Here is a 243,793-nt window from a genome sequence, read left to right as displayed (position 1 = left end):
AAACATCAGTGATCGGAGAGACAGCATTAGTGCTTTCTGAGTTGCTAATACCTGATTTTTAAAAAAGACGGTCTTCCAGCCCCCAAGCTCTTTCTCTGTTCAAACCAAATTCATGTTGGAAGACAACTGAAGTCACGGGTTCATCTCTCGTGCACTCATGGGAGACTGCCCTGAAACAAGTGTCTGCCTTTCTGGCGCAGTCCTAAGTTCCCGAGGCAGAGGCGGCGTCTTCTTTGGCGTCCTCCTCCCTATTCCCTGCCCGCTATAACACCTGCCCTCTCCTGGAGACCCTGCAGGGCCTGGCTGACTGGCATTCCTGGTTCCTGCTCTCCGCTGTGGAGTCACTACTGCAGACCAGCCGGACCAAATCACCGAGGACGCAAGGTCGATGCGGGGGCTAGCGGGAGGGTTCGGGCCGTCGCTGGGACCGTCCCATGAGGCAAAAAGCCCTGCATGCTCCGGGAAGCCGTCTCTTACCGGGGGGCGGTGGGGGGGGGGGCGAGGCAGAAAAAAATTCTCAACCGCGAAACAATTTCTTAGCGTAAGTGAAAAAAAGGGGCAGGAAAAAAAGGCACTGGGCGGGACAAGCCTCCCGCATTCGGGTACCTCCCAGGCAGAAAACAGACCCAAGCCGACGCCAAATCTAATCCTCCCTTGGGAGGTTAAAGTGAGCGCACACTCGTGGAAGGGGCGTACGGGGGCAGAGGGAGTTCCTCGGTCCGGTTCTCGCCTCGGGGAGGCGGAGGAGGTGCGCGAAGGTGCCTCGTGGGCATTGTTGAGTCCCAGCGGCGCGCAGGCGCGGTGGGGCCCGGCCGCCGCACGGGTCCGCGGTACAAAGAGCGCCGCCGAGCGCGGGGGTTCCCCGGGCCTGAAGGAGCCGGCCGTCCCGCCCCGCGCCGGGGCAGACCGAGGAAGGCACAGTGGTTTCCCACCTGGTCTCGGGCTTGTCCGTTTCCCTCATTTCTCCCGCTTTGCAGTGCCAGCGCGTTCCGAGGTTTAATTCTGGCGCTGGCGAGCCGGAGCCGCCCCCGCCCCCTTCGCTCCGCCTCCTCCCCAGCCCCCCTTCCCAGGTCTGGGGGCCGCGGCCGAGCGAAGCGAGCTCGCGGCCCGGCGGGCGCTGCAGGTTAGGAGGAGCGGCTGGAGGTGAGTGGAGCCAGGGACCGCGCCGAGTCCCCTTCCCCGGCGGTATGGGGCCGGGGGTGCCCAGGCCACGGCCTCCGCACAGGGTCCAACTCCCCGCGCTGAGTCCTGCAAACTTAGCGCGCGCTGGAGGCGCACGAAGGCGGTGGCGGAGGGTGGCCCCGTGGCCCCTGCTAGGCGGGGTTACCCCAGGGTTGTCCTAGGAGAGAGAGAAGCAAAGAGGTTGCTTCGGCTCCACGGCTGCCGGGTTTGGCGCGTGCTGCGTCCGGAGCGCGCTGCGGCGGCGGGGCTCCTCTCCGGACACGGGACAGCGGGAAAGTCCGGGCCCGGTCCGCCGGGGGGTAAGGTGCGGGCGCTTCCCGGCTCTGGGCGGGGGTGCAGCGGCTCTAAAGTGCCCTGGGGTCCTTTCTCAGCCCGAAAGGGGGTAGGGGACCCTTTCCGAGACTTCTCCGTGAAGTTCGCGGTTCGGCTCCGCCAGGGTGAGTGGCGGTCAAGACCTCTTTATCCCTCCGCCCCAGAGCGGCAGGTGGCCAGGGTTCGCCCCCAGCCGATTCTGAGATGGCTCGGGCCAGGGCTGGAGGGCCGGGGGAGGTGCGGCAGGGGTGTGGACGCTGCCGCGCTCCCGGCCTTCGGGGCCAGCCGAACCCGGCCCGGACAGCGTGGGTTCCTGCTGGACCCGTGACATCGAGTCGTAGGAGGGTGCCAGCGCCCTTAAGCGGACTTAGTTCCTGAAGGCGCCTCTCTTCATCGTCGCTTGGACAAACTTGCACAGAACCCGGCGCCCACCGCAGCCACCTGGGTCCCCTGGAGCTTTAGGACCAACTCTTCCCGGCGAATCTCCCCGTCTGCCAGATTTTTGTTGCCCATGGGTGACTTTGGCCGCGTTCACATTAAAAACAATCTGTGGTGTCCCCCAGCGCTTATTTTATGCGCGTCGTTTCTAGGGAGGTGCGTTTCATCTTGTTAATGAATTATATCAGGGTGGTCGGACAGACTGAGCTCCCTGAACCTAAGGAAGGTAAAGCATCCAGATTCATTATCGTGCAGTTTCTTGGCACAGTTTAACCTACCCCACCCCCACCCTAACTCCCACGTCCCTCGCTGGATGGAGATCAAGACCTGTTTTCCTCATTTTTTTTTATGCATGTGTTTATTCAACTTGATTTTTAGGCGTGGATGATACATAGCTGTTCATCTGCCAATTTATTTAAATGTTGAACACCCCACATTTTATTTTAAAAATTGAGATATAATTGACATGAGATATGACATGCCATAAATTTACTCTTTTAAAGTATACAATTCAGTGGTTTTCAGTATATTCACAAAGTTATGAAATCTTCAGTAGTTTTACATTTTCATCACCCCAAAAAGAAACTCCTTACCTATTAAACATCGCTCCCATTTCCTCCTTCCTCAGCCTCATCCTGCTTTATTTCAGAGTAGCTCCTATGAAGTTTTCCCAGGATAGGGGTAGAATGGGAAAACCAAGAGATTTGGATCCTTCTTCCATTAATAAATTTTGGAGAAGTGCTACTGCTGTGGTAGTGGAAGAAAATTAAGTATAGATTGTGCTATGATAAGATTAAAGTGTCTAAGGATTTAGGAGAATCTGCCAGTGAGATAATAACTGCCTCCTTCTAAAGACAGTACACACAGTAGGAACCACCCCCACCCCCACCCAGGGCTGCATTTTGGTGTTCCTTCTTTGCTGAACCCTCAAATCAGTCCAGTTGAGGTTATAGCTCAGCAAAAGTGAGTTTTATGTTTTTGGTTTTTGCTTTTTGTTTTGGGGAGCGAGTTTTTAAAAGTAACAAAGGACTGTAGATTTAAAAATAATTATGTTAATAGTTCAGATTGGCTCCAAAGAGAAACCACAGACAAATGGCTTCTGGAATTGCATATTCAAGGTTAGAGTCATTTCATGAATATCAACATCAGCTCACAAATAGTGATTGAGTTAAAGTGCTTTTACAGTGACCCCCTCCTTCAAGGAGGAGGAGAAGGAAGATGGAAAAGGGTCCATTGGGAGGGAACTGAAGGAGTGGGGGAGAGGAGGCAGGGAGAGGAGCCGGCTCTGGCCGAGGTAAAGATGGGGTTACTGTAGGGTGAACAGATTCAGAAGCAGCAATGGGAGTCTCAGTGAAAAGTTGCAGAAACTTCACTGAGTCATTTCTTGGAATGCTTGTACATGTTTTTTAAATCACAAGTTAGTGAGCAGAGTTGAAGCTGTCCAAATTGTGCAACAGTCACCACACTTCTCTTCTACTCGCCAACTGAATAGAGAAGTCAACTTGATTTCAAATGTTGCAGGAAGTTTGATGCCTGTTCCACTTGATTTGGGTGGGTGGCTTGGTTTATGCATTTGTTTTGGGGCAGTAATATTTTTATTGAAGTATAACATAAATCTTAAGTGTAAAACTTCATGAATTTTCACAAAATACCTCTTATCTAACCATCCATATAACCAACCATGTGACCAAGACTCAGATCAAGAAAAAGAAGTTTGCAGCATCCCGGAAGACCCCCCTCTTGACCCTTTCCAAACACTCCCAAACACAGTTGTGATTACTAACACAGTTGTAGATTAGTTTTGCCTGTTTTCATGGAATCTTACACAGGCATACCTTGTTGTGTTGTACTTGGCTTTATTGCCCTTCACAGATACTGTTTTTTTTACAAATGGAAGGTTTGTGGCAACTGTGTGTGGAACACGTCTGTCGGTGCTCACTTTGTGTCTTTGTCATGTTTCAATTAAGCCATGTATGATGTTTTTTAGACATAAGCTATTGTACAGTTAATAGACTTCAATATAGTGTAAATGTCACTTTTATGTGTGCTAGGAAACCAAAAAATTCATGTGCCTCTCTTTGTTGGGATATTTGCTTTATTGCGGTAGGTCTGGAACCCACAGGTATGCCCGTGGCATGTATTTTGTATCTGGCTTCTTTCTCTCAATGCGACGTTTGTGGGATTTAGCCATGCTTTAGCGTGGCTGTGGTTTGATCTCATTGCTGTGTAATATTCCATTGTGTGACTGTACCACAATTTATCCATTCTAGGGTTGATGAGCATTTGAGTAGCTTCCATTTCGGGTCTCTGCCAAAGAGTGCAACTGTGAACCTTCTAGTAGATGTCTTAATAAAAATGTACACATTTATATTGGCTATGTAGTCAGTTTAGAAGATACTGTCAGGCAGATTTCCAAAGTGGTTGTATAATCTCCATTTCTGCTAGCAGCATATGAGAGTTTTGTCTTGCCGTATTTATATTGTAAAAGCAGTAAAGACCTAGAGTTTAGGAAATGGGTAAAGCATGACTCCTGTTTACTCCGTTCTGGCAGACTGATTATTTGTATTGCATTCATTTTTAGTGTTTTCCCATATATGTACATATATTTATGTAGTTACGATCCTAATAATCAAATTTGTGAGGTTTTTCTTAACTATATAGCGTAATATTCCAGTCTTATAACTTTCTAAAATCCCTACATAATCCGTCACATGGGTACACTTCCACTTAATCCCCATCAGTAGAAATTTGTTGATTTTTGGAATTTTACTTGTATATATTGTTACAAAAGTCATCTTTATGCAAACAGTTTTTACCCTTCTTGGGGAGATGCTGAGGGGGGATTGGGTCTTGAAAATGTATACAGGTGGGATCAGGGTTAAGGGCATTACAATTTGAGGGTGTAGCTTTTTTAAAAAATGTTTTTAATTAATTTTTTTTTGAGGAGATGAGAAAACTATTTAATTGATTAGATATCACGCATATGCCCCAATTCTTGGTTTTAATGCTAAATTCTGAAGTCCTTATGTCATTCTTAAAAATTGTAGTGTCCATCATTAGAATTGTATATAACACATCAATCACATTTTATTTGAATGAACATCTCCAAAATTAGTATAGATAGACTTAGTGAGTCATTTAAGACTCTGTGTAACAGGGGTAGGCAAACTACTGCCAGTGAACTACAGACTGAGGATGGTTTTTGTATTTTAAAAATTTGTTTTAAAAAGGAAGAACATGTGACAGACTTATGTGGCCCATAAAGCCTAAACTATTTACTGTCTTTTTTTAAAAAAATATTTTTATTATAAACAGCAAACAGACATACCAGTATTCTTGACGTGGTTACAGTCAATGACTCACGATATCATCACATAGTTGTGTGTTCATCACCATGATTGTTTTTTGAACATTTGTGACTCTCCAGCAAAAGAAAGAAAAAAGAAAAAAACTCATACGTGTCATACCCCTTACCACTCCCTTTCATTAACCACTAGTATTTCAATCTCCTCAATTTGTTTTAACCTCTGTTCCCCTATTACTTATTTTTAATCCATATTTTTCACTCATCTGTCCATACTATAAAAGAAACATCAGACACAAGGTTTTCACAATCACACAGTTGTACTGCAAAAGCTATGTCATTATACAATCCTGTTCAAGAAATATGGCCACAAGAACACAGCTCCATAGTCTCAGACACTTCCCTCCAGCCACTCCAATACGCCATAAACTAAAAATGGGATATCTATACACTGCATAAGAATAACCTCCAAGATAACCTCTCGACTCTGTTTGAAATCTCTTAGCCACTGACACTTCACTTTGTCTCATTTCTCTCTTTCCCCTTTCAGTCTAGAAGGTTTTCTCAATCCCTTGATGCTGAGTCCCAGCTCATTCTAGGATTTCTGTCCCACGCTACCAGGGAGGTTTACACCCCTGGGAGTCATGTCCCACATTGAGAGGGGGAGGGCAGTGAGTTCACTTGCCATCTTGGCTGAGAGAGAGGCCACATCTGAGCAACAAAAGAGGTTCTCTAGGGGTGACTCTTAGGCCAAATTTTAAGTAGGTTTAGCATATCCTTTGCAGGGATAAGTTTCATAGGAACAAACCCCAAGATTGAGGACTCAGCCCATTAATTGAGTGAGTGGCTTTTGAAGGAGCAAGGCAGTGGAGAGTGTTTGATACTTCATAACATCATTACATACTTGGAGACGCAGATGAGTGGCAATTTTAGATTCTACTCTTTGTCCTGTGTTTCGTGACCACATGAGCCAGCCACTTTGTGATCTTTGTGGAAGTGCAATTCTGCACCGGACTGGCTGGTTTGAACCTAGGCTCTGCTGCTTGCTCCGTGACCTTTTCACAGTTACTGAACCTTATTGTGCCTCAATTTCCCATCTATGAAATGGGTATAATAAAAACTCTACCTCATAGTTATTGTGAGGATTAAATTAGTTAAAACATAAGAGCTCTTAGAAGAGTGCCTAGTACACAGTAAGTGCTAAAAATGCTTGCTATTTGTTTATTTTTAATTTTTAAATATCTAAAGTAATATTTGTACATAGAAAGAATAATGCAAACAGCCATGAAAACTAAAGCCCATTACTTTTTTTGTGATCCCAGCTCAGCTAAAATCTCCTTGGGTGTGATAACTATTAACTATTTCCATTTTTAATTCTTCTTTTTTTGTTGTTGTGATTGTAATAAATTAACTGCACATGTGGCTTTAAAAAGTATCTTGTTTTATTTTGGATTCTGTGGATCAGGAATGCAGGCAGGCCTTGGCTGGGCAATTCTGTTCTTTTTGGTGTTGACTGGAGGGCACTTGGTAGTGCTCAGTTGGTGAATTGGCAGAAGGGTCCAAGAGTGCTTTAATCCCATATTTTGTGCCTTGGCAGAGGTGGCTGGATTGCCACCTCTTGTTGAGAGCACCTAAACCTGGTGTCCCCAACGTTGTCGCCTCAGGTAGTGGGACTTCAGACTTTCTACATGGTGGCTGGCTTCCCCCACTGTGGGCCTCACAAGCAAAGTAGGTGGAAGCTGCAGGGCCTGTTACAGAAGTTACAAAACTTCTCTTCTGCCAAACTCTAGTGGTTGACACAATCACAAAGCTTGCTCAGACTTAGGAGGGGACGTAGACCCCACCACTTTATGGAAAGAGAGAATTTGCTCCCTGTTTTTAAACTGCCACAGTCTATACTTTCACAGATTTGACAATATCTGTTAATGCTCTGCTAAGGAAGAAGTGGAATTTACACTTACTTCTCACCTATTTTTTCCTCCACTTTCCCTTCTGCCTCCCAATTTTTAATTAAATAGCTTATTATTTTCAATTCTGTTCTTTTGCTTAACCTTATAAAGCATTCCATTCTTTACAAGGATTTTGGAGATGTGGAAAAACATCCGATTTGTGGAGTGTGTGTGTATTTGAGAAGTGGAATGAAGGGGAGCTACAGAATTGTCTCGAAGTTGGTAAGCCTGACCACGAGGCTCTTATTGAACCACTCCAGCCACAGTGTGAATTGTCTGTGAGTATGTATTCTGCGTGAGTACAGCGGGTGGCATAATCTGACACCTTTTAGTCCTTCTTTTTTACATTTAAACTTTAAATTATGGATCCTGGAGGCAAATGATATTTTCGCTAATGAAGAATCTTATAACAAATTATTGAGTTGGATATTTGTGAATAGATGTATCCACTAGAAAAACTCTTTGAAATAAATATACTCATGCTTTTCTTATTATGGAAGCAATTAGTTAATTGGAAACGGTTAAATATTTCAGACAGTGTCAAATCCTGTAACTCTGGTGGAGGTTTAAAAATATACATATAAATTCATTTAGTTAATGGAATTGAGCAGTGTGGCTTACTTTAACTCTCAGACAATGTACTAATCCTTTTTTTATAATTTTATGATCCTGTGGGAAGCACACAACTACTTTGTTGGTTTACATTTATTGCAAATCGCAGATAAACCCCTTTTTGGTAATTGTTTTATATATATTTTGACTTGTTTAGAAACAAGACTAAATTGTTGTTGATATCTGCATCATATTTTTGGCTAATATTGCTCAGATTTCTAATGGTAATTTTGATTGGTTAACCCTTTGACCTTGATGGAAATATTTTAAAAAATAGAATAAAAGTAAAATGAAGCCTGAATATAATTTTTCTTTTTCTTTTTCTTTTTCTTTTTTTTTTTTAGTGTTCATCTCAAATGAGCTGCCCTTTTCTATAAAAATAACCACTTCAGAGGAACCCTTCTTAGGGGATGGGATTGTTCCTATGATGAGATGCTACAAATCATTTTTTTGCCCAGTGCTCCTTCAGCTCCTGTCCCAGAATAGAGCCACAGACCCAATCTGTTTCTTTTTCATTGTTCTCCCTTCCAGTCACTATACACCCCTCCAAGGGTGTCCTCCTAATATCAGATTAATTCAGCCTGTTTTGAATTTTACATACATGAATTTTGTATCATGTATGTGGTTATAGTTTGTTCGTTTTCATTGCTGTAAGGAACTACGTTATGTGACTATAACACGGTTTATTCATTCTACTAAGAGGTGCATCGATTTGTTTCCAGGTTGGATCAATACAAATAGTGCGGTATGAACATTTTTGTTTGTATCTTCTGAATGAATACACACCGACACACACACATGTCCATTTCTGTTATATATATGTATATGAGTAGAGTTGCTGGGTCATGCACTCCAGGTATAGAAGATATTGCAAAAATAGTTCTATCAATTTGTACTCCCAATATCTTTGTGTGAGTTTCAATTGCTCTCCATTCTTTAAATGCTTGTTATTATCTGTCTTCTTAATTTTACCACTCTGGTAAGTGGTACTAAATAGTGATTTAAAAATGATTTTTTATTAGGGCACTTATAAGTTTACAGTAAAATCATGCGGAAAATAAGAGAATTCTCATATGTTCCCCCTTCTCCCACCCGAGTTTTCCCTATATTAGCATTTTGCATTAGTGTGGTATCTTTGTTAGATTAGGGTTCATTCTTTGGGTTGTACAGTTCTATTCTAAAATAATCATTTTAGCTATTTTCAAGTACAAATTCAGTGGTGTTAAATACATTCACAATGTTGAGCTGCCATCACGACCATCCTTTTCCAAAACTTTTTCATCATCCCAAACAGAAACTTTGTACCAATTGAATATTAACCACCCCCACCTCTGCCCTGGCCCTTGGTAACTTGTGTTCTAACTTCTGACTCTATGAATGTGCGCATTCTAGTTATTTCATGTAAGTGAGATCATGTAATATTTGTCCTATTGTGTCTAAGAATATTTCACTCAACATGATGTCTTCAAGGCTCATCCAGGTTGTTGCATGTATCAGAAGTGTCAAATGTGATTTTTAATTTGCATTCCCCAGATAACTAATGAAGATGAGGACCTTAGAAATGGTTCTGTTTTAATTTCCTAGCTGCTAAGACAAATACCATACAATGGGTTCGTTTACTAATGGTAATTTTTTGGCTCGTGGCTTCAGAGGCTAAAAGGCTTGCCGCCTCCCTGGGTCAGTCTTTTCTGGCTGGTGGCAATCTTTGGGGTTCCTTGGTCTTTCCATCATACAGCAGTGCACGTGGTGGCGTCTTCTCATTTCCGTTCCAGTTTCTGTTGACTTACAACTTCTGGCTACTCCTTGTGGCTTCTTTCCATGAGTCCAATTTCCTTTGCTTATTAAGGACTTCACCTGTATTGGATAAGGCCCAACCTCATTTAGTTTGGGCTTAACGAATATTTTCAAAGGTCCTGTTTACAAAGGGATTCATAGTCACAGGACCAGGTGCTGGGACCTGAAAAAGCTAAACCAATTAAATAATTCATTTAGAGACGATATCAGTTCTTAAATTGGTGCAGCTTTTCTATTTCTCCATGATGTAAAATTCATTTCTTGCATATGTGTATTTTTTTTTATTAATGGAAAGAAAGAAAAAAAAAAAAGAAATTAACACAACATTTAGAAATCATACCGTTCTACATATGTCTCAGTAATTCTTAACATCATCACATAGATGCATGATCATCGTTTCTTAGTACATTTGCCTTGGTTTAGAGGAACTAGCAACACAACAGAAAAAGATATAAAATGTTAATATAGAGAAAAGAAATAAAAGTAGTAATAATAGTAAAAAACAAAAACAAAAAAACCCTATAGCTCAGATGCAGCTTCATTCAGTGTTTTAACATGATTACTTTACAATTAGGTATTATTGTGCTGTCCATTTTTGAGTTTTTGTATCTAGTCCTGTTGGACAGTCTGTATCCCTTCCGCTCCAATTACCCATTATCTTACCCTGTTTCTAACTCCTGCTGGACTCTGTTACCAATGACATATTTCAAGTTTATTCTCGAATGTCCGTTCACATCAGTGGGACCATACAGTATTTGTCCTTTAGTTTTTGGCTGGACTCACTCAGCATAATATGCTCTAGGTCCATCCATGTTATTACATGCTTCATAAATTTATCTTGTCTTAAAGCTGCATAATATTCCATCGTATGTATATACCACAGTTTATTTAGCCATTCTTCTGTTGATGGACATTTTGGCTGTTTCCATCTCTTTGCAATTGTAAATAACGCTGCTATAAACATTGGTGTGCAAATGTCCATTTGTATCTTTGCCCTTAAGTCCTTTGAGTAGATACCTAGCAATGGTATTGCTGGGTCGTATGGCAATTCTATATTCAGCTTTTTGAGGAACCGCCAAACTGCCTTCCACAGTGGTTGCACCATTTGACATTCCCACCAACAGTGGATAAGTGTGCCTCTTTCTCCGCATCCTCTCCAGCACTTGTCATTTTCTGTTTTGTTGATAATGGCCATTCTGGTGGGTGTGAGATGATATCTCATTGTGGTTTTGATTTGCATTTCTCTAATGGCCAGGGACATTGAGCATCTCTTCATGTGCCTCTTGGCCATCCATATTTCCTCTTCTGGTAGGTGTCTGTTCAAGTCTTTTTCCCATTTTGTAATTGGGTTGGCTGTCTTTTTGTTGTTGAGTTGAACAATCTCTTTATATATTCTGGACACTAGACCTTTATCTGATATGTCATTTCCAAATATTATCTCCCATTGTTGTATTTTTTCTTTTAATTTCATTGGAGATGAATGTCAAGTAATTTACTGCTAATAAAAATTTCAAGAATGGAGTTTTATTCTACCTATTCTGAGAATTGACGTACTCAGTGTGTTTGAACACTGAGATTTGGTCATGCTGTCATCCTCTCTCAGCTTGTCTAATCTGTTTTACCAGTCTGTTGATTTTTGCCCTTGGCTGCGATGTTTCTGTTAGGGGAGTTTGTCTGCATCATTCTTCCTCTTTAACTGGCCAGGAATTAATTTCCACATGAAAATGTAAAAGAATATTTGACTTGAGGGAAAATATTTGAGTTCCTTAAGGATAAAATAAGGTTTGTCTAAAGGATAATTTGAATATTGTGAAACTTCGGTGGTAGTGTTAGAGGTTTTTGCCATTTCTTAAAAATTAGTAGTTTTTGGCAGGCCACGGTGGCTCAGCGGCAAGGATGCTTGCCTGCCATGCCAGAGGACCTGGGTTCGATTCCCAGTGCCTGCCCATGTTAAAAAAAAAAAATACATATATATATATATTAGTAATTTTGATGAAAGAGCATGAGGTTTGGCATGCTTGATTTTGTTTTGATTTGTTTCCTGTCAGCCTTCTGAAATTTCTTCCTTTACCTTTTATTTAGGGCACCTGTTTTATTCTCTCAGTTGTTTATTTTTAAACAGTAAGAATACCACATGCAAATATCATCTAGCTTTATACATCATCTGTGTGTATATACCATCTTCTCTTAAATATTATTAGGGGTATTGTTGACACCACATGTTCTTAAACGCCGGTAAGTACTTATTTGTTTCTGTGGGTGCTGTTTGGACCTGTGACGGCAAGATTAAATTCTGGGTTACATGACCTGAACGTTCTTTGGAGAAATAAAGCTTATTGACCTTGAGAGCAGAGTAAGTTTTCTCTGCTTCCAGACACACCACACTGATCTCCTTTCAGGGTTATAATTCCCTCCTTTCCGTGGGAGGAAAGCCTGCTGAATCCCTGTCAAGGAAAGGAGGTTGGGAGAGAAATGATTGAAAAGTTTGTTTACTTCAACACAAAGTCTCTCCACCCTGGCCTCAGGAGAAGCAGTTCACATAATTGACTGCTGATGAAAGTTTTTGCATGACACTTTTGTTTCTTTAAAAAATTGAGAGAATTTGAGGATAGTCTTCTCATGAAGTCATGTGAACTTACTTTTGTTCTGTTATCCCTTTACCAGGTGGGAGGAGAGGGGCGTGGCTTCAGCTCCAGAGTGGCCTCTGAGAATTGTTCCCACCACTGAGCATGACAGTGATGTGGTGGGAGGTGCTGAGTAGTCACTGCAGAGGCTTTTTGTGGTTGTGGCCAGGTAGGGTGTGGGGGAAATTGGGTTATGCTTTGTAGGTGTATCTGAATTTACCAGTTATCACGATAGCAGGTTCAGGTGCCCATTGGGTGATAATGTAGCCTTTTAGATGCCTTGGAATTTCATGCTTCCATCAGCTAAAGCTTAAGCATTTTGATTATAAAGAGATTTGACGCCACCTGCCAGGTGTGCTTCTGAGTCCAGTATTTTTTCTTGATCACTCCCCCTCGCACACACCTTCTTTCCTGTGAACACAGAGTTAGGAGGAACTGTAACTTATCCTCTCAAAATTCAGAGGACTGTGTTCTGTGAGGGTAGTTGTAATAAATTTTTAGGTTGATAGAGGAAGAACACTTTCTTTTTGTTTATTGTTTTTAGGTTTATTTTGAACAAGTACAGGAAGCAAAAGGCTACTATTTGGATACTCATGGGAAAACAGGAAAACCTAATGGGAAGGCAGTTGTTTTCCTTTAGTGAAACCCCATGTGCCCATATAGCTTTTTCACACCCTTCTAGAAAATCAAAGCATCTCTCACTCAGGAAAGGAAGCTTGGTTCTACCTGTTATTAGGCAGGGAGTGTGCCAACGGTTGCCTCTTAAAGTTAAGATTGAGTAATAACACCTCAAGGACTCTTGGCTACCTCAAAATGATACGTTGAAGTGGTTTTAGTACAATGGAAAAAAACTGTCACTTTTTCCCCTGGGTCTGTCAACTTTGCTAGCTTCGCCAAAAGGAGGACGTATTGTTTAAGGGGCTTGAAGTTTATAGTTTATCAATCTCGTTCTTGGGAACCTTCTCTTTCAAAGAAAGAGTGCTGTAAACCTCTGGCCTCACATCCACTTTGACCGAATAACCGGGCTCACCTCTTTTCTAGGCCCGTCTGATTTGAGTCCTGACCTAAAGCTGTTTGTTGTTCGCATATTGGTGAGTGTTTCAAGAGTTCCGGGTCTCGGCTGGGGGCATTGAATCCATGGAAACTGTACTTCCTCCCAAGCGTCCTCTGCTTTCTCCTTGCCCATCAGTTTACCCAGCGCAGCTTTTCCTTTCCCATTTCCATCCCATTTCTTGCATGTGTTTCTGGGTGGACCCAGTTGATGATTGGAGTCTGTTTTCAACATGGGACATCAGTTAGGAGCTTGGATTCTGATGTCTGAACTCTACTTCTGATGTTTTCTTTACATCTGTGTATTTACAAAGAACTGTTAATGTTGTAATGGTGTTTAAGTGTGTCTGGGGCAGTGTGTGTGTGTGTGTGTAAGGGGAGGGCAGATTGGAAAGATGAAGGCAGCCTGGGATGTAATATTTCCTGATTACAAAATTCCCTCGAAAAATTTCAAGAAATCTTTTATTTGCTAATGATCTGAGGAGCAGAGAAAGGGCTGTGACCCCAGGCGGCACCCAGGGGATGAGAATCGAAGCATCCTGGCAGGAAGTGTAAGGGTAGAGACAGGCAGGAACCCCAGACACCAGGAGCCCCAGCTGCATGAAGTGCCACTGCCCTTCTCTCTTTTCCATATGCGTTTATCCAATTTTGGCCTTGTGAATTAATCGGTTGCTACATGTGAAGTTGGGATAATGAGAACCACTAAACAGATTCTGAGGAGGTCTATGAGGCAATAGATGTTTAAGCCTTAAGTAAGGTTTGTTGAAATCTGAATCATTTCAGAAGCCTTCTCCCCCTCCTGCTGCCTCAGGCCAGGGAAACTTTTACAGCTGTTTAGGACTGCAGGATTCCTGGTAATCACTGAGTAAATGTTGGGTTTGGGGCACTTGTCTCAGAGGAGAGATGAGATATGGTCTCGGGACCCAAGTTAATGCTCTGAACATTTCTTCTCAGAAATACCCTAAAGGGCTGCTGGTTATGCTGTGCTATGATAAACATTTCTTCTCAAAAATACCCTAAAAGTCTGCTGATTATGCTGCCCTGTGCTAGAAGCATGCCGTGGGATTCTAAGGGGTGATGGTAGACACCATTCACCATTTATAACAATGTTTCCGACATGCAATGCATAAATTCAAATGATAAACTGTGGGCAGACTACTGGTGGTTAAATTAGTGATTACTTGTATCAAAGGCAGGGGAAGTGAAGATAGTAACATTGTTTCTGTAGTCAAGGGCTAATAGGAGCATGCAAACCCTTCACCCCCATGCCTGGGCAATTCTACAGGTACATATATATAGAGAGAGATATATAGATATATACCCAACAGGAATGAACACTTAGGTGCACCAAAGGCATTTGCAAAAAATGTGTATTGCAGTCCCAGACTAGAAACTATCCAAATATCTACAAATGGGTAACAAATTGTAGTATAGTTATGCAGTAGGATACTAAATAGCAGTGAAAAAAATGAACTACTGCTACACAGAAAACACAGGTGAATCTCATAGCTATGATTTTAAAGTTCAGTAAGTCAGACACAAGTATACATGCTGTATGGTTTCATTTATACAAAGCTCAAGAAGACACAAAACTAATCAGTGGTGACAGAAGTCAGTATGGGGCAAGGTCATTTGGGGGAGCTTCTGAGGTCCTGGGAATGTTCTCTGTCTTTGATCTGGGTGGTGATTATGTGGATCTGTTCATTTATAAGGATTCATCCAGACAAACATTTAAGACTTATGTACATTATTTTATGTTGTTCTTCAGTAAAAACGTTTACTCAGATCAATCATTTAGATATTTTAAAAATAAATAAACCAATTTTTAAAACTAAGCTGAAATTTAAAATAATCCAATAGGATTTATCAGTTGCAAAAGAAAAGTGAATTTCACTCAAATTGGCTTAACCCAACCATCATCAACAGTGAGGAATTTGTTGGGAGGAAACGAGTGGAACCCGAAAGCCTGGTAGCCCAGCCAGGCCTCCTGGAAATTGGGAAGTTAGGACCTGAGGTTACAATTTCTTTGGGGCACTCATGGAGTCTTTTCTTTGGCATCTGCCCCATTATTTGGCTTATCTCAGCCCCTTTTCGCTGCTTTAGCTCACACTTGGTGCATAATGGCAACTCAGCCCTTGCTTATCATGAACTCCCATTAATAGTTTTTTTTAATACCTTATAGTTGTCTTTCTCCTCCCTCTTGACTGGCTTATCCTATGCCTAGTTCCCTCTCCCATAGGAATAGGAATATATGCTGGTCCAGTAAACTATGGCCAGAGAGACCACGTTCATGTGGAAAAAAACAGACCAGTCAAGGCTGCTAAGGATGGGTGGATTTCTTTTTTAAAGGGGAGGTACGGGTAGGAAGAAAATGATCGGCCATCCTACCACATGTTTTCCTGCGGAATGTCTTCTTTCTCTGATCTTTTCCGGCCACTCTTTAGATCAGGGAAGAGTCCCAGCGAATACTTTATTCCCTTCCAAGCAAATTGAACTCTATTAGGTCTGCTTCCAGAAAGGACATTCTATCAGCTTGACCCTAATAGTTTGCTGAGTCTCTCTGAGCTTTGATCTTACCAAGAGCCACCACAAAGTAGTATTGCAGAGGGAGCTGTTGTCTGTGTCATTTTGCGATTATGGAACAATTTCTCAAATAAATTCACAACGTCTGTACAAAATTGTAGGAAATGTTTTTCCTAACTTGGATTGAATTTAGCAATGCAAATAGCCTTCCTGATATTTATTATGGACAAACTGTGGGCCCCCAGATTCAGGACTTTTTAAGACAGAGCAGAGTGTTGTCTTTCTCTCAGTCTCTTGGGTAAACTTTTGCTATCCTAACCTTGACTAGGATTATGCCTGTCTGGGGTTTCTTGGCATTGTCCAAGGTATTTTAACAAGGCACCCTTCTCACTGCCTTTATTTCATTTGTTCCCACTCAATTAAAACTGACTCTTACCACAACCGCTGGACATGACAACCTCTCAACTTAACCTAGTGAGTGTTCAGAGTTTCTCTGGACTTCCAGCTTGCCAAAATCTGCCACAGATTGGCGAGGGGTGGTTTTGACTGTCTTTCTCTCAGAAATTGGATTTTTAAATGAATTCGTGTATATTTTCACTGGAGCAGCCATGAAAGGAGTCTTTGGGTGTTACTGCTTTTCTTTGGCTCCCAGAAAAGAAGTTTGAAAGATCTAGTCGTTTTCATGAAATTCTGTTTCAACTGACCATTTGTAAAACTGTTAGCATCATCAAATCTTACATTGGTAAGAGTCCCAGGCAAGGAATAATATACTATAAAGCTAAAAAGAATTTGAACTTAAAAAAATATCTACATCCCATAAGATCCCAGATAATGACATTTTCTTCTCTTTCCTGGAGAAGGAGGCTGGTATGCCGGTTAAGTTTATTGCTTTGTTTCTTGTTTTTTCCACCCATCAGTTAGAGATTAATTACCTGCCTGTGAGAGGGTGAGCCGTTGAACCTTGTCTTACCTGAATCTACCATTGTTCTTATCAGGATCTTCTAAAGGTCAGTCAAACAAGTAGCTTAAGTTTTCCCTTTTTTCTCCAAGGCACATATTTATTAGGTAAAAGCTTTAATTAGAAAAAGGTGGAATGTGTTTTTAGTTTATTAAATTTCGTATCTAGATGGTTGGCATGAAAATTCACTAGCAGTAAGACCCTTATGTCTGTGTAGCTTCTTTAGACTGCTCCAGATGTTAATTATTCCATTGATCATTAAAAAGTTGTAAAAATGAAATGATGGCTTCATCACTCAGTTTAGACTAGGTTATGCTCAGTAGCTTAGAGCAATAAATGTTAGTTTCTTGTTCACATTACATGACAGCTATGGCTGTCTTCCAAAGATTGACTTTATTCTAGATCCAGGCATGAGTGAGCTCCCCCAGTGCGGGACATGATCTCATGCTAGAGTTACCCTCTGGAAAAGAAAAGAAACCCATGTGTGGCTATTAAAGGTCTGCTTGTTTGCCACTCCCATTCGCATTCTGTTGGCTGAAGCAGATAACATGGCTAAGTCTACCAGCAGTGGAGGAGGGCAGATTTATGTCTGGAGACGTAAGTCATGTGACAATGTGGGTTATGATCCTTTTATAGGGAGGGCAGCAGATAATTGGAAGCAACAATGTAATCAACCACAATGGAAAATTTTATTTTATATTTGTTTTTGTATGCTGTGTGGCGGGGCTCACATTTCATTGTTTTTCCCTGTGAATATCCCCTTAATGCAGCACCATTTGCTGAATTTTTGTTATTTCATTTTTCATTCGTTCGTTTGTTTGGGAATTGCATGGGTCGGGAATTGAACTCTGGTCTCCCACATGGTAGGTAAGTATTCTACCACTGAACCACCCTCAGAAGATTTTATTTTTTAATTAAAAAATGTTGAAGTCCTTGTATGCTGAATCAGAAATGTTTTTTGAATTAAGCGATTAAGCCTATATTTAGGGGGTTAGTTTTGAAAAAGTTATACTTTAAAAATCAGCCTAAATGTGGAAAACAAGACAGTCTTTGGAGAGAGCTTATTAATCTTTTATGTACAGGAGAGCTGTGTGCAAAATTTGGTAACTTTCCACTCATTGCTTCTCAGGGATCTTGATCTGTATTTTAATTAAGAATTTACCCTCATGACTTTTTTTTTAATATCTTAATTTTCCGTGTATTGCTTCTATTTTATTGGTCAGTTGATTTTTGTTTAATTGCATGACATTATGATTTTTCCAGCAAAATATAAGTCAGATGGGGCTGTATAGGAGAATAGTTGAAATGGGGCTTTTCAGCAAAACTATAATTTGTTAGGGCTTTAGTAAATTTGCTGTGGTCTTTTTTTTTTTTCCCAGTGAAATTGCTGAGCTATTGCTGATATCCTCACTAGGAAATTTCTGGTATCATTTAAAAAAAGTACTAAATCAGAATTCTTTGAAGAAAGATGGCAAATGATAATATGCTTCCTGTGAGACAGAACTTCAGTGCCTTGAGTTAGTATCGTCTAACTCAAGAGATTAGAGAGATTCAACTTTTCTGGGGAAATCTTGGCCATTCCTACAGGTTCACTCTTACCCACTTTGTTATATGTGAAGTGCCCACCTATTTAGGCAGGAGTTTTGGATAGGTTCTGTGTTCTTGCGAGAATGTTAAAATCTCTTCTGATTGGTTGAATTTTAAAATAGGTGGACCAACCCTTGATTGGAGACATAGAAAGAATGCTGCACTCTGGGTTCTTCCTAAGCTCTCTTAATGAAAACTCATTTTTGAGAAATCTTGTTCATTCATGAAATTCTAACATGTTTTATACCAGGTGCATCAAAATAGTGGGTACTTAGAATGCTGCACTTTCTTTTCGTTCTAATTTCTTTTATTGAATTAGAATATGTTATATTCTCCACGTATATTATGGAGGCATAGGAAATCGTTTAAGGAACAGCTACAGGAAATGCACATTGCGATCTCTTTTGCATGTTCCAGCATCTCTTTTTTTGACAAACCACTAGAAAGGTTTCTTGAGGTGTTGACTCAGGAAATGCTGGGACCTTTCTTGGGAGAATATTTAGTTTATTGAACAATGTGAATCTTTAAAGAAAATGTGATTTCCTCATTGCTTTGACCAAATTTTTATTCCACTCTTAAAGAGCAATGTAGGATTCCCAGTGCCTGCTTCATGGCAATCATTTTTATTAACTTCATCATGCTTCATTTTACTATTCCATTATGTTTTCCCTTGCCCTGAATTTAATATTTGTGCTGGTTTGAAACTATTAGGTACCCTAGAAAAGCCATGTTCTTTTTCCTCAGCCTGTCTTGTGGGGGCAGATCTATTTTTTAGGGTGGGCCCTTTTGATTAGGTTGTTTCTGTGGAGATGTGATCTACACAGTTGTGGGTGGTACCTTCTGATTAAGTGATTTCCATGAGATGTGTCTCCTCCCATACAAGGTGGGTCTTAATCTGCTTACTGGAGTCCTTTAAGAGGGAACCATTTTGGAAAAAGCTGAGAGCTGACACAGACAGAGACATTTGGAGATGCAGAAAGAGAACACCCCTGGAGAAGCAGTTTGAAAGCAGAAGCCAAAGAACCAGGAGATGCCAGCCACGTGCCTCCCCAGCTGACAGAAGTGACCTCAATGCCATTGACCTTTCTTGAGTCAAGGTATCTTTATCTGGATGCCTTAGTTTGGATATTTTTATGGCCTTAGAACTATAAATTTATAACTTAAATTTTCTTCATAAAACCCAACCCATTTCTGGTATATTTAGCATTCTGGCAGCATTAACAAACTAGAAAAAATATTTTTCCTATGTTTTAAGCTAAAATAAAATATTGTTAGATATAGTTTTAAAAGTTGCCTCAGGTTCTTTTTTGATCAAGGTTGGGTATAAATACATATAGTGTGGTATGCTTGCTCAATGGAGTAAGGACCTCAAGAGGGTTCTCAGTCCTTGAGCTTATCTTTTCTGTGAACACTCACTGCTCTGGTGACCTCATTTGTCTCATAATATTAGGTACTGTGGATATTCAAATGATTGCCACATTTGTGTCTCCAGCTCTGACTTCTCTCCAGAGCTCCACACTCATATTTCAGACCACCTCCTTTATCTCTCTCTGGATGTCTAAAAGCCACCTCAAACTCATCCTGGCCAAACAGAATGCCTAATTTCCCCCCAAACTTGTTCTTCCCGCAGTTGTCTCTGTCTTAAACCTAAAACTTTGTAGTCATCCTTCATTCTTCTTTCTCATAAACCAGTCCATTTGTTAGCAAATCCTGTTGACTCTACCTTTGAAATATATCCAGAATCTGTCTCCTTCCTGTTCCTACTGCTACCATACTCTCTCGCTTGGGTTACTGTATTAACCTTGTAACTGGTCTCCTGCTTCCACCCTCATAGCCCACTCTTAACAATGATTTTTAAAAAAAAATTTTTTATTTTATATTTTTAAATACTGAAAACCACCAAGCAAATGCAAACATTCTTATTTTGATCATTCCGTTCTACATATATAATCAGTGATTCACAATATCATCACATAGTTGCATATTCATCATCATGATCATTTCTTGGAACATTTGCATCTATTCAGAAAAAGAAATAAAACAAAAACAGAAAAAAAAATTATATATACCATACCCCTTACCCCTCCCTTTCATTGATCACTAGCATTTCAAACTAAATTTATTTTAACATTTGTTCCCCCTATTATTTATTTTTATTCCATATGTTCTACTCATCTGTTGACAAGGTAGATAAAAGGAGCATCAGACACAAGGTTTTCACAGTCACACAGTCACATTGTAAAAGCTATTTCATTACACAATCATCTTCAAGAAACATGGCTACTGGAATACAGCTCTACATTTTCAGGCAGTTTCCTCCAGCCTCTCCATTACATCTTGAATAACAAGGTGATATCTACTTGATGCATAAGAATAACCTCCAGGATAACCTCTTGACTCTGTTTGGAATCTCTTAGCCATTGACACTTTGTCTCATTTCACTCTTTCCCCTTTTGGTCGAGAAGATTTTCTCAATCCCTTGATGCTGAATCTCAGCTCATTCTAGGAGTTTTCTTAGTCCCTTGATGCTGAGTCTGAGCTCGTTCTAGGATTTCTGTCCCATGTTGCCAGGAAGGTCCACACCCCTGGGAGTCATGTCCCACATAGACAGGGGAAGGGTGGTGAGTTTGCTTGTTATGTTGGCTGGAGAGAGAGGGCACATCTGAGCAACAGAAGAGGTTCTCTTGGGGGGTGACTCTTAGGCTAATTTTAAGTAGGCTTGACCTATCCTTTGTGGGGTTAAGGTTCGTATGAACAAATCCCAAGACTGGGGGCTCAGCCTATAGCTTTGGTTGTCCACACTGCTTGTGAGAATATCAAGAATTCAACTTGGGGAAGTTGAATTTTTCCCCTTTCTCACCATTCTCCAAAGGGGACTTTGCAAATACTTTTTTATTCACTGTTCATATCACTCTGGGATTTATTGGGGCATCATTCTGGACAAACCAACAAAATCTCATGTCACCCCTCTGCTCAAATGTTTCCTTAGAAGAGGAAACCTTTTTACAGTGAACTCCAGTGAACGCTCTTGCCTGTTGCCTTCTCCCTTGCAACCTCCTTGCCTGTACGCTTTCCCTCCTGCACACTTCCCTTCCACCCTGGCCTTCTTGCCCTTCCTCACACAGGCCCTTACGTTCCCTTTGCACTGGCTGCTTCCTCTGCCTTAAGTACTCTTCTCCTCCCTGTGAGGGGCTTACCCTCATGGCACTGTGTTGATTCCCTGACTCTCCTTTTGCATTCTATAGTGTCTTCTGGTACTCCTCCTCCCCCTTACCTGGCTCTGCCTTTTCCTTTTTTCCCCCCATAGCCCTAATCACCTTCTAACATATCATGTAACTGATCTGTTATGTTTATTGTCCATATGCTCCCAGTCGAATGTATACTTCCCCAGGGCAGGGATGTTTATCTGGTGTATTGGCTGATGTATCCTTCACTCCTAGAAAGGAGCCAGAAAACAGAAGGCATATAATAGATATTTTTCTTTGAATGAGGATTTACTATGCTGTTCAACATTCCTTATATGAAGAAGTGTATGTTCAGTGCACTGTTAGGAGGGCTTTTATTTCCCTGATGAGCAAGGACTGCTCCCTCACCCCAACAGCCCCCAGTAATGAAAGTTGTGACTCATCAATATTTCCCTTTTTGCTTTGGCTACCAGGATGCCTGGAACCAAGTTTTATGCTCAATGATGGTAGTGATTCTTCACTTCAACATGTTGATGAAATAATATAAGCCCTTCCTGCTTTTCCCCTCTCCCCAGCCTTCAGGCTTGACTGCTATTCTATAGTTCTTTCTGTTTATTTTTTATTTCTTCACAGAAACTGCTTTTTATTGTTAGACCCTTCACATAACTTTTGGAAGTGAATTGTGTGTAAGAATTCAAATCCTGTCTACAAAGGAGAAGTAGTTTATTGCAGAGATTTGTTTGCCTTTGCTTAAACTTGATTTTCTTTTGAGCCAGCTCAACATCACTGTTTTACGTAGTTATTCTACTTATTGGCTTGATCAGTATTCTGAAACAGCAATCTTAGATATGGTATCTCTGTGTAAACTTTTGTTTGATTGAATTACGCTTCTACTAGTATTAACCCAGAAGCCAGCAGAGAGGGCCAGCAAGTGTAGCCCTGTACCTGCCCATGGAATAGAGAAACCCAGATGAAAGCTAGCTGCCTTTCTTCTGAAGAATTGTAAATTCATAACTAATTAAATCCCCTTATAAAAGCCAATCCATTTCTGGTGTTTTGCATTCCAGCAGCTTTAGCAGACTAAAACAGACTTTGGTACCAGAGGAGTGGGGTGCTGCTGCATTTGCAAATGCAAAACATGTTGAAATGGCTTTTTAAATGGATATGGGGAAGATTCTGGAAGAATTGTGAGGAGAGTGATAGAGAAAGCCTAGATTTTTTGAAGAGACTGTTGGTAGAGATGTGGAGTGTAAAGATACTTCTGTTGAAGCCTTAGACAGAAATGAGGAATGTGTTGTTGCAGATTGGAAGGAGGGTGACCCTTGTTTTGAAGTTGCAGAAAGTTTGGCATGGTGATGGATATACAACTATGTGATGATATTGTGAGTCACTGATCGTAACCACGTCAAGAATGTTTGTATGTTTGTTTATTGGGAAGGAAAAAAAAGTCCTGGTGCTGGGTGAAAGAGAGCTTTTGAATTCAATGATCTGGGATGCTTTACTGGGAGATTTCCAATCTGGGTGTGGAGACTAGAGCCCGGTTTCTTTTTGAAGCTTATAGTAAAATGCAGCAAGAGAGGGATAATTTAATAACTGAGATTTTGGATACAAAGAAATTGATGGTCTGGAAAATTCTGGGCTTCCAGAAAGTGAGATTCCAGAGAAAGTGCTCCATTTGAGGATTTAATCAAACATGGAACCAGTCTTTCCATGTCATTGCAATCCTGTAATGACAAGCCAGGATTAGAGATGAATTAACAAAAAAGTATTTGTGGAAACTCCTATTGTCTGATGGCTTTGATCCCTGTATGCTGCATGGCAAATCAACATATTTTTTGCGAGACCTGTATAAAATGGAACCACTGCCGGTGTGGACTGGAAGGGACAGAAAAGGACAGATTGAAGAAAAGAATAACCTCAGAGGCAGAACTGTGGAAGCTAAGGTCTAAAGTCAAGAAACCTCGGGCCAAGAGAACAGATACATCTGTGCCTGTGGAGGGGGTGGGTTTGCCCTGGAGGAGAGGACTGGCCTTCAGCCTCTATGTTCAGAAGGAGTTCTGGCACTGTAGGCCTTGGAGAAGTTGGAGCACATCCCTTGGGTATTGAAGGGAGCCTGGCTGCCACCCCATTGTTCTGAAGGGGTTGAGCATGTGCCCTGGAGATGGCAGAGTATCTGGGTGACACCCAGATGCTTGAGGGCTGAGAAAAAGGTGGTCTCCCCATTCTCCAGTGTTGCAATCCAGTGTTTGGAGAGATTAAGGCAGCTGCATAGGCTCTTGGAAAAGGTGGGACTGCCGTTTTCTAAAGCCCCAAGGACAAATGACTCTCAGACTTGGAAATCTAATGGAGTTTACCCTGCAGGTTTTCAGAATTATTTAGGCTCAGTGACCCCTCTTTCCCCTTCCTATTTCTCATTATGGTAATGGAATCGTTTATCCTATGACTGTTCCTTCTTTCTATATTAGAACCAGATAACCTGCTCAAAGTTCACAGGTCCACGGCTAGAGGAGAATTTTGCTTAAGACAGACATGCCTGTTCCTGAATTTAATGGGTTTTTTTTACTATTTTTGAGTTGACATTGTTATATGTATTGTTACTGAAATGATTTAAGTCTTTTGTGATGTTGTGATGAAATGAATATATTTTGTAAATGGAAAGAGTTAGTGCATTGTATGCTGGATAGATGAGCATTGTTAGGTGAAAAAATATGTTATTATTTTCTATTTAGAGATTAAGTGTGATTTAAGGTGATGTGTATAATTGCCAAGTTGACAAGGGGTGGACATTGTAGTAGTTAGGTTCAGGTGTCAACTTCGCCAGGTGACAGTACCCAAAATCCAGTTGTTCTGTTGCTGTGGACTTAAATCATCAGCATGTGAATTTCATCTGTGGCTGATTATATCTGTGGTTGGCTAGTGGGCAGTGACTTCCACAGTGAGTGATGTTTAATTTGATCATGTGGAGAGTTAAAGGAAGAGTCAGAAGACAGAAGAGGAGCCAAACCTATACATTTGGAGATACAGAGAGGAAGCACCTCAGAGAAAGCTGTTTGAACCCAGAAGCCAGGAGAGAAGGCCAGCAGGCATCACTGTTTGTTTTCCCATGTGACAGAAGAAAACAGATGATGAAAGCCAGCTGCCTTTCTTCCGAGGAACTGTAGATTTGAAACTAAATAAATCTCCTTTATAAAAGCAGGTCCATTTCTGGTGCTTTAGGAGAAGCAAACAAAAGCACCATACATCTTGGCGATCCCTTAATATATAGGTACAATTTTTCCCATTTTATTTCTTCTAACAGCAGCATAGATTTTCTTTTTATGGCTGTACCATATTTGTTTAACCAGTTTCCTATTGATTTTATTTCCAACAGTGCTACAAGGGAAAACTTTATCCATATATTATTTTGCTCACATGTGATAAAATTCTAAATGTAGATTTACCTGGTGAAAGGCTATGTGATTTGTACTTGTGATAGATACTGCCAAAAACTTTCCATAAAAGCTGTACTAATAGATGCTTCCACCAGCAACATTTTTTAAAGTACCTGCTTCTTTACCCCTTGCCAGCACAGTGTGTTGTAAAACTCCGTGATCTTTGCCAGTCTGATAAGAGAAAAATGAATCTCATGTGATTTTTAATTTGCGTTTCTTTTAGGAGGTTGAACATCTTTTCATGACTCTATAGGAGCCATTTGTATTTACTTTTCTTTGATCTGTTCATCTCTTTTGCTATGGGGCTGTTAGTTCTTTGTTTTTTTGTTTTTTTTTTTTTTGCATAGGCAGCACCAGGAATCAAACCTGGGTCTCTAAATTGTTTTCTTTCAGGTTTTTTTTTTTTTTTTTTCATGGGCAGGCACAGGGAATCGAACCCGGGTTTTCCGGCATGGCAGGTGAGAACTCTGCCTGCTGAGCCACCATGGCCCACCTGGGGCTGTTAGTTTTTGAGTTGTATCTCTCTATATAGAGGATCTATATGAACTGCCGTTGTTCCTAGTTTGATTTTTAACTTGGATTATGGTGCATTTTTTCCATGTAGATGGACTTATCAGCTGCCTATATTAAAGCCATTTAATTTTTAATTTTTTCTATTGTGAAAAATAACATACATATAAAAAAGCAATAAATTTCAAAGAGCACCACAACAGTTAGTTATAGAAAAGATTTCAGAGTTTGGTATGGGTTAAAGTTCCACAATTTTAGGTTTTTTCTTCTAGCTACTCCAAGACTCTAGAGACTAAAAGAAATATCAATATAGTGATTCAAGAATCATATTCATTTGTCAAATCCTAGCTTCTTTTTTATAACTCCACCTTCTCCCTTCATCATTTTTTTAAATTATTTGTTTTTTATTGATATATATTCACATACCAGGTAATTATCCAAAGTATACAATCAGTGGTTCACAATGTCATCATATAGCTGTGTATTTATCATCACAATTTTCCTTTTTTGTAAAAAACATATATACAAAACAATAAATTTCAAGGCACATCACAATAGTTGTAGGACAGATTTCAGAGTTCCGTATGGATTACAATTACAACATTTTAGGTTTTTACTTATAAATGCTCTAAGATACTGAAAACTAAAAAAAAAAAATCAATATAATGATTCAGCAATCATACTTATTTGTTAAACCGTGCCTTCTCTGTATAACTCCACCATCACCTTTGAGCTCTCTCCCACTGTTTATGGGTGTTTGGACTATGCCCATTCTAGCTTTTCTCCATGTTTGAAGGGGGCTGTCAATAATATAGGATAGAGGGATGAAACTAGTTGATGTTCTGTGGAGGCTGGTCCCTCTGCATTCAGGACTTAACCTGGCCTAGGGACCCATCTGGAGGTTGTAGATTTCTGGAAACTTATCCTAATGCATGGAACCTTTGTAGAATCTCATATAATGCTTTAGGTGTTCTTTAGAATTGACCGGAATGGTTTTGGTTGGGGTTTGGCAGGTTATGATAGGTAGCAATGTCTAACTGAAGCGTGTGTAAGAGCAACCTCCAGTGTAGCCTCCTAACTCTGAACTCTCTCAGCCACTGATATCTTACTTGTTAACACTTCTTTTGCCCCTCTTAGTCAGGATGGCATTGTAGATTCCAAAATGCCAGGGCCAGGCTCATCCCCGGGAGTCATCTCCCATGCCTCCAGGGAGACTTTCACCACTGGATGTCATATCCCATGTGGTGGGGAGGGCAATGTTTCATTTGCAGAGTTGGGCTTAGAGAGAGAGAGGCCACATCTGAGCAACAGCAGAGGTCCTCCAGAAGTCACTCTCAGGCGCACCTGTGGGTAGGCTAAGCTTCTCCGCTATCTCCATAAGCTTCAGAAGAGCAAGCCTCAAGATCAAGGGCTTGAAGGCCTTTGAATTTAATGCTATAAAGAGAAAGGCCTTCCCTTACTCATAGATTATTTTTTTAAAATTGTCTAAGATTTCTTCTGGCACTTCTGTGGATTGAGTTTTTTATGTTTAAATTATTCATCCACCTTGAAATTTGTTTTAGTGAGAATGGGTCCCAGATGGCTGCTGATTTTCCCAACCAATTTATTTAATAATTTATTTTGCCCTTTTGATTGGAAATGCTGCCTTTATCATATACTAAGATCCATATGCATTTCTTGACTTTTCTGTTCATCTATTCTGATTGTAACACTATTTTAAATTGTTGAGGGGATTCTAACATTTTTGCATTAGGGAGGATTAGGTTTATTTTTAGATACTTTATTTTATTGTTGATAATAGTGTTGTAAGCCATCAGTTTTGCAGTGGCATTTAAAAATGAATTATGCTATCCAGAATATATAAAGAACTGTTAGGACTCAATAACAAAAAGAGAACCCAATTAAAAAATGGACAAAGACATTTCCCCAAAGAAGATATACAAACGGCTAATATGTACATGAAAAGATGCTCAACATTATTAGTTATCTGGGAAATGCAGATTAAAAACTATGAGATATCACTTCATATCCACTAGGATGGCTATTATTAGAAAAACAAAAAAGGAAAATAACACCTGTTGGTGAAATGGTGGAAGAAGGAGTCCTCATACAATGTTGGTAAGAACATAAAATGGTGCAAACGCTACAGGAAAACAGTTTGGTGCCTCCACATGACACACACATTCCAATTCTGAGTATATATTTCAAGGAATTGAAACAGGGACTCAAGCAGATAGTTTCACACTGATGTTTATAGTCACGTTATTCATAGTAGTCAAAAGGTGGAAGCAAACCAAGTGTCCGTCAACAGATAAATGGATAAACAAAATGTGCTAACACCATACAATGGAATGTTATTTAGCCATAAAAAGGAATGAAGTTCTGATACCTGTTACAACATGGATGAAGCTTGAAGACATCATGTTGAGAGAAATAAGCCAGACACAAAAGGATAGATATCGTATGATTTCACTTATATGAAGTAATTAGAAGAAGTAGAAACAGAGAGTAGATTACAGGTTTAGAGGAGCTACGTGGGGTGGGGAGGGGGAGGTTAGGGTATAGGTGGGTGCAGAGTTTCTGTTTGTGATGCTGAAAAACTTTCAGCAATGGATGGTGATGGAAGTATAACGCTGGACGTAATAACATCACTCAGTTGTGCAGTTGAAAGTGGTTAAAATGCAAAATTTTGAGTTGTATATAAGTTGCTATAATAAAAGTTAAAAAAAAATCATGTACGTTTTAAAGGAAATTTACTTTAATTTTATGTAACTCAAAAGAAGTACACTGACCTAGCCTGGTAAAGGTCAGCGTTTTCTAACTCAGAGTTGCTGTTTTGTTTTCCATTGAGGGGAAACAAGATGCCAAAGCAAGGGCAAAAGCACTTAATTATTCACCTTTGTGGTCAAGATTGGATTTACAAATCAGAACACTCGGGCAAGGGAGGCAGGGATAATTATTAAATAGATCAACTGTTGCAAAGCAGAACTCCTAGTTTTGAGAATTGGATGAACAGATTTGATTGTAGGGGCTATCATTCTCAGGTGATGAAAATATAGCATCACTAGCTAGCTTGAGTGTAGCAGGATTGGTGAATTTCCATCAGTGAAAAAGTGTTTTATTTGCCTGCGATGAAAAGAGCCTGCAGTGAACCAGAGACCATTCTGAACTGTGGCCGCCTTTTGGCATTTCTCCTTGCTGTTACTCTGAAATAACCCATAAAGCAGTTGGGAAAATGGCTACTTCTATGTGTGTAACTGAGCAAGCTAAATGTTGCCATTTGTGACATCAGGAGAGAAGATAAGTTGTCTGGATGGGAGTTGTGGTGCCAGAACAGCATGCCAGTGAGCCAGGCATTTTGAAAACATCTTTTAATCCCAGTGGTGATTAGCTGAAGATATTAATAGAAGATAACCACAAACATAGACTGTGGAGTAGACTGTAAAATAATCAGTGGTCTGCTCTGAACCCTGGATGTCACTCCTTGCCCTTTTCAGCTGCATCCGGAAAGCTTGGAGGTCAGATTGGTGGGCGGCAAGACATAGACAGACAGTGTTACCTACTGATTAAAAAGTAACTAGAGAGCGTGAATCTTTTAGGAGTGCTAGGGTCTAAAACTCCTGTTTAAATCTTCCCTGCTGTCTTTTAGAGTGGCCCCAAGATCTTTCAATGATTTGTTTTAAAAGGTTCTGTGACCTCATTTTTTTTCCCTAGTGTGAAGTTTCAAAAAGGAAGCACTCACTTGAATGTTAACCTAATTGCCTTATTTTTAAGTTGATATACACTGTTGATCCTCCAAAGCAAGACATTCTTTGTTTGACAATCTTAATTAGGCTACGTGGCTTGAGCACACAGCTTGCTTATGTAAGCCTTATCCTGTGACTGAAGTAGAGTTTAATCACTGGTTTTTGAACATCTTGGAAGTGAGTAAAACCAAGTTTATTAATTTAAAAGTGCACTTCCAGATTTCTGGAGTGGATCAGAGATTTCCTTACCAACAATAGTGTCTTCATCAACTGTGCTTTTCTTACCCTTGGCCAGAAAGTGCCACTGGGTGTTGTGTCTGACAAACCTTTTGTGCACAGTTGCAGGAGGGAGGGTGGCTCTGCCCAGAGGCAGGGTAACTTGCCAAAGATAATGGGGCATCTGCACAGTTGCTGGTCAAAACAGTTTTTGGAATTGGATTTTGTCCTTCCCGGATGGGAAGTCTTTGAAGAGGAAGGCACTTTTGCATATTTTTACTGCTTTGAAGTCAGTGTCATGGAGATATTGTGACTTATTGCTAGTCAGAGGCAAAGCTGGGTCTGTGTTTTTCAAGTGCAAGAACAAAGACTTTGGGGGAACAAAAAAGGAGATAATTGTTAATTTTGTCATAAAATTTGTTGAACCCCAAGGGCAGTTTGAAGGAGTCATAGCTGTTTTTGGAATCTTTTGTTTATCACGGTACATTACATACATTAATTCAGGCTTCAGAGCATGAGATGGGGTCAGAGTTTAGGTTTGTCATTCTCTGGTTATGGGCATGTTGCTTAAACCTTTCTAAGCCTCAGTTTCCTCATCAGGAGAATGGGCATGAATGTAGTTGTGTTGACTTCTTTCTAAGGAACAATGGGAGAATGTATTTGCAGTGTCTGACAGTCTAAGTACTTAATATATGTAATCTCTTATGCTCCTGGAGGGCCAAAAGTGTGTGTGTATAATACACATGTTTTTCCCCCTTGTCACACACCCATAAAATCTTCAGTCCTGAATTATATTAGTCCAGAGTAGCTTTGTAACATCACATCTGGGTACCTAGAACATCCTGGTTTTCGGCAGATGCTGCCTGATGAGAATTTAGTGAGTGATAAGAGAGGTAGTTCTTGGGCCTAGCCAGTCAAAACGGGGCCTGCTTTTCTAGTTTCTGATGACGAGTGAGGCAGTTTGGAAGGTCATGGAAGCTTTCAACAGTTGGTGCACTTTATGTTGTTTTCCTTTTCAAAAAATAGGTTGGAATTTGTTTTCACTATCTGAGTTCATTATCTAATTTTCTCCAAGCCATTCCTCCCCTTTCCCATGTTTATGAAAAGCAAAACAAAATCACTTGGTACTCACATCATCCTTTTAGGAGGATTTGGAGATTCACTTAGCTGACACTCCCAGATTCCAGAGATTTGGGTTGAGATAAGAAGTTCACCCAGCCCCTTTTACCACTCTGCTTTTTTATCCACAGGGGTTAACAGAGGTTTGCAGCCTGGGGAGCACGGAAAAGCGTGGGCAAAGGTAAGATCCAGTTCTGTTGTCTTATGTACTCAGATAACGCATCTGCTTTGATAAAGCCTATCTTGGTTTCCTTGGAAAAGGGCATTGAGTAATAAATAGTGGGAGTGTGAAGAATGAGCCCTTAGACCTAACTTGTGGAAATTCAGAAAATGTAATGCAGAAATGTAGGTTCTTCCAGCTTGTGAATCCAAAACAGTGGGATTGTTGGGAGAACTTTTGAAACTTGTTCTCTTTTTGAAAGCATTATTGTGTTCTGAGTGTACATGTGCTTGGTCACAAAAATTTGTGCCATAATCAGATTGCTGGGGAGGCTGTGGATTTTTACTATCAACAGAAAGTAATGTAAGCAGGCACTAGGAGATTTTTTTGAAAGAACGAAGGGGGAAAATGCTCTTAAGCAGAAAATGCTGTCGGCAGATGTATATGTCTTATAAATATACTAGCAGAGAATGATTTGGTTCAGTTCTTTGCCACTTGATTTTATGTAAATCATTCCTAGGATAATTTCCTTTTCCTCTTTTAGTTAATGCAGTAGTTTGTTGGCTGACATTTAACTATTGACTCAATCCTGGGTAATAACTTCTGTAATGTATAGTCAAGACTACATATGTAAAGAGTCAGAAATGAAATTCAAATGACTTTAGTTTTGTTTTTCTTCCAGTGATGTCTTCTCCCAGAAACTTTATGAAAGTACATGCACACAAACCTACCTGTCATTCTTTCCAAGTACAAAATTCTGTGGGTTTCTGTGAACTCCTTCTCCTTGCCTGTGTAGGAACAATTGCTGTCTTGTAATTCCATGGCTGGAGATGAGTGGATGTGGGGAAGAGGGGAGGCCGAGGTAGGAAGCCAGGCCAGAGAACTAAAATGATGTCTTTCTTTAAGGATGCCCCCTCAGCCCCTTCTGCTGCTTCATGGCCGTGGGACTCACCCCATCACTTCCTGTCCAAGTTGGCACTGACAGTGGCACAGTAACTCTGCCCAGTGTTCTCAAACTGCAGTTGGCATGTTTCCAATAATAGAGTCACCCGGAGAAACAGCTCAGCCTTCTCCTGTTTTTTTTTTTTCCCCCCTGCTTCCTTGGGCAGCTCTCCCAGGTCTCAGCATATCTGTCACTTGCATTTTGGAATAGCCGCATTGAGTCCTAAACCTTGCCTTTGATTTATGTACCGTCAATATCTGGCTATCCCCCACACTTGCCCGTTTCCTTCTTTTAGGCCTAGGCTTTGGCTTCCCTATGGAAGACTGAGCAAATGTATTCCTGTGGGAGAAAGGAAGGGTATATTCTTGTCCCGTCGTTTTCCCTTCTAGACTAGATCAGGGAAAAAAAAAAAGAAAAACCTCACCTTTTTGAGTGCCTACGAGGTGGTAGGCACTGCACTGAGAATTTTTCATGACAGTCCTACAAGCTGGGAACGGTATCATCCCCGAGGGAGGTTCAGCTTGGTGGTTTGCCCTGGCCATCGGGTGAGGATGTGTAGCAGTCACAGGAAAAACACTTTACCCATTGTCGAGTGAGACACGCCGTCCAGTAAAGCTGCTGGGTGGCAGAGCCGTGCTGTGATTGTCGAGGTGCCCTCTGTGGCTTCACTTTCCTAGTGCACGGTGGGCAGCAGAGGGACCAAGGAGTCTGGTATTTGTGATTTCTGCTGTTCTTAACAATTTAGTTTTTTTTTTTCCTAAGGATATTAATATGTTCTCTCCTATGCTCATTTCCTTCTGAAGTTCTTTTAAACAGAGCATTAAAATCTAGGGCAATTTAGGTGTTTTCTATCATACTTGTCAAAATTCATTCCAGCCTCTGCCTAATACCTGATTCTAAAGCGACTTCCGCATTTGTTTTTGGGTATTTGTTACAGCAGTACCGCACTCTGGTGTCAAACACTGTGTTAATTTTGTGTATGGCTGCTGTTACAAACCACAAACTCAATGCTTAAAACAACACAAATTTATCATCTTACAGTTTCGTAGGTTAGAAGTTCAACATGGGTCTCACTGGGCCTAAACCAGGGTGTTGATGGTGCTGCCCATGTCCCTTCTGGACGCTCTAGGCAGAAGCCATTCCCTTGCCATTCCCAGCTTCCAGAGCCACCCTGTACCTTGTCGTGGTCTCCTTCCTCCACCTTCAGAGCCGGCAGTGGTAGTGTTGAGTTCCTTTCACTCTTCAAATTTCCCTTCTTTTTCTGTTTTCTGTCTGTCTGAGGGCAGCCAGCACAGGTATCTGCTTTTAAGAGCTAATATGAGTAGATAGGGCCCACCTGGTGTTCCAGCTCAGCGCAACCCTGAGACCAAAGAGCATGCCACATTAGCCATGAATTTGAATGAGGGGCTTTCATGGACAGGGGGATAATTCTTCCCGTTGGTGGCTGGTTGGGAACTGGAAGTCTGCACTCCACCCAGAACCAAGAGAGGGAAGAATGGCGAGAGGGTGACTTCCATGGTTCAGCGAGATTTTGGCTACAACGGACGCTTGTGAGATTGGGTAGACTCCTGCGAGAGCTGGTTACCAACAGGGATTAGGGGAGGGGAATTTTAATGAATGTCATGCAGGCCACTCCGTGATTCCCTAAGGGAGGGGGTCCCGGCCCCTGGGCTGCCACTCCTGGATAAGGCAGAAGAATCTCCTCCTCTTGAAGTCCTTAGCCTTGATAACAGCTGCAGAGTCCTTTTTGTCACTTAAGGTAACGCATTTACAGGTTTGGGACTTGGTGGTGGTGGGGGGGGTAGGGTATGATATTTTTCTGCCCAGCAAAGTAATGAACTCTTGGATCTTTATTTGCAGTCCTGCATACTGTAGGCCAAGCATGTAGTGTCTAACACAACATGCATTTTACTCGGGGCATATCGGTACCATTTGGCCGGCAGCATATACCTTTGTAGGACAAGTGTGAAATAAGAGAGCTGGTTAAAGGCTGGAAGCGTCCTTCTTCCCTTTGTTAGTAAAACCAAGAGATAGAGAGAGGCGAGGAGACCACTTGAATTGTGAACTGCCTTCCTTCTTGTGAAAGTAAGAAACAAAACAACAACAAAAACCTTTTGTTAATTGAAATACTAGTGTTACTATATAAAATTGAACCATCGCCTAAAAGGCTCTTTCTCCTTTGAAGACACAGCTAGGCTGCATTGTAGTTTGAAACTCTTTCCTTTTGTGGGAAAATTGGACCCCTCCATGGCATTTCATGTATTATTGCACAGGCTCTCTTGGGGGGGGGAGGGGACAGGAAGTCCCCGTCTCTGCTCACCACCTGGAATTTGATCCCAGTTCCACTCTGACAGCTGGTCAGCATGTAGGGCCCTTACAAGTTAAATCTTGTCTCAGGAAATAATTTGCCAGAAGATCAAAGCATGCACGGAGCAAGTTAATTTTTCAACAAACCACAGGTTTGGGAGAATGTAAACATTATCTCCTGAGCACTGCTAATGTCCTTGATAAATGAGTAATATTTTTTGGCTTTTTTTTTTTTGTTTCTTTAGGATTATGGTTCTGTGTTTAATTCATGTCTTAATATATGGAACACCAACTCTGATAATTTGCAGCTGACTAAGATGAGGCCCTCGAATAAACAGTTATTTATGTATTTGGGGAACTATCTCATTTGGAGCTGGGGTTCTCAAAAGGGTGGGGGAAAGGGTGGAACTTGCCCCTTTCCCCCACAGAGGACATTTCACAATGTCTGCAGACGTTATTATAATTCTTTTTTTTTTTTTTTTAAATACTGGATGACTGGGGTCACATTTCATTCTTTTTCCATGTGAATATCTTGTTATTGTAGCACCATTTGTTGAATTTTTGCTTGCTTGATTTTTTGTTTGTTTGTTTTTTTGGAGACGTGCATGGGCTGGGAATCGAACCCGGGTCTCCCGCATGGCAGGCGAGAACTCTACCACCAAACTCCCCTCGCACCCCCTGCAGATGTGTTAGACTGTCATGACTTGGGGGAGGGGTGCTGCTGGCCTCTCGTGGGTAGAGGCCAGGGATGCTGCTGCTCATCCTACAGTGCACAGGGCCCCCATGCCACCCCCCCAGCCGAAAACCTCAGTTGTGCTGCTGTTGAGAAACCATGGTTTAGAGGGACCATTTTCTGTTTTTTGCTTATTTCGGTATGTCTTACCATGGCACCTGGATTTAATTTCTTTGAGGATAGGGTAGGGTCCAAACCTTTTGTTTTTTTCACTTTAACACAGCAGTTTATGGAGTAGGGGCAAACACTGACCTGGGCAGCTGGCCCGCCTGCTCCCGCCCCTGTACGGTGTTCTTCCCTTTTATCTCTGAGCAGTGAGTTGAGGGCAGCCTTGACAGAGCCCAGGGCAGGTTGTGGCCGAATCAGCTCTGTATGGAGAGCAGAGAGAACCCAGGCCTGGGGCCTCTCTCAGCCTCTGCTTCCGTGTCTGTAAAACGGAGGTACTAATGGTACCCAACTCAAGATGACTTTGAGTGCTTGAGCAAGATGGCATTGTAAAATACACTGAGTGCTCAGTAAATGTCTTCTTTTCCCAGAGGCGCCTCATTGGAGCTGGGGACCTTGTGCATAATCCAGTGGGCATAGGACCCAATTTTTTGGTATAAATTTGCATAAAGGAGGTACAGAAATCTTAAGCATTCTAAGATTGGCCTCAACCCTATAAGGAAGGAAAAGGAAAGCAAAAGAAATTGTAGCTTTTCAGTAAAGGTTACTCCATGATTGACAGAACAATCTGAAGTGCCTCAGAGGCCCTTTTTGCCTTAGGCCAGAGCTATTTTTAAAACTAAATTGATAGCAGCTAGTTCAAGTTGGAACATTCCTGACTTAATTATACCTGTAAAGATGCCATCAAACAAGTGGGTTTTAGCAGTTTGGTGCTATTTGACAAAAGCTATTTCTTGCTTGGTATTTGTTTGAAAGTTGGCTTTAGAAACATAGGTTTAAGTTCTGACTCTGATCGTATAGGAGCCTCGATTTTTCCCATTTCAGTGGAAATAATATCCTTCTCAAGGGGTGGTTACAAGAATCAAATGATGATATATTTGTAAAGTATCTGGTGCAGAAAGTATTTCATAAATGACAACTGCAACAGTTACTTATTGGAAAATTTCCAGGTTTTTTAAAAAAGGTAGTTTTATTGAGATATAGTCATATGCCATATAATCCATCCAAAGTGTACAATCAGTGGCTTTTAGTATAATCACAGAGTTGTGTGTTTATCACCACAGTCAATTTTATAACATTTTCATGACTCCCAAAAGAAAAGCCCTGTATCCCTTAGCAGTCGCCTCTCAACCCCTCTGTCCTTCCCCAGCCCTCCATAGCCATAATCCAATCTGTCTCTGTAGATTTATTTATATTTACATTTTATAGAAATGGAGTCATACGATGTATAGTTCTTTATATCTGGTTTCTTTCACTTTGCATAATGTTTTAAAAAATAGTTGCTTTTTTTTTTAATTAGAGAAGTAGGTTAAAAAAAGTTATGTAAGAAAATATGTATGTTCCCATATACCCCCCATTGTTGACACTTCGCATTAGTGTGGTACCTCCGTTACAATTGCTGAAAGAATGTTAAATTTTGCCAACTATAGTCTGTAGTTACACTTATGTGTAACTAATGTATTAGGGGTATTTTTCCCCATATACCACTCTTCCAGGTTTTTGATGTCATGTATAAAGTCTCAGAGGTAACAAGAAGTTAACTTTAAAAAAAGTGTGATAAAATTTGCCATTTTAACCATTTTTAAGTGTGCAGTTTAGAGGTAGAAGTTAGCTTACTACCCAACAAATTTATTAGTAATTCTATTCAGGTCACTTTGAGAAAGCTGGTGTTGGAAAAAAAGTCTTGGAGTCACTGCTTCTTGCTTGTCTTTTTACAGGGCAGCGCTGTGTGCCTGGTGGTTCCCACACCACCAGAGAGTGGCTGGGCTGTGTCCTGCTGGCCGTGCCACCGGGACGGGTAGCAGAGGACAGGCTACAAGGTTTTCACTTGAAAAAACATGATACACTCAGCTCATTAAAAAAGATAGTCATGTGTTGCGAAGTTTGGCGTTTCTCTGCTTAAATTTTATGGTTGTCAGTTTGCCTCTCACCACCTCCAAAATCTGTGTGTCTCCTACGGCTTCTCTGTGAAAAAGGCTCCAGAATGTCTCTCCTAAATTCTGTTAATATCCCTATTTTGTATCTTTTGTTTATTTGTCTTTGTAAATTTGCGTGGTAAATAGAACTTTTCATGTTATATTATTTCCCCACCTTGGTGAATTACTTGAGGGCTAGTTCCGTGTCATGTATTTATTTAGATATCACAAAAGCACCTGGTGCAAAGCGAGGCTTTCTGTGGTGCTGGTGTGTATATCACTGTGGGTGATGAACTGTATGGCACATTGGAAATGAGCAGTGAATAGAGGAACCAGCCAGCTGAGTCACTGGGGGCGAAGCTGAATGGTGGGCGGTTAAAGAGGAGATGTAGCATTTGGACTGGGAAATTGGGCAAAGGAGCGTTGTCAGTGCTCTGATAGGGAAAGTGTAGTCTGTTGTGAGCACAGAATACCTAGGAACATTGGTGGGGGCTGGAGCAGAGTTTAAGTTGAAACCTGTCGGATGAGGGAATTAGCCAGATGAAGTAGTAGTTTTGGGGGCGAGGATATTCGTTACAAAGGAGGGAGAGCATCTTGTGTTCAGAACCAAAACGTTTGCAGTTTCGAAGGCGGGGTGGAGTTGGGTGCGGGTGCAGTCTGCAGAGAAATGGACGGGGAGGACGGAGAGAGACCTGCAGAGCTGTAGGGAGGGAACAGTTAACTGTCACTTCGTGCCGAGCACTGAGAATTGCGTTGGATCCGGTCAGTGGAGCATAAAGAACAGTTTCAGGGGCCTTGGCTTCTAGACCAAGAGCAAGTGGGAAAAGAAGTAGAGATGCATATGTAGATGAAAGGCTTCCGCTGCCCTGTTTGGAGACTTTTAATGCATCTGAGAAAGGTGGGCACAGTCCCTGGGTGTGTCTTGCTGAGTGGATTGTGGTTGGGACTTCACGTGGGCCTTAGTTGCGTGCTCTCACGTGGTGTGCAGACTGCATCTCTGCGCCCGACGGTCTGCAGTGTATCAGCCGGAGTACGTTTGTCCCCGAGGGGGATATTTGGCAGTGTCCAAAGACATTTTTGGTTTTCAAATCCGGAACAGCAGTTTTTGTCTTTCCTCCTTTCCTCTCTACCATATAACTCTTTTATTGTTAAAGTATTTTTATTGACAAACCTTCACACACACAGTCCATACATAGTGTACAATCAGTGGCTCACAATATCATCACATAGTTGTGCATTCATCACCACGAGCATTTTTAGAATGTTTGCATTACTCCAGAAAAAGAAATAAAAAGAAAAAAGAAGAAAACCCTGCATCCCATATCCCTTACCCCTCCCTCTAATTAATTGACCATTAGTATTTCAATCTACCCAATTTATTTTACCCCTTATACCCCCTATTATTTATTTCTTTTTTATCCTTATTTTTTTTTACTCATCTGTCCATACCCTGGATAAAAGGAGCAGCAGACACAAGGTTTTCACAGTCACACAGTCGCATTGTAAAAGTTGTATCTTTATACGATGGTCTTCAAGAATCAAGGCTACTGGAACACAGCTCAACAGCTTCAGGTACTCCCCTCCAGCCACTCCAAAACACCGTAAACTAAAAAAAGTTATCTATAGCTATATAATGCATAAGAATAACCTCTAGGATAATCTCTTAGCTCTGTTTGAAATCTCTCAGCCACTGAAACTTTATTTTGTCTCATTTCTCTCTTCCCCCTATTGGTCAAGAAGGCTCTCTCAATCTCATGATGCCAGGTTCCACTGAATCCCGGGAGTACCGTCCCACATTGCTGGGGAGATTTACACCCTGGGAGTCATGTCCCACATAGCATGGAGGGCAGTGAATTAACCGGCAGAGTTGGCTTAGAGAGAGAGTCCACATCTGAGCTACAGAAGAGGTTCTCTTGGGGTGACTCTTAAGCATAATTATAAGTAGGCTTAGTCTGTATTTTGCAAGAATGAGTTTCATAGGGACAAACCCCAAGATTGAGGGCTCAGCCTGTTGATTTGGTTTAACCCACTGCTTGCAAGAATATCAGAAATTCTCCAAATGAGGAAGCTGAATATTTCCTCCTTTCTCCCCAGTCCCCCAAGGGAACTTTGTCTACCAGATAACGCTTGCTCATACAGTTGTAGCTTTTCAACTGTACCTTCTCCTGTTGCCATTTTCTTATTAAACTTGTTTAATCCCCTTTCCCATGCTACCTCCGATAAATACAGTAATGCAAGATAATCTTGTGTCCTAATTTCTGTTTGGGGATGCATTTTAAAACATCTATCTTTTAGTAGCATTGGTCAAGAAATTCTGTATTGGCAGTGAAGTGATGGTCATTGTTTTGGGTCATCTAATTTGCCCACAATTCATTCAGTGTCAGGTTAATGTGGCTTTAATGCATGGTCAGTCAGCCTCTGGACTGTCAGGCTTATAAAAAAAGACAGGAAGTATTCCTTGTCTTTGGAAGCAAGCTTTGCTTCTGGCTTTGGAAAGAAAAGAGTACAAATGGTTCTCACCAGATAGAATTGCAGCAGCTCTCCCAGCATTTTGGGAACAGATCAAGTCATTATCTCAACTATGTCAAAACTGTGTTCCCAGATCAGTTGTTGTTGGAAACATTTGGGACTGATGGGGAGGAGAAGAATTAATTAGCAGGCTCCCTCTCTTGGTGTCCTTTTTCAGCCTTCTCAGATTGCAGCCTGTCAGTCCCTCAGACATCCCGGCTGCTCATTTGATAATCTATGTTTTGCATGGTACAAAAGCTTACTTGGTAAATTTTGAGAATCCTTCATATGTGCACCTGACAGTGTCCTGGGTCCAATGAACAGGAAAATTTACTGTAACTTATCATCGATGGGGCAGCACTTTAGTTCCCAGAACAGAGTCTTTGACGTTCCTGGGTAAGTTGGAAGAATAGTCGCCTTTTCTGCTTTCAGGAATATTTTACCCTGCAACAGTGGGCGAATCTAAAGCCCCTGAAAGAGTGGAAACAAGTTTAATAAGATTTGGCAAAGAGTGTGTGCAAGACGAGGAGAATGTATAAATTAAGAACAGGAAGTGTCTTAATTTAAAAATGGTGGCAGCGGAGATGGACTAAGAAGGAGCTGCTGGCTGTGTTGAGTGTGGGATATGCCTTGGTGGTGGTGGCAGGTTCCTGTTGGGTTAATTATTGTACATCTGGACCTATTTTAGGCCCCTTTATGTTAGATTATCTTCGGAATAGTTTAAAAGATAGGGCTGGTGATAAGAATTGGCTTCCTGCATGGTTTTCACAAATGGTGTCGGCGTGGTTTTCATGTATGAATGCATAACCTAACTCGGTCTGCGACCCCTCAGCAAGGTAAGAGCGCAGTGGGGTTTCCTGTGGTGGAACAGCCGACCCGTGAATGGGGAAAGGTGGTGGTAGGAATGAGAAGTTTCAGGCTGAAAAATGTTAACATAGAATCTTAGTTCCGATTACAGCACCTGACTAATCCTATGGTTAAAAAAAGAGCTTGAGGGCATCTAACCTTTTGTGTTTTTCCCTAGTCAGGACTGTGGGAATTGTTAATAAGCACCTAGCCTCCCATTGTATTTATTTATCTGCTTTTTAAAGTTCTCCGTACAATGAAATTCATAATCTTCCTTAATAACTATGATAGCAAATTGTTATCTGTAGTTAAGAAAACCATTTCTCATGTATCTTTCGGTTTGGCCAAAGCCTCTTACTTATTACATGCACTAAAAATCCTTTATGATAATTCCTTGGGGAAATAATATTTATTTTTGGATAGATAATTGAGGGAAATTCATTAATTAATTATTACTATCAGCAGTCAGTCGTTAAACCATACTATAAGCCCTCAGTGGAAGTGATTTTTTAAAGGTTTTTCTCACTTCAGACAACCAGTGAAGTGTCTGTAGAAGGCTCTCAGCTCCTTTTTCAGTGTTATTTTCGTTATTAATCCAGGAGGGATTTCTCCAGGCTTATCAGTGACAAATGGGGAATCCTTGATTGTGCAGTTGTTGTAGGTGAACTTGCTACCTCCTATGCTGTTACACCCTTAGCTACACATAGAGATGCCCCTGTTTGCTTTCCAGGGCTATTTAAACAATAACTAATAGGGATATTTGCCAAGAATTTTTGAGAAGCAAATTCAGATGAATCGATTGCTATTGGCACAGACAAATATTCATGGCTTATTATGGAAAAAAATTCAATAAGTTTAGTATGAAGCAATTTTTATAAACATACACTCCTTTTTATAAACATACAGCTAACCCTTCGTGTACATATTTACATAGGGAAAATGTGAAAGGGTATACTAAAATGTTAACAATGGCCAAGTCTTTCACAAAAAATTGTAATTTTTTTTTCAATTAGGATCTAAAAAAAAAATTTTAATGGCCATGCTATATTTATGTAACAAAAATAAAATAGAAGGGGAAAGTAAGTGCAAATATGTGATATCCCGTGAAAACTTGTCTGCAAGGTCTTCTGGCTTCTCATTGTGGGTGTGATTTGTGTGTCTGTTGCCTGCCCCAGACCTCCTGTTGAGCACTCTGCCCTTTGAGAAAATAGTGCTTTACTTAGTAAACAATAATAGTACCTCATTCTATGGCTGACTTAATCCATTTTAAGATCCTTCAGGTTACTAGTGAAAAACATTGCCAAGGAGTTTTCCCGGGCAAGAAACTGGCCAAGGAAGGCTCTGTGGTACGTGAAAACAAGCTCTTTTTGCATGTTTAACAATTTTAGTGCTTTCAGAATAAAAAAACAAGGTAGTCCTTAGAAAGGACTGTCCTTCCTTTTTCTGTTCCAGCTCAAACAGCCGTCTCCCACACAGCGTGAGTGGGGGCAAGTAGGCTTCCACAAGCCACAGGCTACGTTTTGGGGGAGTGTAAAGGAAGCAGCCCCATCCTTCCCTCCTCCCAAGCCACCTGGCTCCTTTGTTTCTTTCTCCTCCTTATTCTTTGGGGTGCTAGTGGCAGTGACTCCAGGACACAGGAACTAGGAAGCTGTTGAGTAAATCCCCTTGCAGGTGGCTGGCTATTGTCTGTCTGAAGGAAGCAGGCGCAGTTCTTCTCAGGACCGCTTTCATCTCCGTATAGCTTCTAGAGGATAAAATTATCCTTAATTGGGGTTGGGGGATTGCCCACACAGTGTCCTGGAGTCAGAAAGTCCCCAAGGGAAATCTGTAACATAGAATTATCTTTGAAGAAAACCTTGGTGGGTTTTGGTCTTTGCTCTGAGGCTTTTCACAGGAAGGACTTGGATTGAATGGTAGATTTTCAGAATAATGAGCGCCTATTTGAAACAGAGCAGGTGGGATAAATACTCAGCTTGTGTGAAGCAGCACATTTGTGTTAGGTCCCTCTCAGGTCACACTTTGTAATATCTTCTTAATTGATAATTCTAAAGAGAAGCTTCAATCTTTCACTGAGTTTTCTTCTGCAAGCTGTTAGGATGTTTACCAGCAAAACACTCATTATTTAAAACCTGGTGCTAGTCCCTCCCTCCTCCCAGTCCATACACAAGTCTGATTTCAGATCTTTAGTGATATAGGACAGCACTGTCAAAGTAACTTGTACTCCTTTATCAGGTTAAATTCCCCCAGAGGTGGGAGGCAGTGGCCTGAGAAAAATGGCTCTCACTTCCAAGTGTTTTGGGCTGTGGGAGGGAGAGGGTTAGCTATGAAGGACAGGCTCAGCAATCTTTTCTCCCTCACCACCATTCCATTTTATAATATTTCTTTTTCCTTTCTTTTTCTGAACTGTCTGTTGACTCTAATTTTTCTCCCCTTTCTCCCAGACTCTAGAGTAATATCCTGTGATATGCTTAACAGTTTCTCCACGATAAAGTAGTTACAAGATTCTTTGCTGTAAATCCAGCCCTTTTTCTGCCATACCACTGCGCCTCATATCTAGGGAGAAGTTGAATGGGATAAGTAAGGGAAGGTTAGACAAGGAATGAGGGGCCTGGGAAGGAAGCAGAAATAGAAAGTTGAAAGGAATGAATGAACACATGAAATGGAAGGGACAGCAGTTCTTTGCTCTGTGGAGTCATGATTGCAGTAAGAAGACTTGGAAGTTTCTCTCCTTCCCTCGGGGCTCTTCCCAGTTAAAATAAAGGTAATGAAATGAGACGAATAAGGACAAGAATGGTGGCTAAAGGATAGGAAAGACAGATGTGCCCATTTCCCTTTTGACTAGATGGTGGATACAAGTTCCCAGCGTTTGATACCGGATTCACTAATCTAGGTATTTTGTCCTACAAGCATGATTCCCAGGAGTTTGAAACTGAAGTTAGGTGTCTAAACTCAGAGGGTCTAAAGGTGTTCTTCAGTTTTTACTCGATTCTGCCTTTGGAAACCAGAAAGATATTGAAAGAACTTACTTCATTTGGGAGTATTGCATAGCTAAAAAACCAGCTAGTCCAAAGTATGTTTACCTCTTTGTTCTGCTAAATTAAACAGTGTTATGGATTCAATCATTTCCCCCAAAATATGTGTTCACCTCCCCAGTCCTGTGGATATGAATTCGTTTGTAAATAGGATCTTTGAAGATCCTGTTAATTAAGATGAGGCCAAACAGAATCAGGTGGCCTTAATCCTTTATGACAGGAGCCCTTATATGCAGAGGAAATTGAGATGCAGAGTCAGTAGGAGACAGAAGGTAGATGGCCATGTGACAGGCAGAGATCAGAGAAAGCGTGGTCGTGCTGACGCCTGATTTGGGGCTTCTCACCTCCAAAACTGGGAGACAGTAAATCCCTGTTGTTTATACCAACTGGTCGGTGGTATTTGTCATAGCAGCCCCGCTAAACTAAGACATGGTCATGCTGGTGTGTTGAAACTTCGCCCAGAGCGGTGTGTATGATTTTCACACTCACTGGTGTTCTAGGCCCTGTGCTTGGGGCTAGAAATGCAGTGGTGAAGAGACAGGATCCTTCCTCATAGAGTTTGCAACCTAGTGGGGCACACTGACATTAAGCAGAAAATGTACAAAAAAGCAATACTGTCATAATTGTGACAACGATTAAAAAGAAGTAAATCAGAAGAGCTAAAATAGGAGCATGTAACATGAGGGATCTGATCCAGTTTAGTCAGGGAAGGCTTCCCTGAGAAATGACATTTAAATAACACCCGAAGGACGAATAGAAATTGGGAGGTGGGATTTTGGGAATAGATGCTGTTAGAGGAAACAATGGAAACAGCATATGCAAAGGCCCTGGGCCAAAGAGGGACTTCAGTCTGTTTAAGGAGTAGATTAGTATACTGGGGTTGCTGTGGGTGGAAGGTCAGGGAGAGGACCTAAGTAGAAGCAGGAAGATCAGTTAGGAAGCCCAAAGTCCCTTAGGTGGTGGGTGGCCAAGCCCGGATTCAAGCCCGGATGTGTGTGAAGGTGAAGACAGCATGTGCCTTATCACCTCAGCATTTGCTAATGACGTTCACTTCAACCTAGGATGCCCAGAAAAGATTTTTAATTGGCAGGTTTCTTTTGACATGGTTTTTAAATTATAATATAAAATGGGTTGTAATGTTACCAACTGGGAGAAAGGAAGGAAAGTGCTGATTTGAATGAATCAGCAGGAACTTGGAATTTTGCCTGCCTTCAACCTTCACATTGCCAAAATGTAATTTCTTTAATTCATCCAATCACATTCTTTGCTAATCTGTTCAAGTCTGTACTATGCCTTGGCTTTTTCAGCCAAAACAACCTAGGGTTTTTTTAAAGAAAATATTTTGAAATGTTTTCTCTTGATCAGGTGTTTGTGGTTAGAAATAGGATATGCTGCTTTTATTTGCAGGATGAATTGTTTTTCTACTTTGAGATCCTTTGTTAGAAATGAATGCAATTGTATTTTTTGTTCCCTTTATTTAAAAAAATCATTTATCAGCTATTTTTTTTTCTATAGACAGTGACTTAGCTGTTTAAAACCTTTACCCTCTAGGAACTTTAGTATATTTAGTAGTATTTAAAATTGTCTAGTTCTATTAGGTGACAATGATAAAATTACTACTATATATTGAGAGCTTTTTTGTTCCAGGCAGTGTGCTTTATTTAGCACCTTGATTCTCACGACTTCCCTGTGATAAAGATTGTCCTGTTATTTTTGTTTTACATTTGGGGAAGCTGAGGCTTAAAATGACTAAGTAAGCTTTCCAAGGGCACTCAGGGGAACACAGACTGTCTCAGAGTCCCTTTTCTTTGGCACCCTGCAATTCTGATTTCAAGTTTTGGGTGATTTTTACAAGTCACCTCAAATGCTGAGAAAATGTATAGTACAGAAGATTGACTGAATTTGAGCAATGTAGTAACATATTGCAAAGATTTTATTCCAGATGCTGTGTATGAAAAGAATAAAAGCAAATTGCTAAGTTCAGTTTTTTTCCACTGAACTTTTGGTAAATTCAAAGCTTTCCTCTCTTTGACTTTACTTTTGTAGGAATATTGGAAGATCAGTAAACTGCTCTTAATGTAGAGGAGAGGGGTCACCCAAATACAATGGGTATGTTAATGAATGAGTGATTACTTTAAGAAAATTATTTATAGTCTGTGTTTTCAAACTTAAACATGCATCAGAATCCCCTGGAGGGCTGTGTTAAATACAGATTGCTGGGCCCGTTCCAGAGTTTCTGATTTAGGAGGTCTAGGACAGGGTCCGAGGTTTACATTTCGGACGTGTTCCCAGGTGATGTTGCTGGGAACACACTTTGAGAACCACTCACTGGGGACAGTAATTAGTGCTCATGAAATTAGATGAACTAGTAGCTGGCCACTGACAAAGCCGAGTCCCAGCTTCAGACAACCTCCACAACCCAGAGTGTTGTCTCAGTGCCCACCGGAGTCATGGGTGGTACCCTGACCTCATGGAGCCATCCACCTCTACTGGGAGAGTGCTGAGGTCTCCTGCTCTTGCTTTCCTCCTCCCTGCGCTTCACCCCCCTTGTTCCCCCATGTACTTGATGACACATGAATTACACCTGCACGGTATAAACATTGTCACCTCTGTGGTGATTCAGCTGTCCCACTCTGCTAGGTGTCTAACTTAATTGCCCACACTGTTACATTAAATGATTCAAATGAGTAAACATAAATGAGGATTCAGATACTAATTAGGTAAAATAAAATTCTGGTTTGTATATTTTAGGAATTGTCTCTATTCTGGAGGCAATTGCTGGATTTCTCCTCTGTCTTTGCACTGACTAAGAATTAGCTGCAATAACCTGCAAGTGTAAGATTCCTATTTGGCTGGAAATTAAATCACATAGGCTGGTTTATTAAGCCTTCAGACTTTTCTTTCAGATTTGATGTGTTTAGACTTGTACTGGAATGAAATACTTCATTTAACAAGATCTGTGGGTTCCCAGCTGTCGGTATTTTTAAAAATGTGTTTCTCAGTATACAGTTATGAAAAAATTCCTTTGAAATGCTAAAATTACTCTTTTGTGGTGATAAAGATGTTGACAACCCCTTCTACTAAGAAAAACACAATGATCATTAAAATTTTTCAGATGTATACTTAAGTATTTTCTAATCTTACTAAAAATATTACTCTAAAGTTGATGGTGGGGGGCACGAGGTTGGAATTCTTATTTCTTCCTTCTCTAGAGTCTCTGTTTCAACTTAGTTTGGGTAATAAACCAAAGTATTGTGACAACCTGGAAGTATTTAAAAAATCTTATTTAAAGGAGAAGGGGAAATTTTGAAGCCACTTACGATAACCTCAAAAAAATCTGAAAAGTATTGGAATTTATGATTTACCTTATATTGTTTAATTTTCTTATTTTTAAGTTAATGAACATGTATGTATTGTTTATGTAAAAAAATTCTGTTTGTGTCTGTGTATATATATCTGAGGCAGAGAGAGAAGTTCAATGTGAGGTTAGTGATTTTGGGAACCACGGTTTCCTAATCGTGGTCTTTTCTGATTGAATGGGGTTGGCTCAAGCTTTGGAGTCTGCCAGGCCAGTTTCTAAGATGTTCTAGATGCAACCTTAACAGAATTATTTAATCTTGAAGTCTCAGTTTTCACATCTGTAAAATAGGAATAACAGCAGGTGCAAGGGTAGTTCAGTGGTAGAATTCTCGTGCACTTCCAAAAAAAAAGAAAAAAATCCAACAGATGGTGCTGTAATAACAGGATAGTCACATGAAAAAAGAATGAAATGTGACCCCCACCTTACAGCATACAAAAAAAAAAAAGGTATATCACTAACTACCATGTATAGTTGTAGAGCACCTGGCTTGTTAAGTAACCTGTACTTTTAGTTATCCTGAGAAATTGTCAGTTCATCTTCATTTTCTGAATATGTTGAGCTATATGGATAAGAATCTAAGAGATAATCAGTTACATCAGTGTCATCTACCTTAAGTGGTATTTTAGGGTTATTTCACTTTACTCTTTTTGATGAAATACAGTGTAAAATTATATTTAAGTTGACTTTAAATGTACAGTGTAATTAATCAGGTGGCTGTGATGTAGAAAAAGTGCTTGTGAAATAAAGGTTTCGGGAAATGGAATAAGTTTGATACAACTATAAAGTTTTCCTTTTTAATAGTTGTTTTTCATTATCTATTGATCAGAGGTGTGATTGTTTTTTTTCCAAAGTTAATGTCCTTATTCCGTTAAGGTAATCCAATCATTGATCCAGTTATTCTCCTTACTCAAATTAAGTTCTTAGTCCGGTCAGTACTTTCTCTCTTGCTCTTATTGTTTCATGATGTTCCAGAAAAAGTTTTGTTTTATTTATTTTCCACTTCTTGAGCCAGGCTTCCAATTTAATTATTTTAGTTAAGTGAGCTCCTCCCTTGTTCCAGACTCACGTAGGACTCACCCTTCTGCTGTAGCCTCAACTATGTTCTCGATTAACAAGATACAGTGTGCAGTTCTTGTTTGGATTCCAATTTGAACAAACCAACATATAAAGACATTTTGAGACAACTGCAAAAATTCGAATATGGACTGTTCTAGTTTGCTAGCTGCCAGAATGCAATATACCAGAAACGGAATGGCTTTTTAAAGGGGGAATTTAATAAGTTGCAAGTTTACAGTTCTAAGGCTGAGAAAATGTCCCAATTAAAACAAGTCTATAGAAATGTCCAATCAAAGGCATCCATCCAGGAAAAGATACCTTGGTTCAAGAAGGCTGATGAAGTTCAGGGTTTCTCTTGCAAGTGAGAAGGCACACAGCAGACACTGTCAGGGCTTCTCTCTCAGCTGGAAGGGCACATGGTGAACACCGTGTCATGTGCTAGCTTTCTCTTCTGGATTCTGGTTTCTTGAAGCTCCCCAGAAGGCGTTTTCCTTCTTCATCTCCAAAGGCTTGTGGACTCTGCTTCATGGTACTGCAGCATTCTCTGCTGTCTCCAAATCTCCTTCATTCTCCAAAATGTTTCCTCTTTTAAAGGACTCCAGAAATTTCTCAAGACCCACCCAAATGGGTAGAGACATGTCGTTACTTAATCCAGTTTAATAACCACTCTTGATTAAATCACACCTCCAGGGAGATAATTTGATTACAGTGTCAAACATACAGTATTGAATAGAGATTACTCTACCTTTATGAAATGGGATTTTGATTAAAACATGGCTTTTCTAGGGGACATACATCATTTCAAACCAACACATGGACTGAATTCTTGATAAGAAATTATTGTTAATTTTGTTATGTTTGATAATAATAGCATGGTGGCTGTGTTAAAAAGAAAAGTCCTTTTCAGTTATAGATGGTCTCTGAAGTTCTTGTGAGTGTAAGGACACGTCATCTTGATTTTGCTTTAAGATATTCTAATAAAGAAAATAAAAGCGGATGGGAAGTAGATGACAGAGATTCACCAAAGGTTAATAATAGTTGAAGCTTGGTGATTGGTACGTGGAATTCATTCTGGTATTCTCTCTACTTTTGTATATATTTGAACTATTCCATATTTAAAGGTTAAAAAAAAATTAAAGCAAAAATAAGTATGGAGATTCAAGATCCCACCAGATGTGTCTAAAGCTCCTCAGATGACAACAAAGACAATATTTAAGTCATCTTAGAGTTTTAATGCAGGGGATTTTTGACAGGCTGTTATTTAAAAATGAGTTCCATTCAATTTGGCAAAAATGTAGGAATGATCTTGTGTCCATAGACACCAATGGAGAAGATGGCTCAAGAAAGTGATGCAATTCTTGGGCAAGCAAGAAATGGGGAATGTAGTCCAACAAGTCAAAAATGCCTCCTGGAATGGTCTTAAGAGCTCTATTTTATAAAAAGACCTGTGCAAAATGGTAGGACTGGCAGACAGGTTAAAGAAAATAGTATTAGTCAAGTGCTGTGAGAGGAGGTGGAGAAGGAATGGGCTGAGACCTTTTAAAAAGGATAGATGAAAAATGTTAAAGGCCTCAAGGCCAGAGAATTGGAGGAAGGTTAGGTTTAGGACTTGGAACTGTTCTAAATGTCAACAGGAGGCCCCACAACAGCAGAGCTGCTCATTGTAGGAAATAAGGATGTAGTAGTTAGTTTCACTTGTCGGCTTGGCCAGGTGATGAGTCCCAATTGTTCTATTCTGTAGACTTAAGTCATTGGAATGTGAAACTCTTCTATGGCCGGTTACATCTGCAGTTAGCCAAGGGGAGTGCCTTCTGCAGTGATGCTGTTTTAATTTGATTAGCCGGAGGCCTAAAAGGAGGACAGAAGAGAGCTCAGTGGAGCTCCACACAGCCCAGCCCTACTCAGCTTAGAGCTCAGAGTGATACTGTCCCAAATGTTTAGAGCTGCAGAAAGGAATTGCCCTGGGGAAAGCCGATTGAACCCAGAAGCCAGGAACATAGGCCAGCAGCATTAGCAAACTAAAACAATGGAAAATAGAGACAATTTGAGATAGAAAAAATATATCCTCCACTGTTGTTTCTTTAAAGAGCCTTTTTTTTTTTTTTTTTTGGTAGGGGAAGCTGTCCATAGGGATTGAGTGTTTGTTTGTTTTCTAAGCGTTTGTTACCTGCTTGTGAATTGTCCAGTCTGTTCTTATGGTCTTACAGTTTTGTTCTAAACTCTCTAAAAATTAGAACTAGAAATTCTTGCAAATATTTTTGTGGTGCTCATTTAACAATGTAATATTCTGAAGTTTGTAATTGCATGGTCAGCATTATCATTCTTTTGTATGATTTCTTTCATCTTTTCCTAATATTAGAAAACTCAAAGGTGCTGATTTTTTGTTGGGAAGATGAAAACCAATGTAGGTAAAAGTGAGTGGATAACCCTAGGCTAAGGGAGGAGACCAAATACAAAGTACTTTAAGTTTGAATATCAGGCCCAAGTCCATGTCTTAGAAGACTTAAAAAGTTATGTAGAGGTAATTCATTTGAAAATACTCTGTAAATTTTAAAATACTGTAAAAAAAATTGAAGGCGTAGTATTTTCTGATTTGGGAATTTAATGGAAGACAGAAGAGAGGCCCAAAAGACTCCAGATATTTTTCAGAATTGGAAATTATTCTAATTTTTTGAAATGGAAAATGACAGATGTTTGGCTGTTTTAGTTTCCTAACTGCTAAAACAAATACCATATAGTGGGTTGGCTTAACAACTGGAATTTATGGTTCATGGTTTCAGAGGCTAGAAGGCTTGCATTGTCCCGGGTCGTTATCTTCTTTGGGGTTCCCTGGCTTTTCTGTCACATGGTAATGCACATGGTGGCCTCTTCTCCTTTCTCTTCCAGCTTCCATTGACATCTGGTTTCTGGCTGCTCCCCAAGGCTCCCCATGCTTCTCTATAAGGCCTCTAGTAAGAGATTTAAGACTCATCCTAATTCATTTGGGCCACACTTTAATTGAAGTAACTTCATCAAAAGGTCCTTTTATGATGGGCCCACTACATCCACAGAAATGGATTAAGGACGTGTTTTTCCGGGGCTCATGTTTCTAAGCCACCACAGTGGCTTAAACTTAAAGGTGATTCTTTAGCAAATTCAAGACTTCTCATGATAAATGTGGTAGTGGCTCTCTACTGTGTGCCCCATATTATCTTCCTTTATTATTTCCCTTCACACATCTTGTTTGTGTCCCAGCGAAATGAAGCCTTTCTATTCCCTCCTGCAGGAAACTTCCTAAGATATTTTTATTGTGCATTTTATTATTTTGCTTGTATATCACTTCTCCTCCTCCTAGATGATAAGCCTTGTTCTTCTCACTGTTGTCTCCTTCCTAGACCTTATTTCAGTGCTTTAGAGAAAGTAGGTGTGAAATCATCATGGAATAGAGTAAATGGAGAGAAGAAGCAATAGTTTATGAATACCTAGCAAAGAGGCAGTGGTTGCAAGTAGTCAACATGGGTTTCCCCAAAAAATGAAGTGGGCTTATTTCCTGTTAAAATCAGCAATTTTTTTATCCAGGAGAGAGTTTGGGTAATGTCATTCATTGTTAGTAATTTTCAAAATTAAAGCAGGTGTCTTAGGATCTTATTTATGGACAAGTTGGAAAAATATGGACTTGGTTAAAATAAATTATGTGGATGTACTATAAATTGATTAACCATTTAACTTTGTGCAGTTTATTGCTTTGCCAATGCTTCTTTCATTTGTACACTGAGGGTACCACTAAGGCAGCTTTTACTTCTTTTGGAGGCTGTAGAGGAGTGGAGGAGCTTAGGGGTGGGCTGTGGGCAAGGTGTAAGGAGACTTGAGAAGCACAGTCAAAAGCTAAATGTCTTTGAAGACTCATTTTAGCATGGAAATTAGACCACTTTGCTTTTTATTTTTTTAAAGTCCGTGCTTTTAAATATAAAAACGTATTTAATTATTATCAAATACGATGGTTTTCCTAGCATTGGTGGTAAGTCACATGGCACCCTAGTTTGAAAAAGCCGTCTCTGAAAAACAAAGGTGGATCAAATTTGCGTCTATCCCATTGTTGGAAGGACAGCTAGCAGACTGGGTGATAGAAATCAGGACAGAAAAAGACTAAAAGCTTAAGTGATATATTGATGCGAACAAGGATATAATAAAACTCTACTGAATGTAATTTCTTTATACCTAGGATGGGAAAAAAAAAGTTGCATGTTTTTAGAATGGGGAGACTTTGGATCAATAGCAGTTCTTACTCAAAAGATGGAAGGTTTTAGCCAACAGTTGGACGTGGTTGGCCATCTCTGCCAGCAGTGAAGGCACAGTGTTCAAAAGGAAGGAGATAATCGCCCCATTGTTCTCGGCATTGTCGGTCAGACTGCCTCTTGGCTTGTTTTCAGTTCTGGGCTCCACATTTTAAGAGGGCAAACCAGGGAGACAAATAAACTAGGAATTATGTCCTACCAGGAATAGTCGAAAGGCAGAAAGGAGAGCAAGCTTAATTCTCAGCCTTGGGGGCGCAGAATTGGGACTTCTGGATATGTGTTGTGAGGAGGACAGTGTTTTCTATTTCAGTTAATCAAGACTGTGTAAATACAACGATAAGATGGGGATCATAATAGATATGCTATTTGTTAATATACTTTTGTTTTTTTTTTAACTGAATTTGATGTGTGCATCTTTTCATGTTGTTAGGAGTCTGTAAAAAGGGAAATAATGCAGGTTTCTTTATTTAAAAAGCGGTGTAGGGCAGACCTCGGTGTCTCAGCAGGCAGAGTTCTCACCTGCCAGGCCGGAGACCCGGGTTCGATTCACAGTGCCTGCCCATGCAAAAAAAAAAGTGATGTAGAGATGGACCAGTGCAGGAGGCATAGGGCAGCATGCAACTTGATGCTGTTAGCTTGTCCACGTGTTTGAAACAGCAAAGGCATTGTTTAGTCCTGAGAGCCCATATATGTTAACGATTGCCTAATAATCATTTTATAATATATGTAAGTTATGCTTTTCCAAATTAAATAAATTGCATTTTTTACACACTTCCGGTGCTACTAAGCTTTGCTCTTGGGAGGATAGAAATGGACACAAAAGCTGCTCTAGACGATGTTCCTAATAAAGAATTTAAAGTGATTTTGCAAGTGTTTTATCTTAATGACCAAAGTCCACCTCCAGTAGTCAAATTCTGACTTCATTGTTTGGGAAGCCACTTAACCTCTCTAAGGCTTAGTTCTTAACCTGTAAAATGAAATGAATAATTATTAATTATCAGTACTTTTCAAAGAAGTATTACATGAGATAATTTATAAGATAGTGCTTTGCAATCTGTAAAATGCTATTTAAGGATTAGTTTTCCTATCCAGTTAATCGAACCTTAAGCTTGATTTTGTTTTCTTAATGTTTAGCTCATACAGTAAATATTTGTTGAATTAATGCAAGAAAATATTTATGGAATATAGCCTGACTTTGCCAAAAACAAAAGTGAAAATTCAGCATTTTTTCCCTTGAAAACTTGTGTTTCTCATCTTTGTTGAATAAGAACTATACTGTTATTCATATATTACAAATAGGGAAATTGAGATCCATTGATCCTCACATCACTCTGATGTCCAAAATCCTGCATGTTTCAGATGATTTCTAAAGACGTAGAAGAGGGATTACCTGAAGTACTTATTTTGGTGGTTTAATAATAGATGGAACCAAGCCTGAGTTCTGTAATGGTTGTGTAAAACCACTTAAAGCAAAATTGAGGAAATATTTTGGCAGACTTTATTTTTATTTACTGACCGTTAATAGAAGATAGTGAGTTTCTTTGTTTTTGCTTAGCTCTCACCAAAATCTCTGTTGGAAGCTAATTCTGTATTCCACCTCCCTAATGTGGCAACTTTGTCTGTATTTCTGTTCTTTGTGCATTGTTTTTTTCCTCTTAAAATGTGAATATTCCAAATGAGAACTCTGAATTAGACCTTGTGTAACCAGAGTGGATATTCTGTGTCACTTCTATCTATGCATTGTCTTTGAGAATAAATGCATTTTATTTCTGATGAGGCTACTCTCATTGCCACTAATGTGATGTTATTGAAAAGCCTATGAATAAACCTCCCAAGTATTTTGCATTGTTGAAGCAAGTAATCTTTTGGTTTAGGACCACATGATTATATAGATGCTTCTTTATTTTCAAGTAGGAGGTGAAATCATCTAGGTTCTTACCCTTGGGCTCTAGAAGAGAAGCTTCAGTGAAACTGAATCTAGAATTAAATGTTTATCTGTGCTTTAGTAGAGAGAATTTCCATATTTTTAAACCAGAATCTCAAATGGTCTGTGGTCCATAAAATTTAGGGACAACTGATCTAGGAAATCTGATTCAGCTCTGCTACCTGGTTTGATCTATGGTGGTCTTGTCACTGGAAAGTGACAAAAAAGATAGTTTAGTGCAGGACAGGCAGTAGGTACTCAACACATATTTGTTGGAGAACTAATAAAAATCACAGGTTCTGGTTTTTTCCTTATCTCTAATATATTATGGGTCATAATTTCCTAAAGGACATGGTCTGTGTCTTACCTATTTTGAGTTTTGCTGTCTTGGCAGCTATCTTAGCTTCTCACATCTGTCTCCTACTGTAATAGAAAGTACACTTGCTATATGTCAAAGTACAAGTCTCTAAATTTTTTGATCGGATGCTCATTCATATAAAATGGTTTGAACCTGTGTCCTCAATATAAACATTTATTTATAAATGTGTTGAGTGTATAGGTACAAACTTTTATACTGATAATGTAATTATTAAACGCATCTAACTACAAGGTTAAAATAAGGAAGATGAAAAATAGTGGTTTTAAATGTACTGATAACCTTGATGGCTTTGTATTAACATTAGCTAATATCTAAAAGCCATACTGTGTGCGCTTTTCTGCTCGTTCCTACTTTTGGCCTCCTCATAATATGGGTTTGTACCCAGTCCTGGCTTTTCATGGCTCCATTCCACTTCCTAACACCCTTTCAGCAGATGCCTCACTGCTAACTGCTTATTCTTTATGCTTCTTAATTAAAATTCTTAAGGGTAGGAATTTGATGGACCCAGTTCACCTAATGTCAGGCCAACTTAGTGGGGATTTCTTTGATAAACAGTGTTCTTTTTGGATTCTTTCAAGAAATCAACACTTACCCACTCAGCTGTGGCTGGGGTAAGTGGAAGACAGTCACTTGACAAAGACTTGACATTTTTGAAGGGACCTTAAATCACTGTCCCAACACTCAGCCCACTGCCAGGACCCTTTCCACAGCATCCCTGATGTGGGGTAATCGGATTTTAACACACCTGTAACAGAGTTTATCAAGTGACAGTCTCTTCTGCTTTTTGAATAACTCAAAAAATTGTATATTTCTGGTAAGGTATTTATCTAAAATTTATTCAAAGCCATATATATATATATATATATATACACACACATAAACTTTGACATAGTTATTCCATTTCTGGGAATGTGTTCAAAGGAAATAACTGGATAAGTCTGTGTGGGACAGCTTTGCTTGAGAAGGAATCTGGTGAGACAGAAATGGTGATTGGTTTCACCACTACAAAGGTATGTCTGAGGGTCTAAAAGAGATTCCAAAGTCTGACTTCCTCAAGTTTTCCTTTGCAAATCCATATTTACAATCTTTATCCTTTTAAACACCATGGGTGTAATAGGGCAGAGTTTTTATAATTTTAGATTAAACCAGAGAGCTAGAGATCATTTATTCCTGTACAGATTCCCCCACCTACCTTCCCTGTCTAGTACTGCTAAGGGAAAATGAGAGCAGCCCCTTTTGAGACTTAACCCACCTAACATTGCAATGGGAGACTTGACCCCAAAGAATGGCTTCATATTTGCTCCCATTCAGTCTTGTACAGGCAGAAGTGTAAAGATTTCTTCTAAAGAACATGACTTGTTTCTTCAAAGTCCTTTCATGCAGATTGGCGCCAACTTTTGTAGCATTTCCTGGTTCGGAAGAGCTTTGCAAATGTAGCACATTTTTTCGAAAGTGAAAATTATTTATGTGTCCATGGGAATTTTTTTTTTTAAGCGGTGCTCAAAGTCCCTTTCCATATGGAACCTTGATTCGGTGTTGGCCTGTTTTATGGTTTGCTGGCCAGTTGGAGCAATACCTGAGTTTGTCTGGCTCAGACTTCATTTGAGTATATTAGTTCCTGCAGTATCAAGATTGTGGACAGTCTGTAACTGTAAGTAGCCCATTGAAATTGAATTTAGAGTTAATTTTAAAACTTGGCTTAAAACTTAAAACTGTCTAGCTGTGGACAAAGTTCCAGAGAGAGAGAGAGAGAGAGAGAGAACAAACTAGTATTTATTGAGTGTCAAAGTTAAGTACTTAGCAATCATATTTAATCTTCCTTCCCCTATTGGGTAATGTGCCAGTTTGTAACTGGTGTGTACCCCAGAAAAGCCATGTTCTTTAATCCTGATTTAATATTGTAAGGTGGGGTCTTTTTAATGAAGTTGTTTCCATGGAGATATGGCCCACTCAGTTGTGGGTGGGACCTTTTGGTAAGGTGGTTTCCATGGAGATGTATCTCCACCCATTCAAGGTGGGTTGTAATCCACTTACTGGGGTCCCTTAAGAGGGAACCATTTTGGAAAAAACTTAGAGCCAACACAGAGACATTTGGAGATGCAGAAAGAAAACGCCCTAGGGGAAGCTGTTTGAAACCAGGAGCCAAAGGACAGCAGATGCCAGCCATCTGCCTTCCCAGCTGACAGAGGTGTTCCAGAGCTATTGGCCTCTCTTGAGTCAAGGTATCTTGCTCTGGATGCCTTAGTTTGGACATTTTTATGGACTTAGAACTGTAAACTTGTAACTTAATAAATCCCTTTTATAAAAGCCATTCTGTTTCTGGTATATTGCATTCCAGCAGGTTTAGGAAACTAAAACAGTAACATGATCATCGTGATCATTTCTACTTCACAGAGAGAAAAGCAAAGCTTAAAAGTTAAGTATGTTGACTAATGTCACAGACAAGTCAGATGTGAGGTAGAAGTTCATCCTGTGTGAAGATAGTGTACATTTTTTGTTAATGAACTGTATACCAAGTATAGTGTTAAGCATTTTTTTAAAAAAATGTTTTTATTGAAAAAACAACATACAAACACAAACATTCTTAACATACAAACATTCCATAGTTGGTGTTCAATCAGTGGCTCACAATATCATCACATAGTTGTATATTCATCACCGTGATTGTTTCTTAGAACATTTACATCACTCGAGAAAAAGAAATAAAAAGAAAAAACTCATACATACCATACCCCTTACCCCTCCCTCTCATTGACCACTAATATTTCCATCTACCCAATATATTTTAACCTTTGTCTCCTTATTTTTTTTTCTATACCCCTTACCACTCCCTTTCATTGATCACTAGTATTTCAGTCTACTCCATGTATTTTAACATTTGTTCTCCCTATTATTTGTGTTAATAAGCATTTTTACAACCATTTATTCTCCCCACATTTAAGTCTCAGAGGTATCAAAAAGCTTCCCAGGGGGTGCAAGAGTAGTTCAGTGGTAGAATTCTCACTTGCTATGCAGGAGAACCAGCTTTAATTCCTGGTCCATGCGCTTCCCGAACAAATAAGCAAACAAACAAATGAAAAAACTAAATAAAACAAAAATTCAACAAATGATACTGCAATAAGGGGATACTCACATGGAAAAAGAATAAAATGTGACCCCCCACCTTACAGCACACAAAGAAAAAAGAAGTTTCCCAGACTGTTTTAAGACCCAATACAGCAACTGTTAAAATGATGTATTTCCTTCCAGTCTTTTGTATATTGTTGTCTAATCTCTTCAATTTCCTATCCAATTTTCACTTAACTTTATATATTAGGCATTTTCTCATCTTTTTTATTTTAACATTTTTTATTGTGAAATACAACATATATACAAAAAAGCAATAATTTTCAAAGTACATTTTAACAAATAGTTATAGAATAGATCGCAAAGTTTAGTATGAGTTACAGTTCCACAATTTCACGTTTTTCCTTCTAGCTGCTCAAGGACACTGGAAACTAACAGAAATATCAATATAATGATTCAGCAGTCATACTCATTTATTGAATTCTATCTTCTCTGTTATAAGTCCTCCTTCTTCTTTGATCCTTCTGCCAGTCTTTAGGAATCTTTGGGTTATGCCCATTCTAATTTTTACATATTGAAAAGGGGTGTTGACAGTATGAGATGGGGGATGGAACTGGTTGATGTTCTTGGAGAAACTTTCCCCTCTGGATTCCAGGACTTATCTGGCCTAGGAATCACCTGGAGGTCACAGGTTTCTGGAAAGTAAACGTAGTGCCTACAACTTCTGTAGAAACTCAGATAGAGCTGTAAGTGTTCTTTAGGGTTAACAGGAATGATGTTGGTTGAGGTTTGGCAAACTATGACAGTTAGCAATATCTAGCTGAAGTTTGCAGATGAGTAGCCTCCAAAATAGCCTTCAACTCTATTTGAAGTCTTTTAGCCACTGATGCCTTATTTTGTTATATATTTTTTCCCCACTCTTTGGTCAGAAAGGTGTTGTTGATTGCACAGTGGTAGGGCCAGGCTCATCCCTGGAAGTCATGTCTCACATTGCCAGGGAGACTCTCACCTCTGAATTTATGGGGGTGGGGCTAATGGTTTTCCTTGTAGAGTTGAGCTTAGAGAGAGAAAGGCGATATAGGAGCAACAAAAGAGGTTTCCTGAAGTAACTCTTAGGCATAATTTTAGGTAGGCTTAGCTTCTTTGCTACAGAGACGAGTTTCATAAGAGCAGGCCTCAAGATCAAGGGTTTAGCCTATCAACTTGGGAGTCCCTAGTATTTGAGAGAGTATCAAGAGTCTCCAGGATGGGAAAGTTTAATAGTTGTGTATTTTTTCTCCAATTTTTTACCAATACTTTAAAATTATCTACCTAGTATACTCTGGGATGTATCTGGTTGTTACATTAAGCTACATAGAACTACAGACCCTCATTGCCATTCTGGCTCCATGTGTTTGGGTTGTTTAAATGAGCTATCTAGACAGACTGAGTTAGAGTGTGTGCTACAGATAATTTAGGTTTTGGATAAAATAAACCTCTCTTCCTTTGGTCTCATACAGTAGGTGAAGCTCTAAAATATAGAAAGCATATTCTTTTGCCCTGTGTTCTGATTTATCTTAGTTCCAACCAGATCAGCTTCATTTTTTTTTTTAAATTTTTTTAAATACCAAAAAACACAAAGCAATATGCAAACATTCCTGTTTGATCATTCCATTCTACATATATAATCAGTAATTCACAATATCATCACATAGTTGCATATTCATCTTCATAATCATTTCTTGGAACATTTGCATCTATTCAGAAAAAGAAATAAAACAAAAACAGAAAAAGAATTTATACCTGCCATACCCCTTACCCCTCCCTTTCATTGATTACTAGCATTTCAAACTAAATTTATTTTAACATTTGTTCCCCCTATTATTTATTTTTATTCTATATGTTCTACTTGTCTGTTGACAAGGTAGATAAAAGGAGCGTCAGACACAAGGTTTTCACAATCACACAGTCACATTGTGAAAGCCACATCATTATGCAATCATCATCAATAAACATGGCTACTGGAATACAGCTCTACATTTTCAGGTAGTTCCCTCCAGCCTCTCCATTACATTTTGAATAACAAGGTGATATCTACTTAATGCCTAAGAATAACCTCCAGGATAACCTCTCGACTGTCTGGAATCTCTCAGCCATTGGCACTTTGTCTCATTTCACTCTTTCCCCTTTTGGTCGAGAAGGTTTTCTCAATCCCTTGATGCTGAATCTCAGCTCATTCTAGGATTTTTCTCAATCCCTTGATGCTGGGTCTCAGCTCGTTCTAAGATTTCTGTCCCATGTTGCCAGGAAGGTCCACACCCCTGGGAGTCATGTCCCACATAGACACGGGGAGGGTGGTGAGTTTGCTTGTTGTGTTGACTGGAGAGAGAGGCCACATCTGAGCAACAGAAGAGCTTGGGGGTGAATGTTAGGCCTAATTTTAAGTAGGCTTGAGTTTCGTATGAACAAACCCCAAGACTGGGGGCTCAGCCTATAGCTTTGGTTGTCCACACTGCTTGTGAGAATATCAAGAATTCAACTTGGAGAAGTTGAATTTCTCCCTGTTCTCATCATTCCCCGAACGGGACTTTGCAGATACTTTTCCACTCACTGATCAAATCACTCTGGGGTTCATCAGGGTATCACTCTGGACAAACCAACAAAATCTCATGTCCTACCCAAGGTTCCAAGTACTTATGGTGTTCAGTCAAGCTATCTACATAAGTTATATTAGGAAATGTACTAGTCAAAATATAAATTTTGTACCAAATAAACATTTTTTGCTTTAGTCTCACACATAAGTTGAAATTTTAAAATATTAATTACCGTCTATTTTCAGCACCCTGCAGTAATGACATTCCTTTGTTCTTCCTCATGCAAAAACATTTTTAAAATTTGTACATTTAGTCACTATTGTTCTACACTCTAGGCATTCCCAGATTATACAATCTCAATCTTTATCATCTATCTTTCTTTGTGATTTCATTTATGCCCTCAGCCCTCCTCCCTCTATCATTATCATATTCAGCTTCATTCATTGTTTTAACATAATTGTATTATAGTTAGGTAGTATTGTGCTGTCCATTTATGAGTTTTTATGTTCAGTCCTGTTGCACAATCTGTATCCCTTCAGCTCCAATTACCCAATATCTTACCCTATTTCTATCTCCTGATACTCCCTGTTACCAATGAAATATTCCAGGTTTATTCACTAATGTCAGTTCATATCAGTGGGACCATACAGTATTTGTCCTTTTGTTTTTGGCTAATCTCACTCAGCATAATGTCCTCAAGGTCCATCCATGTTTTTACATACTTCATAACTTTTTTCTGTTTTATAGCTGCATAATATTCCATCGTATGCATATACCACAGTTTGTTTAGTCACTCTTCTATTGATGGACATTTTGGCTGTTTCTATCTCTTTGCAATTGTAAATAATGCTGCTATAAACATTGGTGTGCAAATGTCCATTTGTGTCCTTGCCCTTATGTCCTTTGAGTAGATACCTAGCAATGGTATTGCTGGGTCATATGGCAATTTTATATTCAGCTTTTTGAGGAGCCGCCAAACTGCCTTCCACAGCAGTTGCACCATTTGACATTCCCACCAACAGTGGATAAGTGTGCCTCTTTCTCCGCATCCTCTCCAGCACTTGTCATTTTCTGTTTTATTGATAATGGCCATTCTGGTGGGTGTGAGATGATACCTCATTGTGGTTTTGATTTGCATTTCTCTTAGCATTTTCTCATCTTAATAAAAAATTCATAAGCATATTTAATGTCTGCATCATGATTTAATAATTTAAGTTCCTGACTTTTTGCTTTTACAACAGTGGGACTGAATGTATTTGTGCCTAAAGCTGTGGGGGATTTTTTTTTTTTTTTACTATTATTTATTTAGTGGCTATTACTGGGTCAGGTATTATAAACTTAAAACAAAAACCTGACATCACTTTAAATACTCTTGATAAATTTTGCCGAAGTGGTTTCTTTTAAAAAATAAGACTGTTTTTCTCACACACACACACACACACACACACACACACACACACACACACCCGCCCCCTGTCGTGGTGTGTGAGTGCCCATCGCCCTATGGGATTGAAGGTTCCAGTGCATGGCCAGGACCATGTCCACTGCGGGGCTGTGGGGGACTGTGAGTGCAGAGTCCTCGTCACAGGATGCTGCCACCCAACTCTCTCTGAGCTGCCTCACTCCCTTTTCACCGCTCACTCCCTTTTACCGCTTCCCTTCCTGCACCTTCCCCTTCCCCCTTCCATTGTGTCAGTTCTGTTTTGAAAAACATAACTTCATCGCATATTTCTGTATTATTTGTCATTCTCATACTTCCTCAAGATGCCTCATGGTATTTTTCTTAATTCTAATTGTATTCACTTTTATATAGATTTATAAGATACTTCTAATTGGATTTTTAAACAAGCTCTTTGATTTACCTTATCTATTATTTTTTTTTCTTATTTAATGCATTTGTTGTTGCTTTTCTTGAGTAGAAAACTTTACTAACACATTGGGTTGATTCCTGCCCCCCCCCCCCCCCATTTTGATATGTAGTTTACTTATTTAAGAAAAAAATCACTTGGGGCTATGTATTTATTTCTGGGTTCACCTTGACCATACTCCACAACATTAGATATGTAGCATTCCTGTTTTTGTTAATTCTGTCTTTTCCTCACCCAAGCCTTTTTATTTTCAAAATAGTCTGATATTAGGACTTATATTTAAGTCTGATATTGAAGGTTCCAGTGGCTGATATTAGGTTGGATATTAAGTCCAACTCAATATCAGACTTAATTAGACATAATTTTTAAAATCTGTGCTGAATTTCATGACCTTGAAAATGTGATGTCCTTAGCATACCCTGAATATAGAATCTTGACTTTGTTTTCTTAGTGTGGTTAACAGTTTTGAGATAACAGTGTCACTGTCCGGCTGTGATGTGACCCAGTGACCCCAGCTGAGTGTACAGCCTGCAATATGGAAATAAACCCAGAGACAGGCCCCTGGACACCTAACCTGTGACCTTGGCCCTCCCTGAGGCGCTCTGACCGGGAAGTTAATCTGAGTGTTAGAGGAACTTTCATCATCGTAAAAGGCAGAAATAATTTTCTTAATGCAGCTGATAACATCAGGACATATTCTGCTTCACACATTTTATTTGTGGAGTCATTGAAGAGTCTTAGTTTCCTTTTTAAAACCACATGCCTCCATTAAGATTCTAGTTTTAAAGCATTGAAAATCTGTACATTTTGAAAGTTTTTAGGTCATATATTTGAACAAAAGCCAGTTAGATAATAATGGTGTTGCTTTTCTTGTAATTTTTTTTTTCTGACCAGAAACCATTTATTTTCAGACTAATTTATTTCTCAGAGTCCAAAACTTCCTGTGAACAGCCTCCCTGGCCTGGATGGATATCCAGTTTCTTAAGCTTCAAATTCAAACTCAGAGTTCGGTGGGTCAAGGTAGCGGACGTGAATATGACTATCTTCTCTGCTACAGTTGCTGTTGCCATCAGGGTGAAAGGCAATGCTGTTGATAGGTCCAGAGGGACCCTTGACTCTTCCAAAGTCTTCTTCAAAGGCCAAGTGGAATAACCTGGCCTCAAACTTGACAGTCGTTGTGGAGGTTGTGTTTACATCCATGGCTTCTTGATCACCACCAAGCACTACGTGGTCATAGTTGGGAGAGAGGACACCTGAGTTGACAGGACATCCTGTCCGGAAAGTCTTCTGGTGTTCAGGGGTCATGGAGTCAAAGAGCTTGGCTGTGTTGTCCTTGGACAGTGACAAACATGGTCATGTCTGTGGATAACAGGACGTCATTGATCTGCCAGGAGTGCTCCTTAACATTCACCAGTACCTCTTCTGACTTGGCGCTGTCCTGGTTGAGCTCTCCGCTCTCGAGGCCCACCGTGATGCACTCCCCCAGGGCCCCCAGATGGCACTGCTGATCTTGGAGTCATTGCAAGGGATCTTCATGTAAGGCTCAGGTCAAAGAAGCTCACAAAGCACTGGTAGCCCATCGCTTGTCCGTGGAGAATATGACGATGTTGCCCCCAAAGCCAAAGCCACAGGTCCAGACAGCTGAGTGGGTCTTGAGTAGGGGCCAGCTGCTTCCCCATTTCACAATTCCAGAGACAACAGCTATTGTCAGCTGAGCCGGTAAGGACATGTGTGCTGTCCCAGTCAGCATCCACACACCACGCAGCTGCAGTGTGGCCCGTGTAGGTGTCCAGCCGCTCCTTGTTCACACACTCCCAATACCTTGGCATGATGAGGAGAAGGTCTCTCTCGCTGTTGTACTTGATCTGCGTAGTGATCAGCCGTGGCCCTGCAGCAGGCTCGGCTTCGTTACAGAGGCCTCGCAAGGAAAGGGGCAACATGAGCAGGACCGGAAGGCCATGGAAATTTCATAAGGTCATTGAAGAACCCTTGACAGTGGGCTTCGTATGGCTTCACAAACATGTTTGGTTATATAATATTTTAATAATTTAACTTTCTAACCATGCACTGTTAAAATAACAATGTATTTTTGTCCCTCTCTCTCTCTAATTATATATAATCATATATAAATGATTATTAGAAATTATAAATATATACATAAATAATTCCTTAGTGGGTGTTATTAGAAATAAAATACTGGATCAGAAGTTACAAGCTTGTTTAAAACAAACAAAAAACTGTAACCACTTTAAAGATCCTTGATATATTTGGCCAGATTGCTTTCTTTTATAAAATGACATCACGATGTGCGTGGCCCTAGCCCCTGGGCGTGGAGTGGACGCTTCCATCTAAGAGTGGGCTGCTTTGTATGGCGTGGTGATGTTGTGTGTCTTCTCCACAAGAAAAGGCATTGTTAGGAAGGCAGACAGCGACACGACACAACTGTGTGTATGCCAGAGAAAAGCTTCAACAGAAGGTTGTTGACAATTGCTAGAAGCTGTGGTAAATCCAAGAGTTACGTAGTGTTACTTTGACAACACATGTTCATGGGTTGGTTCCAGCGTTGGAGCCCCTCTTAATGAAAATTCCAAATACCTACTTATGCTAGAAAAATATAACAAACAAGCCTTAGGAATGCATTGTTTGTTAAGACTTAGCAAAAGAGATCACGTGTTGGCGAACAAGGGAAATTGCTTTTTTCCCTTACTCTTTAATAGGTAAGGAAATAAGCCATGCTTCACTTATTAAATAAAAAAAAAATTTTTTTTAAAAAGAGCCCATTTTTAACAAAGCAGCAGATCAAGTTATACTCTCTGGTCCCCAGGCGATTGTAGTCTCATGTATATTTACAATAAGAGATTTACACAATTTGGCCTTTTAGAATGAATGCCAGAAATGCAATTAGAGCATTGATTTTCAGCTGAGATACTTAGACACATGGAGTCAGGATCATTTCTCCATTTATCAGAAAAATTAAAGCCATTTAACTTGATTTAAAAGTCAGTACATAGATTATTCATGAAGAAAGAAATATAGGTTTATAGGAATATACTTAGTAAGTATTTGGTAGGGGCTCAGATTTTGTCTCATAAAATCGACTCTCACATCGGCCTAGCGATGTTCTTCCAGTGTACGCGGGGTCTAGGGACAGCACGACTTGGAGCTTGTGGCCGGGCTTCTGTCTCTGTCGGGTCACTTGAACCTTCACTGGGAGGACATGCCCCCTTTTTCCTTTTTTTCTGGCATTTTAGTTTAAAACAAGCTGAAACTGGGGCAGGCCACGGTGGCTCAGCAGGCAGAGTTCTCGCCTGCCGTGCCGGAGACCCGGGTTCGATTCCTGGTGCTACCCATGCAAACAAACAAACCAAATTGAAACTGGAAAGCCCGCAGTAAATTAGTGTGTTTTCCGTCCAGTAGTGTCTCTAGCTTGTATTTGTGATTGTAATTAAACAGTGATTAAAATATATAATCTATGCTTTGAAAGTTTATATCTGTAGAAGAGAAATGTTTATTAACAGGTTAGTTTTTGCATCTGTTCGTGTTTAACTGATGAGATGACAAAGGCTTTATCTGAGAGAATGGTCTTTCCATCTTTCTCTGTCTTAGAAGATTTCTGAAACAGAATTTCTTCTTGGGCTGGAACTAAGTTGTGTCAAGTTGGCAGACTTCTTTGTAACTTGCTTTGTCATTCTTTCCAGCCTTTGTCAAACACTATCCCAATATATGTATTAATACAGTAAAGTTCAGGTTTAGAAGAAAGTTATCTTTTCTTCTAACAGGTTTTGAGAATAACATTTGAGATGGCATACATACTGATTAGTGTCAGAAATGGAAGATTCTGATTTGCAGCATTCTTCCTGCTGTGATGCTGATAAGCTGGCCAAGCATCAGAGGGAAATATATATTCTTTGAAGGGTCATTTAGTTGAAATGAGAGTGGGTGATACATGAAGGTCATTCTGTTTATGACTGTGTAATGAGGGGACACACATACTCTGAAAATGTTTACCATGAGCTTGCACTGACTGTAGATGAAGACACACTTCTTGTCCTCTTGTAATCACCATTAGCTTTAGAGGCTCCGGGCCGACAGTTAGGAGTTGCTTAGGCGGGTCTGGCCAGAGGGGATTGACAGAGCAGTGCCCGTCCATGAGAAACCTGGGTTTAACTTCATGGTGGAAGGAGCCTGGTCCTTCCTTGTTAGCTTCATCTGGGCCATGGCAGGAAATGTTTGAAAGCTCCACTTCAGACCCTCTGCCCTCCTGGGAATAATGGGGCAGAAATTCTGTGCCTTTTACATTTCCAAAAAGGCTAAGGAGCAGGAGGGTGGTGAGTGGGCAGGGCGCCAGCTGTCTTGGCTGAAATAGCAGAGCCAGGCTCTGATAATTAATGAGGCTCAGGAGAACATTTCCTTGGCGTACTTTACTGCCTGACCCAGTTGACTGGGGCTCTCTGGGAAAACAGGGCTCGCTTCCCACTCTTTCCTCCCTAGATTAAAGTAAGACATTTATGTGATTGTTAGTACTGAAGTGAGCACCTGTACCATTCTCTTCACAACAGGGAGGAGGCCTTTTTATTTTGTAATTCTTTATTTCAAGTACTCTTTTTTAAGCATGTATATATTTAAGTTGAAATTTGTGTGCATTTGCTCTGTCTTTATACATACAATGGAACTTGATGGAAGTAAGTTTTTTCATTCAGAAGGAAGAATCAAAAGCATCTTCTCAGATTATTTTGAATTCTGGTATCCTTTCTTGCCTGGTGAATGAGGGGTCTTGGGTGCCTGTTTTAGGTGTTACAAATCATTTCAATTAAAACAGTTAATAGCATTAAAAGATAAGGCAGTAATGATACCTGGTAACATATTTTTAAAAATACAAAGTCATAACTTTCTATCAGATTTGTAATGTTATGGGGAGAAGTAGGCATTGTCAATTTGCATATGGAAAGTTAAAGCACAAAGGAAATTAGAATAGTACTTGCCTATGGTCAGTAACATAACTGGTGAAAAAAGCCACATTTTAGTGTGTGTGTGTTTTTTTTTTTGAGACCTCTGTTTAACCTAATAAATTAATTATAGAAGATAGTGTTCTGGTTTATGCCAAAGAAAGAAACATTTAAGGAATAATCTAGCAAGTGATTCTCAAAGTAGGATCCCTGGATGCTAATACTTCATTTGTATCTGGAAGCTTGTTAGAAATTTAAGTTCTTTAGGTGCCCAGATCCATTGCATTAACCGCAGTAGGTGGTAGGTCCAGCTGTCAAGTTCCTCTACATAATTGTGATCCACTATTAAAAGTTTGAGAACCATTATCTTTTTATGATATTAAAACACTGACATTCCTTGGGATTGTATCTGGTTAAGTGCTCCAGGGTACTGGGGTGATACATCTTCTTGGAGCCTGAGTGTATATGGGGATGGGAAGCAGTAGGGCAGCCTCTCGGGGAAGCCCCAGCATAGATAACTTTATTAGGCCCTCAAAAACCAACTTTTCAGGGTGCAGAGAGAAAATCAGTAGGAATTCAGATGAGGAAGTAATATGTGAATTGCCTCTGCTACATCAGGCACTGACAGGGTCGTGCATTCAGACCTCACCCCACTCATGTTGGCCCCTTGTGCCTTGGGTGCTTTGCCTTTTTCTAGTTGTAATCCCAGCCGTTTGCTTTGGGGTTTTGACTGGCAGTCACTGGCGGTTATACTGTTTTATTTTGGAAGCTGTGCAAGCTTTCATGGAGTATGCAGTTTGTATTGTATTGGAGATACAGAAAAGTTTCATGCTAAACTTGATGCTTCTTCCAGGAGCAGTAATTTTATCTCAGGCTTATAGGGAAAAGGAGGACCTTGTCTGTCTTGTAAAGCATTTTGTTTCCTGTGCTTAGCAGGTGCTTGGTAAACAGCTGTTGAATCAGTTTCCATACTGTTAACACAAATAACGCATCATCTTCTAGAGGGCTTGACAGTGCTTCTCAAGATGTGGTTCCTGGACCAGCATCTTCTTTGCACTTGTTACAAGTGCAAATTCCTGGGTTCTGCCCCAGGCCTGCTGAGTCAGACATCCTGAGGTGGGGTGGAGGGGCTGCCATCTGTGTGCCACAGCCCTCAGGCGATGTGGATGTATGCTGACATTTGAGACCACTGGTTGTCACCTGAGAAGTAGGGAGTTGCCTCTTGATTTTGCTTTTTTTTTTGTACTTTTTATTATAAATTTCTGAGAAAGCAAATGTGCTTTGCATTTAAATTTGGGGGACAGTGCACCCTAAAGCTCATAATGACATCGTCCACACACTTGACAGTTAGTGCTTGTGTTTGTTCGTTACCTGCTCACACGTCATTCCTTCACTCAGAGTCCAGCTCTGCAGCTTCCTTCCACCTCTTTCCCAGGTCAGCCCTGGAGTTGGTTACTTTCACCACCAAGAACTAAAAGAGAGAGAAACACCGGAGGTTACAGGGCTCTCCATCCTGGGGCTGGTGGTTTGAAGGTAGCTCTGAGTCAAATGGCAGTCCTGTCAGAGAGGAAATCACTTTCTGATAAAAAGAAAAAAAAAGGCCTTTTTCTTTGCTTTAAGTGGAAAAATTCTCCTTACGCTCTTTACCTAGATACAGAGTAAGAAAGCATGGTTTGAATGACCGTGTCACTTCCTTCTTATGCAACTTCTCAGGTATGTTTTTTTTTTTTTTTCTTTTTTGGCCTTTACCATGTCACAGAGGGTAAAACATTATGCATATTAATTAGCAGCATATTTAAAATGTATAACAACCAGATAAGTATTCATTTCTCATTCATCGTAAACAAGAAAAGCTTTTTTTTTCTTGAGCCTTCTGTAAGAAATTTTTTAAATTAAATATATCTATTTTAATACCCCCCGTCAGGACAGCATTTCAGTTTAGCACAGTTTATCTCACTGTTGATTTTTTTTTTTTAACATATATTGGTTTATAGGTTGTTACAGAGTCAGTACAAGCTTTGAAAGAAAAATCAAGTCTGACAATTGATGATAAAATACCTGTTATCAGGCTGGGCTACTCTTTGTCATTTCAAGAACTTGTACTTGGATGTCTGTGGGAGAAGTTATTCCATGCTCTGTCATTTCTTTGTCAAGAAACTGATAGTACAACCCGTTTTTTCCCATCTTTGTATAATATATAATTTTTACTTGAAATGTAGGCCCAGCCAAGCTGTGGTTAGAATTCTGTCTTTAAGATCACAAACCTCGGGAGAAGATGGCGGCTTAGTAAGACGCGCGGGTCTTAGTTCCTCCTCCAGAACAGCAACTAAAGAAACAGAAACAATACGAAACAGCTCCCGGAGCCACGACAGAGACCAAAAAGACAGCGTACCCCATTCTGGAATGGTTGAACAGGCAGGGAGAATCCGCTGCGGTGAGATACCCGAGGGGCGTGCGCTTCCCCAGGCCTGGGCGGCTGGCGACTGGGATCCCCTCCACACACGTGGCTTCCCAGTCTGACTGGGAACGTTGGATAGTGGGGCCCTCCTGCCACACTTGGCGTCTCGGGCCAGCTGGGCAATTTGGACCGGCACTCCCCCAAGCCGCAGCGGCCGGCGACCCCCACTCCATGCGCAGTTTCCCGGGCCGACTGCGAGATTCGGATTGACAAGTTAAAGGAGCCACAGCATCTTTTACTGGTGGGACCCGCAGACAGACAAGCACCACGAGCGCCACCTACTGGGCAGGAAAAGAAAAACAGAGCCCAGAGATTTCACAGAAAAACCTTTCAACCAGCCGGGTCCCACACCCGGGGAAACCTGATCAAATGCCCAGACACCAGCAGAAAATAACGGATCACGCTCGGAAAATTGAAGATATGGCCCAGTCAAAGGAACAAACCAATAGTTCAAATGAGATACAGGAGCTGAGACAACTAATGCTGAATATACGAACAGAAATGGAAAACCTCTTCAAAAACCAAATCAATAAATTGAGGGAGGACATGAAGACATGGGCTGAACAAAAAGAAGAAATAGAAAATCTGAAAAAACAAATCACAGAACTTATGGGAGTGAAGGACAAAGTAGAAAAGATGGAAAAAACAATGGATACCTACAATGGTAGATTTAAAGAGACAGAAGCTACAATTAGTGAACTGGAGGATGGAACATCTGAATTCCAAAAAGAAACAGAAACTATAGGGAAAAGAATGGAAAAACTTGAGCAGGGGATCAGGGAACTGAATGACAATATGAAGCACACAAATATACGTGTTGTGGGTGTCCCAGAAGGAGAAGAGAAGGGAAAAGGAGGAGAAAAACTAATGGAAGAAATTATCACTGAAAATTTCCCAACTCTTATGAAAGACCTAAAATTACAGATCCAAGAAGTGCAGCGCACCCCAAAGGAAATAGACCCAAATAGGCGTTCTCCAAGACATTTACTAGTTAGAATGTCAGAGGTCAAAGAGAAAGAGAGGATCTTGAAAGCAGCAAGAGAAAAACAATCTGTCACATACAAGGGAAACCCAATAAGACTATGTGTAGATTTCTCAGCAGAAACCATGGAAGCTAGAAGACAGTGGGATGATATATTTAAATTACTAAAAGAGAAAAACTGCCAACCAAGACTTCTATATCCAGCAAAATTGTCCTTCAAAAATGAAGGAGAAATTAAAACATTTATAGACAAAAAGTCACTGAGAGAATTTGTGACCAAGAGACCAGCTCTGCAAGAAATACTGAAGGGAGCACTAGAGTCAGATATGAAAAGACAGAAGAGAGAGGTATGGAGTAAAGTGTAGAAAGAAGGAAAATCAGATATGATATATACAATACAAAAGCCAAAATGGTAGAGGAAAATATTATCCAAACAGTAATAATACTAAAAGTTAATGGACTGAATTCCCCAATCAAAAGACATAGAATGGCAGAATGGATTACGACCCAGCAATACCACTGCTAGGTATCTACTCAAAGGACTTAAGGGCAAAGACACAGACGGACATTTGCACACCAATGTTTACAGCAGCATTATTTACAATTGCAAAGAGATGGAAACAGCCAAAATGTCCATCGACAGATGAGTGGCTAAACAAACTGTGGTGTATACCTACGATGGAATATTATGCAGCTTTAAGACAGAATAAACTTATGAAGCATGTAATAACATGGATGGACCTAGAGAACATTATGTTGAGTGAGTCTAGCCAAAAACTAAAAGACAAATACTGTATGGTCCCACTGATGTGAACCAACATTCGAGAATCAATTTGGAATATATCATTGGTAACAGAGACCAGCAGGAGTTAGAAACAGGGTAAGATAATGGGTAATTGGAGCTGAAGGGATACAGACTGTGCAACAGGACTAGATACAAAAACTCAAAAATGGACAGCACAATAATACCTAATTGTAATGTAACTATGTTAAAACACTGAATGAAGCTGCACCTGAACTATAGTTTTTTGTTTGTTTGTTTGTTTGTATCTTTTGTTTTTGTTTTTCTTTTTCCTTTTTATATATATATATTTTTATTATTATTATTATTTTAATTTTCTTCTCTATATTAACATTCTGTATCTTTTTCTGCTGTTTTGCTAGTTCTTTTCCTAAATCGATGCAAATGTACTAAGAAATGACGATCATACACCTATGTGCTGATACTAAGAATTACTGAGTGCATATGTAGAATGGAATGATTTCTAAATGTTGTGTTAATTTCTTTTCTTTTTTTTAATTAATAAAAAAAGTTATAAAAAAAAGTAAAAGGTAAAAGAATATAAAAAAAAAAAGATCACAAACCTCTATAAGGCTGAGAGCTGAAAACCCTTATAACTCTAGGAGTTATAAATATATTATATCTTGATTCAGTAAAATGTTTGCATCTGAAAATAGGGAGAGAAGTGGACTATATGCTGGTTTGAACATATGCATAGAAACTGTCAGCTGAAGTAGAGTGTTCAGCATGTCACCCTAGAAAAGTAAGATTCACTGAGACGAAATCTGTGAGAGAAGGTACCTGTATCTGGAGGGACTAAGAGATGTGATCACTGGTGGGTTTGAGGGATGGAACTTGCACTATGACCCCTACCCCAAATAATATCTTGGGAGAGGGTCTGCTTCCCTCTGCTCTAATTCAGGGTTCACCCAGCACACCTAATTATTAGCTTGGTGACCTGGTGTTATGGGTTGAATTGTAGCACCCTTCCCCGCCCCCCCCCAAAAAAAGATATGTTGAGGTTCCTAATTCCTGACCCTATTCAGAAATAGGGTCATTACAAATGGATTTAGTTAAGTTAAATGAGGTTATATTGGAATAGTGTGGACCCTTAATCCAATATGAGTGGTGTCCTTCTAAGGGGAAAAGATGCACAGATACAAGGAAAAGGGCCACATGGAGAAGATGGAGGCAGATATTAGAGTGGTGCCTCTACAAGGCCAGGAAGCCAGGGATTGCCTGCAAACACCAAAGCTGGGAGAGGCGAGGAAGGATCCTCCCTACGGACTTCAGTGGGCTGTGGCCCTGCTGACACACTGATTTTGGGCTTCTGCCCTCCAGAACTGAGAAACATACATTTCTGGGTTTTTTTTTTTAAATCATTCAGTTTCCTAGGGCTGTATTTTCTTACAGCCCTAGGAAACTAAAACTTCTGGTAATAGGAAAAGGATGGCATTCAATTGGGAATCGTTGGCTGCTAGGAATGAGATCAACTCTAGTCTAGAATGGAAAGGAGTAGTTCACAAGGAAACTGAAGCACTCCAGAAAATCCAAAGTTCTTGGAGAAAACCTGGAATTAAAAATGGAAAAGCACAAGGAGCTGCTCTCTCAGCTTCATCCTTCCCGTTCTACAGACCTGCTCTGTCCGCCCTAGCTTACTCCTGCATTTGGAATCTGGCTGGCAGCTCCTCAGACTCAATTTCAGATCCCTAGGGGAGAAAAGTCTTTCCCAGCTTGGTCCTTTGTCTTTCCTTGGTCCAGTGCACCATGGCTGGAGGGACATGCATGTATGCTGGGAGATCCACTCTCACCCCATGGCTGTGTCAGAAAATTCCAAAGAAGGGAGTAGCTTGCACAGAAGGGACAAAAACATCCCCTTTTTTATGATGTTAGTTGTGGCAACATCATTAACATGTTGCCACAGGGGTTATTGATTAACACGTACTCTAGGGGAAGTGTTTGTCTTTGGATCCTGGAAAATCTGGATGTAGGACCTGAGAAACCTCAGACCAAACTGTGAATAATGGTCATGGATTGTGGTGAGTTTACCAGTAACTTCTCCCCTGGACACCTTATGGCTGACAGCAGCCGAACCTTCCACTGACACCTGTCTCTGTCAGCATGGGTCATTTAAATAGTATTGGTGACAAGCAGAACTGTACTTCTGGTATATTCTCATCTGCCAGTAAAAGCCAATGAAGTTCAACTAATACTGTCAGAAAAATACATGCTGCTAGGTATTAACCGTGCTTCCTTCACTGGATTGTTTATTCCTTCAGTTATTAATTTGAAGTGGGCATGGGCCCTAGACCATAAACTCAGAAAAATATCGCATTTTTTATAGATCAACTTATGTAAGCTTTGATTTAACTTTAAGCTACGATTCTGTTGGGAATAGAAGAAATGTTAATCTCATGTTTGTTTTTCTAATTATTTAAAAATTGTTATTCTAGTAACAGATATGCTGTCTAAAATTTCTCCTTTTAACCACATTCACATATATAATTCCGTGTTGTTAATTAGAATCACAGTGTTGTCCTGGTTACCATCACCACCATCCATTACCACAACTTTGCAATCAACCCAGATAGAAATTCTGTGCAATTTAAGCATTGATTCCTCACTCCCTAACCCCAGTCCAGGCCCTGGTAACCTGTATTCTAGATTCAGACTCTGAGTTTGCTCATTCTAATTGTCTCAGATCAGTGAGATCATACAGTATTTGTCCTTTTGTGTTTGGCTTGTTTCACTAAACATGATGTCTTCAGGGTTCATCTATGTTTTTTGTATGTATCAGGACTTCATTTTCACAGCTGAATAATATTCCATTGTATGTGTATACTACATTTTGTTTATCCTGACATTGGTTGGTGGACAATTGGGTTGCTTCCGTCTTTTGGCAATTGTGAATAATGCCATGAATATCAGTGTGCAAATGTCTGTTCGAGTCCCTGCTTTCAGTTCTTCTGGGTATGTTCCTAGTAGTGGGATTGCTAACCTCGGGGTTTGGTTGGGTTGGGTTGGGTTGGTCTCTTTCCCACACCACCCTCCCACTGGTGTCCCAGGGATATGTTCCTACTGCATGTCCTGCTGTGAGGAAGTCCCCGGGTCTTCTATTCATACTCGTCCTGCTGTGACTGGTCCGTGCAAGCGATGCTCTGTCACAGCTAGGAGTCCAGGCCCAGCATCCGACCATTCTCGGGGGGTTCCTGCCACCTAGGAGGGTGCAGCCAGGGAGCAGCTGTGACCCTCTGCTGCTCAAGTCCTATACTTGCTCACCCCTGGGAATCTTTTCCAGCCTGGGGGATATTGCTTGCTTCTCAAACCCCTCCATCCTTAAAGAAGACCTGCCACAGTCACCTTGAAGCAGGAAAGCCAGAGCCTCTACCTATCTGAGTGAGCAAAATTCAGAGAGAAGGACTTCGCGTCCCACAGTCAGTAACTTTTTAACTGCTGGCCACAGCCTTGCCGTGTGGCCACCACATAGCAACATTCCCCCGTGGCTGGACCTGGCAGCGAGGATTGTCTGTTCATCCTCATTGCTTCTGATTTGTTGGTGGCTATGCCTGCCCCACACGGGCAGGGTAACTTGAGGTTTTGTTTTTCTTCAAGTTGCTTTTTAATTGATAAATGCTTGACTTTTTACAGAAACACGATAACTGTTTCACAGAGTTTTGAGAAATGTATCTGCTAGTTCTTTTTTTAAATATTTTTTATTGTGAACATTAACAAACAAACATACAACATTCTTGACATACAAACATTCTATACATGCTGTACAATCAGTGGCTCACAATATCATCACATAGTTGTGTAATCACCATGATCATTTTTTTGACATTTGCATCACTGCAGCAAAAGACATAAAAGAGAAAAAAGAAAAAAACTCATGCATACCATACCTCTTACCCCTCCCTCTCGTTGTTGAGATGTTCATTTGTTTGGTCACCTTTGCCTTTTTATTTTTTCTGTTTCCAGTGTCTTTTTTGGAACTTGCTTATCCCAGAATAATATCTTCAGATTTCTAAGTGTTTTCTGTAAAATTTTCGCTGGTTTAATAAAAGTGAGAGGTATCCTTGTGTTTTTTCTGGCAATGGGTAACTTAGTTCTGTTAATATTCCTGGGGGCTGGGGCAAAATATACTATATACTTTTGCCCTGAGGATCCTCAATGACTAGAATAATTTTGAGTGCAACCAGTTTTCTTCCCTTTTGTCACCCTCATTTTGCCATGATTTCAGATACCATTTTGCCCATGGCATAGCTAATACATTAAAAAATAATAAAAACATTTTTTGGGGAAATGTTTAGGATTAAAATCAAGGGAACCCTTTAGAGGATGGCAAAGCTTGCACACAACATTAATAAGAATAGGCTGTCTTCAGCAGTCGGCACATCATGGCATATCGGTGAATGTTTCTTCATCTAGAATTTCAGTACAGGCTGTGCATAAGCTGCGTATGCAGTGCAGTGCTGCTGTGCCCTAACAGGAGTGTGGGTTCCAGTGTCGGTGGTTACTACAGACCTCACTAATGCAGAAGCAGTTGAAGGACCTTTAAGACCATTTGCAGTGTTAGAAAGCAAAATATTTCACAGGGCCAACTCTGTAGTGGCTGATAAAGTGGCTTTGGTTCCTAGCCAGAAGTATTTACGTTGTCACCAGGGTGGCAGTTAATAGTAAACAAATGTCATAGGGAAGGAAGATGAGCGTTTACTAGAGAAATGTAAAAGAATGGGTGTTACAGGAGCTAGTAACCTGATTTACTTACGGTGGAGGAATTGGAGTAATCCTGGGATTACTTTTAAGGAAGATATGTTACTAAAAACACAGCCTTGAATAATTCTGTTAAGGCTTAGAATCAATATGGAGCTTATTTGTAAAAGTAAAGATCTGATTATAGCTTTTTATTCCCTATGGATACCTGTTATGGTTTTTTTTTTTTCTGTAAAAGAGAAGTAATGGCACCTCCATAGCAGGCTCATCATAAGGATTAAGGGAATATGCACATTAATAAGTGCTCAGTAGGTAGCAGCAATTATTTTTGTTGTTCTAATGATTCCTTCCACTCATGCACTTTGCCTGCATTTTCTTTAATCCTCAAAACAGTCAAGTATGGGTGTTTCCATTTTAGAGGTAAAATTTTAAAACTAGGAAAGCTATTTAGTGCATATACAGCAAATTTCACTTATTAATGTCCCTATATATGAATCCTCATAGTAAATCCCTCCTTTTTGGCTCTAGTAGACTTGAATTGCAGCCAAAGGTTCCCAGTGAGTAGACCATGCTCACTTTCTTATGAGGGTACCAAGTCAGTGATATCCGTCATATATGAAGAGGAGTTACAAACCACTAAGATGAACACTCCAGTGGCAAAATGAACAAAGAACAGGAACAGAAAGTGCAAAAAGGAAAAAAAAAACGTTTTTTACTTCATAGATATGCTAATTTAAACCAATTCTATTATCTGTTGAATAAAAAATAATACTGACCATTGTTCAAGGAAGTGTGTGAGAAGTGGGTACATTTTCATATACCACTGGAGCACAAATTGGGTCAAATGGTCTGTAGGGTAATTTGGCAACAATATCAAATCCTTTCTATAACTCATCCCTGGCTCTACAGAAAGTCCCGGAGATTTGTCTGTGAGTGGTCTTCACGTTGATGATGGAACAAGATCTTCGTATAATTCTCCACACAGATAAAAATGATTGACGTAATAAAAGCATTTGCAGAGCTGATTAAAAAAAAATACTAGGCTTGTAGAAACTCTAATATTGAAGTGGAATACTAACTTAAAATAATCAGAATATTCTCTTTCCAGCTAGGCAACTGGACTCAAAAAACAATGGACAATAACAATAAGGTCGTATTAAATTATTTGGAAGGTGGGCACTGTTGGAGCCATGGAAATGAGCTGGGCTTTGCCTGAAAGAAGCTTGGGGAGGACAATATAAGAAAGGCTGTCTCTTGCTCAGGGAACGATAGGTGCAAAGGCAGGGTGTAAGAGAATGTGTTCTTTTTAATATGGTAAGACAGAAGGTGTTTTCCGGAAGTTAGAGGTAAATAAGATAAAGTGGTGCTAGACCATAGAAGGACCTGAAAGTCAGCAGAGGAGTTTATGTTTATTTGATGAAACAAATTGATGGACATCACAGATATGAATGTAAGAGAATGTTAGGGTTGGAAGTTTTGTCAGATCAGAGAACTTTCGAGTCATGGGAGATAGAATGGGAAAGACTAATATCTGTTGAGCACCTGGAATGTGTCAGACCAAGATCTCATTGCTTTTATTCTTACAGGAACCTTAGGGATAGATAGGAGTATTCCCATTTTATAGAAAAGGAAACAGACTCAGAACTTGTCTCAAGTTCTGCCTAGTGGGAAAGCCAGGTTTCAAGCCCAGGGGCATCTGACTCCAGAGCACAACGACAGTTTAGAGCATTGAAATCAGGAAGGGCAGGACCCAGGTTCCAGGTTACCTGAGGAAAAGGATGAAGCAGAGTTGAAGGACCACTGGCCTGCAAGTGCAGTGAGAGGCCTGATTAGAGGCTGTTGCAAACAGGTGGAGGATGCCAAAAAATGTGGTGATATCTGTGATGTAGAAGTGAGCAGGAATGGGTAGAGAGCAGTCACGCAGTCAAGGTTAAAGTGGTGATAAACTGAACTTGGACAGGGAGATGATGAAGAGGCATGACTTGAACACTTCCAAGGTTTTAATCCTGGGGGCTGCCAGTTGTAAGGAAAGTCCTCAGTGGAGCAGTTTTAGGAAAGGCCATGTGCAGGATCTGGACTGGTCTGCATTTGAAATGGGAGACACCAAAGTATAAAAACCAGATGTTTCTCATGAGCTGCTTGTGTACATATGAGAAAATGCACAGAGAAGGACAGTCACAGAACTAAAAGGTAGAAGGCTGCGAGGAGCCTGTCCATTGATAGTGATGGTAAAAAGTTAGCACCAGCATTAGTGACTAGCTTCTACCTAAAGCAGAAGAGCTTCACATTGGCATGATATCTTGGGTTCCTTTTTATTCTGGCCTTTCCCTTCTTACCCGCAGCATGAAGTGGTATAACTGTGTCTTGATTTCTAAAACGTACACAGCTAACTCTCAAAACTGATTCCTCTCTCCCTGTAGGTCTCAAGCCTAGAAAGGAGTATTGCTCCATCACATTTTTCTCAACGAGATTCTTTTTCCTTTCAGAACAATTGTCATTGTACTGGATGGATTGCTAAACTATTGAATTGCTTTCATCTTTTGACCACACTGCGAAATTGTCCATGGAGTTGAAATATTTATTGCAGCAATTTCTGGCCTTACATAATTGAGGTAAGGTATACTTTTATCCCGTAGAACTATCGTAAAGTTGTCATGTTTGTCTCCTTTAGTTTTTTTTAGAGACATTAATCCATTCTCTCCCCCTGCCCCACTTTTCGAGCTCTAATAATCCATTCAGAGTGCTCTCGTCTGAAAATGTTTAAGAGTGCAAAAAAGGTTTTTTATAAGATGAAATATAGATCAAGCTGTTTGACTCTGGAAAATAAAGATGAAAATGTGTTACTATTCAGATTAAATCAATAAAAGTACCCATATCCATAAATATAATATGCATAGCCTGGATTACACTAGAGAAATTTAATACATCAGAAGGATTATTACTAAGGCTTCTTGAAAAAAATGGGGAAATTTCAATATTAATATATTGCAGGTTTTATTCTAGTAAAGGAAATCTATATAATACAGAGAAGTTAAAAGAATAGAAAATTCATCTGTTGTTCCATTTCTAGAGATAGCCAATGTTAAATTCTTATCACACTATTTTCTTAATATTTGGGATATGTGTGCTGTGTAATAACTCATTACATTTTTGCAAATAAACTCATTACTTCCGTGCTCTGTGCCAGGCTCTCGTCTAAGCACTTTATAGATTTTTATTAACTCTCACAACACTGTGAGGTAAGTATTTTTCTTATCTGCCTTTTACAGACCAGTAAATCAAGGTTCAGAGGAATTACGTGACTCACCTGTGTTCACACAGCTAGTGAGTGACCCACTCAGGACTCGAACCCATGCCAGTCAGACACCAAAGCCCATATCAATGGTCTTTTTTTTTTTGCACACTGCTTTTTCTGCACAGAATTCCTATCCCTATTTCTCCAGCATCATTTTAAATGATTGCGTAGTATTCAGTTATATGGATATGCAATGATTTTTCTACTCCATCTCCCTTTTTTGGCGGGGTGTGTGTGTGGCGGGGGGGGAGTGTGCTTCATGGTCTGGGGATTGAACCCAGGCCTCCTGCCTGGAAGACAAGCATTCGATCAGTGAACACCTGTGCACCCTACCCAAAGGTCTCCTTTCATTGATGTTTATATTGGTACTCCTTTTTCTATTTTTTTTTTTAACTTTTTTTTTATTATGAACTATAACAGGAAATTCTAAGTCACTGTGAAACATATTTCAGAGTTTGGTATGGGTTATAGTTCTACAATTTTTGGTTTTCCCTTGTCATTTCTCCAAGATACTGGAGACTAAAAAGAAATATCAGTGTAATGATTCAGCTGTCATACTCATTTGTTAAATCCTATCTTCTCTGTTATAACTCCTCCTTTTCTTTGGCTCCTTCTCCAGTATTTAGGATTCTTTGGGCTTTGTACGTTCTAACTTTTTCATGTTGGAAGGGGCTGTTGATAATATGGGATAGGGGGATAGAACTAATTGATGTTCTGGAGAGGCTGGCCCCTCTGGGTTTCACTACTTATCTTGCCTAGGAAACCAACTGGTTGTTGTAGGTTTCTGGAAATAAACTTAATGTGCAAAACTTGTATAGAATCTCAGATAGAGCCCCAGGTGTTCTTTAGGGTTAACAGGAATGATGTTGTTTGGGGTTTGGCAAACTGTGGCAGTTAGCAGTATCTGGCTGAAGCTTGAGTAAGAGTAGCCTCTTGAATAGCCTCTTTTATTTGAACTCTCTTAGCCACTGATACCTTATTTGGGTACATTTCTTTTCCCCCTTTTGGTCAGGAAGGCATAATTGATCCCATGGTGCCAGGGCCAGGCTCATGTCCCTGGGAGTCTCCCTTACTCCCAGGGAGTCTCCCTGACAACATGGGAGCCACGTCCCATGTTTTCACGGAGACTTTCACCCCTGGATGTCTTGTCCCACTTAGTGGGGAGGGTAATGATTTTCTTTGCAGAGTTGGACTTAGAGAGAGGCCACATCTGAGCAACAAGAGGTTTCCTGCCAGTAACTCTTAGACATAATAATAGTTAGGCTTAGTTTCTCTGCTACAAAATAAGTTTCATGAGAGCAAGCCTTACGATCGAGGGCTTGGCCTATTAACTTGAGGGTACTTAAAGTATTTAAAGAGAGTATCAGGGTTTTACCAAGTGGGAAATATACTTTCTCCAGTCCCTCAAGGGACTTTGCCAATACTTTTTTGTTACTGTAGTTGTTGTTTTGGATGTATCCAAAATGTTTATTGGGCTAGTGTCCCACTCATCTTGCTTTAGGATGCTTTTTGTGCTGCTTCCTTCTGAAGGAGCATCATTCTGTAAGCCTTGCTTTTCCTTCAGTAGATAGGCAAGGAACAGTGGAACAGCCAACACACAAAAAAATACTTATGTGCATGGCTTGTCAGTACTTTTTAATTATTTGTCCAGTATACTTGGAGATCTTTTATTTACTTTTAGAAACAGCATTGCAGTGAACATCTGTTGTGCACATCCATGATCATTTCCCTAGGATAAATTGCTCCAAGTAGCATTGCTGGGTCAATGATTTATGACTCAGGCTTTTAATACACTCTTCTCAAAAGGTTGTACCAGTTTTTAGTCTCACTAATTGTATCTGGAAGTGTCTTATGCCCTAAGGCCTCAAAAATATTCATAGTTAGCACTTTGAATAATTCCATCTGCCTTTTTAAAGATTCTGAATGTCCTTATTCAGGCCTGTATTATCTCTTGCCTTCACGGATAGCCTTGGCCTCCTTACTGGTTTCGTTCTCTCCACTCTAGATCCTACATTACTCCTGAAGACAGTGCAGGACAGTGGTTAGGGCATGAGCTCTAGAGTCAGCCTGGGTTCGGGTTATGGCTGTGCTATTCTGCCTCAGTTTCTTCACCAACAAAATGGAAGTAATAATAAAACTTTCTGTGTAGTGGTGTCAGGTGACAGTTTCGCAAAGCACTTTAGAATAGTGCCGATTCTTATTATGTACTCAATGATCGTTGGTTTGCGCTACTGTCTTCCAGAAGTACATGATCATATAATTAAAAACAGAGCTTATATTTGTTTTGAATGAAATGATTACCAAATTAGTAATTTACACTAGAAAGTAAAGTGCTAACATCGAAGTATTATTAATGTTAATTCTGCGACCAGCCTAAAGGTCACAGATAACCATCCCGGCCTCATGATGCTGAAAGGTCAGGGGAGAGCATCTAATAGGAATAGCTAGAATGTTAAATGCTCACAGGGCACTTTCACACACATTATCTCGTTTGATCCTCATGGTGTACCTGTGAGGGAGGTGGCACAGATGTCATTAACCCTGATTTATAGGGAGGACACTGACTTGGAGGAATTAAGTGACTTTCTAACTTAACGTCACATACTTGGTCTGTGGCAGAGCTGGGTGTGCACCCTGGGGCTTCTGACTGTAAATCCTCACTCTCCATGTTTCATGACCTAATGGCAAACTGAGGAGGTGTCGGCATAGATACCCAGGTCAAGGCATTTGTGGGGAAAGGAAGGAGCAAAACGGGAAGCCCTCGGGGAGGAGGCAGCAGCGTTGGGATAAGGATACGTGGACTTACTGAAACTGGGTGAGGGACCCAGGAAAAAAGAGAGAGAGAAAGAAGTCGAAACAAGAGGGGGAAATTGAGGGGCAGGGACCTCAGGGCCAACGGGAATGAGTGGGGGGATTGAGGGAGGAGGGCTGAATCTTTAAGGTGTGGAGGGAAGCCTCCTCTGAAACAGGAGGGAAGGAAGAGATGGGTTATATAGACTCAGGTGCTTTGAGGTAGACAGGGACATTTGAGAGGGTTCATGCCTTAACAACCTCAATAAAACTCCTGAGTAAAGAAAGATTATTTCTTAGTTGATGAGAGTGCAAGTAGTAGGATTGGGACTTGAGGAATGAGAAAGGGAAACTATTTAGAATAGCTGTATATGAAGTGGGCCAGGGAATTAGAAAGGGCTGCCAAAGGAGGCAGGACCCAGAGAGCCCCACGCCCTGCTTCACGGATGCTGAGCACCTGGGCTTCCTAGAGGCACAGAGTCAGTAGAGCAAAGGAGAACTCCTCAGTTGCCTGTAGACTTGAGAAGAAATCATACTTGACCCTAAACACCAAAGACGTTGTCAGACTGGGTTCCAAATCTGGGCTCCCTTTTGCTCTGGAGATAACTACAGCAATGGTGATGTTTATATACATTTGTACTCTAGCCGCACCCGCCCCCCTTTTATTTTATCAGTGGAGAAACAAGGGACAGTACTTCCTAGTTTTGGTTCTTTGGGTTTTGTTGAGGGCTGTGCTTATAGTCAGGCAATGGGTAGGTGCATGTAGACAGTAGACAAATTAAAGATATGCAGATAAATTTTTAGAAGACCTATTAAAAATGTATACTCTTACCATCATTCAGTGATCACTAACATCCTTCCAGACACTTTTCTCTGTATATACTTAAATACAATTTTTAAGTAAAAAATGTAACCTGCTTTCTCAATTGACATAAATCTTTCACCATATTAATAGTCATAGTTGTGTAATTCTAAAGAATGATGACAATTCTTCTTTAGCTATGTAATTTTTTAAAAAAACAAATCTCCCTTTGGGCATTGATGTTAATAGGCATCTTTCTAACTTGTTTTGACCCCACTGTTGTTTGTTTCCTAATATAAAATCAGGAAAGAGGTTTTTAGTATATTACCTGGAAGACTGAACCAATATGTAATCCCACTAAAAGAATGCAAAGAGGTCTCTTTTCCCCACTCTTGTTGACATTGGATGGTGGAATTAAAAAATACTGTATCCAGGTTTATGAGCAGATGGGTTTTTTTTTCACATACTTAAGAGTCATTTATATTTTTCTTTGGTGAATTTCTGTTCTTTTCCTTTGCCCATTTCTTCAAAGCGTTGTTTGTTTTTTCATTGCGATTTGTAAGAGTATTTTTTTGTAAATATATTTTATTGCAAAAATATTTTTTTTTGTCATTTGCCTTTGAATTTTGTATGTAGTGTTTTTAATTGTAAGAAAATATTTTATTTTAGGTAGTCAGATCTTTTCCCTGCTGGTTTCTGTAGAGACCAGCTAGGAAGTAAGCATGCCTCCGTGTTGTCATCCCAGTCTGGTCCTCACACAGCAGAGCGATGTTCCATCCCTGCCTAAGCCCGTTACTGCATTCGTGTTACCATGCCCGCAGGGCGGGCCACGACCTGGCTGTGCCTCCTTTCCAGCCTCACCTTCTGTCACTCACCCTTGAACACTGTGTCCCAGCCTCATTGGCCTTCTCTCAATTCATGAACATGCCAAGCTCTTTCCCGCCCCCAGGACTCAGCAGGCACTGTTCCCCTCACTTGGGGCATGTGCTCACCTATGCTTCTTGTAGCTTGACTCCTTACTCAGAGAGGCAGCTCTGAGAGGTTTACCTGGTTCCTCCATTCACTAGCTCTGTGACCTTGGGCAAGGTGCCTCACCCTTCCCTGTCTCATGGAATCTCTTGATTAAGTGGGTTAATTCATGCAGAGCTCTCAGAGCACAGCCCTGCACACAGTAGGTGCACATCAGTTCTTCACTGTTATCAGATTCATCATACTTCAGGCTTCAACTTAAATTTCACCTCAGAGCACATTTTCCTCTTGTCTAACTAATTTGTCATTTTCCCCAGTATTCTCTGTGTCATAATCCTGTTTATTTTCCTTTTGAGCACTGATCAGTATGCAACTGTTATTCTTTAATTTTTTTACATTTTTCCCTTTAGACTGTCACTTTGTGAGGCAGGCGCTAAGGTCTGTGTTAACAGCTCCGGGTCAGAAGCTCGCCTAATAACTCACCTGTGTTTTCTTAATTATACTTTTATGATTTCATCTTTTACTTTGAAATATTTTATCTGATTTGAACTTAGTTTGAAGTATGGTTTGAGATAGGGAATCCAAGTTAGTTTTTCCCCAAATAAGTAGTCAGTTGCAGTTTTTGGAATTCTTTTAGGAGAGCTCCGAACTAAATTACAGTCCTTAGGGACGGTGGTTCTGATTTGGTTTCTGTTATTTGTTTCCCTCTCCTTGAGTTGTTTGTTGTTGTTGTCTTTACAAACAGTAGATGTAGAAGCTGTTCTTTGGCTTGATGCAAATTACTCGGGCGCATGCTTGGCCCATGTGGGAAAGGTACTTCTTGGGTCAGCACGGTCTAGCTTCAGAGAGGAAGGCAGGCTGGAGTCTTACTGACACAGGTGAACCATTTGCTCACTATGATGCTTCCACACCTGCTGGAAACTGTAGACCAATCTTGTTTTAGATGTTTTGCCTGCCATTTACAAAAAATCATTGACACCTGGAAATTTCATTATTCCAGTGACTAAATTACTTTTTCCGAATGTCCTCCCACATCTACACGTGGGACAGAAGTTCTTTAGCAGACCACATGTTCTAATTTTGGGTTTGGAAAATATTGGTCATCATTCTTTTCCATATTTTAACCCTTCTAAAATAAAAAGTTAATGTCCTGTATCCAAACAATGAGACATGCATATAGAGAAAAACCATCTCTTGCATCCCACCTTCTGGTTCTGCCCTTTATATATCCACTACTGAGTTTATTGTCTATCCTTCCAGATGTTTTTAATGTGTAAAGAGCATATCGTTTCTCACACACACCCATATACTTACGTGCTTTTTCTGAAAAATGTCATAAACCCATTTTCTTAAACACATCAGTGGACTTTTAAAAACACGTGCAGCCTTTGTTTTTTGACCAGCAGCATCTTAGAGAAGTTACTGATTGATGTTTTACCAGTGCTTTAAACACCAAGACCTGCTTAGTTTCTGAGATTCACTGGAAATAATCTTCCAGAGGGCAGAGGCTTGGGCACATTGAGGAATGTGGTATATAATCCAATAACAGTTTCCATCTAGCCTCAGCGGAAGTCATGCAGGGGCAGGAGGGGGCAGGGGGCGACCTTAAATGTCAGCCAGTGGAGTGAGAAGAGAAAAACCTTTAACTTCATAGGGGGGACAATTGGCTAACTATTCTCACCGGGTTGTAACAAGTAGTTTGATTTCCAGGGAAAGGGATAGGTGGAATGCTGACAGCTTATAAAATTTTCTGTAACTTTAGTCATACTGTTCCGCCTTTCTTTTTTACCTGAGAACAGTAGATGAATTTGGGGTGGGGTAGGGGTGGGAAGCCTGGTGACTCACCAGCCTGTGCCCTTCAGACTGGCTTTAGAAAACCTGCAGTTGACTGCCCTGGACTCTGATCTATGGCCCTGCAGTCCAGGGAAGTGTAAGGTTTTCTGTAAGTGATGGGGGCCCTGGGCTTCTTATGCAGAATTGCACCCGTCTGGGTTTTTCACAGTGCCCACCTTATTACACTAGAGAGGCAGGTTTCATTGCTTAAGGGGACAATTTATTGCAGTAGGCTTATCTCCTTGTTTTAGCTCTTGATGTTTTTCTGACTCTTAATAAAATGTGAAGTCACAAAGCAATTAAATAGTGTGTACTTTTTAGGCATGAGATGGAGGAAGGCTAACCAGGGGGAAAAGGCTAACGTGATTGACAGAGGCTTCCTGGAGATTTACATTGAGAATAACTCGTTCTTCAAAACTTTCTTCATTTTCTTGTGGGAATTATGGGGTAAATCATACACCAGGAGGATGGATGTTTAAAAATGTAGGAGTTATGATTTCTTTTTGACTTTGTAAATCTCTAAATCCTCTCCACCTTAACATAGAGTTCTCATTTCAAGATGGGAGCCAACACTGCCAAGGATTAAAGTGAATCAGAAACACTCTAAAATCTTAAATCATTACTAAGCTTGAGATTGTTTATATTTTGTAGAATTTCTTAAGATACAGTCCATTACAAATGAAGTATAGAATTGATGAGTTTAAAAAATTTTTTTTTGCCTAAACTCAAACCTACAAATACAGATACTTCTGAATAGTCAAAAAATTTAATGGGGTTTCAAGTGTTCATTTCTAGAATTAAAAAAAAAAATAGTATTGGTAATTTTTACTAATGACACTTTTGATAACCAATTTATTATACTCATGGATAGAAAATATATATGTGTTTACAGGTGTTTGAAAAAATATATATGTATGTTTACAAGTGTTTTTATGTTACCCTTTCTTATCACAGAAACAGTTTGATTTTAAGAAGTTTTGAAAAACTGCTTTGGATTTAATGTTCTCTCGTTTTGTAACAATAACAATGAAATGATCAAAAGATAGCTTTTAAAATCACAAGGGTAATTACAATTTGATTGTCGAGAGCAGGGATGATTAAGAGTTAATTTGTGGGACCCAAGAAATAAGTGACTGAAAGGGCCATCCTTTTTCTGGTGTGGATTTCTATTGCCATGAAAGCACTTTTATGGGGAGACCTACAGATTTGCAGGAGCCCCTGAACCCCGACTCTACACCATGAAAAGAATGAGAATCCTATGAATAAACTGCCAGCTAACCCTACTGCAGACTAGGGAGTGAGTGCAGGATAGGTTTTCATAAGAAGACATGCTGAGAGAATAGGAGAACTGTTCATTTATGAAGCTGGGTAAAATGGCAGCAAACAGCTTTTATACCACATTAATAAATATTTTCCAAGTTTCTACCCTGGATCCCATGTATGGACCGTGGGAGCAGCCACAGTTGTTTCCTCAGTTGTAAAGGGAGCGGATGGGACTTTGAATGAACATTGCTCATTCAAATAGAAGATTCCATTTGGTGGGGAAGGGTCTAAAGGCAGCCGGGAGCCCTCTGTCTTCTCACCTGTACAGTAGGCTGAACTTGAGTTGGTTCTCACGTGGTGGCTCATTTTGCTGCCACAGGTAAGTGCTTATTTATAATCCTGGATTTGAGTATGTTTCCTTTTTCCCTGGCTTCTGTCCTTTACCCAGCGTGTTCCACAGAGAGGCATCGGGGTGCCAAAGGGGCCCATCTTCACTGTAGCCCCACCTCACATCATATTCCATGATCAGTTACTTGCATGTTCAATGACTTCAGTATTGGGTAGTGGTGGTGTTTTGGTCTTACCTGTTCATTATTTTTATTTTACATAATTTTTAAATTTAAAATTAAATTTCTTAGTGATAAAAAAAATCAGAGTAACAAATCCTGCTACCTCCCAAAATACTGTTTAGAATGTCACCTGCTAAGTTGGGTGTACATCCTCCCGTCTGTTTTCTGTGCATTCATAAACAAATATTTTTTTCCCCTTGGGTAGGGTCATAATATAAATACTTTGCCTACATTTTTTTCCGTCTTAACTTTTTTGTTTTGAAATATTTTCAAACGTACAGAACAATTGCAAAAATAATATAAAATCCTATGGAGAACTCCAACATAAGACCTAACAGTACCCAGATCAACCACTTTTAACATTTCACTGCATTTGTCCTATCATCTGTTCGTCCATCCATCCGTCTGTCTTGTCTGTTTTTAAACATTTAAGAGTAGGTTGGATACATCATTCTTCTTGAATACTTAATACTTCCATGTATATTTCTGAAGAACAAGGATATTCACTTGTATAACCACCTTAAGTACAATTACAAAGTTCAATAAATTTAATATTGGTATAAAACTAGTGGACTATATTCCAGTTTTTTCATTTGTCCAAATAATGTCCTTTTGGAACTTTTTTCCATTATCAGATCCAGTCCAGGATCATGTATTGCATTTATACTTTTCTTTTTGGCATGGGCAGGCTCCAGGAATTGAACCCAGGTCTCCGGCATGGCAGGCAAGAACTCTGCCTCTGAGCCACTGTTGCCCACCCCATGTATTGCATTTAAATGTCATTGTCTCTTTATGTTGTCTATATTTAAATTTATTCTTTTTTTAAATCTAATTATAGATTGTGAATATTTTCCTATCTTGTACCGTATTCCTCTTAAATGTTATAGACTAGACTATTGGATAGATGTACTATACTTTACAGATTTTTTAAAAAAATGAGCATCTGGTGTATTTTCAAGTTTTTTCTTTACTATTATAAACAATTTCCACAATTAACAGTATTGTATTTATATCATCATAAACCTATACGAGTATGTCTTTAGGTAACTCTTTTAAATAGAATTGTTGGGGCAAAGAATATGCACATACTACATTTTGATGGACCTTAAGGGATATTATTTTGTTTTTGTTTTGTTGCTGTTAAGTGCCTTTTTACTATGATCCAAGATGCTACACACTATTGTCTAGGAACAGCACAATCATTAATTGAATGCGTGAAAACAAAGGGCAAAAGAAGGGGAGGTTTAACCCTTACTTCATATTTCCATACAACATAATAGCATATGTAAGAGAGTATAATAAATGAAATCCTTTTGGATGTGTGTGTGAACTGTGTAAACATGGTATTTAATAAATATGTTGTTGGGCCAATTTAGCATTATTAGGTTAGGAAGCAACTAGTAATAGCATATGTGTGCCTCTTGGGCTTTTCTTTCTCTTTGGTCCTCTGAGCACCCCACCACTCCTGATAGATTTTTCCTTACCCCCTACCCACTGCTGGTATTCACTCTTAAATAATTTTGGATTTTATGCCCAAAAGATCTTTTGCTTGTTGACAGATTCTGTGAATACCAATGTTCTCTTCTTTGGCACTGTCCAAGAAAGATCAGTTTGGGGATTTGCTAACATATTTTAAAAGCAAAAACTGTTTTGTTCAGATCCATCTGAAAAGTTTAGCTAAACTCCAGAAGGGAGACTGAATTTGTTTTTAGGGAAGGTCACTATGATGGTTCGTGTGTTTTTCATTTGTCCAAATAATGTCCTTTGGAACTTTTTTCCATTATCAGATCCAGTCCAGGATCATGTATTGCATTTATACTTTTTTTTTCTGCATGGGCAGGCTCCAAGAATCGAACCCAGGTCCCCAGCATGGCAGGCGAGATCTCTGCCACTGAGCCACCATTGCCCACCCCATGTATTGCATTTAAATGTCATTGTCATCTTATGTGCCTTTCTAGCTTTTCTGTGGTCAGCTAAGTAAAGAAAAAAATGCTTTTGTAAAATGCTCTAAGACAAGAACGCCAATTAGAATGAGGGATAGGGGTAACTACAGTTGCTTTCCTCTCCCATCCATGTTTTCTTTGGTTATTTTGAAATAATTTTAAATTTCCACAAAAGCTGCAGTATGTAAAGAATTCACATACACTCTTCACCCAGTTTCCCCTCATATTAGCATCTTTCATAACCATAGTATAAATATCAAAAGCGTGATATTTAAGTTTTTATGATACTATTAACTAAACTACAGATCTTGTTACCAATTCCATATTTTCCACCAATGTCCTTTTTCTGTTCCAGAACCCATATCATATTTAGTTGTCTCCTTAGAGTCCTACGGTCTGTGACAGTTCCTCATCCCTTCTCTTTCATGATCTTGATACTTTTGAACAGTACTGGTAGTTATTTTGTTGAATGGCTCTTGATTTGGGTTTTCCTAATATTTTCTAATGATTAGTTGGAGGTTTTGCATTTTTAGGAAGAATACAACAAAAACAATATTGTGTCCTGCTCAGTGCCTCATAACAGAGGTTCCCTGGTAAGTGCTAACCTTAAGCACTTGGTTTAGGTGTTATCTCCACTATGATGGTTCGTGTGTTTTTCACGAACCATCCGATAAAGCTACGGATTTCAAAGGATTCCCTTTGAAATGAATAAATATCTTGAGGGAAATACCTTAAGATTATGTAAATACCCTGCTTCTCCTGAGGCTTTTTCACCCGCTGATTTTAACAGCTTCATCAGTGGATCTTGCCTGCAATTATTACTGTGCTATCTGCCTACTGGTGATTTTGTATTTTCCTTACCTTGTACATCTTTTTTCTTTCTTTTTTAAATTAATTTTTTAATTTTTTAAAAAATATAACAACAAACAAACAGATTCTTAACATACGATCATTCTGTTCTACGTATATAATCAGTAGTTCACAGTAGCATCACAGAGTTGCATATTCATCACGATCATTTCTTAGAACATTTGCATCTATTCAGAAAAAGAAATAAAAAGGACAGGAGAAGAGAATTCATACGTACCATACCCCTTACCCCTCCTTTTCATTTAGCATTTCAATCTAAATTTAACATTTGTCCCACCTATTATTTATTTTTATTCCATATGTTTTACTGATCTGTTGATAAGGTAGATAAAAGGAGCATCATACACAAGGTTTTCACAATCACACAGTCACACTGTGAAAGCTATATCATTATACAGTCATCTTTAAGAAACATGGCTCCTGGAACACAGCTCTACATTTTCAGGCAGTTTCCTCCAGCCTCTCCACTACATCTTGACTAACAAGGTGATATCTATTTAATGTGTAAGAATAACCTCCAGGATAACCTCTTGACTCTGTTTGGAATCTCTCAGCATTGACACTTTATTTTGCTTCATTTCGCTCTTCCCCCTTTTGGTCGAGAAGGTTTTCTCATTCCCTTGATGCTGAGTCTCAGCTCATTCTAGGATTTCTGTCCCACATTGCCAGGAAGGTCCACACCCCTGGGAGTCATGTCCCACGTAGACAAGGGGAGGGTGATGAGTTTGCTTATTGTGTTGGCTGGAGAGAGAGGCCACATCTGAGCAACAAAAGAGGTTCTCTTGGGGGTGACTCTTAGACCTAATTTTAAGTAGGCTTAGCTTATCCTTTGTAGGGTTAATTTTTGTATAGACAAACCCCAAGACTGGGGACTCAGCCTGTTGCTTTGGTTGTCCACACTGCTTGCCTCACCTTGTACAGTTATTAATTGCAATTTTTCTCAAGGAAGAATTGTCTCCTCTCTCCTATTTATTTATAAATCAATATATGTATTTATTTATGTATATAATATTTATATATATGTAATATAATGTAGCCCATGGTTTTAAAAACCAATACTTTCATTATTTAGTTTGTTACTCAAATGTTCCTGCTTGGACCACTGGCAGTTCCCTCAGGCAGGCCCAGTGTCCTTTTGACATGCTCCCTTCCTTTTGCAAGCACTTCCTTATTTGTTGGCACCCCAGATGCTGCAGGCTCATCTTGGATACTCCAGCCCTAGTCCTAGAATCATCCCCTTCTCCAAGAAACCTGGCTCCTTTTATTTGAGAATAGTGTTTAGAAACCAAGATCCGAATGCCTGGAAGCACAGTGCTCCTGGGATGTCATTGTTTCTGTCTTTCATCAATTTTTAAATTTTTTATTTAAATTTTTTATTTTTGTATGCTGTATGAAAGGGGTTACATTTCCTTCTTTTCTCATGTGAGTATCCCATTATTGCAGCACCATTTGTTGAATTTTTGTTTGTTTTTTCTCTCTTTTGTTTGCTTGTTTGTATTTGAGAAGTACGTGGACCGGAAATCGAACCCACGTCTCCCACGTGGCAGATGAGAATTCTACCACTAAACTATGTTTGCACCCCTTTCATCAATTTTTAAAATGAGTTCTTTCCTGTTAGTAGAGGTTTAGCAGGCCTGGAACTTCCTCTTGACACTGCCAAGTAATAAATAGTTTGATGTATGTGAACGTGACATCACACCACTGAGTGGTAGGGTTGTTAAAATCAGTGGATATAAAGAAGCCTGTAGACAAATGAGTGCTTTGACTATGAATATTAGAAAATGGAATGGATGCGTTTTTGGTGGGAAAATGCTGTTGTGCTGAAGGATTATCTTTTGATAAGTTTCCATCATTTTATTTATTTATTTACTTTTCATGGTGTATGATGAGGGTTACATTTCATTCTTTTTCCACGTGAGTATTCTCTTATTGCAGCACCATTTGTTGAATTTTTGTTTGTGTTCTAGTTTGTTAGCTGCTGAAATGCAATATACCGGAAACAGAATGGCTTTTAAAAGGGGAAATTTAATGAGTTGCTAGTTTACAGTTATAAGGCCGAGAAAATGTCCCAATTAAAACAAGTCTATAGAAATGTCCAATCTAAGGCATACATCCAGGGAAAGATACCTTGGTTCAAGAAGGCCACTGAAGTTCAGGGTTTCTCTCTCAAGTGAGAAGGCACACGGCAGACACAGTCAGGGCTTCTCTCTCAGCTGGAAGGGCACATGGCAAACATGGTGTCATCTGCTAGCTTTCTCTCCTGGCTTCCTGTTTCATGAAGCTCCCCAGGAGATGTTTTCCTTCTTCATCTCCAAAGGTAGCTGGCTGGTGGACTCTCTGCTTTATGGTGCTGCAGCATTCTCTGCTCTCTGAATCTCTCTCTTTCTCCAAAATGTTTCCTCTTTTATAGGACTCCAGTAAACCAATCAAGACCCACCCAAATGGATGGAGACATGTTGTCACCTAATCCAGTTTAACACCCACTCTTGACTAAATCACATCATCCAGGGAGATGATCTAATTAGTTTCAAACATACAGTATTGAATAGGATTATTCTACCTTTAAGAAATGGGATTTTGACTAAAACATGGCTTTTCTAGGGGACATACATCCTTTCAAACCAGCACAGTTTGTTTGCTTGTTTGTTTTGGGAAGCGCATGGGCTGGGAAATGAAGATAACCTTCCATTATTTTTAACTCTTAAGTGAAAATAAGAGTTTTAAAATTTTATTTAAAATAGCCTTTGGCATATTTTAAAGTAATGAGAATAACTTCTGGTCCACTGTTAGTCACAGAAGGAAAAATATTGCCTGATGTGTTCCTATTAGTGTGCTTTACTTAATGTCTAAGTACAGAATGACTGCCTACAATAAAGTGACTTTATTTTTGTATAGATTATTCGGTGGTGCATAGCTTTTGATAAAGTGTGTCTTTATCTTTTTATTTTATGAAGTCTTACAATCAGAACATTTATAAAATATTTGTGTTACCTATTAGCATTGAAAATCTCCCTTCCTTAGAGATCCAGTGTGATTTCTCTTGACTGCTACTTTAAATTCTTGAAAAAGATTTATTCCTTAAATAAGCTTCCTGTGTGACCATTTCCCTACGTAATTTTTCGTATTTCTGTTATCATATCTCAATTCTTTTGGACAACAGTTTCTTTGAAAATAAAGCATGAAATCAAAACACGTTCCTTAAGTGATTGGTGGTATTATAATAATTACAAAGCATGTTTATCTACAGTGAAAAATATCTTCCCAAGCATTTTGCTTTATTTCAAAACTAATTTGTGGGTTTTATCCCCTATTTTTTATATATGGGGAAAGAGTCTCTTGTTCTCCTTTTAAAAAATAGGTAGAAGATGAGTTTTGTAGGAGAATTTAAAACAGATTTTTTCTAGGACTTTTTTTTCCCCGCTAGGGCGTGACGTTTTGTAAGAATGTTAGAAGTGTCAATATCATACCAATCCTTGCTGGCAAAGAATTTTTGAATCACCTGTTTTGTGATTCAAAAGCATGACTGACTGACTCTGATCTTCAAATATGTAAATGATCTTCACAGCAATAAAAGATCTTGAAGAGGGCGGGCCACAGTGGCTCAGCAGTAAGAGTGCTTGCCTGCCATGCCCGAGGACCTGGGTTCGATTCCCAGTGCCTGCCCATGTAAAAAAAAAAAAGATCTTGAAGAGCTTGAAGTAGCTGTGAAACCTAATCGATCACTCCTGTAGAAGACTTAACTCACCATGTACGCTTGCTTCCAGTTGAAGGGTTAGTAGTGGTGTAAGGCTCCATCCTGGTGCCCAGAGACTCTAGCTATGTAGAGACACCACATTAACATTTAGTATTTCTTTACTCAGTCATCATCTTTACCCCTCTCTGGTCCTAGAATGGAGAATATTTTAGGTCTTAAATTAATTGATTATTTGTGTATCCTGTTATTAAATGCACTTATGATAAGTGCATAAAAAAATCCAAAATTAATTTGAACCTGACATGCTTGATTTTTCCCCCCCAGTGGCTGTTGATTTCAACAAAGAGGTTTCTCATCCTATAAAATCTTGAATTTGGGATACCAATTTAATGGATACATCAGTGTCGAAGATGAAAGTTAGAGCTCATATTCAAAGCACCACACGAGTGTTTTTCTGATTGTTCCGGTTCTATATTCCATCTCTTTCCTGGAGACATGGTAAATAGTGATGGTGGTACTCATAATAACCATCTATTGAGTGGGCACTATATGTCAGACACTGTGTTAGGCAGTTTGCAAATTCTGTCTTATTCAATCCTAATAGAAATATAATTTTTTTGGTTTTAATCCTAGTGCTTGGAGAGTTAAGGGACTTTTCCAAGATCATTCAGTCGGAATCATTTGGATTTTGCTCTAAGTGCTCATTCCACTCTGTTATTCTATGGTGGTCCTCATGCCATGAAGGTGAGAATACCTTTAGGGTTTCCTTTCCTTCAAAGCATTTTGAAAATGATTATTTAATGTTAGTTTTTTTGAGAGTTCAGCTTTTGGCACACTTTTGGTTTCTGCACATAAAATACTTGATACGAGGAGGAATAATTACCTGCAGATGGTAAAATCTTATCTATTCCTTGCTTCAACATTCTTAGCTTTTCATGCACACCCTCAGTAGGTGGCCTTAGCATTTCTTGAAGCTCTTGCCTTCCTGCCAGTGGAAACTTCAGGCTTCAGGGCATATTTAATGGCAGAGAAAGTAAGGCACAAACATAATACTATGTAGACTATGAACATGAGTCTTTTGTCACTCCTTTGAGCATTAGTTGACTGCCCCTAGCTTCATCTTGAACCCAAGTGACAGTGTACAGAGTTGGATTCAGGAAGCCTAGTACAATGTCACGATTGGGAATTGATCTCAGATAAATTAAATGCCTAACTCCAATTTGCTTTCCCTTTGTCTTTTCTAAATCTATCAGATGTGAACCTCTGACTGGAGGTTGGGGTTGAGCCTGGTAGAGGCTGAGGATGAGATCTTTCTTTAGAAGAAAGTAGTCTTGAGGAAATGAGGAGGACAGATTTTGGTGACTGGCATAGAATCCAATACATGTGTTAATAGTTATGAATAAAAAAATGGGGTCAAAAGTATTAAGCTTAAGATATGAAAGAGTTTTGCTATGATGAATAATTTGGGACTAAAGGATATATTCAGCCTAATCTGAAAGTTCCCTCCATAGACTAAGAAGAGAAATGGTGGCGATCATAAACAGCAATTACAAATATCCTAAATACTAAAAGAAACAATTTGGGTTGACTGTTGGGTTTGAGTATAAAAAAAATTGTGGCTTTGACATTAGTGATGCTTGGAATATGAGACACAACACTAATTGCCAAGCATGTTTTGTATGTATTGGGTACACCTCAGAGGTAGATAACAGAGCCACCCTTTTGCACCTGCTCTTTCTGAGAGTTCCTGTCATTGTTGTAACAAATTATTAATGTCATGTTGATAAGCAGACGGTCATGATCTGTGTTTCTTCTTGATTATGGGAAGTGCCTTATTAGAACCCTATATCTTATTTTTTTTTTTTTGGAACTTTTTTTAATTGTGAAAAACAACATATATACAAAAAAGCAATAAATTTCCAAGTACATTTTAACAAGTAGTTATACAACAAGTTTTAAAGTTTGGTATAAATTACAGTTCCATGATTTTTTACCTTTTCTTCTAGCTGCTCCAAGACAATGGAGACCAAAAGAAATATCAATATATTGATTCAACAGTCGTGTTCATTTGTTAAATCCTGTCTTCTGTATTCTACTCTTCCTTCTCTTTTTTGTGATAAATAGCATATATACAAAAAAAAAGCAATAAATTTCAAAGTACATTGCAACAACTAGTTATAGAACAGATTTCAGAGTTTGGTATGGGTTACAATTACACAATTTTAGGTTTTTATTTCTAGCCTTATTAGCACCCTATATCTTAAATCATACTAGGAAAGTGACCAGAAAATGAAATTGCAGGAAAAGGCTGTTATAATTGAATATATGCCATTTATATAGTCTGGTTTTGGTAATTGGCATAAGTAGTTCATGCAGATGTCAGCTTAGGAATCTCCTTCACGCCGTCAGGCACATTATGCAATGGGAGAAGATATCTCTTGTCATTAGAATTTCCTTTTTTAGAACCTTTGGATTTAGTGTCTCTGGTGGGCAATGAGAAATTCAGGTGTTCATGGAAAGAGAGTGAATTCTGCCCTGCTTACTCCATGCAGGTGCTGTGAGGGTAAGGCCCCAGGTAATGGTCTCAGTAATGGAATGGCAGAAATTCTTCTTCTTCCTCCTTCCTCATTTCGATCCTGACCCATTCCTCTTTGATTTGTTTGTACCCTATGGCTTGGCCTAACATTTCTATCCACTAAACCCATCCACTCCTCTTACCAAAACCCAGAACACAAAGGTCAGCTTTGGGAGTAGACTTATTATGCAGTTGATGGTCTCAGATGAACTAAGTTTTAAAACAGTCTGGAACGAGATGGGTTCCTAGGCCAGATAAGCCCTGACACCCAGAGGGCCCAGCCTCTCCAGAACGACTAGTTCCATCCCATCACATATTGTTGACATCTCTTTCCAACATGAAAAAGTTAGAATGGCCATAGTCCAAATACCCCTAAAGATTGGGAGGAAGAACCAAGGAGGTGGTGGAGGTATACAGACAAGTTAGGATTTGACAAATGAATATGATTGCTGAATCATTATATTGATATTTCTTTTAGTCTCCAGCATCTTAGAGCAGCTAGAAGTAAAAACCTAACATTGTGAAATTGTAACCCATACCAAACTCTGAAATCTGTTTTATAACTAATTGTTGCAGTGCACTTTGAAATTTATTGCTTTTTTATATATGTTATTTTTCACAATAAAAGAAAGTCAGTCTGGAAGACTGAGTAAAGGCTCTCAAGTTTATTTTTGAAAATTTAACTTAAAACAACATTACATTAAAGAGGATTCCCAGTCATCAGTCATTGGGGACACTTTCTAATGAATTCTGAGGTCATGATGCTGTTCTGGCTTCATATTAAGTACAGGGGAATTTAAGACGTTTGTTGTGTATTACTATGAATGTAATCTGAAAAAACATCCTAAATAACATAAAGCTTATTTATATACCCAAATACTCTTGTAAATGTGCATTCAGGAAGCTTTAAAAATTGATACCACTGTTCATATTCTGTGTATATTTTTTCCACACAGAATTACTTTATATGAATGCTTCCATTCATGAGCATAAATCACATAATGACCAGAAACATAATATTTAAGGGGAGAATGGCATTTCATTCTGGGTCTTAAAGAATAATGGTATTAAGAACTGCAAATTTAATAAAAACTCTAAGCAGTGGAGTAAGAAACTTCAGGGCATTGTAGCTAGGATCTAGAGAGGCCGTCTGACAAAGAGACTGGAATATAATACATTGTACCAGAAAAATCCTCCCATAAGAATGTGTTCTGTAGCTGACCTGTGGGCATACCTAAGAGTTATTTCTGGAGGACCTCTTCTGTTGCTCAGATGTGGCCTCTCCCTCTCTAAGCCCAACTCTGCAAGTGAAATCATTACCCTACCCCTTACGTGGGACATGACATCCAGGGGTGAAAGTCTCCCTGGTAATGCAGGAGATGACTCCCAGGGATGAGCCTGGCCTGGCACCATGGGATCGACAATGCCATCCTAACCAAAAGGGGGAAAAGAAGTGTGGCAAATAAGGTATTAGTGGCTAAGAGAGTTCAAATAGAGTTGAGAGACTACTCTGGAGGTTACTCTTATGCAATGTTCCGCTAGATATTGCTATTTATCGTGGTTTACCAAACCTCAATCAAAACCATTCCTGCCAACCCTAAAGAACACTTAGAGCTTTATCTGAGATCCTACAAAGTTCCATGCACTATGATTACTTTCCAGAAACCTACAACCTCTAGGCAGATAAGTCCTGAAACCCAGAGGGGTCAGCCTCTACAGAACATCAACTAGTTCCATCTCCCTATTCCATATTATCGACTCCGCTTTCCAACAAGAAAAAGTTAGGATGGGCATAGCCCTAATAGCCCTAAGACTGGGAGAAAAATCAAAGGAAAAGGTGGAGTTATAACAGAGAAGATGGGGTTTAACAAATGAATATAATTCCTGAATCATTATATTGATATTTCTTTTAGTCTCCAGTATCTTGGAGCAACTAGAAGGAAAAATCTAAAATTGTGGAATTGTAATCCATTCCAACTCTGAAATTTGTTTTACAACTAATTGTCACAGTGTGCTTTGAAATTTATTGATTTTTTTGTATATGTATTATTTTTCACAATGAAAAAAAGAATGTATTCTATATATGTCTTGGAGAGAATATATACTACATCTGTATGATAAAATGTTCTTCATTAATGCAAATACGAATGTTGTGTATAGAAAGTTTGTGTATAGAAAGTTTATTACTAGAGACTTCTCTTTGCCAGTTACCCTTATGTTTGATTCCCAAGTGCTGAAAGGGGAAGAATTGAAGAATGCATTTTTCATAAAATATAGGAAGTCACCAAGGTCATCCATACAAGCAAAATCTAGTTTATTCCATTATGCGTGCATCAAGCATTGCAGGTACTTCAATATAGGTTAGATGGGCTAGTGCTGTAATGAAAATATAAAAGTCCCTGGTTCCTAATGATAACTGAGGGAAGAACAAAATAAAAACCACAACAATAAAAATAAAACCTCAATGGCATGTTAAACTCTGAAAATTATGCACGGGGTACTCTGGGGACTCAGAGAAGAGGCCCCTAAAACAAAAGCTTTCTAGAGGAGAAAGCCTTCAGAGTGAGTGGGCACAGGCATAGAGGGAAAGAAGTTAGGAGACCACTAGGAAACTATATGACCTCTGCAGCTGGAGAGATGAGAAAGACATTGAGTGCTATGTCATAGAAAAATCCCAGGTTTAAGAAAAAGCAAAGAAAAAGCTTGATGAACTATGCACAGGAAGCTAATGGGATGGGCCAGGCTAGAAATGTTGGGAAAGGAAGGGATAGAGAAGGAGACCTCACTGGTGACCCATTCTCCCTTAGTGCTTTGGAATGTGGGGAAATGAACACATTTCTCAAGAGAGCCACTGTGCCAGAATGCTGTGCCAGTGTGGTTTTGTAAACGGACCAGAATGATTTTATTAGAGGTTGGGCGGTGGCCAGGATGAGAGAGGGGAATGGCAGCACGATTAACTGGTCTGTACGCTTCACATGGCATTTAGGGAAATGCCGATTCTGTGCTGTATGACTGTAGCCTTGTGTTCTGACTCCTTTTCTAGTGCAGTGAATGCTGGTTGAACAAGCTCTGCCAGACACTAAATTCTGTTTCTGGGTTTTACCATTCAGCTATTTTTGAATCAAATAAATAGTAGCAATTTTCTCCTCTTTAAAATACCATAGTCACAAAAATACCCTTAGTGAATAGCATTGCTGGAATTAAATATATATATGTATATATGATATGTCAGTACTTTTATATGACAACTGCAGCTGAAAGGACAACCAGAATTGGTGAGCTCTTAAAGCATATTCATCCACTCAGCAAGTCTATATTGAGCACCTACTCTGTACCAAGAAGTCTTCTCACTACTATGAAAACAGCACAGTTCAAAAACAAAGTCCCTGTTCTCATGGAGTCTACATTCTAAAGGGGTTGGGTGCAATAAGACTGGCTACTGTGTTAGTTCATAAGCTAAGAAGAAGCTAGCAAAGTGTAGTTTTCCCCTTAGAATTTTTATATATATTTTTTTGCCCAAGGAAAGCTTTGGGGCCTAGACTTAAATTCCAGTGTTAAGCATATTCGTGGGTCACTTTTTCAAACAGGAATTTATACTCACAATTTGTACATTGATACCCTCCTTTACCTTCCTTAATTTCATTGCATACTGTTGGGTTACTCAGAATAGCGCTAAAGCTAAACTTGCCTAGCATAATCCACTTGGAAACAGATGGTTAAGTCTGCTACGCACAGGTCCAATTGGGTGCCTCTCCTGCAGACTTGTCAGTGCTCGTGTGCATTCCTGCTTCCACCCAGCTCCAGGATCAGCAGCACATACCTGGGCCTGCGTCTCACCCTGCTCAGAAGGCCAGCCTTGTTTTCTTCCCCCAGCCCACAAGTGGAGCTCTGTGTGAACCTCTGTAGCTTCTTCCCCCTCTCCCTATTCTCCTAACTTACTTTCTTGGGAGGGAATATCAGGAGGGGTTGGCAAGGATTTGTAGGCAAAGAAAAAAACTGAAGTGGATGTCATGTTGGATTAGGCTCATCTCTTGGAAGTGTTCTAGCAACCCCTCTACTGGCTCCTACCCCCTTACCTGGCTGTCTGTGTTGTTACATTTGCTTTTTACCTTGTGAAAATCTTTCTGTGCATATGCGGTTTATCTGATATCATGGAATCCTTGAAGGAAAGACTAAAAAACTTTCAGAATTGTAACCATAATGGCTTCATTTGCTGTGTATCATCTACATGGTAGTAATACACCAATTCTCCTTTATCTATATTCGTGTATTCTTTTAAACACCTAAGAGAATGTTTGTTGTTAATTTTTAAAATCTCTACCACCCAATATTATATATAGAAATATATCACTGTTTGAGAGTGTGTGAGAGAAAATGGTTACATTACAGGATAAACAGACTTGCGAAATTGTTCGCAAAAAGTTGTCAGTTGCTCAAGTGTGACTGTTCAACCACACCTGAGAAGCTAAATAGATGAAGCCAACTCGTAAAGTTACTTAAGAGTGTCCACCCCAGTTGATGGTCCAGATTGTATTCAAGGAGGTAAACTAAGCCAGTGTTAAGACTTTGAGTGGGATAAGGCAGTAGTGATAATGCATAATGGATGTATTCATATGCATCACTGCAGTGCAGCATTTTCTTGGATGAGAGCATGGGAAATAACACACGGGCACACACTCACGCTCCTTGTCAACTTTCTGGGTCAGCGCTGGGTCCTCCTGCCTTTCCTTGCACAGTCACTCATTGGGAGATAAGCCTTTGTGAGATCATTGAAAATCTATGTTCTGGGAACCCAAAGGGAAGAAAACAATGCCTAACACTTCAGGAAGTTGGTTGAAACAATTAAGGAAAAAATGACGGTCCACAAATATATATATGGTAGTTGGCTTAAACTAGTGTAATTTACTATGTTATTAAACCAGGAATTGTGATGGTGTTACAGTGATGCCTCCACGGTATTCCAGTTTTGGAAGCATTTTGATAAGTTCATTGCTTATAAGTGAAATGGACTTGTTTGTAAATTCTTTGGGAATTCATCCTTAAAACTTCTGGTTGCTATCTCAAGTCTATTTTAAATTCACATCAGTGGACATGGATCTTGGTAACATATTTTTGCCTTTGAATCCATTGGTATGATTTTCACTTCCTTCAATGGACTTCAGTAAAATTTAGGAACCCTTCTAATTTCCAAAAAAATAAAATAAAAAAGCAACCTCTAAATAAAGGAAGGGTAGATCAGTATTTTAGTTTGGAATTGTGGCAAAATTAATTTTCCTCAGACCACAGATTAGCAAGTATCTTGTGTTTATTAAATAAAATAAAAATACTTTCATATTTCCTATAAATTCTAACACTAATGTAACAAATATTTTTATCTTTGTTATGTGTTCTAGTTCACATTTTATTTATGTGGCATACTTTTTATTACAGACTTTAGGTTTTCTTTAGGTTGCATAATTTTCCATTCATTTACAAAGCTTTTATAATTATTATGATAAACAATATTCAGTCATACTAATAAACCATCATCTGCGAACTATCCCTCTAAAAATGTAGAGTGTGTTGAATTCTTTGCTACTGTGGTAGCAGTGAAATCTTTAGGCCATAATAAATTATTTCCTTGGGACGAATTCACAAAAATAACTAGGTCATAGACATGTTTTACTTTGGTGAAACACTTAATATTATAAAAAACTTTTTAAATTATAAAAGTAATATGTGATCGTTCTAATCACTTAGACTGGTATAGAAATATGCAGGGTGGGAAAAAAAAACCTCTCCCTGACCTCAGTCCCATACCCCAGAGTGAACTGCGATGAGCCCTTGAGCAGATGTCTTGAGTGGGAAAATACGGTTCTGATGAGTGGAGTGACATGGAAGCTGTGATGCTGTACTACATAGTTAAAATAAATAAAGTGCTTGTTTAGTGGATTGATTTTAAAAATGGAATTCAAGCATTTCCCTCCTTGGACAAGATGTGGGCATATCCAGCTAATTTGACAAAGCCCAGTCTCCTGTATCAGACAGTGGGAAGTGATGTCACTTCCCCATTGACTCTGATCGAGAGATGGCTGGAACCAGCAGGCTTTAAGGGTCATTGAAAAATCCTCATAGAGAGATAAGAGAAGAATGTGCATATTCTAGGTGCTGATGTGTGGCTGGTCTTGGAAAGCTGGGAAGGTAAGTTTAGACAATTCATGTGTGATGAGTGGAGGATGGGCTCTGGCTACATGTCTGTGACCTGAGTATCTTTGAGATTTTAATTTAATCTTCCATAGGAAGAAATAAAAGTTGTGGTCTTTACCATTCTTCTGGGAATTGCAGCTAAGCGAAAGGGAAGACGCCAGTACATAAGACCACTGTTTACCAATGTGTTAACTTCCTTTGCGAGCTCAGAAAAACTGAGTGCAAGGGTGTTCTACTATTTGGTGGTTTTATTGGGTTGTTTTGAATTATTTATCTCTCAAGGAAGGCATTTTCTGCGTCCTGCGTGTGCCCACTTTGCTCCTCTGGCCTGATTATAATGAGGTCACCTTGTCACTCTGCCTTTCAAGCCTTGTTTCTGTCCCCACCTCTGAAGGGAGGGTTGGCCTGACATGCACGCCGCTTTTTGGAGATGTTAGCTGTTAGTCCCCACAGTGACATTTGCTACCATCAGGCCCAGTCTACATCTTCCCACCTGTCAAAACAACTGGCAAAGTAACAAATTTTAGTTAAGTCCCAGAGAGTAATCCTGAACCAGGAGACCAGCTCACTGGGCCAACTTCCTCACTGTCTCTGTACCTTTGTTTCCAGATTGTAAAATCAGGGCAGCCAGACTTACTCATGTCCATGACTCTGTCTAGGACATGGATGAGGGAGAGGCCCTAAGTGATGACTGAAACTGGAATAAAAACCACGAGACCCATGTCCCCTGTCTGTCGTGCTTTTCAGACATGTCAGCACTTGCTTCTGCACAGAAGTTGAATTCCAAAAAGCCACTGGGCAAGTTGTGTTTCACTACACTGTTTAAAAATGCAGAGTTCCCGTCTCATGAGGTAGGAATAGATCTTAAATTCAGACCCTCAGACACTGATTCTCTGGCCTTGAGATGATACCATTGTCAGTTCCCCGAGTATTTTTTGGTAGTGCGTCTTCCAGTAATGTTCCTGTTATCTTCATCAGCTTGGTCACTTAATTCTGTGTGCACATGCCTGTATAATTGAAAACATGTTTAAAAATAAAATCTGTACCAACCGACCCATACTTCCTACACTGTATTTTGACAATAGGAAATTAGTAGTTGTTTTGTGCTTTGGGCAATTCTGGAGAAAATACCTAGAGCCAAGCATTGTGACTCTTGGGCATAGGATTGAGTATGTGATTTTAGCCATCTGTATTTTTTAAATAGCTGATTATTAGAGATAAGAAAGGTGGCACAAAGGTTGAGATGTCCCAGTGATGAGCTCTACTTGGTGCCATTACTTAAACATCAGTGGAAGAAGGCAGGCTGTCCCATTGTAGGCAGGACTTACATAAGGATGATTTGTATTAAAACAGCGACAAGGAATCCAGTATCATCCTATGTGCTTTTCAAGGGAGAGCCTTCAGGGTTTCAGTGTTGTCCTCTTCCTGCCCATTGCTGTCACAGTTTATACTCTGCCTTCAAACAAGCCCATTTCAACAAAACACGGGTCACTCTCCAGGAGCAGGGGTGGGGAGAAGTAGTCCTTTCGGTTGAAGAAGCTGCAAGAACTCAGCAATTCAAGCTAGACATTGTATAAGACCCTACTAGAGTGTAAAGTGGGCAGCAAGCCCAAGTGAACGCAGTCTTTGATGATGATGCTAGTTTTAACCGCTGTTGGTCCATCAGCAGCTCTGCCTGCTGGGTAGTAACAAGTGGGAAGCGAACCCCAGGAGTCACATAAGACAAGAACCACCATTACCTGCCATGTTGCCTTCCATTCGCCTGTGCTTCTGGCTACCTGCCCAGGGTCCCAACAAAGTGCAAGATATCCACAACAAGTACAGTAATGTGTTTTGTTTCTGGAAAAAGGGCATGCAAAATAAAATTGAAAATCAGTGGGTGATTATATTGGGACAGAGGGAAAATAAGGGTAGTAATGAGAAAAGGAAACCAGGAGTGAAGATAGAGACAGTGTAAAATCTTGTAAGTATGTTCAAAATAGGCTATTAATTTGGTTTTGTGCTCCCTAGCAGCCAAGACGAAGAGAGAATCATGATCAGTTGCTTATCTCACAGGGTCTTTATGATTCAGTAAACTAGTTACTCAGAAGAATCGCAGGTATTCACAATTCAGGGACAATTGTGAGGTGAAAAAGTGAGGACAGTGTTACTAGCAATAAGTCATGTTGTCAGTAACATGCTGAGAGTAAGTACAGATGGAAGGGTTGTGACTGAAGATATAGCAAAGCTCTGATCATTTATGGGTAAAGGGTTGCTTGTGTGCTTCCATTGTACTCTTTTTTTTTTTTTTTAGTTTTGCTAATTAGGAAGAATAACCTACAGAAGATAAACTTATTAGTAACTTTTTATCTCTTCTCAGTATAAAATAGTATTTTCAAATATGTTTAAAGATAGGATACTCATCACAGTTCCTGAACTCTACTTCAGAAATAATAGGTCCATGAGTTCATCGTTTGTGACTTGCTGTTGTAGAAAGGATTGTGTTCACTAGATGGCAGTATCAGCAGCCCCTGAAAAATTAAATATGACTCTCTTAAGTACTGAAAATGCATAAAACTAGGAAAACCATTTAAGTGGGCACACGGGATCTAGTTTTTACATCCTACATGAAAGAGTATTTATCGTATTCCTCCCCTTTTCTTTTGGGGCAGGAGAAGGTGCTATATAGTAGCTACAGGTATCTCTGGGTGTCACTGGGGAGGTAATTTTCACAGGCAGCAAATCTCCCAGCAGTTTTCCCAGCTCTTCTAGGTGCAAGTAGCTGTTGGCTTTCCAGCTCCTTTCCTTTGTTTCTTTCTGGTTGAGCCTTCAGATGTCATACAGCAGGAGCTGCTAACAATAGCTCAGGGACAAGCTGTGGTATAACGTGCATCCATAAGGTGAAAAATGTGTTTAATAAGTGGGGATAATTTTTTAAGACATTTGCTTAGTTATTTCTAAAATGAAAGCGCTGTGATCTATCTCAGGAAATGAGGCACTGTTCTCTATGTAAAATATTTTGTCCGTTTCCATCTTTGAGGAGAGATTACATACCTTCTTAGATTAAACAATAAAAAAGATGTATTTGAAAATTATACTATAAAATTAATTGCATTTTGGGAATTTTGTGGTGTTTCTTGGTTAGCACTTGAACAGATCTTACAAAAATGGACTGTTGTCCTCTTTCTAGTGGCAGAGTTTTTTAGCAGGGTTGTCACTGTTTTGTTTTAGGTTTAAATACATATTAATAAGTTGCACAAGTTCATTCCTTTCATTTTCACTTACAGATTAGGGGAGGCAGAATATTATAGACAGCACCTGGCCTTGTGTCCTTGGGCGGGCCAGTCTCTCTGAGTGTTTTCACCCTGAGGGGTGAGGGCAGTTAGACCACATATCTAAGATCTTCAGTTTCTGCAATTCTTTTCATTAATAACTTCATTTCACATGCAAAGCAAATAGATAAAACATGGAACCGTTGAATAAAGTTTATCATTTATGGAAAATATTTCATACTAATTCCAAATCTCGTAAATCCAGTCCTTGCTTTATAAGAATTCTACCATGAGTAAATGCTTAGTTTCTGGTCATATGTATTATGAAATAACTCCAGCTATTTTTATTTATTTTGTCTGTAGTAGTGCAAATTAAGTACAATATCTCTACTACATGAAAATGGTTTTTCTTAGTGAAAAGAAGTGTGGTTCTTTTCTCGTAAGAATAACCCACTAGATTGTACTGAAGGAAGACGTGAGAATTTTCATGTCTATAGGAGAGAAATTTTTGTCACCTGGCTAGGTCAGATCCTCATCTAAGAAAGAGTTCTTTTTGAATCTAAGTGAGAGGAAAACTGTGTCAAATTTCCTCACTCTGTGCTTTTGAACTAGCTTCTTTTATGACAACTGATCCTACATTTTCTTGAGTTTTTATTCTCTTTTCAGATACCATAATTGAAAAGGGATAAGTAAAATTTAATTTATCCTAAAGGACAGAAAATACTTGTACAAGTTCTCATTCATAGCCTCTGAACAAGACTAAACAAATCCTTCTTAATGATAAAATGTATATTCAGTTGAATTTTAAAATGTAACCTTAATAGTATAATAATTAGCACATGGCATTGTCTAGCCCTAGTTTCAGTGTTTTTCTAACTTAAACGTTTCTAAATCTATATTTTCTAATAGGAAATTAATCTGCTGTTTTTCACAGAAAGAAAAATCAGTGGCCTTAAAAACAAATACCCAACAATGGAAAGCCTTTCTTTGCCTTTGTCCACGTTTGCCTTAATTAGCTTGCTGGGTAGTTCTTATTCCAGCCCTCATTTGAATATCAAAAATATTTCTTTAAATTATATTTTATCAGTTTACGAAGATACAGAAAGTAAAAATCTTCCTTTCACCAAAATTCGCGCAAAATAACCACTATTGTAACTTAATGTATTCCTATGTTCCTTTTTATTTTTCCCGTATACATACACAATCTTATGTGTAATTTTATATACACTGTTTTGCAACTTGCCCTTTTCAAATACAATAAATACCCTAAATAAGTAAGATGTTGACCTTAGAAACATTCTTAATTGTTGAAGGAATTCTTATAGAGAGCAGTTGTCATGGGATAAGCAGAACTAAACTGCCTTAATACATCCTTGTAAAAATAGCTCCTTTAAGATGAAATAATTGGTGACGGTAGCACAACATTGTGAATGCAGTTAACTGCACTGGAATATTTATCTGAATATGATTAAAAGGAGAGATGTTAGATCGTATACACGGTAACAATAAAAAAAATTCATGGAACTACACTGCCAAATAGTACACCCTAAGTTAAATCATGGGCCTTTTCTTAACAGTATAATTCTATAAATGTGCTATAGCAATTATAACAAATGTTATATTTGTTACGCAAGGTCTCCGTGTGGGGTGGTGTGTGGGAATCCTGTATTTTATGCGTGATTGTTATGTAAACCCACAACTTCTCTAATTAAAAAAAAATTAAAAATTAAAAAAAATCAGGAAACAAGGAAAAAAAAAAGATGGACAAGTCCTCCTAAAAAGATCTAGGGGGTCAAAACGAGAGTCTTAAGTTTTCTGATCACTTTCAATGTTTCTTGTAAATTACGAATAAGAAAAACAACTTTCAGAAATGAATTAATCCTAAAATTAGCCCAGCTAGTTGTTTTTTATCAAAATGTACTATTATGGGGTCATGTTCTGCCTTTTTCACAAATGTGAGAGGGTCTTCAGGGCTCAATCCCACGGTTGCAGCGCTGGTTACGGGATGAAGATGCACCTGTTCACGTCCACCTTCCAGAAAGTCGGAATCCAGAGCAGCTTCAGGCCTCCTTCATCACAGGGGAGGGCCAGGGGCCTCACCCCGCCATGGCCAGCTTTCAGCTTTTCCAGCATGGCTGTCCCCTGAGCAGCCCTCACATCTCCCCTCCCAGCACCCAGTTGCTTGGGAAGATCATTTAAATATATTTGTCTATCATGAAGAATTGTCACCAGCCAGTAGTTTTTTTTTTTTTCCTTTTTGTCTTTAAGAAATACGTTCTGACTGTGTGCTCCTTTCAAATGCTGGATTTGAGGCATCATTTTTTTCAACGGTACACCTCAGGGTGCTCGATGAGCTTGGTGTAGACGGTCAGAGCCCCAGGCCGCTCCTTGAGAGCTGCCCGCAAATCAGCGTGAGCCATGCCACCACTGCTGTCATTGTGGCTGCTGCAGGTGTTTTGAGCAGAAAAGTTCTTTGTTGGGGGGGATTGTCCCGTGGGTTGCAGGGACTACCTGGTCCCTTCCATGAAAGCCAGAACGGCCCCCTCTGTTGCTGTGATTACCTGTAACACCCCACCTCGTTTCTGTGTGCCTCCTCAGGGGGTGGTAGCACCAGGGTTGAGAACTGCTGGGCTAGAGGTTTCAGGGTTAGTAATGGAGCTTGTGGGATTTCATCAGCATAATTTATTGTGTGTGTGCATTGATTTTTTTTTTTTTTTTTGGTGTGTGAAAAATAACATATATACAAAAAGCAATAAATTTCAAAGCACGCTGCAACAATTAGTTATAGAACACATTGCAGAGTTTGGTATGAGTTACAAGTCCACAGGTTTAGGTTTTCCTTCTGGCTGCTCCAAGACATTGGAGACTAAAAGAAATATCAGTATAATGATTCAGGAGTCATACTCATTTATTAAATCCTGTCTTCTCTGTTATAACTCCTCCTTCTCCTTTGATCCTTCTCCCGGTCTTTAGGGGTATTTGGGCTGTACCCATTATAACTTTTTCGTGTTGAAAAAGGGTGTTGATACTATGGAATAGGGGGATGGAACCAGTTGATGTTCTGGAGAAGCTGGCCCCTCTGGGTTTCAGGACTTACCTGGCCGAGGCGGTTATAGATTTCTGAAAAGTAATCACAGTGCGTGGAACCTTTCTAGACTCTCACAAAAAGCCTTAGGTGTTCTTTAGGGTTCTTTAGGGTTGGCAGGAATGGTTTTAGTCAGGGTTTGGCAAACCATGATAGACAGCAAGCAGTATCTAGCTGTAGCTTACATAAGAGTAGCCTCCAGAGTAGCCTCTCGACTCTATTTCAACTCTCTCAGCCACTGATACTTTTTGTTACAATTCTTTTCCCCCTTTGGTCAGGAAGGCATTGTTGATCTCACAGTGCCAGGACCAAGCTCATCCCCGGAAGTCATATCCCGCATTGCCAGGGAGACTTTCACCCCTGGATACCCATGTCCCATGCAGTGGGGGAGAGGAATGATTTCCCTTGCAGAGTTGGGCTTAGAGAGAGAAGGGCCGCATCTGAGCCACAAAAGAGGTACTGTGAAAGTAACTCCCAGGCATAACTATAGGTAGATTCAGCTTCTCCACTACATAACTAAGCTTCAGAAGAGCAAGCCTCAAGATCAAGGGCTTGACCTATTGACTTGGGAATTCTTAATGTTTCAGACAGTATTAGGTAAAATTTAATAGTTCCATATTTTTTTCTCCCATCCTTCAAGGGACTTTGCCAATACTATTTAATTATCTGCTCCACATACTCTGGGATGTATCCAGGCATTACATTAAGCTACACAGAACATCGACATAATTTAAGAAATAAATTTATATCGAAAACTTTATTTTAAAAATCCTAAACTAAACTACTCATTTGCATATGTTTGTGAAGTCAGATTCTGATTAATGGAATCAGATTCTGATTAATTCTATATAAATAGCTTATGTATAGTATAGTATGTAATTCTGTAATGTACTTGTTATAGGACTTTATCATATGGTACTTTTTCTTGGACTCATTATTTTCTTAATTAGCCCATATATCTTGCCAGAGCAGTCTATTCTTCTGTATCCTGTTCCCTACTCTACCCCGCCTTTGAAAGTCATGACCGTTTTTTTTCTCATGTGAATTTTAGTATCATTTTCTTGAGATCTGTAGAGTATCTTTTTCTCATTTAAATGAAAGGTGTTACTATACAGATATCTTAGGAATTAATTGTATTTTTTTGCTCTTTTAGTCCACCTGGGTTCATGTGTTTCCTTTTTGCTAGACTTCCCCCTCCCCCCCTTAAAAGTTTTATTTGGTGGGAGGAAGCTTTACCTGTGTTCCCTGAGCTTTACTGATCACACCTGTCCTTGAGTGATGCTTGTGTTTCCATATGCTATTCATTTATAAATTGTGCTAATTGAAAAGAGGAAAAATAATGTTGTTTCCTTCTTCTTTTATTACTAACTTAAAAAAACCACTTGTGCTTAAGGGTTGGACTTGAGGATTAGCATTTACTCTCATGATATACCTAGCATGGGCCAGTCTCCTGGGTATATCTTCTGGATAAAGAGTCGATTAAATGGTGTGTTCTCAGTTTGTTTCCTGTGGTTTTCCCATGTGTCAGTACAGTTAATAACAGCTTCTGGATGTAGGTTAGGTCTCTATTAAGTATGTCTAAGACATTATGGACAAATTTTGTATCTTCCCCCTGATGTCTAATGAGAGAAGATAGTGTAGAGGAGATCCCAAGTGCCATTGGCCTAAGTAAAGACCTGTGAGGAATTAAAGAAGAAGGAAAACGACCGCTCCTCCGCAGGTGGAAAAATGAGGGCTGTCTCCCGGTCCTAGGCATGCTGAGATCTGGAGGCAGTGCCAGCTGGTAATGTATTTTCGGCACCTGAGTTGATGCCATTTGCTTATACAGACAAGCCGCTTCCTGCACAACTGCTTGAGGAACATCTCATATTAAGGAGCAGCGGAGAAGCTTCTGTAGCCCTTCTATCAGTGTTACCTCCCTGCCCAACATCAACCTTGCACCACGCCCCCAATTTGATGCTCAGTAAGGAAATATTGTTTAATGCTAAAGGGTCAAGATCAAATTTTAAGGTGTATATCAACTTGGGGACTTGTTTGAGTTACTGGACTTTTAGCTTTCATCCAGTCCCTAAAACTACTTATTGTAGGATATATCCATGTTCTGTCTGTTCATGTTTAGGACAACATGGATTGGAGTAAAAGTGGCAGCTCTTGTGCTGGTTATTAGACCAGACACTTTAAATGCTGTTAAAATTGCGATCAGACTACATCATTTATATTTATTTACAAAACCTTTTTTGTTTGCCACTTTTCCATGCTGTCATTTACCCTGAAATCTGCTGGTCTCCACACCTTGTATATAAATATTTGATTTATGTGCATTGATGCCTTCCACATTTTGCCATTGAATTTCAGAGTACTTACCATCGTCCATCCACCCACCCTTCCACCCTGTCTTTATTAAGTGCCTTTACTCCACTATCAGTCAAAATAGTAATTATTCCATCTGACCCCAGATCTCAGTGATTTTCAACAACAAAGATTGATTTCTCACCTGTGCTACATATCCATTGTGGGTCAGCTGCAGCTCTGCTTGGTGGTGACCTCACTCTGTTGATGGGGCAGCCTTTATCTCTTTCACCACTATTCTTAATAGCAGAGGAGGGGAAAAGAGAACATGACGTTCCGTGCTAGCTCCTAAAGCTTCCTCCTGGAATGATGCGTGTCACTTCCTTCTGTTCTCATTTCATTGGCTAGTTCAAGTCACATGGCCACACATGAGTTAAACAGGGTGGGGATACGTAATTCCCTCTGGGATAGGGGCAGGAAATTTTGGTGAATAGTAATAGAATCTACAATGTCTAAAAGGCAATCTCTGACCTAGAAGATGATAGTCCAGTTTTTGTTTGATTCTTCAAAACATAGGACCTTAAGCGAATGGTGGGTCAGTTAGGTTGAGTTTTTTTTTTTCCTTGCAAGGAATCTGCTGTTGTGTCCAATTAAGTATAAAAAAGGTTTTGTGGTATATTTGAGCTGTCTTTAAAGTATTTTGCTATGTCCGGTTTTTTTAACAGCAGCTTAATTTCTTTAACATTTGTGTTCTCAACTGTCAGTTTGTTAGCTTTGTTAAACATTTAGTTTTCAAAGGCAGGTATGTTTTTTTTGCTTTCAAAAGATGAGTAGAATCAGTTGGGAAGGATCAGGGAGAAGGAATGAGGGATGGAAAATGTCTGCTATCCCAGGTTTTATTTCCTTGTTAATATTTTTTACAAATATCAGCCCTTGCTCACACAGGTATTTCTGTATAGTCTGAGAAGTAGTTACTTTGCTTTCCGACCACAGGGTTTCGGGGACCCTGCAGCTTTGGCTCTCTGTTTGATCCTGAAGTCAGTCTGGCAAGGAAAACCCAGTGTCACCTTTACAGCTCCTTGATGGTGATAAAGAGGCAGCTACTCTTATTTCATCTGGCTTGGTCGAGAGGCACAAACAGGCTGAGAGTCTGGTAGGAAAAATTGCTCCCTGGGCTGAAATTTTCCCACCATCAAGCTAGGCAGATCGGCTGACACTCTGCCTCTACCTTCCTTGGCAGGAACTCAGATCAGTGAACCAGTTCCTGACACACACATACACATACTTTGGATTACTTGTTCTCTCTTCCTCTTTCCTGCTCAGATTTCTCCTGACTAGGCACCATTTAAGACTTATCACTTTTATAGAAAAGAAAACCTGTCTTCATAGACTAGGATGTCTTATGAAAAGAGGGCGTGGGCAGAGTGGGGGAGGAAATGAATCCTGGCTGTTGTCTGTCAGCAGTATTTATGGAGCCACCCTCTGGATACCAAACTTATTGTGGGCAGTTATCAAAGAAATAAATTTTGTCCACCTACCTCCTCCTGTAACCCACCCTGCATACAAGGCACTATCATGAAATTATTTCTGCACTAATTCTGTGAAAATTAGCTTCTTTTGTGTATAGAGCAATATTCCCCAAGAATAAAATGCAGAGATAAGAGACCTCATGAGGGTTGAAACTGGCATTTATTGAGAAATGTGGGTTGTTCTTAGTTCCAGACCACATTTCTAATGCATAAAACAGATATTGTCTCATTGTTAAAATATTTATTAGGACATAATTTTGTTTTAAGAGACCACAATTCTTTTTTTAAACGTATTTACTCCTAGGCTCCTGATTTACTTCTTTAGTCACACAGTAGGAATCCATGAAGTGATTTGGTAATGATAATGAATAGGCTTGTACAATTTTTCAAAAAATTTCCAACGACAGCACCCAAATTTGTCATCTGCAAAGAGATGTGTTTGATTCAATAAGAGATGGTATGACGAGGCGGGCCACTGTGGCTCTGCAGACAGAGTCCTCGCCTGTCGTGCTGGAGGCCCGGGTTCAACTCCTGGTGCCTGCCTATGCAAACAAACAAACAAACAAACAAAAATCATATGACGCCTGGATGGGAGGCAGGCTTTTCTCTGCTGGCTCCTAAAGGCTGTCTTCTTTGAGGCAGAATTGGCTCCACCCAGTTACCCCAAGTGAAATCTTCTGCTTCTCATCATTTGAACAGATTTAACTGTCACCTTAAAACAGGGAATAAATTTGGTGAAGAAGAGAAGTAGGGAACTAATGACCAAACTATGCTTATTTGTGTACCTTGCGACTTAGAAAGTGTTCAAATTCAATGTGGATTTTACATTTTCTGAACTACATTTTCACTGTCTGCAAAAATCCACAGCACCTTTAGGAAAAAAAAATGGCCATAATTAAATGCAGACCCCTCTTTCTTTGGAAAAAGCGCTTTAAAAGAAATATCCATTATAGTACTGGATCTTCAATTGTTTCTCATCAGAGTACTATCAATAATTAAAGGGGTGGGGGACAGTTACAGTGCTTTTGAATTTGGCGGGGTGGCATCTTATGCCTCAGTGATAGTTTTTTTTTTTAATGCAATTTTGAGACAGAGTCACTCACCATACAATCCAAGAATAGTTTTTTATTAAAAAATGTTCTATTTCAAACTGTACCGTACTTAGAGGCAAGGCATAGCTTAATCTGATTTATCTAGATGGGTGGAAGGTGGGGCAGGAGGGAATAAAGGAGGATGAAATCAAGGCTGTGGTATCAGGATGGAGCTGTCATAGCCAGCCCCTTCCTTGGGAACAGATGTTATGCCTAATTGTTCCTTTGTATCTCATCAGAGTTGTGTTGGCCCACCTGCTTTAATTTTTGAAAATGTGTCAGTGTTTACACAAAGAAGAGCTGACATTCGTTCAGAACATCTTATTGTTCTTTTAGGATCCAATAAGCTCCAATATAATGATAGCTTTCCAAAACTCAGCTAGAGACCGAGTAACGATATTTAATGATCAGTAAGTAATTTTATCTTTGATTTGTGGGGTACACAGAGACAGAAGAAAACACAGATTTCTTCAAATCAGCATCACTTTAATTTTCAAGGGTTTTATATACAATATATTCCCATATTAAAATTTATTAAAATATTTATAATTTATTTAAAATTAATATTTCAAAGCAAAATTGAAAGTTTGATTTAAATTAAAGAATAGTTTAAATGAAATCTTCTTTGGCTGGGGTCGTTTTTTCAAGTCTGTCTAGCTGGTTCAAATTCTTTCATTATATTATCATTTATCTGGTTCAGGTCTAGGCAGGCCAGAAAACTTTGTTCAGGCACTCTGGTGTCTTCCAAAAGGCTTCTACTCTCTATTACTCAGTGTCATTAACCGCAACTCATTCCTTTTCCCCCTGTCATGGAATGGAACATTAATTATTTAACAACCTGTCACTCAAAACCTGCTTCTATAGGTCAAGGTAAACAAGTGGTTCTTTGCAAGAAAAGCAAAAGATAAAAAAAAAAAAGAAAAATTGGGATAGGGTAAATTTTAGTAATATATGGTTTGATGAAATAAGAAGTGGCATTTTTTTTTCAGCCATTGTAGCCCTGTTATTTTTAATTTTTGTCCTAAACATGGGGCACCAGTTTGCTAACTGATTTGATCAAATTCCAGATTGGAGATTATCATCATTTGCTCAACCAGAGTTAATCCTCCAGGGTCAAATTATCTAATTTTTATCTCCTATCTGATCTGTTTAAATCTTCATTTAAGGACTAAAATGCCAAAATGCTTTCAGAGTAAATACCAGAATGCTCAATATCAGAATCTAAAGTATTTAATTCAATCTATCCTTTATTTTCAGGCTTCTTACCTCATCTACCTCCTTACCCCATTTAGCAAATAGTTTTATTTGGGGGCCTTACCTGATTAAGTATAACTGGATAAATGACAGCTATCAGAGACCATGCTAGCAGGCTGAATGGCGAGTAATTACAATCAAAGACAAATTATTAATTTTGAGCTGTTTATATTAGCTCTGTGAGAATTCTCTCATTAAACACATGCTTTAGGAAACTTTACAGACTGTAGTAAAACAAGTGTGAGCAAAGCCTTCATGTGCACTTGAATTGGGTTTGATTTCCTGACTTAAGTGTGGAAATTCTCAAGTCGTCATCATAAAAGAAAAGTCTGAGTCTGTACAGGAATTTCTGACCATGTGGCCCATTACTGAAAAAAGACCTTCAACTGTGATCATTTCAAACCAGTGTAGCTACTGTCTTCTTAAATCTGCAAGGAACAAGGATTCTAGGCATTCAGAGATGAAAACCCTAGAACTCCATGATAATCCATTCCTTCCTTGCCTGTGATTAATAGAAATTCCTTCTCGTCTCAGCCCTGCCCTCCTCCTGGCAGAGCCTCCCACAAAAAAAGCTCAGGAACCCCTTTCCAGCCCCCTGCTCACTCGGTCCTGAACCCTCACACCTGAGCCCCATTGTTCTGCCTGGAGTGTCCTTCCAGGAGTGGGCTACGCCCTTGCCAGTGGAGGGACTGAAGGGCTCCACATGCTCTGTGAGATGGCTTCAGTTTGTCCTGAGAGCTCTGGTGCTGCTTGAGCCTCTTGGGAAGAAAGAAAGAAAAAATCCAAAAAGCCACTTTAGGAAACCTAAGACAAGAATAAATGATAGGCTCTCCCTGATAAGCCAGTCCTATTGCAACTAAAATGTTACCTGTTGGGTTTATTTGCTTTTTACGTATTTCAAAGTTCATGAAGCTGATATTGGGGCTGCTTACCTGGTTGGGAGAAGGACCTGCCAAAGAAGATTTGATTTTTGGAAGAGGTTTTATAGGTGTGTTTGTCTTTTTCCCATTCGTCAGCTTTTATGGAATCCTCTCAGCATGTAACAGGGCTTTGCACAATTCTGAACCTAGTAAAATTAGCCTATTGATTGTTCCCTTTCCCTGGAATGGACATGTGACTGATTTATTCAGTAATGTCTTGCCTCTTTAGGTCTGAAGAACACAAGCATTACCATATTGGGTTAGGTTAGTGGGTCTGAATCCTGGCTGTAGATCATCATAATCCTCAATGAGTTGTTTTTTGTTTGTGTTTTTTTAAATATGCTTGCCCCAGCCTCACCCCAGACCTACTGAATCACAATCTCCTGAATTAGGGCCTACGTTAAGAGCCAGGCGTGGTGCCAGGCCCTTGAGGAGCTCCCATCCTGGTGGGAGAGGCAGAGGCAGAGTTTCAGTTACCTTTCTCGAGTACCCAGGAGAGCCAAGCTTCTTGTGTGCAAACCCCAGTCTTCACTGGGCATCCCCTTGTTCTTGCTGCCATATAGGTGATCTCATGTTTTATCACCACCTTGCAAAGTATATAGTGTCATGTTTTGTGGATAAGGAAATCTCAAGAGAGGTTAAACTCCATGTCCACAGTCTCAAGCCATTTAGTGGCAGAGCTAAGATTAAAGGAAAGGACTGCCTGACATCTAACCCGTGTCCACCTCGAGCACTGACCTGACCTCTCAGGGGTTTTGCACTGTTATTGAGACTCCATCATTCACAAGTTTCACCAAACCTAATTCGAATTCATGTATCCATAGGTCCTATCAGTACTGTTTTCAGTATGAGATCTTTAATTTGTCCAAAAGTTATTTTCCCCATTTTTTTCTTTACTCAAAACATGCTTTTTATAAATAAACTATTGGTTGGATAAAAATAAAACACAGGTTTTTACAAATGTCAACAGTATAGAAAAACAGGGGAAGATAAAAATAATTCTGAAATTTCACCAAGTTATTAAATGATTATTTCTATATAGTGACATCTTAGGTATAAAAACCTTTTTAACTACTCATTGTACTAGTATTAGAATCTGTTTTAAAGCTCATGTATATTGAAACATGGGTTTTTCTCAGTGGTTTCCAAGGTTTAAAAAAAAATGGAATTTATCTTTTTGAAGATAAGGAAAAAGAAGGATAAGTGGTTAACCTGAGTTTAGATGCTTACTTACTCGTAGTTTCTTATTGCCAGAGCCCGGAACATGTAAGTGGATGACCCACTGCTCTCTGTCTTCCACAGGAGAGGAGGAATACAAATCTTGCAGCTGAATCATGATTTTCATTATTGCAATCTTCTCTCATTTTCCAATTTTTTAATAAGTTTTGATTTTCATTAAAAAATGTAGCTTTTCTTTAAACTTGTAGCTTGAGGGTCTTTTTCATGATGTAATCTGCTTTTAGAACTTTTGTTGCCTTGTGACATGGACACATCCTTTACGGAGGATGGAAAGGAAGAAGGGGATTAAGGAGTAGTCTAATTTGGGACCCTTGGGGAATGCTTGAAATCTGATTAAATTTATTTGGAATAGATCACTTGTGCTTTCAGTCTTTTTAAAAGATTTCCCTTGGATCAAAAAGAAGCTAATAATCTGTATCTCATCACTTCGTGCTCTTGCTGGCCTGTCTGATGGCGCTGTGCTCTAGGTGAGGGAGAGGATGGCTACAGGATAAATAAGATATTGCTCCTGTCCTGGAAGATGAGCAAACCTAATGGGAGAAAAGAAAAGTCCAGTGCGAGGTGCACAGGTGGTTCAGTGGTAGAATGCTCGCCTTCCATGCGGGAGACCCGGGTTTGATTCTGGGACAATGCACACACACCCCCCTCCGGAAAAGAAAAAGAATCCAGTAGGAGATAATGGTAAATATATAAATAGTTACTTAAATGTCAAATGATTGGAGTATGTACCTGGAGAGCTGCAAAAATCCCTCTTAAGGTTGCACCCTTTAAAAATACAACTAAAAAATCTAAGCTTCCTTAGCAAACCACCAGTAAGAGCCCATCTCTGAGTATAAGAAATGTGCAGCCAGACAGCCCAGAGTCAAAAGCTTAGATCTTGACATGGACTGACTTTATGCCCTTGAGCAAACTTTGTAACCTTTTTTGTTCCTGAATTTCATTATAAAATGCAATGAAAAATAAAACATGGATGACAGAGGAATGGGCGTTTGCCAGATGCTCTGGGGACTGCCCTCGAAAGGTGCATTCAGGGCATGTGGTGGGCAGGATTGTTTGTGTCCAGAGCCACCGCCAGGAGCCGCAGAGCCCCCCCTTGTTTGGCAGCATAGTTCTGCAGATTAGCTCTAAGAACCAGGCTTCCTCCTGGAGGAAAATGCTGCCCCTGTCGGGAGAAAGATTTTCTTAATCACGTTTTTATACATTTCCTTAAGTCCTTACCAAGTAGAGCTCCGAGACAAGAACTGTTAAGCATGTAGCAGTAAGCCAGAGGTTGAGTATAGGAAACATTTCAATCTTTAAGAACTTGAGTCCAGCAAAACTTCTGGCTGACAGCCGGATGGAGGCGAAAGAAACTTTATTTCCAAGTTTCCCAGAATTTTTTTTTATTACTGGGCAAACCTCACCTCCATGTTTGGGTTTTTCCTTTCTCTCTTAATTCATGGGAAACTTAATTCTTAATTCTTAATTCATGTGGTTCTGTCTGCTGATCATTGTCCGTTGTTAAAAGTTCTTTGTTTCTACCGACCTGTTTCTGTAAGGAGTGACTGGCAAAGAACAGAACCTAAGATTTGTTTGATAATTTTTTTTCCATTAGTATTTGCACAGGTCTCTGTCTTTCACTGATTTGTTAACCAAAACAGCCCCCTCAGGAATATCCCAAGATAATTAGACGAGTGTTCACAATCAAATGAAGAATTTTCGGGCCTCATCAGCCAAACGCAGACTTGAACTTCAACATGGTCAGTCCCTTGAGTGTTGGTTTTGGTGTGATGCTGAGTATTTGAAGGCAATCTGGCTCTCTTTCTAGGCTGCTCCTAGAGCACCACTCTGTCCCTTTCCCGATGTTAGCTACTCTTTATTTTCATCCTGAGTCCTCTCCCTCTCACCCTCACAGTACTTCCGAAACTTCCTCACATCCCATTCAGCTCCTGGGTCACCTTTAATTTCTTCTGTTATCTTGAATGTGTAACCCAGTGTTTCTCAGTCTCTTCTGTTTTCAACTTAATCTTTTCGGTTTGGTTATTTTTTTTCCTTATTCATTTTAATTTATTTCATTTGTCCTTCTCCTAATCATCTCTTATTCTCAGACAAAAAGAAGGGCAGGCAGCAGGAATTAATCCTCATAAAATACTGTTACTTTTAATACCATGCCACCCTTAAGTGTCTAAAGATTGTGGAGTGTTAGTTGTAGATTTTACCTGAGGTCATCCTGCCCTGTTCTTCATTGTATGGGCAACCAGCTTATCCAGTAGAGCCTGGATACACTCAAGTGTCTATTCCCTCCCATTCCGTAAATCAGAGCCCCCTCAAAGTCCTCAGGGCCATTCAGGTTGGAAATGGAAGTCCTCATCTTCACCCCCTGCTTCTCACACCTTACCTAGTACTGTCTCTCTCCTCCCAAGTCACGCATTTGCCTTGGCAAGGACCTCCTTTTCCCTTTCCATCCCCTTTACTAAGCCTGCTCAGCAGAAATACCAGGCTCTTCTAGGACACCTCGACATTGGCCCCTTCTCCGCAGTGCTCTTAGATGATGCTCAGGTCTCTTTGCAAGCTTCAGAGGGAGCGTCCTCTTGTTTTGAGCTCCCTATCTCCTATCTTGTTAGATTCCATTGTAAAGTTGCCTCCTGGAGTCTGACTTCAGTCTGTTGCTGTGAAAACATGCCGTTCCAGCTAGTATTTTGGTTTTGTTGTAGATAGGAGTTTTAAGGAGGCCAAGAATGGATATGCAAGTACTCTTTACTTATTTAAGTATAAATACATCATGTCCTGGTTTATTTTTTTCCCCTTCTTTTCTATTTTCAGCCATAGTGGTAACCAGCCCTCAGGAATTTAGAGCCAAATAGGGTTGGGATCAGATGTTAGCAGTATTTACTTCTTCGTTTATAAAGATTTACTGTGGCTGATTTATGCGTGGTCCTCTGCGAGTTAGAAAAAAGAAAATGTAAGATCTGACTAAAAGAGCATTCAGAACATTTATATCAAGAATAATAAGTACAAATATTATTAGTGCAATGTTTTGGTAGTATACGAAATACTTTTAAAATAGAGTTGCTTGCTTATTTTCCTCAGTAATCCCAGAAAAGGCATTTTCTCCATTTTCCTGATGAAGAATTGAGACTCGGAGAGGTTCTCCTTGGCTCTTAATTTCAGCCAGAAAAACAAGCGGCCTGTGAAATCCTTGGTGCTCTGCTGTCTCCACAGGCTCCTTAGGTCCCTTCAGGGATGCTCTCTTAAACCCCTCTTTGCTTTCTGGATGTGGGTTTTGCATTTGGTTTCTTACTTGGTCTTTGTGGGTTTGGGTATTTTCAGCTAGCTCCACACCCTGAATAACTTCTCGGCGGGCCTCACAGTGAGTGAGGGTCCCTATTTCTGTTCCCAGATGTACATATTTTTACACTTTCATGTATCTGAAATCGGGTGCATCAAGTCCCTGAGGACTTTCCAGAAAAGACTTGGGTTTGCCTCTGCTGCTCCCACTGCCAAAGTGAGACCAGTGTTTAGATCCCAAGGGCATCTGGGCCACCTGAGTGGTGTGGGTTCAGACTTCAACCTCGGGGGAGCACGATTTCTCAGGGGAGACTCCCCCCTCCCTCAGCCCAGTCCCGATGTCCACACAGGTAAATATCCTTGCTATCCTTCTCTGGGGATACGTCTCTATTTCCTTGGCCCTTTGGTGTCCCAGCTTCCGGTGGGCCCCCCTGTTCCACCCCCCATCTTGGATGCTTCTGCTTTCTCAGTGGTCCATAAAACTGTGTGCATCCTATAATCAGTGGCATTTCAGGTCTAATGAATTTTAAGTAACGAGAGTCCTTCCCACCTGCTGTTAGTATTGCCTGTGTGATGGCTTGAAGCTGTCTGTACGCTAGAAAAACGTGTCCTTTAGTCCATTCCTGTGTATGTGAACCCACTGTAAGTAGGACGTTTTGAGGCGGCTACCTCTAAGGCCAGGGCCACCCCAAACAGGACGGGTCTTAACTATTCCTGGAATCCTTTATAAGAGAATGAAATTTGGACAGAGAAAGAGCCACAGAATCAAGATGCTGAAGTCATTGAAACCCAGAAGAGAAGGGAGGGACCAGCGCCCACCTCCACATGCCGTGTCAGGTGCCAGAGGAGCCAGGGAGCCCCGCAGCCCGCCCTTGGGAGGAAGGCATCACCTTCATGATGGCTTGGGTTGGACGTTTTTCTGGCCTCAAAACTGTGAGCGAATAAATTCCCATTGTTTAAACCCAACCCACTTCATGGTATTTGCTTTGAGCCACCTAGGGAACTAAACACTTTGCTCAGCATTTTTTGGCTTCGGAGGAATGAGGGGGTGTTCCGCTGCCCAACCTCAGGCTGGGGCTTGGCTTTGGCACTTGCTGAGACAAAGGCTGGAACCCATTTTCATTCACTCTGCCCTTCCCCCAGCTTTCATGGCAGCTCCCTAACTTGGTTTCTTGCTGGTTGCACCCATGGAATAGAAATACAATGTTAATAAATATTTCTACATGTGTACTAGAGAAACAAGCAGTAAAAATAGTCATTTTCCATCTCCTTGGATGAGTTGCTAATAAAAGCGATAACATTTTCTGATTCAGTAGTTTAACTATTCTTATGCCTCCATATACAAACAAATAATAAATATCAGAACACATGTCCTGAGAGAAAATGCATTGGTCTCTGAAGCAGCTGTAAATGAAAAATGATGCCTGAGTCTCTATTTTCACTAGGTTTCAGTGCTTCATAGTTACAACCTGTAGTACATACATGTTAGAGGTATAATACCCCATACACGTAATGGGGAGAGAATGTGTACAGCATGGTGGAGAGGAGAATTGAGCTAGTAACTTTAGGTAAGTAATTCCGGGAGAGGGAAGTTTTTTAAATAGCTGACAATAATAGCTTATTTACTGAAGGTCTTCTATGCCAGGCATTGTACTAGGCACTTTGCACACAGTAGCTCATCTATTAGGGGAATATGAATGCTCATTTTAAGAACAAAGGGAATAATGATAAAAATAAAAGGCAGTAATTCATTGAATTCTTAGGTAAATTTTCAGGTGGAAGATGAGAAAAGGAAGGTGAGAGAGGCTCTGGTGGGAAAGAGGCTTGGCTGCACTCTGGTTGTTTTAGGAAGGCTGTCCAATGAAAAGACAAAGTCGGGGCGTGAGCCGCGGTAGAATTAAAGTCATAGTGTAAGCAGTTATAGGAGTGACAGCCATTTTTGATATTTCTGTTCAATGTTAATAAGTTTTGCATTACACCCATCCACAAATATTTTCTTACACTTTTGCCTTTGAGACGAAGGGCTTAAATTTACAAGATGAGTTGGAAACAGATTAAAATGTGCAGGCTATGCTGAGAAAAAACGGATTATCTATGAAAAGTATGTGGCTCACACGGAGATTAAATTCTCATAGCACTTCAGGATTCCCAAGGCTTCCTCCTGGGCAGCCTTGACCAGGAGAAATCTGTGGTCTACAAGGTATTCCACCCAGAATTCAAAACTTCCCCTTTCCTCTCATCAATGCTATGTTTGGGCTCACCCTCACTCTCCACCCCTTCCCCACAGCTGAGCTGCCCTGGACTGTATCTCCAGCCCATACCTCCCTCCTGACTCCCTTCACTCTGCATCTGCAACCTGGAACAACTCCTGTGTGTTCTGCTTGCTTTCATAATCCTACTCTAGTCCTTGCTGCAATCAGAGTGGTAACTCCTGAAAACTAACCCAATTCAGGGCCAATTCAGGAAAGGTCCTGAGCACAGGAGTCTTTCAGTGACTACTGATTGCTTACAACATAAAATCCAAACTCCTTGGCTTGGCATTGGCTTTAGGGTTCTCCAGAGAAACAAAACCGACAGTATGTATCTACCTATATATGTGTAAATATTAGGAGGTTTATTAAAGGAATTGACTCAGTTGAATGTGGGGATTGACAAGTCTCAGTTCCATAGGGCAGGCCACAAATTGGAAACTCCAGTGAAGATTTTGATGAATTCCCCCAAGAGAAGCTGCTAGCTCAAGTAGAGAGAGAAATTCTCAGTGCTGAAATCATCACTTCTCCCTTTAAGGTTTTCAACTGATTGGATAAGATTTCTCTCACTGCTGAAGGCAGTCTCCCTTGTGGATTGTAGATGGAATCAACTGATGATTTAAATCCATGAAAAGAAAACTCACAGTAAGGACCTGGCCAGTGCTTGCTTGACCAAACAACTGGACACCGTAACCTAAGTCATGTTGACTCGTGAGCTTAACTGTCACTGCAAACAAAGCCCATAGTCATTCAGCCCTTGCATATTTCTTTTCCCACAATTTCCTCACACACACACACACACATACACACCCATCCTGTCTTGACTAGCTCCCCTTTGCATCTGCTCTATATCTTCTTTGAAGACTCTACTTTCTGGCCTTCAGAGCCAACTTATCTAAGACTCAGTTCAGGTGTGGTTTCCACTGATACCCTTCTCCACATACCAGATTGGGTTATTTACCACTCCTTTGTGCTTCTGTAGCTCTCAGCCCACATCAGTTAAAATACAGTGGGTTTTGGGTGGGCCACAGTGGCTCAGCAGGCAAGAATGCTTGCCTGCCATGCCAGAGAACCCAGGTTCGAGTCCCAGTGCCTGTCCATGTTAAAAATATATATATACAGTGGGTTTTAATACCATCCTTTCCATCTTTCTGTATTCCATGAGCACAAAGGCTGTATTGATCTGTGTCCTTAGACGGAGATTGTATTTAGCTCTTATAGTTACTTAGTAAAGGTTTGGATGAAAACGAGGTGACATTCATCCCTCAATTTAAGGACTCCAAAGAGTTGGTCAGGTCTTAGAAAGTAGTAAAATCTGTTGAAGTCAGACTTTGTAATTTCCTTTATTATCTATCAAATAGCAGCAGCCAGATTCTCCAGGTTTTCTTGGCCACAAATATTCTGAAAATTGATGCTCCTAGATTTTGATCTCTGGGATGATACATCCATGGTATGCAATTATTTGTCTCCATAAATTGTGCTTTACCTTGGGGCTTAAAAAGAATAAAAGGTTTAGTAGTTGTAACATTAATCTTAAAAGGAAAATTGAATGGGAAGTATTTTAAAAACTACTTAGCGAAGACAATTATTGGGAGCATGGAGGAGATAATTTCTTACGACATGTCCTTTAGTTGGTGCAGATGGAGGTTTTGTGCAAAATAAAGGGGCTTAAAATTTGTTACTACTACTTTGTATGTAACTTTAGCAACCTTTAGGGCACAGGGCAGGGTATTCCGTTTGGATAGAGCTTTTAAAATTAAAGATGTAGCAGCACATTGTCTCTGTATGTGTGGGGAAGGCATTTCCATTTGGATGAGCTACATTGAGGGCTTAACTTCTTCTTAGGTCAAGGAAGGCACCTGGAGACCTCATCTAAAAACATAATGAAAGCGAGTGTCATTTTCTGCCCAATCTTGACTTGTCCCATTCTCCCTTTTAGTGCCCTATAAGAAAATTATGAAACAAAACATTTTATGAACCATTAATATGTAACCCAACTGTTTTTTTTTTCCATGCCATTCAGGTTACTACCAACAGAGTCACTCTTGTTCACAAGAACCGTACTTAATTGTCTGTCCATTGAACAAAATCCATATTTCTGAGTCTGGGGTACAAGCCCTTGGGACTTGCATTCAACTTATCATTCCAGTCCTACTGTTTGAATTCAATATTTTAGGTGCAAGTAGAAAATCAAGAAAATTCCAAGTCAGGCATGACTCCCACAGTTGTAAATCTCCCTGGCAACATGGGATATGACTCCCAGGGTTGAGCCTTAACCAATCACTGGCAAGGGGAATGAGATTACTATGATAACCAGTTGAAGTGGAACAGAGGTTGAGAGTCACCCATCGTGAATATAGGATTTCCCTCCTCCCTGTTATGTATTCCCTCTCCAGCCATACTGAACTCCTCATGGTGACTCTGTACAGCCTTGTACCTGCTCGCCACTGAACCTTCTCTCTGCCCCTCCCAGATCTGGGACACAGTCCAAGTCCTCACTCAAGTTCCCTCTGCTTCATGGAACTTTCCTTGCCCACTCTCTGTTCTGCTTATTTGACATTTAGGTGAAGGTCACATCTCTCCAGCTGAATACCAAGGTCCTTTAGGGCATCCCTTGTGCTTCTGTATTTTCTCAAACGTACTTTTTGGAGAATAAACCCTGACTTTCTGTGTAACCCTTTCCCCAGAATAAAACCAATATAACCGACCAAAGAAATGTTCTTTCTGATCCGTAATAAGCCTCATTGAAAGTAGAGCTAATCCTTTAAAAATGGAATAGTATCGATCTCTTTCCATTATTAGTAGAATAAGTAAAAGTGGTATTCACAATTTATTAATATTCTCCCTTCATCTAATCACTCACATCCCTCTTATCCGTAAGGAATAACAAACTCTGTTTCTGCATAGCACATACAGACTTTAGATTTTAAATCAGCTTTTTAAAAATATGAATGACCAGGCATTATATTTAAAAAATCAATGTCAGTCTGGGTGGGGCCCAGTCTGGTTTTTTAGGAGTTCCCCAGGAGAGTCTAAATTGCAGCCAGGGCTGAGAACTCTTTTTAGAGTCCTCGCTGTTTTTCCCTACATGAAACTCTGCTTGGTAGGAATTATCAGAGGAATTCTAAACTTTTTAATATCTTGGGCATCTTACAGTTGCCCATCATGAGTACATCATGTAAGGTATGTACTTATTTCTTGTGTGGTTGGTGTTAAAATCCGCATCATGTTTTTCTTTTCCCCACCTGGACTATAAGCATCTCCTCATGTTTCTTGTGCCCCATGGCATTTGAACTGTGTTAAGGATACTGTGGTTGCTCAGTCAGTTCCCACCAACAGGATAGTTTTTGCGCTGCCCAGATCCTTAACATTTCCTAACAGCTTCATGTTCTCTGTGTCACTCTATTCTGTATACCCATAAATGCCCTCTTGGAGACCAGGAAGCAAACCTCTCTCTTTTCTTTAGAGTCTTTTACCAACTCACTTCAGACTTACCCAGCCCTTTTGTAGTCTCCTGCTTAAATCCTTCTACTTGTTATGAGTGTTTTTAGTGCTTTATTTCATCCAGTTATTTGCATTTCACTGAGAATTTCTACTTTATTCCAATCCTTTAACAACTCCCTATTTCCACCACTATCAGAAAGACTTCTGGCTGGTAGGAAGACTTGTCCTTTCAGTCCCATTATATGCTTGCTATTCCCAGATCTTCTATTTTCTTCAGGACACTTAGTCCTGAAGGAAATACGCACAGATATTCTTAGTGTTGTGTGCTCGGTAGTGATGCAGAGGCTTTTGTTGGAGCATTCATCAAATGCTTGTTCATTTTTTTTCTTTGGCCTTTTTCATTGGTGACAATATTTTCTTTATTTAGAAACTGTGGGACTGGGTGGCACTGTGTAACCAATGTATGGTTCAGCATTTATTTCATTGTGATTGATACTTGATGTCCTAAGTAGTGTTTCCTACTGCAGTGGTTCTTAAATTCTAGCATGCATCTGAACTCCTAGGAGAGTTTATTGAAACACAAATCACTGAGTCCTATCCCCCAAGAATTTCTGACTCAGCATATCTGGGTTGGGGCCTGAGAATTTGCATTTCTCTCGGTTTCCCTAGCGATGATAATACTCCTTATCTGGAGACCTCATTGTGCTGTAGAACCAAGAAATACCCAAGAAAGAGTATATGTATTTTTCCTGTTAAATGTTTAATATTAAAATATTTACAGATATTTTTAGATAAGCATGTTGATATACTTTTCCTAGTAGCTATGGGCTGTCCATCATTAAAACTTTGCTCATTCATTCAGAACGTGTACTGCTGTGGTTCTTTCTCTGCCTCCCCTGTAATTATTTGAGGCTTTTCATCAACTTCTTTAGACATCTTAATACCTTCAGTGTACATCATAGAATCTTCCAGTTTTGGGGATGGGAAATTGCAGATCAGTAAGAAGAAGAACGCTATCAGTCTGTTATTACCATCTGGACCTGGCCTGTCCAATGTGACCACCTGAAAATGCAGATCAGCCTGTGTCAGAGGCTAGTTGCAAAAAGGGCCCAACGTAATGTGAATGGGAAGTGAGAAAACTAACTTAGGCATCCTCTTCCACATTTCTTGCTGATGGTGTTAATAAAGCCTCCTGGGCCAAAGTCTTACTTACACCATATTAGCCTCCTTCTCTTCTCCATTCTTGACATCTTTCCTGAGGTTTTTAATCTTGGTTCTCCTTTTACATTTCAAGAAGGTGGCTATATATCTGCAAAGCCCCCTTCGGGGAGTGGTGAGAACGGGGAGAAATTCAAACTCCCCAAGTGGAATTCTTGATATTCTCACAAGCAGTGTGGACAACCAAAGCTATAGGCAGAGCCCCCAGTGTTGGGGTTTGTTCATATGAAACTTAACCCCGCAAAGGATAGGTCAAGTCTACTAAAATTTAGACCTAAGAGTCACCCCCAAGAGAGCCTCTTTTGTTGCTCAGATGTGGCCTCTCTCTCCAGCCAACACAACGAGCAGTCTCACTACCCTACCCCCTCTCTACGTGGGACATGACTCCCAGGGATGTGGACCTTCCTAGCAACCTGGGACAGAGATCTTGGAGTGAACGGAGACTCAGCATCAAGGGATTGAGAAAAACCCTAGAATGAGCTGAGACTAGCATCAAAGGATTGAGAAAACCCTCAGGACCAAAAGGGGGAAGAGGGAAATGAGACAAAGTATCAATGGCTGAGAGATTCCAAACAGAGTCGAGAGATTATCCTGGAGGTTATTCTTATGCATCAAGTAGATGTCTTGTTATTCAAGATGTAATAGAGAGGCTGGAGGGAACTGCCTGAAAATGTAGAGCTGTGTTTCAGTAGCCATGCTTCTTGAGGATGATTGAATAATGATACAGCTTTCACAATGTGACTGTGTGATTGTGAAAACCTTGTGTCTGATGCTCCTTTTATCTACCTTGTCAACAAAGGAGTAGAACATATGGAATAAAAATAAATAATAGGGGGAGCAAATGCTAAAATAAATTTAGTTTGAAATGCTAGTGATCAATGAAAGCAAGGGGTAAGGGGTATGGTAGGTATAATCTTTTTTTTTTTCTTTCCTGTGTTCGTTTTATTTCTTTTTCTATTGTCTTTTTATTTCTTTTTCTGAATTAATGCAAATGTTCTAAAAAATGATGAATATGCAACTAAGTGATGATATTGTGAATTACTGATTATGTATGTTTTATTTTGTTTCTTTATTTTTTTAATTAATAAATAAATTTTAAAAAATAAGGCAACTATAATTTAGTCCCCCTGCTGTGTCAGGGTTATTCTGGTTCTGTTCAGGATAAAGCATGTAAACAGTGTATTAGATGCATGCCCATTCCCATTTCATTGGTGCTCAAATTTCATTTCATTGTTGGCACCAGTTCTATAAAGTGTCCGAAAATGTCTTGTTAACTGGAGGGTGAATGTTTGGCAAAAGTGTTGGCTCTTTAAACTCGGGTTCTGGGAAAGCTTTGAGCTGTCCGTTATTCTGAAGAAGATTTGTTGCCTTTCCAAACCTGTTAAATAGGACTTCTGCAGTTGAAGAAGCCAGGTACCCTAGAATTATCTTCTGTAGATTCTTCTGATCATTGAATCAACATGGTTATTGAAATATCCTTATCGGATTCTGACACAGACTGATTCCTCTCCTTGCCATCCACTTTGGGCATGCCATTTTTTAGAAACCAACATCAGCAATGCCAAGGTTGTCCACAACTTAGGGGTAGTTTACTCCTTTTAACCTCAAGATTAGCTAATGGACTTGATTACATGTGTATGTATTTTAATGTATTTAATGCATTCACCTAAATGTATAATGATTCAGACATCTCATAAAATGCATGGTACATAAAAAATAACAACTCAGTCCCACATCCTTACAGAGGCCCCATAAAATCACCCTTAAGGCTCCTCTTTTCCCACAAATCCAACGCCGGACACTTTGATTTCACCAAGCTTCAACAGGTCTCTGAAAGCTGACATTTTATTTTAGCTGAGTGTGCATTCTAGTCTATTTCACTTAAATATGCATTTCCTTTTTAATTTTCTGTTATTCTTTGTTATTAATCAGGTTGTCAGTAGCCCACCTTCTTTCCATATGCAGATAATTTCTGGGACAATTTTAGCAAATGATGCCATATCGTTCTGCCTTTAGTGTGTGTCTCACGCTCCAGATAAGATCTCCAGATCCCACTGTACAGAGCTTCATTTAAAAATATTTCTACACCTAAGTTAGTAACTCCAGAGCTCTTGTCCCCAGTCCTGTGCTTTGTGAAAGTAGTCCCATACTCAACCCCATCCTAACTGGTCCAGACAGGGGAGTTCCATCTGTACGGAAATGTTCCTTTGGGGGACACAGATCAGCATTTTTAAATGTGTCTGCCTTGGCTGCAGTGAGATTTTGAAAGGGAGTGCTAAATTTCGATGTCAGCTCTTAAATAGATGTTGCCAAGAGCCATGTTGACAACCAACAGCAATTTTTCTTTTACCACAAAAGATACTTCAAAACCTGAAAAGTGTAGTCCTCGGTGGAGAAAAACCATGTGATGGTGAGAAATTCAACTGTAAGAAACCAGCTTCCCCATAGACGTGATAATTAATGCAGTTAGATGTGTATAACATGTTTAAGGTAGTCTGGGTATGCATCTGTTTATCTGTCTTTATCAGAGAAACAAATGAGAGTCTTTTACTTTATTGTTGTTTCCTTATCAGATGTTTGCCTTTACTCATTGGCAGTAAAGTAGAGCATCTTGGTAATTCTCTCTTCTTCCTTTTTTTTTTTTTGTACTCTTCTTAACCTTTGTAAAAGATGGTTTTTTTGGTGAAATGGCTAATAAGATCATTGTCATCACCATCAACATATAAATGGACCAACTACAAAGTTCAGAGTATTCTAAGCATCAAGATTCTAAAGAATTCTAAGGCATGCGGCTTCCAATATAAGGAACACAGGCATCCTTATGTTCTAACCTCAGGGAAGCTCATCCTGTGTCCTTAGTCGATGGAGGAATGATTCCATAAGGAAGGCACCGTGATGCTTTCTCTGTCTGTCCTACATCTTCCTCTCTTGCTGTTTCTTCTAATGCCTTTTCACCCTAACTTAACCACCATTTCAGTTTTTTGCTTTCTTGAGAAATTGACACTTAAAAAAAATTGTGTGTGGCTCTCAGAATGCCAGAGAATGACTCCCCACTGCCTGTGCACAGTGATTTCCTTCCAAAGAGTACAGTTTAGAAAGGAAAGAGAAACTTGACCATGGGGAAACCTGACAGAGGTACCTCGGCTGGGAGATCGAGGTCAGCATCAGCAGTGCTGTCATGTGGACAGTAGCCTTGATAGGATGTGATGAGAATGGCACTTTACCCCTCTGCTCTTGCTTCCAGAACACATAGCCTCTGTCTAATCAGGAGGAGAATCAGACAGATCCTAATTGAGGAGCTCTCCACAAAATACCTGACCAATATTCCTCAAAACTGTCAAGGTCATCAAAAGAGGAAAGTCTCAGAAATTGTCACAGTCAAAAGGACCCTAAGGAGACACAAGGGCTAAATGTAATAGAGTATGCTGGATGAGATCTTAGAACAGAAAGGACATTAGGTGAAAATTCAAGAAAACCAAATGAAGTATGGACTTCAGTTGATAATGTATTGATATTGGTTCATGAATATTGAGAAGGGGTGACAAATGTATGATAATATAAGATGTTGATAATAGGGGAAACTGGGTGTGGGATATATGGGAACACTACTATTTTCACTATCTGTAAATGTAAAACTTCTAAATTTAAAAATTTCTTTACAAAAAGTGTTTGAAAGAACAAGTGCTCCATTTATTAGCCCTAATTATTTTATCATTTATGGTGATATAAATGGGAAAAAAAACAAGAAGCTAAATCCTAAGGTTAGAAAAAGCCTGAAACAAATGCTCATTGAATGGGTTGAGACTGGAGCTGCATCTAACGGGGAGGGCAGAGATGCGGGGCTTGATTACACATCTGTGGAGCCACTGTTGTGTGTCTTTTCTAGGATGGCGTGGCATCATGTCATTCCTTCATTCTATATTAAATGACATATTTGTCCCCAGTTTTATATTCTTCAAAGCACTTTTCCTTTTTTTTTTTTAATGGATATTTGTTGAACTCTATGTGCCCAGACCTTGGCTAATTTTATGGGTCCTTCAGAAGTATAAGTCATGATTCCTTCAGGGCCTTATCATCTGGTTCCATCCATTGAAAATCTTCTAATTATAGACCTGGAAGGAGCACTGTGTTTGAGATGCCTTCCTCTCAAGCTTTCCGAAGAAAGCCTATTCAGTTTTCAGATCCCAGCTCCATTTCTCTCTTTCATGCAAAACTCCCCTGGTCATGCTATTGATCTGTGCCTTTTATGATTCCTTTCATAAGTGCTCATATATACATTTTTTTTTAAGTTTCCAAATACTATTTTTTTAACTTTTAAAAAAATTTTTTCTTTTTTTGAAAAATAACGTATATACAAAAAAGCAATAAATTTCAAAGTACTGCACAACGATTAGTTGTAAAACAGATTTCAGAGTTTGGTATGAATTACAGTCTACAATTTGAAGTTTTTACTTATAGCTGCCCTAAGATACTGGAAACTAAAAGAAATATCAATTTAATGATTTAGCAATCACGTTTGTTAAACCCAACTTTCTCTGTATGACTCCACTGTCACCTTTGATCTTTCTGTCCCACTCTTTATGGATATTTGGGCTACGGCCATTCTAACTTTTTCTTGTTGGAAGGGGCTGTCAATAATATGGGATAGGGAGATGGAATAAGCTGATGTTCTGGAGGGGCTGGGCCCTCTAGTTTTCAGGATTTATCTGGTCTAGGGATCGATCCGTCTGGCGGTTGTAGGTTTCTGGAAAGTTACCTTAGTAAGTACATAGCGCTTTCTAAGGATTGGCTGGAGTGGTTTTGGTTGGGGTTTGGCAAGTTATGATAGGTAGTGATGTCTAACTGAAGCTTGTGTAAGAGTGACCTCCAGAGTAGCTTCTTGACTCTATTTGAACTCTCTGAGCCACTAATACTTTATTAGTTATATTTCTTTGCCCCCTTTTGGTTAGGATGGAATTGTTGATTCCATAGTGCCAGAATGGACTCATCCCTGGGAGTCATCTCCTATGCCACCAGGGGGACTTTCACCCCTGGTAGTCATGTCCCACATAGAGGGGAGGGCAATGATTTCACTTACAGAGTTGGGCTTAGAGAGACTGAGGCCACATCTGAGCAACAAACAAGGTCCTCCAGAAGTAACTCTTAGGCATACCTATAGGTAGGCTAAGCTTCTCTGCTACCTACATAAGCTTCACAATAGTAAGCCTCAAGATCAAAGGCTTGGCCTGTTGATTTGGGTGTCCCTAATGTTTGACATAGTGTCAGGGGATTCCCTGATGTAAAGTTTAGTAGTTCCATATTTTTTCTCCTATCCTTCAAGGGACTTTGCCAATACTTTTTGATTATCTACTAAATATATTCTAGGATGTGCCCAGGCATTACATTAAGCTATAAAGGATTAAAGGCCCTCATTCTTGTTCTGAGATCCCTGAGTTTCAGTTGTTCAAATGAGCTATCCAGACAGGTTGAGTTAGATTATGCGCTACAGAAAATTTAGGTTCCGGACAAAATAAGCCTTTCTTCATTTAGTCTCAAAAAGTAGGTATGGTTCTAAACTATAGACAGTGTCTTCCTTACCCCTCTGAATAACCTTAATCCCCACCTGAGTGGCTTAGTTCTTATCACTAAATACCAGGTTATTTATATATATATATATATATATATATAGAACAGCTCCTCAGAATCCAGAAATAATGGCTACTGCTCCAAACTAAATGTGTCTGCCATAAGACCTTACAGTCTAGGTCCCTGTTTTCTTATAAGCATTTTCTAGAGGAGACCATACAAATAATTGTTCTTTCATTTCTGGCTTATTTTGCCTCATCAGAACATACCACAGGTTCATTCGCATTGTTGCACTTCGCAACTTTGTCCATGTATGATGCCCAAAGTCCACGGTCCATCAGCACGCTCAGGGTTAGATAATCTCATTGTTCCCAAGAGAAAGATAACCCACAAACACACCCTCACCAAATAGGAAATCTAAACCTCCCCTTTACTGTTGTCCCTCTCCCCATTATTTACCCCTGCTGTTGCTGTGGTACTACTGATGTTGTCCTCTTAAACATAGTCCATAGTGTACATGAGCAGTTTTCCCCCATACCCTGGACTTAAATTCTGTTTGTACAAGAATCATATCTTTGAAGTAATTCTTACAAGAACTTATTTATATTTGTAGTATTAACCAGTGGGACACATAGGTCTATATAACCCCTTTCTTTTTTTTTTTTTCTTTTATTCTTGGCTGTATTTTTTTTTAATTTAAAAATTTTTTTTTAAAGTATAAAACAAACACACACAAACATTCTTAACTGATGATCATTCTGTTCTACATATATAATCAGTAATTCACAATATCATCACATAGTTGCATATTCATCATCATGATCATTTCTTAGAACATTTGTATCAATTCAGAAAAAGAAAACAGAAAAAAGTTCTATATATCATACCCTTACCCTTCCCTTTGATTGATCACTAGCATTTCAGTCTAAATTTATTTTAACATTTGTTCCCCCTATTATTTATTTTTATTCCGTATGTTTTACTCATCTGTTGATAAGATAGATAAAAGGAGCATCAGACACAAGGTTTTCACAATTACACAGTCACATCGTGAGAGCTATATCATTATACAATCATCTTCAAGAAACATGGCTAGTGGAACACAGCTCTACATTTTCAGGCAGTTCCCTCCAGCTTCTCCATTACATCTTGACTAACAAGGTAATATCTATTTAATGCGTAAGAGTAACCTCCAGGATAAACTCTTGACTCTGTTTGGAATCTCTCAATCATTGACACTTTACTTTGTCTCATTTCGCTCTTCTCCCTTTTAGTTGAGAAGGTTTTCTCAATCCCTTGATGCTGAGTCTCAGCTCATTCTAGGATTTTTGTCCCACATTGCCAGGAAGGTCCACATCCCTGGGAGTCATGTCCCACATAGACAGGGGAAGAGCAATGAGTTTACTTGTGTTGGCTGGAGAGAGAGAGAGGCTACATCCAAGCAACCAAAGAGGTTTTTTGGGGGTGACTCTTAGGCCTAATTTTGAGTAGGCTCAACTTGTCCTTTGTGGGGTTAAATTTCATGTGAACAAACCCCAAAATTGGGGGCTCAGCCTATAGCTTTGATTGTCTGCACTGCTTGTGAGAATAGCAAGAATTCAACTTGGAGAAGTTGAATTTTTCCCCGTTTCTCACCATTTGCAAACAGACTTTGCAAATACTGTTTTATTCACTGTCCAAATCACTCTGGGATTTATCAGCGCATCACTCTGGACAAACAAACAAAATCTCATGCCCTACTCAAGGTTCCATGTGCTTATGGTGTTCAATTAAGCTTATACAACCCCTTTTAATTATGTTCTTCTTCAATATGGTAATATTACTTATAGACGCACTAGAGAATTGCCTTCGCTTCTTTCTGTTCCCCTACATTTGAGGTCAACCTCATTAGCTAACTGTTCACCCATCTCTAGCTTCTATTTATCTCTTAAATCCCCTATATACTATATTATAAGCCTTTGATTTTACCTTTATCGTGGTCATAAAAGTGGAATCATACAGTATCTATCCTTTTGTGTCTGGCTTATTTCACTCAACATTATGTCCTCAAGGCTCATCTATCTTGTCATGTGCTTCAGGATGGCATTTTGTCTTACTATAGTATAATATTCCATTGTAAATATTAACCACATTTTGTTAATCCACTCGTCTGTTGATGGGCATTTGGATCATTTCCATCTTTTGGCTATTATGAATAGTACCACTATGAACATTGGTGTGCAAATGTCTGTTTATGTCACTGCTTTCAGCTCTTCTGGGTATATACCAAGTAGTGCTATTTCTTGGTTATAGGGAACTCAGTATTTAATTTCCTAAGGAACCTCTGAACTATCTTCTATAGTGGCTGTGCCATTGTACATTCCCACCAGCAGTGTGTAAGTGTCCCAATTTTTCCACATCCTCTCTTATATTTGTAATTTCCTGTTTGTTTAATAGCAGCCATTCTTATAGGCATAAGGTGGTATCTCATTGTAGTCTTGATCTGCATTTCCTTTAGAGCTACTGAAAATGAACATCTCTTCCTGTGCTTTTTAGCCATCTGTATTCTTCAGAAAAATGCCTATTCGTATCTTTAGCGCATTTTGTAATTGGGTTGTTTGTTCTTTTGTTGTTGAGTTGTATGCTTTCTGTATGTGTACAGAATATCAAACCTGTGATTTCAAAATGTTTTTTTCCCCATTGAGTTTGCTGCTTCTTCACCTTTTTAATCTTTTATTTATTTATTTATTTATTTTTCTCTCTTCACTTTTTTGACTAAGTCTTTTGAGATACAGAAGTATTTGATTTTGAGGAGTTCCCATTTATCTACTTTTTCTTTTGTTGCTTGTGCTTTAGGTGTAAAGTTTAGGAAGCTACCTCCTATTACTAGGTCTTGAAGATGTTTCCCTACATTTTCTTCTAGAAGCCTTTTGGTGCTAGTTCTTATATTTAGGTCTTTAGGTGTTTGATCCATTTTGAGTTAATTTCATATAGGGTGTAAGGTAAGGGTCCTCTTTTATTCTTTTGGCTATTGATATCTAATTCTCCCATGCTAATTTAGTGAAAAGACTATTTTGTCCTAGTTCAGTAGATTTGGGGGCCTTGTCCAAAATCAGTTGATCATAGATTTGGTGGTCTATTTCTGCACTCTGTTGGATTCCATTGTTCAATACTTCTATCTTTGTGCCATTACCATGCTGTTTTGACCACTGTGATTTTATAGTAAGTTTTTAAGTCAGGAAGAGTTAATCCTCCCACTTCATTCTTCTTTTTTTAGGTGCTTTAGCTATTTGGGGTCTCTTTCTGTTCCTGATGAATTTGGTAACTAGCTTTTCCAAGTCTTCAAAGTAGGTTGTTGGAATTGTGATTGGTACTGCATTGAATCTGTAGATCAATTTGGGTAGAATTGGCATCTTAACTATATTTACTCTTCCTGTCCATGAGCAGTGAATGTCTTTCCACCTATTTGGATCTTCTTTGATTTCTTTTAGCAATGTTATGTAGTTTTATGTGTACAAGTCCTTTGTGTCCCTAGTTAAGTTCATTCCTAAGTACTTGATTCTTTTAGTTGCTATTTGGCATGGAATTTTTCCTTAATTGACTCCTCAGTTACGTCATTGCTTATGTATAGAAATGTTACTGGTTTTTTTGTTTTGTTTTGTTTGTTTGTTTGTGTTTGGGCAAGCACTGTGAATCAAATCTGGGTTTCTGGCATTACTGATTTTTGCACATCAATTTTATATCCTGCCATCTTGCTCACTTTGTTTATTAGCTCAAGTAACTTTGTTGTAGACTTCTCAGGACTTTCCAAATATAGTACCATGTCATATGCAAATAATGAAAGTTTTACTTTCTTTCTTTCCAGTTTGGATACCTTTTATTTCTTTTTCCTGTCTGATTGTTCTAGTTAGAACTTAGTACAGTATTGTATAATAGTGGTGACAGAGGGCATCCTTGTCTTGTTCCTGATCTTAGGGGAAAAGTTTTCAGTTTTTCTCCATTGAGCAGAATGCTGACTAGTGGTTTTTCATATATATCCCTTATCATATTGAGGAGATTATCTATGGATTCTCTATCTTTTGCAGTGTTTTTATCAGAAAAGGATGTTGAATTTTGTTGAATGCTTTTTCAGCATCAATTGAGATGATCATGTGATTTTTCCCTTTTGATTTGTTAATGTACTGTATTACATTAATTAATTTCCTTGTGTTAAACCATCCTTGCATTCCTGGTATAAACCCCACTTGATCATGGTGTACAATTCTTTTAATGTGTTGTTGGATTTGATTTGCTAGTATTTTGTTGACAATTTTTGCATCTATGTTCATTAGGGAGATTGGCCTCTAGTTCTCCTTTCTTATAGCATCTTTATCCAATTTTGGTATTAAAATGGTATTAGCTTCATAAAATGAGTTAGGTAGTGTTCCTTTTTCCACAATTTTTTTGAAAAAGTTTGAGCAGGAATCATGTTAGTTCTTTTTGGAATGTTTAATAGAATTCCCCTGTGAAGCCATCTCGTCCTGGGCTTTTCTTTGTAGGAAGATTCTTGATGACTGATTGAATCTGAAATCTCTTTACTTGTGGAGATTTTCTATTTCTTCCTGAATCAGTGAAGCTTGTTTGCGTGTTTCCAGGAATTTGTCCATTTCATCTAAGTTGTCTAATTTGTTGGCGTATAGTTTTTCATAGTATCATCTTATTTCTTTTACTTCTTCAGGGTCTGTGATAACAATCTCCCTTTCATTTCTGATTTTGTTTATTTACATCCTCTCTTTTTTTTTTCTTGGTCAACCTTCCTAGTGGTCCCTCGAGTTTATTGATTTTCTCAAAAACCAACTTTTGGTTTTATTGATTCTTTCTGTTGCTCTTTTGTTCTCCCATTCATTTAGCTCAACTTTAATCTTTGTTATTTCTCTTCTTCTGTTTGCTTTGGGGTTAGTTTGCTGTTCTTTCTCAAGTTCCTCCAGTTGCACAACTGCTCATATTTTATCAACTTCCTGTTCACTGTTATACTGGCATTCACTAATTTCCTATACTGGGGACAACATGCTTAAATACCTACATAAGCCAGAAAGGAGAAGCACTTTAAAGCATAAAACATATCAGAGAGAAGGGTAGTAGGAGCTTCGGTCTGCTGCAAGAAATGACCATCAAAAGGGGGCCACCACTATTCAGCTCCAGCCAGTTGTTGCCATAGGAAATGTAGGTTCCATGTTGCCAGATTTCCAGATTTTTCTAGAGAAGCAAGAGTCAAAATTTTTATGTGGAATTTCTCAATTATTTAAAATGCCATGCAAATCATGCTAAAATAGTGGCAAGCCACTACTTTACAATGTGGTTAAATTAATCAGCTTTTTATGATAGATGTCTGGACTTTTGTGTATGACACATTATAAAATATTCTCCTGATCACTGACAGCTTCACAGAGGGACAACTTTTCCCTAACTCTGGCACCTAAATTATTGTGGTCAGAGGTGATAGCTTACTTTTCTGCTTTTTTGTAGCTCCTGTCACAATATAAGACATGTATCAGATATTCAATGAAAAGTTTTGATTTGACTATTCATACTTCCCTCCCCCCCACCCCCAACAGAGCTGCTCCTAACTCACCCATAAAAGAAGTATGGAACATACACAGTATGTAAGGTGACTAACTTGTCTCAGAAATTCCCTCAGGCCCAGACAAAGTAGGACAGTTGGTCACCCTCATACGCTTATTGGGTCCTTCTGTATACTGCTGTGCAGCCAGTATTTCCACAGTGGAATTTCTGCTTAGGTCCATTTGATCCCACTTAAATGTGATCTTGATCTTGCATGTTGTACTCTAGAGCACCATGGATCCCAAGTGATTTCTCCCACCTTATAAGGATGGTGTCCACCCAGCACTACTTTTAAATTAATGTTAAGTATTGATTTGTTAGTCTCTCTATTAAACATATAGAATCAGTTCAGCTGGTTTATCCTCCCTGCCAGGCAGGAGTCCTTCTGCAGCATTTCTGCCAGGCCCCAAGTCTCTACGTGTATCAGCGGGTTCAGGAGGTACCTGGTGTATTGAACAGCCCCAATTGTTGTAAGTATCCTTATAGTTTTCACCCATTTGTCTTTGGTCACATTTTTCCTTCTATGTCCTTAAATATTTCAATATGATTCCATGTATTTTTTTGATTACCCATTTCCCTAGTAGATGAACTTCACTGTCTCCTTGAAATATGTACTCTGATTTCAGTGCCACACTCCAGGAAGCACTTACTATATGTGACATACTTTTCTGGGTCCTTTATGTTTCAGGGGCGATCTCTTATCTACACTTTCAAATCCCAAAGACCTGAAAAACAAACTTTTCAGAACTCATTTGAATCTGACCTGAATTGAGTGAGGCTATTTATAGTCATTATGGTGTGTGTGACTAGTCCCATGTTTTTCTTGCAGAAATATCATTGTGTTTGATTTTAGGGTACTCCTCTTATGTCAGTAGAAATGTTATGCAATTACGCCATATTACTTTTCTAAAAATTGGAGAAAAAAAAAAAAAAGAATTTTGAAACACATCTGGCCCCAAAAGTTTTTGGATGATAAATTGTGGAATTGTGTTAACATTCTTCACTCATCCAACAATCCTATGGTATTATTTCCCCCATAAAATTTTGTCATTTTAATGACAAAATCAATCCAAAGAGAGGTTAAAGAACTAACCTCAGGTGTCCCAGGTGATAATACTGCACCTGGGTTTAATACTCAGCCAGAGTGTGGCCCTAAATCGACTGTGTTATACAGTTTCTCAGAATACTGTACAAAGCAGACCTGTCTTCTGTTTTATGGGCCAGATGGTTTGGTCGCTTTTATTATTTATTCTCAAAGACATAGGACTCACAAGTTATAGTGCTGACAAGAACCTTTGAAGCTCTCTGTTTTACTTTCATGGCTGCTAAAGCAAATACCATTCAATGGGTTGACTTAATAATAGGAATTTATTGGCTAACAGTTTTGAGGATGGGAGAAGTCCAAATTGAGGTATTGGCAAAGAGAAGCTTTCTCCGTGAAGACTGGCATTCTGGGACTGGCTGCTGGCAATCCTTGGGGTTCCTTCAGTTTTCCTTCACACAGTGATGTCCTAGCTTTTTTCTTTGGGTTCTGCAACATCCTGCTTCTAGCTTCCTATGAATTCCTTGCCATCTGACTTTTACTTTGTTTATGAAGAACTCCAGTAATCTGGATTAAAGCACAATCCGATTCAGTTGGATCACACCTTAACTGAAGTAACATCTTGAAGAGATCTTATTTATGAAGGATCCGTACCCACCAAAATACAAACCAAGACCAAGAACACGTCTAAACTGGGGTACGCAATCACTTCACCACAGTCTCCAAAATAACTCTTTAATTTTGCAAAGAAACAAACTAAAATTTAGAGATGAAATGAACTGTTGAACCTGTGACTCTTGGGCACATAATTCAGTACTATTTTTATTTCAAAGTTTTGTCAAATCTTTGATGATATTAATGTTACTGGACAAAGGCCACAGGTTCTTTTGCCTGACACACTCAATGAGCAATTCCTGAGACACTGGAGTTTTAAAGAGATAAAGAGTTTATTACTAGGCACATAGCAGGAGAGCAGATGGCCTATCTGCCCAAAATCTGTCTCCCCAAACTGCAATAATTCTGATAGTTTTATTAGAGTAAAAGATGGGCAGGGTTTAGGATAATGAGCACAGTGGTCCCAGATGATGTTATTAGAGGTGATCTGATTGTTGAGCATGTACAGATTGATTACATGCTAAGTCACGGAACATATGTAAGAAAATGGCAGAATGAGGGATAGGTGACTTGTAGGTTAAAGTCTAAGCTACTGCACATGTCAGGCAGGCCCTCTTTGGTTAGATCCAGTCTTGGTTACCAAGATAACTTTGGATTTGTGGTGGGTTAGTTCTGGGCTGATCCAAGACCCTTCATTAACAGACATTAGGGGCTGTCTTCAGTGATACAAGACTCTGAAGTTGAAAAACTGGATAAATGGGTACAAATAAAGGTTAGTCACAAGGTTTTTAAATAGTCTCAAGGGTACAGGATAAAAGCTGTGCGATCATTATCAGAGATCAAGGCAGCTGGATTACAATGTAGAGATTTCAGGAATTTCCCTCTGTCTACTCCATTATACCAGAAAGCAAAAGGAAATATCTATATAGTGATTCAGAAATCAAAATCATCCCTTAAATTCTGATTTCTTGGTTACACTAAGATATACAGCTAACGTGATTACTCTTTGCAAAAAAGGAAATAATGTTAGTTTGTCATGACTAAGTCTTATTCAACCCCTGCTGATTACTGTTTTCTTCTCCGAGTATTCTAAAACCATCTTTTTTTTTTTTCTTCAATGGGTAGGTACTGGAAATCGAACCCGGGTCTCCGGCATGGCAGGCAAGAACCCTGCCACTGAGCCACCATGACCCGCCCTTCTCAAACCATCTTTTAAAATAAGCGAAGTTTGTCTTCTGAAATTTATCCCATTCTTTATAATTTCCGAGAAATTTCCCTTGGGGCTCAAATTAGAATGGCAGACCCTTAAAAATAGTGTTGGGATCTCCTGTTTTTATGGTTTTCTTTTCTTCTTCTTCTTCTTTTTTTTTTTTTTTAGTGGTGGAGAAAGGAGCAGCTGTGAGAGAGAAGAGGAAGGGGGAAAGAGAGGAAGAGAAAAGGTATCATAGTGATCCCCTCACTGTCTTAAGACTGCTGTGAGTGGAAGCCTGCATGTGCATTGATGGAGGAACACCCTCCTTAGTGCAAACCTCACATCCATCCCCACCTCCCTTCTCTCCTTCCCTCCGCCATCCAAATGCAGGGGGGTGCATTTTAAGCTTTTAACACCCAAATGAATTAAATATTAGTTAAATAAGAAAGAAGAGACTCAGGTCAAATGTGGGATAGAAGAGGCTGGGAGGGAAGTAGATGAGAGGGTGGAGAAAGGAAAGGCGCTGGCCACTGACTAAAGTCCCAAGAGAACCTTTGGCTCTTTCCCCTCCCTACTGACTCACTCTGATTGTGACAATCAAGGAAATCCACATTTGTGTTTTAAATTGTAGCTTTATTGAGATATAATTTCCATACCATACAGTTTACCCATTTAAAGTGTACCATTCATCCAAAGTGGTTTTTAGCATATTCACAAAATTGGGCAACCATTGCCACAATCAATTTTCATCACATCAAAAAGAAGCTGTGTACCCATTGGCAGTCACTCCCCACTGCCCCTCAGACTCCCCAGCTCTAGGCAACCCGCTAATCTACTCTCTCTTTCTATGGATATATTTTGTTTTATTGGAGATTCAGTGTCCACATGTATTTGGTCTGAAAGGTTGAATTCAAACCATTGGTTTGGTTTTCTCAGTAGTTTCAACTGGGTTACTTCTGATACTGTAGTTGCTGGACTTCTTCCCTCTTTTTTCTTGTGCTTCTGGACTTATCACCTCTGTACCGTAAAAGACTGAAAGGTCCTGAAATAAATAGGTCTGCAGAAAATAGAATAGTTAAGTCACCCCATCTGTGTTTAACTAAGGTAGGAGAAGAGAATAATAGCCTTTCTCCTTGACAGTCATCTACAAAGAACAATTTCCTTATCCCCTCTAAACTTAGAAAACAGATTACTTTTACAGCAGTTTCTTGGAATTGATTTATATTTGAGCAAAAACTGAGAAGAGAAGAGTGGCATTTAGTGACAGATCTGGTTTTGAACAAGTGTTTGATTTTGGTAATCTGACTTGTGCATAAACTTAACATTGAGAATTCCCCAACCAGAATTCTTGGTTCACGTGCTTACCAAGGCACCAGAACTGAAAGATGGTTTGCATCTATCTCTGTGAACTGCCAGCTGATAGATTTCTCCGTCTTGAAAAATTGAAGCCATGCAAGAACTTTGGTGGCAGGTAATTCTATCTTTTTTTTTTTTTGCATGGGCAGGCACCGGGAATTGAACCCGGGTCTCTGACATGGCAGGCAAGAACTCTGCCTGCTGAGCCACTGTGGCCCACCCTGGTGGCAGGTAATTCTTATTTGAAATTCTAAAGGTATATTAATTATTTTCTATGCCCTTCTCTTTTTCCCTTACCCTCTGGAAAGCTTCTACAAAAGATGAAAGAGAGTTAATGCTTCCTTTGATATTTTGAGAGTTTTATTTTTGTGCCTGTCCTTGGCAACCTTTCCTCTCTGTAAAGCCACTTTCGGAATGATAGCAAGGGTAAGTATCCCCTGTGTTCTAGAAGATTTTTTTTAATGCATGCTTACAACTGAGTAAATTTATTTTTTTTCTTGCTTATTAAATATGTTAGGAAGTTTTTTATTTAAAAAAAAAAAAGGTAACCCTATTTGGTAACAAAAATAGCTGAGGGAAGGTCATTTTTAAGCCTAAGGTTATGTCACAATTTGGAAAGAACTTATGCTTTAACACAAAAGTTTTGTGCTGAGGATGCGGAGTGATATTCTCCCACCTGTAGCCTTTGAAATCTCATGCAGATTTTTTGTGTATCTGCATATATATTCATTTTCATTGATAATGGTCCCTGGCTTTCTTTTCAAAGCCACTGCCTTAAAATATCTTTTTGATGACTAATTTTTTACAGAAATTGTTTTATCATCTGCTCTTTGCTATTTAAAAACAACTTAACAGTAGTTAACTCTTTAAAATAGATTTCTTTGGCAGAGTAAGACCCTTTTTGAAATGTTATTGCTATTATTTTTTTAACTTTATGATCTAGCCAAAATTTTTCCAAACTCTAGGGGATTGCTCCCACAATAAGGATTAAAAACAAAGTATCTTAATGTAAATGGATTGGACTTGGCTTTGATTTGCTTTGCATGTGGGAAAATGTATATTTAATACAGGTGTGGTGTGTTATTACATAGGGCATGATTCATTATTAGCCTTGATGGTATGAATACTCTATAGGCAGGATCTGGTAAAGTCAGGCTTTGTAACCTTTCTCTGTAAGTAGAGGGAAAAGAAGAAAAGCAGATCCTGGTCTGATAGGTCTGGAGACTAAGCTGTGTTGTCCTCTGGGAAAGCAGTTAAACAAAGCTCAGATTTTTAAATAGATGTGGTCACCATAGTTTCAGTCAAGAGGATGAGTACCTGTGATTTTTGTGCTACTCTTGTGAAGTTGCATCAGTTTTCATTAACCTAAGTAAAAAAGGGATCTAGTTCTCTGCAATCTTTAGGAGCTTAAGAATTAGTTCTTAAGTTAATAATAAGTGAAATAATAGAGGTCACATTTATAAGAAATGGAACTTCTAATGTTTTAAAATTAGTATATATGCATTGGTCTACACAATGAAAACAAGGTAAAGGGTGAAGAAATTATCTCATGATCTGACCTCAGATTATGACTTGGCTAAAAAGAAAATGAAAACATGTATTTCCACAAACATTTGTTGAATGCCTACCACATGCTGGACACCGGATTTGACTAGGTGCAAGAATAATAAGGGAAATACAAATCAAAACCACAATGAGATGCCATTTTATACCCAGTAGGATGGCTTGGATGTGGAGAAATCAGAAACTTCATAGACCTTTGGTAAGAATATAAAATGGTACAGCATAGAGTTACCATTTGACCCAGCAATTTTACCCATAGGCATAGATCCTAGAGAAATGAAAACACATGTTCACCCAAAAACTTGTGCCTTTTTTTTTGCCCCCCACATAAGCAGGCACCAGGAATCGAACCTGGGTTTCCAGCATGGCTGGTGAGAATTCTGCCACTGAGCCACCATGGCCCACTTGTGCCTTTTTGAAGCAACCCACGTGGCCTTATTATTTGACCTGGGCTATGGAAGAAAAAAACAAAAACAAATTTAGTTGTACCATAAGTAAAAGAGAGTGAATTGGCCATGAGTTTATATTTTCTCTAGTTCAACTGTTTATTTCATTATTTTTTTGTCCTTCAGTATTCCAAGTAGAGTGACTTGACAACTAAATTCCGAGTACTTCTTGATATTATAAATAAGTATGCTGTATTATTTATTAGACTAGTGAAATATTAGAAATAAGCAATTGCAGCAACTTAAATTTAAGAAGACCCTATCACTGTATATCTCTTTGGGTTTTTTTCCTGTCTTTCCCTGAAGCCTAATCAATCCATTATACCTGTTTATTCTTGGCAATGTTTGCATTCCAAATTAGTGGAAGCTACAGAAAATAAATGCAGTTTTTCAGTGTCCATACTCTTTTCTTTTATGAATATATATATATATATATTATATATATATTTAAATCCATGTTCCCCCCTTTCTCCCTTTTAAATAACTCCAGTTTGCTTTGAGGGAGTGGTGTGGAGGAGAAACCTCAGTATATTTGTGCACGTCCTCAGATTCAAACAAGGGAAAGCAAAATAAGAGAAATGTTCATAGCAAAAGTCCTTACCCACATTCTCATAATGTTCCAAGCTATTTTTTTTCTCGTTGACTCAGAAGAACAAATAGTGAAGGAAGTGCTGAACGAACTCAGTTCTTCTGGCCCATACTTAAATATAGCAGAGAGATGAAATAGGAGTCTCAATCCAAGATCCTCAGTGTGTGGTTTTGACAAAATGTTTTTCACAGAGGTACTGTTGAAGACCAAGGAAATCAAGTAGAAAACTAAAGGAACCAGTGGATCCCAGGACATTACAACCTACAGCTAACCTATAGGAGACCACCATTTCTCAGTGTTCCTTTTCCTTCAAGCTGTATTAAATATATAGTAGTAAGCTCCTTGTTTTGTTCATTTTTCTCTACTAGCATCTACTCAGTGTGTATGAAAAATGTGCCAGATATAGAGGATTTGTCTTCTCTGGGACATAATGTTGGAAACTACATATGAAAATAAGAATGTACAATCTTCTTATGGAATGTATCCATTCAAAATATTATTTTTAATTAACTTAAGTACAAATGATGTTTGAACATCCCCTGTCCTAGGCTCTGAGTACCACGTATTCAGAAAACCAAGATGACCTAAGCATTGCACTTGCAAACCTAAAAGCCCAGTGGGGAAGAAGGTCACACTAGGAACAGAAGTACAGTACAACAAGCACTGTCAGAAACTCAGTTTCTCACATGCCAAGTGGAGCTCACTTCTCTGAACTTCAGTAGCTTTATCTTTTGTGGGGGGGGGTACAGAATATCTCATAAAACTGTTTCATATAGCTTAGCCAACATGGTGCGTGTGAAACATTATAAAATTATTAAGCTGCAGACATTTCTGTTGTCATGTTTCCTTTAAAATAGAAACTGTGAGAATTTTTATCCTGAAATCATGTAAATAATCCAGTTGTGAGGCTCCAGTTAAAGTGAGGGAAATAACATACCTCAATTGCAGACAGCATGCCGTTCCCAGGAGAATGTGTGAGAGTACGTTATTGGGAGCCTGCCATGCCCAGAACCATTTTATTGGCATTTATGCTAAGTTGTGATGACATTAGGAATAGCATAGCTTTGTTTGACTCAAAACATTATTGCCAGCCTTTCTTAGCATCCACACTAAGTGTGTTTTTATATCTCATAAATAAAAATGTATTGAGTCTTTTGGCTAGGGATACTGATATCTCTATTTGTAGTTGGTATCTGGAGGGTCTTTATAGTAATATCCCAGTGTTTCTAATTTTTTACTCTTCCCCTACCCCTTTTTCCATTAGTTCTTTAAAGTTCGGGAGATTGCATATCCTAGTTTGCCTGGGACAGCCCCAGTTTATGCCTGTTGCCCTGGCATCCCATCCAGTTTAACATTTTAACACTCTCAAAAGTGTCCCAATTTGGACTATAAATTATCTGGTCTCCCTGGCTCAAGGCATCCTGGGATGCACCTTATAGGTTTAAGTCAGTAGCATGTGGTTGTAGTTTCACGTCATAGCAGGTTTCCTAATGAGCTGGTAAGACTAAAGCATGTCTTTATTCATGCTGACACAGAACAGTTGCTCAAATACTTCAACAGTTTTCACTGTAATATGGCTTATTGGAGCTTGAAGATTGACATTCCTTTTTAAAGGCCCATCAAGATTTGCATTCACGGTGAGCATATGCATTAAGAAAGAATCAATCCTGTTTTTGACCATCAGTCACCCATGGTAGCCACCCAAGGTGGGTTTAGAACATGTCTGTCACCCCTTCCTACCGTTATGGCTCTCCTGGCTGTAATGGCCCAAGGGGATGGGGAGCAGGACGTGGGTTGGAAGGATAGGCACTACATTACAGCATCTCTGCTTCCTCCAGCCCCGGCTTTAGAATGGGAAGTTAGGCTTGGAAAAGGCCAAAAGCTTCAAGGGAGAAAGGTTTGCAGTACTGTGTTTGTCACAGCAAGGGGGAAGGTACCACTTTGTGTCACTACTTCTAATCCCCACTACAATGAAATGAAACTGTCCTTCCATCTCACAATGATACTAAATTTGTGTAAAGTTCAAGGAGTGCTTTACTATTTTAGTATGTGCAATTCCAGTATTTTTATAGCAGGGCATGTATATTTCCCCCTACATTCCTGGTTCTCTTCTTTCTGTGGCTTACCAGCTTTTTCCCTAAGCAGTTGCTTGGTTTGGGGGTGTGTGTGTGTGCATACTGTGTGTCAGATGTCTCTTGGGAGGATAAAGGAGTCCTGGTTCCAGAGATACCTTGGATCTAACTGTGTACTTGACTAAGCGTGTTTTCTCAATACAGTGACCTCTTCTGCCTTAGGATAGAAGTCTGGAATTTATTACATCCCTATTCTGACTAATTCATTACGTATCAACCTCCATAAAATGTAGTGGATAGTGAAGCCAGTTTAACTTAGAAATTTCTCACCCTTGGACTTTTGCATAAAATAATAAAAAATTATCTATACAGAACCCATTAATCCCCCAGAGACTCTGCTCATATTACATACAGGAGTTGAGTTTTATAAAATATAGATTGTCCTGAGCCAAGGATAAAGAATAAACATAGAATCCTGTGTTGAACAACTCATATTGCCATGTTAAATTCAAACCCAGTAGAAAACACATTAATTATGTAGAGGAATTTTTGGTACATTCTTTTGAGGGTGTGTTTACTGTATTAAGAGAGTCAATTTAGGAACTGGATCCGGTTTCAGTGGCCTTTCGTTGCAGTATTAGTGAGAGTTTAAGTTGGCACCTACTTTCTAGAGGGCGAACTCACATTATACACCAAGACACATAGGCTCTATCTTTTCATTTCCCAAATCCACTTTTTGGAATTTATCCTTAGAAAATTATTAGAGAAGTACAGAAGACTGTATGTAAAAGAATGTTCATCAAAGTGTTTGTAATATGAAAAAATTTGAAGTACCCTAATTATCAATGATAAAGCAGGGTCAAATAAAATATGGCACCAACAAGAAAGGAATTATTACGCAGCCATCAAAAAGAAGAGATACAGTTACTGTCTTAGGAAAGATGGCTACAATATAGGTTAAAAATTGTAAAATAAAAACATGTATATATATGTATGTATACATATAAGCACAGGGAGAAAAATGGGATACCGCACACTGAAATGTCAATAGTAGTGGCACTGTGACTTTTTATTTTTTATTTAGTTTTTTCTGTTTTACTTTTCTTTATTGTTGAATATTTGGTACTCTTACTTTTGGGGTGGGAGTGGGTAGGAAACTTAATTTGAAAGGGACAGAAAAAAGCCATCCGTCTGTCAGCGTGAGCTAGAGGAGGAACGAGAGCCTGGCTGGAATGCTGCGACAGTCGGCTCTGGTGCCAGGAGGAACTTCTGGTGGCAGTCAGAGCCCGTGAGGCAGGTCCTGTGTCCAGCCGACCTACACGCAGCATACCCTCAGCCTTTATTTGGCAGCATCAGCCCAGGGGATTGTTTTGTTCCCGTGGGCCCAGGATTTAGAAGAGCAGAATAAGAATATCAGGCCTAGAAGCATCCTCTGGCCCTTCACGTCCAGCTGCAAAGAATCTGACCCCCAAAGCGACCAAGTAACTTTCCCAGAGTCCCGGGGTAGTTTGTGGCCAAGTCTGAATGCGGTTTCCAGGCTCCTGGTCTAGTACAGCTGCTTTGCTTATTCCTGAGCTCTGCTGCTGGGGATGAGCCTCCGGTTCTCCAGGCATCTTTTGAGACAAGAATCTTGGGGCATCACTGGAATCTCCTCAAGGGAGAAAGAAGTTTCCAGGTAAGGGAATAAATGAATGGTTTTTCTTTCATGTCCCAGAACACTGAATTGTCCAGCTGCCTGTGTACAGATATGTGTCCAGTGAAATGAATTAAAATGCTTGGAAGTTCAGAGGTTCTTAACTTTCCTTGGGTAAAGGCCTTTTTTGAATATCTAATAAAGGCAATCAAATCTTTCCCTTGATCAATGCCTGTTTGCTAAAATCACAAAATTTTGCATTTAATTTTGGGGGTTTCAAGTACCCTCTAAAGCCTGTCCATGTATTGTAAATTTTGTTTGTCTTGTGAACCCAAGTTTTCAAGTATTTCTTTTGCATTTGGACGTTATCAAACTATGGGCTGATTTTCATGCCTTTGAGGTATAAATGTGGTCATTTTTTTTTCCCCAAATCGATTGTATGGTTAAAAAAGTGAGAGTTAGGAAGATGAATGAGCTTCATCACATTAGACAGTTATTTTTAATCTGTTAGACTGTCTTTTCAATAAAAGTAAAATTTTGTTTTATTTTTTAGAACTTGCATTTCAGTGGCAAAACTGCTTTCATTTTTGCAGTGTGTGCATCTCTGTTCCTGTCCTCATGGTCTTTTATAGTTACAACCACAGTGTGTCTTCACTACGTCCCTTCACCCTGTTCTTTGAAAGACGTCCACCCCTTCCATCTGAAAGCCAGAGTCCCCCAGGATGAGGCCAGCCCAGCATTTCTTTGTGCTTCTACCCAAAACTAGGTGTTTGGAGCAACCATTACTCTTCCAAGATAGAAAATTTTTGGAAATGGCCTAGTGCAGTGGCTCTCAAATCAGCCTGAGGACTTGTTAACACTGATCATTGGGCCCCACCCCCAGGGATTCTGAGTCAGTAACCTGTAATTTTGTGTGTCAACTTGGCTAGCTTACGGTGTCCAGTTTGGTTAAATACTGGCCTCTTTGCTGTATTTCGTAGATGGGATTAGCATCTACAGTCAGTTGATTTAAGTAAAGGAGATTTACCCTCAGCACTGTGGGTGAGCCCCATCCAGTCCGTTGGAAGTCCTCAAGGCAAGGAGGAAGGGTTTCAAGAATCTGAAGGAATTCTGCCTTGGAGACTCCATCCCCCACTCCATCCTAACCTCCCTGCAGAGCCTGACTAAGGATTTCAACATCCCTCTTCCTGGAATCTCCAGCCTCTGACCTGTAGAATTCGGACGTTCCAGTCCCCATAGCTGCAGGAGCCAATTCCCCATAAATCTCTCTTGCTGTCTGTTGCTCTCTCTCACTCTTCTCTCGCTCTCTCTCCCGATACACACATACACACACACACACACAGAGATACACATGTTACACATACACGCGCACACACATGCACCTATAACATGCACACACATTCTGTTGGTTCTCTTTCTCTGGAGAACCCTGACTACTGATCCAGAGTCCAAGAATCTCATCGTCTCTAACCAGTTCCCGGGTGAAGCTGCTGCTGTCACACTTTGAGACCCAGTGGCCCAGTCAGTAGGGATCCCATAAGTCAGTCCACTTCCCAAACTTCTTTAATAACAGGAATCATCTGGAGATTTATAAAAATACAAATTTCAACCCTAGCCCAGACTCACTGAACCTGAACCTCAGTGGGGGAAAGGTCTCGGGGTGCTGTATAGTCAGATTTTGAGGAAACAGTATTGTTTAAGGTAAACTCGGCCGTCTAGCATCACTTATTTCCAAGACAAGCCTTGGGGCAGTAAGAGTTAATCACTATTCTAAGCCAGTTCCCTCATTCATGCCATACTTTGACCCTGTAATGCCCTCAGTCCCTACAAGTGGATCTCCTAGCTTCATCCTCATTTTTGGTCATTGATCAGTAATTAAATTTGAAGAAATTTAAGTCAGCCTTATAAAAATAAATACTTTTATTTCAGATGCAAATATGTTATGCAAAGAGGTACCAGACTGCCTGCCTTCCTTGAACTTCCTAAAGTTTTGCCGAGTTCGTTTTTTATGAGCATGGTCACAATGTGGGCTTCTCCCTAACACAGCTCTGTCCACCCCTGGAGCCACTGAGGTCTTTAGTGGCCATCCTCAGTTTGTAAAGCACAGTGACTGTGCCACACCCACACCACCGCTCGGTGTCACGGTGCCCCCACCCCACCCTGCAGCAGGTTCTTACAAACCTCTCCCAGTGGCTTCTTCCTGGCTGCACTGTTGAGACACCCCAAAGACCAAGCTCCCACAAACCACCAGTCAAAACCCAATCTCTGCTGGTGGGGCCCAGCGTATGGGGAGCTTGTTAAACTTCCACAGGTGATTCTGATCCTTAGTGATCATTGAAAACCACTGAATTTAGACTTTCAAGAGAAAAGAATTCTTGATTCCTGTCCTTACTCCTCTCAGCATCTACGTTTATAGTCCTCACACTTTAGCCTGTGTCAGAAGCACTTTTGTCAAAACACAGATTGCTGGGACGTGCTCTCCTCCCAGTGTCTGATTCATTAGGAGTGGGCGTGGGTGTGGGTGGGTGTGAGAGAGAGAAAATGAGAATGAACTTGCATTTCTAACAGGTTCCCAGGTGATGCTGTTGGTCTGGCAACATTCACTTTGGGGACCACTGAAATAGAACAGTGACTCTCAAACACAGCACATGGGAAGTCTTGGGAAGCTTTATACATATCTATGCCTGGGTCCCACCTCCAAGAGGAATTTAATTCGTCTGTGGTGGGGCCTGGCATAGGACAGTAATTCCAGGGATCAGCCGAGGCTGTGAACCACTGCTTTGGGTTCCTCAGAGTAGGGGTAACAGGTTAGAAAGCTTCTACTCTTTGGGGAAAATGGGGCTGAACCAGGGCTTCTCACGCTTGAATGCACATGTGAATCCCTTGGAGATGTTATTAAAATGCAGATTCTAATACTGTAGGTCTGGCGTGGGGCCCAAGAGTCTGCATTTAAGTAAAAACAGATGCTGCTTCTGTTGGCCTGGGGAGCACACCTTAAGTAGCCAGGGGATTAGGTAGTATTAACAAACCCATCAAAATCCTTGTGGATACATATTTTTAAATATTTATTTTAAAAAGTATATATTAGAACATATAAAAGCAACGCTTCAGTCTCTTTAAATCTGTAATAACAGACATTTTGCCGTTAATAAACATTTACCATTCCTTGCTGGGTAGAAAGTTTTTGCCTCTTCTCTGCTACCAACCCCTGCACAACGCCCCCCACCCCCGCACAGTTTCAACCAAATGTTTATGAATTAATTTTTCTTTGGTATGATACACACAAACTAAAATATATTCTTCCCCCCTCTCTATCTAGATCCTAATTTCATTTTAAGCTTTCTAGCTTCCTCCTTGCTCGCGTGCTGCCCATTGGCTGCTTTTGTCTCTGTAGTTTACCTCAGAGTGCACACTCTTGGGGAGTCAGCCTTCTGACGTGGCTCCGGCCTGTTTCTTTTCTACCTTGAGCCCAGTCTCTCCAGCCTGGCTTGGGGGTAAAGTCTTTCTCAGGCAGGACAGACGCTATGGAGATCTTCCTAATGTGGTGAGGTTGAGACATCGCTGTCACAGCTGTTTGGAAGGAGGAACGAGAAGTGGGGAAAGGATGGGTCAGGACTTCTGAAGGAGGAGAAACGGTGGACTTTTTGCTTCCTTTGACCCGTTGGATTTTTCCAGCTGAACATGACAAACGATGGATGGTTGATGACAACTGAGTTGGCCCTCAGAGGAAACTTCTGGCCTTTTGGAATTGGCCAGATTGTTACTGGGCAAAGGCAGTGGATTCTTTTGCCTGATATACTCAAATGACCAGTTCCTGAGACACCAGGGTTTCAAAGAGAGGAAGAGTTTATTACTAGGTGCATAGTAGGAGATCAGATGGCCTATTGGCCCAAAATCTGTCTCCCCAAACTGCAGTCATTTATTAGAAAAGAGGATGGGCAGGGCTTTTGGATAATGAGCACGGTGGCCCCAGATGATGTCATTAGAGGTGATCCAGTTATTGAGCATATGCAGATTGGTTCATGCTTAGTCCCAGAAGGTAGGAAAGAGAGTGGCAGAGTGAAGTATAGGTGACTTGTAGGTTTAAGTCTAAGTTACTGCTCATGTCAGGCCCATTTTTGGTTAGATTCAGTCTCAGTTATCAAGATAACTTTGGACTTGGGGTGGGTTAGTTCTGGGCTAGCCCAAAATCCTTCATTAATAAACATTAGGGACTGTCTTTAGTGAGTACAAGAGTTGTACAACTGGATAAATGGGTACAGATGGAGGTTAGTCACAAGGTTTTTACAATCACAGGGACAGAAGGTAAAGGCTATACAATCATTATCAGAAATCAAGGCAGCTGGATTACAGTTTAAAGATTTGAGGTATTTCCCTCTGTCTACTCTAATATACCAGAAAGCAAAAAGGACTATCTATATAATGATTCAGTAATAAAAATCATCCCTTACATCCTAATTCCTTGGTTACTGGATGACCTGGTGTCCTTTTCTCCGCCACCTTCCTGTGCTGACCAGGAGACCAGGCCCTCCCTCCTGGCAGTGGTCTGTCCTTGGTCGGGCTGATACTGTACTGCTGTTCTCCACAGCAGCTCAGCAGAATGGGATGCTACCAGGAAACAAGGAGTGACAGTCATTTCCTCCTTTTAAACCAGATCTCCATGGCAGATGCCTGTGCCTCCGCATCCCGTGCCCTGGTATTTGCCCACCTGGCATGGATGAAAGAGCATCAGCAGCACTTTTGCAGAGTCACAAAAGCTGTGTGCTTGTCCCAGCAAGTCAGCCCCATGATAGTAAAGAGGCAGAGAATGTTCTGAGTCTCCTGTATTAAGGGCAAAGCTTAAGTGAGATTTATTTCAGCTGAAGGAAAGCAACATTCAAGATTTTCCAGAACAGCATGTATGGCATGTAAAGGGCACCTTGAACCCAAATGATGCTGGGCGCAGCAGATGCTAGCTCAGTCTTTATAAACCTCTGAATCCAGTCTCTGGCTACAGCTCTTCCCGTAACCGTTTTCAGTTACTGCATTTGCTGTACTGACAATTCAGGTTAACGTTGTGAAGACCTTTGTCACAGAGCAGATTATAAAGTACAACCTGGGCTAGCCACTTGATCTTTTTAAAGTTTATCTTAAATAAATAAAAACGTATATGCTGGGTGAAATAGAAGATAATCTGAGAAATTTCCTTTTGACATGACCGAGCCTTTCTGCTTTAAATATTTGGAAAGTAAAGTGAACAAAGGGCTGGGTCCTATCTTCAAGTTGAAATCCTCTATGTGAAGTCTAAGTAAACCATTCAGTGTCCTTTCCCTAGGATAATATAATAAAATAATATAAAGTGGTAAATAACATAACTAAAGTTATAAACAGTAGAACTAAAGAAGCCCAGACCTACCACATCTTAAGATGGGAGGAATCCCATGTGAAAAACAAAAATAAGATCATGTTACTCATTGGCTTTAAGTCCCTCAGTGACTTTACATTGCTCTTGGAATAAAACCCAGTCCCCTTTCTCTGGCATGCAAGACCTAGCAAGTCTCTGCTTACCTCTCCCGCAGCCTACTCTGCTCTTTCCCTCTCTTAATTAACTCAGTTGTTCAAGGATTCTGAGCTCTCTCCTACCACAGAGCCTTCATATGTGTTGAAGGACCATTCTTACACAGAGAAAAGCAGTTAAATATGCTTTTGGTGTCTTGTCTAAGAACTCTTCTTCTAACCCTGTCTATGCCCTGAAGATCTTCTGTGGCTTCTGCCACAGGTTTTATAGTTTTCCCTCTACATTTAAGTCCATGGTTCATCTTGAATTAGTTTTTGTAGGAGGTGAAAGGTTAAGCTTGAGGTTAGTTATTTTGCCTATGGATGTCCAATTGCTGTCACTCCATTTGTGAATGAAACTTGACTCCCTTTATTGAGTTGTTTTTATGCCTTGGTCAGATCCTATGGATCTGTTCATGCACGTTCATTTCTGGGCTCTCTAATTCGATTCTTGGACAGCTCTTATCATCCACACTCCCCTTAGCTACGTCTTCCTGTCCTTCAGATCTTAGCTTCAGTGTCATTTCCTTAGAGAGAAATGACCATCCCATTCCCATCTGCATTACCCTCGCTTCTGTCCTAAAACTAAAACCAAGAAGTTTTGCCTCTTAGTCTCACTCAACACCTGCTTTCTTCTCCTTACTATAATTGGGTGTGTGTGCGCCACTCCTTCCCATCAGCTCTAAGGTGGCAGGGCCTGAGTCCACTGTGTGTATCCATGAAGCCCCAGTGCCCAGCATTGTGCCTGTCACATGCAGAGTGCTCTATCAACGTTTTTTTTGGATAAATGAATGGGAAAAAAGTCAGGCTTCCTGGGGAATGTTTTCTAAAACACTGGGTACCTTTTTTTTTTTTTTTTTTTAATTAGAGGACATTCCTGCTGCCTGGAGCCTCAGGCTTAATATTTTCCAGTTTAAGTTCAGACCACCTGTCTCTCTCTTGTGGCACTAACTCATCTTTTAAGGCAGTGGTTCCCAAACTTTGGCCTGTATCAGAATTCCTTGGAGGGCTTGTTAAAGCACAGATTGCTGGTATCTAACCCCTGATGTCCTGAGCCAGTAGGTCTGGAAAATTTGCATTTCTACGAAATTCCCAGAAGATAATGCTGATGCTGCTGGTCTCAGGACCACAGTTTGAGAAGCACTGTTATAAGGTTGCATGTCTAAGGATGTTATGGGTCTCTTTTTATGTTAAAAAAAAGTCGCATGCACTCTTGAACTTGAGAATAAGAGTGTTGATCGATTGAAAAGTAATCATCAGAGAAGACCATATAAGAGTCCATCCTGAAGGAATTAAAAGGAAGATTGCTGGTATTGGAGCAAATAAGTGACAGCTGTGCATTTTAAATAATTTAAATAGGAAAGAAACAATAGCTGTTCAGACTAATGAAACTAATCATGGTCCTTTCGTCCTGGTTCTTTAATGTGTGACTAGGCAAAAGCACTGATATTTTAACTTATAAATTACCACCAATAGGAATTCTGGCTCCGCGAGGACAAGACCTAATATGGCCATATTTATAAAATCAGGATTTCAGTTTCTGCTATGCTCTATTTTCCTTAAGCCTTTCATGATGAACCAGAGCAAATCAATAGCTACTGTTTCATTGTATTTCTACCGTGTTGTAAAATTATTTTCCTTTGAAATCAACAAACCGAAAGGTTATAAACTAAACAAGCAAACAAACAAAAGCTTCAATAGTTCTAATTTGCATTTGTCTGCCCTTCTCCGGTCTTTTACCCCTTGTTTGCAGAGAGCAGCTGGTTTTCAGCCTACGTTGTCATGATCTGACAAACATGACAGAAAACTTCCTGGAAAGAAACTTTCCAACCATCAATTCTCTTTAAGTATTCAGGAAGCTGTGTGGTCTAGCAGTGTAGCTGGAGTGGAGCCAGCACAGGGCTTTGAAAGCCTCTGCAGGCTCCGAGTCGGGATTAATTAACCTGTTAATTGGCAACATTGCCCTTCTGCACACTCTTGGAAAGATTCTGATTTACTTTCGTGATGTAGAGTGGATGTGGGGAAGCAGTGAGGGTATGTGGGAAGGCTGGACACACCAGGCCCACTTTAGTGCAGAAGAAGGCAGATTTTACCATGAGAACTCCTACCAAACGCGGCAGAAAAAAAATGAGTAAAGAATTGTCTGTTAATAAAGCTAATCTCTTATGTATACTGTGAACCTAAATTATCTTTGGGCCCAGAACACATTGCTCATTAGATTGGTGGGTAGGGGGGAAGATTTTCTTCATTCACTGCTATGTTGTTAGTGCCTAAAACAGTGCCTGGCTCATAATAAGCACTCATTTCTTGAATGAATGAATTTAGTTACTCTTACTTTTTCTGTATTCTCTTATTATCTACATTCACTGCTATGTTGTTAGTGCCTAAAACAGTGCCTGGCTCATAATAAGCACTCATTTCTTGAATGAATGAATTTAGTTACTCTTACTTTTTCTGTATTCTCTTATTGTCTACATTTTAATTTATTCCTGTCATATAATTACCTCCTCAGGCCTCTTAAACATGTTACCACAGAATAAGGTTATAAGTAAAGCTGCTTGAGGAAATACGTAAAATTTTCCTAATCAAGACCTGACCATTTTTTTTCTAACTTATAAATGAAAACCAGTATCCAGGTAAGCATCTAACTTGATCTTGGTAGATAATTCAGATTTCCCTCCATCTCTACCCAACTCCCATCAAGAACATTGTCTTTATCTATTGTATTTGACAATGTCAAATAGCATTATATTGTATTAGGTCATTTGATGGCAGTTATTTTACAAGAGTTTCCTGATATTGCCCCCAGTCTTGTATGGTAGGAGCGAAAATTGAAAAACCAGAAGAGAATCTGCTGATGAACTGTGACCAGAGTTGACAGTTAAACATGCTTTTAATTAGATTCTTGACTACCTTTACATCGTCTACAAGATATGAGGACAATCACAGATGATGTTTATAACAAATAAGAGCTAGTTTTTTTGTTTGCTTTTTGCATGTCTGTTTCAAAGACCGATTTGTTTATTTTTCTTTTTTTAATGCAGTTTATTGAGATATATATTCATGTAACATATAATCATCCAAAGTGTACAATCAGTGGTTCACAGTATCGTCATATAGCTGTGCAGTCATCATCACAATTGATTTTTAAACATTTTCATTACTCCAAAAAAGCAAAAATAAGAATAAAGTAAAAAAGAATACGCAAAATATCCCATTACCCCACCCCTACCCCCTTTTTTTACCTTTATTTTCTTACTCATCTCTCCATACCCTGGATAGAGGGACTGTCAGTCACAAGGTTTTCATAATCACGTAGTCATACTGTGTAAAAGCCATCTAGTTCTACAGTTATCTTCAAGAATCAAGGCTACTGAATTACAGTTCAACAGTTTCAGGTATTTCCCTCTAGCTACTCCAATACACAAAAAAACTGAAAAGGGATATCTATATACTACTTAAGAATATCCTTCAGAATGACCTCTCAACTCTGTTGAAATCTCTCAGCTACTGAATCTTTATTTTGTTTCATTTCTCTTCCCCCTTTTGGTCAAGAAGCCTTACTCAATCCATGATGCTGGGCCCAGGCTCATCCCCGGAGTCATGTCCTCTGTTGCCAGGAAGATTTGCATCTTGTAAATGCTTGGAGTCATGTCCCATGTAGGGGGGAGAGCAGTGAGTTTACCAGCTGAGATAGCTTAGAGAAAGAGGCCACATCTGAGAAACAAAAGAGGTTCTCTGGGGGTGACTCTTAGGCATAATCATAAGTAGGTTTAGCTTCTCTTTATTGCAGGAATAAGTTTCATAAGAGTAAGCCCCTAAATTGAGGGCCTGGCCCATCAAATTGGCAGTCCCTAATGCTTGAGAAAATATCAGGAGTTCCCCAAGTGGGGAAGTTTAATATTTCCACATTTTTCCCCAGTCCATCAAGGGGTCTTTGCAAATAGGTTTTTGTCTTCTGCTCAGATTACTCTGGGATGTATAAGGGCATCACACCAACCACAACACACTCCTTCACAACCAGCGGGTCATGGAAAAAGTTACAAGAAAAATCAGTAAATACCTCTAAGCAAATGAAAACACCACACACATATCAAAACTTATGGGATGCCGCAAAGATGGTGCTGAGATGGAAAATTATTGTCCTAAATGCCTATATTAAAAAAGAAGAAAGAGCAAAAATTGGGGAGTTAAGTGTTCACTTGGAGGAACTAGAAAAAGAACAGCAAACTAACCTCAAAGCAAACAGAAGAAAAGAAATAATGAAGATTAGAGCAGAAATAAGTGAAATTAAGAACATGGAAACAATAGAGGGAATCAATGTACGAAAAGTTTGTTCTTTGAGAAAATCAGTAAAATCTGTGAACCCTATGCTGGTTTGAATTTGTGTACCCCAGAAAAGCCATGTCCTTTAATCCTTATTCAGTATAGCTGGGTGGTGTCTTTTGATTGTTCCATGGTAATGTGTGTCTACCCATTCAAGGTGGGATTGCTTACAGGAGCCCTTTAAGAGGGAACCATTTTGGAAAAAGCTTTAGAGCAACCAAAATCAACAGTGTCCACACAACCAGAAACCTTTAGAAATGAAGAAGGAAAATGCCCCCGGGGGAGCTTCATGAACCAAGAAGCCAGGTGCGAAAGCTAGCAGATGTCCCCAAGTACCCTCCCAGCTGAGAGAAAAACCCTGAACTTCATCAACCTTTCTTGAGTGAAGGTAACCTCTTGTTGGTGCCTTAATTTGGACATTTTCACAGGTTTAGAACTGCAAACTTGCAACTTAATAAATTCGCCTTTTAAAAGCCTTTCCAGTATGGGTATATCACATTTTGGCAACTTTTTACAAACTAAAACAGACCCTTTGCTATGATAACACAAAAAAGGGAGAGGATGCAAATAAATAAAATCAGAAATGAAAGAGTGGATATAACTACTGACCCTGCAGAAATAAAAGAGATAGTGAAAGGATACTGTGAGCAACTATATGCTAATAAACTAGGCAACCGAGATTAAATGGACAACTTCCTAGAAAAGTGTGAACAGCCGGCACTGACTTTAGAAGTAATAGATGACTCAACAAACCAATCACAAATAAAGAGATTGACTCACTCATCAAGAAGCTCCCAAAAAAGAAAAGTCCAGGACCAGATGGCTTCACATGTGAATTCTATGAAACAGTCAAGAAAGAATTAGTACCAGTCCTGCTCAAACTCTTCAAAAAAATTGAAGAGCTGGGGAAGGTACTTAACTTATTCTGTGAAGCCAGCATTACCTTAATAACAAAGCCATACAAAGATACTACAAGGAAAGAAAATTACAGACCAGTCTCTTAAATGAATATGGATCTAAAAATCCTCAACAAAATACAAATCGATAACAGCAACACATTAAAAAATTATGCACCATGACCAAATGGGATTTATTACAGATGCAAGTCTGGTTCAACATAAATCAATTAATGTAATACACCACGTCAATAAATCAAAGCAGAAAAACCACATGACCATCTCTATCGATGCAGAAAAGGCATTTGACAACATTAGACATCCTTTCTTAATGAAAACACTTGATACCATAGGAAAAGAAGGGAATTTCCTCAACATGGTAAAGGGAACCATAGCTAACATCATACTCAGTGGTGAAAGAATGAAAGCTTTCCCTGTAAGATTGGGAACAAGACAAGGATGCCCAGTGTCACCATTGTTGTTGAACATTGTGCTGGAAGTTCTAGCCAGAGCAGTTAGACTAGAAAAGGAAATAAAAGGCATCCAAATTGAAAAGGAAGAAGTAAAACTTTTACTGTTTGCAGATGACATGATACTATATGTCAAAAAATCCAGAAAAATCTACAGAAAAGCTACTAGAGTTAATAAATGAGTATAGGAAGGTGCAGGGTTCAAGATCAACACCCCCAAAACAGTAGTGTTTCTATACATTTGTAATGAGCAATCTGAGTAGGACATCAAGAAAAAAAAAGGTCAGGTGTCTGTTAAAATAATCCAGGCTAGAGGTAATGATATTTACACCGAGATGGTAGCAGCAGAGGTGGTGAGAAATTATCAGATTTTTAATATATTTTAATAAATTGAATTGAGTTTCTTGATTGATTGAACATAGGATCTGAGAGAAAGAAAAGGGAATCATAACAGGGTGTTAAAAACTGTCCTGAGCAAATTGAAGGAGGGAGGTGCCAATATTTGCTCTTCTTTTTAAAGATGTTTCTGACTATTTGATGCCTTCTACTCTTCCATATAAATTTCTTTGTTTCTTTTTTTTTTTTTTGGCATAGGCAGGCACGAGGAAACTCTTCCATATAAGTTTGATAATTGGCTTTTCCATTTCTACAAAAAGGCTGTTGGAATTTTGATTGGCCTTGCATTGAATCTATAAATCGCTTTGGGTAGAATTGACATCTTGATATTTAGCCTTTCCATCCATGAGTGTGGTTTGTCCTTCCACTTATTTACGTCTTTGATTTCTTTTAGCAGTGTCATGTAGTTTTCCATAAGATCGACTTATTTAAAGAAGTAAATTAAATGAACTCTGGATTATTTATTAAGGTAAAGATCCATGTGTGTTTTTCAGTTGTTCTCTATAGAATCTACTTCTTTTATATTCTTTAGCACCAGGTCTCCTTATGCAGTCTTTCTTTCAGACAGTTAGCTTCATCGATGACAAATTCCACAAGCGGAAAGTCCTCTGGCCATAGCAGCTACTTCCCATGGCCTTCTTGCCTCCTGTTTTTGCGTGTCCTGTTCCTTCTGCCGAGAATACCCTTCTACAGTTTTTGCCCTGATAAATACTCCCTCATGCTTCAAGACTTAGATTAAGTGGTCTCTTATAATGAATACAAATTCCATTGTTATTCTTCTCAGGCAAAGTAAGGCCACCTCATTATAGATTGGACTGTGTATACGTTGCTATTCTACAGCTTTTTTCCATTGTTTCTGTGTCTGCCTCGATAGCTTGTGTGTGAACTTCTGTGTACAGAACAGTGCCTTCATCTATCTCACATCTCCAAAATAGAAACAAATAGTGTCTGGTACAATTCCAGTATGCCATATGTGTTAATTAATTTAAATGGTCATATAGTATATGAAATACTGAAAAGAAGTAGCCTCAGATGATAACAGTGGTTACATTGATGTGGTCTGATTGACTATTTTTGGCATATTCTCTGTTTTTTTGGATTTTAATAATATTATTTATATTGCTTTCTTAATTTTATTCTTAAATGAAGAAAAAAATATCATGATAAACTCTAAAAGAGATAATAGAATTTTCACATCAAAATTATCATTTTCCCTTCCATAATTGTTATTTTGGGTACAAGGTTCTTATTCCAATTATATTACTCTCATTCTGTACATTTTTTAAATATCTAGGATTCCATTTAGAGCCTCTCACTTGTCCTCAATAGTGGAAAATTTTTTTCAGTTGGAACAGTACTTAATTTTTGAGAGTCACATGACAGTCATAATAAAGTTTTAAAGAATGGGGTTGACAGTCAAGTTGAAAAATGAACATTTGGCATCTAGAAGACAGTGTGATGTTTAAGTATTAAGAGATATTTCCTGTGTCATATAAATACTTCCTCAAGGTCCTAAACATTTTATCCCAGGGAATATGGTTGCAAATATAATTGCTTCAACAAACATTACATAAAATTCTGAAACATAGCTTTCTCTCTAAAAGGTTTTTGACTCAAGCATCCTTGCAGTAAGCATATACATCCTTAGTATGAGTACTTTGAAGGGATATCACTCATTCATGCATATAAGTTATTAAATAATAGTACATAATGAGCTCTACTGCTAAATGCTTAGATTTCAATATCAGCTCATTCACTTACTAGCTGTGTGACCTGGGGTAAGTTCCTAAATCTGCCAGCACCTTAGTTTCCTATCTGTAAAATGGGGGAGTGGGGATAATAGTACTTCACAGGGTACTTGTAAGGTTTAAGTAAAGTCATAAATGTTAAGGGCTTAAAATAGTACCTTGAATGTAATATAATTTCATCAGTTCTTAAGATGCACATTTTTTTTCACATTTTAACACCTGAAATTAGAATCTTACAGTTAATGTTAATTTTAAAAAGTATTGTATCATTCAAGTAGTGACATCTTCATTGGTGGTACTTAAAATAATGGTGCGTTTGGATCTCAGTCAATGACAATTTAGATTTCAATAACTAATAGTGGTAGGAGCTCAAGAAAGGTAGCCTTCATCAGCACTGTCATCACTGGTGTCCTGGTGCTAACCAGGACAGCCGCATTTGATTGGTTGGCGGTGCAAATGTGGAATAAAGAGCAAATCTCAATGCCATCTAACCCCTCATTTTCATCCTTTTGTTCTTAGAAGAGATCTAGTGAGTTCTTTTCCATGTTCGTTTCCTGTTAGGCTAATGTAAAGTGCTTATGGGGATTAATTAATGCAATGTCTAAATTATTCTCTGCACCATCCTTGGGGAACTACTAAAATGTTCCTCATGGCAGCTCAGTTTTCTAAAAATAGAGAAGACAAATTCTTTATTTTCTCTATTGATATATTTTCCTTACTCCTTTCTAAGAAGTATTTTTTTTCCTTAGCTAGTGGAATGAAGCCGCCATTGTACCAATTAAGATTTACTGGTTTGCACTCTCCTCTGAGGCAGAAAAGAAACAGTTTATTAATCGATGGATCATGGCCAAACTTCTTCTGGTTTATACAATGCCCTGCCTATAAGAGTCTGCATGTCATTAAGAAGGAGCCCTCACAATTTGCGGCCACCTGTCAGACTGAACAATAAATGAGAAAAATGGATACACAATATGAAACTGTTCTCTTATGCAGATACTGCCAGGACCCACACCCAGTGACAGGCACGTCTTGTTATTTTACCAGTGATATGCTTGTAGTTGCTAATTTTAGGTTTCCTCCTCATTTTGATGTTTTTGTTCAGTTGGAGGGAGAAAGACCAATTTGGATCTGAGATAAAGATCTTTTGCCAGGTGAAAGAGGTTCAATAAAAAGAGAAAACCTAAGAAAATTCCAGGCACATCTCCATGCAAATACCTTGACACGTACTTCATCCACCCATAACACACGCAGCTTGTCTCTTCTTGCCTTCTGTTTACCCTCAAGATTTTAAAGGGTAGTGTTTATAAGCCTTTATGAAGCAAGAGTACAAACACACAGGGCTAGAAAGGGGGCAGTAAACAGGGTTTTGGCTAAAGTTTTTGTTTTTGTTGGCTTTTAAAACTATTATTAGTTGAATAATTTAAGAAGCTGGGCATCTATGCTTTGCCCTCTCATCTTCCAACTCCTCCCCCTTTGTCCTCCCAGTCTCCACCTCCCCTCCCTCCACCTGCCCCTGCCCCCCCCCCCCAAACTTGCATTCATCAGGCATTTATAGTCAATCCTATTCTGATAATGCTGGTTCATCCCTAACGTCTGCCTTTAATTCAGGTAGTTTGACTGTGCACAGAGGTTAATGCTCTCTAAGTCCAATGCGATGGACTTGAACTCATGCCTCTTCTTCCAAAAGAATGTCAGGTGATTGCCGCATAGAAAGATTAGAGCCACCCTGTCTTCCTGGTATGCCAGGCAGGAACTGGGAACCAGCGGGGAGCGGTGGAGCTCTTGATGGAAGCCTTAAAATCAGGTCTCCAGGACAGCTGAGCTATCACTGTTGCCAGAAGAGCCGTTCAGGGGAGCATGCTGGCCAGAGGCACCTTTAAAACCCCATTTAAACGATGAGGGAGAGTTCACTAGTTAAGTAGCAAGAAATTCTCACCCTGTGGATGTCAAAGTGATCAGCCATTTCCTTTTCTTTCCTTTGTATTTACTTATATTTCTGACCTTTAATAATCTCCATGACTGTAGGGCGAGAGTGTCCTTTTGCATATTACTTTTTTTGTACATTTTCTTTCCCCCATGCATTTTATAGCAAATAAAAGTCAATTGAAAGGAGAGGTTTAAATGTTTCTTTTAACAGTAATTATTACAAAAGTAATAAAGGCACTAAATGAATCCATAGTTGCATCCCCTAGGAGCAACCACAAAGAACATTTGGTATATTTATTTCTAATTGCTCAACTTAATGTGTAGATACACATATACATACTTTAAACAAAATTGGGTTTGTGAAAAAGAATACAGTTTTTTTTAAATCATTCTTCAGTCAGCATACTCTGATTATTTTACCACGTTACTAAAAACTCTTCAGTGATTTTAATGGCTGTGTAATAATTTGGTATATATGAATATGTTATTAATTTTAGCCTTCTGTTGTTGGGAGGTCATGTAGATTTCTGAATTGATACTTTGAGTCTCAGCTTGGAATGTGTTTAGCTCAATTTCTTCTGATTTTATGGGTCCAGAGTTGGAAATTCTGAGTAGTGAAAGTGGAATATTTGTTTCCGTGCCATTGTTTGCTTTTCCTGCCAGCATTTTTCAGACACATTTTCAAAGAGCAAAATTTGGAGCAGTATTCCTTTTCTGTAAAGAGGATGTCTTTTTTCTTGTTGTTTATTTTTTTTAAACTTTGTGTACCATGCTGTGGCATTTAAAGTTTACCCAACAGGACAATGGAAGAATATTGAATATTTTTTTTTTTTAAAGAGGGGAAATGACTGGATCAGGTTTGAGTTTTAGAAAGATGATTGCATGGAGAAAGGTGGGACAGGTAGAAAACCTCAAGTATCTCAAAATAATTTGCACGAAGTTAATCATTTAAACAGAAAGGTGGCAGGGTGGGGGCAGATCATTAGATGAAACAACTGCTTTAAAGTTGCAATTGGATAAATAAAATGGTTGAACCAGCCTTTGGAAAGAAGTGGAAGCTCAGAAAACAAAAGTATTTGGTAGTATGTTATAAATGATACACATTAAGTCGTTTGTATTTTAAAACCACCTTCCTGAAATAGTCTCAGTTCTAGAGAACCAACTTTGTTTTCCATGGAGTTATGTTTAGAGACTTTCGGTACTTGTTCACTGTTGCAGCAGCGGGCATCTTATCTCCTTTAGGTCTGTTCCCGTCACCACCCGTCAGTCCTAGGTCTGTCTGTCTATCTGTCTCTCCCCCAGTATGATTTGCTCCTTCCATTAGTGGCCATCCTTGTAAACAGAAGTATAAGATTTAGTGTCATACATATTTGTAAATGATCCGTTTTGATGGGGCTCTCTTTATTGTTTCAGGTTGAATGTGTTCGGGGACTTGATGCATAAAATTTGCATGACTCCTCACTCCTTTCTGGATCTGTCATTGGATTCAAGCCAGCATGGCCCATATCCCCAACATTAATGGCTGTGCCTCAGGTAACAATGCTTGTGTGTATGTGTGTTAAATGTACACGTTTGCGCAAAACTAATTTTTTATTTCTTCTTTAGTAATGGGTAGGTAATAGCAAGTTGTCTAGATAATCAGCATTTTTAAGCAATTTTCTATCCATTGAAGTTTTTATTTTTTAATCTCTTAGGGAATTTTCTTTTATCTTTAGAGGCTTTATATATTGAAATCAGTTCCGTAAGCTATTACGTAGATCTATTCTATTGAAGTGTTGAAGAATAAATGTAAACCCCTGAATGCTGAGGCAGATATAATGTATGTTCCTTCTCTTGCCCGTCTTTCTAAGAGGCTGAATGAGGAGAGAGGAAGTAGGTTCAGATGCTTAAAACCAATTCCTCCTATCACTCCTGAGCAGCTGTTGTTTGATGTTGCCGTACAAAGGGAAAGGGGGAAGGAGAGGTGTGAGCCCTGTAAAGTGACTCTCCCAGAGCAGAGTATGTGGCAAGCCATTTATTAATCGTAAAGTATTCTAGTTCTTACCCTGATTATAGTGATACTTATATACTTTGAAAATCTACTCCTATATTGCTCACTTAGGAGTTGAGAGAAATTTGTAGAACATATGCAAGAAAAATCCTCCTACGATACAGCATATGGCAAAAATTGACAAACCGTCCAAAACAACATGCCAAGTTTTCATAACTCTTTTGAGGTGTCTGCAAGTAGCAGGGTGCACTGGACCAGTAATTGTCTATGTGGGAATCTCACTGCGTGTCTGAGTCTTGGGTCCTAGCTCTGGTAGGCTCTTACCCCCCTAGAATGGCACCACCATGTAGTGGAGGGAGTGTGGGATTGGAGTCAGGAGACCTGAATCACAGCACCAGGTCTAGCACTAACTGTGGACTATTGAATAGATCTATTGTTCCCTGTGTAAAATGTCAGTAAAAATGTCATCCATAAGCACCAATGAGAGCCCCTGAAACATTACTTACAAGTGGTTTGCGACCTGGAAAGCACTTTTAAAGACAATAGCAGAAAAAGCAGGAGACTTCTGAAGTGGGCTTGCCCAGAATGACTTTCCCTTCCAGCAATCCCAGCTGCAAACGCTACCTCTGGCAAAATGCTGTATGGTTAACCCAAACCCATTCTCAAATAAACTCTCTTTTTCTGGGACCACTATTCTTTCCTCCTCAGTTCTTCTGTTTGTCCTCCTTTGCACTGCTCAGCTTGTCGGAACTTTTTGAGATTCTGCTCAGAAGCTGCTTTCAAAAATAAGAGTATAAGTTATGACTGTTGCTAACATTTATTGAGGCACTTACTGCGCACCATGGTGTCTAAAATGCTTTGCCTATACTGTCATATTCAATTCTCAATAATCCCATGAAATTATATTCACATCATCATCATCATCCTAACTTGATGGCACAGGGAAGTTGTCACTTATCCTAATTGAAATAAAAAGTAAAGTCAAGATGATTAGTTGTTTCTCTAGTAAAATATTTGATCAAGGAAGCAACGGAAACATTAAGAAATTTCTTAGATGTTAAGGGTTTCGAGATGCACACAGTGATTCTCCTTCAGTCCTCCCCTAGCATCCATTCACACATGGAAGGCAAAGCTTACTTGAGATGTTTCAGGACCTCTGTCTTACTCCATTTCTGGCAAAACCCTGTCTCTTCAAGGATTTAGATACCCACCTCATTCTAAATCCTTTTCCAACTTGACTTTGCCTGTAGTGTCCCTTCTCTGTTTGTGCCTAAGATCTGAAGATCATCCGTACCTTTTCCTCCTCACCTGGTGTCTGCCTAACTGGGCACTGAGTGGGAATCTTTGAAAGGAAAAGAAAGCTCTGGGATCGTGACTTCCAGGGTGTCAGGGTCTGGAATGTTACTGCAGATGAGAATCTGATCAAGCAAGGCAGAGGTTTCGCATACTCTAGTCACCATGATCCCTGTAAGCTCGTAAGTGGATCTTGTTGGGGACTCAGTCACAGGTACTTTAATTTTATGTATATATATATTATATATAGTTCATTGTAGAAAATTTAAAATAAAACCAGAATTGCAGGTAATAGCGTCACCCAGAAATAAAAATTTTGCTTATTTTCCGTAGGGTCTTTACATTTTATATACATTATATAGTTGAGACTATGCTTATAAAAAACATCTTTTTAACTTTTCGTGTTCCACTTTGTATTACAAAAGAAATAATTTCTCATTGTTTAAAAAAAAAAACAATTTACAATGCAAAAGAGTATGCAGGTTGCAAGTATACTGATATTCAAGTGTAATTAACAAAAAACATTTACAGACCCCAGATGAAGAAGGGAGAGAGAGGGGCTTTATAGCAGCTAATGAGGGCTGGTTATGGGATTTTCCCATGAGAGAAAGATGAATTTGGGATGGATTTAGTAGGAGTTTTACATGCTTAGTAAATTATAATATATAAATTATATGTGTGTGTGTGTGTGTGTGTTTATATATATATTTTTTACGTATTTATCAAAAATGAAGCATGTTAAATATGCCTTTAAAGCCGTACTATCCCTAGACATATTTGCCCCAAAGGGCCCACTTCCCCTAAAAATACTGCTTTGGGTGACATAGTCATGAAAAATAATCCCATCTGAAGGTAGAGTCAGGGCTGTGATGAAAGAAACTCTTTTCATGATGTTAGGAGTAAAGCAGATGAGAAAGAGAGCAGCTGAGGAAAGCATAGTGCTAAATGGTGTCCTTGGCTGCAAAATACACGGACAACCAGGCATCCCACTGACGTACTAGTTTAAACTGGTAAGGGAAGATTTACAAGTCCCTTGTGCTCTGACATCCCCATCGAGTCCTTCAGTTAGAACCGGCAAAAGGCAAAGATTATAAAATAAAAGCAGTCATTTAATGCTGTACTTGTGAAATTTATCATGGTGTAATACGTTTCAAACATGTAAAAATATGTAAAGGTTAGTATATACACCATCTTAACTTAAGAAATAAACTCTACTAATACATGCATTTAGCAAATGTTATTGAGCCCCTACTGTGTGCTAGGCACTGGGGATATAGCTGTGAACAAAACAAGCAAATATGACTGACCTCAAGGATCGTACATTCTAGTGGAAGTTGAAGTCCCTATGTACAAGGTTGTCAAAGTAGAGGACATACTTATACTGAATAATTATTTGTTGTTTATCTGAAGTTCACATTTAACTGGGTATCCTCTACTTTCATTTCCTAAGCCTTGCAGCCCTATCTGGACCCCCTCCCAGATGGCTTCCCCCTCCTTACCTGCCACCCTACCAGTATCATTCATTTTCTAATTATGTCTTTTTCACCAGATCTTCCATCCTATTTCAGTTGACTGGTGCAGTTTTATTTTCATTAACTTAAAATATTTTATTACTGTATTGCTAAGAGTACCTAATGTCCTTTGTTAATTATGAGCCCCATAAATTGCTCATAACTGTTCTCTTCTTTTGAAGCTGCTAGGACATAAATGGGGACCGCTGGTTAGGGGAACTGCTGTGTTTCTCTGTCAGAGGAGTGAGGCTGGGGGTTTAGGGCTGGGGACAGCCTGCTTTTTTCCCAAGGTCCTGAATCCTGTTGTAAACTGTATGCCCTGATACCCCTCCAAAGGCTAATTAATGTTGTGAAACTTTAATTAGGGCTTAGACTCCTTCTGGAAGGCAAATACCAAGTGGCTTATTTGTTAGAAGAAGATAATAATACCTGTCCTACCCTCTTCACAGGCGCTGTGCAGCAAACAAAAGCACTTTTTAAAACCTAAGTGCTGGCCAGGTGTCGGGGGTGTCGCCATCTTCCTGGTTCTGTTGTCCTGCCATGAGCTCCTGATTCAGTGTTTTAAGCCAACCCCTACTGGAGGCTGTGACATTGGGTCAAGAATTGTATTATTGTGCTGCATGTAACAGTTAAATGAAATAGATGTACATTGTGGGATGACTTTTTATGACCGTTGTCACCATCTTTATTTTTTATTTTTTTTGCCAATGGTTTCCTCTGCTGGTTCATTATAACTTTTCCTCTCTTCCTATTCTTCTTTCACAGCCTAAATATATACGATATTTTTTCAAACAAATATATTTACATTTTTTCAAACTTTTTTATTGTATAGTATAGCATATATAAAAAGCAAGGAAGTAACAAAGCATAGTTTTCAAAGCACTCTTCAGCAAGTAGTTACAGGACAGATTCCAGAGTTTGTCATGGGCTACCACATGATCCTCTCATATTTTTCCTTCTAGCTGCTCCAGAATATAGGAGGCTGGAAGGCTTAAATATTTTTTTATCATCACAGTTGACTTTTTTTCCCTTCTTTTTTTGTCAAAAATAGCACATATACAAAAAAAGCAATAAGTTTCAAAGCATAGCACCACAATTAGTTGTAGAACATATTTCAGAATTTGACATGGGTTACAATTCCACAATTTTAGATTTTTACTTCTAGCTGCTCTAAGATACTGGAGAGTAAAAGAGATATCAATTTAATGATTCAGCATTTATATTCATTTGTTAACTCCTGTCTTCACTGTAAACTCCACCATCAACTTTGATCTTTCCATCCCTCTCTTTAGGGGTGTTTGGGCTATGGCCATTCTAAATTTTTCATGTTGTCACTAATATGGGGTAGGGAGATGGAACTATCTGATGTTCTGGAGAGACTGGGCTAGGTTTCAGGACTTATCTGGACCAGGGACCCATCTGGAGGTTGTAGGTTTCTGGAAAGTTATACTAGTGCATGGAACCCTTGTGGAATCTTATATTTTGCCCTAGGTGTTCTTTAAGATTGGCTGCCATGGTCCTGGTTGGGGGTTGGCAGGTTATGATAGGTAGCAATGTCTAACACAAGCTTGCAAAAGAGCAACCTCCAGAGTAGCCTCTCAACTCTATTTGAACTCTCTCTGCCACTGATACTTTATTAATTACACTTCTTTTCCCCCTTTTGGTCAGGATGGAATTGTTGATCCCATGGTGCCAGGGCTGGATTCATCCCTGGGGAGTCATCTCCCACGTCACCAGGGAGACTTTCACCTCTGGATATCATGTCCCACTAATTGGGGAGGGCAACGATTTCACTTAGAGAGTTGGGCTTTGAAAGACTGAGGCCACATCTGAGCAACAAAACAGGTCCTCCAGAAGTAACTCTTAGGCATGCCTATAGGTAGTCTAAGCTTTTCTGCTACCTACATAAGCTTCACAAGATTAAACCTCAAAGTCAAGGGCATGGCCTATTGATTTGGGTGTCACTGTAGTTTGACACAGTATCAGGGGATTCCCTGACAGTAATGTTTAATAGTTCCATATTTTTTCTCCCATCCCTCAAAGGACTTTGCCAGTACTTTCTGATTATCTGTTTAATTTACTTTAGGATGTGCCTAGGCATTACATTAAGCTATGCAGGATTAAAGAACCTCTTTCTTATTCTGGGCTCCATGTGTTTCAATTGTTCAAATGAGCTACACACGTAGCTCATTTGAAGTTTATGCATATTTACTTTTTAAGGTGCTTATTGAACTGCATTAAAAATTCAGTTGTTTTAAATTAATAAAATAACATTCCTAAAATTTGATAAGAAAAAAGGAGAGAATTGCTCAGAATTCCACAGCAGCTATTGTACTGTTATTCTTTCTCATCCTTGACCTTAGGTGAACAAACCCAGACAGTTTCAGTGTGTGTTTATACAACCTGGTACTTGGCTTGAGCTGTAACATAGACATTTTTCCAGATCTTTGTGGAAAACAAAGTTTTCAAATTGGTATTTTCAATGATTGTATAATATTCCTTGGAGTATTTCTAAGCGTTGGAGTACTCTTTCATTTTTATTTGGACTGTTCCCAGTTTTCCCCATTGTAGATAATGCAGAGAACGTCCTCCTGCCTGGTCATTTTTCTCCCCTTTTTGATTATTTCCTGAGGAGGATTTCCCAGAAATCGGACAATTGGGTTAAAGGGCATGACTGTTTTCATAGCTTTTGTTCACTGCTGTGGGGCTTGAATCCTGTTTCACTGGTCAGTTATTTGGCTCCAGGTTTTGTCTCTGTCTCGAATGAGGTACAAAGGCCACTGATAAGGCCTGGTCATCAGGCAGAGCCAGCGCCTCGTGCTGGAGCAGACAGACCGCCGCGCTGTGGCACAGCCCCTTCTCGGTTAGGTAAATATTTTTTCTGGGCAGGAGCATTTCTCAAACAGAACTCTGAGCCCACTGCACTAAACCTCACAGCAGGAATTGTGTGCTGTTTGTTGGGTACAGGACTGGTTTGCACAGACTGGTCTGGCTGGAGCCAGCGTGGTGTTTTCTGAGGCCATCTGGAAAGGAAGACCTAGGAGCACAGCAGAGGTGTTTTTGCTTTGGTGAGTCTTAAACCTGTCATCCCCGTTAGCATTACTCCAAGGGCAGAGAATGTGCTGATTAGAAACAGGGACTGCTTTAATTAATAGGCTTCATCCACGACCTTTCAAGGTCTCCTGATTCAGTCTGCCAGAGGATTACACCGTGTGTTCTCATTTGTGCTCTGCATGTGTAGGGTGTCAGAAAAGCTGAGAGGACACAGAAAAGGTGCCTAATGTAAAAGCATAGGTGTAAGAGCTAGAGGGGTCTTTTTTATTTCAGCTTTCCAACCTGCCACCCCTTCTTTCAGATGACAAAACACAACTTGCCCAGCTCACACAGTTGGTTAACGACTGAACCAAGAAGTCAAAGTTGAAGAGCTTTTTCCTTTAAGGCATTATATTGAATTGAAAACCAGAAGCATGGTGTCTATAAAGTGTTGATTAAAAATTAAGGGAAGGGCAGGCCACGGTGGCTCAGTAGGCAGAATTCTTGCCTGCCATGCCAGAGATGGCATGAAAATGCCAGAGATGCGGGCGAAATTAGGTTTGATTCCTGGTGCTTGCCCATGTAGAAAAAAGAAAAAAAAATCAAGGGGAAAGTAGGTATCTCAGAAAACTATATAAAACCCCAAAGCAGAATGGTTAAAAATAAAATTTCCTCCCTGATAGGGGTTGTATTGATAATTTTGTTTTTAGTGTGAAATAGTTCATTTGATCAAATTAATAAATATATTCTAACGTTTATTTAGCACATCATGCAACTTCATTTTATTTTCTTTTAATAATTGGAGTTAACTGGATTTTGCATCTCAACTTTTAATGAAGTTGTTTTCTTAGTTTAATTGAAACCTAATTTCACCCTGAAGTTTATAAATGAAATAATTTATTTTCTTATATTGAGGATGTTTGAGAAGATAGTTTTTTTTGTTTATTTTTTTAATATGGGCAGGCACTGGGAATCGAACTCGGGTCCTCGGGCATGGCAGGCAAGTATTCTTACCTGCTGAGCCACCGTGGCCAGCCCAGATAGTTGTTTTGTAAATAAGTTTAGATGCTGTGACCACCTACAAATAGGAGACCCTGGGCTTTGGATTCTTACCTGTCCAGCTCATTAGAACTCCAGAATCGAGCGCCTAGAAAGGTTTTGAAGAATTCCTTCCTCCCTAGTCAAGGCTTGCCTATTTTACACACCTTGAAGGCTTTGGTTTTAACCGGTAGCCAGCTTCACCTCGGAGCTTTCTTGCTCCAAACTTGGAACAAGTTGGAATGGGTTAAGCATCAGATTGCAGACAGGCGATTAGCTCTCCAGCTAAGCTCAGGGAGAATGATTTAGCTTCAATTGAGCACCAGCTGATTTGGGTATAGAAAGAATAGAATGCAGGCTCCTGCTATTCTGGGGTGCTGGGCAAAGATACACTTCAGGTGGAGATTTCTGGCCCATTGCTTTGTGGGTGCCAACAAGAAAGAAAAAGCACAAAAACCCAATAAGGAGATTTGCTGTGTTTAAGAACTTGAGCTGTGCTCTTTTACTAAGAGACTTGGACATTCAGAAAAGGGATTAAAAGGACCCTTCGTACAGGGATTTAAATATTCTTTGCTCTGCAGACTTCCCATTGTGAGTATTGATATGTATTTATATATGCACTTTCCCTCTTCCTTGAAGAACTTGGGTGGACTAGCCAAGCCCATAAAAGTATAGCTAATTTGCTTCCCTTTCTAAGGTTTGCCTTCTTCCTGTGTCCTGGATAATTTTAGTTCATCTCCTTTGTACCATTTCTGAGAAAGGCTTTTATGAGCTTGGAGGAAAATGAGTGATTCAAACTCAGAGTTTCCACTTTTGGATCCTTTTATAAAAGCTGCTTCATTTGATCTGACGTAGTTTTCAAGTCACAAAAGCCAAACATTTTGCTCTTTTCTGACAAAATATTTTAAAATTGCATTGAGTAGGTTTCTCTAATGAAAATCTCAAAGACTTTCAAACCAGGAAATGAGATTTTATAAGATTCATTCAAACAGTTGTAGAAATTCAGAGTCAAAAAAGTGATTATTTTGTTTCCTCTCTTGGCTTCTCCATTGGATATTTTTTGAATGAGCCGTAACTGATGCACTCATTTCCATTTGCTTTAGGAAAAAGTATGCTCATGTGTTTAGAGGCTAAGCCTAGTTCTGCCTTTGGGCTGCAGTTCTTGATGAAACTTGACAGCAAGAGAAGTTTTAAAATATGCAGCACATTTGTACATATAGCATTAATAGTCCTGGCTGGTAGTTCTATATGAATAAGTGATCTCATCACTTAAAAATAAGGCTGCTGCTATTTTGAGAAATTTTTTTTATAATGACCAGATTTCTTATCCTTGTACTTCTTAGAGAAAGTCATGACTGAAACTCATTTTAAATAATATTTGCTAATATTTACAAGGCCAATTCTAACTAACAGATAGAAAAGCCGAAATGTAGATACAAGGGGAGTGCTGGGCCAAGGGACAAATGTTTGATTCATGAGATTTATTCTTATCTAAAAGTTAAATCTCTATTACTCTAACTCTTGCTTGTGGCAAGCCAGATTTGAGTGATTCAGTGTCATTTCTCTCAGCTGTATCAGAGATTGTGCGCTTGGTTTCAATTTCACCGTGTAAATATTTAAAGGAGGCGGTACCAGGGTCACTACTTATGGAAGCAATTTGCTATTGATAGTCACAGGTTTTTATTTTAGGTCCTCCTGTGCTTTTTATTTAATTTGAAAAGTTCTCTCTCTGATGGATCTTTTGTATTTTGGGTGTCATCTCTCTAATGTAGAATCAAAAGATAGTCATGTAGGTTTCTGAAATTGATCTCACAATATTTGGTTTAGTTGATAAATCCCATCAACTTTGCAAATGATTTTGAGAAAGCATTGGTTCAGCTCATCCTGACAAATTTTCCCATCCCTGCCTGTTGTTTTCTGAGTGCCCTTTTCCCTTACATCAACTGACCATGAAACCAAGGCATTTTAAGTGTTTTTGTACAGCAGGTACCTCTAAGTATTTCCTGGAAGGAAAGAGGGAGAAGATTCCTAAGCTGAAATAAGAAAGAGATGGTGTATCACCAGTCATTGAGTAGCCCAACTGCTTAATATCCTTAAAACCCTAGCTGTGTGCATCAACTCTTACTTTCTTCCAACCAAAACCAAACATTCCTCTCTTCTTCTGCTCGCTGTATATATCCCCCTTCTCTTAGTCCATTTTTCCCACCAGGGTACAGCTGATTTACTTCCTTTTCCCCAACATTTAAGGTTGATTGACTAGGGTGCTTTATTCAAATTAGGGATCCACCATGGAGACGTTGTTTTGGGCAGCCAGTTGGACGTATTCCCTTCCTAATGGGAGGAGAAAGACCAATCTGTCTTCCCCTAACCTGGCAGAGGAACTAGAAGTACCTGCCAGGTTTATGCGGCATGTCCCCTAACCCGTGCTCCACCCCTGCCCGTGGTGAATCACCTTGATGATATACTGATTTTTATAACAACCAGGGTGGAAGCCTGGAAGTCTGTAGGTCAGTGGGGGAGGAGGGAATGGTTTGCATGTCAAACCACTTCAACAGTGCAGCTTACAGGAAAAAATTGCAAAACACGAGAGCCCTGTGCCACCAGAGTTTTCCATCAGCATCGCAGTTTACACGGCTTCCAAATTTGCCCCAGGGACAGCTGTTTGGCAGAGTGAGGGGAAACAGTCACATCATACCACAAGCTGTGTGGTTGGTTACCTGTCAGCCTTTCCGGTAAGGAATCCCAGCCTTGCCTTCTAAGCTGTCACACATCACACACACATGCTGCAGCTGTGTGTCCTGGAAGGAAGGCTGCTAGGACATTATTTGGCACTAGAAAATCAGCAACTGAAATTCATACCACCTGAAGACTGATTTTAAATGAAGAAACCAGAGACAGAACATTTTTCAGGAAGGTAAAGTGGGCTTTGGGCTGGGGACTTTTTCTCTGGAGCATTATTCCTTGACATTCTGTCTGCATTTTGATGTCCAAATCTACTTTGGAAAGGGACTTTCCAAATAGTGGTGCATTTAAATGGGGGTGTAGTTTTGAGACTAGTTGAAAGAATGAAACAAACAGTAGAAGTAAACGGCAATTCAATGAATCCAGTTATTCAGATGCTCACTTTTAAATTACACGAGAAGTTTATTTGGCGGATGAACAGCTTTCTTTGTATAATGAACCAACCTAGTGGCCCTGTAAAAGATGTTTATTTGTTTATTTGTTTTGGGAGTGGAGTGGGTATTTGGGTTCTTTTTTTTTTTCCCCCTTATTCTCACTGCTTTGTGGTTTTCTTTTGTTATTGATGGCTGTAAAGATTAAGTATACTTTTATTTTTCTTTCAATCCAGACACTTTAGTTCACTAAGTTTAATCTCCATCAATTTCTTTTTCTCAGCTCTAAGCCTTCATTTCAGGCTTTAAGTTTTCCTCTTTTAGTCTGTTTCTTTTTCTTTGGCCCTGATACCTACAAAAATCATGACAGGTCTTCCCAGTTCTCCATGGCCACAGCCAGTTGTATCCAAAGAGTTGTACAAGAAAAAAGTCTTGGTCTGGATATCCGCCCTACACTATCTGTTAACATAAGACCTTCTTGTGCTTCAAGACCTGCTTCCTATCTTACCTCTCCCAACAAGTGTCCCAGATACTCCCAATGGGAAATAATCTCTCCCTCTTCTTTATTCCTAAAGTTCTTTGTATTTCTTTGCCACAGCTTGTTGTTTTTTATTAAGAGTTATCATTGTGTACCTCAGTAGTCATTGAACTGTCACTTTAAGAGGTGGGACCCATGTCATCTTCAGCTTTGTATACCCATTATGCCTTCCTTAGTCCTCTTCATGAAGTCGACAGGCTCAGTGTCCAACCAACAAGAGTTTGCTGAGCAACTACTTTGTGCTGGTATCATGCTGGGCACATGATAAATAGAGAGCAAAGCCAGACACAGTTCTTGCTTAAGAATTTGTGGAATTGAATTTGAGTCCTGATGGTTGCCAATTTGATATTGTCACGCTCTTTGCAGTTTTCTTCCAACCCATTCTCCTAGGTTCCCACCTGATTACCTTGTTAATTCACATTCTGAATTGTTCACTTGGGTATTTTTCCTGAATGAGCATGTGGTACGCACTCTGTCATGCACACTCCATTGCTGTCTTCCTCCCTTACATCATGACTTGATGCAAGTTGTATCTGCTTTCAATTCATCACTTGCTCTAAGGCAGCTTGAAATAATGTCTATTAAATGCCTTAGGTTCCAGATATAATGTGGTTGTTCAGGAATTATTGTCAGAGGCCATTGGAAGGCTCTCTGTAGCTTCCATGGTTTCTTTCTTTGCTGTTTTCATTGCTTGTTTGTAGCCCAGATATGATTAGAGGAGGTAGAGCTTCAGTCAGTTCCTTTTGCCCCAGGTTTTTGGTCTAGTGAAGTTGGCTGGGCAGGTCGAAGCTATCCATAAAAACAAGTTGTGACCTCTGAGGTAGGTTGGCTCACCCTTCTTCTCTCCTGCTGTTTTTTTGGGAAATGGGGTAAGAGTGGGGAATTTCTACAGATCTAGTCCCTTTTTTGGGATGTGAGAAAATAAACTGCCCTATCCATTACTATTTTCAACCTTTATAGGGTCTTTGAGGTCATTCCTTTACTTAGTTCCTTGTCTCCCAGTTCATTTCATCTTTTAGCTTTTTTTTTTATGTTGATTTCAAATTGAATGGAAACATATTGTGAGACAGTCTCTATTTAAGTTTAATGAAAGTAATAATCATAAGGCAACCCAGACTATAATGAAAAGCTTAAACTGTGGAAACTCATTATGACTCCAGTTATAAGCTTTTAGTTGAGTTTGGAGACGTGCACTTTGGTGAGTAGGGTATAATGAAGATGAAGGATTTTGTCTTGTCTTTTAAGATAGGACCACTGTCCAGGGCATCCCCTTCTTGATTTTGCTCTCCTGACTCAAGTCTCGATCCTCCACTGGCGCAGTTCCTCCTCAGACTGATGCAGGGTGGCCTCTCCTCAGAAAACCCCTCCCACGTAAAGTCCTTTGAGCAGATCCTGTGATTGAGGCATGTAAAGGAGGAGCCCTCTTCCCACACCCTGCACGGTACACACCTCACAGGAGGAGGAAAAGCTAGAAGCCCTTGCTGGACTTGTCCTTTTAATTCCGTTCAAGACCTGTCAACTCCCTTAGGCTGTGACTGAGGTGGGTGGAGAAGAAGCCATGGTGATGTGACGGAGCTGTGCCCACATTTGTCACTCACTGCAGTAACCTCAGACACCCAACGTTTGGTATCATACCCCGTTTCAAGTCAGATTACCTCCCACAAGACACAGAGAGGAGAGGCTGTGTAGACATAGTATGCTAAGGTAATTAATGTCTTTGGGAATAGAGATGGGGCCGGAGGGGGCCACAAATATAACAGAAATAACCAAGCCCTTTCAAGTAAGTGGTAACAGAGCATCATACTCAGTCTGTCTCTAATAATACTTATAGGCCAAGTTTTGCAATTTCCATTTACAAGAGAGAAATGGTGGTAAGAATATTAGGGTCTTTTGGGTTGGGGGTGGGGTTTTGTCCTTATCTTTATTTTATTTTTTAAATATCTTATTGTTAAAAGAGCCAAACTGAAATCTGAGACATACCAAATTAGTACATAACAGAATTTGTTTTACCAATTTGTGCTATAGTTTGTTCCTAAAAGGAAACTTTTGATAAAATAAGTTTAAAATTAGTAAAAAAAAAAATTGACTGATGGAAAATGGGGAAAGGAAAGAGATGGAAACAGGAAAGAAATCAGTACACAAATGGACACCATGAAGTACTTGTTCAATGTCAGATGGTAGCCTGGGGAAAAAATTGGGGTCTACTCTGTTTGACCAACCCAGTGGTTTAGAATTTATTGCCAAGATTTTAATAAATAACTTCATATAAAAGTGTCCGTTTCTTCAGCTTCTCTTGAAAAATTAGAAGATCTGGCACCATTAGGTAAGGACTTCCATGTGGCCACAGTCAACAACAGAGGCAAGGGAGACCGTCCTCCCTCCCCCGCCTCTGTAGGGCGGCCTGTGCTCTGGTCTCCCCAGCTCCCTCAGGACTCTTTTCAGCTACCAGCCTGGGCCCTGAATGTATTTGAATTCGTGATGAGGACTCTGCTATAACCAATTGCTTAAACATTCTGTGCTTCCTAGAAGCCAGAACACACTCTGTGTTGCAGAGTTTGCCTGATTTAAAACCTTGGTTCTCAATCCTGAACAGTGGGTTGAATCACTTAGGAGCTTTTAAAAATGCTGATGCACCTGACTCCACACCAAGAGGTTCTGATTCACTGGGGCAGGTGTGGGGCCCCAGCTCGGCGTATTTTGAAAGCGCCCCAGGTGGTTCTGTTGCACTCTGAGGTCGAGAACTTCTGGTACAAGGGCATCTGCTCTGGAAGAAGGTTCTAGGGTTGGCAGCGTCGGCTTGAGCAACAGAGGTAAAATCAGTATGTTTCTTTTCTGGGCCCAGAGCCCTGCCTTGAGCCATAAAATAAGGATGTGTGCCCAGAGGCCTTTATATAGTTCTTGGAAAGAAAACAAACTTAACCTAAAGGAGTTGAAAACAGGCAAACAGAGACTTGCACACTCGAGTTCATAGCAAGTGTGATTTATGAAACCCAAAAGGTGAGAGGCATCTAAGGACAAATACTGTATGATTCCACTCATAAGAAACACTGAAAATCCGCTAATTGCAGAGATAGAAAGTATGTTAGAAGTTTCGGGATATGGGGAGGCGGAGCAGATGAAGAGTTATTGTTTAATGGATATAGAGTTTCTTTTTGGAGTGATGAATAAATGTTGGTAGTGGATATTGGTGATGGTAGCAGAACGTTGTGAATATAATTCATGCCACTCAATTATACAAATGAAAGTGTTTCAGAGACAGTAAATATTGTTATATATTTTACCACAATTAAAAAAAGGTATCAAACTCAAAATTTGGCTCCCCAGGAAGAATTAAATTGACAGTGTTTTATGGACGCTTTCGGTGTTCATAGCATATACTAAATGAGATGAAGAGGACAGAGCTTCTGTGCGAGTTTGTACGGGTTGTAAGGTATGTGCACAAACGGCCTGCTCTGAGAACCCAGATGGGAGAGACAGTTGGAAGGGTAAGGGAAGATTTCAGACAGAACTGATTTTTTAGCAGGTCCTTGAAAACTGGAGGAATTTTTTTCTGAGATGGTTGGGGATGCATCAGAAAGGAAAGGAAAGGTACAGGCAATAGCATTGAAGAGAATTTAGGGTTTGGTGAGAAAATGTAAGTCACTTGTTGGGTTGGTGGGAGAAGAGAGAGTAGAGGGAAACAAGACTAGAAATACCTATTGACTTGGTTGTGTGACCTTGAATTCTATACATCTGAGCTTGCACTTTTTTCTCTATGCCAGTGTTTTCCCTCCAGTGGCCTGGAAAGCAAGAGACTTTCCTATATCCTTTTTCCTTTTCTTCCCTATCCTTCAGAGATGCTCAGCTCCTTGCCCCCGATCCATCCTTCTTTCCCATCTGAGGTCTGCAGGGGAAAATACTGGAATATATCAGATATTGAGGGTTTCATTCCAGACCATTGCAATAAAATGAGTATCACAGTAAAGTGAGTCACACAAATTTATTGGTTTCACAGTGTATATAAAAGTTATGTTGACTCTATACTGTAGTCTGTTAAAGTGTGCAGTAGCATTTCTAAAACAACAACAACAATGTACATACCTTAATTTAAAAATATTTTATTGCTAAAAAATGCTAACCGTCATCTGAGCCTTCAGTGAGTCACAGCCTTTTTGCTAGTGGAGGGTCTTGCCTTGATGTTGATGGTGCTGACTAGTCAGGGTGATGGAGGTTGAAGGCTGGGGTGGCTGTGGCAATTTCTTAGAATAAGACAATGAAGTTTGCTGCATTGTTGACTCTCCCTTTCAGGAATAGTCTGCAGCATGTGATGCTGTTTGATAGCATTAAACTCGCAATAGAAGTGCTTTCAAAATTGGAATCAGGCCTCTCAAACTGTATCACAGCTTTATCAACTAAGTTACTGTGATATTTTAAATCCTTTGTTGTCATTTCAACAAGTGTTCATAGAATCTTTACCAGGAGTTGATTCCATCTCAAGAAATGTCTTGCTTTGCTCATTCATAAAAAGCAATTTCACCTATTAAAAACATTTTTTTATGAGATTGTAGCAATTCAGTCACGTCTTTAGGCTCACGTTCTCCTTCTAATTCTCTTGCTGTTTCCACCACATCTGCAGTCACTTCCTCCCCTGAAGTCTTGAACCCCTCAGAGTCATCCCACAAGGGTTAGAATCAGCTTCTTCCAAACTCCTGTCAATGTTCATATTTTAACCTTCTCCCATGAATCATGAACGTTCTTAATAGCCTCTAAAATGGTGACTCCTTTCCAGAAGGTTTTCCGTTTACTTTGCCCACATCCATCAGAGAATCACCCTCTATGGCAGCTACAGCCTTACAAAGCGTATTTCTTAAATACTGTAATAAAATTTGAAAGTCAAAGTGACTTCTTGATCCATGGGTTGCAGAATGGCTGTTGTGTCAACAGGCACAAAAACATTAGTCTCATTGTATATCTACGTCAAAGCTCTTCGGTGACCAGGTGCATTGTCAATGAGCAGTAATATTTTGAGAGGAATCTTTTTTTCTGAGCAGTAGTTCTCAACAGTGGACTTAAACTATTCAGTCAACCATGTTGTAGACAGACGTACTGCCATCTAGGCACTGTTCATTTATGGAGGCAGAGTAGATTTAGCATAATTCTTAAGAGCCTCTAGGATTTCTGGAATGGTAAATGAGCATTGGCTTCAACTTGAAATGCACCAGTTGATTAGCCCCTAACAAGAGAGTCTGCCAGTCCTTTGAAGCTTTGAAGCCAGGCATTGACTTCTCCTCTCTATTTGTGAAATTCCTAGATGGCATCTTCTTCCGTTCTAAGGTTCTTTTATCTTCATCAGTTATCTTAAATCTTTTGAATGACTTAATGGCAGCATCAGCACTTGCTGCTTTATGTTGCACTGTTACATTATGGAGACAGCTTCTTTCCTTAAACCTCATACTTTTCTTCTGTAGCCTCCTCACCTCTCTCAGCCTTCATAAAATAGTAGAGAGTTAGGGCCTTGCCCTGGATTAGGCTTTGGCATAAGGGAATGTGGTGGCTGGTTTGATCTTCTATACAGATGACTAAAACTTTCTCCGTATCAGCAGTAAGGAATTCCGGCTCTCCGGTACCGCAGGCAAGAATTCTGCCTGCTGAGCCACTGTGGCCCGCCCTATTTTGCTTTCTTAACGAGTTTGTATCCATTGGAGTAGGACTTTCAATTTCCTTCAAGAACTTTTCCTTTGCATTCACAACTTGGCTAACTAGTTGGCCTAAAAGGTCTAGCTTTTAGCCTGTCTCAGCTTTCGACTTGACTTCCTCACTAGGCTTAATCATTTCTAGGTTTCAATTTAAAATGAGATGTGTGACTCTTCCTTTCCCTTGAACACTTAGAAGCCATTGTAGGGTTATTGATTGGCCTGATTTCAGTATTGTTGTGTCTCAGGGAACAAGGAGGGCCAAGGAGAGGAAGAGAGATGGGGAATGGCGGGTCAGTGGAGCAGTCAGAACACACAACATTGATCTGTTAAGTTTGCTCGCTGTCTTATTAAAGGGGTGTGGTTAATGGCGCCCCCAGAACAATTACAGAAGTAACATCAAAGCTCATGATCACAGATCACCATAACAGATATAATAATAATGAAAAAATTTGAAACATTGTGAGTATTACCAGATGTGACACAGAGACACAAAGTGAGCACATGCTGCTGGAAAAATGTTACCAATAGACTTGTTTGATGCAGGGCTGCCATGAACCTCCAATGTGTAAAAATGCAATGTCTGTGAAATACAATAAAATGAAGTTCAATGAAACAAAGTATACCTGTATCTAGTTTATGGCTTTTCAGTGTAATGTATTATTAATTTAGCAGTAGGGTAGGGATAGCCTGTGAATAATACAAGCTTCACCTGTAAAACATCAAAATAAACAGACTTATGTCTAGAGTTGTGAAAATTAGATTCTGGGAAGAATCTGATTTAAAGCATTTGGAACAAGTATCTTGTGTGTAATAAGGACAGTTCAGAAGAATTGTGAAGGATGGATGGTGAGGAAAGATGAATCACCCAGAGGCCTTTAGAGGACTGGTGACTGGGTGGGTCTGTGCTATGGCTGTTAAACTGGAAGGGTTATCAATGGGGTAAACACGAAGAAGAGGAACGTGTTGGCGTGGGAAGGTAAATTCAGTGTTGTATGCCAGGAAACATACATCTCGAGATGTCCAAAACGTAAATCACTGTTAGTTTTGGTTTGCTAAAGCCACCAGGACGCAATATACCAGAAATGGGTTTGCTTTTACAGTGGGGATTCATTAACTTAGAATTTACAGTTCTTAAAGCTGTGAAAATGTCCCAACTCAAGGCATCAACAGGACGATAGCTGGACTCTGAAGACCTGTTGCTGACGAGCTGGGGCTCCTCTGTCAGATAGCAGAGCTCACGGAGATGTCTGCTGGTCCTTCTCTCTTGGGCTTTGCTGTGCTCAGCTTCTGGCTTCAACGGCTCCTTCTCTTTTTTGTGGGTCTTCTCTTAGCTTCTTTGGGGCTTTTCTCAGAATCCATCTCTTTGGCTTTTATCCTATTTTAAAGGAGTCCAGTAGGAGGATTAAGACCTACCCCGGGTGCTCCTCAACTGAAAGTGCCTAACCCAAAGGTCCTACCTAGAGCAGGTGAAGACCCATAGAATGGATTAAAAGAACATGGCCTTTTCTGGGGCACATAACAGCTGCAAACTGCCACACTGTTAATCCTCACCACTTACTATAACTGATTTTATCTCTAAACTAGGGGGTCAGACCTTCTGGGGAAAAAATTTATTGCTGCAGCAATCCTATTCAGCATCAAAAGACCTGTGGGTTCAGATCTGCTTGAATGCAGTTCTGAAGTTCCAAAGCTATCATCCAGGGAGTGACGACTACCTTGGCAGACTCTCAGCCTTCCTGGTACCACAGAAGCCTTTTGTCTGCTGCAGCCTTCCCTTCATCAAGAGTCATCTTCTCTGGCCGCTCCCCACCTATCAAAGGGAAAGCCTTGAGTTCATCTTCCCAGAATCTTTTGGCTTCTTCCTTTGAACGTATATCAAGAGAGAGTAAAAGTGTATAGATGCATTTTTCTCCCTGCACTGGGAGTGTTTCCAGGCAGGTTCTCATTTTCCTTCATCTCTCTTCTCAACCTCTGATAAAAGACTAGACAGTTATTTGCATACAATGACTTTTTCTGCTGGAACCCGCCTTCATAAAAGCACAGAGGCAAACATACATAGGATCAGATATAAGATGTGGCGAAAGAATGACCTGATACTGCTTTCTAAAATGAGTTTATTGTTACCAGAACACAATATTTATGAAATAAAACCTTAGCTGATTTTTTTTCACATGACCAAGAAACAATACATCCTGATGTTTTCCTCATTTTAATGCTTAAGAACGAGTCTTTTTTAAGTTTAGAATACAATAGAAGAAAATTTCTGTTTTGAAAGCAAATGGGATGGGGGGGGGGGCCACAGTGGCTTAGTAGCAGAGTTCTCGCCTGCCATGCCAGAGACCCAAGTTCAATTCCAGTCTGCCCATGCAAAAAAAAAAAAAAAAAAAAAAAAAGAGCAAATGATCAGGAGAGTGGGTGGTTCAGTGGCAGAATACTCACCTGCTATATGGGTTCGATTCCTGGCCCAAGCACTCCCCCCCCAGAAAAAGCAAATGATAAAACAAACTTGAGGAAATTTGAGGGTAGTGGGAATGTCCTAAAACTGGATTGGGGTGATGACTGTACAACTGTATACATTTACTAAAACTCTTCAAACTATACACATAAAATAAATGTATACTGTGATATGTAAATTATATGCAGTAAAGGTGTTTTGTGCCTGTCCCTCCTCCACCAAAAAAATAAAGGATGGGGAAATACACCTGACTCAAATCGCTTATATAATAGAGGCATTAGAGGATAAAGTTATTTGGAATTCTTTAGACCTGCTATTTGAAAGTGTCTACCACTTGAAACTTAGTTCTTAATTTATTTCTCTTTGCTTCAGTTTGTTTATTTGGTGTAAAACTCAAATGAGTCCCACTGTCTTGAAAAATTAAATCTTTATAGCTTCACACAGAAAAATATCTGTCTCTAAGATTATCACCTTTAGCTCATCTAACCACTCTTGGCATGCATCATCAGTGAGAGGGAGGATGGACTGGAGGGAGGTGGGTGTGTGCAGGAATGAAGATAAACCACACAATAGATTCTTGTAACTTTGGCTCTCTCCACACAGCTATCCCATGTTTTGCATTTTGCAAAGCAGTCCTTTTAGAGTCATCCGTAATCTTAGTTGATCTCTGTTTTATTGTTTAGAACTTGCTTTGCTTGTTTGTCCTGTGACATAGTTTGGTAAATCTTGTTTCACGGACAGCCACGGTTACTCAGTGTGCTTATTAGGCAGAGGTGAAGAAGGGGTTAAAATAATTTTTTTTTTGAGCTTATGAGTTTAAATCATTATAGGGACATATAATTCTTATTAATTTGTAAAAACAGAAACAGATGGTTGCTCAAAGATATTATCACTCTAAAACAGAATGCACTTGCTTACGGAACTAATTCTGTGTCTTTGAAAGTCACAGGATCCAATTTGGATTCGATATTGAAGGGAATAGGAAGAAAAGAAGCTTGAGTTTGAATCTTAGAAATGGTGTTTTTAGCCTTCAAATTACATGTTGCATTAAATCAGAATAAACAAAAAAAGAGAAACTACTTGCCTCCAACCCAACCTGTGTCCAGCGTTAAGACTGAATCACTTCCTTCAGAAGCCGGCTGTCTGGCTGCCACTCTTTTAGGGAACCTTCTTGCACTGGAGGGTTTGTGGGGTGACCGGGTAGCATTGTTGGGGGGGGGGGGTGATAATTCAGCAGAAGAAATGAGGAACCATTTGCTGCATTTCAGTCTAAATTTTTCCTAGAATTAAGTTTTGCTGCTACATATCTAGGTTAGCATTTCCTGATCTAAAAAGAGTTTGAGGATAGCTTGAGAAATTAGAAGGGGGTGGGAGAGTTCTGTCTTCGGCTCTTTTTTTTTTTCCTTTATTTTTTTAGATCCTTGTTAGCAGTTTTTTTCATTGGCAATTTTTGCTGTCTCACTGATGCCTAGAGTCCTGGAATTAAACTCTGTGGCCAGCAGGCTGTTAGCTTGTCAGGAAATTCCAAATGGGTATAAATAAATTCTCTGCAATAGCTCCTGGGCACTTTGCCTGCTGATGTGTGTTCCCTTCAGTGTTGAGGGAAATATGCTTGAGACTTAACTTCCTGCTTGCTGAAAATCACAGTTATTTTGTTTCTGTGTGAGTAAGTCAGAATGCCTAAAAAAGAAAAATAGAGGAGAACATTCAGTTTGGGTTGGGGATGATGAAATCTAAACTAATGTTTGTTACCAAAAAATGTTTGTGTTACACAAAAAATATTTATTGCTATTATAAGCTGGAAAGGATAACTCAGTACTTGATTTTTGGTTCAGTGAAAATTTCAACTTTAGCTATGGCTTTAATATAAAGATGTCATTATAGTAGTGAAAGAGTATACTCTATGCTAAGGTTTACGTTTTTGAGTTTATGGTTTACCTAAATTCCAGAATGTCTTTTTTTATTTTTAATTAATCCAGCTTTGGCCTTTTGTTTTCATTTCTGCTTTTCTAGTGGGGAGTGGCTCAGTGTACCTTAATGCAGTTTTCTTTTTCTATAAATACTATAAAATAAATAAGAAATGGGTTTCATACATTCTAATTTCCTCCCACCTCCACCCCAAGAAAAAACTGCTATTTTGTTAGAAAAGCCCTTTCCGTCCTAAAAAAATCTTAGCTTGTGCTACTTTTCTGTTTTTCACAAAATTACTCTTTGAACTAGCACATTTCTTATTTATGCTTAGAGCAGCGTGTTATATTTGAAGAAAGTTTGGAAAACAGCATCTGGTCCTCAAGCTAGTTCTTTTCTGTGTACCGATGACAAATTTGGGTTCTATATCTGTAATAATTCTTTAAATTAGACAGTGGACATTGGAAAACAACATGCCCTAGGTTTATGAAGAGCAAAGCTGAAGGATCTTTGACCTCTTAGCTATTTTGAGACGGATTGCGGGTAAAGAGTTGCTGTATCTTGTGGTTGGTGCTGAAAACTAGAGAAGAGGGCCATTGTATGAACCCCAAGCTCTGTTACCATCACGTGCAGTGCTTGCTTAATATAATGTGCCCTTTATGAAGACATGGTCTTATTCACTTCCAGGAACAGTAACCCTTTCCACTTTCTCCCCCCTCAATCTCTCACCTGCAGTCTGGCTTCTGGACTCTAAAGACATGCCCAAAACAGAACTGATGATACAGCCAAAAGGAAACTGCATTTGGGGATTAGTAGGTTGTGCCAGTTATTATAATAGAGCTGGAAAGTTGTTGCTGAATGGAACGTGCAGAGAGTAAAGCCGTGAGCTCTCTACCTCTTCTGAGCTCACCTGGTCCAACATTGGTTATGTGAAGGTTGGTCACATACGATGTGATGCTATGAAATTTTGTGTAGAACATAGTTGAAAAGTCATAGGCTGGAAGTGACCTTTGGAAACCATCAAGTACCACAGTCCTCCTTGTTTTATACATACAAGCCTTATTAAATAGGCATTGTGTGATTCCTGTCCCCTGCTGCCCTTGACTAGGAAGCATTTCTAGCTCCTGTTCTTGTTTGTTGGGGAAAAGTATTCCCCAGTGTAAGCAGGCCTGGGCAGCCTTCTGGATGGCCACAGCAGAGACATGCTCAGCGATTCTGAAGTGCACAGTCCCTGCCCTGGTATGTTAGAGAATGCTCAGCTCTTAGGACATCTTTAGAAGCAGCAGAATAGATTGTTCGGAGCAATCTTATTATAACGGAGGAATATTTTAACTTGGCCATAATATACTTCTAAAGGTTGTCTACTTTTGCTTTTGTTTTATTTTAGCATTGAAAGCTCCTTCCTGAGCATTAGTGATATTAGACAAGAACTCCCGTTCACCTAGCTGGCATCTACCCTCCCCTCTCTCTGAGCGCCAGAGTGCATGCACAGTTACCCATGCACAGCCCTGCAGGGCCCAGCCAGCAGCTGGCCCCTCCACCCTAAAAAGCAGAAACCAGTAGAAGTTTAGACTTCAAAATTCTAGCGAGCAAGATCCTGAAAGTCTGGTGGAGGAAGACAGGCAGTGCCTGCTAACTGAAACAGAGGTCAGCAGCATAGGCAAGTGCTTTGGGAGAATGGAGCAGGAAGAACGGAGCGGATGGCAGGGCTAAGAGCAGGCTTTACAGAGGATATGATGTTTGGGATGGGCCCTTATGACACGGCTGATTTTGACAGAGGGAAGAGGTGTGGAGCTGCCTGCTGGGTGGAGGGCAGAGAATGAGCAAAGCAGAGAGGCAGGAAGGCTGCTCAGTATGTGGAGGTTCAAGGTAGGAGGAAGCTGGAGGATCTGGGCCAGGATCATGTTGTTGAGGACACGTAGTGCCGGAGAAAGGAGGCTTTAGACCTTATTCTCTATAAAACGGGGCCCCTGCTGTATCAGTCTGCAAAATTAAGAGTTGAGAAGCTCTATGGATATCCAGAGATACCTCAAACAATGAAAAATTCTTCAAAGAATATATAAGACAGAAAAGCAGAGACATCAGCCCCTGAAAACAGGATGCTTTATTTGTGATATGAGCAACAGTAAAGTCTTGGCTACGCTCCCTGTTTACTGGTTAACTGCACTCTTATACCCCCAAACAGCACATCAAAGGGGAACGAAGGAAGCATTTGTATATACATATATATATATATATATATATATATATATATATATATATATATATACACACACACATATATAGTTTATAAATTATTTATAAATAATAGATTATAATTTATTTATAGACCAATAATAAATAGATGATCGATAGTTTTTTAGATTTCAAACAGAAAAGTTGTAAAGAACGCTCATACATCCTTTACTCCAGTTCTCAGTGTTTAACATTTTACCACATTTGCCCCGTATCTCTCTTGGCGCACATGTGCACATGAGTGTGTGTGTGGGTGGGGGGGTGTGCAAAGACACGCATTTATTTGTTATGCCTCTTTAGTCTCCTCCAATCAGGAACAGTTCTCTCTTTTATGACCATGACAGTTTTTAAAAAGCAGAGGCCTTCCATGCTGTTGGATCTTTCCTGGACATCCATCTGATGTTTCCTGACTCAGGCCGTGCTTTTTTTTTTGGCTGGAGCACCACAGAAATGATGCAGTGCGCTTCTCAGCGCATTACATCAGGGGCTCGTGACGCTGCCCTTGATAACCTGGTCAGAGTAGTGGCTGGCTGTCTTCTCCATAGAGCCAGCATTCTCCCCTTTGTAACTGATAAGTGTTTTGTGGGGATATGTTCTGAGACCATCCCAGTATCCTGTTCTTCATTAACCCTCTACCCCCTGGCCTTAGCAACCATTGACGATTCCTGCCTGAATCAGCCACTGCTGTGATTCTTTTTAAATGGCCATTTTCAGTTTCCATAATTCCTTCTATATTTATTAGTTGGCTGTCTATTGTGCAGAGTGCTTTCTCTTCTCCCCCACTTGTTTATTTATTATAGCATTATGGATTCATAGATCCTACTTTATTCCCTGGGATTGTATTATAATCCATTATCATCATTATTTATATTATTTTGATACTCTTATTATTCCAGATTTGGCTCAGAGAGTTTCTGAGCCAGACAGACCCCCCACAGTTTCTTTCAATAGCTGATCTGATGTGTGCTGAGAATTGCGGCTAAGACCTGGTGGGCAGCCCATGTTGTCTGGGCTCTGGGTGTTGAATGCGCCTCAGGCAGTATGGGTTTCCTTTAGCAGACAGCCAGAAACACTCAGCTGGCCCTGGAGGCAGGCAGACCTAGTCTGTCCAGTGTATGGAAGTTTTGATATGGAGAATCCATTATTATGTGCCCACCCAGATTCCACCCTCTGTTGTGACCTCTCAGCACACAGAGCCCTGGTCTGGTGGGATAGAGACTTGTGGGTCAGGACTGGGCACCCACAGGAAGAACAGCAGGGCGGCTGCCCCTTCTTTCTCTCCCTCCTCCACAGAGATGCTGCCAGGCTCAAACCGTGCCTTTGCCTCACTGACATTTTCAGTCTCTGCTGTTCCTATAGTAAGAGTTTAAAAAATGGAGCAAGTCTGCTCCTCTCTGTGTCTCATTGTGCTAAATAGGGGTCCAGATTCCCTAAAATGGCCTCGAATCTTTCTTCCTGCCATCACTCATGCCACATCTGTCTCTCCCAGATTAGATTTATCTTTCCAGAAAAGGAAATTCCATAACTTTTCTCTGCATTGAATCATGTGTTAGTTTAAGGAAAAATATTTTCTTTTTAAATAGCAGAATGAGGTAATGGATAGAGCACTGGAAAATGAGTCTACAGACCTGATTCTGGTCTCAAGCTCTGCTCAGTGTCACTGAAAAACAAATTTGTCAAGTCTTTTTATCTTTTTCCCCAATATTGGGGGAAAGAGTAGGCTGCTGGAAAGCAGGCCAAAGTGTAAACAAGCTCTAAGTTCTGGTGGTTTTAACACTATGTCCTACTTTCTTTCTAGTCAAGTAGATAAAACTCACAGTGCAAAGGAATTTGTGACTCCAAGAGGAATGTTGAAGAGCCCATAGAAAACTTAATGGAGAATGCTGAAGAGAATTTTAATATGTATTATAGCATCTAGCCAAAGCAGCCTTATTAAAATGCACATCTGATAGTTCCATTCCCTTGTCTAAAACCCTTCAATAATTTCCCATTGCACTTAAGATCCAAACACCCCTAGCATGACTCCAGGTCTCTGCAGGACTAGGTGTCTCCTCACTTTGGGCTTTCCTATCACACAGAGACATCTCTTCAGTTCCTGAAAGTGACAGGTTTTGCATATGCAGTTTCCTCTGCATAGAATTTCCCTCCTCGTCTTACCCAAGAACACCCTCCACCCCCTGCCATGCGCTTTGCCTGGTGTGCTCTCAGTTGCTTCTGCCTAGGAGAAGATCCCTTTCCCCAGCGCAGGAGGGAGCCCCCACCCTGTATTTTTCTTTTGCAGCACTCAGCGTAGTTATTTATTCATGGAATCCCTTGTCTATTTCTTTCTGTAGTTCCTAGGTTCTTTCTGGATAAGCACTGTCTCCATTTTGCTTAGGTCCTAGCAGTGTTTGGCACATGGTAGGTACTTAATAAATATCTACTGAATGAAAAAAATAAATCTGTCTTTCGGTTGAAAATTGCATCCTCCCTAGATCAGCATTCCCTTTATGGGATATGGGAAAAGCTACTATTGGCATATGGAGCTAGTAAGGAAGTACTGATGAGGGACAATGGAAGAAGTAGGAAGAGAGTGCTCAGGTCAGCTGTGAGAGGAAGTCTAAAAATCTAGGGGGAGAAGCCAAAAGGAATTATGACTAGTTACAAAAGGAGCAACAATACCACATTTTAACTTAGGCATATAAATAAATCAAGCCTGTAAAATCACACTGTTGTGCTACATATGACATATCACCTGGCCTGGTATTTATTGTACATTTCTGGTATTTATTTTGCTTTCTTTAATGTTGTCATTTTATTTGCATAAAAACAGCTGCAACCTGAGGAGAAGTTAGGTTAAATCGAGGTAGGTAGTATAATCCCCATGGAAACAGGGCTTCTGGCATCATTGAACAGGGGCTACAGTAGTAGAGGATTGGTTAGCCAGGAGGGGAGAAAGAAGGGTTAAGCATACTCTTTGGTAAATGCAGGATGAAGAGAAAATCTTGGATGCCAAGATGCCATATATTCTTTTCAAACAGAATGAGGAACGCTGCATTATAGTCCTTTCTGAAGTTTTATTGAGTGTTCTCTAACAGATGGTATTTCTCACATGCATTTGGTACAGGGAAGCACCTCCAGGCTGGAAGGGCTTAATGCTCACAGGTAATCAGGAGAACCTTTCTGTTAAACCTGTTCAGAACATTAACTCTCTCTATGCCTGGAAAAGTTGATTTCCCAACTCAATAGTTTCACACTCTGTATAATTAGCTTCATGAGAACTTTTCTCTCTACCCGAGTTCATCCTCCTGGTTTTCTTTCCTTTGCTGTAGGTTTTAGATGATTTGGAATCTTTTGAACAGTAGCATGTTTACACTCTGCTGCTTTTAAATGGGGAATCTATGATAAATATGTGCTTCTTTGGGACCAACTCTGTCCTCATGGGAAAATCTTCATGGTTGATGTGAGTGAAAGCAATGCTTTAATGAGAATTAGCAGAATTCTTCAGTTTCAACAGACAGGTGGAATATCTGGTGAAGAAAAACACGTGAACAGTGTGTGAACATTGTGGCACATGGGTAAAACGATTTTTCATGGTGCCACTAGTTGGTAATTGGGCCTGGAGTGTGCAAAACCGGAATGAAGAAATTGGCTGTATCCTCATTTAAAAAGTAATAATATCAATGTTTTGTCCATTTAAAAGTCCACTAGGGGACACACTATTTCAGAAACCTCCAGTGCTTTGACTCATACTAAAGAAAAGCTTGCTGTGGTCTAAGGGCTTAGAAAAGTACTTAGTTCTTGCTCTCTCAAAAGTGGCGTTTTTATGGCGCTTGAACATGATGTGGTGTGCCACTGAGAAAGATAAGACTTGAAGACCACAGTTCATATGGTCACATTCTCGATCACTACATGTGAATGTTTTACTCTACGTACTGTTTTTAGTACAGCACTATTGAAATTTGGGGCTGGATAATTCTATGTTGGGGGTTGGGGGGCTGATGTATGTATTGCAGGATGTTTAGCAGTACCCCTGGTCTCCACCCAATAAGTGTCAGTAGTACCACTACTTCCTCCAGTTGTGACAAACAAAAAATGTCTCCAAATATTGACAGACGTCCCCAGGGTGGGGCAAAATTACTCCCGTTTTGAGAACTACTGCTAGCAAGTTAGTACCCCCAGACCAGATTCCTTCCATCTTCTGGAGAGTACATTTATTTTCATGTCTTCCCAAACCAAATATTATTTGGATCATAAGTATAGTTTCTGTAAAAAGTTAAAATCATATAGTACTTTATGAACCCAAATGCAATTACTTTTGAAATATCCGTATCTCCAGTTCACTTTGCTCATGCAGAAGAATTACAAGGAAATTTCAAATTGTTCTTGACAAGCCATAAACTGGGCCCCTTTCTTGGGGCCCTAGGTTTATTAGGTGGTAAATATGTAAATAGAATTACCATCAGTTTGTTGATTTTAGCTTCTGTCCTAAAGCATGTGAATTTGGGCTGTGCTTGGGAGGTTGTTTCCAATTGATGTTGTCACAGACCTGTGTGGTGATCCCCAAATAAGGATTGACTGGACCAGTTGGGCTGGAAGTGGGGGACTCAGTGACTCCTGGTGTCTGAGTGGGGTGGGCTCAGAGTCAGTGCTAGCCTGAGACGCTATGCCCATGTACTTACCTTGTTGCCCAGATATAAACTCTGGTAAATTCTGCCACTTACATGACTCTTGGCTTCACTTTTTTATTTTTTTTAACTTTTTTAATTGTATAGTATAACATCTATACAAAGCAAAGAAGTAAAAAAGCAATAGTTTTCAAAGCACTCTTCATCAAGTAGTTGTAGGACAGGTCCCAGTTTGTCATGGGCTACCACTTGATCCTCTCATATTTTTCCTTCTAGCTACTCCAGAATATAGGAGGCTAAAGGGCTTGAATATTTCTGTTACCATCACAATCAACTTTTTTCCCTTTTTTTTGTGAAAAATAACATATATACAAAGAAGCTATAAATTTCCAAGCACAGCACCACAATTAGTTGTAGAACCTGTTTTGACATGAGTTACAATTCCACAATTTTAGGTTTTTGCTTCTAGCTGCTCTAAAATACTGGAGACTAAAAGAGATACCAATTTAATGACTCAGCATTCATATTCATTTGTTAAGTCCTATCTTCTCTGTATAACTCCACCATCACTTTGATCTTTCTATCCCTCTCTTTAGGGGTGTTTGGGCTATGGCCATTCTAATTTTTTCATATTGGAAGGGTCTGTCACTAATATGGGGTAGGGAGACAGAACTATCTGATGTTCTAGAGAGGCTGGGCTAGGTTCCAGGACTTATCTGGATCAGGGACCCATCTGGAGGTTGTAGGTTTCTGGAAAGTTACTCTAGTGCTGGAACACTTGTAGAATCTTATACATTGCCCTGGGTGTTCTTTAGGATTGGCTGGCATGGTCCTGGTTGGGGGTTGGCAGGTTATGATAGGTAGCAGGTCTACCTGAAGCTTGTGTAAAAGCAACCTTCAGAGTAGCCTCTCGACTCTATTTGAACTCTCTCTGCCACTGATACCTTATTAATTACACTTATTTTCCCCCTTTTGGTCAGGGTATAATTCTTGATCCCACAGTGCCAGGTGTGGATTCATCCCTGGAATGTCATGTCCCACATGGGGGGGAAGGCAATGATTTCACTTGCAGTGTTGGGCTTAGAGAGACTGAGGCCACATCTGAGCAACAACAGAGGTCCTCCAGAAGTAACTCTTAGACATACATATAGGTAGTCTAAGCTTCTCCACTACCTACATAAGCTTCACAAGAGTAAGCCTCATGATCGAGGGAATGGCCTATTGATTACGGTGTCCCTAAAGTTTTACGCAGTATCAGAGGATTCCCTCATGGTAAGTTTTAATTCTTTCTCCCATCCCTCAGGGAACTTTGTCTTGGCTTCACTTTTGCCTTGCATTTTATTTATTATTTTACATTTTTTTTCGCTGCATCCCCCAACCCCACTAGACTGTGAGCCTTGTGAAAGCAGGGACTTTGTCTCTTTTGTTCACACTTACGTCCCAATTCCTAGAAAACAGTGCCTGGTAAATAGGAAGTGAAGACAGACAGGCTGATAGATAATTTTATATATATACATACATACGTGTGTGTGTGTGTGTGTGTGTGTGTGTGTGTTTCCTAGGGCTACCATAACAAGGTACCATAAACTTGTGGCTTAAGACAACAAAGTTTATTCTCTCTCTTTCTATTGGAGGCTAGAAATCCAAAGTCAGCTTGTTGGTAGGGCCCTGCTCTCTTTGAAGGAAGGCTCTGAAGGGGGAACATTTCTTTTCTCTTCCTAACCTCTGGTAGTTGCTGACAACTCTTGACTTGTACACGCATTACGCCATCTCTGCCTCCGTCCTCATGTGGTGTTCTCCGTTTGTATCTGTATCAAAATTTCCTTCTTTGTATAAACAGCATTGTAAGGTTTAGGAGGTGAAAGAGAAAAGAGGCAGACCAGAAAACTTTAGAGTAAGCGAGTTTATTCCTGCGCTCCAGAAAACTTTAGAGTAAGCGAGTTTATTCCTGCGCTCCCGGGCAGAGCTCACAGAACTCCAGGTAGGGAGTTGTGAGCTCACCGCTGGGTCCTGGTGCAGGCGGTTTTTAAGCATCTTTAATTTTTAAACAAGGGGGTTAGGTGACGTCTAGAAGGGGCAGTACATTTTACACAGCTCGAGTCATGGTGACCTTCCCTGTTCCCCCGACCTAACAAGCATCAGTCATTGGATTATTGCCCACTTTAATCCAAGGTGCCCTCATCTTAATTGATTATATCTGCAATGACCCTTTTTCCAAATTCAGTCACATTCATAGATAAAGGCCAGTTAGGACTTCAGTAAATTGGGGTGAGGTGGGAGGGGGGGTCAATTAAGCCCACAACAGTGTGTTTATTATTATCAATATTGATTATAAATATAAGTTAAATTAATAAATACATTTTTTACTTGGCTCACCCTTCTCAATTTGGTATTATCATATTTTAATTGCCCCCTTTGAATTTAATCTCTTTCCCTCAATCAGTTCCCACACAGTTGTCAGGACAAACTTTGTTGCTGCCCTTTAGCCACTAGCACAGGGTGTGGTACTCAGTCTAACAGTCATTAAATAGACATGCTTTCCCTGCTCCAAACCCCAGTTTAGTGGCCTCTTCTGTGCCCAGTCAGCCATCAGTCATCCCTCTCTCCAGCCAACCTTGTATCTCCTTCAGCTGCATCAACACGGTCTGCCCTGGTTCTTCACCATTTCTCTCTCCTTTGTACTGATTCATCCCTTACCTTGTCTTCCAAACTCATCTCCTTCACAGAATTGCCCCTGGCTAAACTTTCCACTTGCTCACTGGTGCTGCTACCATCATGCCCTTCCTGTTGGTAACACATCTTTGTAACTGGTCTTAGTGTTATATTTAGGGTATTTAGCATTTGTCTCCCAGCTAGACTATATATCCTCATCTTATTTCTTTAAATTCATCCTCCTTTTCTTTCCACTGAATAGGACCATTTTTCTGTACCTAATTAAGCTTTTATTATTATTATTATTATCTTTTCCTGGGCAGGCACTGGGAATCGGACCCACATCTTCAGCACCGCAGGCAAGAATTCTGCCACTGAGCCACCATCACACGCTCCTAATTAAGCTTTTGATAAATGCTATATAGGGGATGCCAGGAGCAGTCTCCACTACTCCATTTCCAGACATTCAGAAAATTCTTGTAAACACCAGGGAGAGCCTTCCAGTTCCAAGATATTTAGTTGGAAACTGTTACATTCAGAATTCCAGTTGCAGATATAGCCAAAAGTTTTTGGCAGCCTAAAAGTAGGCATGGCTGTTAAATCAGAAAGGCTTTTTTAGGCAGTTAAGATTCTTCCTATAATCCACTTAGACATTTTTTAGAAACTTGTTTTTCTACTTCTTTAGTTATTTTTAAAATTGCCAATTTTTTTTAATAAAGGTTTACTGTGACATCTGGTTTATCATTTATAGTATTTTTCTCCTTTTTAAGAGCTAGTTTTAATTTTGTGGGGAAGGGAGGCTGCTCTATACATTAGAATTCAGTTTAGCTGCAAGGAAGAGACTCAAAACAAATAGTAGGTGAAACAGAATAGAGGCTTATTTCTCCTTCTCTGAAGTATATCGGTAGGCTCTGCAGGAGTCTTATGATAGCTCTAATCCTCAAAGCCCCCAGAGACCCAGGTACTTTCTAGCACATTGCTCCTCCATCCTTAGGGCGTAACCTCCTGATTCACAGACAGCTAGTGCCCCAGGCATCACCTCTGCATTCCAGGCAGAAGGATGGAAAAAGAATTGAAGAAAAATGAAGCAAAGACTTACTCCTGTGTCTTTTAAGGATGGTTCCTGGGAGTTCCTTTGTGATATTTCTGCTTGTGGCCATATTAATTGTAAGGGAAGTTGAAAAAAATATATTCTTTAAATTTACTCAGCTAAAAATAGATGTTCTATTAGGATGGAAGAATGGGAGACCACGTATTGAGGAACATCTAGCAGTCTTTACCACAGCTGCCTCTGTTCATCCCCCTCTCAAACTTTCTTAGAATTTATTTTAGTATACATCTTGCTTTCCAAACAGTGGCTTCTTGAAGTCTTTTTTTGTTTGTTTTTTAATAAAAACCTGTGTTGTAAAATTTTTTTTAATACAAAAAGCAAAGAAAAAAATCTCCCATAATTTCATGCCTAAAGATAACCACTGAAATAAGCTCATGTAAGAAGTGTCCTTAACACTATTATATAACAAGCAACTTGTATCTACAGAGCCTTGAAAGGTTTTTCAGTTTATTGTGTTATATATATTGAATCATTTGTTCCTTCAGTAAACATTTATAAATACATGCTTTGTTTCCAGCATCTTGTCAGTTGGAGTATGGCTGGGAATGGGGAGGAAATTTTTTTTTTTAATTATTATTCTCAAGATGCACTCAGGGAGATCAGACGTATATAACAGTTGGGAAAAAAACAGAGCTCCATAAGTGCTACATTTATGTTAATGTATGTAAAGGTAGATTAGAAACCAGAAGATAAAAAATAACAGCACCGGATATCTATTTAATTGTAGAATAATTTATTCCATGAGCAATTATTACAAAAATTACACTTTGAGAACACTTCTCACTTTCCTGGTTGCTGGAGAATGACGCTTGTATTACAAATCCTTCCTGTAGTCTGGTTTATTACTCAGTGTTCCATGAACATTGGTCATACAAACCCAATAGGATTCTGTATGGCTCTGATATAAGAAGTATTAGGAAATAGTAAATCTTAACATGGTTAAATTCAAACCTCCACTGATACCCAGGTTTAAAAGTCCAAAGTTCATTTGGGGATAATTTGGCATGGCACATGCCTTTTGTGATTGCTGTGAGTTGAACTTTAGAAACAACTAAAGATGGACCAGTTAGGTTTGGCTGTAAAGCATGATGTGTTTTGTTGTAGTCTAAATCTTGAAATTAAATCAGTTCATTATAAAAACATTTCTTGAAGGGAAAAGGAAAAAAATTAACCTTTCCTATTGACAATGCTTAAACTATAATGTTAAGTGAGAAAAGTAGCTATGTTAAATACACAGAAAAGCCTAGGAGTTATACCAAAATAATGCAACAGTTGCCTCTAGAAGGTGAGAGTGAGTCACTTTTTTCCTTCCCTAAATACTTTTGCAAGTGACACATCTTTTTACAAGCTTGTACTACATTTGTAACAGGAAAAAGGTCTTGTTGTTTTGGTTTTGTTTTTTATTAAAAGAAGAGAGCACGTTCACCTGTGACAAATGCCCATTTGAGGTTAACTTTAAAGGATAACGCCGTGCTACCTGTTAGGAGCCCTTGTGGAGAGGACTTCTTGGCGGCCCAGGAAACCCTGGGTCTGGCCGGCGGGGCCGCTGGGAAGCTGCGGAGAACAGCGGGCGTCTGTGCCCTGCACTTCCCAAGGTGACTGGGGGCCGAGGCGCTTAGCTTTCCGCACAAGAACACAAACTCTTTCATGAAGAAATGACTGGTACGGGAAAGACAGAGCCTCTCTGTGGACGCGTTTAAATCGCTGGCTTTATTTTTATTCCTGGCGAAACTGGAACGAAGAACACACATTTTCAAAAGATCCCGGTTTCCTGTTTTCAGAAAGAAAACCGGGACTGCCGAACAGCTGAGCGTGCTGGGGGCAGGGTAACTGAAGCCGGAGAGAGACTTCATTGGTGAAAACTCGGCCTATGGTGTTTGTGCGTGGCCTGGCTGAGTTTACACGAATGTTAAACCTCCTTTCCTTATGGGGTGAGGAACGAGAGCGGCCGAGGCAGGGCCCTGGCGCGCCGCGAACCGACGAGCTCGTGCACCCGGCGGCGGGGAGGGCCCGGCGGGCTCCTGCTAGGTGAGCGGTGCGGGCGGGCGCGGGGCAGCTGGCGGGAGCGGGCAGAACTCCCCTGCGGCCCCGGAGATGGGCGGGAAGGTGGGCTTGTGAGCGTGGCCTCTACACTCCGTTCCAGGGACCCGGCGCTTTCTAAAGGGGTCGAAGTTTTAGAATTGCTGGCGCGCACGCACGCGTCCACCCTGGGGAGCGCTCTCTGGCTGACACCCGAGCCTGCACTTTCTCTTTGGTTATGGATTTTCAGACAAGCACTGAAAACAGGTCTGACTGCATATTCTGAGAGAACGTGTTCTCTCACCATGCGGAGTTTTAAAGAAGAGAAAGGAAAAAAAAAAAAGAGAGAGAGAGAGAAAGGCACATGCACTGGCATGAGCAGAAGTTTCTGGCACAGACACTTTTTAATCTGCCCACCTATTCTTAGGCTAAAAAATTATTAATGCTGAGTATGTCTTTCGAACAGAATTTTTTCCAGGTGTTTTAGAGTTGAAATCTAGTCCCTAATTTCTAACAGAGCAATTTAACGTTTAAAATCGGGAGGTGATGAATTATATTAACTAGTTATTCCTCCCCTTGAAATATTTGTAGTACTTTTCTTTCCCGCATTTGGGAGGAAGAAGGGTGAATTGAGACAAGAAACTGCTAGGCTATATTCCAGGCATGCACATTGTCAGGAGTAAAAGCTCAGTGGTGTTGGGGGTTGGGAGGACAGGCAAGAAAACCAAGTTGCTGGAAATCCTGCAGCCTTGACACAGGTGGGTTTGTAGGCCTAGGATAGAAGCAGGAATACAGACACCTTATTTTCTTGCATTGCTCTCCCGTCCTTAGCGCTAAAAATGTAAAGCTTGTTAGTATGACTCTATCAAAACATATTATTTGATTCTACAATTTAAACAAAAACGTTCTTTCTTTTGAGATTTGAAATGCCTAGCCCAGGTTAGCAGCAAGGTCTGTACTTTGAAAGGTTCTTGTATTTCTTTTTTAAAAAATATTTCATTTAGCCAGAAGTAGCGTTTACAAACTGTCACATAATCCTGTGGTCAGAGTATAGGCCATCCCTTCTTTTCGTTCTCTTTTGCATCTGTTTGGCTTCATTATGATACAGAACAAAGTATTGTTGGGATAATGAATGTTTTGTCCAAAAGAAGGTGAAGTGGAGAAAGTGTTTCCTCGAGTTGAGTATTTTTGTTGTGGTTTTGTTCTTAAATGGGGGAACACATTGAGAAAAGGAAGACCTGAGAGAGAGTTAAAGCCTTTTTGGTTTTTTTGCCCCCGTGCTGCCAGGTACCAGAGGCCTGGGCTCCACGGGCTCCGTGTCCTCTGTGTCCCCGTTTTCTGGCAAGGAAGGTGCTGGGGCAAATTGTGGTCTCCTAGAGGTGGCTGGCACTGGGGGCTGCACAGTCTGCCAAACAGTGGAGGTGGAAGAGCTCTTGTGTCCCACGTGTCCTGGGTCTGCCTCTGTCTTGGTGTGTTCTTTTAAGATTTTTAACATTTTGTGCCTCACATTACGCTTTGTTAAATAGGACTTTCGATATTTGCTATCCATACTCAGAGGTACTATAGAAGACAAGAGAAATGATCCATTGAAAATGCTTTCAATTCCCTTTTTTTTTTTCCAGTGCATTCTCCAAAGAAGTTGGAGTATTTAGTAAAGAAAACCAAGTTCTTGGTTTTTTTAAATTATCTTATTACATTCTTCTTAACAGTCTTATGAGTTAAGTACTTGTGTCACCACTGAAGTTCAGTGGGGTTTATTAATTTGCTCAGCCAGCTGGGAAGTTGTAGATCCAGGAATAGGACATAGGTCTCTCAGACTCTTAAAATGTGCCCATATATTAACTGTTACAGTTATATATATTAATTGGCTTTATCATTTTCTCCTCTCTTAGGAGAAGCAGATGTTCTGAATGGAGACCATGACAAGGAACAGAAGGACCCTTATTTTGTGGAGACCCCCTATGGTTATCAGCTAGACTTGGATTTCCTCAAATACGTGGATGACATTCAGAAGGGAAACACCATCAAGAAACTAAACATCCAGAAGAAGCAGAGGCCACCTGTGCCATGCCCAGAAACTAGAGCTACACCTGGTCAGCAAGGTGTATGGACTTCCATCGAATCCCTCTCATCCTCCAACAGTGATGACAACAAGCAGTGCCCCAACTTCCTCCTAGTTAGAAGCCACATTACGTCAACTCCAATCCCAAGACCACCTGCTCTTCTAGAGACCTCACCCACCTTTCTTACCATCCCAGAAAATCGACAGCTGCCACCTCCCTCACCACAACCTCCAAAGCATAACCTTCATGTCACAAAGACTCTGATGGAGACCCGGAGAAGACTCGAACAGGAGAGAGCCTGTTCTCGAACAGGAGAGAGCCTGCAGGTGACACCAGGTGAGTTCCGAAGGCCTAGGCTGGCCAGTTTTGGAGGCATGAGCTCCACAAGCTCCCTCCCCTCCTTTATGGGTTCTGGAGGCCACAATCCTGCCATGTACCAGCTTCAGAATGGATACCAAGGCAACGGGGATTATGGTGGCTATGCCCCAGCTGCTGCCACCACGTCCTCCATGGGGAGCTCCATCCGCCACAGCCCACTGAGCTCAGGGATCTCCACTCCGGTGACCAATGTGAGCCCTATGCACCTGCAGCACATCCGTGAGCAGATGGCCATTGCCCTGAAACGCCTGAAGGAGCTTGAGGAACAGGTGCGAACCATCCCTGTATTGCAAGTAAAGATCTCAGTCTTGCAAGAGGAGAAAAGGCAGTTGTCCTCGAAGCTGAAAAACCAAAGGGCTGCATCCCAGAATGATGTCTGTGGTGTGAGGAAGCGGTCCTACAGTGCTGGGAATGCTTCTCAGCTGGAACAGCTCTCCCAGGCCCGGAGAAGTGGCGGGGAATTGTACATTGATTATGAGGAAGAAGAGATGGAGAGTGTAGAGCAGAGCGCGCAGAGGATAAAGGAGTTCCGGCAGCTCACAGCAGACATGCAGGCCCTGGAACAAAAAATCCAGGACAGCAGCTACGAGGCCTCCTCAGAACTCAGGGAGAACGGGGAGTGCCGACCTCGGGCGTGCAAGTCTGTGGCTGTGGGTGCTGACGAGAACATGAACAATATTGTTGTGTACCACAGAAGCTCCAGGTCCTGTAAGGATGTGGCCGTGAGCACAGTTACCGAGACGAGGAATTCTGGAGTCAGCGTGACGGAGGCCATGCTTGGAGTGACTACTGAAGCTGACAAAGAAATTGAGCTGCAACAGCAGACCATAGAAGCCTTAAAGGAAAAGATCTACCGCCTGGAAGTACAGCTTAAAGAAACTACCCATGACCGGGAGATGACTAAACTGAAACAAGAACTACAGGCTGCTGGATCAAGGAAAAAAGTTGACAAAGCCATGATGGCCCAGCCACTTGTCTTCAGCAAGATGGTGGAGGCTGTGGTGCAGACAAGAGACCAGATGGTTGGCAGTCACATGGACATGGTGGACACATGTGTCGGCCCCTCTGTGCAAACAAATAGCGTAGGCATCTCCTGCCAACCCGATTGCATGAATAAAGTTGTGGGGCCCGAGCTGCCCATGAATTGGTGGATTGTTAAGGAGAGGGTGGAATTGCATGACCAGTGCACCGGGAGGTCCGTGGAAATGTGTGACAAGAGTGTGGGTGTGGAAGTCAGTGTCTGTGAGACAGGCAGCAACACAGAGGAGTCTGTGAATGACCTGACACTACTCAAGACAAACTTGAATCTCAAGGAGGTGCGATCTATAGGTTGTGGGGATTGTTCTGTGGATGTAACCGTCTGCTTTCCAAAGGAGTGCACATCTCGGAGCGTGAACACAGAGGCTCTGGGCCAGGCAGAAGCTGCTATCATGGCAGTGCCTCTCACTACAAGCCAGCACACCAATACGGTTTTGGAACAAGTGCACCATTTCACCAATACTGAGACGGTCACCCTCATGGAATCCTGCACCAACACTTCCGTCAGCACTTTGGATAAGCAGACCAGCACGCGGACTGTGGAGATGCGGACGGTGGCTATAGGAGAAGGCCGTGTCAAGGATGTCAACTCCTCCGCCAAGATGCGGTCCATCGGTGTTGGAACTTTGCTTTCTGGTGATTCTGGCTTTGACAAGCCATCCACTGTGAAGACCAAAGATTCGGGTGTGGGACAGATAAACATTAACAACAACTATCTGGTTGGTCTCAAAATGAGGCACATAGCTTGTGGGCCTCCGCAGTTGACTGCAGGGCCCATGGCCAACAGGAGGAGCGTAGGTGTTGGGGGGGAGCCTGTAGGAGAGCTCATAGAGAGCCCTCAACCCCAGGCTCCTGGCGTGATGACCGGCTTGGATCACTACATTGAGCGTGTCCAGAAGCTGCTGGCAGAACAGCAAACGCTGCTGGCTGAGAACTATAGTGAACTGGCAGAAGCTTTTGGGGAGCCTTCATCACAGATTGGCTCCCTCAACTCACAGCTCATCAGCACCCTATCATCCATTCATTCTGTCATGAAATCTGCAAGCACCGAAGAGCTGAGGAACCCTGACTTCCAGAAAACAAGTCTAGGTAAAACCACAGGTAAGTTGTCCTCATAGGGACCTGGGAATGGGGAAGGATGGGAAGAGTATATTTCCAGATGGTGAGGATTTTTTTTTTTTAACTCATGGAACTATATTTTGAACCATGGCAAAAAACTTTAGAATGGTAATGGGTGGGATGAAGACCAAAATCAGTCCGTAAGCAACTCTTCTGATTCTCCTTATCCGGGAGCTTTGTTGGCCTCAGGCAGTGGACTAGGAGAAGAAAAATAAATTAACACTGGCTAGCCTAGAGGTGTCTTCTGTTGGCTGCTGGTTTGATTGGATGTTTTAGTCTTACCCTGCCAGGCATTTATTTGCTCATTTTGTACAGGATTGCATGAAAAATCCTATATTCTTTGTGCCCACAGTTACCAGTGTATTATCAGTAAAAATACTGGTATAAATGTTTTTAATTAAATTTTTAAGGGAGAGAGACACTGCATTAATTCATTTTTTTAATTCAGCACATGTTTATTGAATGCCTACTCTGTTTCTGACATACGTATAAGCTCTGAGGACATAGCAGTCCCTGTCCATTTGGCAGTTATGTTCTGGTTGGGGCACAGGCAGTGAACAGTAGACCTATAGTATGTCAGGCAGTGATAAGTACTATGAAGGAAAAAATGTCAGTTTGGGAAATAGCAAGTGCAGTGGGACCGGGGAGCTCTTTGAGATGGGGCAGTCAAAGAATTCTGAGAGGACGGAGTCCTTTCCCCCTCTTCATTTTGATAGGTACTTCCATGTTTTTCTTTCTGACCCATCCCTTATTCATAGAGATTCCTACTCACCCTTTTCTCCTTAAATGGAAGCCAATAATTGAGAAATTACCCTGGAAGGTTTTATGAGGTAGCTAATATTTCGCAGTGAGCCTCATAAAATCACTTCCCTTGTTCCCAGGGGCTCTGTAGAGTATCACCCAAGCACAGGGACCCTCCTGACTCTCCGCCTCTCCCAAGCGTGGCTTCAGGAGGTCACCCATCTCTGCACTTCATCTGTGAACTGGGAATTAGAATAGCACTCCTCCTGCATGCGGTCACGTGAACTGAGTGTGTTCACGACTGGTACCTGGTGAGCACAGAGTTGTGTTAGTTGTAGCTGGTGGTAGTGCTAGTATTTTGTCAACTGTGATTTCTTTTTTAACATGCTAAACTGTGGTGGAGGTTTGGGAAGCCTACTAAAAACATACTCTCCACTCTGACCAAATGTTATGCATAAAATTCAGATGAATGCTTTAAATAATTCATATAGTATGTAGCAAATTAATTATATGTGGAAATATGCAATATAGACTTAAATTTAGTAAGTAAACCATTACCATAAATTTCTAATCTTTTTTTCTCTTTATAACCTGACTAGGCAGTGATTAAAATGGACTGAAATAGATTATTTTTATATCTTCCTAGGTTTTGACTTTCAGACCTACTTTAGTGTCACTTTTAGTAACTTGGTGCAGCGTGGGACAGATAGTTTATTATGGAAGAAAAAAATGAACATGACAGCTGATGTGTGCATTTTTGCTTTTTAGAATCAAAGTAGAATAAATGAACAAGGGAGTCATTTTAGAGCAAACAGGATTAAAACGATGTGTAGAGTGAAGCAAAGTTTTAAGTAACTAATATGTCTGCTTTCATAGCCTTTTAAAAATCATGATGTCCGTTGTTGAAGTCAAAATTCCTAAATACCTGTAGACACAGATGGCACAGTGGGTATCTATAATAAAAGCATGTTCCTCCCAGCCTTCCTTCCTCCTCCCCAAACTGGGGTTTCTATTTCACATTCTTGCCAGAAATATTCAGCTGTAACACTGGCGTCATCTGCATAACACCCAGAGCCTGGAGGTCAGGGAGAAAATTTTGTCTGGCTGTGTTAACAGTGTCTGTTGGTCTATTTCCAGTCACATTGACATTCCACACACCCCCATCTGGACCCGCTCCTGCAAAAGAACACCTAATTAATCAGACAGACTACGGAAAACTGACAGCACTTGTGAGCAAAAGAACAAATATTTTTAATAGCAGTCACAGTGGCAGAGCCCCATCTCAGAGCCACAAGAACAGCTTAGCTAAAGTATTCCTGTAATTCATATCACATTTGTATTTAATCATTTTGTTTTAATGAGGAATTAGGAACTCAGCCCAGGGTTGTAAGTTTTTCTTTTCTGATGTTCGTGATATGGGCTGAAAATTAAAGCAGCTTGATCTCGTAAGCCTAGAGGTCCTCAGCACCTGTGAAGAGTGGCTGCGTGTCAAGTTCTCTGGATTACTGTGGATGCCTTACAGGAGATTGTTCTCGCACAGTCTGTACTGAAAGGTGTACAGGAGCCCAGAAAGGGATTTATTTCAAGCCTAATTAAAACATGAGGGAATTTGATTTGACACCTATCAGTGAGACTGTATAAATAATCCACAGTAGAAGCTAATAGTTAAACTGAATCCAAATGGTCTGGGTTCAAATTCACTCCCTAGTGCCAGGACGAGTAAGTTGAAGTCTCTGTGTCTTCATTCCCTCACAAGTTGTTAGGACAACTCAGTGAGTCCTTAGGAGTTTACAGCTGGAATGGTCCACAGCACAGAGTATAAATTCTGGCTATCATTGTGTTATTGTTTTTAAGACTGCAGAAATGGAAATGGAGACTGTAGAACACATTGCCAAACAAAATTTGCACAGATGGTCTTTGGTTTTCAATTCAAATTTTTCTTTTCATAATTCTGACTAATGACTTTTTCCCTTAATTATTAGGCCTCCCCAACTAACAGTTTTATCTAGATAAATATCTTATAGATAAAAATGGAAACGCACAAAATAAATAGGATAAGTTTTCAGTACAGTCATTCAAAATCAGGGTAAAGCGGAAAATGATGCCCAAATTTCATTGTTTTAGTGCCCAATCCATAGAATTCAGGTTGAACTTTCGATGGAATCACTTTTTGGTATGGAAAACAACGTTATTTTTAGCTTCATAATAATGCCAAACACTCATTAAGTTTCTTAAAATTACAACTGGAGTTTGTGCTTATAACAAATTAGCAGTTCAGAAGACATCAGACAAGGAGTGAAAACCCCCTTGCCCTCGCTGGGGGTAGCCTGGTATGTGGTGTACGTGTGCACACGTGCAGTTCTGCTATAGAGACATGAGTCGTGCTATACATATTCTGTGTGTGCGTGTGTACGCGCATGCATGCACATGCCCATACAAAGCTCACAGACATTATTCCAGGATTTGAGAGGCAGTATTGATGCAGTTGGAATTTGGTGGTGACCAAAGACTGTCCCTAAAGCATTTTAACATTCCTGGTACAATAGGTTTAATGTATTTGATATTTTCTTCAGTGAGAGTAAAGAGTTAAGAAGAAATAAGTTCCATTCTCACAAAAACCTTAAGAAAAAACTGTTTACTCTTTTTTGTAAATTAGTGGGGGTTGGGTGGGTTTGAGGAGTGGGTTAGTGTTTCTCCCCCACCTACTAGAGGGAGAAAAAAAAGAAAGTGAAAGGTCTAGATAAACAATGTCTAGTTATAAGTACTCTAAAAATATGACTGTCTCTGAGCAAATACAAACAAAACCCATCTATAACAGTGAAACTGAACTGCCTGCCACATAATTTGTACAAAGTTCATCTCTCATACTTAAAATCAAACCAAACTGCTTTGTAAATCAGCTTCCATATTTGCACTCTTCATTATCTGGATTTGTTAAAAGGTTTATGAACTTGAAGTCCTGCCCGTAATTTGAAAGCAAGATTGTAGACAGATCTGAACCAAACCAAAAGCAGGGAAATAAAGTCTTTATAAAATACCATTTTATAGTAAGTTTTCTCCTAGGTTGAATAATATACCAATTACTTGTCGTAAGTACCTGTTTTTTTTAATCACAATTTTTTTAAAAAAACATCAGAATAATCCAGAAGTATCTCTGGAGCCCTGCAGTAGATGATGGCATGATGGAGAAGGCGGCCTAATGCCTTGGAAGTCAGAAGGGCTGACTTCTAGCACTGGCAGCAGCATTTTAGGAGAGTCTGAACCTCCATGTCCCAAATGAGTGAGTTGGACTAGATTTTTCTCTTAGGGTCTGTTTCAATAGGATTATTCCATTAAAATAAATGTTCACCAGGTGACCCATCAGATTCACCTGGGGAACTTATTCAACATTCATATTTCCTGCCTCTAACTGCCATTCCACTCCCCTGTAAATACATCTACGTCCTACTTAAGCCAAATGTTGGAATAAATGGGTTTAGGGATAGGTTTCTTAATCTGGGTTTTGTAGCTTCATAAACCCTTTTGTGTTTGGGCTTTTAGGGAAGAAAGAGTCCATAATTTTCATCAGATTCTCAAAAGGGATAAATGACTCTCAGAAAGATAAAAACTTGCAAGCTTCTTAGGATATCTTTTACTGGCCCTGGCAAAGAGTACTGAAATCTTGAAGAAGAGCTTTTTAAAAATTTAAAATATGTTCATTGCCTTAATGAGTCCTTTAGTTGGCACTTACTGGAAACCCTTGCTCCTTTAATCTGATGGTTTACCATTTTAACAGGACTATTGAAATGCAAATGGACTCTGGGAAAAAGATGCACGTTACTCTGACACTTAGAATTAATCCTAAAGTATGCACTTCATTTCAGGCTAACGCATGGAGATCAGTAGTGCTTGAAAGCTGAAATTACTTTGAGTTCATGGTTGCCCATTCATAAGGTAGTTATTGGAAGACAGGTACAACTGTTTATTCTTCCTCTGAGCAGCAAATAATTCATATCTCAGTAAAGTTAATTAAAGTCCACTCTGTCCCCATTTTTGTTCGTGTCAGTTGATAATATATCAAATGTCAACTGCATGCAACCTGTAGCATTAAGAGAGAAAGAGAGAAATACAAAGAAGTGTATGCCTTGAATTTACATCTTGTTGGGAAGCCAAGACATGCACCAGAAATGTGGCAGTATAGGTTAGGCCCCAAATTAAGTGCAGATAGAAAGAGCTCAAGGAATTCAGCTGTAATCTCCAAGGACTTGGGAGGAAATGAGTTTAAGTTGTTGATGGGGCCCTTAGCCACTGGGGGAAGATCAGAGAGCACATCTGCTCAACCTAGCTTTAGTTGATGCAGCCTGCTGCTGTGGGTTGTCCTGGCCAAGGTTTGGGGAGGTTTTGTAATGAAGGGTGGGTGAGATTTGTCATGAGAGAGAAGCTGCTTCTCCATCAACTCTAGCATTTTAACTATAAACCTAATGGAGTACCCATTCTTAGATACATTTATGATAGCTGTCTTATAAGTTCCCCCAAAAGGTCATAATGGAGCTAGAAATGATTTAACTGCAGCTCTGACAATTTTTCTTTCTCCAGTTTAAGTTGACTGTTTATTTTGGTGGTCACATACATTGAGGTATATTATTACATTCACAATGTTGTGTTACTATCACTACCATCCATTACCAAAACCTTTCCATCACCCCAAATAGAAACTGTGTACAATTTAAGCTTTAACTCCCCATTCCCTACCCCACCTTGACCCCTGGTAACCTATATTCTAGGTTTTGATGCTATCAATTTGCTTATTCTAATTATTTCGTATCAGTGAGATCATGCAATATTTATCTTCTTGTGTCTGCTTTATTTCACTCAACATGATGTTTTCAAAGTTCATCCATGTTGTCACATGTATCAGAACTTCTTTCCTTTTTACAGCTTTATAATACTCCTCTGTGTGTGTGTGTGTCTTTTGTCTACCTATTCGGCAGTTGATGAACACTTGCGTTACTACCATCTTTTGACAATTGTGAACAATGCTGTTATGATCATCAGCATGTAAATACCTGTTTGAGTCCCAGCTTTCAGTTCTTTTGGATATACACTTTTGGATATACACTTAGAAGTAGAATTTCTGGGCCCTGTGGTAATTCTATAATTAACTTTCTGAGGAACCAACAAAATGTCTTCCACAATGGCTGCACCATTTACTATTTCCACCAGCAATGAATTTAATGTTCCTATTTCTCTACATCATTTCCAATACTTCTCATTTTCTGAGTTTTTTGTTTGTTGTTGTTTTTTTTAGTTGTAGCCATTCTAATGGGTGTGAAGTGGTTTCTTACTGTGGTTTTGATTTGCATTTCCCTAATAGCTAGTGATGTTGACCATCTTTTCATGTGCTTTTTAGCCATTTGTATGTCCTTGGGAGAAATGGCTATTCAAGTCCTTTGCCCATTTTTAAATTGTTATCTATTTTTTGTTGTTGAATTAATTATAGGATTGCTTTATATAGTCTGGATATTAAGCCCTAATTATTAGATATATAGTTTCCAAATATTTTCTTCCATAGTCCAGGTGGTTGTTTTACTTTCAGGATAAAGTCCTTTGCACAAAATGTTTTAATTTTGATAAGGTCTCATCTATCTGTTTTTTCTTCCATTGCTCCTGCTTTAGATGTGATCTAAGAAACCATTGCCCGAAAAAATGCTTCCCTACATTTTCTTTGAGGAGTTTGATAGTTCTGGCTCTTATATTTAGGTCTTTGACCCATTTTGAGTTGATCTTTGTATATGCTCTTGAGGTAGGGGTCCTCCTTTTGTTTTGCAAACGAAGAACCAGTTTTCCCAACACCATTTGTGGAAGAGACTGTTCTTTCTCAATTGAGTGGTCTTTGCCCCCTTGTCAAAAATCAGTTCCCTATAGATATACAAGTTGATTTCTGAGCTCTCAGTTCAATTCCATTGGTCTGTATTTTGTGCTAGTACCAGGCTGGGTTTTTTGTGTGTGTGTGTGTATTTGTTTTTTAACATATGAATTTTATTACATCTTTAGGTCTCACATCTTGTTATTTTCATTGCTGCACAACTCTTAGATCTTATTCATCAGCCTGGTGAACTGTTCCTCTTTCAGAGACAGATACCATCCCCAAATTTTCTTTTATCCTTGTTTTTTAACTGCTGTGCCTTGCTGAATCAAAACAGCTGAATCTGACATAAGTTCCATGGCACTTTCTTCAAGAATTAACTCATCTTTTGGGGCTGGAGATACTGAACAGGCAACACATGGCCTTATCCAAACCCTGAAGATGTATTTTTCCCCCAAGAAATTTCGGATTTCAACCTGAGACCCCTTGTCCTGAATAACACCATGATGGGGAAGTGAGCAAACGCAGACGTCGTCTTGTAATGGCAACCCAGCTAGCACACCCTTGATCACGTTGTGTATGTGACTACAGATAGCACGAACTGCAGCCAGCACCTTTCTGTTTCCCTGCCATTTGTCAACCCGAAACTGCTGCTTTTTCTTCCCAAGTAGACTGAGTTCTACACTGATATGACTGAAGCCCTCTGCCACATTCCTCTGGGGCCCTTCTCAGTAACTGTGCATCCCTTTAGCATGATGTTGACACATTTTCTGGAATGTCAGCAGCCTAGATGCTGAGAATGGTCTTCATTCTCACAGTGGATGTGGCAAAGAGCTGTTTGGTTTCTTAATGCAATTTTATTGATATATGTTCACACACCATACTTAATATTTTTTAAACAAATTTAAAAGCACGTTGCTATAAACCAAGAGCTAGTACCCGTTCTAGATAAATGTCACAAAGGAAACTAGATAAGGTGATCTCTTTAAAATTCTTCCAGTGCTACTTTTCATCGAATTATTTTCCTTTTAAAATAGTTTGTTTTTAACATTCTTAAAGTCAAGGGCATAATAATATTTTCATTTAAGATTATTTGTTTTTCCTTATAGTTTACTTTAGCTATTATAATAGTCCATATATTAAACACTAAGTGCACTTCAGAATTAGAATTAATGCATGCACACAGGTGCTTTTCTTTTCTCCAGAACTACTGAGATTTCTGTCACTTGCTGTCACTGGCTGTCTTTTAGTCTTCATTAATTTGCTAAGTTGTAAAATGAGGCTTATAGTTTATTGGCGTTTATGGCAGTCATAACTGAGTTAACAGTAGAAGACTTCACAGTTACTTACTCCCATGTTTACTATGTCCCTGTAGGTGCCTGCGGAAACCTTCCTACCTTGTGGGAAAGTGAGTTTGGGGCATCTACGCTAAAGTGCCAGAATTCCCAAGGTGCCTCATGGTTATTCCTGTTGTTCTGTCCTATTAGGCTGGGTAGCATTTACTCTTAGTCATAGACTTAATTTGCCTCGGCTATTAACTAAAGGACCAGTAATTACTAAGTGTTCACATGGATCCAAGTTGATGGGTTGAAACCAGAGAATCGGCTAAACTGTACTTTAAATGAAACCAGATTATCTCTGATAATTGTTCAAGCTAGTGATAGGGGCACAGGTGTTCATTATACTGTTGTCTACTTTTATGTATGTTTAAGGGTTCAATATTACTAATAAAAACCATTAATATGTTTGCAATGAAGCCTCCCCTGGGGAGTTCCTCATCCCCACAGAGCTAGAGAAGGGTCATTGTGCTATTTATAATGGACAGAGAACTGGACACTGAATCAAGAAATGTGGATTACAGTCCAACCCTCTGGCTTTGGGAAAAACTCATTGAATCTCCCTTGCCTTTGGATTTCATAGCTGGAAATGTGAGAGCTAAAACTCAGATGAGTTCTAATGCCTAACTTTGAATATTTTGGCTCACCTCCCCAAAACCCTCCCCCCTGCCTTTTTTGTCACATTGTGTTGTCCCTGTTTTAAACCAATATTTCTGAGAAGGGACCACCTTTGTCCATTTCTCCTGAGGGTGGGTCAGTATGTCAGAAACTCAGATCACTGGGCCCCTGTCCCACACCTGCAGAATGACTTCCTGGCAGCAAGTTCTTGGGGATCTGGAGTTTAAAAAAACATACCCCAGCTGATTCTTATTAAAGATAAAATCTGAAGAAAGCTGTTTTTAAAGTTTGTCATTAGTTCTTTTTCTTTTTATTGCTTAATATATAATCAGTACTTAAACTATCTTTTCAACGCTCAAAACTTCATTTTAAACAAAGATAAAGTTATAATTAAATTGTCACGTTATTGCAAGTATATTTAAACGTTTTATTTGTGTTAGTACCTTATATTTATAAGGCACAGTTGAGGAAATAATAGCGAAACAAAGAAGAATGTAATTCTTTCCCTTAGAAAAACAGTATTAAGCAGTTTTATGGTATGTTCTTCCATACTTTTTTTCACAGGTATACATAAAATTATTGACCAACATAAGTTTATTTTCTCCATATTATTTTAAAACCTGTTTTTAAAACTAACTCATCAATGCATTTTTCTGTGTCAATGCATGTCTGCTACATCAACATTTTAATGGTTACGTAGAATTTCCTCATATAAATCTACCAGAGCTTATTTCACCAGTTCCTTATCAAATGACTGTGATATCAGCCTCCTTTTACTGTTTTACACATGGAAACAAGGAATATACTTCTATATGTTTTTATGCATCCTTAGAATAAATTTTCCAGAAATCAAATAACTGACTCAAATAGTTTTTTATTTCAAGTGATTTTGAACACAGTTTGTCCATAGTCTGTACAGAGAAAAATGGTAAAAATAGGGAAAAATTAAAACCATCATAGATGTAGTTTTGGTTTGGGTCTTCCAGATACTTACATGTGTGTGTGTGTTAATGTATTTTAATAGGATTATACCATACATAGAATTTTATTATCTCCTTTACTCATTTAACAATATATTATGAACATTTTTCCATGTCAGCCACATTAAAAATACCATAATACACTTGTATACATTAATTACATGTTATTTAATCTAATATTCCTGCTTCGATCAATGAATAAATATTAAATACCTAACATTCCAGTACATGTGATGAGATAAAGAATATTTATAATCTAGAAGGGGATCTAGGACATACATTTTGTACTTTGTCTTATAGGTACCATAAGAGACTGTGGAAGATGGACTGTGAGAGTTCAGAGAAAAGAAAGTTAATTTTAGTTAGGGACTAAATTAAGAAGAGGAAGTGATGGGGGTGTTTGGCCATGTGAAAAGGGACAAGTAGGCAAGACATAAAAAGAGAACAAAGATGTGCAGCCAGGCACATGAGAGAACCCCACTTTCTGCCCAGGAAGTCATTTCGTTCACAGGGTATCTTCCCAGTCCTGATAAGGACCACAAGACTAATGGGAAATAAAATTGGAGAGCTAAGTTGGTGCCAGGTGACAGTTTAAAATGTCTGGTTGAGCAGTGTAGCCTGTGTTTCCTGAGTAGTGGGAACTTTTTAAGTCCTGCAGGTTTTGTTTGAGCTGGGGTAACAGGATTAGTGCTGATTGGAAGGACTGACCTGGCAGCCGAGTGTTAAGGGGAATGGTAATGGAGAGGCAGTCAGAATGCTCTTTTAGTGGTCCAGGTGGGGGAGGTAAATATGAACCAAGGCTAGGGTGGTATCAGATCAGAGAGAAGAGAAGAGAGACTATGGAGTGAGGACGACAAGCCTTGGCAGGCCCAGATGTAGTAAAGGGAAAGGTTCAGAGTCACAAGCAGCCTACTGGGTTTGAGCTTGGGTCACTTGGATAGTAGTCCCTAAACCCAGGAGGGAAGCCCTGGAGAAAATGTTACCATCTTTTTTAAATGATTTAGTCCATTTTGGTTGGTCCTAACATCATGCCCTTCTCTTTGGCAGGAAATAATTTGGAATGTATCTGTAAATGTGGAGCTCTACAGCCAGAGGGGCCATTCAGCACCCAGCCATCCCTGCATGAGCAAGAGGTGGGGGCCACAGAGGGACAGTCCATCGGCGGCCAGGACGCCTTCCCCTCTCGGGAGAGTACGCTGTTCCCAGTGAACCTCACGGACGACCAGATTGCTGCTGGCCTCTACGGTAACTTTTCTCACGGCCCTTAGCATCAGGGTCCTAGGACAGCTCTGCCAGCATGCCACTGTAAAGCCAGGTTGCCTTAGAAATTGACCTGAAAGAAAAATAATAAAGTTCTTGAGAAAATAGAACTAGAATATGTTTAAGTGATTATTAAAGAAGGAAAGGTATGGAATCCCCTTAAGAAAACATATCTGATGCTGCTAATTATAAACTATTTTAAACAGCATTGAGCTCTTTCGGCATCTGGCAGGGATATGTTTTTTCCATGAATAGTTATTACAGACAAAAGAAAGAATAATAATTATCCCTGTCTTAGTACTTAAATAGTTTTGAGAATAAGTGAGACGCTACATCACTATATAAACTACAGTAAAGCCTGATAAAAATGCTAGTTGTCGCTGCCTTTGTTATGTCTGGTCCAAAAGTGCTGATGGATTTTTTTCTCATTTCAAGAAAGTTATTAATGAACTTTGGATTATTTTCTTTATATGCACACAAATTTCCAGTGCATTTATGTAAGTGTCTCAAACCTACATGCCAAGATCTACATTTCATATATTTAAGAAAAAAGTAAATGTAACTGAAGAAAGATTACCTATTCATTTAACTTGTGTGGTTATAAGTCATGTTAATTTTTATCATATTGATTCACTTTAACAGTATGTACAAATAATGAAAGTACACTGAAGTCCATCATGAAGAAGAAAGATGGAAACAAAGATTCGAATGGCACAAAAAAGAATCTTCAGTTTGTTGGCATTAATGGAGGGTAAGGAAAAATGGAGGAAATGGGGTTTGTACGTGGTCTGTCTCCATTGCTTCATATCCGCTTAAGTCACATTTCAAGGTACCTAGCCTGGGATGCTGCCACATCTTGGCAATGGAAGATTCCCTCCTCAGAAGGCTGCATTTGGGCTTCTCTTCTCTCCTCTCCCTGCTCTCTTTAAGGATATGTCACTCTTTAAGGATACCTGATGAAACTGAGAAGTTTACATCTCTTCACCTCTGATCTGAAAAACATAGTCTTCAACAAAAGCAGCAGGTTTCCTGCACTGTGCTGGACAGCTTGTACTTACCTCTGTCAGAACTCAGAAGGAAGCAGAAGGTGGGAGCATCACTCCATGGGGCCAATGATAGTCACCCACTACTTCAAAATGGGCAGTTTGCTTAGCTCTCAGGTTCACAAACAAAACTGTAGGGCTTTTCTCCTAAAGAATAACCTAGCCAACCATCAATTCCTTGCTTTCTAAATAGAAGTTTATCTATAGTTTATTCCTTCTCTCCAGTTGGCCCAGGTAAATAGTTAAGCCTGTTTGGCCTCCTTCGGCTGAATCAAAGCAATTAATTAATCAATATATGACCTCTACAAGAAAGCAATAGTGCAAAGTTAGTTGAGATAACATAGTAAAGTGTACCACAAAGGTTAACCTGGTAATGTCTATTTCCTAAATCTTAAAAGTGATATTGGGGTGCACAGGTGGTTCAGTGGTAGAATGCTCACCTTCCATGCAGGAGACCCGGGTTTGATTCCCAGACCATGCACCACTGCACCCCACCACCAAAAATGATATTGGGTGATGTATCCCAGTCAGTTTTGGAGGGCATACACAAGAGGAACCATTGATTACTTATGTGATTTGTTCAGCTTGACACTAGGAGTATTAATGGGGAGAAATAAGAAGAATGGAAAAACAGAAATTAAAAGTGAGCAACTGCAGGCCTGGTTCCCTTAAAGTAAATTTCTTCTTGATTTATACTAAGCTAGAGGAGCTACAATTTTTCACTCACGGTATATGATCCTAATTGCCAGCCTCAGTTGTCTCTTACGTGAGAGCCCATTCAAAACCACAGGCATCTAAGTAAACCTTACTTTGAACTTTTAAAATGCAAGATGTAAAACCTCTTGGTGAAACTTCTGGAGTCAGTCAGCAGCTTTCCCTTCATAGAACTTTCTAACTTTCAGTGGGTCTTTATGGGCACACCTTGCATCTCCTGAAATCCCAATTGCCACCTAGGTATGAAACAACTTCAAGTGATGAGTCCAGCTCAGATGAAAGCTCTTCTTCCGAGTCAGATGATGAATGTGATGTCATTGAGTATCCTCCTGAAGAAGAGGAAGAGGAGGACAAAGAACCCCGGGGAATGGCGCAAGGGCACCATGCAGTTAATATTGAAGGTTTCAAGTCCACCAGGGTGGAAGATGAAATACAGGTTCAAGAATGTGAACCTGAGAAGGTGGAAATCAGAGAGAGGTGTGGTACATTCTCCTTCCCTCCCCTGACCCCTCCCACATTTAATGTGCTTTGGCAATAGAGTTGGCCAATTAGCAAATTTTGCAGTTATACCTGTTTAGTGACTACAAATGAAAGCTAAACTTGATCTGTTCCTGAAAGTTATTGCACATCTTGTCATAATTCTAGTAAATGTAAGTGCAGAGTGTGACAACTCCTAGATCTCTTAAGGTAGCAAAGAGAATGACTTGTTATCTGGTCACCTTTGTTATGTGAAACTTTTAACTACTTGCTATTTAATTCTCTATGTAGAATCACCATCCACAGGAGTGTTATGCAGCACTAAAGTTTCCATTGTTTGAACCCACCACCTTTTATTTAAAAACATACCAGAATTTTTCATGTATTATTCTGAATGTCACAATAAGAAACAGAGGCCATACAGTGTAGAGTCAGGCAAACTTAGTTCTGAATCTAGGTCATTACTCCTTTTGATTGTGGTTTGTTGTTGCTTTGCTCTCCCCCCTCTTTTCCCCCATATATTCTGGGAAACTTTAAATTAAAAATTGACATTTTTAAATACACAGTAAAAAATAAAATGTTTAACATATAAAAAAAATTAGAATTGTGTAGTAAAGAGTACCCATTTTTTAAAGCATCACATTTTATCTTATATCATTTATCTTCATGTATGTGTTAGCACTGTTATTACAGTGTCATTGCATGCATGAGAAACATGTTTTTTTGTCCTTTATCTTATTGTAAAAATCTATATCTGTCACTTGTCTGTATTTTTTTCGCTCATTAAGTGATGGGAGCCCTTCAATAATGGATTTGGGAATATTATAAATAACAGCTGGCATAAAATAGCAAATAAAAATCCCTGAAACGTGCCTAAAAATGTAGTAAATTTCACAGTCTAATAGCAAATATGGATTTGAATTTTATAAAACAGGAGAGAGTAGACTAGAGCAAATGGAAGCTTCAGTATGGTTTTTTACTGAGGACTACAAACAGAACTTTTCAGAAAACTACCTCTGTTTTGTTAAATAAAAGTTTAACTGCATTAACACATGGTAAGTGTTTTTCATTTGTATTTGCAGTCATCTTCAAATGGTTCCACATCTTGTCATACGATTTTTTAACAGCTTTATTGAGATATAATTTACAGGCCATATGTCATTTGATTTTTAAGATTAACTTTTCACGTGGGTTGAACCCTTTTTATAATACCAAATGTAAGTTCAGATATATGGTTTTACTGGTGGGAATATTGGGTATATAGTAATTCAGACCTCAGCAAGCTCGTAAGAGTAAAACTCTTTTTTAAGGACTCAGACAAAAAGTAGGAAAAATCTCCAAATGTTACTCCATTTTCTTGTAAACACCAAAACTGGTGAAGCTGAAAACTGCTCTCATCTAAAGACTTTGTTCTCTGGCTGGAAAAATTAGCTCTGTATGATAACATCAGTCCTCAAACTCCTAAACTACCTCCAGCCAAGCACTTTATACCACCAAGTCCTGCTTAGGTTGGCTTGGAGCATGCTATCTTTTAAACAGCTTTAGAGTTTGATATAAAAACAACTTTCTTTTTGAGGCCAATGATGAGCTGTCTTTCTCCCCACCTCCCATAGGTATGAATTAAGTGAAAAGATGCTGTCCGCATGCAACTTACTGAAAAATAATTTAAGTGACCCCAAAGCTTTGACCGGCAAAGATATGGTGAGTCTAATGTACAGTCTCCCCAGTCTGTAGAGACTGTCTGATTGGGCACAATTATCAAGGCAGCTGTCATCTGCCCCGAACTGTTGTTGCTTAGATGCTTTTCCCCTGAACCATTTCAAGCGTGAGTGGACACAGTAAGCCTTGTGTTGCCTAGTTCGCTGGACCACACAGCAGTCGTTTTCCTGAGACACAGCCTCGATATCCCTTACCCAGCACCTGTACTTCTTCTTGGAGGTGGAAGCATCTGTGAGGCATATACTTGCAAACGGAGAGTTAATTGTAGTCGATCATTTTTTTTCTACATTTCTGCTGCTGTTTTCAGAATCTTGTGGTGCAGAAAGCAGAATCCCATATTTTAAATAAAATTTTTATGTGGGCATATATTTTCAAAAGAAACCTATCTGGGTTGAGGTCAGGATTCCTTTCAATTATGAAACTGCGTATTATGTTCTGATGTGGAATGTAGGCCACCACTATTTTTAAACATAAAAATAACTGCACGTGTCATTTTCTCACAGTTTGAGAGATTCAGAAGCAAATAAAAAAGTTGATGGTTGCCTTAGTGATCCTGAATGGTACAATATATGGACAGGTTAATATTTCTGTGACTGGGTGGATCTGATGCCATTGCCAGTTACATCATTCTCTCGTGAATTCCTGAAGTTTTGACGTGCACTTTTTTTCTTAGGCTATACTAACTCTCCAGTTGACAGTCCGTCTTCAGAGCTCTGAGAAAATGTAGTTCCTCATGTTAATTTAGATTGTTTAGATGTTTTTTGATATTTAAAATAAAATTTAAAAATTAAAGAAAAAGTATTGTGCTACAAAAAGTAGTGAACTTGTGAGTGATGACTGTGCTGTGCTATATAATATCAGAATAACCAGTTATTCATCAATAATAAATAGGGTTAGGATACCCAGAGGACATAAATTCCCCTCCTTTAGTGATGACGTCAAAGAAAGAGACATCTGAAGGAGTAGAAGGAAAGAAAAAATTAAATTTATTCTTTCCTGGCCAAGATCCTTTTCATTGAATGACCCAAAATGTGAAATAGGTAATGAGAAGGTAAAGAGATGGAAGCACTGCAGTCCAAACCTCACCTTTTCTATAGAAAGAGGAATTCTTGGGTTCTGGTGCTTTTGACATAGGCTTTCTATCTTTCTTTGGTATTTTTAATGGTAACACGGTACAATTGAAAGAAGGCCCATGGAGAAACATTGCCAGCACTGGTGTAGTACAATCTAGGTGAAACTTGGAGGTGGCCCAAGTTTAACTTGATTCATCCATCAGACAAGTGCCATTGTTCATGTTTCCACCCTCTAAGGGAAGCCAGAATGGAGCTGATGGTCCTAGTGAGAAGTGTAATTTGTTCCAGTTCTGCTTTATAATTTGGGATTGGGGTGGGAACTGGCTTGCCTTGCAGAACTATAGTCTCCCAGCCTCATTCTTTGTAAGAGTTGAAAGAGATGAGGTTGTTCTGAATAGGAAGGAAGTAGAATAATTAAGTGTGGGTTAATTTCTCCTGCCCTGACTTTATGAAAATCATCTGCAAGGCTAGCAGAACTCAATAGGTCAGTACTGAGAGCCTGTCCTGTTTTATACATACAGCTTCATTTATCCCCGTCACAGAACTTATGAAGAAAAGGTATTTTTTATTGTCCCCATTTTACAAACAAGAAACTGAGATACAGAAGAAGTCACTTCCGTGGGTTGTACAACCCATAAGTAGCAGAACCAGGATTTGTAACAGGCGAGTCTGGCTGCACGGTGCTGCAGCTTTCGCACGGTGCTGTGTGCCCTCTTTTGTGCGAGATAGACGATGCATGCGGTTTAAACTGGGGAGGGTTGTCGCAGGTCGAAGGTGCAGGCTTTTCCTAGGACTCTAGGCTTTGTCTGTTGTTCCTGAGAGCAAAGTTCAGTTGCATACACTTTGACTATAAAAGGCCTGATTTCTTGAGCCTTCAGCAAGGTCTCAGAAAAGCCTGTCAAGAATCACTAAGGGCCATTCGGTGTTTTTGGCAGAGGTTCTGTCTGAACACCCTGCAGCACGAGTGGTTCCGGGTGTCCAGTCAGAAGTCGGCGGTGCCGGCCATGGTGGGGGACTACATCGCCGCCTTCGCCGCTGTGTCCCCGGATGTGCTGCGCTACGTCATCAACATGGCGGACGGCAACGGCAACACGGCCCTGCACTACAGCGTGTCCCACTCCAACTTCGAGATCGTGAAGCTGCTCTTGGACGCCGGTACGTTGGCCGCCCCAGGCTCCTCTAGCAGCGCTCCCATGGCGCCCGGCCGTGTGAGAAGCTGGTCGATCCACCACGTGAATTCTGTGACTCTCTTAAAATCCTTTCCATTGCTTTTTCACGTGATATGGCAAGAATTTAGCTCCGAGTTTTTCACGGGAAGCTTGTTTGAGCAGAACTTTGGGGACAGAATCCAGGTCTGTTTTGAAATGAGGTTGCGAGGATTTTCTCATTGCAGTCCAGCTGCATCCAGGTAAGGTGTGTCCCTGGTAATAGGCATGACCCAGGAGCCTGCCTGGGCTGAGTCACACGGCCTTGGCTGGGGAGCCTCAGGAGGCCGAGTGCTGCGAGGACGGCCAGGGTCAGAGGAGCATGTTGGGCCATCTTCTTCATTCTTGCTCCATATCTGCCGTCCAACTATCCTGCAAGGGGTGGGCCGCTTCAAAATGCGGTCAAGCAAAGCCACTGTAACAGGCTGTGTTAGAACTCTCACCATTCCCTCCAAGAAATCCCTGTTATTGGGGAATCAGCATAGAGAAAAAAAGTGTTACTGTATCTGACCATAGTAGGGAGAATGGTAGAAATTCTTGTTCATAAATGGATGTTGCCATCCCAGACTATAGCTGGTCAGTGTATTAAGTGGTGCATAGAAGGGTCCCCTTGAGAAATAGTGAGCTTTCAACTTTTTGTTCAAACGGAGCAGCCCAATGGTATAATTAGTCCCCAAATCACCTGTATTATTTTATATATATTTCTACAGTAGGTTTGTGAATGATCCATAGTTCATAGTACCTCAGTCTAATTAACGAGGACACAGCATGAACATCTTATTTAGAATAAGCAATAAATTATTCAATTTTCCGATACTGCCTTCTGACCGAACTCTAATTTTTTTCTACTGTTTTAGGGGTGTTGCATTAATGCAGAGAAGAGACCCAAGCAGATATTTTTTCTCTGTGAAGTTCACTACTTACCTAGTCTAGGGTAATGGGTAAATGATTTCCAGTTTAAAGAAAGGAATTTCAAGCCTCCTTCCTTTCAGAACTTATGGACTATAAACAGAGTTAGCAATAATGTTTGCCCAAGTTATTGTTTAAACAGAGACGTGGATCATATCCAGGAATATTGAAAGCAAGATAGGTTTATATCCTGAACATAACAATTTAATCTACCCTAGGAAAATTAGAACTATTTTAATTCCATTGTTAATGGTTTTAGTTGCTCACTCTTCTGTATTTACTTAAATTTTTCCTGCTCACGATTTAAACATCAAGATTCTGGCTCCATTAAAATATATTTGTGAATCAAGGATGCTGCAGCATCCATGAAGAAATAATGTCACAGTTAAGTGCAGTGCCTCAAAGAACATGCCTGCTTACCCTCTTCGCTGCACAACTTTTTCTTTCTTTTTTTGCTTTTCTGTATGAAACATTTCAGTTTTTTTATAACTGCCATTATGCTCCACAAATGCAATTTGTGTATCCCAAGAAAATTTTTCCATTGCCTTCACTTTCACTCCTTTATGATGGAAACATTCTTAACATTTTAACTTGATGTCTGTTCACACATAAAAAGTTCTTTCCTGCACACTCTGTTCCTTTCATTTAACTAGAAAGTGCTAAAGGAATTTTTTAAATGCCTAGAGGACAATTTATCCCCTGAAGACTTTACAAGTTATAGGAATAGAAAAGGTCTGGCTTATTGGATTTGTTACTTTCAGACAGTTTCTTAGAGATCTGATTGCAGTAGCTCTCAGACCACATATCCTAGAGCTAGATGTTATGTAACTGGAATTCTGCTTCTGAGGACCCCGCACAACTGAAAGTAGCAAATGCAGGCTCTCCAAATGAGTAGTGGCTGTATCAGTAGCCACCGCCATATTTGGTACTCTACACACCACCTTTACAAATCCTGCCTTCATTTGTAATTCTCACGGCCTTCCTCACTCTAACACAGTGTTTCCAAACAAAGCTTAATGCCTGGATCCCACATTATTGTTTGTTCTTCAAAGCTACCATTACAACTTTACATACCTCCAAGCTCTTGTAGTTCAACCACCAGTTGTAAACAAGACATAGTATAGAAGTTTGCTGTCCCTTCTGTTGCTTCAGGCCTCATGAAATAGAAAATTTGTTTTTGTTTTGGTGTAAACACATCTCTCACATCTCCTTCAGGATCACTTTCAGTCATGGACCCCCTGATTCCATTTCACTGGGCTTTTCCAAATACCATATCTTCCATTCATGGATCCCACTGCTGCTGTTAGGAGATTGCTTCTTCTTAAGGAGATTTATTTCTTTGCAGATGTATGTAATGTAGATCACCAGAACAAAGCAGGATATACCCCCATCATGCTCGCAGCCCTTGCTGCCGTGGAGGCTGAGAAGGACATGAGGGTTGTAGAAGAACTCTTCGGCTGTGGGGATGTGAATGCCAAGGCCAGTCAGGTCAGTGGGCTTATTTCCAGGGCTTCCTGAAGCATCTCTGTCAGATGTGCGACAGACAGGCCTGCTGTGAGCACTCAGACAGAGCAGCCACTGGCTCACTGGCATGCCCGGAGTCCATGTGGTTCTCTGGTGGTACTTGATGACCAAACACATTGATGAAATATTTGCTCAAATTTCGAACTGCAAACTTCTCCATCTTTTGCCCTGAATTTTCTGTTTGTGGTTTGTATGTAAATTCTGCAAGTTGTGTGTTAGTGACTGGGGCTGCCCGTGCACATGTGACTGTTGCTTCTTGAGCAACTCTGTATGGTTATGCCTTCATGCCAGGCACTGAGTATCCCTCGTTCAGATGTGCTTATAGTGTGAATTTTAAACGTCGTCTAAACTTTGCAGCTCCTTATTGTAGTAAGACAGGTCCTCCCAGCTAAAGGAACAGATCCTTTCCTTATGATCGTCCTTAGCTCGTAGCATACCAGAAACTTGTTTCTCCATGCCTTTCACTACCCCATCCTAAGTAATTTCACATCCATTTTTCTTCCTCTTTTGTCACTCTCTCCTCACCCCCATCCCTTCTCCCCAGCACAGCCCCATTAAGCTCATAGCCCCTGCCAGGCCTCCATATGTACTGCTGACTTCTACTCCTGTTCTTCCCATAGGCTGGACAGACAGCCCTCATGCTGGCAGTCAGTCATGGGCGAATAGACATGGTGAAGGGCCTGCTGGCCTGTGGGGCTGATGTCAACATCCAGGACGACGAGGGTTCCACAGCCTTGATGTGTGCCAGCGAACATGGGCATGTGGAGATCGTCAAACTGCTGCTGGCCCAGCCAGGCTGCAATGGCCACCTGGAGGACAATGTAAGCTGAGTCCATTGGGCCCCCATGCCAGCAGGCTGGAGGGACATGGGAGGGAGCTCTGAGTTCTGTTTGGCAAGAGGAAAGGGGAAATCCTCCTTCATTCTCTGCATGAATTTGTGTTACCTTCCAGCCACTCCCTTCACTGCCCAAGTTGGCAGAATTTACTGCATGCAAACTAATAGGTTAACTAAAACCCAAAGATGGAAATATAAATAGGCCTTTACCCAGAATTTCAGTGAAGAAAGTGATTTAATGACCACATACAAGAACCAGAATACTAAAAGTAAATAAAGAATCAAAATACAGAATCAGATGCAGTAGAGGCAACTTCTGATAATCCACTAAGAAGAGAGGACCAGGTCCCCAGTTCCATTTGGTTATCTGAATTGTTGGTCACTAGAAGCTGAGGTTATAGATGCCGAAACCAGTTACTATCACAGTTTTAAACACTTTGCTGCTCAAAGGGAAAGAAGGAAAGTGATCTACTATGACCCATCAAAGTGAATGATTTATGTAGTATTTGTGAATTAAAGTGAATAAGTTAGGAAATCCAGGATATCTTTGCTTCTTTAAGCACATTTTCCCACTTCTGGTCAGTCTGTTCTCTTCATCACTCTAATTTCCTCCCCCAATTCCCAAGCTACCCCCATTCCCACATAACCCCTTTGGGAAACATAAGGAAAAGTGATACTTCTGAATGTCTCCATGCAGAGGTAAGGCATGCATAGGCCAGAAGGGCAGAGAACTAGCATTTGGGTTGTGAAACAGTTTGAAGGTCATGTAGGTGGGCTCAGTTGGTTCTGGTTTTGAAGGTTCACCTTTATGGCACATGGTTTTGGGTCATGGCACCTGTCAGTTCAAACACCTAAAAAAATTAGAGGGAAAATATTCTCCTTCGTACTAAACTGCAGATACCTTTAGGCCCAGGCTGGCAGGAAGAGCAAATCAGTGCTTTACTGGCATGAGAGACCGACCAGCTTCCGCAGTTCCAGCTTCCGAGGTTTGGAACACATGAGCTGCAGTTGTGCCAACTTCCCTTCACTCCCCCTTGAGGGGGGAGAGAGTTTTCAGCTCTGCCTTTCCCCGGAGCAGTTTGTTAGATGTGTTTTGTCTTTTGGTTGCTCAATTTTTCTTCTGCTCTCTCTTAGTAAGGATTAAATTATAGATACAATAATAAGAGACCATACAGCCACAGTGACTTCCAGAAATCCTAGCCACCTTGGCTAATTGTCTACTTCCTAGTCATAGGATATCCAGCTGACCTCCAGAAGAAAAGCAGTTCCCAGAACTCAAAGAGTGGGAGGAGAGGATCATGAGCTTCAAACCACATGGAGATTGTTTCCTGCTGCTGACAGGGAGTCCTTATTTCAAGACTGGAGAGAAAATAAATTGCTTTGTTTTTACCTTGATGCTTCAGCAAAATCCCTCCAATTTAATAGCAATCAAGCATTTAACTGAAGATACTTATTTCCCATATTCAGTGTTTCCCCCTCTTTATTGCCATAAAATATATGTATCAAGCCACCAAGATTCATTATCACACATTACTTGTTAGAATTAAACAAGAGAGGTGGTTAAGGCTTTAAAATCATAGTCCCCCAGAGGAAAGGTAAGAAATCTTTGGTAATTGCAGGGCCTAAGAACACATATCATACAACTAATAGAAGCACCTGACATATATAAAGTGCTGAATCAGTGTGAGCCATTATTATCGTTACTATATGTGACAGGACCACACAGGTCTAAATTTAAAAATAAAGTATCTCTTACTAGCAGAACACATGTACACACACACACATTTTAGTACTTTCATTGGATCATAGTTCTACCTGTCTTCTCCCTCTGATGGTGACCATGAATGCTACTGTTTAGCATGGTTGAGGCCAGTCCCCTGCTTGTCCTTGTCCTGAAGCTCCAACATCCTCACCTGGAGGGTTTTATTCTGTGCAAAATTATCCAAATGGCTAACAGACAGATGGTTGAATAATAGTTCTTCATCGTTGACCTGCATTTTTTGAGCAGCCACTGTGTACAGACCTCTGTTCAAAACACTGTGAGGCAAAGACAAAAGGAATGGGATGCTTCTCCTCTTGACTTTCATGGGGGTGGGGGTTTATCCTTTCATCTTTACATTCTCAGTGCTTAACCCACAGAGGTCCAAAAAAGTTTCCCAGACTGCTGAACAGATGGCTACGTGGACCTCTGGGGAGCTCATCGACTACTAGATAGAATTTTTCCTTTGTAGTTTGTTTTTGTTTTACATTTTGGCCATTTGTAAGTTTTAGAAACCCACTGTTGCTTTTTCTTGTCCTCTCATCTTCAGGATGGCAGCACTGCTCTCTCGATAGCCCTGGAAGCTGGACACAAGGACATCGCCGTCCTTCTGTATGCTCATGTCAACTTTGCCAAAGCCCAGTCTCCGGTCAGTGTCGTGCATTTGGCGTTTGCAAGTAGGCTGAAATCTGGCCAGCTGTTGGGCCCCTTTCCTCAAAACTGACAGGAGATGCAGGCTTTAGGATGATTCTGAAAATGGAACTTTTGGTCTAGAACTTAAGAATTAATCATTTTTGCTGCACCCAGCAGGCCAGGAGCACAGATGCTTAGCACAGCAGAGGCCAGGTGTCCTTGCTTGTGTTTAGGAAACAAGCTCCAACACCCTTGCATGGAGGTTTTTATTCTGTGCAAGATTATTCAAAGGCATGTCCTGAGCCCGTGAATACATGTTGCCATATTTCTGGCATTTTTCCTAAAGCAGATAGTCAGCATTCTGTAGCTCCAGGGTTCACTCTTCCCTGTGCAGTTGACTTCCCAGGGCAGCAGGGTGTGACCTTCTGACTCCCAAGCTGCTTGTGGACCAAGTCCTACATCCACAGTCCCTGCCTGCTCCTGGTTCTAGTTCATGGTAGTAGTCAGCTGTGGTGGATGGAGTTCCCATGCGACAGAGGTTATATCTGCTATAGGACACTTATTAACCTCCAATTTTTTTCCTTTCCTGATCTCTAGAGTACTCCTAGGCTTGGAAGGAAGACATCTCCTGGTCCCACCCACCGAGGTTCTTTTGATTGATTAGGTGCAAACAGCCCTCCATTTACATGCCACCAGTAAGCTGCTATTGTTCCTATCCTGGTGACCATACTGAATGTATAAGTATAATGTATTGAACTCACCAGCAAGCAGAACAATTAGAGCTGAGGGCTAAAGGCAGAAGCTGTCACGGTGGAAGTGGGGCCAGCAGGAGATTGCTGACACGGCACACGCCCCCTCCTTTCTGACCATCTTCCATCTGTGTGGGACAAACTTGAACCCCAGCCTCTGTTGCTGTTGAGTCTCTGCTCCGTTATGTACAGTTGTAGGAAATTGTAACCTGACCTCAACGGACAGCGTCTATTTCTTCTCTTCACCTCCCACCACCGCTGGCAAGTGTCCCTTCTCACTGGCATCTGTTTTTTTTTAATTTTCCACAAATAATTAAATTTACTAAATGTGGAGTCATTGGAAAACTTTAAAAATTCCATTCCAGGATGGTTTGGTTGATTTTTCTTTTTTATTTTAAAGTAAGGAAGTTGAGATGACTTTGATCGTTAGCATCTTGGGTCCTGGCTGGTAGGTTTCTGTTTTGTTTTAACAAACAAAAGGATGGCGGAACTCTTACAAAGTAGAAAACTTACAAAAGGAAATGTCTTCAGTTGGTTTTATCTAGGTGGATGTATTATATGGCTTTTTATATAAAAGATATCTATATAAAATTGACACAGTGTTCTCAACTTTTATATTCCATAGTAATTAAAGACATGAAGAACTATGTATAACAGTTCCCTATTTTATTAACAATTGCACAAACCTGTCTGTACCTAATGATGATAAAGGTTGTATTGTGTTAGAGGAACTGGCTCTGTATTTGCCTCTAGAGAAAGACATTGTAGTTCTCTGTGTATTTATAGATTCCTTCATACTGTGTCATATTTACTTCGGTCCTATATGTATTTAAATGTTTGAAGTGCCTTAGACTCTTGCCATATTTTCAAAATAAAATTTCATTAAGTTCCTGTCCTTGTCCCCTGCTTCATCTCTGACAGCTGTCTGCCCGCTAGCTTGACTTAACAGCAGTGGCAGCCAAGGCTGACAGATGGAGTGAGCCGGCCAGTGCGTGGGCACTCGGGCCGAGGCTCCTGGGGCAGGGGCTGTCTTCTAGGGGCACTGTCCCCTCACCACAGCCCTGCTCCTTACCCAGGCTGCATGGCAGGAGGCTGAAATTTAAGACGTTCTTAGGCAGGCAGACGAGTAACCTCCAAAGAGAACCTCTGTATTTACTTTTCTCAGATGCAGAAGCATGAGTCCTTGATTCTAATTATGAGTACGACTGCTGGGTGAATGGTTGAAACCTGGAATGATGAGAAAGGAGATATGAAACTGGGACGACCCTTTATTTCAGTGTGTTGTGTGCTGAACAGCCCCTGTTTTCAAGTCTGTTTTGAAAAGTAAAGGGAATCAAAGTAGCTCATTAAAATGAAGCACAACAGCCAAAATGTAGACTAGGTGTTTGGGCACAGTTGCTGGGGGTGAATTTTAACCATGGCCAACAGTAAGCTGTGCCCTAAAGCTTAGGTCACAAGGTTTTTCCTTAAATATCTCTCTCTCTTTCTCCCTCCATTCGTGTTCCTTCCTTTCCTACATTATTGAGTTCAGTAGAAAGACCAGAGAATAGATTTTTCCGACATGTGTATCATTATAAGCTCATACCTGAAAGCCTGTTTTGTAGGCTCAGAGATCTGCATCTTTTAGAAAAGAACTTGGAGGAACTGTGAAAAACAGTCTTCGCGGTTTAGGCAGACTGGGTCAGCAACTGACTACTCTCCCAGGACCCCACCAGGGGCTCTTTTCTATGAACTGTGAAAGTGGAATCATGAGTCTTTTTCCCTCCTGGGACAGATCTGCTTGCTCTGGGGTTTGGGCTAAATTTCTATTCAGGTAGTTATTAACCCAAGTTCCTGCAGATCTAAAATGGCACAATAAATTAAAGCAGAAGAGTGTTTGATTTTGATGAAAAGTGGGGCCATGAGTTTTCTGCCCCTTAATGGCATGACATGCTTTTTGAGCAAAGAGGGTTGTATCTCAGGTGGTTTGTGGTCCCAGGAATTTTCTGTTCCATTTAAGAAAGGAAGGGCATTAATATAGTAGATGCATGAGGAAATGAATTCCTACATCTGAATGCTGCATTTCAGATTTCTTGTGCTCAATTTTGAAATAGAAAATAAATACTTGTTTTTATCTTTCTATAACCTCTGAGTGAGGTTATATAGTATGTAACCTCTGGGTAATGTATGTTGGCTTGTGCCTTGTTTGTTTTATTAACACTGGGTTCTTAGAATGCTTTTTATCTTAGGATCTCAGCACACTATATAAACAAGCCTGATCGTCCCCCTTGGTGCAACTGTGATTTATTGAGTGAGGCACAAGTCCTTAAAGGGATTTGTGGCGGGAGACTTGGTCAAGGTTCCCAAGTGAGGCCAACAACTGGTGGGGGGTTGGGGGTGGCGTATTCCTGATTTCATTTTCAGCTTAAAAGAGGGCTAAACCCTTAGATGACAGGGAGCTAATTTCCTAGAACCATTGCCCTGGAAAGTTAGAAGCTGCAGGTTAGAAATCCACCCCAAGACAAGAATGGAGTAATGGAAACTTTGAGACTTTAATGTTGAGAAAGTAAAACTGACATTTTGTCCTGCCGCTATTATGCCTAAACTAATTAATCCCTTGCTTACCATGGGGGGGCACTTTGCATCCAGAGAAGTTTACCAGGAATGCCCTTTCTATCATTGGACTCAAAATTAGATGAAGTGTAAATTGTCAGTGCTCTAATGAGAACAATATTATCCCTTTTGCAGTGCTTGATATTATAGATACGTGCTAATCCTTGCAAATGTAAAGTAACCATAACCTTTTCTTTAAATACTGATTTGTGCTTTTGGGGAATGGGGAATCCCACACCTTCCAACATTTTGACTTCCTTGCAAACCACTGCAAATAGAAACATGAGTTTTTTTAATGCTTTTCTGTGAGCTTTCCCTTAAAAGTAAGCATAAGAATCTCCCGAAGAAGGTGGTAAAAAGTGCTAAGTCCCACTCCAGAGATTCTGATTCTTTAGGTCTGAAAATCTATGCTAAGAAGTATCCCAAGTGATTCTCAATAGACCTTTATTCCACACTGAGCATTTTGTTACTCTCAAATCATGACATGTTACACAAACATTTATTTTCCAAATAAGTTTGGGGAAAGAGTATTAAAACAAAAAATTCCATTTTACCTCTGTATACAAGGAGCCTATCTTGCTGTTGAAAGGCAGTCCATTTGCTCAGGCTCAGTGGCATTTCTCCATCTTCTGGAGTCTCCATTCCTCGAAGGGCATGCTCTGTGGCTGTCCCTGATCCATTTTTCTGATTGTAGGGGCTGAGGGCTTAGTACACATGTGACTGCCTTGAGTACGCTCTTAGAGTCTTTTCCTTCCCCACTTCTTCATGAAGCAGGACTGTAACTACTTAGGAAGGAGACCATGAACCATTGCTTGAGCTCTAGAATAAAGACAGTTCTCTATTTTACTTTTTACTAAAAACACAATTTTTTTTTAACCTGGGCTTGAGCCAGTAGCAATTTAATCCTACTTTCTGCCACAAGGAAATTACTAATCATGTGTTTACTCTGTTCTTATGCAGCATGGCTGTAATTTAGAAGCCAACTGATTATAAAAATACATTTAAAGTACGTTTTGTTGAAGATTTTAGTACCACAAAAGGATGTGGCTGGACCTTGTTCGCATCAGCGTTCCAGAGGCTCACACACTCACGCTCCCGCCCTCCAAAGTCAAGGGCTGTCCTCTCTGGGGTAGAGTTGGGAATTCACAGTCAGCTCTTTAGCTGTGAAGGACGGAGTTAGCACTTTTAAGTGATATCCTTGGATACCTGGCAGGAATTCTGGTGAGGATTTAAGAGAGGAGCTGGAAAGCAAAAGATCACTTTTTATGGGTTGTCATTTATACAGAAATGTCTGATTTAAGGGACATTGGGGGAGGAGTAGGCATTTTAGGAAACAAACCACCCCCTGCTGCTCCATTAAGAACTTTAACAGACAAGAGGATGGGAAACATACCTAATTTTCAGATAATGGAGCCTGCATAAGAAATATTCCTAAAACCAAAAGCCAATCTTCAGTTTAAGCCAGAGTAGCTTTTATGCTTGTTCCCCATTCCCCAACCCAGGAAGCTCCAGTTTGCCCAACCCAGAACAACCTGGAAGGGTTGTGACTATGAGTGAGAGAAAGAGAAAAATACCTGAACTCAGAGGGGTAGGTTTGCTTTGCTGTCAGTGGTAGCAAGCAGCTCAGTGATACGGGAAGGTGTGCTGTATGAGACTGGGTGCTGGCTGTGTCAGGCAGCAAGGAGATCCTGGCTGAGTCCCACCTGCTCTTTTATGAAATGCTCCATGTGCTTAAATAAACAGGCAGTAAAGAAAATGTTCATTGATTCAATAAGTCCTAGATAGTTCAGAGAGCTCACCCCCTACCCTGTCTAAAATATGACGCCCCCCAGAAAAGATTCTTTGCTGACAGGTTGCTCACTAAGATCAACTTTTTGCCTGGGTTTGTAAGGCCATCTGCCAGGACCAGGAAGTTCTCGCGCTTAGCTGATAAATATTAGTTGAATGAATGAGTATAAACAGATAGTAATTATAAGCACAGTGGTGGAAGTCTGGAGAGCATTGCCATTGGGGAGGGGGAAAAGATGACTGGGAAGGGCACATGGGGGTGGGAGGATACTGAGCTTCTGGCAGTGGTAGTTGTCCTATGTGGTAGTTGAAGCACTGTGTGCAACTGTAGTTCAGTTTATAAACACTGATGCAAGCAAGGTATAATTCATCAGGCTGTGTTCACTATTTGTGTACTTCTCCATATGTGTATTAACTTCAATTTTTTAAGCTTTTTTTAAAAGCAAATGAAAATGTTTGGTCAAAAAGATTTGGGAGGAGTATAGATTTTGTAGGATTGAAGGTGAGCAGGTACAAAAAATTGATAATGAATGACTAACAGTTGGAAACTCTTGACCCTCCCATTGTCTTAAGGTTAATACACAGCTCTATACACAGTGGGTGTTGTAACCCCCTGATAACCTTGACATTAGAGCTGCTCTTCGATATTTCAGTTCTCTTTATGGGTGTGACAAGATAGGATGTACTTCTCACCTAACTTTGAAGTTTGTCTTGGTTATGTGACTTGCTTTGTCACATGAAACATTGGAGAAGATGATGTGTCTGTTCCATTCCCATAGAAGCTTTAAAAGCCAGAATGCAATTGACCATGTCTTCTCTTCTGGAAGCAAGAATTACGCTGGCCTTTTGTCGGCCTGGGTCCCTGAGTTACTGCGTGAAGTTGAGTCCCCTTGCCAACCTGTGTCACAGTAATATAACGAGCAAGAAATAAACCTTTATTATGCTGTTTATTTTCCTACTTCTCCTGTAGATGGTACATAACTAGTCCATTCTAGATGGAAAGGGGGGAAGGAAATCCATTATATACTGTGTATGCTTTAGGGCTTTAAAGACTAAATCTCCTTAGGAAAGAAAAACCTGTCTTCTCTGCTCCCTAGGAAGCATATTGAATCTCACTAACATGTAGTTCTTAAACTTTAGTGAGCGGCAGAATCACCTGGAGAGCTTGTGAATCCAAGACTGAGTTTCTGATTCAGTAAATCTGAGAAGAGACCCAGCCGACTTTCTGACAAGTACCAGGTGATGCTTTTTCTGCAGCTATGGAGCCCACACTCAGAACTGCTACTCTAGGGAAGAGGTCTTACTGGTAAACCTTGCCTTACCTCCACTACAAGTACCTATTGGATAGGAAGCCTAACTGTCTGTATTCTTTCTTCCTTGTGTCTTTTTTGCAGTTTCTGGTGACCAAGCCTTTAAGTTAGCCTTTTCCCCATGGAGCTTTTACTCCCCAATTTAAAAAAAAAAGAATTTTGCAAAGATGTCATTGCCTAATGGTGCATCATTCCTTTTACAGCTTATATAATATATCAAGTATTTATGTATCCTAGATTTATCCCAACTTGGGTTTTAGACTTTGGACAAAGTACTTAACTTGACTGGCAGCAGTCTTGTAAGAAAATTGACCCACACATTACACTTAGGAAGAAAGAAATCTTTATTTATGCTTATCCCACTGAGTCTTTCTATGTGTTGGCTCACTCTCTAGTGAACATGCATTTAAAAAACCATGGCCTCCTCTCCCATCCCCAGTGCCATAGAGAAGAGAGAGGGTGTGCTGCCTTGCCATTCTCCTCTCAGTTGCTGCCTCTGAATTCTATCTCTGTGGTCTTATGCTGTCTCCAAGGAAAGGGACACGATGGTGTTCCCTTACAGAGCCAGGACAGCAGTCATTCTGGATGCTTATGCCAAGGTCTGAGATGGGCCTCTGCAAGGAAAGGCCACCACTCCGCTTCCCTACGTGCAGTGCATGTCTGTAGCTCTGGGGTCAGAGATTGAGTTGAGCAAGAAGAAGAAATGTTTCACTGGGAATCTGGAGGCCACTTGTTCATGTCTTTCCCATCTATACATTAATCTCTGAGTGACCAGACTCACTTTCAGGAAGTATACTTGGTGAGAACGATAAATGAAAGGCTTGGAATGGCCAAAGCAACTAATGAAGTTCCCTGTATGCTTCTTTTAATCACTGTCAGGATATATGGCTAAATACACACCCAAATAACTAGAAGCTTGGTGTCTGGCTTATAAACCCTGCTATGTATTCTAGTCTATGTAATGTTTACCAACATGGAACAGAGTACTTTTACTGACCTTTATGTGTCTGAGTTTAGGGATCCTGCTGAAGAGGCCAATAAGTCTGCCATTCCTAGAATACAGCAGTCTTGGATTCACGAATTTGTTTTGCCATATTCTTTTTTTTTTTTTTTTTATTAATTAAAAAAAGAATTAACAAAACAATTAGAAATCATTCCAATCTACATGTACAATCAGTAATTCTTAATAACATCACATAGTTGCATATTCATCATTTCTTAGTACATTTGCATCGATTTAGAAAAGAAATAAAAAGACAACAGAATAAGAATTAAAGCAATAATAGAAAGAAAAAAAAACAAAAACAAAAAACCTATACCTCACATGCAGCTTCATTCAGTGTTTTAACATAATTGCATTACAATTGGGTAGTATTGTGCTGTCCATTTCTGAGTTTTTATATCCAGTCCCGTTGTACAGTCTGTATCCCTTCATCTCCAATTATCCCTTCTCTTTTTTTTTTTTTTTTAATTAACGGAAAAAAAGAAATTAACCCAACATTTAGAGATCATACCATTCTACACATGCAATCATTAATTCTTAACATCATCACATAGATGCATGATCATCATTTCTTAGTACATTTGCATTGGTTTAGAAGAACTAGCAACATAACCGAAAAAGATATAGAATGTTAATATAGAGAAAAAAATAAAAGTAATAATAGTAAAATCAAAACAAAACAAAACAAAACAAAAACCTATAGCTCAGATGCAGCTTCATTCAGTGTTTTAACATGATTACTTTACAATTAGGTATTATTGTGCTGTCCATTTTTGAGTTTTTGTATCTAGTCCTGTTGCACAGTCTGTATCCCTTCAGCTTCAATTACCCATTGTCTTACCCTGTTTCTAACTCCTGCTGAACTCTGTTACCAATGACATATTTCAAGTTTATTCTCGAATGTCCGTTCACATCAGTGGGACCATACAGTATTTGTCCTTTAGTTTTTGGCTGGATTCACTCAGCATAATATTCTCTAGGTCCATCCATGTTATTACATGGTTCATAAGTTTATCTTGTCTTAAAGCTGCATAATATTCCATCGTATGTATATACCACAGTTTGTTTAGCCACTCTTCTGTTGATGGAGATTTTGGCTGTTTCCATCTCTTTGCAATTGTAAATAATGCTGCTATAAACATTGGTGTGCAAATGTCCGTTTGTGTCTTTGCCCTTAAGTCCTTTGAGTAGATACCTAGCAATGGTATTGCTGGGTCGTATGGCAGTTCTATATTCAGCTTTTTGAGGAACCGCCAAACTGCCTTCCACAGTGGTTGCACCCTTTGACATTCCCACCAACAGTGGATAAGTGTGCCTCTTTCTCCGCATCCTCTCCAGCACTTGTGATTTTCTGTTTTGTTGATAATGGCCATTCTGGTGGGTGTGAGATGATATCTCATTGTGGTTTTGATTTGCATTTCTCTAATGGCCAGGGACATTGAGCATCTCTTCATGTGCCTCTTGGCCATCCGTATTTCCTCTTCTGAGAGGTGTCTGTTCAAGTCTTTTTCCCATTTTGTAATTGGGTTGGCTGTCTTTTTGTTGTTGAGATGAACAATCTCTTTATAAATTCTGGATACTAGACCTTTATCTGATATATCATTTCCAAATATTGTCTCCCATTGTGAAGGCTGTCTTTCTACTTTCTTGATGAAGTTCTTTGATGCACAAAAGTGTTTAATTTTGAGGAGTTCCCATTTATTTATTTCCTTCTTCAGTGCTCTTGCTTTAGGTTTAAGGTCCATAAAACCGCCTCCAGTTGTAAGATTCATAAGATATCTCCCAACATTTTCCTCTAACTGTTTTATGGTCTTAGACCTAATGTTTAGATCTTTGATCCATTTTGAGTTAACTTTTGTATAGGGTGTGAGAGATGGGTCTTCTTTCATTCTTTTGCATATGGATATCCAGTTCTCTAGGCACCATTTATTGAAGAGACTGCTCTGTCCCAGGTGAGTTGGCTTGACTGCCTTATCAAAGATCAAATGTCCATAGATGAGAGGGTCTATATCTGAGCACTCTATTCGATTCCATTGGTCGATATATCTATCTTTATGCCAATACCATGCTGTTTTGACCACTGTGGCTTCATAATATGCCTTAAAGTCAGGCAGCGCGAGACCTCCAGCTTCGTTTTTTTTCCTCCAGATGTTTTTAGCAATTCGGGGCACCCTGCCCTTCCAGATAAATTTGCTTATTGGTTTTTCTATTTCTGAAAAATAAGTTGTTGGGATTTTGATTGGTATTGCATTGAATCTGTAAATCAATTTAGGTAGGATTGACATCTTAACTATATTTAGTCTTCCAATCCATGAACACGGTATGCCCTTCCATCTATTTAGGTCTTCTGTGATTTCTTTTAGCAGTTTTTTGTAGTTTTCTTTATATAGGTTTTTTGTCTCTTTAGTTAAATTTATTCCTAGGTATTTTATTCTTTTAGTTGCAATTGTAAATGGGATTCGTTTCTTGATTTCCCCCTCAGCTTGTTCATTACTAGTGTATAGAAATGCTACAGATTTTTGAATGTTGATCTTGTAACCTGCTACTTTGCTGTACTCATTTATTAGCTCTAGTAGTTTTGTTGTGGATTTTTCCGGGTTTTCGACGTATAGTATCATATCGTCTGCAAACAGTGATAGTTTTACTTCTTCCTTTCCAATTTTGATGCCTTGTATTTCTTTTTCTTGTCTAATTGCTCTGGCTAGAACCTCCAACACAATGTTGAATAATAGTGGTGATAGTGGACACCCTTGTCTTGTTCCTGATCTTAGGGGGAAAGTTTTCAATTTTTCCCCATTGAGGATGATATTAGCTGTGGGTTTTTCATATATTCCCTCTATCATTTTAAGGAAGTTCCCTTGTATTCCTATCTTTTGAAGTGTTTTCAACAGGAAAGGATGTTGAATCTTGTCGAATGCCTTCTCTGCATCAATTGAGATGATCATGTGATTTTTCTGCTTTGATTTGTTGATATGGTGTATTACATTAATTGATTTTCTTATGTTGAACCATCCTTGCATACCTGGGATGAATCCTACTTGGTCATGATGTATAATTCTTTTAATGTGTTGTTGGATACGATTTGCTAGAATTGTATTGAGGATTTTTGCATCTGTATTCATTAGAGAGATTGGTCTGTAGTTTTCTTTTTTTGTAATATCTTTGCCTGGTTTTGGTATGAGGGTGATGTTGGCTTCATAGAATGAATTAGGTAGTTTTCCCTCCACTTCGATTTTTTTGAAGAGTTTGAAGAGAATTGGTACTAATTCTTTCTGGAACGTTTGGTAGAATTCACATGTGAAGCCATCTGGTCCTGGACTTTTCTTTTTAGGAAGCTTTTGAATGACTAATTCAATTTCTTTACTTGTGATTGGTTTGTTGAGGTCATCTATGTCTTCTTGAGTCAAAGTTGGTTGTTCATGTCTTTCCAGGAACCCGTCCATTTCCTCTAAATTGTTGTATTTATTAGCGTAAAGTTGTTCATAGTATCCTGTTATTACCTCCTTTATTTCTGTGAGGTCAGTAGTTATGTCTCCTCTTCCATTTCTGATCTTATTTATTTGCATCCTCTCTCTTCTTCTTTTTGTCAATCTTGCTAAGGGCCCATCAATCTTATTGATTTTCTCATAGAACCAACTTCTGGCCTTATTGATTTTCTCTATTGTTTTCATGTTTTCAATTTCATTTATTTCTGCTCTAATCTTTGTTATTTCTTTCCTTTTGCTTGCTTTGGGGTTAGCTTGCTGTTCTTTCTCCAGTTCTTCCAAATGGATAGTTAATTCCTGAATTTTTGCCTTTTCTTCTTTTCTGATATAGGTATTTAGAGCAATAAATTTCCCTCTTAGCACTGCCTTTGCTGCGTCCCATAAGTTTTGATATGTTGTGTTTTCATTTTCATTCACCTCGAGGTATTTGCTAATTTCTCTTGCAATTTCTTCCTTGACCCACTCGTTGTTTAAGAGTGTGTTGTTGAGCCTCCACGTATTTGTGAATTTTCTGGCACTCTGCCTATTATTGATTTCCAACATCATTCCTTTATGGTCCGAGAAAGTGTTGTGTAAGATTTCAATCTTTTTAAATTTGTTAAGACTTGCTTTGTGACCCAGCATATGGTCTATCTTTGAGAATGATCCATGAGCACTTGAGAAAAAGGTGTATCCTGCTGTTGTGGGATGTAATGTCCTATAAATGTCTATTAAGTCTAGTTCATTTATAGTAATATTCAGATTCTCTATTTCTTTGTTGATCCTCTGTCTAGATGTTCTGTCCCTTGATGAGAGTGGTGAGTTGAAGTCTCCAACTATTATGGTATATGAGTCTATTTCCCTTTTCAGTGTTTGCAGTATATTCCTCACGTATTTTGGGGCATTCTGATTCGGTGCGTAAATATTTATGATTGTTATGTCTTCTTGTTTAATTGTTCCTTTTATTTGTATATAGTGTCCTTCTTTGTCTCTTTTAACTGTTTTACATTTGAAGTCTAATTTGTTGGATATTAGTATAGCCACTCCTGCTCTTTTCTGGTTGTTATTTGCATGAAATATCTTTTCCCAACCTTTCACTTTCAACCTATGTTTATCTTTGGGTCTAAGATGTGTTTCCTGTAGACAGCATATAGAAGGATCCTGTTTTTTAATCCATTCTGCCAATCTATGTCTTTTGATTGGGGAATTCAGTCCATTGACATTTAGTGTTATTACTGTTTGGATAATATTTTCCTCTAACATTTTGCCTTTTGTATTATATATATCATATCTGATTTTCCTTCTTTCTACACTCTTTTCCATATCTCTCTCTTCTGTCTTTTTGTATCTGACTCTAGTGCTCCCTTTAGTATTTCTTGCAGAGCTGGTCTCTTGGTCACAAATTCTCTCAGTGACTTTTTGTCTGAGAATGTTTTAATTTCTCCCTCATTTTTGAAGGATAATTTTGCTGGATATAGGAGTCTTGGTTGGCAGTTTTTCTCTTTTAGTATTTTAAATATATCATCCCACTGTCTTCTAGCTTCCATGGTTTCTGCTGAGAAATCTACACAAAGTCTTATTGGGTTTCCCTTGTATGTAATGGATTGTTTTTCTCTTGCTGCTTTCAAGATCTTCTCTTTCTCTTTGACCTCTGACATTCTAACTAGTAAGTGTCTTGGAGAACGCCTATTTGGGTCTAATCTCTTTGGGGTGTGCTGCACTTCTTGGATCTGTAATTTTGGGTCTTTCATAAGAGTTGGGAAATTTTCAGTGATAATTTCTTCCATTAGTTTTTCTCCTCCTTTTCCCTTCTCTTCTCCTTCTGGGACACCCACAACACGTATATTTGTGCGGTTCATATTGTCCTTGAGTTCCCTGATACCCTGTTCAAATTTTTCCATTCTTTTCCCTATAGTTTCTGTTTCTTTTTGGAATTCAGATGTTCCATCCTCCAAATCACTAATTCTATCTTCTGTCTCTTTAAATCTATCATTGTAGCTATCCATTATTTTTTCTATGTTTGCTACTTTATCCTTCACTTCCATAAGTTCTGCGATTTGTTTTTTCAGTTTTTCTATTTCTTCTTTATGTTCAGCCCATGTCCTCTTCATGTCCTCCCTCAATTTATCGATTTCATTTTTGAAGAGGTTTTCCATTTCTGTTCGTATATTCAGCATTAGTTGTCTCAGCTCTTGTGTTTCATTTGAGCTATTGGTTTGTTCCTTTGACTGAGCCATATTCTCAATCTTTTGAGCGTGGACAGTTATCTTCTGCTGCTGGCGTCTGGGCATTTATTCAGATTTCTCTTGGTGTTGGACCCAGCAAGGTTGTAATATTTTTCTGTGAAATCTCTGGGTTCTGTTTTTCTTATCCTGCCCAGTAGGTGGCGCTCGTGGCACACGTTTGTCTGCGGGTCCCACCAGTAAAAGGTGCTGTGGGACCTTAAACTTTGGAAAACTCTCGCCGTCCTGGGGGTTCGCTAGCCGAAGCAGCTTGAGCCGGCCCGGGGTCTGAACGCAGGGAGGGTTGCTGGTCGCCACAGCCAGGGAAAGAGCCCATCCGAATTTCCTAGTCGGCCCTGGGCAACAAGCATGGCGGGAGGGCGCCAGCGGCAGCGGCCCGCCCGAGAGAGTGCACGTTCCCCGGGAGTCACGGGGTCACCGTTCTCCGCGGCCTGGGGGTTTCCGATCCAATTCTCTCAGTTGGTCCGGGGTCTGCGCGTGGTGTGGGCGCCAGTCGCGTTGGTTTCAGGAGACCACCTCTCCAATTCTCCCAGCCGGCCCGGGAAGGGGGAAGGGAGTAACTCCGGCCGCTTGCCACCCCGCCCGGTAAGGCCCGCGTGCCTCGGCGATCTCACCCGAGCTGCTTCTCTCAGCCAGCCAGCCGTTCCAGGATGGGGTACGCTGTCTTTTTTATCTCTGTTGTGGCTTTGGGCGCTTTCTGTATCGTTTCTACTCCCCTAGTAGGTGTCCTGGAGAAGAAACTAAGATCCGCGCGTTTTACTAAGCCGCCATCTTCCAGGAAGTCCTCGCCATATTCTTTTCTGTGTTTCTAATCCAAATTAAGATTAGGTAGGCAAAACACTGCCATTACCTCCCAGCAAGCCTTGTTAAAATTAGCCTTTTAGTAATCTGTTCATACAGTGGTTTCTATCTGGAGAATTTTATCCAGATGTCAACACAATGAATATTAACTGCTACAAACAATCCACCACACTGGGTAGAAATGTCTTGTATTATCTCGAGCCTATGAAAATACAGGGGAGAGTCACTTTTCTGAACTTGGCTTCTAATGTCTTATAAAGCTTTTTTTAATGTATCTCCCTATGTATATGTGTATCTATATCTATACATACACACACAGAGGCAGATAGTGATGTGTATGTCATAGGGAACTTTGTTTACTTGTTTGTTTGTTTTCAGGGGGTGGTGGTGGTGCATGGGCTGGGAACCAAATCCAGGTCCCCCAGGTGGCAGACAGGAAGTCTGCTACTGACCCCCAAAGTATGACTTTTAACTACTTCTGCACATCCTATAGTTTCAACGAGTATTAAACACACCTGTAGAGTTGAAGACCAGTGAAGCATACTAAGGTTGGGGCAATACAAGTGAAGAAACTGCAAGGACCCAGTTTATTTGAAAGTGGATGTTGCTTCTAACACCTTTTCAAGGGGAGCATCGTTTTCTCATTAAGTTGGCAACATCAGTTATTTAAGGTCACAGTAGTACACCCTCAAAACCTCAGTGGCGTACTGCAGGCGTTGATTGTTCCCGTATCTGAGTGGTCAGTGAGGTGGCTCTGCTCATCTCGGCCAACCTCACAGCTGTCAGCTGATGTAAGCTGTCTTTGGGAAGGCAACTGAGGTGATTCAGCTATTCCCTGTGACTTAATTCTCTAGTCGACTGGCCCAAACATGTTCTTATGCTGATAACAGATAGGCAAGAGAATAAATGGACAGGGTGTCTTGACATTTAGGTTAGAACTGGAATCCCATCATTTCCATGGTATTCACCGAAGCAAGTCACAGGGCCAGCCCAGGTTCAAGGGGACCAGGAAACAAATTCTACCTCTCTAGCGAGAGGAACTGCAAAGCAACAAGTCAAAGTACTGGGACACAGAGGTGAAAAATTAGGAGCTGCAAAATGCAATAAATATCACAAGTGGTGTCCTCTCCCAATATTTTCTGGTCAAAATTTCAGGGTTGCTCAAGGGACATACTTCTAACCTCCTTAAATATCTGTGGGAAAGTATGGAGATGGGAACCTGTCCTCGCTTGAGGCTGACGTTTACAGAGCCTTTTCCATTCTGGAGGTCTGCACGTCCTCACGTCCTCACCCATGCCCTTATCACCACCGTGATTATCGTCCCGGGGGAGCCGCTGACAAGAATCACCTACCACGTGGTAGCTCCTTAGAAATCGTGGTGGTGTCCCAGCTGTAAGAGAAGAGAGTCGTCATTTCATTAAAAAGTCTTTTGAGAGCTAATTTCAGATATCTTGAATTCTGTTTTAATGTTTTTATAGAGAAATATCAACACACATACAGTCCAACTATACTATACAATCAGTGGCTCACAATATAGTTGTGTATTCATTACCATGACCATTTTTAGAATATTTGCATCACTCTAGAAAAAGAAAAAAAAAAACTCATACATTCTGCAGCCTTTACTACCCCAGTCATTGACCCACAGTATTTCAATCTACCGTTTACCCTTTTATCTCCCCCTATTATTTATTTATTTATTAATCCTTATTTTTTTACTCATCTGTCCATACCCTGGATAAAAGGAGCATCAGACATCTGCAATCACACGGTCACACTGTAAAAGCTATATAGTTACACAGTCATCTTCAGGAATCAAGGCTACTGGAACAGTTCAACAGTTTCAGGTACTTCCCTCTAGTCACTCACACCATGAACTAAAAAGGGCTATCTATATAATGCGTAAGAATAATCTCCAGGGTAACCTCTCAACTCTGAAATCTTTCAGCCACTGAGACTTTATTTTGTCCCATTTCTCTCTTCTCCCTTTTGGTCAAGAAGGCTTTCTCAATCCCATGATGCTGGGTCCTGACTCATCCCCAGGGTCTGCTCCCACATTGCCAGGGAAATGTATTCTCCAGAGAGTCATGTCCCACGTAGAGGAGAACGTAGTTAAGTTCACCTGCTGAGTTGACCTAGAGAGAGAGACCGCATCTGAGCAACAAAAGAGGATCTCTCAGAGTGCCTCTTAGGCGTAATTGTAAGTAGTCTTAGCTTCTCCTTTGCAGGAGTAAGTTTCATAAGGGTGAACCCCAAGATCGAGGGCTCAGCCTATTGAATTGATTGTTCCCACTGCTTGCCAGAATATCAGGAATTCCCCAGGTGGGAAAGTTGAATATTTCCTCCTTTTTTCCCAGTCCCTGAAGGGGGCTTTGCAAATACATTTTTGCTCTCTGCCCAAATTACTCTGGGATATATCTGGGCATCACACTAACCTATACAAACCAACAGGATCTCACGCCCTATTCAAGATTCCATGTAATTATGGTCAAGTAAACTGACCATACCAGTTAAACCAGATAATGTGCTTCTAAAAGTATAAATTTTGCATCAAATAAACATCTCTTCCTTTGGTCTTGCACAGAGGTTGAAGTTTGAAAATATGGGCCATATCATCCTTTACCTTTTTCAGCCTTTTTACAGTCGCTGAGTGAGGTGATGCTGGCTTTCATAGCTTCAGTCTTAGCCGACTTCTTGCATTGGTTCAGGCAGAGAGCCCAGGGGCATGGCAGATGGAGTCCATATTGGAACTGGCTTCCTGATGCCCTGGAGGTTTCTTCTCTGGGCAAGACTGCCAGAGCCAGGTTTTGCTGCAGCCTCAACTCCTTTCTAGGAAAATCACTTTTCCCCACCACCAAAATGGCAAATAGAATAAGAATCATTTGCTGATGTTGAGAGGAGGGTTCCTCGAACAGAGTCGGATTGAAAACCTGTCCGGTGAGGTGGATGCTGCTGCAGTTATTCACTGGCAAGTCTCCGGTGGTCACACATCTGAAGGCAGCCATGCCAAAAGGTAGAGACTAGTTCAAGGAGAAGAGGGTCTGGGTCTGGAGTCCACAGTCCAACCACTAGTATATAGCAGCACATTTAAATGGACTCTCCTAGCAGGGAGGGAGCCTGGAAATGTCCATCCAGCTGAATCAAATGTTATTCATTCGTTCAACTAAAACTCCGAGCGGTCACCGTTGGTCTCTCTGTGAGCAGCTTCGTTAAGGGGTGTGAATGATTGATGTAACCAAAAAATCAGGATCTAAGGGATGATTTTAATTGCTGAATCATTATATGGATA

General features: G+C 40.0%; 1 protein-coding gene and 2 pseudogenes across 12 annotated transcripts; 1 reads left to right on the top strand and 2 right to left on the bottom strand.

The window, feature by feature from the left end:
* The first annotated feature begins 211 nt into the window (after positions 1–211).
* On the top strand, positions 212–228,194 carry KANK1 (KN motif and ankyrin repeat domains 1). 12 transcript variants are annotated; one of them, XM_077148326.1, is made up of 16 exons: positions 1,350–1,481; positions 30,672–30,721; positions 78,018–78,143; positions 141,337–141,397; positions 165,520–165,639; positions 201,177–203,864; positions 211,844–211,918; positions 214,451–214,648; positions 215,306–215,414; positions 216,661–216,897; positions 218,511–218,598; positions 220,625–220,844; positions 223,149–223,291; positions 223,948–224,148; positions 226,472–226,570; positions 227,152–228,194. In XM_077148326.1, exons 5-16 carry the CDS (start codon positions 165,603–165,605, stop codon positions 227,212–227,214), a joined length of 4,158 nt encoding a protein of 1,385 aa, XP_077004441.1. In that variant the 5' UTR covers positions 1,350–1,481; positions 30,672–30,721; positions 78,018–78,143; positions 141,337–141,397; positions 165,520–165,602; the 3' UTR covers positions 227,215–228,194. The 12 variants fall into 12 exon arrangements, with proteins under 12 accessions (XP_077004439.1, XP_077004442.1, XP_077004441.1 ...); XM_077148325.1 differs by lacking the exon at positions 141,337–141,397 and adding an exon at positions 94,193–94,303; XM_077148324.1 differs by lacking the exons at positions 1,350–1,481; positions 141,337–141,397 and adding an exon at positions 212–384.
* Positions 62,633–63,611, bottom strand: LOC143657037 (eukaryotic translation initiation factor 3 subunit I pseudogene; annotated as a pseudogene).
* LOC143675107 (putative prolyl-tRNA synthetase associated domain-containing protein 1 pseudogene) lies at positions 107,436–107,991 on the bottom strand (annotated as a pseudogene).
* Positions 228,195–243,793: the final 15,599 nt, after the last annotated feature.

The sequence above is a fragment of the Tamandua tetradactyla genome, chromosome 2, assembly GCF_023851605.1.
Source record: "Tamandua tetradactyla isolate mTamTet1 chromosome 2, mTamTet1.pri, whole genome shotgun sequence".
Classification (NCBI taxonomy): domain Eukaryota; kingdom Metazoa; phylum Chordata; class Mammalia; order Pilosa; family Myrmecophagidae; genus Tamandua; species Tamandua tetradactyla.
The sequence above is the reverse complement of the archived record's forward strand: the minus strand, read 5'-3'. Positions and strand labels throughout refer to the sequence as shown.

Coding starts and splice junctions, on each gene's coding strand:
- KANK1 (XM_077148324.1), top strand. CDS start 165,603: ATGGCCCATATCCCCAACATTAATGGCTGTGCCTCAG. Junction 165,640..201,176: donor CATTAATGGCTGTGCCTCAG/GTAACAATGCTT, acceptor CTCCTCTCTTAG/GAGAAGCAGATGTTCTGAAT. Junction 226,571..227,151: donor TTGCCAAAGCCCAGTCTCCG/GTCAGTGTCGTG, acceptor CCTGATCTCTAG/AGTACTCCTAGGCTTGGAAG.